Source organism: Grampus griseus (assembly GCF_964374135.1).
Source record: "Grampus griseus genome assembly, chromosome: 6".
NCBI classification, from domain to species: Eukaryota; Metazoa; Chordata; class Mammalia; order Artiodactyla; family Delphinidae; genus Grampus; species Grampus griseus.
This window is the reverse complement of record NC_139000.1, coordinates 102,966,895-103,188,666: the sequence shown is the minus strand read 5'-3', so window position 1 is coordinate 103,188,666 and position 221,772 is coordinate 102,966,895. Positions and strand designations below refer to the sequence as shown.

Genomic DNA, 221,772 nt, shown 5'->3' with positions numbered 1-221,772 from the left:
ACCATTCCTGACACATCCAGTTTCTCGGCTTGGGTGAAACTTGACAGTGAGAGTTACCTTTGGCTACAATGTGACTGCTTCTGATTCCCTAAGGATGAGAGTGAGGGGCACTCATTATGTCTCTGATATAATGGAGGTATATCATCTACACTTGGGTCTAGAAAGAGTCAGGGAAAGATGGCTTTTCCTAATGGAACACAGTAAAGATGAGGGTCAATGTTTCAACTTAACTTCTAGGGACAGAATTCCATTAAGTGGCTCAAAGATCGGGTGGAAGAAGGCTTCTTGTGTAACATATTTAAAGATCAAGAGGTTGGGTTGGGGTATGCTAATTTCATGCTAAGATAGAGCCTGCAAAATTACTCCACAGCCTTTTCAACCTGGCCTAGGAAGGCTTTTCTTGGCAAATCACTTGCCTTTTCCAGAACTCCATTATGAAAAACCAGAGCTTCTAATACTTTGAAAGGCACATCACGACTCCCATTTTTTCTCAGCTGCTTCACTACTGCATAATGAGTGAGGTCCACAGTCCCCGGGGCACATGGGACATGTTGGAATGAGTCTGATGATCCAGAACTTTGAAAGATACACACGCTTAGCTTGGGAGGATGCTTTCTGGTCACCAAAAACCCATCAGAAACAGAAGTTTGCAAACGGTTTTGGACAGAAGCCTGTTTATGCTGATAAAAGATCCAATCGTCCGTTTATTTAATCTATCCCTACTTTTTACAAGAACTTGGGGAACACACTGTTTTTTGCTTTATGTATACCAAATTTCGGTCAACCTTAATAATTCTGTATATTACAAAGATACAGATGGTGACTATATGTAAAAATTAAAATATTTTCACATTCCACAATAAGAATTTAAAAGAAGATTTATGTTTTTGAAATAATTCTTGACTAGAATCACTGGTCTTAAACTCCTGACCATTTCTGTGGCCTTCTTCGCCTACTGGGGGTAATTCCCTCTAAAAATTTCAAGGCAGATTGTAGCCATTATTTAACCTTCACAGCAAAGGTAGTGTCCCCATCATCCTTTCCTTCTTTTCTTGCAGCAAAATGATAATTTCCTGAAATCTCTCTAAAAGGCTAATTTCTCTGCATAGTGCCCTGGAAAGTATGCTCGCGTGTGGATTTGGGTTTGGTTGTTGGTCGTCTTTTGACCTAGAATGTTACTGCTTTCTCAGCCCTTTCTGGAAAGTGTCTCATGGTTGACCAGATAGACACTGTGCCTTGTACTCGTAACTTGGATTCTGGCAGTAGATGTTGGCTGGACTTTTAGACTCTTCTGGTCTGTCTGTATGTCTCCTGACAGCTCTTCCAGATGTAGGTGTCCTATTATGCCTGTAGGCATCAGGGAAGGACTTGACTATGCAAGCCTCACTTCAGTTTCATTGTTGAGAAGAACTTCTTTTAGGATCTGAATTTTTAAATCTTACCAGGCTCCCCCTTACAGGAAGTGTGTCCCCATGAAAAGAAGGGGAATAGCTTTTCTTCAGCAGAACGTGGCTCCACATTTGAGATGTTCTTTAAACACCTCTACAGACGAATTTAAATTTTAGATACTAGAAAGCTTAGGATCGCCAGAAAGCTAGCTTTAATGCCGCTTCTAATCAAAATAAACAACTCGAGGGCTTCCCTGGTGGCGCAGTGGTTGAGAGTCCGCCTGCCGATGCAGGGGACGCGGGTTCGTGCCCCGGTGAGGGAAGATCCCACATGCCGCGGAGCGGCGGGGCCCGTGAGCCATGGCCGCTGGGCCTGCGCGTCCGGAGCCTGTGCTCTGCAACAGGAGAGGCCACAACAGTGAGAGGCCTGCGTACCGCAAAACAAAACAAAACAAAACAAAAAAAATAAACAACTCGAAAATCTTTCGGTCATCAGATAAAAGCCATGACAATTGTATTCATGTAAAACTATCCATAAATAATTGTCTGCTACACACTTCTCTATACCCACTCCCTCCAGGGAGGCAAACTTTAACATTTTTTTCCTTTCCCATGACATGATATTAGGTATAAACATGCCAATTTTACAAGAAATTGATAATGTCACCCAAGACTTAGTCCAAAGCGGGATAAACAATGTACGAGTTATATTTTTACTCATCCACAAAAATCTCTGTACCTTTGAGCATGCCAAAAGCTCTCTAAAATTGTCACAGTTAAATAAATGATCGTCATATTTATACTCACATGTTTACTGCTTCTATTTGGAGTTTGAAGAACATACCCAGAGTAACAGTGGTCAAAATATCTTCTCTAATGTGTTATAAAAAGCAGTTGCTTTGGGATTGTCTAAACATCACCAAAAATCAACTTGACATTGTGGGATAGGTGAAATTTGAGTTTCTCCTGCAATTCAAATTGCACGCCTTAAGAGAGACCTTGAATCTCTTTACTCAAGAATTTCCCCAGACCTTTGCAGGGATTTCAGAAAAGCACTTTACGCGTCAAGTTTTCTTCCTTTTACCTCCCTTTTGTCTCATTTAAAGACCGCTTCTGCCTGTTATCACTTGGGATCTGCTAACACGCCCCAAGATATTAAGGTTCCTAACGCTCTGAGCCACCTACTTGGATTGGTCCATCCGTAGTAGACAGTGATGTTTGGGTAAATAACTATTTTCTTAAGGCTTTCTGGTTAGATGCTACTGTATGCCAGGCATTGGCAGAGCGCTTGGCACCCACTGCCTCTAAATGTCATAGCAATTCCATTCTTCTTCTTTGACAGATAAAAAATGTGATAGTTAAATGTGACTAAGGACTCACCCAAGGCCAAGGAGGAACCATGATTCGACCCGAGGTCTTCCAAACCCTAGAGCCCGCATGAGGGGAGAATGGCCTGGAATGTTCTTCAGGCTTTGCATGAAGGACAAATGATATCAAACTGGGTGAAGATGGACATGTAAGAGAATGCAGAAGAGGCTGGCTTGACTTAGAACAGCCAACACAGTTGTGGATGCAAAACGCATTGTGCAGTGTGTTGAAGTTATTGACGCGCAGCCACCATTCATCAGCACACTTTCAGGAAGCATATCCCTATTTAAAATAAATAAAAAGCAAATGCAGTATCACTTACATTCACCTGTACTCCAAAACAAAGGGTATTTCTGAGTTGGAGAGAGAGAAGGAATTATAGCTATTTCACCAGGAATTACACAAAGCCCAGAGAGTGTGTTAAATATGTGAATTTCGTATCTGTCACCATGAGGAAATGGTTCAGAATGCTGGTCTTCAAGTAGCCAGAGACCTTGGCAATCTTTGAAAATGAAGAATCAGTTGGCAGCTATGTCTGCTTCTTAGATGACATCCTCTTGTTCCTGGATTTCACAAAGGAAAGCTTTAAGTCCTGAATGTCTCAGCTACTCCCATCCCTCAAAGTGAACCATCACACAGACCTTCTGGCCCAATAGGTTTCACGGTTATGGCCTGGGAGTGATAACTTGTTAGGAACTATCTCCTTGGGCGGGGAATTATTCTCTCTTTAATCACAGCTGCTTAATCACAGCTTGACAAACATTCTCACTTGCTTCTGGGGCTGCTTCTGCTCAGATCCTCTTGCCAAAAGAGACGCTGCCTCTGTGTCTGAGTACTTGTTGACTTAATTAAGAGCTCTGCTTGTCAGCGAAGGGAGAAGGGAGCCCAAGCACATGGAAAGTAAATTCTTCAAGCAAAACCAGGGAGACTAAAAAGAAGACAGCGGTGGTAAATATGGAGGCATCCGAGGTATGCTCACTTGTTACTCTGATTTCTTTTTACACTACTAGGACTTTTAACCATGAAACTACCTGCACACAGCTCCGGTCGAGCCCGGTTGGAACACTGTTGGCCCCATGCTCCTTGTCTACAAACTGCTGTGGAGCAGGGCTGAGCCCTGGCTGCTGTGGGGTCTGCCGTCTTCAAAACGCAATGGCAGCAACGGCCTCTGGTCCTCCGAAGTTCCTGCAAGATGAGTGTTGTGGGTTTGGGCTGGCGAAAGCCAGCTGGGATTTGAGCAGAGGACACCAGCCCTTGCCAGTGATCCCATCAGCATTACCTCTTTCATACTTCCCCACACCCAAATGTCATGGGGGCTGAGGATGGACCTTGTCTGTTCTGTATAGGAAAATGTCACTTCTTTGCTACTGCAACACGGACTACTGAGTCTCCCGCCTAAAAGGAAGGTCATGACGTTGGAAGGGGGCTGTTGAGGAAGAAGATTCACTGTGGACATTGCTTGGAGCTGTTCGATAATGCGTTGCAGCAACTGATAAACGAGGAACTTCCCTAAAGCTGATGCTTATTCATTTCCAAAGACAAAACAGTTGTCTTTCTAATACTTGTGGCTCAGGAGTTACTACAATACTTGCCCTCCATTTCACAGTCAACGTTGCACGTTATGAGCTGGAAATGATTATTGCGAAACTGTAAGAAATACATACTTAATTAGGTAAAAAAAAAAATCTAAGAGCAAATTAATACTATATTTGGCAGGGAAAAAAGTAATGAAGGCACTGACCTATTAAAAAACCTGAGGGGCTTCCCTGGTGGCACAGTGGTTGAGAGTCCGCCTGCCGATGCAGGGGACACGGGTTCGTGCCCCGGTCCGGGAGGATCCCACATGCCGCGGAGCAGCTGGGCCCGTGAGCCATGGCTGCTGGGCCTGCGCGTCCGGAGCCTGTGCTCTGCAACGGAAGAGGCCACAATAGTGAGAGGTCCGCGTACCGCAAAAATAAAAAACAAAACACAAACAAGCAAAAAAACCCTGAATATAGTAGTTTCATTCCGATGTGATAGAAAAGAAGCTACAGAAAATCCCAACATGAGTTTAATATTTTCTTCTATTTATTTAATATTTCATATGGGTCCAAAGTAGTTTTGCCTATCTCGAGTTATCCCTGTGAGGCAGAAAAAGAAGGAAGGAATTATTATCTTTACCTAGCATGTGAAAAAACAAGGGGAAAGATGACGTGAGGTTTAAGGATTTCTTTGAATATCTTCAAATCCAGCCTCTGACTTCTTTTTCCATGATGCTCTCAATATCCCCAAGGTCCACTGCGTTTCTCGAGACTCTGACATTCACATTTCACTCACTCACCTCTTGAACCGTATTTTCAGCTCTATTTGTACCTTCTCTCCTGCTGTATCTCGGCCAGTGGCTGGGCTGATCAAGATTGTTCTAGGGGCTGAGTGCATATCTGTCTAGGGTTCTCTCACTGACTAAAAGACAAGCAGATGTAATCTGTTTCTCCCTAGATAGGCAGCAAGAGCTAAGGAAATAAGCAAGGTGGGGGGCTCTTGGGTTGCTCATCGGGGTGACATGTAAGGCAAAGCCAGCAGTGATTGACACCTTAAGGACTTCAGGAAAGGTCCCAGAGAGTTTCGGGAATGTTTGTTTTACAGTGAGCCTGAGAACTGTATACACCCCGATCATCACCATCAACAAGCTGTTCACTTCTTCTCTTGCACCAGGCGCTGCACTTGGCACAAAAAAATACAGAAAGGCACAGACAGTCCCCAGCTTATGATCTGGGTGTGTTCCAAGCTCATCTGTTGCATTTTTCCAAGAGGCATTGTTCTAAACGGGGACAGGGAAGCATGTTCCCAGATGAACCAAAAAATAAAAATCTATTTAACGTCCACCAGGGATTGGTCAACTTTTTCTGCAAATGGCTAGATAGTAGATATTTTAGGCAGTGTTGGCCATACGGTCTATTACACACTCTTCTTTCTTTGAATTTTTTTTTTTTTTTGGACAACCCTCTAGAAATGTAGAAACCATTCTTAGTTCACAGGCTATACCAAAAAATAGGCCATGGGCCACAATTTACCATCCTTGATCTCTGCTATTACTAGTTAACAGTGTAGTACAAATAATGCTAAGCAGTGGATTTAGGTGTTCAACATACAAGCTTTTTTTTTTTTAATATTCCATTGCCACATCTGCACTTGACTACATTAACATTCCCGAACTGTATGAGTTGTTAGGTCAAGTGACAAGTTCACGTTCAGGGCTGGCTCCTGCCGCATATGACCTGCCCACCGAAAAGATAACTTTAGTACGTCATGATTTTCGATCCCCCCTCCCACTGCTGTATTCTGCAGAACAAGCAAGTCAGCAGAAGCCCAGGGGGCATCCACAGGGGTCTTGCAGCCCTTCCCCTCATTGGCAAAATGCCCCAGCACAATCTGGCCAACTTTGACAGAAGCAACAGCCAATCAGAGCCATCTGACCAAGGTCGATGTGAAATCCCTCCCAGCCCCATGGAGCCTGCTGAAGGGAGGTCCCCAGAGGCTTTAGGGGCCACACTTGGCTCCTTGGGAAGGCCTTCTCACCGCAGCGCAGGCACCCGGGCATCTGAGGGTCTGCCCTGGAGCTCATGAGGACCTGGGGTCCAGAGGAGGTGCCGGACGGGAGGACAGCAGCCAAAAGACCGGTGCTAGTTACTAGCAGGCACTCTCCTCTGCCTCCTTCTCTTGTTCTTCTCTTCCTTTTTGTTTAAGTCTGAAACGACCTAACTAGCCTCGAAATGGCGTTACTATGGGGAACATATTTAGACCTCCCCTGGGATGACGGAGCCATATTTCTCTGAGCTGGCCGCTTTGTGGGCGGGGCTTCCTTCCCGGCCCCTCCCAGTTCTGATGGGCAGTCAAGCGAGGAAGGCTGTCCCAGTTGGGAACAACGTGTGCCGTTCCCTTGGCCCAGGACCGGGTGTGCACGGGGCTGAGAGATGAGACTCCGCTGGGGTGGGGCATGGGATGGGGGGAGGGGCAGACCTGATCGGGAAGGACCTGGGAGTGTCGAGACCAATCAGTAATAACACCACTGCCCGTCGTGGGCACAGAAGGGAAGGCTCTGGGGCAGGCGCTGTGTGGCAGCTTCCCTTCCCTCCTCCCGGCCCTGTCTGTCTTCACCATCTCCTTCCCTTCCTTCCCGTCTCCTTTCTCATCCCTTCCTCTCTCTCCATCCTTCCGCCCTCCCTCTCTTGCCAAGCTTACAAGCAGTGGTGATGCTGGGGTAGGTGCCCTTGCTCCACAGGGGGCCAGTTCCCACGGGGTTCAGTGCTGACAGCTTGGGGCTTCCCTCAGCTGCTCTGTCCCCTCCCACGGCAGGTCCGTGCCCTCAAGTGAGTCCAGGGCAAGAGACACTCCTCCACCGCCCCCCTCCCCCGCCCACCGCCGGTTCAGAGTGCAGGTGAGGCCTCCACAAGGACCCTTACCCTCTACCCGGATTGCTGTCTTTGTCTTCTTATACTATTAGTTCCAAATGAAGGCTACAAACACCACGTGCAGTCACATCACAGAAGAGAGTCAGGAGTGGTATCTATTACCTCCCCCAAGATGTGCGTGTCTCCTTTTACCAACTGCCACCTCTCACTCTCAGACACTTCGGAAGTCTTTAGGGACCCTGCAAAGTCCCCTTCTCTTTCTCTTCTTCAACTTCGTCTCTTGCCTTTGTTGTTGCTGCTGTTTTTCCTTTCACTTCCCTCTCAGGTGTGCCTCAGGGCTTCTGAGGCCTTGATTAATCTTGTAAACTTGGTTTCATGTTAGCTTGAAGCAACGATTATTCCCCCAGAAGAAATACTGTAGGCAAAACTCAACTGGGTGCAAGGTGGTCCTTCTCTTCTGGTGCTGCTGTGCCCCGTCTCTATCCCACCAGCCCATTTGCTCCTGGACCTTGTTCCTGGACTCCTCCTATTCTTTCATCATATCCTTGCACCGGGAGACTTTTCTACTGCAAGCAAAGGGTCCTCTCCTACCAAACGTGCTCCTGCTTTTGCTGAGGCAGGTCCTAGCATTTGTAATCCCTCCGTCTGCTCAGACCATCATAACAAAGTACCACACACTGAGTGGCTTAAACAGCATTAGTCTATTCTCTCACAGTCTACAGGCTGGAAGTCAAAGATCAAAGTGTCGGCAGGGTTCGTTCTTCTGAGGCCCCTCTCCTTGACTTACAGACAGCCACCTTCTCCCTGTGTCTGCACACGGCCTTCCCTCTGTGTGTCTGTGCCCTAATCTCCTCTCTTTAGAAGGACACCAGTCCTGTTGGATCAGAGCCCACGCCAATGACCTCATTTGACTGCAGTTACCTCTTTAAAGACCCTGTCTCCAAATACAGTCACATTCTGCAGTACTAGGAGTAGGATTTCAACATACAAAATTTAGGGGGGCCGCAATTCAGCCCGTAACACTCCCCTTCCCTCTGTCTTCTTTCTGCCCATAAAAATTCTTCCCCAGTTCTTTTCCCAAATCAGAAGTTCAAATGCAGCCCTTCCTGATCACCCTCTCCAAGTTCCTACAGCAATTGTCTATAAAATATATTTAACTACTTGTGCACTTTATTGTGACCTTTCTGTTGCTTTTTAAAATCTGTAACTTTTTTCACTTTAAAACGTACTTTACACTCTACCTATATAGGTTTCGTCTTCTCAACTAGATGAAGACTCTTGGAGGACAGGAAGTGTCATATGGCTTCATATTCCCACAGCAGTCCTCAGCATCTGGGTGGTCATCTCTGAGAACTGGGATCCCCTCATAAGGAGGCAAGGAGAAAGCAAGGGACCACTAATTCAAGCACTAGTTACAGGTATCTTGGGAACACCAGATGCTCCACCAGGAAGGTTCGGGTAATAGCTGATGACAAGAGGCTTCTGGTTCTAATCAGGGTTCAGAACCCAGCAGTGGGCAATCCCAGGCTAGTGACTGTCTCCAGACCCACAGGCACGGAATCCCTCCCCAGAGCCATCAATGAACGGGACAGACTCTAGACCCCGAGAGAAGGTGAGACAGAGCAAGATGGGATCAAGAACCAAAGCCAGGGAATTTGCTGGTGATCCAGTGGTTAGGACTCTGTGCTTTCACTGCCAAGGGCACAGGTTCGATCCCTGGTCAGGGAATTCAGACCCCACATGACTTGTGGCCAAAAAAAAAAAAAAGAACTGAAGGCAGAACCCAGTCCTGGGAGTTGGGTCACTGAGGAGCACGTGGGAGGCTGTGATCACCACGGGGCCCCCATCCCAGCAGTGGGTGAGTGCTATTTCAATGACGCCTGCCCTGCATCAAGGTTAGCTTGGAAAATGGGTGCCAACCAGCCTCCAGTTAGTTTTTACTCTGCTTTGTCTCACAGCCTAAGAGTCGAGGAAAGGAAAGTACACTGACCTGACTGGATATGAGGATGTAGACAGCCATTGCCTGCTCAGAGGCCTTTTCATTCAGACCTTCTGAAGACCACCTCCCACTCTCACTGCCCACACCCTTAGTGACTGTAGTGGTACAATCTCAGCTGCTGTAGTCCTGCGTCTTGGGTCCCGCTGCCCATTCAGTGTGGCATTACAGTACCTTGGCCTGGTCCCATTTCTGTTTCATCAACCCCCCCCAAGCCCCTCACTGTAGACAAATTTATTACCTACGTGGTGCTTCCCTGACAGCCCTAGAAAGATGCCTTCTCTTCTGCCTGGATTTTGCTGAGAAGCACGAGCATTTAACCTCATTTGGAAGAATCAGCGAAGCATCTGTTGTCATGCTTTCTGGATGAAGGACAATGCCACTTCGGTTCCCGTCCCCCCGTCTCCTCCCCAGAGACTCTCATATTGGAAGTGTGCCTGGTTCCACAGTATCTATCACAAGGGAACACGGTTTTGTCTAGAGTAATGTGGTGTACCAGCTTCAATCCAATCTAGAAATTACAGGAGGAAAAATCACATGAAAAGGCGGGTCCTACAAAAGCATTAAGTGTATTTAAGCCAAAGCATCCAAAAATAGGTTTGAATGTGTGTCGCGGTGGCTTATTGATGTATCCAGTAAAAACTGTCTTTTCCTCCCCACTCTGGTCCCCATGCCTTTTGCTAAACCCAGCCTTACCTTAACAGTGAAAAGATTTTAGCTCTGCAGCTTGGCTAATTGAAGTCTCAAGGGTGGGAAGGCCCTGGGAGTATTAATCAAAAGCTGAGCATCGGTATAAATGCATCTTAGCTCCAGCGTCCTCCCCACCCAGGCCCCGTGTCATAGCAGAGGTGACGGTGGTTGTAAAGAGCTGGGAAAGAGGGAGCACTGCTGACTGGGCAGATGAATGAGCAGATTTAATAAAAAATAAGGATGCTCAAATTCAATCTGATAAGTAGGAAGGCTGTTAAAAAGTAGGCTGATGAAGTATTTTTAAGAGCAAAACAAGCAAGGATTACAAATATTTACATAACAAGTTATTGCGAGTTTTCTACATACTTTCATAACGGAGTTAAACATTTAGTAGGGAGTCACTGAAGAAAACAGTGGGGTCCCCTTCTTGTCTCCATTCCTAAGAGCTCCCCTGACCCTCTGCCTCTTTATTCCAAACGTCGCGTACAACCTTGATCCCTAAACTTCAGCACACGAGAGCTGCCATCCTGCAACAGAAATTTTGCTTCAGCTTGTAAAGCCTGAGTCAAAACACATGCTTTCTTCATCAGATGTGGAGGGAAGAAAATAGCTACTTTTGTCTCTGGGGTATTACAAGCCATAAGCAATCCATTCTCCAGTATTACCACACCTACTTAACCCAATATTGCAGACAATGAAACGAGTCTGCTCCATACAAGGCACTGTGATGGATTATGTAGAGATAAATTCTGAAGAGTAAAAATTACATTTTTCCAGCATCTGCTATGTGTCAAGCCCTCTGCACGTGTTTGATATGGTAAGATACAAATTTTTACAGTCGCGTTACCAAATAAATATTTTCACAGGGAACCACCACAGTGATATGGGTGTGAGAAGAATAAAAACAGTAAAATCATAAGGGAGTTCAGGAAAAAGAGAGAGACTGGAAAAAGTTGAGCTCTCTGTGCACCTTTTTCTGGGGTTCACCTGTGTGGGCGGGCACCCAGTTTGTTGAACCCTTGGCCTGATTTTACCCCATAGCTCATCATAGGAGGGGAACTGGTGGATTCCGTAAGCAGGGGCCTGGGAGCCACAAGGCCTGGGCTTAATTTCAAGCCCCAACTCTGCACCTAACTGAGTGACCCTGGACAAGTCATGTGACCTCTCTTGGCCCCTCGGTCTTCCTCATCTGTGAAATGGGTAAGCAAATGAAATGGTGGAGGTGAAAACACCTCCTGTGCTGATAAAACGTATGAAATCACAGTAGGCCCCCGATAAATGCTAGGTCTCTTTCCCTGTCATTTGCCCTCACAAGTGCTATATAAATAAAACATTATTATAAATTAGATCACCTTTACGGTATCTTAAAGCACTGAAAACTCCACATGCAGGAAAAGATGGAATAAGTCTTTCCATTTCCTTTGTTCTTCATCCTAGTTCAGGTTGGTCCTTTCTAGGTGTTGGTCATCACCAGTTCAAGACACTAGTGACTCTTTCACTAGAAAGGAAGTCACAGAATAGGTGTTTTACCATTGCCCTGGGTGCCGTCATTCCCACAGTTAGTGTGCTGGCCACCAAAATCCAAGTTTCAGTTACAGAATTCTCCACACCCCCATCCCTGACACCTTTCACGATCCTATTTTCTTCTGGTTGGAAATATCCCCACCAGAACATTTTGTTTTAAATTTTAAAAGTCAGACTCACTGTGCTACTTTGAGGCTTTCCACCCAGCTTTCAAATTACAGACGACCCAGAACAAGAGCACCCAGTGCTGGTGTTTATAATCCTTCTCACACTGACGACTTACTTGGCAAATAGGAAGTATTTTGCTATCATCATTGTTCTGTGAAAGACAGTCTATAGGATGCAGTCATTACATAAAAGATGTGTATGTGTCTACATAACCAATGTTACAAGAAAGAGAAGTAATTTTGACCCGTGGAAGACAGCAGAGCAATTGAAGCAAAGCTTGGGTCTAAAATCGTCTCAGGAAATAGGGCCGGACACCACCTGGGCTGGGGAACTGTCAGAAGTAAGTGTTTACAAGACAAAATAGCAAATTCCAGTCATGACCCGCGGGCAGTTTAGATTTCAGCCGGAATTAAAACCCACATCATGGGAGCACCAACTCATAGTCTTAGCTCTAATTTCAAGTTCTGCTCGTGACAGGCTCGGCATTTCCGTGGACCCCTTTAAATGATCTCCAGGACCCTTCTGGGTAAGTGGCTTGATAGGAGAGTCCATGCTGCAAGCTCAGCTCACCACGACTCAGTCTGCCCAGGGCAGTCAGCTGGACTCAAAAGGCGGTGTTTGGCCGAGGAGCTGCCACCGTCTCCCTGCCAAATGGCCTCTCGTGACTCAGAATCTCAAACTTGTTTTAAACAGAGGGGAAAAGTCACTTTCAGGGATGAGGTTCTTGGCCCAACTCTGCTTCGTAGAAACACAGTCTATGTCTATATCGGTGTTCTGGGTTTTTGAAGCAGCTGTGGATTTGTGGCAGGGGTGAGTGGATTGGTGTTGGCCCAAATTAAGAGTTTTCTATCCTTTCAGCGCTGGGAGATGGAAAACAGAGCATCACCTCATAGGAAGCAGAATGCAACGGGGCTGCGAACAGGGAAATAAGCGTGGGCTTCGATTTACAAAGAACCAAAGTCTGAACTTGTACAAATGAAGACATGGGTTTGGAGTAAGAATTCTTACTCTACAGGAGGATAAAATTTTCATCAGTTTGATGCATAACTTTAGTATATTGAGTATTAATATAATTCATTAAAGGTTAATCTGCCTTGTTTTTTGAGGGGTCATACATCCATTACATGAAGCCAGCTTCACGTTCATGAGTGTGGTCCTTACCACCCATTGAAGGCGAGGGTGGGTCTCCATCCCAACCACCTTTCCTGCTAGCCGCTGTCTTCTGAATCCACCTAGGAGCTTGTACGTCTTCCCTGCCACGTGGATCTCCTTCTTTATCCAACATTTATCTGACTAAGGCACAAACCTTGCAGATTACTCTTGTCAGTGCTGGGACAACAGTGATTTAGGAAATGACTTTGAATGTAAAGAGAATGAAGAACACAGATTTGAGGAACAAGAGCTCAGCGTTTTGAGAGTCAGCTTAGTACAACTCCCCCTGTTCTGTTCTGAAAAGGTAAACACTGAAGTTCCTTTTGTGTCCCTCAAATTCTAGCACATCGATAAGTAGAAGTCATACTGCAAAACAAAATCACCTTCCTGCAAAGGAAGCTGCCTTTGCACATGCAGCTCCTTCCCTCATGTGTCTGTTCTGTAATATCCGGTGAGGCACCTGTGGTCTGTGGAGAGTCCAGGCAAATCAGTGAGAGCAGACAGTGGTAAGCGCTAGAGCACGAGCATTCACGGGGTACCCTGGGAGTTTGGTAGAAGCCTTCTCAAAAACAGTGACCTCTTGGTGGGATCCTGGAGGACAAAGTGGGATTGGGAACAGCGAGAGTTGTTCCAAGCAAGGAAGGGATGCACCCGTGCAAAAGCCGAGGGGCTGTGATCCCCAGGCACGTGCTGGGCTGCCTCTTCCTCCAGTGGGCCAGGGCGAGTGGAAGTCAGCCTTGCTTATCGTGGCGGCCAAATCCCCAGCCCTCACGTCCTCTGCAGGCAAACCACGCTGGCTGTTCTTCTCACTCTTCTTTTAAGCCAAGGAAGAACCAAGGACAAGCCAATAAATCATGAGTCTGGGGCCTTTCATACCAGAGCTCCTGCGTTTGGCGTGGCTGAAGGACCTTATTTTCTCAGTCTTCTGATTATCTTAGGTCTCAAGGCTTAGCGCAGCATTACAGGGGGATGGCTAAACAGAAGAAAACAAGTCTAGTTCTCGTCGTGCAAATAAACATTTGCTTGAACATGAAGTAGCTAATCCGTTAGAATAACCAAACACTTTGTTAGTCTTAACGAGCAAACCTTAGATGATGCAATTAATGTTTTTAAAAAGGGAGGAATTGTTTTTAGCAAGAAAATGGCCATGCAATACGTTTTCAAAGAAAGAGTTTTTCCTACCAAAAAAATGCAGAAAATAATTGGATCACTACAGTACCCCCGGAGGCTGCCTTTCCCACCGTCCATCAGTGAAGGGTGGGTATCTTATGCTGGCTGTATCAGGGCACGTTATTATTGAAGGGTGCCTAGGGTTTTATTCCACACCCAGTGCAGCAGAGGTGTTGGGAGAAACTGAAACGGAAATGAAGGGCTTGGAGCTGCACTTTTACAATCAAGCAGCCATGAGGAGGGACTTGACTTTCTGGGACTAAGGAAAACAAATCTGGAGGTTCCTTCTGTCTATGAAAATAAATCTGAGTTTTAGTAAATAAAGCTGATGCCATTTAAGCATGAACCCCGGGACATTCCCGGCTTACTGCAGCTTTATGGCTTGTCGCCTCATTAGATCTGTTCAAAACACAAACTCGGCATTTCCACATCGCCAGGGAAGCAAGTGTGAGCGGACGGGCTGAGTGGAGCTGCTATGGTTTTCCTATAACCCCTACTATTGCCGTGACAAATAAGATCCCCACGAGGTGTGAGTTCCACTACGCGCTGCTCGCGTACACGTCCATCTTCTCCAGGTTTGCTATGTGGTCGGTTGAGTTGATCTCACCGACCTTTCCCGCCATGTAACAAAGTTTGTCTGAATCATGCTGGGAGTTCGGTCTGTGCTCTGTGCTACAGGAGGGACGATTCTCTCTGATGTCAGATAAACATGCTCACGTGTGTGAATTGTTATACTTGAATTCGTTGCGCCATTGTGTGTGGATGCATGTGTATGACTCCCAGGCTGACGACAACGGCTTCTAAAGCATTTAATTCCTTTTAAATGGATTCAGTATCCATAGAATGTGCTGTTTAAGTGTTTCTGCATTTTCTACATGAAATTTTTACAGATCCATTTGTTTCTGATGTGATGTGGTGAACAATCATGTTGCTACTTTTTTTTTAAGAAAACAAAAGTGTATATAAAGCAGATGAATAAATTATTGAAAAAATTGACTTTATGAATCATGTAACCCACTCTTCAAAAGGAATTTATTTTATTTGTTTAATAAAGTGTTCAAATTATAAGCATTTATACTATCCTTCTAAATATGGATGCCATAATGTTTAAATTGTGTTGTTCAATATCTATGTATATTCTCTAATAAAATATTTTAAACCTCTTTCTTTATACACACAGTGCCCTAGTTCTTCAATCATAAGGCATTGTTAATATGTCTGTTGAGAACTGGAGTGGATAACTCTTAAGAAGGAGAGTTGATGCCTTCGGTCAGCTATATAGGGTAGATCGTACATCAGATATGCAAGTTGGCAGTATTCAAGGCACAGACAAAAGCTGAAATATAACTGCATCATCAGGTTTAGAGGAAGGGGAAGTTGATACTGAAGCCAGACACACAAAAATGTTGAGTGTGTTCAAGGATAGACGTGCTAAGTAACCCAAAGCCAAGGCAATAGGTGAGGGGGGGCTAGTGGTCAGAGAAGATCTTGGGAAGCACAGTTCAAGGAGAGTTCTTTGATGGAGATTCTTGTCTGACCATGGTCTCCGAACCTGGAAGCCCCAAGACAACACTTTAGCTCCATTCCCTCAATGGGACTCCTTGGCAACATGATGTCATCATTGGGGACAGGAATTCTGGAGTCAAATTGTCACGGGCTCCAAATTCTCTCAACCTCTTGCCACCTATATGATCTGAAGCCAGTTATTCCACATCTCTAAATCTTAGTTTCCTCTTCTAAAAAATGGGGACGCTTACTGTACATCGCTCAGAGGGTTGCTGGGATAATAGAATAAAACAAAGCATATACAATGCTTAGAAAAATGCCTGACGTCTAGTTAGCACTCAGCAATTATAGGCTGTTCCTTTTCTCATTGATCTTGATGTTTTTGTTGTGGCCATTGTTTTTGGCTGCCCACAGAGATGAGCATTGCCTTCCTGGTGATAAGAGACCATTATGTTTTTTACCCAAAGTCCTTAGCATCTCAGTCAAATGACAGTACCACATCCCCTATACATGCTGACTCGGGTTTTGCCAAATGATGTCATGTCTTAGGGATGATCTGCTGGTCACAATCCAGCTTCACTCCCTGGGGTCCCACAGAGGGTGTGGAGTGCAGGGCAGAGGCAGGGTGGGAGGTCAGTTATTCAGGCTTTGTTTTCATGGAGCATGGAACTGGCAAAACGGGTTTGTAAACTAACAGCACAGATTATCCTGATGACTTCTCTCCTTAACTCATTTATTTTTTGCCCCAGGATATAGACTCTGGAAGAGGGAGCAAATGGAGATATGGTCAGTTTTGCCATTCATTAGTTCCTATGAAGGTAGAGAAATAGTTTGAAATTGATGACCGCAGTGACGTTAGGGACATATCTCTGCTGGGCATTCTTCTGTGGCTAATATTTACTATGGGAAGCCCTATTCTAACTAATTCAAATGCATCATCTTATTTAATACTCATAACAACTCTATAAGGAAGTGCTAGGAATCAATTACTGTGCATTTGTCTGGAAGTAACAGAATACCCAACTAAAAGTGGCTCACGCAATAGGAAATGTGTAATACTATTAGCAATAATTTGGCATGGAAACATTCATCTTTGCCAAAATGCCCTGAAATCAAACTGCCTGGGTTAGAATCCTATCCAGTGATGTGTCAGTAAATGTTTAGCAACCACGTCTCAGGGAAAAAAAATAAACAAAAAAACCCCCCACGATGTACAGCATTTGCCAATTCTTGGGGTGTAAATTCTCTCACAGTGACCCATATCGAGCTGTCAACATGAAGTCATTGAACATGGTGCTGGGGAGAGACGAGCATCATCGTCTCTCTAGAGCCATAGGCGCCAACTTTAGCACACCTGGGATCCCAACCTTGCCCCCTTAGTAGTATGTGACCTAAGCCTACCTGTGTGTTCATTTCCTCAGCTGTAAAATGGGATAACGACAGTACCTTCCTCACTGGATTTAATACATGTAAAGAATTTCTGTGCTTATTTCACAGTAAGCAATCAGTGGATTTTAGTTATTATTGCTATTGTCATTGTTAATACAATACTGCTTCACATAGACACAAAGCAGAAGCCATCTCAGAATAACAAAAGTGTTCATCCTTACTCAATTCCTAGAGGAGCAACTCTTCCAAAATATATGTGACAACATTACGATCCCATTTTAGACATTATATAGCAACTGATTCCTCAGCCCCCATTCACATTGAATGTGTTAGAGTCTGTTTCAGACACCAAAGTTTTTCAGTGGTAATTCTACTTCTTTGCATTTTTATCCTAACCAAAGTATTTAATGATTCTATGAGCCAGTTTTCTCTCTTTTCAAAGATAATATACGCACACGGCAGACTAAGTAAATAAAAGCACTACAGTGTCATAGGATTGGGATGAGTTTTGGGTCCCTGAATGCTACCACACACCACCCTGTAGTCTCTTCTCCAGGAACTGTACACAGAAACGTAAGAGCCAAGTGGGAAACAAAGTACAACTCTCATTAATCCCCAAGAGAACTCTGTTCCCACGCGAGTTTTCCTACACCGACTTGTCTGAATCTAAAATGTCCAAGTTTGAGGAACAGACTCCGGTGTCTACTTGGATCCAGTCCCACGAGCAAGGCATTGGTAGGAAAGCTGAAACTGAGAGTCTGATTTACGGCCACGCCTGCTTTCGGAAGTGAGGCCTGATCATAATGCAGTGCGGCTGGGAAATGGACAAAAAAGAGTGGATTCCTGCCCACTAACAATACAAGAATACCAAGTCAGAACATACATTCCTCCTCAGGGTGGCCGGTGTGGGAGATGTGGTTATAAGGGCAAAGGACAGCAGTAGAATAAGAGCAGATGTTTCTTCGTCTTCTGTGGGCAGAGGTACAAGGAGAGGAGCAGACATTCTTCCCACCAGCCCCATACGAATAAATCCCACTGTGGGTATAAAGCTGAAAAGTAACAGTTCTACCAACCCCCAGTCCCACTCCCCAGAGGCAACCACCTTTCCACTCAACACATATCTGTTGAACATCTGTTATATGCCAGGCATCATCACGGGATACATTAATAAACAAAGCAGGCGAAAAAAGATTTGCCCCATGAAGTTTCCATTCTAGAGCCTCTTCCAGAAATGCTCTACACATATGCAAATATATGGACCCTTTAAAAATGTTTATAAAAGGAGAATGAGCCAGATATTCTGACTGGTTACAGTAGATGCATTTTTATAGTTCGGGGATTGAGCAATTGGTCGATCCTTGATTATCTTAGATCTGTAAAGTTTTGCCTTAACAGACACCTGAGAAAGTTAAGAGAGCAAAGTCTAGTCTCCTGCCCTTGGCAGAGTTCCTGTTTGATATTTTGAATTCTGGAAGTCTAAAACGACTTCAAGAGCCATAAACGTATTTCAACAGTGTTGTCACTGCTTAAAATATTTGGGGAACTCTTTTTTTTTTTTTTTTTTTTTTTGCAGTACGCGGGCCTCTCACTATTGTGGCCTCTCCCGTTGCGGAGCACAGGCTCCGGACGCGCAGGCTCAGCGGCCATGGCTCACGGGCCCAGCCGCTCCGCGGCATGTGGGATCCTCCCGGACCGGGGCGTGAACCCGCGTCCCCTGCATCGGCAGGCAGACTCTCAACCACTGTGCCACCAGGGAAGCCCTGGGGAACTCTTTTGAGAGTATCTTTGGAATCAATTTATATGTGGTACCTCTTCCTTCTCCTTCCCGTGTTATATACTTATGACCGCGAATATCCTAGCCTTGACACGCTAGGTCTTTCTGGAACTTCTGGGTCCCCTCTGTTTGACTCTGTGTGTGACTGGTGCCAATGTCTCCGCCAGATTGCTCTGTCATCTTGGTGGCCAAACACAAGCTGGAAGAAGGGTTGAACCACTATAAAAAGTTATTCTGAATAAATTCAGTGGAAAACATTAGGTCGATGGTGTTCAAATTTTTTTTACAAACAGTGCAGTCCTCTCTGTGGATAGAATCCCACACAGAAGGCCGACATGCAGAACAAAGAAAAGCAGAGGCTGGAACGACGTGGAACGTTCTGGAACGACGTGGGAGGCAGGGTAACACCGCAACCACTCAGACACGCCCACTGCACACACACTCTTTCCCTGCTGCCGCCTGAGGAGCCCCCGCGGGACCCTTAGGACCCCCAGGAGCAGGGTTTAAGCACCACTGAACTACACATTCTTCTGGGCCAGGGGGTAGCTCACCTTCTCATAGACTTGGCACAAAGCAATCAGCCAATAAAGGTTTCCCAAGTGAGGGAGGGAATCAGGTAGTAAAAGGCTTTTGGGGTCAAAGTGTCTCCCTAAAGAACTTAGTTTTTAAAGAAGCCTGCTAAAGATAAACAGAGGGCCGATAACCAAAGATAATTGCCAAGCAGGGGTCCATATATGCAAGAACGATTTGCTGAAGGTTGAAATCCAGAGGCAGCACAAGTTTATGAGGACTGCAGAGGAAAGGGCGCTGACGACTCTTTTGAATCCACGGCCTGGGTGGATGGTGTAACGATAACTGATGACAGAGAAGACAGACACTCAATTTCCAGCAGAGAGAATAGTCTACTTAAAAACTGGAAAAGTAGCACAGTGGAATTGAAGCAGGATTCGTGGGAATTACAGCCAGGACAGGTGGGGTGGCCAGGAGATGCTGGGGCTCAGAAACAGTGGCAGGGGTGCAGGGGAGCCGTGGAAGAGCAGAAATGGGGATGGGAGTCTCTGTGGGGCCCAGGGTCCACCATCTGCCTTCCCTGAGCAAGTTCTGAATAAACTGCTGACTGTGACCAGGGACTAGCAATTAGTTAACACTTGTTTACCAGGTACTGTTCTAAATGTTTTCCATATACTACTGACTCATCCAAAGTTCCCAATAAACCTATCAAGTAGGTTCTATTATTTTCTCCCTTTTATAGAAGAGAAACTGAGGCCCAATAGGGCTTAGGGGGTTGGAAATTTTACATACCAGTAAGTGGCAGAGCTAAAATTCGAAGCCAGCCAATCTGACTCTGGAGACCAATCTCTTAATCAATATGCCATGATGCTTCTGGAAGCTAGGCTCTCAGTTTTATTACTAATAAATCTTCAAGTTGCAGGAGACAGCTTATACCCGTGGACAATTGAGCTTTGTGAGGGGCTGCCCCATCTGCTTTTTCCAAATTGTCCAATCAGGAAACGTCAGGCAAGCAATGAATTCAGGGCAGTACGAAGACCCGGCGACCAAGCAAAGCTGAGGGGCTGATTCCCTGCAAATGGTGGCAAAAGGTAGAGCCATGGGCCTGGGCAAAAAGTCAGCAACTATGACAGTCATTATATGGCTTCAGACACCCTTATATGACAGGCACTTAAGACACACTGCCCAAGCTCCTCTTTACAGCCAGCTTTTAGAGCATGTAGTAAGCTCCTTTTACAGATGAGGAAACCGAGGCATAGCGAGGTCAAGCCCAGCTCACAGTTTCCCAGCTGCTGCAGGCCAGAGTCACGTTTCCTGTCTGCCTCTAATAAACCTCACTTTTTGGCAAAGATGGAAGAGAAACTTGCTGCAATGCAGAATATTCAAACGCTACCCTAAATGAGTACATTGCCTTTAAAATTCTCCACTGCATGTAGTCAAGCTTTTAATAAAATGCTGACTATGGCTTCGCTACAAAAGTGTATTCACTGTTGACAATATTCTCTCATTCCAACATTAGGACACGCGGTTTTCAAATTCAGACAAGGTATTTAGAGGTGGGGCATCCCTAGACCTATGGTTGCTTAACCACACTAATCCCCAGTTCCCCAAGCAAGCATCGTCAGTTTAACACTCTCCTACACGCAACTGCATTAAGTAGCCCCTAAACTAATTTCATGGTCCCATGAGTGAGCTGATACAATCTGACTTCCTGACTTTCTGATGAGAAAGCCCGGCCTGGCACCAATAAAACGTGGACACCAGCATCGAGGCACCAAAAATTATTATTCCTTTTGCAGCCCCATTCGGCCTTGCAGCTGGAAGCCTCCCTAAGGACTCAGATCTTGAAATTCTCCAGATAGTAAATATTGCTTCCAGAAAAATTTCCTCCTAGAATTCATCTCAGTAATGCTCTTTTTAATTACTTGCAAAGACAGCAGCAGAGTTAATACCCTTGCCCCCAGTTAGCTGGTAACTGGAGAGTTGCTGACTTAATCACTGCCTGCTACCCACATCAAGGGCGAGAGGGGTCCTGTCACATTAGGATCAATATTTAGGAAGGGAACAAAGAGTCTCTTTTCTCCAGGCTCAGTACTCTGCAGAAATTTGGGAATACTGAGGTGTGAGAAGAATTCACATTCATACTTGGAAGAGACATCTTCAAGTTATGCCTCCAGCTGGAGGAGAAATACTAGATACTAGAATACCTAGAAGAGAAACTACTAGAACAAAACAGGAAAGACAAGATTCTCACGTCTCTGGTACAAGATCCCTGGGCGCTGCTTTGGATCGCAGTCACCTGAGAAATAATCAGTAGAAATGAAGAAAAATGTCACTGATCAGCTAGCATCACTTTCCCACCTGCTTAGGGTTAAAAGCTGTGTAGGGGGCTTCCCTGGTGGCACAGTGGTTGACAGTCGGCCTGCCAAGCAGAGGACACGGGTTCGTGCCCCGGTCCGGGAAGATCCCACATGCCGTGGAGCGGCTGGGCCCGTGAGCCATGGCCGCTGAGCCTGCGTGTCCATAGCCTGTGCTCCGCAATGGGAGAGGCCACAACGGTGAGAGGCCCACATACCGCAAAAAAAAAAAAAAAAAAAAAAAAAAAAGCTGTGTAGGCAGGCAGGAGAGTCCTCCACCTTGACCTTGAGACGCCTCATTTTGGATATGGCAAGAAATCCATGAGGCCAAGGTGACCCTTCCAACCTTCTAGACCACATCCCGGGTACCCTGGAATGCCCAAAATGCCCTGCCCAATTGGCCCTGAGATTGTTTCCAAAGCTTGCCCAGCTTCTTCCCCAGTCTGTCCATTTAAGCCGTGGCCAAGAAGGGCTGTTTACAGGGTTGTAGGCAGAGCTTGGACCTGTAGCCCAGGGAGTTCAGACACAGGCACACACAGAGCTGAAGGTGGCAAGCAAGTGAGCTGCAGGCCAGGGGCCAGCTCTCCAGCACAGGTCTGGTCATTTGAACCTGCCTTCCAGGTCATTCTGAATGTGTATTTGTCATAGTAGGAGGAAGACCATACAGTCATTCTTGTTATGGTCCATAATGTGGCTGCAAACCTGAATAGCAAATACGGAACCATTGCTCTTAGGGGAAATACAGGGTTAGGTTCCTGGAAGCCTCTGGTTACAACTTTTGTCAACTGATCAAAACATACCCTTGTTTTATGTGTGCTTCTATTTGAAGAGACCTTATTTAATATATATTGTTGGTTCACGAACATTGAACTCATGGCCAACAGCGCTGTTAGATGTCTGAATGAAGCTTATCTAACACAGGTGTTTTCTTCATAAGGCACAGCCCAGCCCTCCTGCACTTAAGAACCCCAGACAGCACTTCAGAATTAGACTTGGAGTCATTTTAATCAGTGAAATCCCCAACAAAAAGCAGAAAATGCAAAAAACATGACACTAAATAAACTACAGAAAGGGACCTCGATTACAGTTGGAGTTGAAACAAGAGGCACACTGTTGCTTTGTTCGACCTCAGATGGGGACGCAGGAATGATGGTGAAAATGTCACGACTATTGATTTGGGAGTTATAAATAAATTTTAGCAAGTAGACAAATTTGCAAATCCGAAATCTGGGAATAATGAAGATGACTGTATTTGATTTAAGATGATGGCATTTGGGCCTCCACTGACACTCTTGCCTTGGTCCAGAAATGCTATGGGTAAGCCTGTAGACAAAAAAAATAGATCCTTCCAGAACTGTATTCTAACTAGTTCCTGGCCAGAGGAAAACCATCAGTCCATTTGTGCAACTTGAAAAAGGTGTGACTACAAAGAAAAATGACATAACACGGAATTCCCTGGCATCCCAGTGGTTAGGACTCAGTGCTTTCACTGCTGGAGCCTAGGTTCAGTCCCTGGTCGGAGAACTAAGGTGCCACAATCCACGCAGCGTGGAAAAAATAAAACAAAATAATTTGAAAAACAATGACATGATAGGTGGTTTGAGTTTCAGAACTTCCATCAGTGAAAGGGCAGAGTGGACTCCTGGCGCCGGGGCTGAAGTATTGGCTGGTGAGGCAAGTTGAAGCCTACATGGATGACTACTAATGTGCTTGGCAATATCAAAAGAATCAGGCCCATATCCTTTGATGGCTCCATATCTGACCCTCCACTCATCCTACTTCTTTCCTCACCATGCCTGGAGCCCTCAGTCCCCTGGCTCAGTCATTCTTCCCTGCATAGCCCAGCAAAACCAACCATCTGCTACAAAACTAATCATTGCTACCACTTATGGAGTCCTCCCCACACGTCAGGCAATATGATACATGCTTTACATGTGCTATCATTTATTGCTCCCAGCAATACTATAGATGGTTATTATTAATCCACGTTTTACCTATTAGAAAACAGAGGTTTAAAGAAGTTAAGTAATTTGCCCAGGGTCAAGCAGCTAGAGAATCAGTGCTGTAAAACGATACATATTGATTGATGAGGTCCAATATTATTTAGTCCCTCAGCCATACTTGTCCTTGATCAACTTCACTCTCTTCAGCTGCTGCTGCAATCTTGGACATATTTTGGGTCCCAAGACCCTTGCCCCCTTCCTACAAAGAAGTCCTCACTTCCTATTTCAACAACAAAGGTTAGAAGGTAGGTGCTTCTTTGACTGTACCCCCAAACCTACAGATTTATAGAAGCTATTCCAGGAATAAAATAATAACAACTACCATTTATCAATTGCTAAGAACTTTACAAGTTATGCCTTATTATCTTTACAAAAAAACCCTTCTGGGAAGCATTTTTGTTCCCCATTTTACAAGCAAGGACATTTCAGGAAATTCATAGTATGTTTTATGACCTGCTAGGAAAACTATTCCATCATAAATATATATATATAAATTGGTTTATATGTATCTATATATATCACATTTTATGTATCTAGTCATCTATCAGCAGACACTTAGTTTGTTTCCACATATTGGCTATTGTGAATAATGCAGCAATAAACATGGGGATGCAGATATCTATTTGTGAGAGTGATTTCATTTCCTCCAGATATATACCAAGAAGAGGGATTGCTGGATCATATGGTAATTCTATTCTTAATTTTTTCAGGAACCTCCATAGTGTTTTCCATAGTGGCTGTATCAATTTACATTCCCAATAACACTGCATAAGCTTCCCCTTTTTCCACATCCTTGCCAACAACTGTTATTTCTTTTCCTTTTGATAATCACCATTCTGAAAGATGTGGAGTGATATCTCACTGTGGTTTTGATTTGCATTTCCCTGATGGTTAGTGATGTTGAGCATCTTTTCATGTGTCTGCTGGCCATCTGTGTCTCTTCTTTGGGAAAATGTCTATTCAGGTCCTCTGCCCACTTTTAAATTGGATTGCTCTCCAACAAAGTGTGTCCGTTTACTTCTCTGCCAACAATGTTCAAAAGCACAGATGTCCCCCATACTCTCACACCACTCCTACTATTATCACTCTCACACCACTCATTCTACTATTATCATCCTATTGTATTCTTTTTCAGTCTGATAGACCAAAATGACATCTTGCTTTGTAAATATATGTGATTCCTGGGAAGGTGAAACCTTACTTTTTAAGTTTATTGAGAATCTGTATATCTTCATTTCTTTTTATATCCTTTGTCTCTTTTTCCACGGTGGTGCCTGCCTTTTTAAATTAAATTTCAAATCCCAGCCCTGCCACTGACTAGCAGTAAGGTATCCACTCTGTCTTAGTTTCCTCAACTGTAAAATAGGCATTCATCTATTCAGTAGGTTGTTAAACGGATTAAAGGAGCTAATATATGTGAAGGGCTTAGACACATAGGTGACCTGACACATAAGAACCATTACATGAGGGTAGGCTGTCATTCCAGTTATGCCCCTAAGTAGACAACAAATCCTAAGGTTGTCTAAGCTATACCCTGCTTCTGTCCCAGGTGCTACCAAGCCCGTGCCTCAGGCTCTATCGTCTAGTTACCCATGCTGCTCTCTGAGTTCGAGTCCTAGGATAGACATCATTAGCTTACTGGAAACATAAACGTCTATTTCTTTAAACTTCCTTACTACAATAATACACACCTAAATCTCTTCCCTCTGGAGTGCCAGGTTAAGGAACTGTCAGCCAGTTTAAAGGACCGGATAAGAAGGAATAAAGAGACAAAGATGATAAATGCCAGATTGGGACTGACATATACACACTACTCTATATAAAACAGGATACTAATAAGGACCTACGTTATAGCATAGGGGACTCTACTCAATGCTCTGTAATGACCTATATGGGAAAGAATCTAAAAAAGCGTTAATATATGTGTAACTGATTCACTTTGCTGTACAGCAGAAAGTGGCACAGCACTGTAAATCAACTATACTCCAATAAAAATTTTTAAAAATAAATAAATAAAATAAGGGTACCAAGAAGCAGCTATAACTGATCAATCTGATATTTCCATATTCAAGAAAATTTTGTATTAATCTCCACTCTGCAGTCATTTCATATGTAATATTCTAGTAAACTTGTAAATATATTTTTTAAATAAACTTTATCTAGATTCTAAAAAAAAAAAAAAGAAAAAAAGAAAGGATGATAAACGCCGAGCCAACTCCAACCTGAAAAGCCTACACCCTTGAGATCATTTGAGCTGAGTCCACCACTGTGGCCTTTGAATTAATCTCTAATTTCCCTGGGGCGAGATCTCACCTGCTTCACTGAGGAAATGTCCTATAGGAAGTGATGGTCCAGATTGACTCTGCTCCGACCCTAGAACTGATTGCTTATCTCCAGTAACACCCATTCCTCCTTTGAGAACTTCCCCTACCACAAATGCCTGTTCTCTACGGATGGGAACTCACTAAAGAGAGGAGCGTCTGGTCCCACCCCGGCAGGACCTGGAAGAACAGTATTGAACACATCACAGGTCCCTGGGCAGATGTTCCAGACACCCAGCAGTGTGGGTTGAGGTTATGATTCTGATGAGAGAGTGGTCAGATCCAGAAAACTTGCATCCTATTTTATTTAAAGCTATTCCTGCCAGGTTTCCAAGCCATTTAGGTAAAAAAGGGCAAAGGCAGGCAAGTGACAGCTAATCATAACTAATAAGGATTTGGCCCAAATCCCTCTCTGGTCTCCCGCTTAAAATCCTCCCTGGACTCCCTGCTTAAAATCCTCTACCCTGACCCCCAAGACTAGCTCAGATCCTCTTCATATACATTCTTGTAGCATCCCATACTTCTTGGTAGCACTTATTAAATTATATATATACATAACTCATTTGTAATTATGCGACCAACATATTTAGTAAATTTCACTAAATTTAGTAAAACACAACTGTATTAGTCAGGGTTCTCCGGAGAAACAGAACATTAGGATGTACATATATAAAGATTTATTATATTTACTATAAAGAGATTTATTATAAGGTGTTGGTTCACACAGTTGTGCAGGCTGAGAATTCCCACAATTGGCTGTCTGCAAGCTAGAGACCCAGGAAGACCAGTGGTGAAGTTCAAAGGCTTGAGATCCAGAGATGGTATAGATTCCAGTGCAGGTCTGAAGACCTGAGAATTAGGAGAGCAGAGGGCATGAGAGGACCTGTGTCCCAGCTCAAGCAATCAAGCAAAGAAAGTGAACTCAAACTTCCTCTGCTTTTTTGTTCTATTTAGGCCCACAACAGACTGGAGGATGCTTACCTGCCTTGGTGAGGACCACCCGCGTTACTCAGTTCAACTCAAATGCTAATCTCTTAAAGAAACACCCTCACAGACACATCCAGAAACAATGTTTAACCAGATACCTGGGTATCCCATGGACCACTCAAGTTGACACATGACATTAACCATCACAACAACAATTACCAATTTGGGGTTATACCTTTCAAATTTTCTGTTGGGATTTGGATTTTACGATACCTAAAGTTCTGACAAGTATTTTTTTGCAACCAATTGTTTTCGTATCATGTAGACAGAATTTATGAGAAATCAACACAGAGACACTGCATGGTCCTTAATAAAGTGGAACACGGAGAAATGACTTGGGTGGTCAAAACCTCCTCCTACTAGCTAGCTACTCCATCTCTAGGCTCATTGCCCTATGTAATTTACCTACACATCCCCACAGGATTAATATGCTAGGGCTGCTGTAACAAATTACCATAAACTTGGTGACGTAAAACTATAGGAATTGTTCTCTCATAGTTCTGGAGGCCAGAAGTCCGAAATTAAGGTGTGGGCAGGGTTGGTTCCGTGTGGAGGTTTTGAGATAGAAATTGTTTCATGCCACTTTCCTAGATTCTAGTAGTTTCTGGAAAATCTTGGCAGTCCTTGGCTTATAGCTGCATCCCTCCAATCTCTGCCTTCATATTCACATGGCCTTCTCCCCAGTACCTCTGTGTGTCTTCTTTACTGTCTCTTATAAGGTCACTTGGCATTGAATTTAGGGCCCAACCTAATCCAGGATGATTTTATCTCGAGATCCTAATAACATCTGCAAAGACCCTTATTCCAAATAAGGTGGTCACATTCTGAAGTTCTGGATGGATATATCCTTTGCAGGGGATATCATTTCACCCACTATACCCACCAAACTAAATTTTCTCAAGTATCATATGGAAGGCAAATCTTCAGTAGCTATATAGAGCTATAAAATTAATTGCAGATCATTTAGCCTGGTCTTTGGTGCCTTCCACAATCTTACCTCAGCCTGTGTTTCAATCTTATCTTTCCTTCTTTCCATACGTGAAGTTAACACTTTTGCCAGAATTTTCTACTCATTGACAATCTACACTTTCCTCTCCCTCATCCACACTGAGTAAGTCTTCTCTTGTTTTCTTCATCCTTTGTGATGCATTTTTAACCTCAACTTCTGCAGAAAGGCTCCTCTGAGGATATCTGCGTGAAAGATAAGTATTTATTGTTCGTACTTTCCATTTGAGGGACTCTTGCACTGTCTTTTGACATCTTTTTGTTAGTATTTGAACAGCTATTTAAATTATATTGTTATTTAGCTTCTCATATGTTTCTGCTTTGTCTTCCCATATTTTAGGTTCTGTGCAATAGGATAACCTGTCCTTAAATTCCTAGCATCCCTCCCTCACAAGGAGCCTTTGTTACTTTGATTTAGAGTTCTCCAGAGAAACAGAACCAGTAGGATGTGCATACATATATATACAGAGAGAGAGAGAGAGAATTTATTATAAGGAGTTAGCTCACGTGATTATACAGGCTAAGTCCCAAGATGTGAATCAGGAAAGCCGAAGACCCAGGAGAGCTAATGTTTCAGTCTGAGTCCAAAGGCCGGAAAAGACCAATGTCCCAGCTCACGCCCTCAGGCAGGAGTTTCTTCTTACTCAGACTTTTTGTTCTTTCTATTCAGGTCTTCAACTGATTAGATGAGGCCCACATTGAGGAAGGCAATTTGCTTTACACAGTCTACTGATTTAAATGTTAATCTCATCCAGAAACATTCTCACAGACACACTCAGCATAATGTTTGGCCAAATATCTGGGCATTCCATGGCCCAGTCAGGCTGACACATAAAATTAACCATCACAGAGAGATACAAAGGAGTAGCAGTTGGCCCCAGCTCCGCTAGTGAATAATGCACCGCTGATCTCTAAAATCAGACTCAGCAACTTGGAACCACTACATTTTACTGCAGGTTCATTCCAGGTTGAGTGAGATGTTTTTCTAGAACCTCCTCTTTTTAATTAGAGGCAGTTGCTCTTCCTTTAGTGGCTCCTGAAACAGGATTAATGAAATAGAGCAATGTTTATTAGCAAACCAAATAACAATGTAAATATCGGCTGGCTTCTTATCTTCCCAACCCGTATCCCACATGCCATCAGTTCTGACAACGTGTGCTTGAGAGAGACAGAAATCGAGTTCATGGGGTCCACGAGGAATGTTTTAAGATTCCCTCGCGAATCATCACATTTACGCTGATGTACTGTATCTGAAAGGTCACTTGGGCTCTACTTTGCCCGTAACAGATAATAAATATTGTTGAATCAATGACTGCGGAATATTCATTTTTACATTTACGCTCACACTGCTAAAATATTTTCCTCCTATGAATGTGATATTGTATGTCATTTCATCATTTGGGGAGATTTATAGAAGAGAATTACAGTGTGATACTGTGATTAATACTGTGAATGAAAATGTACTGAAAATAAAAAACTCTGTTCAAAATCTGTCTTCCACCGCCTCCGCTTTTGAGCTGTAGTACCTAATGCCTTACCTAAAACTAACTTTTTAATACTTAGCTTGAAAAAGTTTTCCTGTGACATCCCCTAGTGCCTTTTGTGTGTGTGTGCTATAGAAGCACGTTTTAATATTTAATAGACTTCATTTCTTTAGAGTAGTTTTAGATGCACAGCAAAACTGAGAAGAGAATTCCCACATACCCCCTCAACTCCCCACACATAGCCTTCCCCACCATCAACATCCAGCACCCAAGTGGTATCCTTGTTACAAGTGCTGAACCTTCATTGACACATCACTATCAAGCCAAGTCCGTAATTCACATAAGCGTTCACTCTCGGTGCTGTACATTCTCTGAGTTTGGAAAAATGTATAATGACACGTATCTACCATTACAATATCATACAGAGTAGGTTCACTACCCTAAAAATTCCGTGTGTTCCACCTATTCATTCCCTCCCCTAGTGCCTTTGAGTTCCATCTATTTTAGGATAATGGTATCCTGTGTCTGTACCTATGAATCTCCAGAAATAATCGAATTCATTTTAAGTAAGCATTTCTTATTCATCCATTACATGCTGAGCACCGCGCTGCACTCAGACGCTTGTTAATCATGACTATGTCACCGTAGCTGTATCTGTCCAGCTGTCACTGTCCTGCCAGGAGGATGCGCATCACTCTAAATAATGCAACAAGGAACACAATGCAGGGAATCGGTTTTAAATGTGTTTTAATATGTATATGTATAGCTGATTCACTGTGTTATAAAGCAGAAACTAACACACCATTGTAAAGCAAAAAAAAAAAAAAATGTGTTTTAAAGGCTGGAACGGCAAAAGGAATAAGGATATGAAAGGGAGGCTAGGAGAACAAGAGAAAAAAGAGAATTGTCACCCAGATATCAGAGAGCTGGCCTGGAAATGCCAAGCCCACGCTAGGTGCTGGGCTACTTGAGGCATGCGCACTGCCGCTGGGGGAAAGCGCTCTGCGTGGGAACCCCCAGATGCCTGTGGTCCCTCAGCCACGTGCCAGTGCCGCTGCCACTGTGCCAGGGGGTCCCTCATGTTCCTGTGTGCCTTGCTGGGTATGCCAAGGAGGGAAGACCTTGACAACCAAAACAAATATGGCGACGTCCACGCAATGTGTTGTGTCTGGACTTGCCAGATTTAACAAATAAAAATACTGATTTAGGGTTTCTCTGGTGGCGCAGTGGTTGAGAGTCCACCTGCCGATGCAGGGGACGCGGGTTCGTGCCCCGGTCCAGGAAGATCCCACATGCCGCGGAGCGGCTGGGCCTGTGAGCCATGGCCGCTGAGCCTGCGCGTCCGGAGCCTGTGCTCCGCAACGGGAGAGGCCGCAACGGTGAGAGGCCCGCGTACCGCAAAAAAAAAAAAAAAAGCCAAGGCAGAAGTCACTTTTTTCCCCCCATGTTTCCTCCTCGCAACCAACCTCAACCCCCAAAATTTCCATTCACTACATCTCTTTCTTGACTCCAAAGTGTATACAGATACACATATATATACATAGCTACACACATTTTTAAAAAGAAAAAGGAATCCTGCTATTCAAAATGATTGCATATTACTTTTATATTAGTTAATAATATATCTGGTATGATAATATATCTGAGATGCATCAGGATGTCTAGATCTACTTTGGCCACTTTTTAAAAAAATTGTTATTGGGGTATAATTGATTAACGATGTTGTGTAAGTTTCAGATGTACAGCAAATTGAATCTGTTATACAAAAACATACATCCACTCATTTTTAGATTCTTTTCCCATGTAGTACTTTGGCCACTTTTAATGGCACACACTATAACTTATTCAACAACCCCTCCATAATCGGGCAACTACGTGGTTTCCACTGTTTTGCTATCATAAGCTAGGCTGCAACAAACTGTCTTATGTACATATGTCTTTATATAATAGTGATATTATTTCTAAAAACATAGATTCCTTGAAGTGATACTGCTGAGTCCGAATATAGACCTGTCTTTAACTGTCTACTGTTAAAAATGTGTTTATCAGGGGTATTTTCTTTTTATTTTATGTATACCTGTATTGCTTAAATTTTTGTAATGAGTGCATAATTTTAATAATAAATAAAACCTCTCTAAAAGAAGATACGGTATAAAAGCCTTGGATCACTTTGGGTCATTCCCTATAAATCTTTCTTCCCAGAAATATTCTCTGCTATTCAGACTTCTCGATCGAGGCACGTGCACATGTGTGAGAGCAGGATTTGTCTGGTGGCTTTGCTGATTGGTTGGATCATTGTTTGTTTGGCTTGTTAGGTTGGAGGGAGGGGCTTCTACTGGCTCTTCGTGGGTAGGTATGATAACATCTTGCAATCCAAGGAGAGATTTCTACACAAAACTGCAACAGGACCTGTGCTGTCAGACTCCAAATCCTGTTTTAGAACATCAGATCCATTTCTTCCTGCTCTGGCTTTTGGTATCAGTCCTTTACCATAACCAATCATGGACATATGGGGCTGCAACACCATTTGCTCCTTGATACACAAGTGTACAGAGGACAGGAAAGACACTAAAGATCCAGTTTGCTGAACTAAATCTGTATCTGCCCAGGCCTACCATTGACAATGTGAATGGCTACACAGCCAAGAAGATTGCTGGCATCCCTGCAGCGTGTGATTGCTTTTGTTGAAGCAATCCAATTGATGCAACCATTTCAACTATTAATTCATTGCCCAGCGCTTGCCCATTATAATAATTTAAAAGTAAATGAATTAGAAATCATTCAGCCTGAACTTCAGTCCAATGGGAGACTCACACACAGAAAAGAACTAATTTTATTTCCTAATGGAGTAGCAATGAGACAATAATAATCCTTTGACCTTAAATATAGAGTCTCAGGACAGGAAGTCAGGACCTGTACTGAATGAACAGGCTCCCAACCCTGAAACCTCTTGGTGAAAACCAGGGCTAGTTTTAATAAAACTGTGTGCTCAACTTATCCTATTATTGATAGACTAGTATGTCTCTTGCCAGAAGGACACCTTTCACAGTCTCAAATCTGCAGTCTGGCTATTTTTAGGTGCACCACTGCAATATCGCTGACTCCCCTGATGCCTTCCACAAAACCAAAGAGGCAGTTAAATTAAATTATGAAGCTTAGTTTTCTTATTCCTGGCCTCCTAGCATTACCCAGAGAGGCTTCTACTTCCATTAGAGAATACTCAACTATAAATCTCGCCCCAAAATGCATTTGCATGTGGCTCTGTAGTCACTGATGGGTCCCAGGGGCTTCCTCAAAATTACCCTCCACTCTGGTCTATATTCCGGTGCTCTGCCTTGCGCTGCCTGAGGATGGGGCTTGATAGCAAGAGGGGCATATCCACAGAGGGGACGGAAGGGAGGGAACACGGTCCAAGGAAGGAAGACGATCCTGTCCTCACAACCAGCTCATAAAAGAAGGAGATGGAGGCTGTCATTTTTCCAGGGGAACTCGTGCCTAAGCCCCTGACCCACAGGAATGCAGTAAAGACCCATCAGTTTTAGCCTCAAAGCTTTCTGGGACTTCCCCCACGGTGAATTGCTGCCATGGTTAGATGGCGCCTTAATTAGAATCTAGCTGTTGTAATAGTCCTGGTTCAGTGATGATCTGACGAAGTGTCACAAAAAGAGACAGACTTTATCGTTTGCTTGAAATTTTGTTTTTGCCTAGGGACATCTGGCAGCAATCATAACTTACTCATTTGGACTGAATGAATGGTGTCTTATTTCCTCCCCTATGTGCAAATCCTCAAGTATGGCCATTAGAGGAGGCTGAGTTCTCGCATGTCATCCGATGCTGCTCTATGCCAAGAAAGTCTTGTTCTCTATTTTTAAGCTCTAAGAACAATCCCATTTTAGGATATTTTTATCTGGACTAGCTTTTCAGTAATTTGCATCACCTGTTTTCCTTTAAAAATGATTTATCTTCTTTCCACATTGGTCACCTTTCTGGATCTCCTGGTGGAATGTTCTTGGGTCTCTGTCAAATATTACTGCTCGGGCTTCCCCGGTGGCGCAGTGGTTGAGAGTCCGCCTGCCGATGCAGGGGACACAGGTTCGTGCCCCGGTCCGGGAAGATCCCACATGCCGCGGAGCGGCTGGGCCCGTGAGCCATGGCCGCTGAGCCTGCGCGTCCGGAGCCTGTGCTCCGCAACGGGAGAGGCCACAACAGTGAGAGGCCCGCGTAACGCAAAAAAAAAAATTACTGCTCGTTCTTAAGAAGGAAGCAACCTGGACTTCCCTGGTGGCACAGTGGTTAAGAATCCGCCTGCCAATGCAGGAGACACGGGTTCAGGCCCCAGTCCAGGAAGATCCCACATGCCGCCAAGCAACTAGGTCCGTGCGCCACAACTACTGAGCCTGCGTGACACAGCTGCTAAAGCCCGTGTGCTTAGAGCCCGTGCTCCGCAACAAGGAGTAGCCCCCGCTCGCCGCAACTAGAGAAAGCCTGCGCGCAGCAACGAGGACCCAAGGCAGCCAAAACTAAATAAATAAATTTTTTAAAAAAGAAGAAGAAGGAAGCAGCCCTCATCCTTACTGAAGGAACAAGCTACAAAGAATGTCAGTGGTTCTCAACCTTGGCAGCCCATTAGAATTGCCTGGAAAGCTTTTTAAACTCCCAAAGCTCCAAAGGTGACATGCATGTAATTTCATTTAAATGATATTCTTAAAAGGGGGCTGGGGAGACTACAGGGACAGATCAGTGGTTGCCAGGGTCTGGGGCCGAGGGGGGAGCTGAGGGTCTGACCTCAAAAAATGAACCAGGGAAATTTGGGGGTTGTTAAAATTGTTCTGTATCCTGATTGTGGTGGTGTAACAAGAGTCTAGGCATGTGTTTAAACTCGAAAGGAGAAAGGTACGTCCCCCCAAAAGACTGAATACCGCTGTATATATTTTATCTTAAATCCCAATGCCAGGCTATATCCAGACTAATTAATTCAGAATTTCTGGGTGGGACCCAGGCATCCAAATCTTTGAAAGCTCTTCTGTGGTTTCCTGTGTGTAGTCAAGGTTGAGAAACACTCACCTACGTGAGTCATGTTTGATTGACATGGAAAGTTGCTGCTTTGTCAGTAGCTGATTCCCCACTTCCCAGTCAGGACCCTCCCGCCTCAGGTTTGGGTGGGAGGTAGGTTTGTATGATTTGATCCTCAAAGAGATGCTTTTCCTCGTGGATAGTGCACATCTCTGTCTCTGGGGCCCCTTCCCGATGCCCAGAAGTAGTCCCACGAGACATAGAAGGGACTGAGGTCCAGGGTTTCTGGACTATTGCAAATTCACTCTGGCCCCTCCCCCAACCACAGAACATAAAAGACATTAAAAATTTGGCACACGTGATCAGAAAGAGGCAAGGGTTCCATGACGGTGCATTGTATGTGTCAACTTGACTGGGCCACAAGGTGCCCAAATATTACTCTGAGTGTCCCTGCCAGGGTGTCTTTGGATGAGATTAACATTTGAATCAGTAGCCTGAGTACAGCAGGTTGCCCTCCATAACGTGAGTCCCATCCGTTGAAGGTCTCACTAGAACACAAAAGCCAATCTTCTCAGGAGTAAGAATTCCTCCTGCCTGTCTGTGTTCAAAGTAGGACATTGGCTTTTTCCTGCCCTTCACACTCAAAATGAAACATCAGCTCTTCCTGGATCTCAAGCCTCTCGGCCTATTGGCCTGCCATTCTAGCACTACACCAATAGCTCTACTGGTTGTCAGGTCTTCACACTTGGACTGGAATCATACTCTTGTCTCTCCTGGCTCTCTATTGGTTGACTCACCCTGCAGATCCTGGGACTTGTCAGCCTCCATAATTGCATGAGCCAATTATGTCTATGCATGTCTATGTGTTTATGTAAACGTACGTAGGCATATGTGTGTCTATCTATAAGTATGTGTGTATGTGGACGTATGTCTACGTGCACATATGTATATATCCTATTCTATTGGTTCTGCTTCTCTGGAGAACCCTGACTCATACAGATTGCTTAAAGTTCCCAGCCACTGGCCAGAGAGGCCTAAGCTGCACCAGTTTAATGGTAACAAGAAGCCACTGACCTGGACCTTTCCAGAAAAACTACAGAAAACTTAAATTCCCTGTCTCTTATGCACTTCTGTTTCAAGGCTCCACCTTCAATCCCCAGAATATGGACCTCAGTTCCTTGTACTGCCTTACAGACCACTGCTCCAGAAAGGAGAGCACTAAGGAGAGGAAGGAAGGCTTCTCACAGCTTCTTCCTAGAACACGGTGAACATCTCCTCCTTGGAACAAACTCAGGAAGGTTAGTTCACTCGGATCTTTGATTATTGCTTCTATTTCCATTGTTTTGTTTCCTCCTTGGGAATATCTGAAATTCTGAAGCTGGCACTCCCCTTTCTATCTTCAATTGCTATTATCCACTCCCACACCATCTTGGTTAAAAGTCCTTGTACTTTTCCTCTGCATTCTGGAAGAGATTATGACATTTGTTCTCCACTTCAGTGCTTCCATTGTTTTCTATCCACCCTGCAGTTTACTGCTTCAATGTGGATAACAATTCAGCTGCTGCCTTTTTAATTCCCTGGCAATTGTCCCTTAATTTACCCAACTGCCTTCTTGTTTGATCCTCTTATATTTTCATGGCAGCACCTTCTTTTATACATTTCTATCCCTTCATTATTGAAGCCATGTCTTCCTGCATCTTGTTATGCAAATGATACACTAAAATGCTTCTACTTCTGCCATTGGTCGTTTCAGACTTTCCTCTCCCACTGAATATTCAAAAAGATGTTCTCTCTCCTTTCTTTTGAGGGAGGATTTCATAAGCCCTATGATGAAACGTTTTCTGTTGACTTAACCAATAAAGAGAGGATATCCATCTGGACTCAATATTTACCAAAATTCAAGGTGTGTGGACTGTCCTTGCCCTGAAATCTCTCCACTAGGGCGATGACGATTTTATTCTCAAATATATGGCTGGAGAGCAGCTGATATATTCAGCTTCTGGATCAATTTTCATGTCCAGGAAGCTTTTATCTGATACAATTGTGTTAAGCTAAAATGTTATCAAATTTTACTTCCAGTACCTGACTCTCTGATGCTGTGAATAGATGAAACGCTTATAAAACTACAATCCCCAAAGTGTACTACTATCAAGTTCTCTTAGTCTCTGACACCCACATAGAGTGTTTAATTATGGGGAGTAAGAGAGGAAGTTTAAACTTCTCACGATGCAATGCAACCTTGCCATCTCCCTCCCTCTTCTTTGCACAAGGTTAGTGGAGGTAAAAAACAGGTCAAGCTAGGATGAGGGTGCCTCTAAAAACAGTAGCCACTCAGTGTAACAGTTTTCGTTTTTTCTGTCTTTGACTAGATAATAAACATCCACTCTGGGTCTGGCACTCCTGGCGGATGATGAGGATGCAAGAGCAAAACAAAGTTTCTCCCTCAAGGAAATTACATTCTAGTGGGTACAGAGTGGATGACCAGCCCAAGAAATTGATCAGGTGAGTGAGGGGGTAGAAAATGACGAAGGACTTAAGGATTTAGGGAAGACATTTCATAAACTGAATGTGGTCAGCCCTTTTTCCTCCAGAATAAATATTATATAGAATCCCAATATAGGGGCAGGACAGGAATAAAGACGCAGACCTAGAGAATGGACTTGAGTACACGGGAAGGGGGAAGGGTAAGCTGGGACGAAGTGAGACAGTGGCATGGACATATATACTCTACCAAATGTAAAGTAGATAGCTGGTGGGAAGCAGCTGCATAGCACAGGGAGGTCAGCTCAGTGCTTTGTGTCCACCTAGAGGGGTGGGATAGGGAGGGTGGGAGGGAAATGCAAGAGGGAGGGGATGAGGGGATATGGGGATATGTGTATGCATATGGCTGATTCATTTTGTTGTACAACAGAAACTAACACAACATTGTAAAGCAATTATACTCCAATAAAGAGGTTAAAAAAAGAATCCCAATATAGAAAACACAAAATATCTAGTTAAAATGGAGCACTCAGCTTCCTTTTGACCCCTCCTGGGACCCCAGGGTATGTCCACAGACCCTAGAGCTTCAAGGGACACAGCTGGAAAACCACTAAAATGAGTCCATGAGGTGCATTTTCAATATTTTAGTGTTATTTTTTTTATTTTTAAACAATCAATAGCCATTCAGAATGGACCTAATTCCTAAAGTGAATGAAAAACCTGGGGAATATCGTTTCGATTTCAAAAAAGTGAGAAAATTTTAATTTAATAAAACTATTTTGCCTACAAGGCTTATAAACTGACAGTTTCAAATGGTAGCAGTTGTGAAAAGAAATCTCCAAATTGTTCAAACCATGGTCTCACTGCTGGAATAAAGAGGTGGACTTCTAAAGTGAGTCCTTTGAGAGAAAGCACTTATTTGAATGAATGATCTCTGATATGTTTATTAAAAACCAGTCCCACTGCTTAAAGAAATAGTGGCAAGTGGTGGGGAAAACAAACGTGTGTTCACACACACCTGAGTCTGGAACCCAGGTCTGTCCCATGATAGGTACTTATGTAACCACAGGCAAGATACCTAATGTCTCTGAGCCTAAGTTTTCTCATCTGTAAAATGGGAGTAAAGAGACATTTCATATAAGAGGAAATACGCGTAGCCAAAAAACATGTGGAGATGTTCAGCATCATCTTGTTCAGGGAAATGTAAATCAAGATTACAGTGAGATGCCATTTTGCCCCAATTTGGTAAGAAAAAAATGTAAAAGTCTGACAATACCAAATGTTGGAAAGCACAGGAAACCATTACATTTCTTACAGATTAATCATAAATACAAAAATTTGTGCAAATATATTGAAACAGTTTGTTGTGATCTTCTAAAGTTGAATATTTAGGGACTTCCCTGGTGGCACAGTGGTTAAGAATCCGCCTGCCAATGCAGGGGACACGGGTTCGAGCCCTGGTCTGGGAAGATCCCACATGCCGCGGAGCAACTAAGCCCGTGAGCCACAACTACTGAGTCCGCGTGCCACAACTACTGAAACCCGTGCGCCTAGAGCCCGTGCCCCGCAACAAGAGAAGCCACCACAATGAGAAGCCCGCGCACAGCAACAGAGTAGCCCCCGCTCGCCACAACTAGGGAAAGATCGCATGCAGCAACGAAAACCCAACACAGCCAACAATAAATAACTAAATAAAAATTTTTTAAAATAGATTCAAACAAAGTATATTAACTACCACAACTCAAACAGCCTGTCAAATCAATTGGTGCAGGTCCAGGCCCAGAAAGAGAAAGATACAGGATGAACGAAAGATGAGTAAGTGAATACAGGTGGAACCAAGGGGGAAAATGTAAACATTCAGGCACTTGTGAGGAAAAGTGAGAAGCCTGGTTTTACTGCAGAAGAGGACTGTGAAATTAGGAAGGAGTGAGCCCCTGGAGCAGAGGGAAGGAAGTAGACCAAAGGGCACTGCAGACAAAATATGCCTCGGTTATCATTCTGTAAATGGGATGGGGGCGGCCCAGACACAGCACGTGGACCACTGGCACACTGTTTCTCTCTCTCCCAGAAACACACAAACACATACACATACACACACACACACACACACAGTCACACACAAGGCAACTCTCTTAGACGACCCCCAAGCAGAATAAAATCTGTCTGCAGAAGTTCATGTTCCCCAAGACTAGAAAAGTGCACAATGATATTTTAGTTCTTCAAGATAGTCCCCAGGGCTTCCCTGGTGGCGCAGTGGTTGAGAGTCTGCCTGCTAATGCAGGGGACACGGGTTCGTGCCCCGGTCCGGGAAGATCCCACATGCCGCGGAGCAACTAGGCCCGTGAGCCATGGCCGCTGAGCCTGCGCGTCCGAAGCCTGTGCTCCGCAACGGGAGAGGCCACAACAGTGAGAGGCCCGCGTACCGCGATGAAGAGTGGACCCCGCTTGCCACAACTAGAGAAAGCCCTCGCACAGAAACGAAGACCCAACACAGCAAAAATAAATTAATTAATTAACTCCTAGCCCCAACATCTTTAAAAAAAAAAAAAAGTCCCCAGTGGGGACATCCCTCCCGGTCCAGTGGTTAAGACTTTGCCTTCCAGTGCAGGGGGTGTGGGTTCGAACCCTGGTTGGGGAGCTAAGATCCCACGTGCCTCGCGGCCAAACAACCAAAACATAAAATAGAAGAAATATTGTAACAAATTCAATGAAGACTTTTAAAAAATGGTCCACATCCAAAAAAAAAAAATCTTAAAATTAATAAATAAATAATAAAAATTTTTTAAAGATACTCCCCAATGGATATGGAAGCTATTTCAGTCACTAATTCAGTCTTTCAATCAGTTTTGCGATGTATTGACTGATTATTTATTATAAAAATATCACTATTCAACTAGATGAAATATGCACATAAGGAAGGGAGTATAGCACCTGACTCACAGTAGATGGGACAGCAAACAGGAGGAGAAGGAAGAGGAGAGGAAGGAATCCTCACATACTGCTGGTGAAAAAGGAAGCTGATTTAATCTTTGTTTGTTTGTTTGTTTTGCGGTACGCGGGCCTCTCACTGTTGTGGCCTCTCCCATTGTGGAGCACAGGCTCCGGACGCGCAGGCTCAGCGGCCATGGCTCACGGGCCCAGCTGCTCCGCGGCATGTGGGATCCTCCCGGACCGGGGCACGAACCCATGTCCCCTGCATCGGCAGGCGGACTCTCAACCACTGCGCCACCAGGGAAGCCCCTGATTTAATCTCTTTGGAAGATAGTTTGTCATTATCTAATAAGTTTAAGATACATACACCCTACGACCCCAAAATTCCACTCCTGAGTAATTACTCTACGAAAATTCATGTTTATGTGCTCCAGAATATGGTCATAATAGCATCATAGTTAGTGATAGTCCCAAACTGGAAACAAAATGCCCACAAAAGAATAGCTAAATTGTGGCGTGTTCATCCAATGGAATACTATACAGCAATGAAAATGAAGGAACTACAGCTACACACAGCAAAGATGACATGGATGCATCTCAAAAACATGACGTTGAACAAAACAAAAAGATTCATTCTGTATAATTCCATTTACACAGTTCAAAATCAGGAAAAACCAAATTAATCTTAGGGATGTATACATAGGTGGTAAATCATAAAGCAAAACATGATCCATGTGCTGGTTAATCCTATGTGTCAACCTGGTTAGGATATGGTACCCAGATATTTAATCAAACACCAGTCTAGACGTTGCTGTGAAGGCATTTCTTAGATGCGATTAACATTTCAATCAGTAGACTTTGACTAAAGCAGACTACTCTTCATAATGTGGGTGGGCTTCATCCAATCCACTGAAGACCTTAAGAGGAAAAGACTGAGGTCCCCAAAGGAAGAAGGAAGTCTGCCTCTAGACTCAAGCTGCAACATCAGCTCTCCCCTGCATCTTAGCCTGCGGTCCTGCCCTGCCGTTTTGGGACTTGCCAGTCCCCATGACTGCATCTTAAGTCTCTCTCAGTCTTTCTTTCTCTCTCACTCTCACTCTCTAAACATGGATGTATGTGTGTGTCCTATGGATTCTGTTTCTTTGGAGAACTCTAATACAACCAACTAGAACGGGACTTTGGATCGTTAGGAATATTCTGTGACTTGTCCTAGGTGGTAATTGCATAGATGTCCCCTCCTCAATAATGCATTTAGCTGTACATTTATGTTTTATGTACTATTCTGTATATGTATTATACTTTACAATTTTAAAAAAGGATTTATAAGAGTCTTGCTTTCCTAGCTAGCATTGAGAGGTTCACAAAGAAATGCAAGATACTGCGTCTGGCATCAAAGGACATGCTTTGTAGCTGGATGGCTGGGGAGTCATGATAAAATATCAAGACATCTCCATGTCATATTTTCTTCCAGGGATTTATCTTTGACTCATCTCATTCTCTAAAAACTCAAGTGTCCTTCTTTTGAATCCCCACCATACCTTATCTAAACCTCTTTCTACCTTTTCCTGTCTCCTCGTTAGACTATAAGCTCTTTAAGAAAAAGATTTATATCGCTTTCATTTTCGCATCCACTTTTGAGCACAGGATACTTGCCGAACAGTGGGAATACCTACAGGGATGGGGCAGAACATACGAACTGAGAGGTAGAACAAAGCTGGTCGAACACACAAAGCCAGGCAGGGAGACCTGATTCTCTAAGAAACAAGAACCAGTTGTTATTTTCTTATTCTTTTTACTTTACATGAAGCCCCTACTTTCAGAAAGGGGAACCTGCAAACTCCAGTTCTCCATGCGGTGAGATTCTTCATTACTAAGAGATCTAAATTCTATGTTAATGCAGTTCCAAAGCTACTGATGAAAGCTCCTCAAACACTTAGATTTGCTCTTTTTGGAGGGGAAGGGTTCAGTCAAGGAGAAATATAATTGTTACTAAGGCATTAATGGAGTACTTTAAAACAGAGAAATGATTGTCTTAGAATTATAGCTTTTAGTTTTTGTCATGTAAGGTTGGGACCCAGGCTCTTACATTAAATTATTGGACACAAGACACAAATGTTAAGACCTCAAAATTGGTTAGATTGAGTTTTGTCCACAGAGCTGAGTAATACTTTTCAGTTGTTTAAATGGTTATTTGGACATCAAGTAGACTTAACAACTAACAATTTAGGTTTTCACTTTCTGTGCTCCTGAGTTAATGCATTCAGTGTCTAGAAAAATTAATAACCTTTATGCTAATGTCAGGAACACCACAGAGAGATGCCAACATTTGAGGAATATGTTGGCCCATAATTTCAGTCATCTCTGTGCCATTGTCCTCTCTGAAAACTTCTTCATTCCTTTTCTTTTTCTTTATATATCCATGGACTCCTAATGCAGCTTTCTTAACTCTATAGCTTTTTCCTTTTAGTTTATTACATTCAAAACAGAAAGATAAAGCAGCCCTCCATAATTGAATCCTGTGTTAACAACAAAAAAAATGGAATTAAGAAAAAGTAGAGAAGATGGGAAATAAGGAAAGCGTCTGAACAAATGGTTGAAATTGTGGGCAATTTTCCAGCTTGATTTATGCTGCTCTTAATTGCCAATTCCCAGGAGCTTCTTCTGCTTGTTCTTTAATAAGAGAGGGAATGATCTATGCTTTGACCCAGAGTGAACTTGAAATGATGGATGGTACGAGCATTCAACAATGATGCTCTGTGTGTGCAAAGGAAACGTCTCTTGCCTGGGCTGAAAGCTTAGCTCACTTGGTTTGTAATTCCCATAAACCCCAGAGCCCATGCTTGGTGTGCATTTGAATGCCATGGTGTCACTTCACCTATTTTCAAGGACAATGCTTGTTGTAAATTCTTTGTCCTGGAATTCATAGAAAATGTTTCATACTTCAATGCAAAACCAAGGGAGAGACACATTTGGAGGTCATTATTCAACGCTAAGTTGTTGTAATAGCACGTGTCCCCTTATGTAAAAGTTAAATATCTTATGAAAAAAATTATAACTATGTAAAAACACACCCTCTCTTATCCTACCACACGGAGATAACCACTGTTAATTTGTGCACGTGTGTTATTCCAATGTATTGTAGGTGAGGGTGTTATGCACTGAATGTGTGTTCCCCCAAAATTTATATGTCGAAGTCCTAATCCCCAATGTGAGGGTGTCAGGAGGTGAGGCCTTTGGGAGGTGATTAGGGTTAGATGAGGTCACAAGGACTGAGCCCCCATAACGGGATTAGTGTCCTCACAAGAAGAGGGAGAGACAACAGCTCTCTTTCTCTCTCTCCCCATGTGCACACAGAAGATGTCATGGAAGGACGCAGCCAGAAGGCAGCTGTCTACAAGCCAGGAACCAGGTTTCACCAAGAACCTAATCAGCCAGCACCTTGATCTTGGACTTTCAGCCACCAGAACTGTAAGAAATAAATTTCTGTTGTTTAAACCACCCAGTCTATGGTATTTTGTTACGGCTTCCTGAGCAGACTAAAACAGGCATATATTTTTTAATGTGGGCCATAGGTTTTCCATCCCTCTCACTCCTAGCTTTCTTTTTTGACTTTTCCCGGGTGTGAAATGCTCTATAAAAAGAGAAAGGTTTGTCTAAGAGATACTCTTCTCTATAGCAAAGTGGTTAAAAGCAAGGTCTCTAGTCTGTTTGCGTTCAAATCTACCATTTACCAGCTCTGCAATACCAGACAAGCTACTTAACCTCTCTGTGCCTCAGTTTCCTCAACTAAAATAGGATGTGTACTGCACCTACTTCAAAGGGCTCTTGTAAGGATTAAATTAGTAAATACATGTATTGTACTTAGAATGTCTGCTATATGGTAACCACTCTGTAAGAATTCACAGCTATTATTCCTATTACTACAATGGAGTTACTGGATGGAGTGCCACGAGCATGAAGCTGAAACTTGAGGAGGAGGTCAGAGAACCAGAGGAGAATATGGGTAGAAGAGAAAAGAAGCAGAGATACCAGAGAGAGAAAGGTACTCCAAGGCAGCCACCTGACTCCGTAAGGACTAAAAAGCCATGTAAAAGAAAAGTTGCCCTCAGCCCAGCCTGGAACAGAACTTTTTTGTATGATATAATTCAAACTCATTCTGAAAAGAAATTTCTGATCTAATGCTTGAGGAATTTTCTGAAAAACTTTAAAGGAATTAAGACTTGTTCTGGGAAACCATGCTTTGCGCTGTCAGTCAAGAGTGTAGAGGTCCTGCATCCCTGGGTGCATGGTAAAGTCCCAGGTTCATCTCAGTGTAATCAATAATCGTGTGCCTGTGCTCTCTCAAACTGTACCAGCTGGGACAATAAACACTTTGGACAAGTATTCCTTTCTTTATATATAGTGTAACTTTTTGTGTATAGTTTAACAATGATTAGCTAACCATTCTCTTTTCCTTTAAATGTGTCTCCCCCAAAATGAACTCTTAGAATATATTAATTAGTCTTTTCCTTTGCAGCAAGATTAAAATAAAACCCTGACATGTTCCTAAATAAGTTGCCAGAAAACATGTTTACTTGATAACAACTTGATAGGTAAGAGAAAAGGTGTCTGGTCTCATCCTCTTGTACCCTTGTGATCTGTTAGAAATAAGTTTGTTAACAGCAAAGAATAATTGGAATTTGAAACTAAAAATACAATAGTATTTATATTAGCACCAAAAAAGTACAATACCTAGGTATAATTCTAAAATATATATACAAGATCTTAGGTATAATTCTAAAAATATATATATATACAAGACCTATATGAAGAAACTACAAAGCTCTGATGAAAGAAATCTAAGAGGAACTAAGTAATTGGAGAGATATTGCATGTTGGTGAATAGAAAGATTCGCTATTGTCAAGAGGTCAGTTCTTTCCAACTTCATCTATAGATTCAATGCAATCACAATCAAAACCCCAGAAAACTATTTTGTGGCTACTGATGAACTGATTCTCAATTTTATATGAAGAGGCAACAGACACAAAATAGCCAACACAATACTGAAGAAGAACAAAGTCAGAGGGCTGACACTACTTGACTTTAAGATTTACTAAAAGCTACAGTAATCAAGACTGTGTGGTACTGATGAAAGAATAAAACAGATCAATGGAACAGAATAGAGAGCCCAGAAATAGACCCACATAATTATAGTCAACCGATCTTTGACAAAAGAGCAAAGATAATTCAATGAAGAAAAGATGGTCCTTTCAACAAATGGTGATGAAACTACTGGACTTGCAGATGCGAAGAAAAAAAAAAAATCTAGACAGACACATCTTTCACAAAAATTAGCTCAAACGGATCATAGTCCTAAATGTAAAACACAAAGCTGTAAAACTCCCAGAAAATAACATAGGAGAAGGTCTAGGGGATCTTGAGTTTGGTGATGACTTTCTTTTTCTCTTTTTTTTTTTGGCTGTGCAGCACGGCATGCGGGATCCTAGTTCCCCAACCAGGGATCAAACCTGTGCCCCCTGCAGTGGCAGTGCAGAGTCCTAAGTACTGGACCACCAGGAAATTCCTGGTGATGACTTTTTAGATACAATATGAAGAGCACAACCCATGAAAGAAAAAATTGATAATTTGACTTCATTAAAATTAAAAACTTCAGCTCCACAGAAGACATTGTTCAGAGAATGAAATAAGTCACAGGCTGGGAGAAAATATTTGCAAAACACATATTTGATAAGGGATGGTATCCAAAATATACAAAGAAATCTTAAAACTCAACAGTAAAAAAAAAAAACAAAAAAAAACAAGCACCAAATTAAGAAATGGGCAACAGACATCTCACCAAAGAAAAAAAGAAAATATACAGATGGTAAATAAGCATATGAAGCAATATCATATGTCATTAATGAATTGCAAATTAATTAGATCAGTAAGATACCACTAACATACCTATTAGAGTGGCCAAAATCCAAAACACTAAAACACCGAATGTTGGCAAAGATGTGGAGCAATAGGAAATCTCATTCATTGTTGGTGGGAATCAAAATGGTTCAAGCCCTTTGGAAGACAGTTTGGTGGTTTCTTGCAAAACTAAACATACTCTTACCATACAATCTAGTAATCACACTCCTTGATATTTACCCAAATGAGCTGAAAATATGTCTACACAAAAACCTGCACATGGATGTTTACAGCAGTTTTGTTCATAACTGCCGAAACTTGGAATCAACCAAGATGCCCTCCAGTAGATGAATGAATAAACAAACTGTGATACATCCAGTCAATGGACTATTATTCAGCAATTAAAAGAAATGAGCTATCAAGCCACAAAAAGACATGGAGGGACCTTAAATGCATACTGCTAAGTGAAAGGGGCCAGTCTGAACAGCTACATACTGTATGATTCCAAGTATATGACATTCTGGAAAAGGCAAAACTATTGAGAGAGTAAAAAGATGAGTAATCGCTAGGGGATCAGGGAGAAGGAGAGAAGGAGGAGTAAGTGGAGCACAGGAGATTTGAGGACAGTGAAACTACTCTGTAGTTATGGTACTCTGTACCGTAATGCTGGATGCATGACATTATTCATTTGTCAAAACTCATAGAATCTAAGCTCAAAGAGTGAACCCTGATGTAAACTATGGATTTTATTTAATAATAGAGTATTAATATTGGCTAATCAGTTGTAACAAATATACCACACTGATGGAAAATGTTAATAATAGGGGAAACTGGGGCATGAGGGTGAATGGGCCTATGGGAACTCTCTGTGCTTTCTGTTCATTTTTCTATAAATTAAAAGTACTCTAAAGAGTAGTCGGGAATTCGGTGGAGCTCGAGTGGTTAAGATTCGGTGCTTTCACTGCTGTGGCCTGGGTTCAATCCCTGGTGAGGGAATTAAGATCCTGCAAGCCACACAGCGCAGCAATAAAAAGTAAATAAAATTTTTAATAAAATAAAAAATTGTCTATTAAGTTATCTTTAAGTTTGTTTTCTTTCTGACAATGAACTGAGCCTGCACACTCTTCCAAAGGGGTCTTTTTTTTTCTCATAAATAAAAAATTAAATGAACAACAAAGATTCATGTTATCAGTATTTTTGTAAACTTTATCTTTTTTGTAACTGTTTATTATGAGCATTTTTCCAAGCTGCTAAATATTCTACAACATTATTTTGGCTATATTGATTTGTGTATATATATACAATAAGTGATTAACCAATTTCCTATTTTAGATATTTAGATTGGTCCCAACAGTTGGTAAAACAATAACACTGTGATTACATTCTTCCAGTTACGTTCTTTCAAACATGAGTGATTCTTTGGTTAGGATAAGCTCCTAAAAGCAAAATTGTTTGATAAAGTCATACACAGAGTTAAGGCTTTTAATATTTATTGCCAAATTTCTCTCCAAAAATGTCACCGTTTTCACTTCCACTGGTCTGTTCTCTTGCCAGACTGCATACTACCATTATGTAAAATCAATTAAGGTAAATGAGGAAAATATACCTGATTATTATTCGTTTAATTTTACTACTAATGAGCGTAAATATATTTTAATACGTTTTTGGCCATTTAGAAGTCCTTATGATTTTACAGAAAGGTACTTTCAGTCATCATATTAAAGGAAATGCTGGCCAGGGATGCAATTTTATTAAAAAAAAAAACCTAAATCTCTCAATCTATAGGCCCATGTATTTAATAATGGAAATTAATTCAAAGAATGTTTTTAAGTAGAAAAAAACAGGTGATAGTAATTAATTTTCTTTAAAAAAAAACTTTAGATTTATAATTTCCCATATTGTTAGTAGCTATCTACTGATAAAAAAGCACAGCACCTATAAAACTTGTCTGTCTAATGTGGGAATGACTAGGAGCAATAATCAGTTTTTTCTATTATGTGATGCCTATGAACATTTTAATCCATTGCAATATGTTTTATATAATTTTAATGAATTTTCTCTTCAGAATGCCAACTATGGGTTTAAACCTGTGCTATCTAGTGTGTGTATGTGTGTGTGTGTGTGTGTGTGTGTGTATATATATATATATATATACGTAGCCACTAACTAGAAGTGGTTAATTTCCCATTCCTTTACTATTTTAACATGGTTACTAGAAAAATTTGAACTACATTTGTGGTTCACATTACACTTCTGTTTGACAGTGCAGGTTTGGGCTATAAACTCAAAAGTAATACCAGTTGACTAATAAAAGTATAGGCATTTGTATCTATCAACAAATAAAATTACTATTGGAATTTTTTTAAAAAAAGCATTTTGACACCAGCTGGAAATTTTTTAAATAAGATTTTCTTATACAGCACATCTAGTAGAAAAGAATCAATATACAGGAAGACAACAGAACAAAACAAATGGCCCAAAGCAGGAAGGCTACTTCTACATGCTGACATTTTCATTCCCCTGTACCATGCTGAGGTTGTGCTAATTGATTTGAATCAACTATGTTTGCTGTCAATAGCTGGCCTGGATTCCTTGAAGTCTGAAAACCATCACCCAGAATGCAGTAGAATGATAAATCTTCCATTTACTTTGAAACTCACCATCCTGCTACCAATAGGCTTACTGCCAAATCCTTCAAGTTTTATGAAGAGAATGGAAGTTCAGCAGTAGATAAGAGATTGCAATACATCTTTGAAAGACGGGAAGTAAATGGAAGTGGGTCGCCAACGAAGCACAGCTGAGCGTGGATGTCTTGGAACTCAGCCCTGGAAGCCTCAGACTTGCCCTGCAGACTAGGAGGATATGACTGGAAACAGAGCCTTTATGGAAGGTTTGTGTACATGAAAGTTCTCCACCCACCCGCCGTGACAACCACCATAAAGCAAGCAGAGAAAGGGGGTGGCTACAGGCTCCTCCCCAACATACTACCAGAAGAAAAAACACAACATAAATTAGGGATGCTCTTTTGAAAAATGAGGGACTTCCTTGGTGGTCCAGTCGTTAAGACTCCACGCTTTCACTGTAGGGGGTGAGGTTCGATCCCTCGTTGGGGAACTAACATCCTGCACACCGTGTCTCGGCGTGGCCAAAAAAATTTTTTTTTGCGGTACGCGGGCTTCTCACGGTTGTGGCCTCTCCCGTTGCGGAGCACAGGCTCCGGACGCGCAGGCTCAGCGGCCATGGCTCACGGGCCCAGCCACTCCGCGGCATGTGGGATCTTCCGGGACCGGGGCACGAACCCGTGTCCCCTGCATCGGCAGGCGGACTCTCAACCACTGTGCCACCAGGGAAGCCCTTTTTTTTTAATTAAAATGAACAATCTGCCTGGCTGCCCACCGACTAAGGATAATGACACCATTTGAAGGGCACTTACGTAACGACTGACCTCTTACCCTCCCACCTGGTTAGCAGGTCACCTCCAAATCAATCATTTTATTGCCTCATGTTTAGATATAAGCAAGCAATCAGTGTTTACTGGACATTTAAGGAAAACCTACAACACGAAAAAGAGACCAAGATAAATGTACTAATTGCAAGATTTCGTGTGACTAGATTCCTTTTACTTCACCTGCTATGAACTCTGAGCACAACTACAAGTTTGCTTGCAAATTCCAGATGAGCAGCCAGTGTTGCTTCTCTAAAGATACACAGAAGGTCAAGATTGACAGTTTCTGCATGTGGAGCCTGGTGATAAAAAATGTCAGCCAGGGCTTCCCTGGTGGCGCAGTGGTTGAGAGTCCGCCTGCCGATGCAGGGGACACGGGTTCGTGCCCCGGTCCGGGAGGATCCCACGTGCCGCGGAGCGGCTGGGCCCGTGAGCCATGGCCACTGAGCCTGCGCGTCCGGAGCCTGTGCTCCACAACGGGAGAGGCCACAACAGTGAGAGGCCCGGGTACCGCAAAAAAAAAAAAGGTCAGCCAATTAGGGTCTACTAATACCTGTGACTAGTACAACTGGAGAGCATGTTAGTTTGCTACATACTTTAATGCTTCATTTCATCCACTATGGAGTCAGGGTGGTACTTGCAAAATGTTTGCAAGAACTGGACTCATGTTCAGTTGCTAGCTGCTGCTCATGCTTCAAAGTTTGGGAAAAAACTAAATGCTATTATTCAGAACTCCCCAGGAGAAAACAAAAGTAGTTCGGATGTACCTTTGTTGATGCTTGCTCTCACTGGAAGAGGAGTTGTTGTCCGACAAACCTTCATTTCCTTGCTTTAAGGCTCTCATGCGGCTACCATTTTAATCACAGGAAGTAGACATGAGATGCTGGTGTGTATTCCTTCACGTTTCAGGGAGAATTAAGCCACCACACTCCCGAGATTAAATTCACATCCCAGGCAGCGGCCCCAACGCATCCCAGAACTCCTAGAAGAGAACCCAGACAGAACACTCTTTGACATAAATGACTGTGATATTTTTTCGGATTGGTCTCCTAAGTCAAAAGAAATAAAAGCAAAAAATAAACAAGTGGGATCTAATTAAACTTAAAAGATTTTGCACAGCAAAAGAAATCATTGACAAAATGAAAAGACAACCTACTGAATGGGAGAAAATATTTGCAAATAATATGACTGATAAGGGATTAATATCCAAACTATATAAACACCTCACACAACTCAGTATCAGAAAAGCAAACAACCCAATTAAAAATGGGCAGAAGACCTAAGTAGACATTTTTCCAAAGATATACAGATGGCCAACAGGCACATGAAAAAATGCTCAACAGTGCTAATAATCAGAGAAATGCAAATCAAAACTACAATGAGATAGCACTCTCATACTGGTTAAAATGACTATCAGCAAAAAGTCTACAAATAACAATTTTATCAAGGTTGTGAAGAAAGGGGAACACTGGTACACTGTTAGTGGGAGTGTAAATTGGTGCAGCTGTTATGCAAAACAGTATGGAGGTTCCTCAAAAAACTAAAAATAGAACTACTATATGATTTAGCAATTCCACCTCTGGATATTTATCCAAAGAAAGAAAGAAAACGAAAACACTAATTCAAAAAAGATATATATGCACCCCAATGTTCACTGCCACATTATTTACAATAGCCAAGATACGGAAGCAACCTAAGTGTCCATCAATAGATGAATGGATAAAGAAGATATGGTGTGTGTATATATATATATAAAATGGAATATTAGCCAAAAAAAGAATGAAATTTTGCCGTTTTCCACATGAATGAACCTAGAGGGTATTACGCTAAGTGAAATAAATCAGAGAAAGACAAATACCATATGATTTCACTTATATGTGGAATCTAAAAGAACAAAACAAACATACAAATGGAATAAAACAGCCATAGATACAGAGAACAAACTAGAGGTTGCCATGGAAGCAGGGGGAAAATAGGTGATGAAGAGGTACAAACTTCCAGTAATAAAATAAATGTCATGTGCTATGTTATACATCTGAAACTAATATAATAGTGTAAACCAACTTTATTTCCATTTTAAATTGTTTTTAATTAGTCTGCATCCTAGGCATTGAAAATGATGACTGGGCATTTCTATCAGAGCCCATTATTTTTGAGGGAAGCCAGAGAATGTCATTCTATGGGCTCTTTCAATTCCTTTTTCTTCCCTCTTTTTAGGAATTTATAGAGCTGATCTATTTTGCTTCGAAAAATAGAACTTGAAGCAAGGAGCTGGTGTGCTTCCTTGACATTTTATACGGAACAGTCACAAACAAACTCTTGGATTTGCAGTTTAGTATTGGGTATTCTGGAGGTTTCTGTCCATGCTCAGCATAGCTGTTGTTAACCTGCTTTCAAAAAAATGATGAAAACTTCATTAAGTTGGTGCAGACATCACAATCAGGATGCTAATCTGTTTGGGGGAGTGGACTTGAAGCAATTAGAATGAGTTCTCAGAAAGAAAAATTGAAAGACACAATCTCCAGTGTCTCGATTCTAATCTTGGAAAGCGAAAAGCACCGTTTGGATGCTTCATGCTACCTAAGGCCAGAAGGAATGCAATTCATGAGTCACCCCTCCCTTGCAACTGCTAAGAAGAATGTAGTAGCAGTTGTCATATCTTTAGGAAACACTTCAAAGTGAGTAGTGAAGGGCATGAATTCATGAGCATAAAACTTGGCTGCATTTCCACCCTGGCCATACAGCGTTGACAGAGGAAGGTGCTGACCTTGCTATCAGTGCTCAGAACCAGAATCTTTGTGCTTTTAACAGGTTCTCATGGAAAGGTCATGGAATTCACACTGGACACTCCTTTAACACACAGGGGATCCACATAAGAGCAAATGTGGCCCGGTCTGTATCCTTGACTCTGATCAATGCTTATCAAGTTGGAAAGGCCACAGAGAGAAACCCTTCCCCAATAATTAACATTTATAAGTGACCCCCAAGTCCAAGTGTTACAAGTCCTATGGGAAGCGTAAGTGTCAATGAAGCAGTTAGTATGTTTCATTGCACTTCAGCTGTAACCATATTCAAGCATTAAACCTTCCAAGGATAGAAACTTCCAAACATTGATTTCTCAGGTCTCACTTAAGTGGTAAGGAATCCATTCCAGTTATCCCGTGTGAATGTACTTCCTATGAGCAAAGCAGATGGCTTTGATGGCTGATGAAAGGGAACAGTCCATTCACACACTCTAACTAGAACTCACCCCTGACTTGTGTTAGTACTTATGGAAATTCTCAAACATTGGTCTGGATTTCTAGAACGAGAATTTTAGTTTTACTTGTAAGCTCTAGGGAACTACAGGAGCAAACAATTCAATATTAGCTGTTTGACCATTTTAATACCAGCACAAAAGTAGTTAGCAAACATATTCCTTGCACTTAAAAGCTAGCTATCTCGAGCATTCAGAGAAACTTCTGAATAATCATTCATGTTACCAAGGACTAGAATCAAAGCTCTGAATCTTGTGCAAGCCTCCCTGAAATGTCAAGTAATCCACACCAACAATTATTTGTATTTTTATATTCCACCAAGAAAGAAGTCACAAGACTATGGATTTTCTATCGGGGAAATAAAAATTAAGCCTACTGCAGGATTGAAAATGTCTTCTTGAGACGGCATTAAATCCAGACCAACACTGTGTTTCCTGCCGACCCACCGGTACTAATTTTATGGTTTGTTGGGTAATATGGAGTTAGTTTCCCATTGCATTTTCCTAACTGTATCACTTTCTCACAGATGCTTAACAACTTCGCTTTCGTTGTCTACGACGTGAATTAAGCATTTGAGCTTATGTGACTTGGGTCTACCTAAATCTCCAAGAAACTGAGATCAAGTATTCCCTGAAGGTCTGATTCTTATAAACAAACTTGGGTTTGCAATAGGAGCTCCAAGGTTTCCAAAATACAAGCGTTAACGGAAGGCACAGGGCCTCAGTTCTCTTTGACATTAGTGCAAAGAACTCTTACATTTATCTGCCCCAGAAAGCCCATTTGCTACTAACAAACTAGTAACAATGCTATGTGCTATGAGCTTTTAGCAAGAAAAATGTACTTCATCAGAGCCTTACCAACTGTAGACAGAAATATGCAACTATTACTGTTATTGGTTAAGGATTAAAATCAAAGTATTAGCACTTGTGGCCCTCTAGTTTCCCTACACTTAGAGGGATGTACTCCAATTGATCTCTGCCATTCTGCAGCCCATAAAGCAAAGAGGTACATTTTGTTTGTATTTTTAGCCTCACAGCAGGTGCAAGGAAGACATCAACAGCGCTGGACAGACAGCATTCAAAAACAAAACTTCCACATGTTGACCTGTATTGTTTGGAGTCAGCTTCAAAGCTCTGGAGCTCCTCCCATACTTTGAAAGGCACACCTGTGGCTTCATCAGGTGTCCTTCAAAAAAAACTGTTTTCAAAATTTTATAGCTTTGCAAATGAAGACATCAGCATATTTTTCTTCCCCATAGTCTTAACTGTGGTGACCCTTCAAAGAAGCCTGTAGACATCACTGTCACCCTCCAAGTAGAGAGCACAGGGGCAAGAAGTTGCTCACTCAGTTCTTGGGGAATCACTAAGGAATTGATTCTAGCCTCTTCCTGGAAGCCTGCTTCTGGAAATTGAATTAGTAGAGACAAACATATTTGCGACAGTAAAGTCAAAGTGTTAGTGTGCTATTTGATTAGTCATCCTAATGGACACCAACTAAGACACCCCAGGATTGTTATCTTGGCCAAGGAGGAGATTTTAAACCCAGTTATTTCTCTCGCCCCAGTAACCTCAAAACTTTCATGAACCCCTACTAGCTCCCACTATGAACAAAAAGAATGACTGGTATTCATAACAAATATAAATTGTGATCAGCTCCATAAAGGGAGAGAAGTGGGTGATGTGAGAGAGAAACACAGAGAAGAGTCAGGGGTCGGGGAGTAAACTACTGAGGAGGGACAGAGAGCAAACACTGGAATTGCATGATTGACTCTAAAGACACCACTTTCTACTTCCAAGTCCTTTGCCAGGGAGCAAACAAGGGCGAGCAGGGAGAGCTTCCTGGCAGCAGAAGCGAGGTGTTACCTGCAGTGATGTAGAACAGGACTGCTGCCCTGGTGAGAAGGAATGTTGACGGAGCTTCTAAACATCTCTCATTGCCTAGGACTAGACTCAAGAGTTAGCTAGAGTACAGTAAATTTACCAGCTAGCATTTTTCCTCTTAAAAATTAAAAACTGGGCTTCCCTGGTGGCGCAGTGGTTGAGAGTCTGCCTGCCGATGCAGGGGGACACGGGTTCGTGCCCCGGTCCGGGAAGATCCCACATGCCGCGGAGCGGCTGGGCCCGTGAGCCATGGCCGCTGAGCCTGCGCATCCGGAGCCTGTGCTCCGCAACAGGAGAGGTCACAACAGTGAGAGGCCCGCGTACCGCAAAAGAAATAAAAAATAAAAACTTTGCCATAGACCGTAGTGTGGTTTGAAACACTATGTCTGCATGCTAATTTAAAATGGAAAATTTTAATTCTGCCATTGTGTAGCTTTGTGTAGCTTTGCACTCCAAAAGCTTACTTGGATTTGTTTTTCTTGCACTGTTTTGTGTAATGCAAAATCATGATTTTATTGCTACGACAGCACAGATCCTAACATTTATGTATCTTTATTTTCATACTGTATGGTAATTTTACTTTAAATTATTAAATAGGCTACTTCACGTATTTCAAACGCAGTTGAGTTGGTTCTATTATTGGACTGTCTGTGCATTGTATGTAGGAAGCATTTTTAATCTATTGCATACAAGTGGAAAGGGTATTAGAAGTCTAACTGTGCTATTATTTCAATAAAGACCTCTTGACACCTAAAAGAAAAAAAAAAAAGTAAGTACATAAGTTAGTCCGTTCTCCTAAAATTTCAAGGATTTCACTCAAGGTGTTCTGCTTTCTGGATTGTTTCCAAGAACACGCTTCATAAATAAGGGAAAGAAGGAAGTAATAGACCCTTAGTGAGCCTCAGTCCTGGCCACAGGGTATACAGTTAGAAGCTTCCAAGCATCTTCTGAATGCTTGGGATTGGACCATATGCTGGATTTCCCTCACTCAAGAGAATCCACTCACACAAATCATTAATAATGAAACGGAGTCTACTGAAGATCTCACCAAAAAGACAGTGGAGGGACACGTGTTACATCACACAGCCCACAGCACACTCTCTAAAGTCCTCATTAAGGGTCCTTTGATGTCCCAGCCCCTGCACCAGTTTGCATTCCCTAAACCACCACTGGGGCCCTCCTGTTCACGGGATCCACCCTCCTAGGCAGGTAGTGAGGCGCCATGTTTTATGAGGTTACACGCTCCAGGGCAGGGGTCCGCACCCCCAGGCCACAGACGGGTACTGGTCCCCAGGCCGTTAGGAACTGGGCCGCACAGCAGGAGGTGAGCGGCCGGCAAGCGAGCGAAGCTTCATCCGCCGCTTCCCATCGCTCGCGTTACAGCCTGAACCATCCCCTCCCCGCTCTGGCTGTGGAAAAACTGTCTTCCACGAAACCGGTCCCTGGTGCCAAAAAGGTTGGGGACCACAGCTCTAGGGGACCTCACTTAGGATGCTCACCCCTGGTAGTTTATTTTTCTCAACACATTCAGTACTCTTTCAAACAGGAATTATGGTGCGTGAAACTGTCTAATTACACCCATAAAGGCAAACAAGTAATCAAACAGCAAAGAAAATCAGGCACGGTTGTGCAGGCATCAGCAATAGATAAGCCAGTTTGAAGAGTCAGGGTCACGGTTACAGTCAGCTGCAGCACGTTGGTTCCATGGACAAGAGAGCCCAGTCAGTAACTGGGGGCACCCAGGGAGCTGGACCAAGGCCCCAGGAGAAAGGAGCCCCTCAACATCAGCAAGGGTCAAGGCCCAAGCTAAGAGGAACTTGGAACAGGGACCCAGTTTTGGAAGGGAAATAGAGGCAGAAGCCCAGTCCCAAGGAATTGGAGAAGTTAGAGATGGTGTGACTCAAAGGGTATATAGTTGCCCAGAAGTCGTACACTGCTGTAAGGTCAAAGTACCAAAGCTTTCATTTCTGAGAGCCTTCCTGCACTGACTTAAAACTAGGACTTTCTAATCCATGGTTTTATATACATATATATATATATATATATATATATATATATATTTTTTTTTTTGTGGTACGCAGGCCTCTCACTGTTGTGGCCTCTCCCGTTGCGCAGCACAGGCTCTGGACGCGCAGGCTCAGCGGCCATGGCTCACGGGCCCAGCCGCTTCGCAGCATGTGGGATCCTCCAGGACCGGGGCACGAACCCGTGTCCCCTGCATCGGCAGGCAGACCCCCAACCACTGCGCCACCGGGGAAGCCCCTACATTATTTTTATAACTAATAACATTTATCATCCAGGTAATTCTCAGAAATTGTCAATCAGAATGACAAGGTTGAGGAATGTCTGTTTTCCACAAGAATGTAAATTATAACTTTTTTTTTCATTTTTTTTTATGACCTTTTAACTTCATGGTTTGTGCTCCATTACTAACAGTCAGCATCAAACTGCAGTGTCTCCAGTTATATGCCCAGGTTCGAAAGGATACATGCATCCCAATGTTCATTGCAGCACTATTTACAATAGTCAAGACATGGAAGCAACCTAAGTATCCATCAACAGATGAATGGATAAAGAAGATGTGGTTGGTACACATATATACAATGGAATATTATTCAGCCATTAACACAAATGAAATAATGCCATTTGCAGCAACATGGATGGACCTAGATATTATCACACTAAGTGAAATAAGTCAGAAAGAGAAAGACAAATATCATATGATATCACTTACATACAGACTTAGAATGATACAGACTTAGAAAACAAACTTATGATTACCAAAGGGGAAAAAGGCAGGGGGAGGGATAAATTAGGAGTTTGGAATGAACATATACACACTACTATATTTAAAATAGATAACCAACAAGGACCTACTATATAGTACAGGGAACTCTGCTCAATATTCTGTAATAACCTAAATGGGAAAAGTATTTGAAAACAATGGAACCGTCTCTTGGATTGTTTTTCATCTCAACTTTCAATGTCTTTGGTCTAAGATGTTCTATTTTTTCTGATTCCACTTATTTCTCATGTCAGGAAACTAAAGGTGAACTAAACTTCCGCATATGTTTGCTTAGTTTCATTTAATAGAATATTTCACCTTGGTTATTTCCTCCTAATTTTAATTCTTTCTTAGCAAAACGAGACTCAGGGCATATAATGAAGTAATTGTGTATTCAATTTCAGAATGTCTTAAAAATTATTTTTTTGCAAACAACCTAAACTCCCAATAGGAGGAAATAGGCTAGAAAAGTATATGTCAATATAAAGGACAAGAAAACAGCCATTAAAAGCAACCATTAAGCAGACAACAAAGGAAAAGCTGATGATAAACTGTGAAGTAAGAAAAGTAAAATGCTAAATGCTCCTCAGGACATTCTAGAGGCTCAAACACAAAACCTCACCTTGGAGGAAATAGCTTAGGCTTCAAACGAAGTTCAAGATTGGGCTAATCTATAGCTGCAGAAACCTGGTAATGTGTGTAGGAGCGGACTGTAAGGATCTCAGACCAAGAGGACAGAGCACAGCACAGGACTGGGGTAAATGTATTAATATAGGTCAAACCACCAGAGATGCAGGGGTTCACATGTCCGCTACTACAACTGGAAATGGTTCTAACAGTCTGCTTGGCTGAAACTTACATACAGACTTAGAATGTAAGTAGACTCAGCCGTAGCCTAAGTCTACTGCGATTGGGATTCTAGAACTTTCCTGGCATGATTTAAAGGAAGGAATTCAAAGGGTTCTCGAGGTAGAAATGTTACAGCGGGACATCATACGTAACCTGCGCACCTATCTGCACCCCTTCAACATTCCCCAAGAGGGCTCAGGAGACCCTTCCTCACTAAGGCATTGAGAATTACAGCAGTGAGCGAACACCGGGACCCTCACAAGCCTCTCTGGTGGCTGTCTCCTGGATGCCAGTGTGACAGTGGACAATGCCTCTGCAGAGATGGGCTCCCGGATTGCAGGTGAATCACACGATCTGAGAACAGCAGAGGCCAGTGGCAGTACTTACCCGCCAGGGACAAGGTGGGCGCCATTAGAGTGACAGGCAGCAGAAGCGACATGGCAAGTCAGAAGCTTTTGATCTGCACAGGTCTTTGATCCAATGTGGCTCACTGATTAGTGTTTCTAGGGACAGAATCAATGGGCAACCCACTAACAGAGATCTTGGTGCATATAAAAGGAAAAACCCCAGATCCCGTGATCAGAAACCTGACTTGATTCACTGCAATGAACAACCTTTACTTTAGTTTCTACACTCAAACAATTTCACAGACCCTTGATTGAAGAGACTAGGTCACCTTAAGGAAGGACCCTGCAACATGGTCACAGTTACATACTCCTCCAAGACTCCTCCCAAAGGACATGTGACCCTAATCAATGGTGACTGTGCACTGGGAAAGGAGGATCCCTGGACTTCGGGGATTACAAGACGTGAGTTCAGAATAGGTGATTATTTCTAAGGACCTAAAACCTCTCTGGGATCCACTAATCAAAGTGGGGGGAGGTTATTTATAAAAGTCAGTAGGCAGGGGAAGTCTTAGCTCCAATCTACGTCACAGTGGGCCCAGTAGGTCCAAGGACTATCCTTAGAGTTGTTTCTCCGTTTCCTGAATGTATAATTAGAACAGCTCACTCAGCAACTGCAAGAGTCCCCATATTGGCTCCTGACCCCTGGGATGAGAGCTACTGTGGTCAGAAGAGCCCCTGAAACCTCCCCTCTCTGTTAGGATACAAAACCTAAAGCTATACTCCATCCTGAGAGGAACGTGCAGAACAAGGCCACGATCTGACTCAAAAGAAGGAGGAGTGGTGATGCCCGTTCTTGTTTAACAGAACTGGCTGGTCTGTCGGGAGAAGGAGAGATCTCGGAGGACGTTGATTATTGTAAATTTAAGCAGGTGCCGGCTTCTATCACAGCTGCTGCTCTAGGTGCAGAAACTTAATCTGGAGCCCATCGAACAATTCATAGCTTACATGGCAGATGTCTGGTTTTCTCTACACCACGGACCATAGGAAGCAATCTGCTTTCATTGGCAGAGCCAACAGAACACCTTCAAACGTCGCCAGAGGGTAGAAATAGTGATGGTCCTGATGCCCCACAAATATCATACTGGTCTACGATATTGACATTATGCAGATCGGCCCTGATGCACAAGAAATAGCAACTAAGGGCTTCCCTGGTGGCGCAGTGGTTGGGAGTCCGCCTGCCGATGCTAGGGGACGCGGGTTCGTGCCCCGGTCCGGGAAGATCCCACATGCCGCGGAGCGGCTGAGCCCGTGAGCCATGGCCGCTGAGCCTGTGCGTCTGGAGCCTGTGTTCCGCAACGGGAGAGGCCACAACAGTGAGAGGCCCGCGTACCACACACACAAAAAAAGAAATAGCAACTAAGATGCCTTAATAAGAAAACAGATGCAAGCCAGAGGCTGAGAGATGAGCCCTGTGGTCTCAACAGAGCTGGGATGTCCCTTCCGAAGTGAAAACAAGATGCTGCTCCTCTCACCTCTTACCACGGAAAAAGACGTGATAATGCTTTCTTTTTTTATTTTAGAGGAAACATATTGCATTATATATGCTATTCTGACGCATCAGGCTTCGGGTTTCGAGGGGGGCCCAGAGGCCAAAAGGGTACCTGTAGCAGGCCCAGTCTCCACAGCTAGCTCCTCTGTCATTTGGGCCTTATGACCCAGAATATCCACGATGCGTGAGGTTTCTATGGAAACTAACAATGCGGTACGAAGCCTCTGAGAAGCTTCAGTAGGGGAATCATAGAGCAGAGCCGTAAGGTTTAGGAGCAAAGCCTGGCCCTCATCCACAGACGATTATTCTCCTTTTGAGATATGACTCCTGGCTTTCTACTGGGCCCGATAGGCACTGAATACTTAGCTATGGGATATCACAGGGTCATGGGACCTGAGTGTCCCATCACAAACCGGTGTTACCTGATACCCTGCCTCATAATGTTAGGGATGTTCGAGATCAGAGATGCACATTTCCAGGTAGAAATGGTACAATCAGGCTCAAGCAGGTTCAGAAGGCACAGGTAAATTGCATGAGCAGGTGTCTCAGACTCCCTGACATCTCTTCTCATTCAGTCCACGTGTACAGTCTCGCGGGGAGTCGCTTAGGACTCACTGACTGAGGAGAGAAAAGCCCCCACCTTTGTCTCAGATGGTCCTGCAGGAGACATGAAGTGGAAATGGCCTGCTGCTTACTAACCCAATCAGGAGTGCCCCTGAAAGGCAGCAGGAAGAACTCCAGTAAGAACTCTGTTGTTCTCTTTGGAGAGGGAACCAGAGGCACAGGTCTACACTGATACCTGGAGAGGGGCTGATGGTTTGGCAGGTGGTCAGGGACGTAGAGAGAACAGGATTGGAAAACTGGTGATTAGAGTGGTCTGGTGATAAAGAGGTATATGGATGGATCTCTGAGAATAAGCATGGGGTATGGAGATATATGTGCCTGGTATGAATGCTAAGCATAGGGCGTCACTGCAGTGGAGGCTGGGTTCGTGCCCCGGTCCGGGAAGAACCCACATGCCCCGGAGCTGCTGGGCCTGTGAGCCATGGCCGCTGAGCCTGTGCATCCGGAGCCTGTGCTCCGCAACGGAGGAGTGAGACATTGAGAGGCCCACGTACCGCAAAAAAAAAAAAAAAAAAGACAACATTCTGAAAAACTGGGCTTCTACCTTAAAAGAAATAGTATGTATGTTGAATCTGCAACTCATGTACTGATGCTTTTTTCCCTCATAATCAGAATACCTGAGTCCCAGAATCTATGGGTGAAAATGAGAGTAACTCTCTTCACTCACACTCAACAGTACCCTTGCAGAATTTCTGTTTTCCATCCTTGCCACTGTAAGCTTTGCTGGTTTGAAGACATGGGTTCTCAGGAAAGGCATTCTTCTCCCAGAGATAAATACAATGGTCCCATTATGACTATGTTCGGGTCTTCCTGCCTCTGAACCAACAGCAAAAAGGGCACTCCTGAACCAGCTAGGGTTCTTCCAAGTAAGTGGGTCCCTTCTACACAGCAGAGAAAAGAGGACATTTCTGGAACCCAGTGGCTCCAGTGGATTCTCTAAGATTCTCTTCATGTTTCCCTGCCCAACAGTAATAGTTAATGGAAAACTATGGCAACTAAACCAAGACAAGACCACTGAGGATTCAGATCCTTCAGTGTAAATGGACTCATTTACACTTTGGGTTATAATTCAATACTACCTTATATCCTGTAGCTCCAACTGTTCCATTCTGGCCGTAGGGAACCCTTTCAGATTGGCTCCTATGTCCCTTTGACATACCCTCATCTTTTGGGGTTTTGATCACTTCCTTACCTTCTGGCACTACAAGATGCTCCAGGCTTATCTTATATTTTTCCTGACTTAGATCTAAAATCAGCCATTCCTTCAAAGAATTCTGGTTCTTTTTATTGGAGAATAGTATGTAGAAATCAAGATCTGGGCACTGGGTGTGCTCATTGCTACTGGGGTTTCACTGCTTCTAGGCACTCTCAGTGGACAAACCCTAGCGATGTGTATGTATACTAACCCATGTGTATACACACATCATAATCGTTTTAGTATCCATATGTCTGTTTACAAATATTTAGTGAACCTGAGTTCTTACTGATGTCCCCAACTCTAATCCGGTACAACAGAGTTTATTCTAGCCTTTTATCCCTTTGCTTGTCTGTAGCTTTGGAAAAAAAGGTTTAAACATTAACTACAGCTTTATAAACAAATGAAAACACAAATACTCCAGGAGCTTATGCACGCACATTTTCCCTTTCTTGTGCTTTGTGTGTGTGGTATATATTGACTGATTTTTCTTTCTCTCTTACTTTCCCCTTTATATTTCATATAAGGATTGCTGGTAGTGGTTAACTGTTGGTTTGTCACTTAGGTGACCGAATATTCCAGGGGGCCTTTAACTGAACTTGGGGAGTAATAAACATCACCCAGAGATGAATGCCATGACTGACTCCTAGAGAGAGCGACTTTTGAGGCTTTATGTCTCCCTTTCAAGGGGAGAGTCAGAGCCTCCTATATTTCATTTATGTGAAATATAGTCGCATCTGATTGGGTGGAAGCATAAAGTTGTTACTACTGTCATTAGCAGTTGGGATGTGTGTAGAAAGCTGTGTATATGAAGGCTGAGGACCAAAGAGGCGAACTCTACTATTACGTTCTGATCTCTCAGCTCCAAATTCATACTTCTGTGCTGTGCTCTGCGAGGCTAGGACTGGAATTCTAGCCTCAGCAGGCTTCCTGTTAGGTTCTGCCAACAGGGGGCAGTAGCGGGAGATGAGAAGGCTGTAGGAGGAAAAGGGCCACACTCCCTCCTGTGTGCTGTCTGTTCCTTCCAGCACCAGCAGTGGAAGGAGCAGCTGCTTTGTTTCCAGCCTCTCTCTGAGTTTCTAGAACCAGCCTCCTGTGCCACCTCAGAGCCTCGGAGATCTGAGTCCCAGCTCCCCAGAGACCTTTCCCCCTCCAAGATGATCCTGTTTTCTGATCATCTCACCCCATTCCCTTCCCTGCCCCACTCCCCTAAGGAGTAGTAGCTGTTCCCTACAACTACTGTCTCTGTGTTGCCTCAGTTTCCCCTTTTTGCTTTGTCAAGTCTCCAACTCCTGTTTAGCCAATTCTCTATATTAAATTTTCTCTGTGGAGACAATTTAGTTCCTGCTTTCGTGCCTGGATCCTCACAGATATTGAACAAAATATATAAGCATGAGACTGAGAAACCACAAGCCACAGGCAAGGTGAAAAGAGTTGTTTCAACGTGCTGAGCTCATGGGTGCTTCTGTATCTTTCTCCAAATATTTCTAAATTCCTGGTATGATTTGGTTTCGTAACTGTGCCCTTTCCAGAGGACAGCCTGTATCCTAGGTACCAGGGCGAGCTACTCCTATGCGTAATGATAGGTAAGGAAACCAATTTATGTAACTCACTGGTAATCGCCAGATGGGAGGGGGCAGAAGACAAGTGCTCGGAGGAAAAGCAAATAGAATACCGACAGAGATGCTACCTAACAGAGAAAAAATGTTTTCTGGGAACAGGAAAACAACCCCAGCGTTCAAAAAGAGAACTCTGTTTTATTACATTAGACGTTGTCTCTGTTTTTCTTTCCCCGCCATTTGGAAGGAGATGGGGTAACAAGTGAACTGGGGTACTCCCAGGAGAAACAAGCTGTGTTTCTGGAAGCATTCTTCAAGGGAGGCTGACCATCTGGCCGGCCGTATCCTGTGAGTTGGACGGCAAGCATTAGCACCCTCTGCTGGACAGGACTCTGGGGATGAGTGGACAGCACCCTGCATGTTAGGGACTGAATTGTACCCCTCTCAAAATTCATATGCTGAAGTCCTAACCCCAGTACCTCCAAATATGATTTTATTTGTAGATGGGGCCTTTAAAGAGGTAATTAAGGTTAAATGAGGTTGTTAGGGTGGGCCCTCATCCAACCTGACCGTTGTCCTTATAAGAAGAGATTAGGACACAGACACAGAGGGAAGACCGTGTGAGGACACAGGGAGAAGACAGCTCTCTACAAGCCAAGGAGAGAGTCGTCGGGAGAAGCCTTGACACCCTGACCTTGGATTTCTTGTCTCCAGAACTGTGAGAAAATAAACATCTGTTGTGTAAGACACCAACCTGTGTGCTTTATTATATAAGGCAGCCCTCAAACGAGTATACTGAGTCCTTGATTACCTTGGCCACCGCGCCTCTGCTTTGATCCCACTCCAGAAAAATGCATATTTTGTTTCTAGATAGGGCCGTGGTCCCAAACCCTTATCAAGTCTCCTTCACTGGTGAATTGGGCTGGACAGTGAATGGCAAGGGCTCATCACTGTCTCAAGGCCAAGATGCACCAGGCTTCTATCCAAGAATAAGGAACATCAGGCCATGCGGCATAGTGGGAAGAGCCCCAGCTCTGGAGTCAGGTAGATCTGGTTTCAATCCCAATCATGACACTCATTGCATGAAAAAGCAAAACAATTCCTTACAGATTCCTTCTCTGTAGAATAAGGATAAAGATTTTTACCCCATTGTTATGGACTGAATGTTTGTGTACTCCAAATTCATATGTTGAAGCCATAACTTCCTGTGTGGCTGTATTTGGAGATGGGGCCACTAAAGAAGTAATTAAGGTGGGGCCCTGATCCACTGAATTAGCATCCTTGTAAGAAGAGACACCAGAGAACACTCTCTCTCCCTGTGCACACACGCTGAGAAAGGGTCATGTGAAGACATAGCAAGAAGGTAGCCATCTAAAAGCCGGGAAGAGAACTCTCACCAGAAACCGAACTAGGCAGATCTTGACCTTGGACTTATAACCTCCTGAACTGCGAGAAGGTAAATTTCTGTTTTTAAGTCACCCAGGCTATGACACTTTGTTACGGCAGCCGAGTTATCTAATACACCCATAGAGATGCTTTAGGGGATAAAAAAAAGAACACCTAACCAGCTCCCAGTGTTCAATAAATACTGGCAGTGATCATTAAAAATCTGAGACCAGTGGATAGAAATGAAAGGTGAGCACCCAACATGGAAGGGGATGCCTTGGACGGTATAACAGCCACCATGAAGAAATTCAAGCATAGGCCAGAGTCCCTTTGGGGAGTGTTGTCACAGAGATAATTCAAGCATCAAAAAGTGGTTGGAGAACATGTCTTTTCAGCTCCTTTCCAATCCCAAGCGTTTTGGAAAGTTTGCACTAGGATTTTAAAGTCCCTGCAAGCTGCCTTAGTATTCACTTTCTCTGGGTAATATATTCCAAACCTATAAAGTGATCGTAAATGTCATAAAAAATAATCAGAGGGCTTCCCTGGTGGCGCAGTGGTTGAGAATCTGCCTGCCGATGCAGGGGACACGGGTTCGTGCCCCGGTCCGGGAAGATCCCACATGCCGCGGAGCGGCTGGGCCCGTGAGCCATGGCCGCTGAGCCTGCGCGTCCGGAGCCTGTGTTCTGCAACGGGAGCGGCCACGACAGTGAGAGGTCCGCGTACCAAAAAAAAAAAAAAAAAATCAGAAAAAGTGCCCCTGTTGAGCTGTCCTCTTTTGTGTGTGTGTGTGTGTGTACGTGGTAGGTGCCATGTGTATATGTGTGTGTGCTTGTAGTATTGAAATTTTCTGCTTTCATGCTTCTCTAATATCAGTGTAGCAGCTTTTTCACAGACCACCTGCCGGGTGACAATATTGTCATGTACACACACGCAGAGAGGAAACAGCCAACAGAACAGTTCATCTGTGGCTTCTTCAACTATGTGCAACAGGGCAGGGCAGCCCTAACAAATCCCTCCCTGTTTGGCTTATCAAGGAAACTTCTTCCCCACCTGAGTCACTGCACAGGCATTAAGAGCTGATTTTCTTAATTGGCAACTCAGGGTTCTTAGTCAAAGGACCCACTCTTGGCTCCAAATGTGTCCCAACATTTTCCTCCTTAAGAGAGACCACTCCCTGGTCTGCCAGCATCACATCACACCGGCCTGGTGTGTGCCTGTGAGGCGTCCAACTTGGGCTCTGGTCCTGGGATCCCCCTCACAGGACCCCAGAATCATCACGATGACTCAGACAACTCTGCCCTTCCCCACTGGTTTCCTCTCCTTGAGAAAAGCCACAACAGGACGCTACAATGAGCAGAACTCCGTCTGTTTCACTATTTGGAAGTAACAATTCCTTTGTCTGTGCTTTGAACACCTTTGAGTTTTGTCAAAGATGGACAGCTGGGTGAGGCTGGCTACTGTCATCAGTAGATGATGGCACAGACCCAATGTGTTCAAACCACGAAAGATGCTGAGAATTGTGAAGTCGGGGATTGTGCTGGCAGCGCCCTCTGGTGGACAAAGAGAATGCTACCTCTTGGTCTCCGCAAAACTACAAAAAAATTGTATTAAACTGTAAAATCCATCTGATAAAGTTAATAAAGTCAAACATATTTTCCTGTTTTCCAAAATTAATTGGTAAGTTTATTTAATGTTATTGAAGTAGCACAGCGGCTAGGAGTGTAGGATTTTTTTTTTTGCGGTACGCGGGCCTCTCACTGTTGTGGCCTCTCCCGTTGCGGAGCACAGGCTCCAGACGCGCAGGCCCAGCGGCCATGGCTCACGGGCCCAGCCGCTCTGCGACATGTGGGATCTTCCCAGACCGGGGCACGAACCCGTGTTCCCTGCATCCGCAGGCGGACTCTCAACCACTGCGCCACCAGGGAAGCCCCAAGACTGTAGGATTTATAGATATCTAGATTGTGGGACTTCCTTGGTGGTGCAGTGGTTGAGAATCCGCCTGACAGTGCAGGGGATACGGGTTCGATCCCTGGTCCGGGAAGATCCCACATGCCGCGGAGCAACTAAGCCCGTGCACCACAACTACTGAGCCGGCACTCTAGAGCCCACGAGCCACAACTACTGCGCCCATGTGCCACAACTACTGAAGCCCGCACGTCTAGAGTCCGTGCTCCTCAACAAGAGAAGCCACCGCAATGAGAAGCCCGCGCACAGCAATGAAGAGTAGCTCCCCCTCACTGCAACTAGAGAAAGCCTGCACACAGCAACGAAGACCCAACGCAGCCAAAATTAATTAATTAATAAAAATTAAAAAAAAAAAAAAAGACAGCCAGCTTGGGTTTGACTCTCAGCAAAGCTATTTTGTACCTGTATAAACTTTGGCAAATTATTTTAACTCTTTATGCTTCAGTTTCCTACTCTACAAAATATCTCATACTGTGTTGTAATAATTAAATGGGTAAATACGTGCAAAGTGCTTAGAACAGTGCCTAGCACTAAATAAATGCTAATTTTTAGTCTTAAAAGATGCTGAGAAATCAGGTGTCTAATTCAAAGTTACCTTTTCTCCAGAAATCTTTTATTAACCAAGGGCCCTGCTTTGATCAGTGCTATAATCAAGATTTCTACCTCTGAAACTGACACAATCTTTGTATCTACCCTTCAGCAGGTGTTTCCTGCCCTCACTGCAGGCTCTTAGCCCCTGTACTGACCCGAACTAGTCTAGCTGGGTCACACCACTATCCCATGATTGTGACAAATACAGTATGATGTCACTTATATGTGGAATCTAAAACAGCCAAACTCAAAGAAACAGAATAGATTGGCGGTCCCAGGAGCAGGAGGGGTGGGGGAAATGGGGACATGTTGGTCAAAGGGTATAAACTTTCAGTTATAAGGTTAACAAGCTCTGGGGATCCTGTGTACGCATGGTGATTATAGCTAATACTACTTTATTATATATTTGCAAGTGGCTAAGAGAGTAAATCTTAAATATTCTCACCCCAAAAGAGAAATGGTCATTATGTGACGTGATGGAGGTGTGAGCTAATGGTAGCACCAAAATGGTCATCATTTTGCAATAGAGAAATGTGTCAAATGTACACCTTAAACTTACACAGCGTTACGTGTCAATTACATCTCAATAAACCTGGGGAAATTTTTTTTAAATAAATGTCTGGGCATGTCCTTTGTTCATTTATCTGTAGGGTCTTGTGTTCTGCTTATCTGTTTTTCTGAGCACTTCATCTACGGAGCTACTGATGTCGCTCTATTAGTATCAAATATGGTTTGCATTATATTGTGTTCATTTTTCCTAAATCTTACGTTTGTTTCTAGATAATCAGGTCTTTGTTTTTAAATAGAAACCTATCTCAATGGAAAAAATAAATACTAAAAATAAAAAATGAGCCCACAGAAGGATTATGGGTGAGGCTATTGGCACATAACGGCGTTCTTTTTTTTTTTTTAATAGATTTATTTATTTATTTTTGGCTGCGTTGGGTCTTCGTTGCTGTACGCAGGTTTGCTCTAGTTGCGGCGAACAGGGGCTACTCTTCATTGCGTGCACGGGCTTCTCATTGCGGTGGCTTCTCTTGTTGTGGAGCACGGGCTCTAGGTGCACGGGCTCAGTAGTTGTGGCGCAGGGACTTAGCTGCTCTGCAGCACGTGGGATCTTCCCGGACCAGGACTCAAACCCATGTCACCTGCATTGGCAGGCAGATTCTTAACCACTGCGCCACCAGGGAAGCCCCATAACGGCATTCTTGAATCAGACAGATCAGAATCCCACTAAGTTTTTCAAGGGGTTATACATCCAAATGAACAACCAGTATAGACTGAAGGGGACTGCAATAACTTCAGGCCCTATTTGAGACCCAGTCTATGCACCTCCGCAGACAGCTGCCCCTGGGCCTCAACCACTTGCCTTTCTCCCTACACAAAGCGACCCCCGCAAAGGTTCACAGCACTCCTCTGCTCATACAATCTGGCTGCTGCCCCATTACTTCATCTTCTTCTCTCATACAATATTTATTGGGATATGATTCACATACCACAAAATTCACCCATTTAAAGTGTTCCACTCAGTGGTCTAGTATATTCAAAAACTTGGGCAACTGTCACCACTAATTCTAGTACATTTTCATCACCCCAGAAAGAAACCTTGTACCCAGGAGGAGTCACTCCCTCCCCCTCCCCCCCCCCACCCCCAAGTCCCCGATGGTACTAATCTACTTTCTGTCTCTAGGAGTTTGCCTATCCTGGGCATTTCATATAGATGAAACAACATAATAGCTGGCCCCTTTGTCTGGTTTCTTTCACCTCCTGTAATGTTTTTATTGTTCATCCATGCTGTAACATGTTTCAGTACTTTATTCTTTCTATGTCTGAATAATATTCCATTGTATGGCTATACTACGTTTTCTTATCCATTCATCAACTGATGGGCATTTGGGTTATTTCAACTTTGTGGCTATTAGGAATGAATAATGTTCATTCGTGTACGCATGTTTGTGTGGACCTAGGCTTTCGGTGCTCTTGGAGAACACCTAGGAGTAGAATTGCTGGGCCATATGGTGTCTTTATGTTTGACTTTTTGAGGAATGCCCAAGCTGTTTTCCATGGCAGCTACAACATTTTACCTTTCCACCAGCAGCGTATGAGGGGTCCAGTTTTTCTACATCCTCACCAACACTTTTTGTTTATAGTCATCCTAGCAGGTGTGAAGTGGTATCTCGTGTTCTTCATTTGCCTTTCCCTAATGGCAAATGATAACAAGCCTCTTGTCATGTGCTTATTGATCATTTGTGAATATTTTTTGGAGAAATTTCCATTCAAATCCTTTGTCCATTTTTACACATATCCAGAGAAGCTATGGTTCAAAAGGATACGTGCACCCCAATGTTCATTGCCGTGCTGTTTACAATAGCCAAGACATGAAAACAACCTAAATGTCCATCACCAGATGAATGGATAAAGAAGATGTGGTACATATATACAATGGAATATTACACAGCCACTAACAAGAATGAAATGATGCCATTTGCAGCAACATGGATGGACCTGGAGATTATCATTCTAAGTGAAGTAAGTCAGAGAGAGAAAGACAAATATCATATGATATTGCTTATATGCAGAATCTTTTAAAAAATGATACAAATGAATTTATTTACAAACAGAAACAGACTCACAGACTTAGAAAACAAACTTATGGTTACCAAAGGGGAAAGGTGAGGGGGGGTGATAAATTGGGAGTTTGGGACTGACATATACACACTACTATATTTAAAATAGATAACCAAAAAGGACCTACTGTACAGCACAGGGAACTCTGCTCAATATACTGTAACAACCTAAATGGGAAAAGAATTAGAAAAGGAAGAGATACATGTATACATATATATATATGCATCACTCTGCTGTACACCTGAAACTAACACAACATTCTTAATCAACCATACTCCAGTATAAAGTTAAAATTCTTTTTAAAGAAATTAAAAAAAAAAACAAATCCATTGCCCATTTTGAAACTGGGTTTTCTTTTCATTATTGAATTTTAATATTTCTTTGTATATTCTAGATACTAGTCTTTTATCAGAGATGATTTGCAAATATTTTACTCTATTCTCACCTCTGATTTATCTTCTAACCCTACTGATTATCACAGTCTTTACCAGGTGTGAGCACCAGGGTTCATCACAGCTTTGTTGTTTTTATCACAGCAGTATTCAAAAACTCCAGCGCCCAGTTCAGCCAGCTGGAGCCAGGGATACTCTGGCTTCCCCAGTGGCCACTCAGTAGGATCAGATACTACAACCCAGAAACATGAGGGAGTTAGTGCCTCAAGAGGTGGGCACTGGTTAGTGAGGGACAGAAGATTGGAAGGGTCAGCAGACAATCGCCTATTCCTCCTCCATATGATGGACGATTCTGAGACACAGTAGCTTTGATGTGATCAAGCAACCTCCCGCATTTTCTTGTGAAGTTGTGACCAGCTAGGGACCCGTAGGCTGAGACAGGGGCCCCACCTATCTACAAGACCAAAAAAGCTGGTCAGCCCTCAAAAAGGGCACATTTTCCAAAGCTCATTTCTTATGTGACCAAGGAAGATCACGGAAAAGGAAGACCATCACAGAGGCTGGAGTAAGGGACCATGGGAGGAGCACCGGGGACTAGTCAATGCCGTTGACTAGAACACCATGCACTGGCTATCCATCCCCAAGGGGAGAACTCCAAACACTGCTTCCCACTGCATCTTGGTATCAAAAAACACAACATACTCAAGCACTGAATGGAACAATGCTTTACTTACATGGAGAACAGTCAGAGCCAGTTCAGCTCCAATCATGCTCAATGGTCCCTCATGACCAGTGGGTCCCCCCGGCAGCCAACAAAGGGCAGATGGCTTATGTGCACCCCTCTCATGCTACAGTCCCTCCCCCAGAGAGTTTGAAAGACTGAAAGCTGGGGGCTTAACTGAAGGCCCTTGGTGCACACACTTAAGTAGAACAAAGGAATATTCACTGAACATGAAACAGGAGAAGACATTCCCGCACAAGGCATAAGCCCTGCACGGGCTATGTGGGCCTCCTCTTGGTAGGAAGTGTTCCAGGCCCAACGCCCATCCTTCTACAGCTGAGTGGAGGTTGAAAGACCAAATGCATGAGACTCTCTTCCCCAACAAATCCTGGGTCCTGCTGTCACCAGTCTCTAGGTTGCTTCCCTATCCTGTGTATCTGCTCAGCTCTTTCTTCACTTGTGTAACGGAGTCTCTGTTTCATAACATTTCTTTGAGATGCATAGAGTGCTTCTGAGGTCCAAGAGTTTGGGAGTTCCTCAAAAAGTTAAACACAAGGAAATCCCCCGCAAATATGATTTAAGGACACCTCAGGATAATAGCTGTGCCTCAGGTACAGAGGAAAATCATTCTGAACTGGAGACGATCAGAAGTTTCAGGGTGACTATTCCTCAGGAAGATGAAATTGATAGAATACCTGATGAGTCTGAATATCATGAGAGAAGATTTAGACAATTGTGGCTTAGGGGTTATATGTGTGGTAAGCTCATGAAAAAAAATAATACCGCTTAAACCATCATTACATTGGGAAAACATAGTTTTATCCTCATATTCCATGGAGCTTAAAACTAAAAAGAAAAAGCAAAAACCAATAAAGCCATGTTCTTTAGAGTTATTGAGATAAATCCCAAAATTATCAGCTAAAAGGAATAAAAAGAATTGCTTCTGGGAGAGGGACCAAGGGGCTACTGCTACTTTTTCTAACAAACCTGGTGGAATGTGGTACCTTTTAAAGTCCAAAACAACAGCATGCATAACTTGACACCAATAAAAGCTGAAAAAACCAAATTTTTTCAAAAGGCATAGGAATCTAGAGGCCTGAGCTGCATAGGACTCTCCTCCCGGCACGGAATGCAAGGCTGAGTTTCTTGTTGTTGTTGTTGTTTCTGGCTGCATTGGGTCTTTGTTGCTGCGCGTGGGCTTTCTCTAGTTGCGCGAGCGCTTTCTCTAGTTGCGCGAGCGGGGGCTACTCTTCGTGGCGGTGCATGGGCTTCTCGTTGGGGTGGCTTATCTTGTTGCAGAACACGGGGTCTAGGTGCACGGGCTTCAGTAGTTGTGGCTCGTGGGCTCAGTAGTTGTGGCTTGTGGGCTCAGTAGTTGTGGTTCGCGGGCTCAGTAGTTGTGGCTCGCAGGCTCCAGAGCGCAGGCTCAGTAGTTGTGCCGCACGGGATTTGTTGCTCCATGGCCTGTGGAATCTTCCCCAACCAGGGCTTGAACCTGTGTCCCCTGCATTGCAGACGGATTCTTAACTACTGTGCCACCAGGGACGTCCCAAGGCTGAGTTTGAGAAAGGTGAGAGTATATTTCTTGTTGGTGAAGAGGATAATATATTTTGCTAGTTAGTCAAAATCAGCTGTTATAGCCCCTTGCTCTTCTCCTCCCCCACAAATATGCCACTACACCAGCAAAGACCTGTGAGGACCACACTCGACCCTGAGAAGCAAAAGGACCAGAGCCAGGTAGTGTGTTCTGTCTCATAGCTCTGGGGCGGGGTGGGGGGGTGTCATTTTAAATAATCCCAGAGAAAGAGCTCTGATGGTTTTATTTTTTTCAATTAAATTGCTTTTATTTGAATTAAAATTAAATTTTGAATATAATTGGTTTAGCTATTGATTCAGCTAGGTCAAACAAGTAATTTTTTAGTTTTACAAAGACAGTCATACTTCGTCTCAGGCAGCTCACCCAGCATTTTTTACAGATAACGTTGTTTATAATCCCCATCAAAGAGTGCTCTAAACGTGCAACTGAGTCATGCTGATAGACAGTAAACATCTAAGTCGTGAGCATGAAGATCTGCTTTCTTGTAACACTGACTTTCTATCCTTTGCAAATTATTCTAACTCCGTAGGAAAAATGGGTAGCCCTTTGGCATTGTGCCTGTTAGCTCAAGAAGCTCTGATGGTTTTAAAATCTCAAGGAGGAGGCTGGCTAGAAGATGTCTTGAAGCTGCCAAAGGAATAGGAAATCGAAGGCCATTTCATCTGGGGGTGGTGTCTTGGTCATGCGTCACCTTGGCTGGGCTGAGTTACATTTCCCACAACTGCCTTTCTTTTGTGTTTCCGGTTAGAGTGGTCCCAGAGCAGAGGGGAAACGGCAGCTCGCACACTTTGCTGAGGATCTGCTGACTCATCTCACTGGCGTGAAGCAGCGGCTGGACCTGGACCAGCTCTTCCTTCCCCGGGAGCCTCCCTCCACCTCTCCGACTCCTGGGTCAGGCGTGTGTGTTTAGCTGCATTAAAAAAGTCTCCACCTTCTGCAGGACACTCATACCACAAGGTCAGAGGCAACAAGAACTGACACGGTTTCAGTCCATCCTCAGGGGTTCCAGCCATGCTTGCACCTTCCAGGCTGCCCCTGACATTCATCTTCCCTTCCCGACTCCGTGTCCCGTGGACTTAAAGCTCCAGCATCATGCGTGGAGACCACAGCCTCAGAGAGACTGCCTAACCAGCTCCCACGATTGTGGAGGCCGTCTCTGTAACAATCCCTTGACCCTTTATCCTGTTGCATATTTAGATCCCTTTTCCTATGGGTTCTGCTTCTCTGGTTGAAGCCAGAATAATACACTTGGGATTTTTAGATGAATTTTATCTCCTTCCAGGGATGGGAGTGGGGCAGACTCTGTGTGGAGGCTGGCTTGGAAGAGTTAGAGCAGCAATGTTGCACGTTGCATGTGCGGGGCCGGAAAAGCCTGAAGCAAGAGGTGACTGAGGTATCAGAGAGGTCGCAACCACGCTTTTAATGGGTGAAAGAGGGAGCTGAGGCACAGAGCCAGTGTCAGTCACATGCAAAACACGTCAGTAAGAGCCATGATGGTTGATGGCAGACAAGCGTCATACCTGTGCTACAGAAGCCACAGTGGCCAAGGCGCTCGGGGTTGAGTAGAGCAGAGAAGAAACTGGCTTGAGAAGCCAGTGACCCCTTCCCTCCGGACCCCATCCAGACACACGCCTGATCAGGGTGTGTTTGCATCAGCTCACCTGCATGTTGTGTCAGTCAATACCCAGACAGAGAAACAGAAATCGCCCTGCATCGTTAGAGTAGAATGGAATTTAACGCAACGTATTGCTTACAAGTGTGTTGGCATCACTGCAGACGTAAAATAGGAGGGGTTGGGGGTTACCCAGAGATCAGGAAGCTGCTCCCCGAGCTGCAGCTGCACTTGCTGCTTCCTGAGCCAGAAACAGGAAGCTCTTGGTATCCGGTTTCCCGCTAGGGCTTCCACTGACAGCCCTTACCTGGGAAGCAGCTAGCAACAGGGACTGGGGAAGGCGTTTTGGGGGCCGTTGTGGAGCTGAGTATTAACAGCTTCTGATATGCATGGAGCACTTTTATTTTTCCAATTTGGCTACAAGGAATGGGGAAGACGTTTTTACGAACCGCCGTCTTGGGGAGAAATGTGGACAAGAGGAGATGGCATGAAATCTGTTTCACCTAGTCCCTTGGACCAATTATGATCCATCCTGGAGCAAAGTCAGAGGCATCAGCAGCTGCAGGAGATGGTTTTTTGAAAGAAAGCGGGAGGGCCCTAGGGACAGGGCGTGAAAAATCTGCAGGAATTGGGTTTGCTGGATTGCAACCAAGTGTTGAAATTCCTAGGAACATGAGACAAGCGTGCAAACCGCTTGTTCAGCTGTAAGGATTCAGGTACAAAGAGGGTGAGAAGGAAGATGGAACACTGCTTTGCAGGCAGAGGGAGTTTGCGAAGCTCTGAGGAGCCCCGTGCTACTTGGCTGGACTCCTATAAAAAGGCACCGCGGGCTGGACAGCTTAAACAACAGACCTATAGTGTCTCATAGTTCTGGAGGCTGGAAGTCCAAGATCAAGGTGTTGGCAGGCTTGGTTTTCCCTGAGGCCTCTCTCCTTGGCTTGTAGATGGTGGTCTTCCCTCTATGTGTCTGTGTCCTCATCTCCTCTTCTTATAGGAACAGCAGTCATACTGGGTTGTAAGGCCCATCCTAATGACCTCATTTAACTTAACTACGTCTTTGAAGACCTCCTCTCCAAATATAGTCACATCTGAGGTCCTGGGGGTTAGAACTTCAACTTATGAATGGGGGGTGGGAGATATGCATTTCATCCTGTAACAGTTCCAGAGGTCTGCAGAGTCAGGAGCCAAAGAATTCTCAGTCATCTCTCCAGCTCTGAGCAGCCACTCTTCCGTACCAGAGAGCCTCATGCAACTTCTCAACATAAAAAGACATATATAAACACATGAAGGTTAAAAGGACACCTGTGCTTCTTCAGCAGGTGCCACTGCTTCTGATCACCGCCTGCTAATTTATAATACTGGATGACTACAGTCAGGGTCCTAGCCAGTGTTTCTTAAACGTTCACATGCACACAATTCTCCTGGGAGCTTGTTTACACGCAGATTCTGACTCAGTGGGTTGGGGGGATGGGGCAATGTGGCCTGAGACTTTGCATTTCTGTACACTGCTAACGCCTACCCATATTCCTGGTCTGCAGACCATACTTTAGGTAGCAAGGTAGTTAGTGATTCTCAACCTTGACCATGTCAGAATCTGGGGAGCTTTTAAAACTTCCAAGGTCCAGGCTATACCCTCAAACCAATTAAATCAGAATGTTGATTTCCAGGGCAGAGGCATCCGAATTTGTGTAGCTTCCCAGGTGATTCCAAGGTCCAGCCAAGATGGAGAACCACTTCTGTTGTTGAATTCCCACTACCCAAAGTGTGATGGAACTGGGGAAAAGACAATTCCTCCACCTGTACCCGCACCATGTCACCCCTACCAGGCATCTTTGACACCAGGTGGCACTCAGAGTGGCAGCCAGTGACACTGCATTCGTGTGGCAGTGCCAGAAACAAAGGCATGGGACCTCTACCAGAGACAGAGAGGATGTGGGGAAACACAGGTGACTCCCCGAAATAACTGGGGGAGAATTTAAGGAAGCTTAACTTTCAGTCAGACCAGCATGTGGGAGATACAAAGTTAGAAAAGTCTGATGTCCGTTTTAAAGTGACCACTTTCACACCACAAGTCTGGTGAAATGCAGGTATGAAATTCAGCTTACAGAGGTTCAAAGACCAGAGCAATCAACGAGGTGAGTGGAGCTATCATCAGAGGCAAAAAACAGCCTAAAAACCTGCACAGCATCAGGAGACGGGAAACTGGTCACCAGGCACAGGCCTGCCTGTTATTCTGCAAAGTGACTTAAAGGTATGAAGCAAGGCAGCCTGGTCTGGACTCATGCAGACGCTGGCCTGACTGCACACAGCTGTCGTCCTGTGTCTAGGGAAAGCATTTCTTTTTCTTAGTGCATTTGGGCAAATGTACAGGACATCTGAAGGCTCCACACACGCATGTACTCTCAGAATAAAGAAGAGGCTTCATGTATAGCAAACAAAAGATCCTATACTTAGTTGACAGATTTTAGAGGGGAACCGAGTTTCCTCCATATTCCAATTGTCTAAATATAACTGGATCACCTGGGGGCTGGAGGGATGAGGGTCTGCCTGTCTGAGGTCCTCCACGTGGAACATCTTCAACCTGAACTAGGCCGCTCAATCCAGACTCCCTGGTCTCAGTCTGCCTTCCCCCTGCGCTGTGCTCCGTCCACCCTGGAATCTGCAGGATGCTAAGCAGGCAGGCGAAGCAGGACGAAGGAGGAGGAATTGCCCTGTACTTCTGCTACGATGGTGGCCTTTCAATTTTCCTTCTCTCTCCTTGTTCAAGTTTTGATATTGGAAGCCCTCTGCTCACCCTCAACGTGGGGGCCATGTAAAGAACATTCTACAGGGATCTGTGTTCTTCTTCCTGTAGGTGGCCACGCTGTACTATATGATCGCTGATCATGGAGGACAGGACCAGGGTGGGCCCTGGAGCACCTTTACCGTGCTAGGCCAGGTAAAGCCCTGACCTCAGTGTTTGGAATCCAGGACACGTAGAGTCAGACCCTTGAACTGCAGGGAATCAAACTGTCAGATCATGAAGGTTAGGTCTGTGTCAAGCCAAAGCCACCTGCAAAGCAAAGTGGACAGGGAAGTCAGCGAGGAGACTGGTCTCCATGGGCCGAAAGCAGCAGACACAGAGGCGTGTGATCGCTGAGAGCAGGAGGGGAGCCAAGTTCACATGAAGCCCAGCGGCATCTCATTTCCTCGCCTCAAAGTCCCATGAGAATAGGAGCTTTAAACTCGGCTTCCTTAGAGAGAGGGATTCCCAGGACTAGTGTAGCTGCTGGCCTGGAGTGCGGTGCTAGTGAATTTCTCCTCCCTCCAGGTTCATGGTTCAATTACCAGATACACAGAGCAGACCCTAAGAAAGAGGCAACAGGAATTGATTTGCCCATGGAGAAGAGCATTTTGACATTGGGTGATGACACGGTACTACCTTGACATTGATAACTGGGAACTATAGGCAACTGGGCCTGTGCTGTACCTGCTGTCTCTGAGACGGTGAGACCCTTGCTTAGTGGAATGCTCTGTTCCCATCAACCTCTCTCAGGTTCACTCACTTTGGGCCAGTGTCAAGTTATCCAGTCCTGACTGAGAAGTGTTTAAACAACATCATTTCTTCTGTTGCTGGTAAAGATACAGCCAGGGGCCTCTGTTCTAGTCAACATACAGTTTACACCTTTTACTTAAAGCCTTAGCTTCCTGAAAAAGGGAAACCCTAGGTCAAATAACACAGAGGGAGCCCATCTTTTCTTGGAATGGATGTCAAGGGGCTCTATTACTTTAAGGAGGCCTCTTCAATACATCAAGCATTTAATAATCCCCAGTCTTTACACACAAAGCAAATCACATTCCCTTAATTGCGTACATTTATAACCTAGTTATGGCTCTAAGCACAGACAGTTTTGTTTTGGGTTTTTTTTTTGCGGTACGTGGGCCTCTCACTGTTGTGGCCTCTCCCGTTGCGGAGCACAGGCTCTGAACGCGCAGGCTCAGCGGCCATGGCTCACGGGCCCAGCCGCTCTGCGACATGTGGGATCTTCCCGGACCGGGGCACGAACCCGTGTCCCCTGCATCGGCAGGCGGACTCTCAACCACTGCGCCACCAGGGAAGCCCAGCACAGACAGTTTTATGGGCAAGTCTTTTTGAACTTTCAAAAAACAGACAATTCTTATGCTATGTAAACTATTCTGTAGCACAGAAACAAAAGGAAACGATCCCAATTAGTTGAAGAAGATATCATAGCCCTAAAGCCAAAATCTGCCCAAATTAGCATATACATAAAAAACAGACCAATCTCAATTACAAAAATATACCCAAAAAGTCTAAATAAAACTCTAACAAATCGATATCAGTTTTCTGATAAAAAAATAATATGCCTGAGTTAATTTGATTTGTCACTTTAACAGATCAAAAAGGAAAAATCACATAATCATCCCAATAGTATTTGTTACAGTTTGGCATCTGTTCTTTAAAAAAAAGAGAATTCTTTCTAAAATAGGCTTTAAAAAACACGTTCCTAGCATGATAAAGAATAACTATGTGAACACAATAGCCGTATTTGGTATTTCTTAAAATGTGTTCTAAATAATTTTAGTACTGAGGGATTTTATCAGTAAGTGTAGAAATGGTGCTGTGGTCAAATAAACTTGAGAAATGACTAACCACATTAAACAGGCTTTTATGTGCTTATGTGGATTCTAACTTTCCAAATGTTCCATAACCCTTTGACCTTATAGGACATTGTTTGCACAGAGCATCTCATCAGACTAGTATTTTATAGGAAGTCACTTTGGAAAATGTTATAGTGATGGTCTCTCAATAATGTGGAAAACAAAATAAGAATGTTACTGGCTCCACTTGAATGTTGTTCTACAATTTCAGATCAAATTGTTCTCAGCTAACATACCGGGATGAGTTAATGTAAGAAGTAGACAGATTATCACTGTGGACATCAGGAGATTTGAATGATTCTATCAGCCAACTTGACCTACTGACATTTACAGAACACTTCATCCCCCAACAGCAGAAAATCCATTCATCTCAAGTGTGCTTGGAACATTTTCCAAGATGGACCACATTTAGGGTCATAAAACAATTCTCAATAAATTTAAAGTTATTTAAGTCATATAAAATATGTTCTTTAACTACAATTAAGTTAACATAGAAATGAATAACAGAAAGATCTCTAGATAATCTTCAAATATTTAGAAACTAACATACGTCTCAATAACTCATGGATAAAAGAAGAAAGTAAAACAGTAACTAGGGTAAGATTTATGGCACTAAAGGCCTATATTAGAAAACAAGAAATAGTTCAGATTCACTGTGGGAAACTAGAAAAAGAAGGGCAAATTAAACCCAAAGCAAATAAAAGAAAGGAAATTATATGGGACTTCCCTCATGGCGCAGTGGTTAAGAATCCGCCTGCCAATGCAGGGAACATGGGTTCGAGCCCTGGTCCAGGAAGATCCCACATGCGCAGAGCAACTAAGCCCGTGCGCCACAACTACTGAAGCCCGAGTGCCTAGAGCCTGTGCTCTGCAACAAGAGAAGCCACCGCAATGAGAAGCCTGTGCACGGCAATGAAGAGTAGCCCCCGCTCACCACAACTAGAGAAAGCCCACGCACAGCAACAAAGACCTAGGGCAGCCAAAAGTTAATTAATTAATTTTTAATTAATTAATTTTAAAAATGTTTTAAAAAATAAGGCACGAAAAATGAAGGCACCAAGATTAGAAAGAAAGAAGCAAAATTGTTTTTATTTGCAGACTACCTGGTTGTCTAGGTAGAAAATCAAATAGGACCTACAAAAAGCTACTGGGACATATAAGCAAGGTTATCAAGATTGCAAGATTGATATACGAAGATGACCGTATTTCTAAACACTAACAATGAAAAATTGGAACTTAGAATCTATGAAACAATCCCATATAAAATAACATCAAAAATACAAAGTACTTAGGGATAAATCTGACAAAAATGAAAGATGTGTCACTAAAAATCTACATGCTCTGCCCTTAAAGAAGTGGGGCATAACTCTTCACTCCTTAAGTGCGAAATGTGCATAAAGTAAGTCCCTTCCATACTAACGAGTTCCGTTCGGAGAGCGTGTTTGTAAGTCTAATTTGTTCGTTAAGTCCAACAAAGTTAGCACAGGTACCCAAACACAATCAGCTATATAGTACTGTACTGTGATAGGTTTATAATACTTTTCACACAAATAATACATAAAAAGAAACAAAAAAATAAAGAAAACATTTTTAATCTTACAGTACAGTACCTTGAAAAGTACAGTAGTACAGAACAACAGCTGGCATCCAGGGGCTGACATGGAGTGAACAGGCAAGAAGAGTTACTGACTGGAGGAGGGAGAGGAGGTGGGAGATGGTAGAGCTGAAGGATCGTCAGCAATAGGAGAGGGAGGGTAGGCTGCAATGTCACTCACGCCTGATGTGGATGGCGCAGGTTCTGGTGCCTTGCTGGATTTAATTCTATCTACCCTCTTGAAAAAACAATCCAGTTTTTTCAAACGATCCAGTTTTGCATCTTTGAAAGTTCGCAACTTGAAGGTTTGTATGTAGGGAACTTACTGTAATGACTGCCTTCCAAAGGGGACAGTAAGTAATGAAGGAAAAAAAGGGTAACTTCACAGAAGAGAAACCTGAAAAACACTACCTCAATCACGAGACCAAGATTTACATCAATAGTAATAAGCTATGTCGATAAGTATATACCCTTGATATGATGTGATGAGAGACAATATGACACTTTACCTTTGTGGTCATCCTCCAAAAACCAATAACTCCAGTCTAATCATGAGAAAAAACATCTGACAAATCCCTATTGAGGGACATTCTTCAAAACGCCTGGCCAGTACTCCTCAAAACTATCAAGATCATCAAACACAAGGGAAATCTGAGAAACTGCACAGCCAAGAGGAGCCTAAGGAGACATGACGACTAATAATGTGGTGTCCTGGGTGGGATCCTGGACCAGAAAAAGGACATCAGGTGGAAACTAAGGATACATGAGCAAACTATGGACTTTATTATTAATAGCATATCAATATTGGTTCACTAAATTTGACAAATGTGCCACGCTTACATAAAATGTTAATATTAGGGGAAACTGGGTGTGGAGTACATGGGAAATCTCTGTACTATCTTCACAATTTTTCTGTAACTCCAAAACTACTATAAAGAAAATATATATATAATTTTAAAATATATATAATTAAAATAAAAATGTATATGCTGATAGAAATTCTATAAAGACCTTAATAAATGGAGAGATGTACCATGTTTACAGGTCAGAAAATTCAATATTGTTAGAATGTTAATTCTCCCCCAAATTGATCTATCCAGTCAACGCAATTCCAATCAGGCTTTTTCTGTAAAAACTGACAAACTGATTCTAAAATTCATACAGAAGTTCCGGAATAGCCCAAGCAACTTTGAAAAAGGAGAACTAAGTTTGAGAACTAAAACTAACTGATTTCAAGACTGATTATCAAGACAGTGGGACACTGGAGTCAAGACAGAAAAATAGGTCAACACCACAGACTATAAAATAGGTCCACACAGAGATGGACATCTGTTTTTTAATATAAGTACAAAGGCAATTCAGTGGAGAATGAAAAAGCAATCCATAAATTGGGAGAGAATACCTAAGAACTTGAATCCAGAATATTTTTAAATGCTTAAATATCAACAATATTAAGTGCCAGAGAAGATAGACAGCAAATAAGCATATGCGTCATTGAGGAAACACAATTTAAATATTAAAAAGACAGACCATACTGTGTATTAGTTAGGGGAGGAAGCAACTGGAACTCTCATCTGCTGGTGGAAACGTAAAGTGGTGCAACCACTTGGAAGAAGCTGGGCAATTTCCTTTAAAAAGTCAAACGTGCCGTGTGACCTAGCCATTCCACGCCTAGGTATCTACATATGAGCACATATGTCCAACTGTACAAGAAAGTCCATAACAGTTTTTATGTTATAGCCATAAACTGGAAATAATCCAAATGTCTATTAACAAGCGAATGAATAAACCACCTGTCTCTGTGATGTAATACTACCCAGCGATGAAAAAGAAATGAACTCTTGAGATACGCAACAACATGGATGAAACTAAAGGGAATTAAACTGAGAGAACGAAGCCAGACAAAGAGAAAGAATCCAGGTAAAATGAATCATCCTTACCACATGATTCCATTTACATAAAAATTCTAGAAAATCCAAATTAATTCATAGTGACAGAAAGCAGGTTAAGGGTTGCCTGGGGATAGGGATAGGAGGCAGGGAGGGGAGAGAGAGAGGAATTACATGGGTTCAGTGAAACTTTCAGGGTAACTGAAATGTTCATTATCTTTTTGGTCATTACCTTTATCAGTCTATGTCAATTATACTTCAATAAAGCTATTTTAAAATTAAAATTAACACTTATTTGGGGCTTCCCTGGTGGCACAGTGGTTAAGAATCCGCCTGCCAATGCAGGGGACACGGGTTCAAGCCCTGGTCCGGGAAGATCCCACCTGCCACGGAGCAACTAAGCCCACGCGCCACAACTACTGAGACTGAGCTCTAGAGCCCATGTGCCACAAATAGTGAAGCCCGCGCACCACAACTACTGAAGCCCATGTGCCTAGAGCCCATGCTCCGCAACAAGAGAAGCCACCACAATGAGAAGCCTGCGCACCACAACGAAGAGTAGCCCCCGCTCACCGCAACTAGAGAAAGCCCGCGTGCAGCAGCGAAGACCCAGTGCAGCCAAAAATAAAATAAATAAAATAAATAAAATTTTAAAAAATTAACACTTATTTTAACTTTTAAAAAGCAAGTGACGGGACTTCCTTGGTGGTCCAGTGGTTAAGACTCCACGCTTCCACTGCAGGGAGCACCAGTTCGAGCCCTGGTCAGGGAACTAGGATCCCACGTGCCACTTGGTGCCACCAGAACAGAAAAAAAAAAAAAAAAAGCAAGTAAAATTGGAGAAAATATTTGTAAATACACTACAGGAAAAGGGTAAATATAATTCACATACAAAGAGTTTATACAAATCAATGAGGAAAAATCACTATAAATTGTAAATGGACAAATGACATGAATATACAGTTCACAAAGAATAAGTACGAATGGTTAATAAAGATAAGAAACAGTAACATAAATAACACAAAAAATAGAATACTCTCAACTATCAAATTGGCAATACTATTTTAAAAGTTATTATATTCAGTGTTAGAGAGGACACGAGGGCTCATACACACTTTCTCAAGGTCACTTTGATGATGCTTATCGTCTCAAAATGGGCATACCTTTTGACTAAAGAATTCAGCTTCTAGCAATTTGTACTAAGGCTATAATCATGAATGAATACAAATATTTATCTGCAAGTATGTTCATTAAAGAATTAATTATAATAGAAAAAATGAAAACCAACATAACTACCCAAAAATAGGGGATTAAACATATTATACTTCCTTAGAATCGAGAACTAGCCAGTCACTTAAAATGATATTACTAAAAACTATGTCTGTACAGTATACACAGAATGATATCAGTTTGGCAGTGGTGGGGGGAGAATATATGAATATACATACCAAAATGCATTTCCTCCTTTTTGTTTTTTTTTTTTACATTTAACATGTATTACTATATTGTTTTTTAAAAGCTTACTTGTCATGTTCCATTCATTTAGGGTGCTAAGCCTTAATTAGTACAGATAAATGAATTTGCATCAGTGGTATATAAGCAGCTAATATATTACCTATCCGAGTTTTCGTAACACCTTGACTCACTTAAAATACAAACGTAAAGAGAACACCTCTCCAACAAATGACTCTATAATGGAAAGCCCATGTCTCCCAGGATACCCTAAAGGGCAGTGTGTATCCTCATACCCCTGTACATCAAGCAGTAGGACAGCCAAACATGGGCATGGGGAGTGGGAACCGGGATGGGAAGGAACAAGATGAAGTATGGAGGGAGAGAGAGAGAGAGAGAGAGAGAGAGAGAGAGAGAGAGAAACTGACTCTGACTACAGGACATCAACATGAAACACCAAAACAGCCTACAAGAAGAAATGAGGAGCCCAATCCTATTGTATCTGGTTAGTTAGTTGACAACTTGGCTGTAAACTATTAGAAAACAGGCCACCTCTAACAGGAAGGCCATCTTATTAATGAGGGACTTTGAGACTTTGACCCCTAGTAGTCAACTGTTTTAGTGATTCGTAAAATCTACACACCCACTTTGCATTAATACATAAAACTCTCCAAACAAGGAGCCATCCCTCGGTCTCTTCATGGACAGAACGTAGCCCATGCATTAGGGAGCTCGCTGGGTGCTTGTTTAGGAATGGGTCATTCACTGACTTTCTCTGTCCAGGCTCTGTTTCAAGGGTTGGGAACTGGTGTTTGCACAGCTCATGCACTGCTGCCATCTACTGGAAAACCTGTGCAACCTGCCAGAGCTAAGTTTTTTTATTTGTTTTATAAATGTGTTTATTTTTGGCTGCGTTGGGTCTTTGTTGCTGTGCGCGGGCTTTCTCTAGTTGTGGCGAGCAGGGGCTGCTCTTCGTTGTGGTGCGCGGGCTTCTCATTGCAGTGGCTTCTCTTGTTGCGGAGCATGGGCTCTAGGCGAGTGGGCTCGGTAGTTGTGGCGCACAGACTTAGGTGCTCCGGGGCATGTGGGATCTTCCCAGAGCAGGGCTCGAACCCATGTCCACTGCACTGGCAGATGGATTCTTAACCACTGTGCCACCAGAGAAGCCCCAGAACTAAGTTTTTAATAGGCTTTCTTCCAAATTCCTCAACAAACGTTTTGTCAACCGAGCCTATCATCTTGTCATAGCCCTGCCATCCAGGAGGGAAAGGACACAGCAAGAGCAGACAGGACCCTTATTAAAGTGGAATTAAGCATTTAAAGGCCATCAGGTGAAGGACCATTCTAAGTAAGAACCTGAAGAAGAGGATGCCCACTCAAATGGGTAGAAGCTGAAATGTCCAAGTGGGGTGTGGAGGAAAAGCTGGAGAACTGGGAATGAGGAAGAGACAGAGAAATAATAATCCCAATGAAGTAACCCTTTATGAACATTACAGCATTTCAATAAGTGGCCCAATATCAGATGTGCAAATGAGTCACTGAGAACGGATAGAAAATTCTTGAGGAATAAAAAACAGGCCCAGAGAAATAGGACTTCTGTCACATCACTAATCACAATTATTTGCTTATACATTTGCCTTCCCCTCTAGACTGAGACCTAACTAGATTCATTTTCTATTGTATTGGAAGAGCCCACAGACACCTGGGTTTGGTGGAGATTCACCTCTCTACAAGCAGACAGCTATGGTTACCAAAGGGGAAAGGGATGGGGCGGGGAAGGAGGAATTGAGAGTATGGAATTAACAAACTACTATACATAAAATAGATAATCAATGAGGATATACTGTATAGCACAGGGAATTATATTCAATATCTTGTAATAACCTATAATGGAAACTAATCTGAAATACATATATAAATGTATATATATATACACACATATAACTGAATCACTTTGCTGTATACCTGAAACTAACACAATATTGTAAATCAACTACACTTCAATATAAAAAGAAAGACTCAAATAAGCAAAATAAGAAAGAGGAGAAATAATGACAAGTACCACAGAGATACAAAAAAAACGATAAGACAATAGTACAAACAGTTATATTCAAACAAATGGGACAACCTAGAGGAAATGGACAAAAAAACTATTAGAACTAATAAATGAATTCAGTGAAGTTGCAGGATAAAGATTAATACACAGAAATCTGTTGTTTTTGTATACACTAATAAAGAACTATCAGAAAGAGAAAGCAAGAATACAATCCCGGAGGCTTCCGGGAAGATGGCGGAAGAGTAAGACGCGGACATCACCTTCCTCCCCACAGATACACCAGAAATACATGTACACGTGGAACAACTCCTACAGAACACCCACTGAACGCTGGCAGAAGACCTCAGACCTCCCAAAAGGCAAGAAACCCCCCACGTACCTGAGTAGGGCAAAAGAAAAAAGAAAACAGAGACAAAAGAATAGGGACGGTACCTGCACCAGTGGGAGGGAGCCGTGAAGGAGGAAAGCTTTCCACACATTAGAAGCCCCTTCGCGGGCGGAGACTGCGGGTGGCGGAGGGGGAAAGCTTCGGAGCCGCGGAGAGCACAGCAACAGGGGTGCGGGGGGCAAAGCGGGGAGATTCCCACACAGAGGATCAGGGCCGACCGGCACTCACCAGTCCGAGAGGCTTGTCTGCTCACCCGCCGGGGCGGGCGGGGCCTGGAGTTGAGGCTCGGGCTTCGGTCGGAGCTCCGGGAGAGGACTGGGGTTGGCGGCGTGAACACAGCCTGCAAGGGCTAGTGCGCCACGGCTGGCCGGGAGGGAGTCTGGGGAAAAGCCTGGACCTGCCGAAGAGGCAAGAGACTTTTTCTTCCCTCTTTGTTTCCTGGTGCGCGAGGAGAGGGAACTGAGAGCGCTGCTTAAAGGAGCTCCAGAGACGGGCGCGAGCCACGGCTAAAAGCGCGGACCCCAGAGACGGGCATGAGACGCTAAGGCTGCTGCTGCCGCCACCAAGAAGCCTGTGTGCGAGCACAGGTCACTCTCCACACCCCCTTCCGGGGAGCCTGTGCAGCCCGCCACTGCCAGGGTCCCGGGATCCAGGGACAACTTCCCCGGGAGAACGCACGGCGCGCCTCAGGCTGGTGCAACGCCACGCTGGCCTCTGCCACCGCAGGCTCGCCCCGCCCTCCGTGCCCCGCCCCTGCCCCCGGCCAGAGTGAGCCAGAGCCCCCGAATCAGCGGCTCTTTTAACCCCGTGCTGTCTGAGCGAAGAACAGACGCCCTCCGGCGACCTACACGCGGAGGCGGGGCCAAATCCAAAGCTGAGCCCCGGAAGCTGTGAGAACAAAGAAGAGAAAGGGAAATCTCTCCATGCAGCCTCAGGAGCAGTGGATTAAAGCTCCACAATCAACTTGCTGTACCCTGCATCTGTGGAATACAGGAATAGACAACGAATCATCCCAAATTAAGGAGGTGGACTTTGAGAGCAAGATTTATGATTTTTTCCCCTTTTCCTCTCTTTGTGAGTGTGTATGTGTATGCTTCTGTGTGAGAGTTTTGTCTGTATAGCTTTGCTTCCACCATTTGTCCTAGGGTTCTATCCATCCGTTTTGTTTTGTTTTTTTAAAATTTTTTTTCTTAATAATTATTTTTATTTTAATAACTTTATTTTATTTTACTTTATCTTCTTTCTTTCTTTTTTTCCTTCCTTCCCTCCTTCTTTCCTTCCTCCCTCCCACCCTCCCTCCCTCCTTTCTTTCTTTCTTTCTTCTTCTACTAATTCTTTCTTTCTACTTTTTCTCCCTTTTATTCTGAGCCATGTGGATGAAAGGCTCTTGGTGCTGCAGCCAGGAGTCAGTGCTGTGCCTCTGAGGTGGGAGAGCCAACTTCAGGGCACTGGTCCACAAGAGACCTCCCAGCTCCACATAATATCAAATGGCGAAAATCTCCCAGAGATCTCCATCTCAACACCAGCACCCAGCTTCACTCAACGACCAGCAAGCTACAGTGCTGGACATCCTATGCCAAACAACTAGCAAGACAGGAACACAACCCCACCCATTATCAGAGAGGCTGCCTAAAATCATAACAAGTCCACAGACACCCCAAAACAAACCACCAGACGTGGACCTGCCCACCAGAAAGACAAGATCCAGCCTCCTCCACCAGAACACAGGCACTAGTCCCCTCCACCAGGAAGCCTACACAGCCCACTGAACCAACCTTAGCCACTGGGGACAGACACCGAAAACAACGGGAACTACAAACCTGCAGCCTGCAAAAAGGAGACCCCAAACACAGTAAGATAAGCAAAATGAGAAGACAGAAAAACACACAGCAGATGAAGGAGCAAGATAGAAACCCACCAGACCTAACAAATGAAGATGAAATAGGCAGTCTACCTGAAAAAGAATTCAGAATAATGATAGTAAAGATGATCCAAAATCTTGGAAATAGAATAGACAAGATGCAAGAAACATTTAACAAGGACCTAGAAGAACTAAAGATGAAACAAACAGCAATGAACAACACAATAAATGAAATGAAAAATACTCTAGATGGGATCAATAGCAGAATAACTGAGGCAGAAGAACGGATAAGTGACCTGGAAGATAAAATAGTGGAAATAACTACTGCAGAGCAGAATAAAGAAAAAAGAATGAAAAGAACTGAGGACAGTCTCAGAGACCTCTGGGACAACATTAAACGCACCAACATTCGAATTATAGGGGTTCCAGAAGAAGAAGAGAAAAAGAAAGGGACTGAGAAAATATTTGAAGAGATTGTAGTTGAAAACTTCCCTAATATGGGAAAGGAAATAGTTAATCAAGTCCAGGAAGCACAGAGAGTCTCATACAGGATAAATCCAAGGAGAAATACACCAAGACACATATTAATCATACCGTCAAAAATTAAACACCAAGAAAACATATTAAAAGCAGCAAGGGAAAAACAACAAATAACACACAAGGGAATCCCCATAAGGTTAACAACTGATCTTTCAGCAGAAACTCTGCAAGCCAGAAGGGACTGGCAGGACATATTTAAAGTGATGAAGGAGAAAAACCTGCAACCAAGATTACTCTACCCAGCAAGGTTCTCATTCAGATTTGATGGAGAAATTAAAACCTTTACAGACAAGCAAAAGCTGAGAGAATTCAGCACCACCAAACCAGCTTTACAACAACTGCTAAAGGAACTTCTCTAGGCAAGAAACACAAGAGAAGGAAAAGACCTACAATAACGAACCCAAAACAATTAAGAAAATGGGAATAGGAACATACATATCGATAATTACCTTAAATGTAAATGGACTAAATGCTCCCACCAAAAGACACAGATTGGCTGAATGGATACAAAAACAAGACCCATATATTTGCTGTCTACAAGAGACCCACTTCAGACCTAGAGACAAATACAGACAAAGTGAGGGGTTGGAAAAAGATATTTCATGCAAATGGAAACCAAAAGAAAGCTGGAGTAGCAATTCTCATATCAGACAAAATAGACTTTAAAATAAAGACTATTAGAAGAGACAAAGAAGGACACTACATAATGATCAAGGGATTGATCCAAGAAGAAGATATAACAATTGTAAATATTTATGCACCCAACATAGGAGCACCTCAATACATAAGGCAAATACTAACAGCCATAAAAGGGGAAATCGACAGTAACACATTCATAGTAGGGGACTTTAACACCCCACTTTCACCAATGGACAGATCATCCAAAATGAAAATAAATAAGGAAACACAAGCTTTAAATGATACATTAAACAAGATGGACTTAATTGATATTTATAGGACATTCCATCCAAAAACAACAGAATACACATTTTTCTCACGTGCTCATGGAACATTCTCCAGGATAGATCATATCTTGGGTCACAAATCAAGCCTTGGTAAATTTAAGAAAATTGAAATTGTATCAAGTATCTTTTCCGACCACAACACCATGAGACTAGATATCAATTACAGGAAAAGATCTGTAAAAAATACAAACACATGGAGGCTAAACAACACACTACTTAATAACGAAGTGATCACTGAAGAAATCAAAGAGGAAATAAAAAAATACCTAGAAACAAATGACAATGGAGACATGACGACCCAAAATCTATGAGATGCAGCAAAAGCAGTTCTAAGAGGGAAGTTTATAGCAATACAATCCTACCTTAAGAAACAGGAAACATCTTGAATAAACAACCTAACGTTGCACCTAAAGCAATTAGAGAAAGAAGAACAAAAAAACCCCAAAGTTAGCAGAAGGAAAGAAATTTTAAAAATCAAATCAGAAAAAAATGAAAAAGAAATGAAGGAAACGATAGCAAAGATCAATAAAACTAAAAGCTGGTTCTTTGAGAAGATAAACGAAATTGATAAACCATTAGCCAGACTCATCAAGAAAAAAAGGGAGAAGACTCAATAGAATTAGAAATGAAAAAGGAGAAGTAACAACTGACACTGCAGAAACACAAAAGATCATGAGAGATTACTACAAGCAACTCTATGCCAATAAAGTGGACAACCTGGAAGAAATGGACAAATTCTTAGAAATGCACAACCTGCCCAGACTGAATCAGGAAGAAATAGAAAATATGAACAGACCAATCACAAGCACTGAAATTGAAACTGTGATTAAAAATGTTCCAACAAACAAAAGCCCAGGACCAGATGGCTTCACAGGCGAATTCTATCAAACATTTAGAGAAGAGCTAACACCTATGCTTCTCAAACTCTTCCAAAATATAGCAGAAGGAGGAACACTCCCAAACTCCTTCTATGAGGCCACCATCACCCTGATACCAAAACCAGACAAGGATGTCACAAAGAAAGAAAACTACAGGCCAATATCACTGATGAACATAGATGCAAAAATCCTCAACAAAATACTAGCAAACAGAATCCAACAGCACATTAAATGGATCATACACCATGATCAAGTGGGGTTTATTCCAGGAATGCAAGGATTCTTCAATATATGCAAATCAATCAATGTGATAAACCATATTAACAAATTGAAGGAGAAAAACCATATGATCATCTCAATAGATGCAGAGAAAGCTTTCGACAAAATTCAACACACATTTATGATAAAATCCCTGCAGAACGTAGGCATAGAGGGAACTTTCCTCAACATAATAAAGGCCATATATGACAAACCCACAGCCAACATCATCCTCAATGGTGAAAAACTGAAAGCATTTCCACTAACATCTGGAACAAGACAAGGTTGCCCACTCTCACCACTCTTATTCAACATAGTTTTGGAAGTTTTAGCCCCAGCAATCAGAGAAGAAAAGGAAATAAAAGGAATCCAAATCGGAAAAGAAGAAGTAAAGCTGTCACTGTTTGCAGATGACATGACACTCTACATAGAGAATCCTAAAGATGCTACCAGAAAACTACTAGAGCTAATCAATGAATTTGGTAAAGTGGCAGGATACAAAATTAAAGCACAGAAATCTCTGGCATTCCTATACACTAATGATGAAAAATCTGAAAGTGAAATTAAGGAAACACTCCCATTTACCACTGCAACAAAAAGAATAAAATATCTAGGAATAAACCTACCTAAGGAGACAAAAGACCTATATGCAGAAAACTATAAGACACTGAAGAAAGAAATTAAAGATGATACAAACAGATGGAGAGATATCCCATGTTCTTGGATCGGAAGAATCAACACTGTGAAAATGATTCTACTACCCAAAGCAATCTACAGATTCAATGCAATCCCTATCAACCTCCCAGAGTGCTTCTCGCTGCAATCCATCTTGGCTGAGAGATGTGAGCGCCACCAGGAAGGACCCTAAGTCAGACCAAATATGGACCAAGCAAGATGATTGGCCAGAGACAACCCGAAAACTAACCCCATTACCGTAAAACCTGAGACTGAGCCATGTGACAGAGCAGTTCTCCTGGGTTTCCTTACCCTGCTGCTCTCTGCCCGGGAAACCCTTTCCCAATAAAATCTTTTGCTTTGTCAATTTGTCAGCACGTGTGTCTCCTTGGACAATTCATTTCCAAATACTAGACAAGAGCCCACTCTCAGGCCCTGGAAAGGATCCCCATTCCTGCAACAAATCTATATACCTCATCCAAGAAAATTGGCTCTGAAGAGGGGATAAAATCGAATGGTATCTGAATGGAAATATAGAGTTAGGGGAGTGATTTTTTTAAAAAGATATTTGAACGTGTTTCGATGTTGACAATATTAGCCAGTAGAGAGAGAGAGAGTTGAAGGTACAGGTGAGAGAGTTTTCTGAGATGGTGGGAGCATCTGGCAAAGGTAGAGGGACTGACTTGGATAAGCTGTGGGATTAGGGAGCAGGATAGGGTGGGTGGGTATAGCTGCAGATAGCTTTATTCATCTGGAAGAGAGAGTTGAAGAAGTTTCTGCTTGCTCGTTTACACCTTCCTTGTGAAGTGAGAGGCAAGAACACCTCCTGGGGCGGACATGGGGACAAGAGGGACAGAGATTTGAGGTACAGAAGGTAGGGCAGCAGGATGGTAGGATTCCTGGGAAGTAGTCAGTGCTCAGTGTACAGCTGGGGTTAGTGCCACGATATTCTCAGGATAGCAACCTGCCTAGTTGTGCGATTTCCTCTAATGTAACTCTGGGGTTCGTGCCCAAGCTAGAGAGGAGAATGGTTGGGTTCATTTAGGTTTGAATTTTGACAAAGAAGAAGCAATGAGAGGACAAAGGTCAAGGGATTTGGTTGTTGGCCAGAGAATGAATGGAACGATGTATCTAAGTAGGATAGGGAGGGAAGGCAGGAGGAAACCGGTGGAGGGAGAAGACAGGTGGAATGATGGACAGGAGGGCCTGGTGCCGCCAAAAAACGGGAGCAGTGGTGGTATTTGAACAAGTCAACCAAAAGGACCAGAGGATTGGTCAGAGAAGGGATGCGATTGCAGCAAGTACAGCAATTCGGGGAAATGCAACGGCCTGGGGAGTAGATAGTAGCTACGGCAGAGCAGGGATTGGATCATAAAATTGAAAGTCTAGGACACTAGATGGGTCATCTACACGGACGTTGAAGTAACTCCTCCTGTTTGGTGGGAGCGAAACTGTGCCATGGTTTGACACCAAATGTCTCCAAATCGGGAGACAACAGCAGGAAGCACGGGAGGGGGCAGTGCAGCCAGATGGCCGAGCGTGGAAGAAGTATTGAGGCTTGAGCAGCAAGGTCATCAACCCCCCACCACCTGAAGAATATGGCAAGTTAGACGCAGAGGAAGCTCCACCTAAAAAGACTAAGGACAAAACTTTGTCCTCAGAAAGGGGGACCAGGTTTTCTTTGAAGACAAAGATATAGGGATGAATGTTCCGTGAAGATGGGTGTTTATGGAATCATGTCAGTAAGTTTGTTGACCATAAAGCATATATAGAGAGAGAGCTTGGCAGTGGTCAAGGGGAAGACGCACAGAAGAGAACAGATGCCCAGAAGGACAACATGTGGGTGAAAACGGAGAAAAGAAAGGAAGATGAGGTACGAGGAACTGGCTCTCCCTAGTCCTGTAAAAAATTAACAGATGGACATCTCAATTAAATAGAGCTGGGCCACCAGAAGGGGGAGCTCTCACGTCCTGAGATGATCACAGGGCCCAACAGGAAGAAGAAAGACTCTTCTTCCCTGGCAAGAGTTAGCCAATGAAAGCCACCGACTCTGTTTACTAGAGCCTCCCAACTTCATTTTCCTCTATTTAAATTTGTTTTTAAAGTGTTCTCCTTCCCTTGCCCCACGGGAACTTGCACATGGCTCACCGTGGTCACAGACGGTTAAGGGCAATTCTCTGCAGATCCCAAATAAACCCATCTTTGCTGGAGAAATATCTGGCAGTGTGTTTCAGGTCAACAGTCCCATGTTGCACAGTAGCCCTTGGGCCTCCCAGAACTCAGCCGTGGCCTGGAAGGAGGCCAGGCAGTTGGGGGTTGGTCACGAATTCACATTCCTCACGACCTGGCACATGGTGTGGATTGCCAGGGAGGAATTAAGCAATAGGCAGGGAGTCCTTCACCTTGGTGGGGCTGTGTCTGCCCTTTGCAGTTGGTGCTCTACATCAACACAGCAGTGCAGGGGCTGCTGGCTGGCAGGGCTGCCGTGCTTGGGGATCCAGAGCCAGAGTTTGTTCAACGGGAACAGTGGGAGGACATTAAGGGAACTAGTAGGAGAGTGAAAACACCCACCACGGGGCACTGGTGGGATGCTAGGGGTAGGCTAAAAGCTGGAGGACAACCAAGTCACAAGACTGAAGGTGTATGACATCAAAAAGTGGGTGGTCAGGGCTTCCCTGGTGGCGCAGTGGTTGAGAGTCTGCCTGCCAATGCAGGGGACACGGGTTCGTGCCCTGGTCCGGGAAGATCCCACATGCCGCGGAGCGGCTGGGCCCGTGGGCCATGGCCGCTGAGCCTGCGCGCCCGGAGCCTGTGCTCCGCAAAGGGAGAGGCCACAACAGTGAGAGTCCCAGGTACCGCAAAAAAAAAAAAAGTGGGTGGTCAAAAAGAGAGTGGAAGTTAAAGCTGGGAGCCCACTTCCCTGCTGGCCCCCCAGAGTATCCCAGCAGGTGGCCGGCCCGTCTCCTCCTTGCTCCCTTGCAAGACAAAGTGGTCCCTGACTACATTCTGTGCTTTCTCACCTAACACTTAAACATGTAGGAAAAGATAAAAGATGTGTGTCTCCAGCTGGGGGAGAGCAACACCACAGTAAGCTGACCCCTTTTACTAGGCTTATTCAGGAGGTCCCCAGAGGCCCCCTGAATTGCTGAGGGATGGAAACAGCAAACCTTTGGAATGACAGGAACACTCAAGGGGAATAACCATCAGACATGTAAGCTCAGTGTGAAGTCCACTGCACATCTGGTCTTTCCTGAGGAGGGATGGACCCTAAAGACCTGTGAACAGCCAGACAGGAAGTTCTCCCCTCCTGCCCCCTTCTGCCCTGAGGGGTCCACCCTCGGGTGCTATCCAGGGTTCCTGGTGTCCCCAGATCCCAAGATGAAGCTGAAGGTCATCACTGGAGGAGGTCAGAACACTTCTCTCTGACACCCCCCCTCCCCCCAGCCCCATTTCCATCACACACACCAGGTTCTGGGCAGCGGGATGAAGTCTATTAGGATGTGGACTGTTTGTGTAACTACAGCACGGACAAGGCTTAGCTGCCAAAACTAATCACATAAATAATCTCAATGTAATAAATTATTTGAACATACAACTTTATCTGACATACTGTTTGACCTTCGACCCTCCCAGTGTTCCTTCCAAGGGCCCCTCATGTCATGTCCAGCCCCGCAAAGCCCAAAGCCCTGATCAGAGGTTACGCTCCTTGCTGCTAAGGGCAGGGGTGTTACCTGCCTGCCCCATCCGACTGCAACATCCCTCTCCTGACATCCATCTTCAGAAAACGACAACGCGCTCCCACGTCTAGGTCCCTTTGCTCCTCTTCAAGTATTTTCTTTTCCTTTTTTTTTTTTTAAGATTTATTTTTATTTATTTATTTATTTTGGCTACGTCAGGTCTTAGTTGAGACACATGGGATCTTTAGTTGCGGCATGCAGGTGGGATCTAGTTCCCCAACCAGGGATCGAACCCAGGCCCCCTGCGCTGGGAGCACAAGTCTCACCCACTGGACCACCCTGGAAGTCCCCAAAGTATTTTCAATAGACACTATTTTATTCATTCTTTTGAGATCCTTATAAAAATTATACACATATGTTCATCTCTGCATATACACACATTTGTAATTTTTCACCAAATCAACACAATTTCCCCACATCTGGTATATAAAACATAATGGCCTCAAATTATTGTTTTCCCTTACCCTTTTTGCCCTTCTCTAAACTCTTTTTCCCCTGGCTTTCTGTGTATTTTCTAGGCCTCTCATTTCTTCTTACCTAAAGGCCACATAGCTCCAAATCTGTGTTGGGCTTCGTGAGATCGTTCTTTTCTGCAAGTCTCTCGTTTGTCCACAATCCTGCTCCATGAGTCTCCCTCACTACCTGCACAGTCATATTCTCTGGCACTTCCCATCTCTCTTTTCCCACCCCCTTCTAAGCAGGAGATTTCTCATAAGAGAGAGTGGAATCACCATGAGTATAAATCTGGCCACTGGCCCCAGACTGAATGGCCAAAGCCTGGTTCTGGGCAAGTCACTGACGCTCTGTGCTTCTGTACCCTCATCTGTGTGATGGCATAAGTCATAGTACTTCTTCTGGGTTGCTGCAAAGACTGAGTTAATGTGTGAAACGCCCTTTGGAGCAGGGCCTGGCACATAATAACCTCTGCTATTATCAGCGTGACTTCAACAGATGTTTTTATTTAACGACTGACACCAGCTCTGATGTCTCATCATTCTGAGGTCTCTGCAATCATCAGTCTTCATCAGCTAATCTTTCTCTTTCAGGAGAGACACTTAGGACACCGTTCCCGACAGCTTCCTGTTCCTCTACTCTGCACCGTATCTGATTTATGGCTTGTCCATTATGGGAGTTAGGTTGGGTAGATAACATCACCTCTCTCACAGAGAGGGGAAATAAGGCCCAGAGATGTGAACCAGCTTTCCCAAACATACATACCTAATCAGTAGCACCGCTAAAACAACCCCATCTCAGTTCATAGGAAAGGAGATCTGCCTTTTCTTTCCTTTTCTTTCTTTTTTTTTTCTTTTTGTTTGTTCAATACTGAATTTGATCATTTTCATTTTAGATCTGCCTTTTCTTACAGGACGTGCACTGCAGAAACTTGCCAGACAGTATAACCTTCAACTCCCATCAATTCAGCACAAAAACACTTCCGGAAGGATATGCGCTCCACTTACTTATTCTAGATGCTCTAACATCTGTCTTTGGATTAAATTATACCACCAGAGTTATATACCTGGCCCCGTTGTTCAGCCACCTGGCACCCATGGGACTCCCCTCTTTAGAGTACCTGCTCTCTGGCCACCTGCCTTCAATTCCCTCCTCAGATGGACACAAGCCTCTTCCCAGCATCTTCACGGGCCTCTCCGTCAGAGGGCGAGCCTCACAGCAGGTGTGGACGGCCCTTGGACTCTTGCGGGGAACCAGGACCTGCCCTCAGGGCTGCGGACCAGGAATCTCTGTATTCTTTTGGAAGGACTAATTCCTCTTCGGGTCACTATAGATGTTATACAGTCTTCTGGCTATGTTTTTCTTTTTTTTCTATTTGTTGCTAGAACACTCAGCGTTCCCTCACAAATTTACCACCTCATGGCAGTGTGTTGTACCAACCAAACGCCAACCTTCTCTTACTTTTCCTGCTCTTATTTTCCCTTAACTCAAACACCCTGTTCATCAAAGCTTGGTAGAGTGTGCATATTTTTGTTATCTGTGTGCATATATTTGTACCTTCTATCCTGTTTGCATAGGGCTACATAGAAAACGAGTAAAAGACTTCATCAACCACATGATGGGCCAGGGGAGCCCCCAAGCACACACCCTCTTCGTGCAGTTTTGTGAACCAATGATACCAATGCCAGTTAACAAGGTAACTATGGGAACCAAGCACCCAGTAGGCAGGGGTGGGCATGGCTCACCCTCCCCCCACGATGTGCATTCTTGGCACTTGCCTGGAGGGTAGAGGAACGTGTGCTTTGCGTCCTGGTTTCCCGCAAGCTCCTTTATTTTTGGCCCGCGACAGGGATTGAACCAGGCCCCCAGCAGTGAGAGCACGGAGTCTTAACCACTGGACCACCAGGGAATTCCCTCCTGCAAGCTCCTTAAGTGGACTCTGGATGCAGGCCCATATAGCTCAGTCTCTTATCTCCCATGCCCCCCCTGTGGCTTGAGGATTTCCCAGAGTGCACAAGCTCTAAGGACGCACAGATCCCGGGGGTCACTACACTAACCCACATGGTCCCACCGGATTTCTGAATCAGCTTGAAGGTGACACAATGCCCGACTTAACGTGTGCAGCTCGATTCGAGAGGCTCCCTTGGCCTGTCTTGGGGTAGAGTCTATGAATTTCTGAGACTCAGGGCTCCGCCCAGAATTAGACCTCAGTGGCCTGGACAGAACCACCCGCAACACTCAGTGAAAACACTTGAATTGACACAGGCATCAAAACGAGGCCAAAGGCATCCAGAATCTTCCAGAAAGGGAAGTTCTGATGGAGGCCCGGGCCGAGCAGCCACCTCCTTGAACATCTCAACACAGACACACCCGGAAACAACCACATTTTGCTTTATTAGGCGTTCCATGGTAATATAACACAGAGTTCTTAAGGAATAATAAACACGAGACTTGTTTTTTTTACCATAATTATTTTGCCATTAAGACAGTGGTAACAAAAAAAAAAAAAAAAGGTACTCTTCTGGCTACACACATAATCAGCTTTAGCACTGAAAGTTCCTCCACTCGTGGGTCACAATCACAATTCCAAGGATTAAAAACCATCTATGATTAAATCCTACACTGGTTTAGAGCATCAGGTCACTGCAGTTATTCAGTTCTGAGACACGGTCAATTTATTTTAGCATTTACACATGACATTCATTTAACAGACACACAAAGCAAGCCAACAGGTAAACATGCTTACACAGCCTGCGGAAATCTTCAGGTTTTAAGTTGTTTGAAGGAAACAATCGAAACAACCGAAATGACCATCATGGAAAAACAGGAAGACTCAAGTGAAGAGAAGAGAGCTGCAAGCGTTTCTCAGAATTGAAACAAAATTTTTTTTCCGACTGGTTCAAATTCCCTCGAAGGGCAGATGAGAAGAAAAAAAGCAAATATATTAAGTTAACCAATTATTCTTTAAAAGTGCAATTTACTTTTAAAATAACAAACAACAACAACAACAACAAAAGAAACCCCAGCCATAACCCCAAAGGCAGAACATGTGGAGAGACGAGTGTCATGATGGGATGAGCTACTTCTTGATGTTACGCTTTACAAAAGCAGATTTGGTTTTATAAAAGCCTGCAAACATAACGTGGCTTGGGAGGACCTGTAAACACGCTTGGAAGGAGATGCAGCAAAGCTCAGCTAAGACAGGGACAAGCACGAGGCAGCGAGTGGAAAGGGTCTCCGAGACCAGGAGAGGGCGGGGTGTGGACACAAGGTCGCCTGCGGTCTCTAAGGGGCCACTCGTCAAATTTACAAGGTTTTCTCCCCACAAGAGCTCTGACTCACAAAACAGATTTTTCCTCTTGCCAACTGAAATGGTCTTTAAGTCAAATTTCCCATGGGTTTCCCGAGGTTAGCAGGCTTCCCTATGTTGCGTGATGTCTTTCTAAATAATTGGACAAGAAAACAAATTTCTTTTCCTCCAAAGTGAGAAGCCCAGTGTGCTCTGGCATCCCCAAAACTACCTAGTTGGTAAGCATCAGCTCAGCACCTCTGAGCTGGTGGTTCGCTTGAGGCTGACTGGCTCCCTTGGGTGTTGGGCTTGATTTACAGATTTGTTTGTCTTTAGCCACTCGGCATTGCACAGAGGAAAAACTCTCAGGTCCTAGAGCCTCAGACTTCTTCAACAGCTCGGCACTGTCAGGTCTATCCTGGGCCCGCGTGTGACAGTGTGGATAACCTGGCCCTTTTCTGCACCTGGGAAGCATCTCAAACTCAATCGCACATCCTGGAGACGTGGGTGGGTAGCGCTGGTCTTATATGGACTAGGATAGCACATTACGATGGTTGCGATGACAAAGCTCATATCTTTCCAGGCAGGTTCGTGGGGCCACAGTAAAATGGCGGACCTGGTCACTGGAAAAGACCACGGGGGATAGAAGGCAAAAACAGCATGTCAGAGACGAAGGCTGGAAGAAACACAAAGAAAAGCCAGACACGTGAAAATATCCATGAATGAAGAAGCAAGAGAGAGTGCAAGCAGAAGAGAGGTGAAGAGAGGAGAAGAGAATCCTCCAAAGATTTCATCTGCAGCAAAATCTAGGCCAGAAAGAAAACCTGCCCTTTATTAACAGCTGACCCAGAAGATGATGGAATGGCGGTGTGGACGCTGTACAGCCTCTCAGGAGGGACATGACGAGTCTGCCCACCACCCTGAATCAGCTTGAAGGTGACACGATTGCATCATTAGGATGTCCAGTTCAAACCCCTTGTATTAATATTGCATTAGACTTTCCAATTTAGTATTTAAAGAAAAACAAACCTCTCCCCCCCCTCCCCTGCCCACCCCACCTGCAGCCCCACAAAGAAAAATTTTCTAAATATTTAAAAAGAAAAAGGCAGCTCTGGGCAATTCACTTTATCTTCCCCTCCCCGCGATGAAAAGGAAGATGATGCAAGCACAACAGAGGCTGGAGATGAGCAACACCCTCACTGTGATTTGCTTTGTTTCGCATGTCTGAGTGTTGGACGCAGTTCTGTGTACGGGCCTGGTGGAGAGACGCAGGTGTGATATTCGTAGATGTGTAGGGAGGTGGGTGACCAAAACTGGTGACTCCGGGTGAGGGACGGAGTGCGGGGGGCCCGAGAGAGGGAGCCCCAGGAACTGGCTGCCCCACAGTAACTATCACAGGCTCTTTAAAAAAAAAAAAAAGAAGGAAGGAAGGAAGGAAGGAAGTCTCCGAATGTCCTCAGGTGTCCCATCCCCCATCCCTAAGCCGACGGCACGGCGGCCCTGAACTCTAGCCCAGGCTGGTGATGTTAGCACGGCCACCAGGGGGCGCCACGATGCGCTGGGTGGTGCGGCGGGGAATGTTGTCATCAATCTGGGCACCTGGAGACGAGAGAAGATGAGGGTCAGAGAAAGCTATACGGATCCCTGCTCTAAACCGAAATAACATAGCTTGGGTTTTTTAAATTAATTGTTATTGGAGTCTAGTTGATTTACACTGGTGTGTTAGTGTCTGTTGTACAGCACAGTGAGTCAGTTATCCATATACATACCTCACTCTGTTAGATTCTATTTGCATCTAGGTCATTACAGAGTATTGACCTATAGGGAAGGTCCTCGTTGATTATCTATTTTACATATAGTCGTGTGTATATGTCCATCCCAATCTCCCAATGTATCCCTCCCCCCTCCCTTTCCCCCTTGGTAACCATAAGTTTGGTTTCTACATCTGTGACTCTATTTCTGTTTTGTAACGAAATAACATAGCTTGGGAGAAAAAGTGTCAGGCCCATTCTTTGTCCTTCTAAAACCTCACCAAAAGTATAAGCTACAAAAAAAGGATGGGCCTCACGTGGCCTAGGAATCACACACTGAATAAAGCCATCCTTGTAGAAGCTAGTTGGATCCCATACCTAAAAAGTAGAACTATATGTAAAAAAGGACACTATATTTCAGGTTTTTGAGCAACTCAGACTACATCCTGTCCCTATTCTCAGTGATCAAATCGAGTGTGGCTTTTCCAGAGGTGCATTCTGTTCCCCTAACACTATCCATCCTCTGTGTAATCAAAGATAGGAGTCATGATATTGAATATAGAATATAGTTCCTTGTGCTCTACAGTAGGACCTTGTTGTTTATCCATCCTATATATAATAGTTTACATCTGCTAGCCCCAAACTCCCACTCCATCCCTCACCCACCCCGCTCCCCGTTGGCAACCACAAGTCTGTTCTCTATGTCTGTGAGTCTGTTTTTTTTTTAAGATATTGCACAGGGAACTGTATTCAATATCCTGTGATAAACCATAATGGAAAAGAATATGAAAAAGAATATATATGTATAACAGAGTCACTTTGCTGTACAGCAGAAATTAAGCTCAACATTGTAAATTAACTATACTTCAATAAAATTTTTTAAAAAAAGACAGGCGTCATGATGGTCTTTATATTTCAATGGCCTGGTGAAAGACAGCACAGACTGTATCATGCCCATGTTACTTTACGGGAAAACTAATTTTCATTATTTTTAAATTTTTTGAAAATGGGTAATCTGTATATGGCAACTTTCTAAAAACCAGTATATCTGACAAGAAAAAAAAATGTATCTGCTTTACTGGTTCTTTAACCCACCATAAAAATTTAGATACGTATCTGTGACTCAAGGAACTAGAAAAGTAGGTTTTTAATCCCAGGCAAAATGAAATACTGAAGTTCAAGTAAGGAAGCTCTAAAATCTGGACTCTTCCCTCTCACCTCCCCTGACATCACATAGTTTATCCAGGCAAATAGCTAACAATTATCAAATGGCTTGATTCTAAGCATTTTACATGTATATGAAGTCATCTAATCCTCAGAACAACCCCATGAGGTAACTACTAACATTATACCCATCTTATAGGTGAGGAGACGGGAGGCACAGTTCGAATCTGGGCTACGAAGTTAAGCTGTTGAAACTCTAGATTCCACAAGCTGAACCACTACAGTATATTGCATACGTCGGGGAGAAGAGAGTCCTAAAACGCCACAATACCCTTTTTCACAATGGACATGATGCGCTGAAAAAATGTCCTCTAATATCCTGGGTATGACACACAGTGTACCCATCATGACATTATATGTGATATAGACTCGTGTCAAGATTCTGAAACCCAACCCGTCATCTGCTATGAATTACATCTCTAGTGAGTTACATCTTTGGGAAGAATAGGTCCATCATTCACTTCCACCACTTCTCCTTCTCAAAAGTGATCCCAGACCCACCAGCAACACGGAGCACAGCCCTGCAGAACTGGGCCCTGACCAAACCATAACCATACCAGACAAGCTGAATCCAGACTGATGCAGGTTCCGGACAGGTGGGGCCTGCTGCTTGGCCGGAGACGTCTTAGCCGAGGAGGCCGGAGTGACTGTCTTGGGTGTCACAGACACCTCACACACAGGTCCATCATACAGGCCACGAGGAACCCCTCTCAGCTCTGCCAGCTGCAAAAACACAAGAGCCCCTCGACTCAGGCCACATTCACAGAGGACGCCTCCCTGGCAACCCTCCTGATGGGGAAGGAACAGGTGCCAGGATGGGCCGGTGACATTTGGGGATGGAGGGCTTTCTATGGTCGGGTACAGCAGGGACAGATGTCAGCATGAGGCAGGGCCCCTGGCTCCAGGGCAAAGCTACCCCAACATGGGTCATATAAAAACTGATAAACAGTTCTTCCTATTTTCTCCCAAGACACTTCACCTTAAACCCTGCAGGAATTCCCAAACATGCTGTGAAGAGGATCTGGTCTCACGTTCAAGACCTGGCCCCATACTTACCAATCTTACTGTCCCTTTAATTCCTTTACATCCCTACCCCTTCCCTGCCTCACAGTCCCCAAGCACCAGTGCTGGAGACCGTTCACCACGTCCTGAATACTCTCTACATTTTCCATGCTAGTAACATTCTCTCTACTTAATTCCCTTGTCTCTCTTCTTTGACTTATCCAACTTCTACTTAACCTTCAAGATCCAACTCAAAATGCCCTCTCCCCATGACACTTTCCCTTAAGACTCCGCAGCAGGGCTTCCCTGGTGGTGCAGTGGTTAAGAATCTGCCTGCCAATGCAGGGGACAAGGGTTCGAGCCCTCGTCCAGGAAGATCCCACATGCCACGGAGCAACTAAGCCCGTGCGCCACAACTACTGAGCCCACGTGCCACAACTACTGAAGCCCGTGTGCCTAGAGCCCGTGCTCCACAACAAAGAGTAGCCCCTGCTTGCCACAACTACAGAAAGCCCGCGCACAGCAACGAAGACCCAACACGGCCAAAAATAAATAAATAAAATAAATTTATTAAAAAAAAAAAAAAAAAAAAGACTCCGCAGCAGCGGTTCCCTCCTCTGAGTCTCATCACACACTCCTCATGACAGCAGTCTCACTTCAATCCGGCTGGCTGCAGACATGCCTGGCTCCTCCGCTGGCATTCTGAACTCCAGGAATAAAAAGACTGTGTTTCCCTTATCTATGAATCCTCTGTATATACCTCAGTAGTCTGACTCAAGGTGCTTAGTGATTTTGCAATTGAACTTAATCCACGATAGGAACCACTCATAAGATCAGAGGTACTCACCCTGCTCCTTGCCTTGATACGCTTATAAACAAAGTCAGGGAAGGGCTTCCGGGGGATGTAGCGCCCAGAGCCTTCGGTGACATGAAGGGTGCCGTCTTCCAGAACAATCTTCCCCTGGCTGATGACCACCAGGGGAGAGCCACGGCACTCCATGCCTTCGAAGATGTTGTATTCGAGAGACTAGAGGAAGGGAACACAGTAAACTTCAGAATCCACCCTCCATCCTGGTGAGATCTCATCGACCTGGCGGCACCCATGACCCAACATCACTCGGACGAAAAAAAGCCCAGAGATGAACTCCCTCTCCTGACTGGCCACCCAACAGGACTTAATCTCTATGTCTTAATTCTGTCTAGAACATGGAATAATCTTTCCTACCTCTCAAAAATTTGCGTTTGTTCATTCCTGGGTTTCGGCACCAAAAAAAAAAAAAAAAAAATTGGGGGGTAAAAATAATTGAACAGAAAAATCGTATGGAAAAGCAGGAGGGTTTGTAAATGCCACACGAATGTAAGAAAATGATGCCTCGTATTAGCGGTGACTTTGTTCTTACTAACTCAAGCTCCAATCAGGTTAAAATCCCAAGAAGCCTTCTCTGACCAAGTTCTAAATTTAATCTTGAAATGAGCCATCCACGAGTAGGTTTTCCCACTGGTTTGCCTGGATTTCCAATCTCTTAAGAGATGTGGTCAAGCTGACGTTCCTAAATGAAAGGACTGTGGTAACTCCAGAGACAGGCCTTTGATAAAATGTTTGAGGTTTAATTTCCCAACAAGGCAGCCATCCTTTTAGTTTCCAGCTTTTCACGGTGAAAGGGGGACGTATCCACGTGCCCTCTTGGAAACTATGTGGGGTCTCTGAGTGAGTTTGTTGCTGTGACAACAGGAAATAGGGGCACTACAGTCAATGGTAAAGCCTCAACTCCTCCACTGCTTCTTCCCCGGATTCCAGACGCCTGCCCTGCTCACAGGTACACGTGGCCGGACCTGGAGAATTAATAGGCAGCTCCATCCATAAAAAGCAGCTGGGCTTCTGGGGAGATTCAGACCAGGTTATCAGCACTAAAGAGTCCGTCTGTGACTAGAGCTGTTGCACTGCCATTCAGGGTAACAACCCCTGCCTGGTGCAGAGGCTGGTCAGTATGGAGAAGCCCCAGGCTGGCTCTACAGCTCACATTCGACCAGTGGTGTTGACAGAAAAGGGCAACAGGGGGCTGGCAGCCCTACTCAGAGACTCAAAGGAGTAACGTGGAAGCTACTGAAGGAATGAGGGAAAGAGGCACCTGGGGGAGGGAAGGGGTCTCTACACGTGGATTCCCGGGACCAAATTCCCAGGACCGAAGTGTGTCCCCCCCAAGCTTTTCATCGGTTCTAAGACGCTCATCCCTGAAATGAGAATGTGTCTCACAGCACGTGGAGCTGCACAGTCAGTGTCAGCCCAGGCTGAACCAAGTCCTTCCAGGGAATTGGGGTCAGCTCTTCCCACTGGCCTGGGGAATGACCACACCGGGGCTGTCTTATGAGAAAGTCTCCGCCTCTGGTTTTTCTGGACCATTGCTGGATGCAGGACTCAGACCACCAACTTGCCTGACTCAGTTCAGAGGAGCCATTTTTGCCCTTTCTGCATCCAAGGCCAAGGTCGAGGAAGGCAATATTCTTTGCCACACTTTCTATCTGGCAGATCCACATCTCATTATCCCAAACTCAGAACGAGCTGGCCCTCGGCAGCACTATTTTTAAAGGAGTCTTGCATTAGACTCCTCCTCCTGGGTACGTTTTCTTTCACAGCAGCGCCTAAACTAATGGAATATCTTAAAATCAGTGGCATCTTAGATCTGGTGACATTCAGGAGTTGTGTGACTCCAGGCAGATCCAATTAATCCTGCCTCAGACCTTCAGTTTTTTCACTTGCCTCCCGTGCAAGGCTTATGTGAAAAGGACAACATAAGAAGCATCATATGGGTGTAGATTACCAGCAGAGAATTCGGTCCACTCTGAAATGACCTTAGAAAGGGTCATCCTTTAAGGGGTGAATCGAGCCCCATCTCTTCCATGTTCCTGCACGGCTGTCTATACAAGCTCCTCTTGTGACCTACTGGAGTCATGGAGACAACTTTGGCCATGGTACCATCGGCCTGGGGCCCACATCCCAGGTCTGCTCTTGGCCAGCTGAGTGACTTTGGACAAATCCCTTGCACTGATCTGAGATCCAGCATCCTCATCTATGAGGGGACACGGCCCACCTTACAGAAATGATGCTAGGATCACAAGAAATAAAAGGAACAAAAGCATCTAGCCCACTACTCAGCACTAGGTAGGCATTTAGAAAATCCCTGATCGACTGTCTGGTTTTTTATTGCACTCTCCCAACAAGACTGCAAGCCCTTTAGTGTCGGAAGACATCCTAAGACGCAGACATTGAGTTTAGGTGCCTATAAATGACTGACCACAGTGCCCAGAAGAGCTTTGGGCCACCTCCCAGTCTTCAAAGATGAGGGAACCAGTCCCATGACTCTAAGTGACTTAAAATTAACAAGTTCAATGGTCAGATCACAGCTCGGGGCATTCAGAGCCTACTCTGTCCAACTGTGAGGCACTGAGCCTTCATCACTTACCAGGTAGAGACATTTTTAACCTCTATCCACATAGGTTTCCTAAAATGACTCATCTGGCTGGATGCTTGGCAAATCCAGCAGAGACTTAGCAACAGCGCTGTCAACAAGAGTTAGCTAGCTACTCCAAATTAAAGTTAACTAGCCCCATGGTAGGAAACACTGTATCACACGGGGAAAGCCTCTTGCTCGCGTTCTCCCAGATAATTAAAGCTGCACAAGTATGCTTAGTGTGGGCTCTTTCAAACAGGTGAGGATGGGCAAGAGGCACTTCTAGAAGCCATGATTTCCTATATGGGGTTGCCTGGGGGTAAAGCCAGGGCAGTGCTACTGAATGTCCAGAGAGCAGCATCTGTCTTCTCAAATCATCACTCCTTTACATCCTGTCTTGCGCTGGGTTAAGAACTCCAAACGCAGGCTCCCTAGCTAGGTCATCTGCAGCTTACACGATGAGTCCGGTCTGCCCTTTCCATTACCTCTGGGGAGGGGGACTCTGGAAGGGAGGAGGAGCATGTTGTCCCTCTAACCCTGACCAAGAGGCTGCACACGCAGTCTGGCAGGGAAGAGCCCTGGACAATTTTGGGTTCTAATTCTGGCTCCACCGCAAAATAGCTATGTAATGTTAGACTGGTCACTTAAGCTCTCTAAGGGTCCGTTTATTTATCTTCCCGATTGGGATAATAATACCATCCCTTTATTGAGAAGGCCAAATGAAAGGGTAAATGGAGCTGTGATGCTAAATGCATAGGAAGAGATAGGTTCACCAGGCAGGTCCCTAGGACCCCTGCCCATAAAGAAGCCAATTCTGGACCCCCGGGAGGTTATGATCTAAGTCACAAGTTGGTGCGGCTGTAAGGCTCTGCTGCGTAGCTAAGCCAGCCAGTGTGGAAGAAGGGAAGAGCCAACTATTAATACTGAGAGCCGAGCAGCCTTCCCTAAAGGCACCCACCATCCTGGCACCCACGGGCGCCAGGGCACCTCAAGCCCCTCGGCCCAAAGGAGAAAGAGGACCGGGATTTGGCCAAGAGTCCAGTGCTGTCCTGGAGAAATGCCAGAAGCCCAGCCCTGAGCTGGCCCTTGGAGGAGGTGTCGGGACTTGCTGGCCCAGGCCACCTGGGGTGGGCAATCTAGAATAGATTCCCCACTGAGCAGGCTTTCAATTTAGACCTTGATCTTCAAGAGCCTCTTCATTCACTAAGAATTCACTTCAAGAGTCATACGGGTTTCTGACATAAAACACTCTGTCCTAGGCCCGTTTCTTTTCCAAAGCTCTCCCTTTGTCCTTGGCCTCTCAATATTAAACAGACACACACAATTTTTTCTACGAAGAACCAATGGTACCTACACCTCTACCTAATGCCCACTGACCTCGCAGAATCACAGGACACCCAGGGGCCTCGTCTAAGCTCCTCATTCCCAGCTGATGAGCCTGAGACATGACACGAGGTCACCTGCCCAGGGTCCCATTAACAAGACAGGGCATCCCCAATCTCCGCAGTCTAGACCGAAAGGCAAGAGACACCCCAGAACTGCAGATCCTAAACTCCTAATCAGAACGGCTGCCAGCGTATTTCTTCTATTCCTTCAAAGTCAATTCATTCCTTTAGGACATAAGAGCATCTGCCTTTTAGGCTTTCGGACGACAACACTGACATGAGAAAACAGTTGCTTCAAAGAATAAAAGTGCCCAGTGGGCATCTCGGGAGTGGACATTTGAATGTTTTATTTGGATCCCTTGCACCAAGGGACGCCATGAGAGGTGCTGCACCAAACTATTAAAATGGAATGCTGCCTGACTTCTAGAAGCTTCTGACGTCCAGGCATGACGCTGGAGGCTCTGAAGGTCCATAGATAGAGACCTCTATCCAGAGAGAGGCCCATTGTACTCCAAAGTGATAAGATTAACAGTCTTATTGACCTCACTAACGAAAAGGAAAGAGCTATTTTTTCTCAGTAAATTGCAAGTTAGAACATATCCTGGGGAAGAGTTCTTTCCTATCACAGCGAGTTCTTTTCATAAATCCTGAGGACTCTCCCTGCCTCTGTCCCTTTCTGTGACTGTAATTCGTTTGGACGGGGTCTACGTGGCCTTACACTGTTGTGGGTCTTGGCAGAGACGGTTTTCACGCTGTCAGGGTCCCAGATGACCAGGTCAGCATCGGATCCCACAGCAATGCGGCCTTTCCGGGGGTAAAGGTTGAACACTTTGGCTGCATTGGTGCTGGTCACGGCCACAAACTGGTTCTCGTCCATCTTCCCAGTGACCTGAGGAGGACAACACACACATGCACAACACGCACGCACACAACAGAAGCAGACTAAAAAGTTGAAGGGTGGAATACTACTTAGCCATAAAAAGGAACACACTTTTGATACACACAACAACTTGGATACTAAAGGCATCATACTGAGTGAAAAAAACAACCTCCATAGGTCACATACTGTATGATTTCATTTATGCAACGTTGGCAAAATAACCAGGTTATAGAGATGGACAGACCAGGGGTGAGACGGAGATTCTTCCAAGGGTTAGGGGTGGGTGTGACTATAAAGGGGCAGTAGGAGAGGGGTCTCTGTGGTGACGGAGGACATCTCTATCTTGACTGAGGTGATGGTTACATGGATCTACATATGACAAAATGGCACAGAACTATACACACACGTTGCAGCACTGTCGATCTCTGGGTTTGGATATCACACTCTAATTATGTAAGATGTAACCATGGGGGAAACTGGGTGAAGGGTACTCAGGACCTCTCTGTCCTATCTCTGCAAGTTCCTCTGGATCTATAATCATTTCAAAGTAAAAAGTTTTAAAAAAAATTTGAAGGGGCTGCAGGGCCTCTTCAGGAAACATCATTTGGCTTATGTCCTCTTCAAAGATACAGGCACAGACCTTGTAGGCCAGCCAACATGGCAGTCTCAGCCGCGCGTCCCGCAGCAAACCCTGGGTGCCAATCACACTCCCCATGTCCTGCCCCCCACCTTCTCGTCTCTACCACTTGCGCCTCATGTCCCTTTAAATGCAGAATTTGAGGAGATGAATGCATTTCTCCGAGTTAGGAAACCTGCTCTAAATGCAACAGAAAAATGGCCAAAGGAAATGAGCAGGTAGTAAGAGGGAGAGAAAAATACAAATGGCCAAAAACATACAAAAGAAATACACACTTTAGTCAGTCACTGAAGAGACTGAATGTAAAACAATGAGACACAACATTCACCAATCAAATTGGTGATACTTTGGGTTTTTTGATGATAACACCAATTCAGACCTGGTAGAAGTAACTGGGTAATGCCACATACTGCTGGCAGCATACAAATTGGTGCAATCTTTTTGGAAGGAATTTTGACAATATATATCAAAAGCCTTAAAAATGTGCACACCCCTTGACCCAGCACTACCACTTCTAGAAGTTTCTCCTACAAGCATCATTAAAGATGTATCCAAGGATGTAGCTATAAGGGTGTTCATCCCAGTAAGGAAATCAGAAACAACATAAGTGACCAACCAAAGAATTACAAATGAATTACAGTTCAGCATTAAGATGGAATGGTCTGCTCTTAAAAACCAAGTTGTTCAAGTATGTTTAAGGATGTGGAGACGTTTTCATGCTATAGGTTTTTTAAAAGATAGGCTGCAATAGTATTCCAGTCACACACTCACACACACACACACACACACACACACACACACGCAATCTCTCACTGGCAAAAAATGAAAGACATTTGCTAAAACGTCCATTGCAGTTGTATCTGAAATAGGGTGTCATAAGTGATTTTTATTTTCTTTTTGGAATAACGATACACAGTTTACATAATTGAAAAAATTCATTAAGAAACAGAAAACCTATTGTTATTACGTTTTAAAATAGTAAAAATAAAAAAACCCACAGATCCCTTAAAGGTCAGGACATGTTCAAAGCAGGCTGAGCCCAGAGAGTCCAAAAGACCATTTTAAGGAAACTGAGTCCATTTCCACGAGTGGATTAACTAAGTCACCAGGTTGCTAAGGAAGCTTTTTCTGGACTGATCGAAAGAGTCATATGGTAAAGACTGGTTTTTTCCAGTCTCTACTGGTCCACAGACGATAATGGTGACAAATACATATGGGATACTTAGGAGGAAATGACCTCTGAGGAGTGGTCTTAGATTTCTAAACCTAAGAAATATTACCACACAAGTTCCAGTTTCTAGAATTCTCTCAACTGCCGTTTCCAGGCCTGCATGAGGCCCAGGGCCCTCCCCCTGTGTGAGACCATCGCCCCTTACCACAGCCTTATCCCAGATGACGGACATCCGCTCCTCCGTGCCATTGGTGCCTTCAGGGATCAGGGTGAAGTTGTCCTTTCCTACGGCCTTCTGGGCAGTGTTGAAGGTACAGTGGGCACTGCCAGTGACCTGGAGATCTCCACTGGAAGGAAAACATACCACTGGCTTTTCACTAATCTTTGACCTCAGATCATCATTGAATGTACTTTTTTTTTTTGCGGTACACGGGCTTCTCACTGCTGTGGCCTCTCCCGTTGTGGAGCACAGGCTCCGGACGCGCAGGCTCAGCGGCCATGGCTCACGGGCCCAGCCGCTCCGCGGCATGTGGGATCTTCCCGGACCGGGGCACGAACCCGTGTCCCCTGCATCGGCAGGCAGACTCTCAACCACTGTGCCACCAGGGAAGCCCCTTGAATGTACTTTTCAATGGGCCAGGCCACTGAAAGTTTTTGACTTAACTGTCTTCCCCTCAGGAGACAGGAAATTTGGGAAGCTATGGCCTGACGCGGAAGCTTCATTCTAATGCTGTGTATCTACGTCTAGTTTGTGAGGTATCTTACGAGTGACACTGCACCACAGTAGAACCCTTTTGCTACCTCATTCATCCGCTTTGGTTGACTTTCAAGATGGCCCTGGTTTTTACCCAGAATTGCCCCCAAAAGCGTCAGGGTGACAACCCCCTGCTGCCGTCCGGCAATCCGAGTTTGGAGAACGAGGTCTCTGTTTGCAAGTTTGCTTCTGCCCACCACGTTGGAACCCGCCGGTCAGCTTGGTGCAAGGAAAGACCAAGAACGGAAGGTGGGAACAAGTCGCCAACACTCACCACGACAGCAAGGAGTTCAGAAAGTCCGGAGTGGTCGGGTCGGGGCTCAGGGGCGGGGAGGTGACAAAAGCAGCAGCCTTGGCCCAGTTCTTGCTCCAGTACTGGGAGCCGTCAGTCCCCAGGCTGGCGGTGATGGGCTCGCCATACACCACGGTCCCTGACAAACAGAGGGCAGAGCTGAGCGCTGTGCAAAGAGCGGGGAGGAAACCACCACTGCTGGGACTCACTGCCTGCCCAGAGGCCATGGCTCACGGGCCCAGCCGCTCCGAGGCATGTGGGATCCTCCCAGACGGGGGCACGAACCCGCATCCCCTGCATCGGCAGGCGGGCTCTCAACCGCTGCGCCACCAGGGAAGCCCTTCTTTTTCTTTAATTTTTATTTTATATGGGAGTAGAGTTGATTAACAATGTTGTGTTAGTTTCAAGTGTACAGCAAAGTGATTCAGTTATACATATATCGATTCTTTTTCAGATTCTTTTCCCGTGCAGGTTATTACAGAGTATTGAGTAGAGTTCCCTGAGCTGTACAGTAGGTCCTTGCTGAGTACCTATTTTCTACATAGTAGTGTGTGTATGGTAATGCCAACCTCCTAATAATCCCTCCCCCTTACCCCTGCTCTTGTAACTCAACCTTCTCCCGCTAGGGGATCCCAAACATTTCTACCTCCTGTTCTGTTGATTCCCGAAGCTATTCACAATCTCCAGCTCAGACTGCATTCGAACACCCAATCCCGAGCGCCATCTAGACTCTTATTTGGGGTGATGCAGGGCACCTCACACTTGACCTCACTGCTCACCAAAACATGCCCCCTGCTCTCCCAGTGTCTCCCAGCCCTTCTCCCAGTGTCCAGCTCTGGTTAATGAGCTGAGAGAGGAAACAATACGTGACATCAGTGGGATGAAGCATTTGAGAGCAAGTACGCAACTCTCCACACCTGCCCAAGAGACAGCCTGGATCCCCGAGTCACCACCCTGAGGGTCCCCAGATTCACAGCAGACTTTGTAAGAGGGCAAAGGAAAGGACTTTGCACACTTACGTTACTGACATTTCAGAGTTTGCAGAAGCCTAGCCTAATGCAGTATATTGTCAAGAAAGAATGCTGATTTCCTGATGCTTAAATCACGTCCTCTTCTCTATCCACTCATGTCCAAGCCAGAAAATTGGGAATCATTTATATCCATCGAACGCCAATGCTTTAATGCCTTAAATGCATCCTTTCCTTTCCACTCTGCATACCTTCCCTTAAAATCGGGACTTCCTCATTCCTCCCCAGCTCACCTCCTTCCCCACCTCTTCATCCATTCTCCATGGAACTTCCAGAGTGATCGTCCTAAAACACAATCTTCCCGTGTCACTCTCTTGCGTAAAATCCTCCCAAGGAGCCCTTCTGACTTCAAGGATAGAAACAAACTTCTCACTGAAGCATCTCATGCCTTTCATTGGCCGGCCTCATATCAAAACTGGTCTCTTCTCTACCATCATCCAAAAACTCCATCCCGTCCTCCACTCCAATAATCCAATAATCATTCGGTTTTAAATCTTTTGATTTTTCAGACAAAGACAAATATCATATGATATCACTCATATGTGGAATCTAATTTTTTAAAAAATGATACAAATGAACTTATTTACAAAACAGAAACAGACTCACAGATTTCAAAAACAAACTTATGGTTACCAAAGGGGAAACGTGGAGGGGAGGGATAAATTAGGAGTTTGGGATTAACATACACTACTATATATAAAATAGATAGGCAACAAGGACCTACTGTACAGCACAGGGAACTCTACTCAGTATTCTGTAGGAATCTTTATGGGGAAAGAACCTGAAAAAGAATGAATATATGCATAACTGAATCACTTTGCTGCATACCTGAAACTAACACAACACTGTACATCAACTACACGCCAATACAATTTAAAAAAAAATAAGAATCAATTTTTGATTTTTCCACTGGATGGAGATACCCTTAGGAAAGTGACTCAGTAAACGTGTGTTGAGCTGATTGAAGGGTGAGATATTTTATTAAGTAAAGGCATCAGAGCTGGAGTTTGATCCCAGGCCAGCCTCACCACGACCGGGAATTCACCTCTTCTACCTGCTCCCACCAAGGGCTCCCCTGCCCCCACAGTGGTCCTCCAAGTGGGCCCTTTTCTCCAAACCCAGGGCCCTCAAGGCCAAACACTCCTCAGTCTGGAATGCGTCTCCTTTCCTCTCCGCGGCCTCTTCCAAGACTTTATCTCTTGGTAACACAGCACTACACCCACTCTGGGACAGCCGCTGCCCTGAGAGCTGGCTCCGGGAGCTGGCCCCTACCCTGACCCCAGCCTCAGGAATCTCACAAAGGACGCTCTGTTCCGCCAGGGAGTGTTAGAGGCCCTAGAGGCCCGGCAGGCAGCTCACTTGAGGAAATCGGTGACAATCCCCAAGCAGGAGGGAGGGCTCCAGCACTCAGGGGAAGCCTCCCTCTGAAGGAAGCCCCAGGAAGAGAAGGGTAATGCTCAGAAGCACCTGGAAGGTCCCCAGCGTTCCTGATCTACTCAAAGCCTCCCAGGCACGACGGGGTCAAGGAGCTGCTGGGCAGCTGCAAAAACCACTCTAGCTCATCCCAAAGGAGTAAAACCCCGCAACAAGGAGGCCTCGGCTGCTGCAGGTACACGTCTATGAAATGCAAATGGCTGACCAGGCCCCAGCTCCGGCAAGGGCCAGTTTTCGACTGGAGCGTCGGCCAGAATTGGCTGAACTGAGGGTAGCTCTTCCAAGCCAGCCAAGTCTGGAGGTCCCACTGGCTATTGACTGAGCATGAAGGTGAGGTCTGGGCGAGTCACTAGGAAAACAAAGGATCCGCAACCCTAAAGGTTTCCTGGCTTTGTGGACATGAAACCAATCAAGAGACAGAACTGCCTGGAGAAAAAGAGTGGCTGCCAGTCTTTGGACATCCTTGCACGAGCATCAGTAGTTTCCTGATTTCCCGTAATTTGATATTCCTCACCCTCTCCCTGAATCCGCACTTCAGTCCTGCCTTTGGAAACTTGAGTACAAGGAGGGGCTGGTTCCTGGAATGTGTCCTGAATCCTACAAGTGTGAGTGCCCTTGACCTCGGCCTTCATCTTATTCTACAAAATACAAGTCAGATTTGGGTGGAGGAGCCGGTAGAGGAGACAGGGCCCCTCCCCTCCATGCCCCGGCCCACCCACCTTGCCGCAAGGGAATGAACTCGGCCTTCGGCCTATGCAAAACCCAGACGTGGGTCAGAATTCAAGGCCACTGCTGACCAGACCTGCCTCCTTAGACCAAGGCAGAGCCAGGACTCCTGGGCCGGGGCCAAGCAAAGATGTGGGCACTTAGAGAAGGAGAAAGACATCTTTCTTTTTTTAAAAATTGGAGTATAGCTGCTTTACAACAGTGTGTTAGTTTCTGCTGTGTAACAAAGTGACTCAGCTCTATGTATACATACATCCCCTCCCTCGTGGACCTCCCTCCCACCCTCCCTATCCCACCCCTCTAGGTGGTCACAGAGCACCGAGCTGAGCTCCCTGTGCTATACAGCAGGTTCCCACTAGCTAGCTATTTTACACACGGTGGTGTATATATGTCAATCCTAACCTCCCAATTCGTCCCACCCTCCCCTTCCCCCTCGTGCCCACATGTCCATTCTCTACGTCTGCGTCTCTATTCCTGCCCTGCAAATAGGTTCATCTGTATCATTTTTCTAGATTCCACATATATGCGTTCATATACGATATTTGTTTTTCTCTTTCTGACTTACTAGAGTCTGTCATACAGAGTGAAGTCAGTCAGGGAGAAAGCCATCTTTGCAGCTCATTCCTGCTTTGCCCTGTTCAGGGATTCAGAGGTCCTTGCTGTCTTTTGCGTTTTCTTCTCTTCGGCCCCCAAAGGCAGGGCAGGAGTTACACCGTCCTGAGGAGGCCTCCACCTCCGCCCGTTTTATAAACACTGTACCTGAGACAGCCATGCATGGGCTTCTGGACCTCGGTCAGGCTGCAGACATCACTGCACTGCATGCCGGAAATAATTACCACTAATAATAATAAACCAGCAAACAGGCTTCACTGGCCTTTCTGCCCTCCTCCAAACACGCTTCTGATGTTTTCTTCGTGGCAGTTAGACCTTCCTGCTCTCCTTCTGCGGGGAAAGTCTAAACTGAAGGATGTGATCCCAGGCCGGCCTTTGGCAGGCTCCCTAGGATGGCTGGGAACAGCAGGGCTGGGGGTGGTGTTTATTTACGACGGGCCTGAGCGCATTCATGAAGAATAAAGGAAGGCTGGGGGTTAGATATGTTTGACAGCTTCCGCCCGGGCGGTTAGTCATTTCCCATGAACGAGAAGCAAGAGGACAAATCCAGAGCAGAAACAACGGAAAACCGTGTGTGTGTGTGTGTGTGTGTGTGTGTGTGTGTGTGTGTTTCAAAACACAGCCACAAAAGCACAGTGAGAAACTACACAAACACTGGGAATTCCCTGGCAGTCCAGTGGTTAAGACTCTGCGCTTCCACTGCAGGGGGCGCTGGGTTCAATCCCTGGTCAGGGAACTAAGATCCCGCAGGCCCCTTGGCACGGCCAAAAAAACAAAAATCTACACAAATACACACACACACCACTCTCCCTCTCCTCTCAGAGACCCCAGGCCAGAACTCAACACCCTGGCACCTGTCCATGGATAACCCTGTCAGATTTTGGTATCAAGAGTGGTTCTAAAGGAACAGAATCTTAAAGTTTTCTGAACTGGCTCTGGGGTTTCTGAAGTTGGCTCTCTAATCTGATGTGATTTAAAGCACTAATGACTCCACTCCCACTAGTTAAGAGAACACTGATAGTACATGGCGTGATGGGGCAAAAGAAATGCACGGAAAAAAAATCACACCCGGTACTTAAAACAGGCAAAGTTCTGGGTAACTGTGTATTTGACACCTTAGAACATTTCTGTCAAACCGAGTATAACAAGATTAGCTGGTTGTTCCTAATTACACTGGACAAAGTGGGGAAAGGCAAGGATGACTCAGGGATTCAAATTCCCAGCTCAAGGGTCCCATAAATGACCCAAACGTTTCTACATCGGCCCCAAAAGAGATCCTCGTCTCCAGTGGCCTCAGCGCTAAACCAGCTGAAAACTGAACCCAGAGTCTCACCCTGCAAGTGGCTGAACTGAATTCCCAACTTGCAAGCATCTGCCATTAAGGTGAGGGTATTCGGCTGCAACGGCAACTCTTCCGCGTCTCCAGCCGGCCAGCCCACCCTGTAGACTCCAGACTTGCCGGTGCCCATATGGCATGAGCCAATTCCTTAAAATGTGTGTGTGTGTGTGTGAGAGAGAGAGAGAGAGAGAGAGAGAGGGAAGGAGGGAGGGAGGGAGGGAGAGAGAGAGAGAGCGCGAGCGCGAGAGAGAGATTGGTTGTGTTTCTCCAGAGACCTGACCAACACAGATCTTGGTGAGATTTTATAACATTCACAGCCCAACCCATGGGCCACTCTCTGGGTTCAAGATTACTAGGTTGTGCATTAACTTAACACGAAGGAATCGTCCCCCAGGTTGGGTCAGTCCTCACGGGGCCCGTGACCGTGTGCTTCTCGTTACACCGCCACCATTCCCACTGACCCGCAGGGCATAGGAAGTCTCGTCTCAGGTTTGGGTTGTGAACGTTTCTGCATCTGGGTTCCGGGGGTGGGGAGGGGGGAGGAGGGGGAGGGGTGTGCACGGGATGAGGTCATCAGGCACTGCCTACGCGCCACCACTCACACACGGAAGGCATCAGCGCCATGCTCGAACCCTCACGCGGACAAAATGCAGACCGAGGGTGCCTGTTCGCGAGAAATCCCGACACTGGATCCTCAGTGGAAAGAGAGCCGGCCCGGAGTCTGGAACTAAGGGTTCTATTTCCCACGGGCTGGATGACCTGGGGCAAGATAGTCAATCTCCGCATTGCAGTTTCCTTTCTGTGACATGAGCCTATTACATCGACCTGTGTCTAAGTTCTCTTGAAGAGTGAAAACTGCCCAAGGTATCGTGGTGCTGGCTGTGTCTTCATTTCCTTATTTGCAGAGTGGGGCTGGTGACACGCTGTCCTGTGGAAGGACACAGAATGAAGGAAGCAGCACGGGCAATGCAGCCCCGTGGAAACAGTCCTCACTCACGCTCTATCTCACACCTTCACTTACCTAAACACCTCCTGTCTTGGATTTAGGACCTGCAGGTCTCTGGGTGCGAGGCACATGGAGACCAGTGAGGGGAGATGCTACTGCTCTAGACATTGATGGGGTTCTGCTTTTTCAACAGCTCACATGCACACAGAGATGTTGAGTCGCTTTACACAGCCTGACCCCTCTAAGACCGGGTAGGGGGCTGCAGTGCGTGTCTGAACAGTGGTGCCTTCCTCTGTGCTCTAACCATACTTGGCTCGCACCTCTTTGATAAACTATTTCCCATGCGACCATCTGCTCCTGCACCCTCCCACTGCTAGGAAAGGAGCTAACAGGGCTGGGACCATTCCTCACCTCCAGCTCAAATGCCTTAAGTATCACATAGTAAAAGTTCGTGGAATAAATAAGGGAACTCTCTATTCTACAGGGGAAGAAAAGGAGCCACAGCATGTTGGCAGTGTCCCATACCTGCCTCCGGGGTCCAGAAGAAGGCACCTGAAGCTGAAAAACAATCCTCAGCAGAAAATCCTTGCCCCAGGTCAGAGGCATCTTTGCTTTGCTCTTCCAACAAGCCCAAAGTTAAACCAGCCCTTCACTCTTGAATCATCATCGTAGTAGGTACCGTTATTACAGAGCCCTTACGTGCATTATCTCATTTAAGCATCATCCTTTTGCCTTTGTCACCACGACTATCCTCCCCTGCAGATGGAAAATGAGACCTAGAGGTGGTAAGTCACCTGCCCACCATCACTTGCTAGCGCCTCGTGGAGCTGGGATTTGATCCAGGACAGGATACTGATCCCAGAGCCCTAACGCTCAATACAGCTTTATGTTGTATTGTATGTGTATGTATGTACCACTGAAGTGGTCCCTTCTTGGTGCTCAGCCCCCAATACACACACAGGGTCTAAGTCATAAAGACAACAGAACGACATCCTGGGGTGCTGAGTCGCAGATATTTGAGAGGACCTGGACTCCAGCTCTGCGTCTTCAGTTGGGAAAACTGAGACACAGAAAGGAGAAAGGAGCCTCAGCACTGCCGGCAGGGAGGCCTGGAACCCAGAGCTCCCTCTGCAGCCCCAGAGCAGGGCCAGTGCCACCTGCCCCAGAACCGAGACACCTCCATCTTGAAATCCAGACAAGTGAGAATCCGAATTGGAAAACATGGCCTCGGTGTTTCAATTCTGCTAAATTGAATGTTTAATTATATTAAAACTATATTAAAATGTTCGCTTAACTTTCTGTCTCTTATTTTCACCTGGGTATGGTACGGTTCCTAAAATAAGCTGCCCCCAACTTCCCCTTTGCACACGTCGTGCCAGCTGTCCACCCCACCCCGCTACACGGAAGCAGCGATTCTGTGATGAGCGTTGGGCGCTGAAGCTGATTCCCGTATTGCAGATGTGTGCCTGGGTGATAAAGGGCCCAGGTGAGGGAAGGTCACCGACAGTAATCATCCACTTGTCTCCTAGAAACAACTCAGAGCTGATTCTGAGTGAATGTTCCATTTCAAAAAGGCAGTTCCTTCTAGCTGCCAGGAGAGGGCAGGTTTCCAAAAAACTGGTATCGCAGCAACCATTTCATGAAGAGCCTAAGGACAAAGGCCCCAGGGGAGTTGCAAAGAACAGGGGCTAGGAATTCATTGCTGGGTCCATCTAGAGGCTATCAGCTCCTGGGACAGGCTGACTCAGCGGTCATTGGGCAATTTGTTCTAAATCTTGCACCAACTCACCCACCAGTGAAAAAATCCGGATCCACGTGGATCACACCCCACAGAGAACCAGAAACAAACCAGAGAGGTCAGAGTGCTCCCTTGCTGACAGAGAAAGAAAGACACATGGGGAGAGATAAAGGAATCAAAAAAGAATGAGGGGTCCGGGGGAGGGAGAGAGAGACACCAAGAAAGTGGTACAGAGACCAGGAGAAAGCTAGAAGAAAGTCAAGAGAGAAATGGAGACACCGAGCTGGAGAAATGCAAAGAGGCAATCGGGTTGGGAAATAAAATGGGGAAAGAGGGAGGAAGGAAGAAAGGAGGGAGGGAGGGAGAACTCTTCTATGATACTCATGTTCTGATCCAGCCAAGACCCACCCCAAGTCCACTACACAGGATCAGGCTTTCTTTCTGTAAGTGGAGCTACACTCCCAAGCACAGACCACGTGTTGTGATTACCCGTACTCACAGTCAAAGGCAGGTTCAGTAGGGCTGTGCTGCATTCATAATGCATTAAGGTGCTCACAGCACATCTCCTGGAAGCAGCACTTAGTAAATTAGTTTCCAAGAACCTTCCCGCTGGAACAGAGGACCAGCCTCAGCCCAGAATATATCGCTGTAATCTACAAAGAGCCACTCCAGCACAAGGAGAACAGGACACGAGGGCGGCCAGGGCGAAATCCCCATCCTACGCCCCCATGAGACTCACTCACACACCCCAGCGGAAATCACTACCAGCCACGGAGGGGAACGGTGCTGAGCCATAGAAGGTTCCCCAGGATTCTGCGGCGCATGGACGGACGTCATCTGTGTATGTGCCTGGTCCATTTAGACGGCGTCAAACGAACTCCAACTTTTCTACGGAAGTGGGGGCAGGAGGCGAGTGTGCCCGTCCACCCACCCTGCTTAAATAGACGCCAACATGGCCGCGGCCCCGGAACACAGCGAGAAACTGGAGCTCCCCGCCGCGCCCAGCTGTAATTAGGTTAATGCTGGAACGTGAGGAGAGCAGAACGACCCACTTGGCAGGAGGGGTTGGAAAAGCAGCCCTCCCCCTCCCTCCTCCCCCTCCCCCCTGGAACCCGCGCGCAGTCAGACCGCAGGCGGCACTTACCCTTTTTCCGGGCCTGGGCGATGACTTCCGCGGCACTCTTGCTCATCACCTTGGTGATGTACAGGGGGCAGTTGGTCTGGTTGGCTATGGTGATGGAACGGTTCACGGCTTCGGCCTCGACCTGCAGTAGAGCATCCAGGCGTGAGAACTGCACCCACACTCAGCCTGTCCCCTGAGCCCGTCTCTACCCTCCTCCCACCGGGAGAGGCCACGGTGAACCACAGACCCCTGTGTCCTCAGGGCTCTACCCTGAGTGGCACTGCAGGCGGGGGAGGTGACGTGCCCAGTGTCACTCAATATTGATTGGTTGAAAGGATGGGGCAATTCCTTCCTGGCCCTTGTGGATGGTTCTAAGCGTGGTCGGCATCGGCTGGGGTCTGTAAGACATGCAGATTCTCAGGTGCCTCGGGCCCTTCCCCAGACCCACAGGATCAGTAACTCTGGGGGTGGGACCCAGAAATGTGGCTCTTATGGACCCCAGGTGATGTTTACACTTGCTAATGTTGGAGAACCACCATGCTTGGAAACCAGTGGCTCCCAGTTTGGTGCATTCACTCCAGGGGCATGGTCTCCAGTCAAAACATTCAGTGATGAATTTTTGAGTTGGGCTTCTGTCCCACACCCACAGATGAAGCCAGCATCATCTAAGAAACAATGCGACCTCACAGGGCTCTGGGAACGGAGCAGGCAGATTTGTGTAAACCAAAGGCCCCTCTGTATAGGCAAACCGCATCATCGCCAGCCACAGACTGGTACACCCTTCAGCACGAGATGGGAGGGCTGCTCTAACCAGAAACCTGATGCTTTAAGCATGATGCTTCAGCGAATGAGGTTCCAAAGACCCCAAGGGATTACTGCTAAATAACCCCCAGGGATTACCGATCAGGTGAGACTAGTTCTTAGACCGTTACACCGTACAGGGGAATCAGCAGTGTGTGCTTGGCATGAGCAGCTGAAGGGGCAAGTGAGACGATGTAACAGAGGACCTCAGAAAGCCTTTTGCTCCCTCCCGATTCCTGGCAAAAAGGCTGGCTTCAACTCTTCCAGGCAAGGGACTGGGTCTTCCTTGGTTTGTTGCATCCTCTGGGCAGTTCTCCCGGGGTAGCACCTGGTACCCAGCAGGTGCTCAAAAATGTTTACTGAGCAAATAAGTGACTTCATTTTGGGTTAATGGTTAAAGCTAGGCTGTTCCATAAAGAGCTGCTACTTTTCATAAGAAATGACCGAGCTCTGGACTGAATCGTCTTAGCTAACCAGTCTCTACGGCAGCTCGGCCAAGAGCTGAAGTTCCGCAACTGCGCTAAGGGGTGATCTAATTTAATATACGAGGACATCCTTCACATTTGGTCTCTTGGGCTTCAACTATGTGAAGCGAGATGTCTCGAGACGCAAAGGCAAACCAAACAGCTCTTGAAAAAGCTCATTAAACATCCAAGTGTTTTTAATTCCTGGCATAGCTGAACAATCGGCCTCCGCTCTCCTGGGCTCCAGTTGCAACACAAGGGCCTCTAGCCCAGGCAGCACAGAGGAGGGACGTCTTGCATCTCTGCGGTCACCATAAAAGTCCACAGGGTGAAATGCAAACAGGACGCCACTAGAATCTGCATGGCTTCCAGGGGTGCAGGTGACTGCCCAAATTCACTGTCCCAACCCAGACTCTTCTGAAAGCGAACAGAGGCGCTATTCATAACTTCACGGGGCAACGGGTTTGGACCCTGGGTGAACCAGAATGCACAGTCATGCTGATTAGGGAGTAAATGGAGCAGAAATGCCAGTTCTAGGGGGCCCTACCCTGGAGCACTGGCTTCTGTGAAGACTGCTTTGGTGGGAGAATCTGGGCCCCAGGGCCCTGTCTGGATTGGCTCATCCGCTGGAAGGTGAGCTCTGAGCCCTCCCCACCCCGCAGTCGGGCAACTGCCGTGAGGGCAGAGGCTCTAAGGTCACCTCGCGGTGAGAGAAGGTCATGTAAACCCCACGTCTCCACGTTTCACCCAGACCATGGAAGGATCCACGTGTACCGTTCTGGTGCCCATGTGTATGCCTCCGCTATTAACATAAACTGTCTCACACACAGTGAACTCTGGCTTCAATATTATGACAATGGTATTCCAGTTTAAACACAAAATTTTGTATTTGTCTCCTTACAAAGCTGTCAGGGATTTAGGGGGTCACCTAAGCCCTGGTTTCTGGTTTTAAAGATGGACTACCCCAAGGTCCAGGGAGCAAAGCAACCTATACAGGCACGCACAGAAGTGTCAGTACACGACACTCCCCTTGCGGCCCAGGTCCCCAGCTGTCTGCATACCCCAGCCATCCCATGCTTCAAGGCCCAGTTAGGAGGCTCCCTCCTCCATCAAGAATTCTGTCACCCTTACCTCCAGTGCCCCACTCTCCTCCCAGACACCAGTCTTTGTGTGTGTGTGTGTGTGTGTGTGTGTGTGTGTGTGTGTGTGTTCTGTGCCACATCACATGGCTTGCGGGATCTCAGTTCCCCGACCAGGAACTGAACCCAGGCCACAGCAGTGAAAGCCAGAATCCTAACCACTAGGCCACAGGGGAACTCCCCAGACACCTGTCTTACAGCTGTAACTGGCTCAGAACTCCATCACATGCCACGCCCCTACTTACTCTGCATCTCCCCCTTCCTCCCCAGCTTGTCTGCAATCCCTCTCAGAAGGGACCACTTTCTCATCCACTTCTATGTCCCTCACAGGCCTCCATCATAACACGTGCTTGGGTACCACTGACGGACAGGAGGTTTCTAGATTTCCACATCCCCTATCGTCTCCTTTTCGATCTTCTCAGCTGAAAACTGGGGGAAATCCGACTGGCAGTCTCACACGGTTGGGTTGGAAAGGCCAGCAGAAAGAAGAACAGGTTTTGTGTGGTTCAAGCACAAGTTAACCATCATGATGCTGGCGATGGCTATAAAACCAGGAAGGAACCACATTTTTGTATGTTCTTAACCGTTTCTTGCGCACTGGCGACATCCCCTTACCGGACTCTAAAGCTCAGTTCCCTCAGGATGCGTGCATGTTTTATCCTCTTTGTCTCTTACAGAGGGTTTAACACGCTGTTAACAGATCCCTGGCGATGAACTAAAAAACCACCCCCAGCAGCCAAAGGAGAAGGGGGCGGCTGGCGCCTGGCAGCTCACGGGGCTGACCTAGAGGTGCACCTGCTCAGGGGAAGCACCGCATGCTGGGCCCGGCCTAGAGTCGGTGCCTCTGAATCAGCTGAGAGGCAGGTGACCGTGGAAAGCAGACAGAAGAGAAAGTCCCCAAAGCAGCCTCTCGTGAGACCACGGGACCCTCCCAAGGAGCCAGAAGCTCCCCGTGTTGGAGCGTTGCCGCTCTGCCAGCCCCTAAAGGAGCCTTCCCAATCTACGGCTGGGGGTTCGGAGGTTCGCAGTGCAACCGCGGCTACGAGAGGAGTCTCCCGGGCCTCAAAGTGGAAAAACAGGTTTGATGTTTGTGGTCAAAATAGCAACCAGGACCCCTCTCCTCTGACAGCTTTGGCCTGTTCAGTAAACCCAGGGCGGGCTTGCTTTCTATGTGGGGTTTGCAGGGACCTGGGGATGCAAAGCAGACGGTGGGAGAGACGGAAACAAGCCCCAGGGAAGGCTCTGAAATGGAAACAAGGGCGCGGCTCTCACGAGGAGCCCCGGGTATCAGGAAGAGGGGCGTTTGCTTTTCTCAGAGGACGATACCCTCTTCCTCTTCCCAGCTGATCCAGCCCAGCCACCGGATGAGGTGAGAGTCCACTTTCCAATGAAGCCCAGCCCCAGGTGTCACCACCTGGTTACACAGGCCCGCTGGCTTCCCACTGAGCTTGGGTTCCGGGGTGTGTGTGTGTACACACTGAGGGGTCGGGAGGGCAGGCAGGATACTGCTTGCACTTTAACTTCACACCCCCGTGATTTCTTTACACGAGACACGCTTCACTGCAGGACACCTCCAGGCAGCACCACACACAGGCAGCAGAATGGAATGGGTCCCCTGGAGCCGGCCGTGCAATGGACTGAATGGCGCCCCCTGGAGTTGTGAGAAGGAGGCTGTGTTGCGTTGCCCTCACAGGACGCTCTAAAGCTGAAATGTGGGCTGTTACGCAGTGTCTGGCACCTCTGGGTACTCAGGAAATGCTAGCTCCCAGTGGGGCTTACAAGGAAAAGAAGGGAGAGGCAGCCCTCTGCCCCTCCTGGAGACCTTGCAGCTCCAAGGCCGGATCCCAAAACTGTTTCAAGACTGAACGCAGGGCCAGCCACCTCCAAGGATGGGCCTGGGGACCGTCATGCCTGCGCCGCCCTTCCCACTCCCACAGCTTTATCCAGGGAGATGCGGTTAAAATGATCACAGAGGCCAGCCTTGAAGGGGAAACAAAGGCACAGAAAGGAATCTTCAGAGTATCTGTGCAAGCACCCCTCTCACCCAGCAACTCCCTCCACCTGTTTCCAGGAGGAAAAATCCTAATTTTAAGTCACCATCCGCTCCCGTGATGATTTTATCTGCCCCCTCTGCCTGTCTCTTTTCCTGGAAGGACAAAAATCTGTTCATTTCCATGAGACCCCCAGCATCCTCTGCTCAGAGCTGCCAAGTCCTCCAACGCCTGCCCTTGAGCCTTTCCTTAAAGAGCCTGAAAAGCATTCAGAGGCCACAGATTCTAATTTAGAAAAACAGGTTCTCTGTCCCGTAAGATGTGAGCACCCCCTTCTCACTCACAAGCCTTGCCACCCAGGACAGTGACTCTCAACGTCGGGGCCAGCGAGAACCCTGCTCTGAATTTTCCCTCCTCAATTTTGAAAGATTCTGTCTACCACACTCTGCTGATTATGTTATACCCTGTGCAGACTTATCATGGAAAAACTTACGGTCCCCCTTCTGCTTTCTAGACACTTAGAAGAGCTGTTATGGTAAGATTCTGAAGGCCCTGGCTTATGAAACACAAAACCCCAACTGCTGGATGCTAATAAAAAGCTGTTTGTGTCTGTCTACCCAAGAAAGGGCTTGAAGAATTAGAGACAGAAAGAGGAGTCTTTAGGCTAAACAAGCCATACTGCTTTACCCCACAGCACAGTCTAACCCTTCACTTCGCCTGTGTAGACACTTCTCAGGGGGTGATGTGACTTCTCAGAGGGACCAAAATCAGCACCCGAGAAGCCCAATTCTCAACAGGCAGGAAGTGGGTTCTCTGTGGCTCTGGTGGCGCCCACCCCAGAACAAGGATTCATGCATTCCGTCCAACAGACGCTCACCTCCTCGGGCCGGCTCAGCACATGTCCCTCAGGGCCCGTGATGCCCAGATCCAGGATCCTCTGCTGCTCCTGCAATGTTTAAAGAAAAGCAGACTTTCAGGGAGAGCTGGACCCCAGATGGCTCTGACTGCTGAGACGTGGGTAAAAATTACTCGGGCAAGACCTCAAAATGGCACGCTGGGGCTTCCCTGGTGGCGCAGTGGTTGAGAGTCCGCCTGCCGATGCAGGGGATGCGGGTTCGTGCCCCGGTCCGGGAAGATCCCGCATGCCGCGGAGCGGCTGGGCCCGTGAGCCATGGCCACTGGGCCTGCGCGTCCGGAGCCTGTGCTCCGCAACGGGAGAGGCCGCAACGGTGAGAGGCCCGCGTACCGAAGAAAAAACTGGCACGCTGACCACTTAGCTCTCATCCCAAGACCCCACGAAGAGAGGGCACGGTACCCTGCTTCCACTGCTGCCCGAGCTATGACAGATCAGTTACAGCCTCCCAAATATGTGCAGCTGTCCCCTGGGATGCCGAAAGCCAATGTGTCCCCAGCCCTGGGCTACAGTGTAAGATATCTATACGTGGACATCCACAGGCAGCCGCGTCACAGCGCTGAGAGGAAGGACTTCTCTGTGGAAAGGCTACACGTCCTACAGAAGATGCCGAGCGGCACGTGCGTCCCCAACATTCACGCTGTCAGTGAGGCTGTTTGTACAGTCCTACTGGGTCACTCCGCTTTTCCCCACCGGAGCTGAGCTACGGAAGCTGCTCCACTCTCGAGCCTGCCTCTCACCCTGTGGGTCACGTCGAGGTGATGAAGAGAAAGCACATACCTCTGCGATGATGTCGCCGTTTTCCGCGTGGACTTGAGCAATCGCTCCAATGTCCCGGATCACACTCAGGACTTCATAGATCTGAGAGAGGGAGGGGGTGGGATCAGAGACAGGGACCTCTGTCTTCCTGGTCACAAGTACAACACCTCCCTGACAGCCACAGGGACCAGCACAGGGACCCCTCGCTGCTTCTGACACTCCCGAGGCCAGTGGTAATTAACAGATAATTAACAGAGGCAGGGTAACCTAAAAGGGCTTGAATTAGGAGAAGCTCTCGGATGACACCTTCTCTGCACCAGGTTTGCTGAAGAGGGTCGGGGAACACCTCTCGGCCACACTGGCCCACGGCAGGTGGCTGATTCCAGAGCTTGGTGGAACACCTGTCCCGGGGGACCAGGGCACTGGGTTCGTACCCTCCCTAAAGGGAGTTACATCCGGGGCTTCACCCACCAGCCATTTCCCGTGAGCACTCACTGGAGGCAGCTTTCAAGGCAACAGCAGTGGTCCGAACATACCGAATGCCAGTGAGCGGGCTTTTCTTACCTGGGAATCCGTTAGCTGGAAGCGATCTTTGAAAGCCATGTACACGAGGAAGGAATTTACCCCTAGTGGACAAACAAAACAGAGAGGTGGAGACGTGACAAACAGATAAACCAATAATCTGGAAGAGAATAAGGAAGTAATAATATTGCGCATATGTATGCAGAGAGACAGAAAGAGGGAGAGACAAAGAGAGACAGAGATGGAGACAGAGAGAGAATGATAAAGCGAATGTGGTAAAATGTGACCAACGGGCGAATCTGGCAACAGGGTGCATGAGGATTCTTTATAGTATTTTTACAATTTTCTCTAAAGTTAAAACTGTATCAAAATTTTAAATTGCCCGTATCTCTACACCCATGTTCACAGCAGCATTACTCACAATAGCCAAAAGGTGGAAGCAAAATGTGTCTGTGGATGAATGGATAAACAAAATGTGGTCCAGCCACACAATGGGATATTATCCAGCCTTAAAAAGGAAGGGAATTCTGACACAGGCTACACTATGGAGACGAGTCTCGAGGACATTCTGCTAAGGGGAATACGCCAGTCACAAAAGGACAAATACTGTAGGATTCCACCTACAGGCCAAATGCATAGACGCAGAAAGTAGAATGGGGGTTGCCAGGGGCTGGGAGGAGGCAGAAGGGGAAGTTATTGTTTAACGGGTACAGAGTTGCATTTTGGAACGATGAGAAAAGGTCTGCAGATGGATGGTGGTGACGGCTGCACAACAAGGTGAATGTCCTTAATGTCACTGAACTGCACACTTAAAAATGATGAAGATGGTAAAGTGTACACTCTGTTGTATTTTACCACAATTAAAAGTGAAAAGTTAAAAATAAAAGTTGTTCCTAACGGTTGTGACTTTAACAAGAAGATGAATTAGAAGACCCTGCAGATGAAGAGCTATAATAAATGTCGTTTCTCTGGTAAACCGATTGCCTTTCAGGCCGATTTTTAAGAAACGTTTTTTTTAACAAGAAAAGGGCTGTGAGTGTGACAAGCAGATGTCACAGTTCTCACCCTGGCATGTTAGGGTTCTTGCTTCCAGAGGCACCAGACCAAACATCCCTGCTCAACATTCATCACAATGGTAAACAACTGTACTGACAACCTGCTAGCCTTGGTGCTTAATTGAAGTTGTCGGGGATGCTGGAAGCTGCCTTGGTTCAGTGCCTCAGGACATCCCTGCCCTTGTCCCCTGCTAGGCAACAGTTGCTATGGGAACCCTCCACGCTGATGCGGAGTAAATTTATTACAAGTATTGAATCCATTTGAGTGTCGGTACTCTCAAAAGTGAGAAAGGTCAAGGGTTACCTAGTTGCAGTCACATAGGATTCATTCATGCTGCAATGAATCTTAAGGTATCTAACCCAATAGCCTCATGTGAGATTTTTTTTCCTAATTGAGACTCATAAAATTTAAGTGATTTGCCCAAGGTCATACTAGCTAGCTTCTGGAAAAGCAGACAGATAAACCCAAGACTCCAGATTTTTATTCTAGGCTTTTCCTACCAAATCTATGGATAGCTACCAGATCCATGCCTAGATTTTACTCATAGCTCATGGCATTTCTGAGCTTAGCAGTCCCAGAACCCTAAAGCGTAGATACTTCCTGGACGATTAGGATCCGAAGAGGTCAACATGTTACCCCACATGACCTCCAGTCTATAGCCAAGGTCAAGGAGGCGCCCAAAGATGATGTGGTCTGGTAACACCACCCAAACCCCCAAGGTTCCTGTGGACATGAGGGTCTCAGAGGCACCTTGAGGTGGTTAAGATTTCCTCCAGCCTCCCTGGGAATCTTTCAGAACCCAATGCTTAGAATCTTCCCCCCAAGAATAGTCCTACGGACAAAGCCAGAGCCCACAGGTGGTCCCAGAGCCTCATCTCCCTCAAATCTACCCTGATTCTTCTGGGTCTGCAGGAAGAGACTGCTCAAGTCCTGTACTCAGGGTCCCGGGCTCTTTCCTAAGACCGCCCAGAATCCTCCCTGGGATATCCATGTTACCCTTTGAGGGCAAATCACTCTCACAGCCTCAACTCTCCAGCCTGGCTGGCGCACACAGCTCGCTCACACCAGTAAGCTGTGACTGGCTGTCTGGCCACCTGCAATGAGCACGAGCTGCAGCCTAAGCCCTCCCTCCTGGCAGGCACGGGGATGCAGAAGGCATCGATCAGCACTCTTCCCAGAAGCTCTCCTTCAGGGCTCAGCCAGCTCGTGGGCTGAGAAGGAAATATCCCCAGAAGGCGCCGGGGCAGCACAACCTACCGTGGTCCTTCACCAGGGTCTCCATCTCCTCCTGGATGCCCTTGTGCCACTCGGTGATGTCCACGTGCAGAGAGTAGTCGCAGCAGGACTTGCTGTCGGCCCATTCCCTCCACTGGTCGAAGGCAGCCAGCAGGCTGGTCCCAGGCTCGGGAACCACATGGTCAACTAGAAAGGAACAGACATGCGTCGTCACCAACGGGAGCTTCAAGGGTTGCGGGCCAGCAGCTGTTTCCCCATTTCGACCCTGAACAAGGGCTTCTTGGGTTCAAAATTGAGATGGTGATCTCTACAACCAGATTCTAAGAATCCACTTAAGCCAGTCGACTACCCAAGAAGGAGAAAGCAGAAACTTGGCACGGCACGACTCCTCCAGTGAAACCACGCACGACCTGCCCTGATCTGATTTCCCAGCTCAAAACCGCTGAAAGCACAGAGCTCGGGCACATTTCAAGGACAATGAGTCCTTACGGACAATGGCAGTGTCAGATGGCTGGCCAGAGCCGGCAAGCCCTTCCTTGTGTTGATAGCTGGCTCATGAGACGCCCCCTACCAGACGGCAAGGAACTTGAGGATGCTGGACCGGAGCCATGCAGACTAGGCCTTTTAGAAGTTCCCCGGCATATCCACTCTCTCATCACCACTCGGATTTCTGCGGCATAATACCACTTTGTAATTTAAGGGAGATCTTTCATCCTACGAGTTCAAAGCATTTTAAAACTGCGGTTATTGTTATATTATTATTGAGGTAGGCTGATACGGAGGACAGAGGCCTCTGGAGTCAGGCTCACCTGAGTCTCTTTCTTGCCTCCACCCCCCACCAGCAAGGTGAGCCACTTAATCTCCACCACCCTGAGTTTCTGTGCTGGTTTAAAATAGGGATATTACGTACCTCATACATTTGTTATGAGGACTCAATGAGACGGCATGTCAACCTTGTGTCACTCCCCAATTTAAATCCTCCAATGGCTTCCCCTTACTCTTCAGATAAAAATTAAAGTTCTCAACAAGGTCCTCAAGATCTTGGCTTGGCCCCTGCCTACCTCTACAAATCACCCTGGACCACCTACCCCTTGCACTCTGATCTCCAAATACACAGGCCATCTTTCAGCCTCCTCCCTTCTGCCACATGGCCTTTGCACATGTTGTCTCTCCTAGGTCCTGAAGAGCTCTTGCCCAGTTACCATGATTATTATTACTCATCTTCTGCACAGAGACACTGAAATACAAACTGAAATGACGTGTCCAAGGTTGAATCAAACTTACATAACCAAGAAGACGAAACCCAGGACTCTTGATGCCTAAAGCAATGAATCATTCCTCTAAATATTAGATTTTCTACACCCAGGTAAGCAGTTCTCAGCTAAGAAAATGCCAGCCCAGGCAATGCTAGTGAGCTCAGATTTCTGAAGTGGATCAAATCTTGCAGACGCTGCTCAACTGTAATCAGCTGAGCTTGGCTTCATATGCTTGAAAATACGGACATCTAGGCTGAATTTTCTTTTGACAAAATTTACTTTTTATAAGTAGTAGTATATGTAATTAAATGGGTAAATACATCGCTGGTATTGTAATACATATAACATATAATGTTACCTAACAAAAGCAATGAGCATATACACTTCTAATACGAGTCTGTTCCATCTGTAAAATACTAACATAGAAACTCTGACAAAGTGATTTCAAGTTTTCTTCTTAAATTGTGTCCCCCTGCCCCTGGCAAAAAGAAAAAAAAAAAAAGAAAAAGAAAAAAAGGATGAAAACCTGACTTTGTAGCAATCACAGTTTGGGCAGTATCTCCCTAGTCACGCCCCTGGTTTCATCACCTGCCCTCCTCAAAAAAGCCTTTGGTAGCTGTCCACCATCTCTAGAGTGAAATTCTAACTCCTTTTCTTGGTTCCTCCAAAAAGCCTTTGGTAGCTGTCCACCATCTCTAGAGTGAAATTCTAACTCCTTTTCTTGGTCCTGAAGATCGGTCCCTGCTCATCTCTCCAACATAATCTCTGCCACCTACCCCCTGCTCACCACCTTCAGGCCACCCCAGCCTTACTTCACTCTTTGACCTGCCCAACTCCCCGACCTCCAGGCCTTTGCACAAGCAGTGCTCTTTCTTTGGAAATCCATTCACCTTGCTCTTTCCTTGGGCATCTCGTTTTTCTCCCTCTGATTGGGTTAAATGTCACCATCCCAGGGTCGTACCCCCATGTGCAGTAGTTTCTGCATCGTTTCCGTACTTTACTCTCTGATTCTCCCCCTCCCATCCCCTGTCGCTGGGATGTAAACTCCCTCAGAGCAGGGGGTAGGTGCCTAGACATAGGAAGTGCTCAATACCTATTTTCAACAAATGAATGAATGCTCCCTTCCAGCTCCCACGCCACCCTGCAAGATCAGGACATGCCCTCCTGGGAACACAATCAGAATTTTCCTGCTCAACTCCAAGCATAGGTAAGATCATCGGGTGCTATGCTCCTTGAAGTTCAGGGTGTATAAAAATTATCTTGAGAGCTTATTAAAACCCAGGTTCCGGGCTTCCCTGGTGGCACAGTGGTTGAGAGCCCGCCTGCCGATGCAGGGGACACGGGTTCGTGCCCCGGTGCGGGAAGATCCCACATGCCGCAGAGCAGCTGGGCCCGTGAGCCATGGCCGCTGAGCCTGCGCGTCCGGAGCTTGTGCTCCGCAACGGGAGAGGCCACAACAGCGAGAGGCCCGCGTACCGCAAAAAAAACCCCCAAAACCCAGGTTCCTTGACATCACCCCCAGACTTTCGGATTCTGTAGGTCTGGGCTGGGACCTGAGAACCTGAACTTTTAATAAGCTCCCTGGGAGCTTCCACTCTGAGCATCAGTAACTGAGGGCAAATCTTTTCCCACTGATTTCTTCTGCCAAACCGCCATTCACTCATGCCCACTTTACCATCAGGGTCCTGTTTACTACACAACAGCATTATCACTGACCAAAAATATCTGGTTCTCTATATATCCAAAAGCAGCTCCTAGAGTTATGAACCCTTGAACACTCAGGACACAGGCAAAGTTGAGGGCTTCAGGGAAATAAACACATTTCCTCCAAGGGCTAATGACACTCAGAAACGTGTCCATGAAAAGCCTCCACATGTTTTCCCACAGTTCTCTTTAAATAGAAGCTCTCCCGGGAAGAGCTGCTCCAGGGAACAGGGCAGAGCATCATACTCATTTCCGGAGGGAGCAGAGATTCTCCTCTGAGGACAAAGCCTGGAAATGACTTGCATGGAACTCACAGCCCTTTTCCCTGGTGACTTTCCTAAGCCATCTGTCCCTACGAGAGCCTGGCTTCTGCCTGACAGTTGACTTCTCTCCGCTTTTGTAAGACGTGAGGGACAGCTCATCAACCCAGCCTGGCATCGGACCAGGAAAGGATGGCCTTTGGGGTCGGTGAACCCCAAGTTCTGATTCTGACTCCTGCTGCCTCACCCCCCTGCCGTGTGTATTCCTTGGGACCCTCCTCTCTTCACACGTAAAACGCGGGCATGAAACAACTACCGTTGAGTGCAGGGCTGTAAGAAGTTCAAGAAAGCGTGTGAAAGCACCTGGCAAAACATCTGGCACACGCCGAGTCTTCATCCCCTCGGGATGAGCCATCGGAAACACCACTGTGGTTTCAGGAGGAGGCCTGTGAACCTGGTTTATGAGACAGCCAAGAAGATGCCCCAGGACGGCGGCCCGAACTGAGGGGTTCCAACCAGCGTCCAGAAGTGCTTGTAGTTAGAAGACACCAGCTCTTTCCAAAGGACTGTTATTACTTCTCTTAAAACTGTCAAAGGACCCTACTTTTTTTTAACAGCTTGACTGAGATATAATTCACATACCAGCCGATTCACTCATTTCAACTGTTGAATTTTTAGTCTCGTCAGAGTTACACAGCCATCACCACAATCTAATTGTAGAACATCGCCCAAAAGAGAAACCCCATCGCCGTCAACTGCCCCTCCCCACACCCTCCCGTCTCTGCTACTCCCGGCCCAAAGCAACCGCTAATTTGCTATCCGTGTCTATGGATATGTCATATAAAAAGAATCATACAATATGTGGTCTTTTGTGTCTGGCTTCTTTCACTTAGCATAGCGTTTTCAAGGCTCATCCACCGTCGCATGTACCAGCACTTCATTCCTTTTTATTGCCTTGAGTGGTTTGGGTACTCTGTTGTTACGTTTATTGGATATCGGCAAAGTGTTAACACCACGTAAACATGCTGCTCCTGGAAAATTCAAATCTAGGACCTCTTTGGAGTTTGTAGTATTTAAAAGACCCTATTGTTTAAACGTCTTATAGTAACTGTAGATTCACAGGCAGTTGTAAGAAACGATACAGACAGATGCTCAGACCCTCCACCCAGTGACACCCCCCCAGCCAGGGGTGATGTCTTGCTAACCTGAGTACAACATCACACCTAGAAAGTCAGCCCTGACATAATCCAAGACCCCAGATTTTTTAAAAGCCAGCGGTTAGTGTTTCTTATCAATCTGCATGGGGCCCTTCGTACTCAGAACACATAGAGATGGTAGACAATCACCACCGCAGGTCTGCTGGGGGGAGAAGCAGGTAAAGCAGGAGAAAGATGCGGGGGTGGTCAGCCCTGCCGGGTCCCCGCTCGGGCCCTCCCCCTGCCTCTCCGAAGCCTCACCCACAGATCCCTGTAGGGGCAGGTCTAGAATCTCCTGCAGTCGGTACACACACCACCAGCGCTCCCTGGGGCCGCTCTTGAAACTATCAGAACTGCCCATCACCAGCCTCCCCTTCCAGAATCAGCACTGCCTCATTCTCCAGGCCCTGCATTTAACTGTGTGTGTGCGCGCGCGCGTTGGCCTCACCCATTTCCATCTTAGATAAATTAATGGACTTGAATTAAAAGCAAACCATCAGGGAGATAACAACACAAACCGCCGCTGAGTTTCGGGGCTGGCGTCTACTCAGCGAAATGCCAGGTGCCCTAGTCAGCAGGGAATGGCTTTTGTTGGTAGAGAGATAAGAGCCTTTGGGGAGCCCAGCCTGACAGTTTCGTTCTGAAAAAAGGCAGAAAGGGAAGAGAAAGCACCTATGCCTGGGGATAGGAGAGGGACACATAGGAGAGGTAATGCTTGAGCTCCTGACCAGTCCTGCCACCTCCTCAGCATGTGACTGTGGGCAAGATATTCAGCCTCCGTGGACTTGAGATTCCTCATCTGTAAAATGGGGTTAATACTAGTACCTAAGCCACAGAGTTCTAGTGAGGTGTAAATGAGTCAATATGGGAACTACTCCGAAGAGTGCCTGCAACAGGAACACGCTGAAAAAGACCAGCAGGTAGACAAAGTTACATTCCTTCATAAGGAAAACTCCCACATAAATCCCTTTGTGAAGCATTAAGGTGCTCTAAAGCACGTGCTTCCAGGGCTAACTACTCGCCTTGCACAAATACACTGCTTCTCCCACAACGCAAGGAAGCATTTTCCTAAGAGCTGGAACTATCTAGAACATTTTTTCTTATATAAATTTATTTAGGTATCATTTACTTTTGGCTGCGTTGGGTCTTCGTTGCTGCGCGCGGGCTTTCTCTAGTGGCGGCAAGAGGGGGCTACTCTTCGTTGCGGTGCGCGGGATTCTCATTGGGGTGGCTTCTCTTGTTGCGGAGCACGGGCTCTAGGCACGCGGACTTCAGTAGTTGCAGCACATGGGCTCAGTAGTTGTGGCACATGGGCTTAGTTGCTCCACGGTGTGTGGGATCTTCCTGGACCAGGGCTCGAACCCGTGTCCCCTGCATTGGCAGGCAGACTCCTAACCACTGTGACACCAGGGAAGCCCCTAGAACAATTTGTGCCTGGTTTTCTCATCTACAAGCCGGCGATAAAAATGCACCTCACCGCATTTTTGTGAGCGCTCAATACGACGTCGTCTACCAGGTGCTGGTCAGATATGACCAATTACCATTCGTATTCTCTTCTCTGTGTCCCCCAAAGCATTAATTAAGCAGGAAGACTGGCACACAGAAGGCGCTCAATAAGCACAGGAGAGACCAAACATCACACGTGCCTCTAGCAAGCAAGGCCTCGGCCATCTCGAGGACTGGACCACTCTTCCTCCCAGGGGCCCAGCCATGGGACTCTGCGAATGCACACACCCAGCTTAGGACCCCTACCCTCCACCAAAGTCCTTGTCACACACAGCAATCCCTTCCATCCCCCATATAGACTCACCACAGCGACTGGGACATCCCAGCCCTCCTGAATGCATGCCGGCAAGGGGCCCCCAGCCTTAGGCTAGCCCTGGCCAAAGAAAGGAACAACAAACTCAAGCGTCATTCACGGACTCTGAAGATGCGAGGAATGGCAAAAATAATGAATATTCATCAAGTGCTTCCCACGTGTCCAGGACTAAGCTGTGCATCTTCCTTGGATTATCCCCCTCGATCCTCACACCAGACCCCTGCAGGAGGAGCCATGGTGGCCTGAGTTTTCAGTTAAAGGAGCTGAGGGACAGTGAGGTTGAGTCAGCTGGTCACGTTACTTAGAGCGCACAGGGCAGAGGGCCCGGCCTGCAGGAGGTGAGCAACGTCACGGCACCTGGGCTGCAGCCCTGCAAGGCCCTGGGCAGAACTCTGGAAGGTGGGCCATAACGTGGCCTTAGCTGGCACAGGTGAACTGTGACCCCAGATGGGAGACTCCAGAGCCCCTGTTCAGCCACTCCTGCTTAAAAGCAAGCCGGGAGGGGTGGCTCATTGAGAATTAAAGTGCCGTCTTATAAGGGCAGCAAGTAGTTCAATAATTCAATAAACAGAGAAGAGAACTGTGTCATTAGCCTAACAATCGCAGGCAGACTAACTGCTCGAACCTTGAGGCACTGGGGTCATCCCCTAATTTCTCTCTTTCCCGAACTTCCTTTAATGTAATCTTGTTTTTAAAACTAAACGAGTATATTCATATGAAGTAAGTCGAGCCATAAGAAACCGTTCAGTGTCCAGTGATCGCTGGTAGAATCGTTAAGCCAGATCTGGGGGGAATAAGGGCCGAGGCAGGAGCCAGGAAAATGTATTTATAAAACAAACAAACAACCTCTTAAGTGATCTTATGATCAGCCAGCTTTGGAGGAAATAAACCACGCTCCTGAAATACTTAAAATCTATTTGGGAAAAAAATACATTAAACGGTTCACATAAGGGTACTTCCCTGGCGGTCCGGTGGTTAAGACTCCGTGCTTCCACTGCAGGGGGCATGGGTTCAATCCCTGGTCAGGGAACTGAGATCCCACATGCCATACAGTGCGGCCAGAAATAGATAAATAAAAAGAAAGTCCATTAAAAAAAAATATTTTAAAATCAACATTAAATAAAAGGTACATATAGGAATGACTCTGCTCCCTCCTTGGGCTACTGCTCTCTTCCTGCCCTGTCCTTCCCACCAAGCTCCGGAAAGGGCTGAATCTCTGTCAACGCCCCATGTCCCAGCCTCCCTTTCACACCCACTGCACCCCTATCTATCCCCTGCCTGAACATGGTCCAGATTCATCCCAACCCCGTCCCCACCACCTCAGTGTGACCACCCACAGCACCACGGACCCTGCTTCCAGACAGCACTCTGCAAGTTTCCTGTGTCTCAACTCTTCCTGTGTCTTGGGCTCAACACTCACTGGTGGATGGATCTGGGGACCCGGGCCCTCTTCGGTCTCCGGCAAATCCCCGTGACCAGCAGCTGGAGAAGCAGGTGGGACCCCCATGCTGCAGCACCTGTAAGGGTGGCTCCTGCTGCCCCAAAAGAGCTGCCCATCCAGAAGCTGCAAGCGGGCACCTGGAGCTCCCCACACCTGCAGCCCATGCCCCCTGCCCACCAGATTTCCCTTCCCGTGGCCTGGGCCTGGTGGAATGAGGTTGCCCCTTGCTCCCAGGCTGCTGGAAGGTAGTAACCCTGGGAGCCCAGGAATCAGAGCTGGAGACAGAGGGTGAGAAAGGAAAGGTGCGGAGCAGGGCAGAGGGAAGACCCAGATTCCAAACCCAGTGTTAGTTCTGATTCTAACGATGATCTTGGAAAGGCCTCTTGGCTTCATTCCACTTTCACAATTTAGCACAAAGCATAACCAAAGCTTCCCACTTTAGGGAAACATATACACGCCTCCAGAAATTTTTTTTAAATAGGAAAGGGACAGTTAAATCATTTTCTAATGTCATACCATTTTATAATTTCGTACCACTGTTTGTATTTATTTGAGAGCCACAATATCAACCTCACCTCGGTATAGCTCTGTAGTGGTTCACCAAGTGCTCTCACATGCCTTATCTTGTGTGATGCTCAAACCAGGCAGGCAGGGTGAGTTCACAATGCTTGCACCACAGATGAGGAAATGGGGGCCATGGGACGTGCCTGCAGAGCTCGAATCCCAACCCGCCTTGTTTGACAGCCTTTACTCACCATCACCTTCTTGGCATATCTACGAATAGCACGCACCTCAACTTTCCAAACCTAAACCCTTTTCTATCATCAAAAACATATGCAGTTTCACTTAAGTGGGCAGCTAATGAACTGAACCTGGTGGGCAGAGGGGATACAGCCAATGTGGGTCATTGAAATTCAATTTGGGGCGCCAGGTAAGAGCTTGTCAAAATGTCAGCACCTTGTAAAACCTTTTTCTTTGAGGCTTGGTATAGCTTGCCCACGGCCTCCTTGCATGTACGATCAAAGGCTGAGCTAATGAAATCTACGTGTGGCAATGAAGGGTCATTTATAACGTGTAAATCCTTTAAGAGGATTTATCAACCCAATGATGCGCAGAAATCCCCTCCTCGACTCATCGAAAGCAGACGTGGGGAGGCTGAGAGCCCATCTGTAGACAACGTGTGGGTCAACCTTCCAGGAAGGGGCCCACCAGAGTCGACCGGTGGACATGGGGAGGGAAGGAAGTGGAGTCGCTTTGCCAGACAGGGCTTTACTTCAAAGCCAGCCTCTGTGGACTCGACGGTTTGCTCTCCGCTCACTTGAAGTGGATGTGCGGAGTAGCGCCTGCAGGCAAGGCGTCATCAAGGCGCGAAAGGTGGCAACAAATCTGCAGCACTGCTTGACCACCAGGAGTGCTTAAAGGACTCCGTGGTCCGTGCACAACGATGGCACTAATTGCCCACGAGTTTTTTTACTAATTGCTTATTGATGTAAGCAAGTCCGGCAGACTCCACTTAAAGAGACTGTTAATGATAACGATAAGGTTCAGATCCAGAGACCCTGAGAAATGGTTCTATCTTTTTACTGATGAGAAATCTGAGTCCCAGGGAAGTTTCAAAAGTCACTAAAGACACATAAAGTGATGTACCAGTACCAGAATTAATCCCAGGTCTGAATCCACAATCTGTCCTGTTTCCTTTACTTGTTTTATAACAGGATAAAATAGTACCGATAATCCCACCATCCTAATCATAACTGTTCATCTTTTTCTATATCATATTCCACAACTGTCATGTACATATGTTTTATGTGGGTGTAATCAAAAGCCCACTCACTCTTAACTGTGGCTTTTTTCTTAATACCATGTTGTCTCAGAGTCTTTGTAATTCCATTTTTTATGGGAACTATTCTCAGGAGAATCTATCACAACTTTCTTCACCATTCTCCTATGTTGAACCTATAGAGCGCTTCCAATTTTCCTCTCTCATACGTAATGTTTCTATGGACATATTCACGCAAATAACTTTCACCTTATGTTAAATGGTTTTCTCTGGAGAGGGTCCTATAGTCAGAGTTCCTACAGTTCATAATACAGATGACCACGTTGCATTCCAAAGCATCATCACTTCCTACCGCCTCTAGCCACGCATCGGAACGTCACCCCAGGCAGTGCTGGTATTTTCACTTTATTTGCTTGCTATTTAAGGGAGTAAAAAACAAAGCTCTTTTCACTATTCTAGGCCATCTCTGTTTCAGATAAATGGCCACCTTCCAAGACCCAAGTAGGGGACTAAGTAATACATAAGAGAGCAGATCTACCAGCTGTACAAAGAGGTTACTGACAATTTAACCAGGATATGATGAAATGGCTAGGCCACCATCTTAGTTCTCCTGGGCCCTTATCTCTGCTCTTAGCTTTGTCAATCGGAGCCCTAAAATGATACCCCTAAGGGCGCCTTGTTAGGCCTTCAAGACAGAGGCAGGGCCGCAGCCCAGGCCCCCGGGCCCCAAGTGCAGGGACCGAAGCTGTGCTTTCTCTCAGCTCCATGTGGGCTCACAGACAGACGGACAGACACTTAATAGGAAATGCCAGCTCCGAAGCAGGATGATGAAATCGTGGCCCAGGGAGAAGGCAAGAAAAGCCAAAGGTGAAAATTCCAGCCAAACTCATTAGAAATCAAAGCTTCCAACTCCAGGCTCATGTAGAATTTCTCCAAGAGATGTTGAAATCGTTGGCTAACTGCTGGAGGGGGCTCTGTTTCCTGTAATTAGACAGGCATTCTGAGTCTCAGCCTGGAGTCAAGCCAGCTTTATGCCACCTCACACCCACCCACAGGTGGGAGAAACACAAAGTTCGCTTCAGGCACGTGTCTGGATCCTGGCATTCCTCTAAGCCGTCTGAAGTCCTGGGGGTTCTCATGGACTTCACCGGCCCTCGAGCTGGCTGGCTCTCAAATGCCCTGGTCGGACAACTGGGCCTCAACTCCACCGGCTAAGTACACTCGTGTTCATGAAAAAAACGTTAGAGCACCAGTAAGTTTTTAGAACCAGTTAACTTCTGTGTGGGAATGGTCTCCAGGGCTATAACTGTCCACACTGAATGTGCCGGAAACCCCACAGAGCGTGCACAGGTTCAGAGCCCCGGCTCCAAGCTCTCCTGTCTGGAGATGAATCTTGGCCGTGCCACTAACTATCTTTAGGGCCTTAGGCGAGTTACTTAAACCACCCACCCCCCTACCTCAGTTTCCCCATCTGCAAAATAAGTATAGCAACCATGGCTACCTCATAGCATAGGGGTCAAAAGCATGAACTCTGGGGTCAGACTGCCGAAGGTGGCACCCGGGCTCTGCCACCCACTAGCTATACAACTCAGGATCCTTCACCCTCTCTGGGCCTCAGTTTCCTTACCTGTGAGATGGAGATAACAGTACCTCCTCACATGGTTGTTATGAAATGGTGTTTCCAAAAGGCGTATATGAGTGGCCTGGCAGAGTAGGTCTTATACAAACATTCATTAAGTAAATTGAAAGTAAAATAGTATCATCTTGAGCATATAAGGCTGCTTGGCCTAAGTCCTGGCACAAAGTCAGTCTCCATAGGCTCGATCGTGCTTTGAGGTAGAATGTGAGGAGGGTCAGGGCTCGGGCGTCGCAGGGGCACGGAATCTAGGAGGCTGAGGGCACCCTTCAGGGCTGCTGGCGCGCCAGGTGGCAGGGGCAGGGCAGGGGGGAGCGGGGGGGAGTCAGGGTCAGGTGGAGGACCCATGAGGGGTTAACAGAGTGCGGGAAGGGAGCAGATAAAGACGTTATTGAGAGAAGGTCCAAGGTTCCCGGTGCCACAAGAAAGGACTGGAACTTTGAAGTGTTCATCTAGCTGAACAGTCTTCTGCATAAAACTAAATAAGACTAAAACAAGAAAACAAATCTGTCCTGTTTATACGGCAAGTAGGCAGGGGTCGTAAAATAAAAGACAGTAAATGCTAGAGCAGGAAGAGTCACAGAGACCCTCTGTCAAGACATAAACATAAACTTTTCACCTCCCAGGGAATCACCGTCCCCACCCGGCTCCCAACCCCGGGACAGCATGATGGAAACAATCTTCCTATCAAATGGAATGTCTTAGGCATGAAGAAATGTATCCATTTGCATTAGGAATCCAACGCAAGAAAAACGGCCACGCAGAGCAGAAAACACAAACTAATCATCATTAACAGAGTCCATGTCATTCCGATCACAAGCAAAGAAACCTGATCTTACCCTGGAAACATCACTGCAGTGTGAATCTCCGCAGGCTTTTAGAATATTGAAACTATTTGTATTTTCAAAACCCTAAGGGCTATGGTAACTCCAGGCTGGGATGCATGACCTTGTTCTCCCCTCTCCCTTTCCATGCAGGGAGGTGCAGGAGGTGGGTTCCCTAAGAGGTGGAAGCACAGGCCCGGAGGATTGGCAGATTTTCTGAGCACACCCCCTTCCATTAGCATCCTTTACCAGACACAAGGCCCTGGGTACCAGGATGATGACCAGAGGGTATGCGCATGCCTGTGTGTGTGTGTTCATGCGTGTGCATGTGTGTGCATGCATGCGTGTGTGCCTGCATGCGTATGATAGGGGCAGAGGGGTAGGAGGTGAGCTCCCTATCCTACTTCCTGTGGACTTTCGGCCACACCGCACAGCCAAAAACAGACAGACCCAATCTTTGCACGTGCATGTGGGATCTTAGTTCCCCGACCAGGGATCGAACCTGCATCCCCTGCAGTGGAAGCACGGGTTCTTAACGGCTGAACCACCAGGGAAGTCCCACTCCAGGCTGCTTTAAAAAAATGGAAGAGACTTCCCAGTTTTCACCACAAAGTCTGCCATAAATAAATTCCAGACTAGAAACAAATTACGGAAAGCATGCAGGAAAGTAATGAGGGAGGGGGGACCCTAGGGGTTGGGGGGACAACCAAAAGGGTCTCCGTCTGGGGCTAGGACAGACTCGGCTCTGAACAGCTCCACCTCGAAGAGGGGTGGCAGCTGGCCGTGTCAGGCCAAGATGAGGTGGCTGGGGAAACATGTGAGCAATGACACTTCCTCTGTTTGTCTCAGCTTTTGGTTGCCTGGGACTACCAGACCACAGATTCTGAACTGGCCTGCCAAAAATAAGAGATTACAGGGCTGTCCGGAACATCATGAAAAAATAAAAGTCACACCACAAGGCTTTCACGTGCTAAGATTGGGTCTGTTTTCCTTCTTGGGGTTCCTTGTTGGGAAGGGAACCCAGCGAGAAACTCAAGGACTTGCAGCTTCCTAATTAGAGACCGACAGAAACATACATACTGACATAGGTAATGTGAAGAGCTCTGTCAAAATGCTCCAGCCCGAGGTCATTGTCAATAACAGGAAAGAACAACGAGCAACTTCATCACTCCTATTGAAGTAGATAAACAAACAAACCCTATGATCTAATGACAATAATCTTTCCGTGAAAATATGGACTGAAGTAGTGTGAGGTTCACACCTACTCTAATGCATGACATCACGTGTGGACACACACCAAATAACATAATAAAGGCGAGAGCGCCTAGTTCAAACAAGAACTGTGGTAAACAGTGGATTCTAATTAGCAACTGGACAATGATTCCTCCCTTGTACAAAGCCGCTATGACACAGCCTCACTGTTTATGGTGAAGAAAACAGCAGCTATCAGACTGGAGCTCAACCCAGAAACAAAAGCACAAGGAATTTGGGCTCTATTCTGTTTATTCCAACGTTGCACAATTCTCCCTGCATCCCCTCCAAATAAAGGCGGGCAGGGAAATAAGAGCTGGTGATGTCATATGTTGACTGGGATCTATCTAGAGCCAACATAATTGATGGGTGTTTTCCTCCTAGGAACCTGGACTGAATTCAAAAACATAACATAACATCTCTGGAGTCTGAACCATGGCCCTTGTACCATGATGTGCTCCCCATTTGGGGCTGAGGGCTGGCTATTCAATGGGTCTTTTTTCCCGCAATTAATAAGACTCTGACTAACAGCCAGTGTATCTGGACAACAAGGTTTAAGCTTGATAAGGGACCCAGTTGTTCAGGGAGCCTTAATTACACTTTATAACTGTGTCGATGGTGGAGAGTTCAGGTCCTACACAAAGACCACCCGCACGGCTGTACATAAATTCAAATACTTCCTCACATTACGTTCTCTTCCTTCCCAGGAATGACAGGGGTAAGAGACAGCAACCCAGATGAAAAGGACTGCTCCAAGGGAATTTTCTTTTTATAAAACTCCTTTAAGTGTGAAAGCACTTAAATGCCAACAACTTGGAAAACCAGAAAAAATTGAGGAAAAAAAATTTTATTATTCCATCACCCAAAATCACTATTAATATGTTGATGTGTGCCTATAAAATCTTTATTCCTACCCACTTATACACACACATATATATTCTTTATGAAAATAGTATCATAATTTTATAGTATAAATTGTACTTCACTAAACTCTTTTTTTTTCACTAAACTTTTAAAAAAAAAAGTAGAATCAAATTGGACACAGTGATCAAGGCCTGCTTTTCTCCATCAATATATTGTGAACATATCCATATTAACAAATATTTCCTACACTGGTTTTTAATGACTCCATAATATTTTGTCCTAGAAGCGGCCATAATTTAACCAATCACTTATTTTGGTCACTTAGGTTGTTTCTAATTTTTTCTCATAAATAATGTTGCAGTGAACATCCTTAGAACTAAATGCTTGGGCTTCCCTGGTGGCGCAGCGGTTAAGAATCCGCCTGCCAATGCAGGGGTCACAGGTTTGATCCCTGGTCCGGGAAGATCCCACATGCCGCGGAGCAACTAAGCCCGTGCACCACAGCTACTGAGCCTGTGCTCTAGAGCCCACGAGCCGCAACGACTGAGCCCGCGTGCCACAACTACTGAAGCCTGTGCACCTAGAACCCGTGCTCTACCACAAGAGAAGCCACCGCAATGAGAAGCCCACGCACCACAACAAAGAGCAGCCCCCACTCACCACAACTAGAGAAAGCCTGCACGCAGCAACAAAGACCCAACGCAGCCAAAAATAAATAAATAAATAAATAAATAAAATTTATTTTTAAAAAAAGAAAGAAACAAAGAACTAAATGCTTGCACATAGATTATTCTGGGTCAAGGGGTATGAATATTTTTTGCTCATAAGTTTTTAAAGCTCCTGTTAGATAGTGCCTTACTGTCCTCCAGAAAGGCCATACCAATGTAAACACCTGCCAGCAGTCTCTGAGTGCCCATTTCATCACAACACTGGATGTTAGAACTCTTTTTAACATCTGAAAATTTAGTAGAAAAAACTTAGCTTATTGTTATTTTAACTTGTATTTATTAATATTTCGGTTGAATATCTTTGCATAAATTTAGTGGTAGAATTATGTCTTCTTTTGTGAATACCTCATTCATACCCTTTACTTTTGCTATTAAAGCATTCATCTTTTTATTAAAATGTTAAGATTTCATATTTTAAATGTATCAACCCTATATCATATATATATTGCAAATAAAATTTCCTACTTCTTGTTTTTCTTTTAACTATTTTACTCTGATAATGGTTTTAGTTTCTATGTAGTCAAGTGTCTCCATCTTTTCTGATTTCTGCCTTTGATGAAATATTTCCTATGACTCTTTGGCTGTATTTTTTTCTGGTTCTTTTTTGACTTTGTTGTTTAAATTTAACTCTAACCCCAAATCTAGAAGGAATTCTGGCATATGATTTGAGGAGCTTACTCTTCGTTTGTCAAATAGTTAACTATTCCAGCATAATACTGCAACTATATTATAGTTTCACCATGAGTTTGAAATGTTATCTTTTTCATACACTAAATACTTAAATACAGCTGGCACTTAACGGATTTTCTTTTTTTTCCCTATTGATGTATATGTCTCTTCTGGAGCTAGTACCATACCACCTAAATTATTATATTTTTATAATTTTTTAAATATCAAGCCAGTAGTGGTCTCCTCCCCTTCTTCATTATGCTTTTTAAAAATTTTTCTTAGTTCTTATTACATATTAATTCTTCCACCAGAACTCCAGAATCTTTCAGTCAGGTGTCCAAAAAAAACAAAAACAAAAACAAAACACATTTTGAAGTTTTGGTTGGAATCACACTGAATGTATAAATTAATCTCTAAAGAATCTGCTTCTTTAAAGTATTAGGTCTTTCTATTCATTAACATAGCACTTTTTAAATTTATTGAAGTCTTCTCTTAGGACCAAAACATAAAAATGTATTCTTGTAATTCCTAGTTACTTTATATTTTGTGTTGCTATTGTGAATGGGATTTTTAAATTATATTTTCCAATTTGTTATTTCTGTTATATGGGAAGGCTATTAATTTTGAATACATATTTTTATACTGGGTCATCTTAATAAACTTTCTTCTTAGAGCCAATATCTTCTTCAGTTAATTCCTGTGAATATTTAAGGTAAACCATCTAACAAATACCAGTCATTTTGTTTTTCCTTTCCAACAGTTTTACTTCTTACTTTTCTTGTCATATTACATTGGCTAAAACTTCCAGAACAATGTTAAATAACAGTGATAATAACGGGCATTCTGGCTCCTTACTCATCAGGAAGGGAGACTTTGAAGTATTTGCTGGGCCAGCCCAAGCGCTCCTGCTCAAATTCCACAGCCCAGAGACCTCATGCAAGATGCAGGTTCAAGGCAAAGAGAGAGCAGTTTCAACACATTTTCCACAACTGAACAAAATGCCTTTGGGAAACACATAAGATATCAGATACCGAAAGAGACCAAATGAAGACAACGCTAATATTTCCTATGGTAAATGCCAGACTTGACAAGTGAGGGGATTAGGATGGAGATGGTCAGATGTCAGATGATCAGTCCTACAGTGAAGACGTGTTCAAAGCCTGGTGGCCCTGGAGCCTGAGGGGCAGCCAGTGGCCCATTTCCTAGCTCTGTGCTTCCCTTGATTCTCAATAGGAGGGAGGCAGGTTCTCTCACACATTTCTTCACCTCCTCTTTCCCCAACTAGGTCCATTTCGCCCTCCTCCAGGAAGCCTTCTGAGACTGTCCAGATGGAACCTGACCACCTGCCCTTCAGTCCTGGCAGAGTACTCACCTGGCTTTCACCTCCTCCCTGGCGTGACTTTCCCAGAGGCAATGACACCTCAGTATCTAAATCTGGCCATTGACCCCCTCACTCAAACTCCACCAAATGTCCATAAAGGACCTCCATGCGATCAAAATAAGTTGCCCTTGGGAGGGGTGGTTATAGATTCTCATCCAGGGTCTGTATCTTCCTACTTTCACAGAATTATGAGGATCTCAATCATCTGGTCCCCAGGCAGAAGGCAGGCTTGAAATGTGAACTTAAATGGGGGAGGGCGACAACCACAGTCAGGTACACTAACAGCACCAGGAAGTGAGAGAGGACAGGAAGGGAGGAGGTGGAGAATGATGAAACAGAGACAAATATTTCCAACAGCTAGAGACCATTTGTGGGAGTTGTCAAAGGCCCACCACTTTGAAGGTGAGCACAGTGCTAGGACATGGACTCAAAATAATAACCCTGGGCCATAAAGCAAGGTTAAATTACGTTCTGTTTCCTCCACTTAGAAGGAACTGTGCACTAACTTTGGAGAGAAATTTTTCATCAAAATAGTTTCAATGGCTTTTGTTTTAAAAGGTAAACTTTTCAGGAAAGGATGGAAGGGGCCTTTCAGGAAGGAAGGGACTTAACATTTATTATGAGCCAGGCACATGCTCAGGACTTTGTACCCTCTATCAAATTTAAGTCACCTCAGTAACCTTGAAACATCGTATTACAGATCAGAAAACTGTGGCTCAGAATTACCATATGATTCAGCAATTCCACTTCTGGGTACATGCCCAGAAGAATGGAAAGCAAGGACTCAAATAGATGTTTATATACCCACGTTCATAGCAGCATTATTCACAATAGCCAAAAGGTGGAAACAATCCAAATGTCCACTGAGTAGATTTAAAAATGTAGGTATACACATACAGTGGAATATTATTCAAAAGGAATGGAATTCTGACACATGCTACAACATGAATGGACCTTGAAGATATTATGCTAAGGGAAATAAGCTAGTCACAAAAGGACAAATACTGTATGATTCCACTTATATGAGGTAGGGGGAGTTTGTGTTTAATGGGTACAGAGTTTCAGTTTGAGAAGATGAAAAACCTCTGGAAATGGATGGGGATGATGGTTGCACAACAGTGTGAATATACTTAATGCCATTAAGCTGTACACTCAAAAATGGTTAAAAGGGCAACCTTTATGTTATGTATATGTTACTACAATTTTTTAAAAAGGAAGGAAGGAAGGAAGGAAAGGGAAAAAAAAAACGTGTGACTCCTCTGAAAATGGAAACTACTGTCCAGCAGTGAAGGTAGAACTCAAACACCATAGGCCAGGGGGCTTCCCTGGTGGCACAGTGGTTGAGAATGTGGCTGCCAATGCAAGGGACACAGGTTCGAGCCCTGGTCCGGGAAGATCCCACATGCCGCGGAGCAACTAAGCCCCTGCGCCACAACTACTGAGCCTACGCTCTAGAGCCAGCGAGCCACAACTACTGACTGAGCCCATGTGCCACGACTACTGAAGCCCGCACACCTAGAGCCCGTGCTCCGCAGCAAAAGCAGCCCCTGCTCGCCACAATGAGAAGCCTGCACACCACAACAGAGTAGCCTCCGCTCGCTGCAACTAGAGAAAGCCTGCGTGCAGCAACAAAGACCCAATGCAGCCAAAAAATAAAATAAACAAATTTATTTTAAAAAATAAATTTAAAAATTATAAAAAAAAAACCCACCATAGGCCAAATTCAGAGTCCAAGACCCCTTCCCTCCACGTACCTCACTAGAACTTCCCTGCCCAGAAGACTCACTCCATAAGAGCTGCCCTTGCACAACAAAGGCTCTGTCACACCCTCCTCCAGCCTTCCAGGACCTGTCTCTCTAGCGAAGGAGATTCCTCCACCCTAAATCCCCCCTTGCATGCTGGGCCACATACTCTCACAGTCGGAGTCTCTTGGCACTGTTTGTGAGAGTTCTCGCTGAACTTTGACGGTAAACAGAAGGGGCTAGGGACTGGAGAGGAGCTGAAAAAAAATAGGTAACTAGGGCTCACCTTCAACCTCAGGGAACAGGGAGCACCACTCCCGCCCCACCCACAGGATGACACACATGGGTATCAGGCCCTCACCACAACCCTCACCCTTCCCACTCACCTTCCCTCCAGACTCCCCCATACACCCTTCCTTCCGAAACTCTTTTTTTTATACCCAGCAAAACTAACGTACTCGTACATTCTAAAGCATACCAGACTCTTTTTTACCAAATTCCACATGCCTCAGTCCATTCACCCACGCCTCTCTTTTGCCTGGACACCCCCTCCTGCTGCCCACCCCACAATCAGACTCCAGGGCAAAATCATGATGGTCCTTTAAGGCCCTCAAGTCTCAGACCTGTTCAGGGAAACCTCCCCCTGACCGTCTCCGGAAGATTGTCAAGATTTCTTCTTCTCTATTGCCCCTGAGCCTTCATCTAGAAATGATCATATTTTATGATAATCCTTTCCTTGTGGGTCTCCCCAGTAGATGGCAACTTCTTTAAGAATAGAGCCCAGGGACTTCCCGGGTGATCCAGTGGGTAAGACTCCACACTCCCAATACAGGGGGCCTTGGTTTGAGCCCTGGTCAGGGAACTAGATCCCACATGCATACCGCAGCAAAGAAACCCGCATGCCTCAACTAAGAAGGCCACATGCCGCAACTGAATCTGCATGCCGCAGCTAAGAAGTCTACATGCCACAATTAAGAAGTCCACATGCCGCAACTAAGAAGTCCACATATCGCAAAGAAGATCCTGCGTGCTGCAACTAAGACCCAGTGCAGTCTAAATCAATAAATAAGTCTTTTTTTTTTTTTTTTCTTTTGGCGGTACGTGGGCCTCTCACTGTTGTGGCCTCTCCCGTTGCGGAGCACAGGCTCTGGACGCGCAGGCTCAGCGGCCATGGCTCACGGGCCCAGCCGCTCCGCGGCATGTGGGATCTTCCCAGACCGGGGCACGAACCCGTGTCCCCTGCATCGGCAGGCAGACTCTCAACCACTGCGCCACCAGGGAAGCCCAATAAATCAATCTTTAAAAAAAAAAAAAGAATAGAGCCCATATCTGCAGTTCTAATGGCTAGACCAGGACCTACCATGTGGCCTACTAAAGACCAACAGAATGAGTGAATGACTGTATGGATGAAAGAACAGGGTTTCATAGTGGTGGAAACCACAGAGATTACACAGAGCAATACTGTGATGGCACTGGGCAGGACCTCATCCTTCCATTGTTATCTCCCTCCCCCCACCCACATCAGTGCAGCCCCAGGCACCCAGCACCATTCTCAGTTCGCAGTTTTATTAGGTGTTCATCACTATGTCAGAAGCATCCGGAAAGCAAGGATGGAGTCGCCTGAGATCCAGTGCACATACTGAAACCATGCATCACACCTGAGGCCCCCAGCAACACGCCAAGCAGGACACATGCTGTCCAGGGAGCCAGACGCCCAGGGTCTGAGTCCTCATTCAGCCTTGTATGAGTTGGGTGGCCTTGGTCAAGTCACTTAACTTCTCTATTCTGCAATTTCCTCATGGGGAGTGGGGGATATTCCCCACCCTATCGATCTTACAGAGGGAGAGGGAGGGTCCCAGGAGACAGCAGCTGTGAGTAAAGCCTCTGCAAGCTATAAATGCAGGATGTGGTTAGTTTTATTACCGTGGCCTATGGAGAGGGGGGATGCCCATCTGAGGCAGGAACAGACGGGCCTGGGAGATCCCCGGTCCGTGGCTGAGACTGCCCCAGCCTGGCAGGCTACAGAAGGTGTCAGAAGAAGGACATTGGAGCAAAGAGGCTACAAGGCCACCAGCCACTTCCCTCCGTGGCACAAGACCATTTACCTGCCCACCCACCATAAAGCAGAATGAAGGGTAGTCGTAGACAACCACAAAACAGGATTCACTCTGGGGCCCCTCGTGAGACAGCAGTGCGTCTGGAGGAGCAGAGGGGGGCCTGAAGGGAAAGGAGGTGGCCATTCCAGCCAGCCAGGGACAGTGAACCCCAGAGACAGTGAATCCCAGAGTACCCTCTGTGGGGGGGCAGAGAGCCCTAGTTTCAATTAATCTCTCTCATCTCTCCGAACATCCTTGTACTTTTCACATCAGATGTCCCCATGCAGGGTTAGGAAAGCATACTCAAGACCAAGTTCTCACATCACGGATCAAGAGAAGGGTGACTAAGGGTCAGCGAACAAGCGGACTGGCCTTGAAATAAAGCCTAGAGTCAGAACCACAATGAGATACCTCTCACACCCCTAGAGATGGCTACAATCCTAATGCAGAAAGGAACAAGCGTTGGCAAAAATGTGGAGAAACTCGTGCCCTCTGACACTGCTGGTGGGAATGTAAACTGGTGCAGCCACTTTGAGAAACAGTTTGGCAGCTCCTCAAAAAGTTAAAGATAGAATTACCACATGACCCAGCAATTCCACTCCTGGACATATACCCAAGGGAAATGAAAACATATGTCCACACAAAAACCTGTCCACAAGTGAGTATTATTCATTCACAGAAGCCAAAAAGTGGAAACAAACCCTAATGTCATCAACTGATCAGTGGATAAGCAAAATATAGTATATCCTACAGCATAGTATTATTTGGTCATAAAAAGGAGAGAAGGACTGATACATGCTACAACATGCATGAGCCTTGAAGACATGATGCTAAGTGAAAGAAGCCAGTCACCAAAGGCCACATAGTGTATGATTCCATTTATACGAAATGTCCAGAGTAGCAAATCCATAGAGAGCTTTCTGCTTTACTGTTTGCCATCGGCTGGGAAATGGCAAAAGCAGCTGCTGATACGGAGTTTCTTTGGGGAGTAGTAAAAACGTTCTGAAATTAGATAGGAGTGATGGTTGCACAATTCTGTGAATACCCTAAAAATAAAAAAAAAAGATTGTACGTTTTAAAAGAGTGAATTTTATGGTAAATAAATTATATATAATTTTTTTTAATTTTTAAAGAGACAATATGGTTTGTGTAGGCCAACACGTGTATTCACACATAAATAAATAATGAAAGAATAAATGAATGAAGGCTAAACTGCTAAGGCTCTGTTATTCGGCATCTTTTCTTGATGCAATTCCTAAGAACAAGCAAGAACAATAGACGGCTTTTTTGCAAATTGCCTTAAGGGCAAAGAGAATGAAGAAGAAAGGGCCGAGCCAATCCACGAAGAGGGAAAATTATCAGGAAAGTCACATTTTTCTGGCACAATCATGGATGGAAAAGCCATCAGTGGCTAGAGGTTGCTTTTGACTGGCAAGGAGACAGTGGAAAGAGAGGATTTATGTCAGAGAGGCAGAAACGTCACACAGCACGTGGCTTCCGGATCCCCGACTCTCTCAGAACTAAGATGGAAACGTTTAAAAGCCCCTCTGCAAAAGCGGAAGGATCTAGAAAATACAGTGAGAACTTTCCAACCCCCGACATTAGCAGAATCTGTTTCTTTTTTATTGATCGGCTTTTCCAGTTTGTGTTTCATTAAGAGGCCTTGCCATGTAATGAAAATTCACATTTCAAAGAGGGATGATAAGACCATCTTCAGTTATCCTCTGGAAAGTAAGCTCTTTCTGAGAGTTGAGTTTTTGTGCAGTGGGAAAGCTTCTCTCGCCATCACCAGAGCTCGCTGTTGGTAGCAAACTAAAATGCACATAAACAGCGCTAGTCACAGATATAAGCGTGCACTAGGGAGAAAGGGCACAGACGTGCAGAAACCCCTGGGCCTCAGTTTCCCCACTGCAAAATGAGGAGACTTCAATAAACCATCTCTGTGTCCCAGACAGAGTCTGCACCCGGAGCTTGGGATCAGGTGTCAGACTCCCATCCATCCCCCAGTAACAAAGATTTGTGTGTTGAACCTTTACCTGTCCTTTGAGCCAACCATTCATTAAAAGCACCGTTTTCTACACTGTAAAGAGAGAACATGATCAGATATTTTGAACATCCCACTGAGCAGGATATAAAATTCAGCAAAGCGAACCCTCGTTTTCCAAAGTAAGATGGAAAATATGTTTTCGTGAAGGGGAGTCCGGAGGGGAGGCGGGTGGCGGAACTCTCCAATAAACAGAGATGAATGCTTTCGGTCAGAAAAGAAATTCGGGTGTTGGTGAGGATGTACCTCTGTAATGTCAAAGAAAATGCCATTTTGGAGCTATGCTGACCATTTTAATTGATTCCCAGTGAAAGAAGAAAAAGAGAAGAGGTGTATAATGAAATGAGAAATGATTGCTGAAACCAATCCCCACAAAACAAAGTTAGCCCTTCAAACGTCTCAGGATCCAGGTGTCATGGTAAAAAGTTTTGGCCATCAGGAGCAAAACGGGGCTGCAGGGCCTACCTCTCCTCCTGTATAACCTGCCCAAGCCACGTCATACCTGCCATCTCACCAAATCCTTCCAGCGACCCTATTAGGCAAGAAAGGCCGATCCAGGGCTTCCCTGGCGGCGCAGCGGTTGAGAGTCCGCCTGCCGATGCAGGGGACATGGGTTCGTGCCCCGGTCTGGGAAGATCCCACTTGCCGCGGAGCGGCTGGGCCCGTGAGCCATGGCCACTGAGCCTGCGCGTCTGGAGCCTGTGCTCCACGACGGGAGAGGCCGCAACAGTGAGAGGCCCGCGTATCGCAAAAAAAAAAAAAAAAAAAAAAACAGAAAGGTCGATCCAGGCCCTTCTGACAATTGACAAAACCAAGACCGAGATGTGGCGCAAGTTGCCTGAGCTAATAAGCAGGAGGGTCGAGGTCAGAATTAAGGTCTCCTGATTCCCGGCTCCGTGAAGATGTGTTGTCGAGAAGTTGAGGCCTCAAATTCTTTCCATTATACCTCATGCTTCTCCTTGGATGATCTCCATAAAGGAAAAAACAATGCACAGAGCAGCAACCCCGACTCTGAACAACTGTTTGATCTGCCCTGTCCCTGCTTCTCCTCAAAGAGTGCCATCTGCCCGAGGTGTTTCCCAGCCAGACTGTAAAGAGCTGAATCTGATGGACCTCATAGCAGGCCGTGCCAAAGCGATTCAGGGAAATGGGAAAAAACCAGATCCGGGCAAGGAGACCTTGGAAGCAGCTTGCGTAGCACAATCTAGCCATGCATGGAAAGGGCCTCCCAGAAGAGGGATTAAGTTCAGTTTATGAGTGCACGGCATGAGTTACTCCTTTTGATTGCTGGCCAAATCCCCGCCCCTGGGATGCAGGGGGACATCAAGGCCATCAATCCAGTGCTTCTGTTGGGAGAGCAGAGATACTCGGCACACCAGCATCTCAGTGAGCATCTTCCCCCGCTGGATGCAGCCTCCTGCTTGGTGACAGACAGTCCCTATGTGATCACTTTCTCCCTTCACAGTGCAGAAAAATCACTTTTAAATAAAAGTTGGGTTGAAGGACAAGATTAAGCTTGAACACCAAAATCTTTCTGTTTCTTGGGGATTGGAGAGCCCAACGCCCCATCGCAAACTGCAGGTGGGCGACCGCATCTGGGATATTTGTAAGCACCTGGATGCTGGGCACCGAGCAGCGTTTGTGAGCACACTCTTTTCTGTTTGTTTGTTTGTTTGTTTTTTGGCCGTGCCGCGAGGCTTGTGGGATCTTAGTTCCCCGACCAGGGATCGAACCTGCGCCCTCGGCAGTGAAAGCGCAGAGTCCTAACCACTACACTGCCAGGGAATTCCCATGAGCACGCTCTTTGATTGTTCGAAAGCCAACAGTGCTCCTTATTCTGTGGTCTGAGAGCGCCACGAGCCCAGAGCGTGGATCAGCCCTAACACATGCAAGCTCTGTGGCTTTAGGCAAGTCAGCTGGCATCTCTGGGCTTCCCATTCTTCATTTATGGCACGAGGACAAGCCCAGCTGTCTTCAGGGTTGACGTGAGGATTAGAAATGGCGTGTACAGGGCTTGTATTGGGGCACAGACTCCAATCGATGGTATCCATTATCTGCTGCCTCCAAATCATCTCACTTTCTTCTACTGTTTCTTGTGCAAAGGACGGAATCAGGCAGCTCCCCGCTATGATTCCCTGCAGGTCAGTGGAGGGGTCCGGAGAGCAGCCACTGGGTCATTCCCCTTCCGAGCTCATCGGAGAACAAGAGAACTAAACGCAAGCCCCTCGGAAGAAGAGTGACATATACCTGGGTTTACCTGGTTTATGCTGTTGTCCTGGGATAACAATTAGCAGCAGCCCTTTCACTCTCAAAAGTGCATCCAATTTGGACAATAACTTAAATGCCCATCGTACGCGTAGGGCTGAAGCCCCCATCTGATTGTGTAAAATGACACGTAAAACACACCACCAATTCCGAACCTGTTGCTGGGACACTCCGTTGGGTTTGCATTTAAAACTCTGAAGCAAAGATTGCATTTCCTCCAAAATACTAAGTCTACCCGCCTCCACCGGGCTCAGAGGGGCCCCCAAATTATCTGTCAACCCCTCAGGACATAGTTTTCTAACTAAACTCTCTCCTTGCCTTAACTATGGATCTGTTCTGCCTGCTTTTTCTACCCCCATGATCTGTGGAGCTAATGAACAAAGGCAAAAAATAAATAACAATAATAAAGACTCCCAGCTGTATGAAAGAAGTATGAGATGTGAATGTCGAAGCAAGAGCAGCTGTCTGTCTGCAACAACATGGATGGACCTAGAGATTATCATACTAAGTGAACTAGGCCAGACAAAGACAAGTATCGTATGATATCACTTATATGTGGAATCTTAAAAAAAAGAAAAGATACCAATGAACCTACTTACAAAACAGAAATAGACCCACAGACATAGAAAGTAAATTTATGGTTATCAAAGGGGAAGGGGGGTGAGGGATAAATTAGGAGGTTGGGATTAACATATACATACTACTATATATAAAATGGATAGCCAACAAGGACTTACTGTATAGCACAAGGAACTAAAATCAAAATTTTGTAGTGTCCCATAAGGGAAAGGAATATATATATATATATATATATATATATATATATAGCTGAGACACTGTGCTGTACACCTGAAACTAACAGGACGTTGAAAATCAACTATACCTCAATAAAATAAAATAAATTTTTGTAAAAAGCAGCTGTCTGTCTCTACCAGAACTGGTCACCAATGGTCAGGACCAGCGCTGTCATCTCTGAGGGGTCTGACACAGTCCCTTCATTTGATGCTACAAAAGAGGAACAGGACCCTGGCCGCGTCTGCCCAGAGAGGAGTGAGCTGAGTCCCACAGGACTCTCATGCCACATGTCTCTGAGTGTGAGGCCCTCTATGGCTAAAAGCTTTTTTAGACAAAACAGCCCCTGGGGAAGAATCTGTCACCAACACTGCCAAAGGAGTGACCCCAGGCCGTGCCCTGGAAGCGCAGCAAGCCCAGGGCTGTGGGAAGGGAGATGCTTGTGCAGAGAATGCAAACCTCCATGCAGACACTGTAATGAATCCACCATGAGAAACGAGGGGCCCAGGAGTTCAACAGCACAGTAACGACTCATGATAAAGTTGGCCCCGTTTAAACTCATTTTTTGGCTAAAAATTCAAACCTAGTAAGAGTTATTGACTAGATCAGCCACTTGTTGATGACACTGCTTTGCATCTGTGGCATCAAGTGTGTTGTCAAGAAATTTAAGCCCCAAATTCTCTAGCGATTATTTGGAAGGGGAAGAAAAGTGAAAAGTAAAAAAAATAAATTTTTTTTTGTATAAGAAGACATTTTAAAGGGCTTTTTATAGATGACGGTTTTTCCTGCTGGGTTGGAAACATGAACTCCATTATGGGCTTGAAGATGAAAGAAGCCTGAATTTCTTCCTGATCCCCCCCAAGTGGCAGAAAAGGGAGATATCCGTCTGGAATCAGCTGGCATGTGACTGCATCCTTGGATCAGGAGTGATGAACAGCAGATAGGTAGATAGATAGATAGAGAGATAGATGATAGATAGATAGATAGCTATCACATTAGATAGATGGATTAAAGAGATCATATTGATTTATATAGATAACAAACAGCAAGATATACAGACTAGATATATAAGATAGATGATAGATGATGATAGCTTAGGTCATTGAGATATTGATATGGAGACAGTAGATGGCTAGATCATAGATTAGATAGGTAGACAGATCAACTGATCAACTGATTCACACATGTGCCAAACGTGTCACAATCATCATTTTTAAATAAAATAGCACAGGGACTTCCTTGGTGGTCCAGCGGGTAAGACTCCACGCTCCCAGTGCAGGGGACCCGGGTTCGATCCCTGAAACTATTAATAGATCCCACATGCATGTCGCAACTAAGAGTCTGCATGCTGCAACTAAGAAGTCTACATGCTGCCACTAAAGATCATCCCGCATGCCGCAACTAAACATGCTGCAACTAAGACCCGGCACAGCCACAGTAAATAAATAAATAAATTTTTTTTAAAAATAAAAAAATTTAAAAAATAAATAGTATAGCACAAACAGTCTCACCTACTTTGCATATAACCCTAAGAAATAGGAATCTATTGTCTCCATTTTGTAGACATGGAAATTGCCTCTAGAAATATATTAGATGATCACACTCAAACAGAAAGTATCAGAAAGGGAAATTAAACTTAGACCTTCTGATTGCTGGAGCTCTCCCATCCTTGTCCTGCCCTGTTCCTTGCAATCTCACCCTCTGAAACATGCTCCAGTAAGTTTCACCCAGCTGAGAGAAGGAGAGAGGCTGGGACAGAAGATATGAATGGTTGCCTTAAAAGTCTATGATTCTATGTTATTACCAGGCCCTTTTGATTTTTCCCTCACAGTCTCCCCACAAGGAAGGATGCCAGTTCTGACCTATCATTAGAGGGAGATTAGGTCATAAACACTACTGATTCAACCTAAAGACAGTAGGGTTTTCTCAGGGAAACCAGCACAGCAGGTGGCCCACAGGGCTGGGTCCACATCCCAGCTCCACTCTGCCGTCAGCACCCCCTGTCATCCCACTATCCGGCCCTGTCCTGTTCATCACCTCTCACCCCCCACTCTAAGCCCTAACCACTGCCCTGTGAGGCAATCAGCTAAGTAAAACCTTCCAGGACACCAAGGACAGCAACTGAAGGAGGGGGCCCTTTTCAGGGACCTGAGCTCAGCCCCACCCTGTTTTCTAAGCTTCTGGAGGGCACCTTGCTACAGAACTCACCCACCCCAGGTCACACCAGTGGAATCCCTGTCCCTTTGCAAAGAGGACAGGATACAGCAGGGAACTGGGGGCAGGAGGCAGCTCTGGCTTTTAGGAAACCTTGGCAGACATTCATTCAGTTTCAACAGAAGTCCAACTGTTGGACTAGGCACCTAGATCCACGGCTCCTAACCCTGGCCACCCCCTGGAAGCTTTAAAACTACCAATGCCCAGGGGACCTCCCTGGAGGTCTAGTGGTTAGGGCTCCACACTTCCACTGCAGGGGCCACGGGTTCAATCCTCGGTCAAGGAACTAAGATCTCGCGTGCCACGTGGTGTGGCAAAAAAAAAATAAAATAAGTATTAAAAAACAAAACTCAAAACCCTACCAATACCCGGGCCCACCTAGAACAGTCAAGTCAGAAGTTCTGGTCTCTGTGCTTAGTGAAAACTCCCCAGGGGATTCCAGCGTGCAGTTGAGGTTTGTAATTGGCTCATCGCAAAATTCCTTTCACAGGATAGTCAGCCTTGGCCACAGAGACCCTACCCCGCTGCATCCTCCCTATCATTAGGGGCACATTTAGTCACATTCAAAGAGAGCCGGATCCCATATGGGTTAACCAGAAAGAACTCTAATTTCTACTCACTGTCATTCCCCTGGGTCATTCCCTTGGCAGTTAAGAAGACTAAAAGCAAGGAATCTGGGTAAATGGCTTCATCCAACAACGGCAGACAGTTGAAGGCAGAGCCCTCAAAGCCCAGGGAAATAAATAATCATTTCCAGAGAAGCAACAGGGAGGTCTTTGCAAAGAGGAGAAAGGGGGAAAGCAGGGGACAGGGCCCCACATGGAGTAATGGGTCCCAGAGCTACGGACACATCCCCAGGCCAACGCCTTCCTAAGACAGTCATCTATCCCTTTAAAACATTGCACATCATTAACTGTTTAAAGGACAGAACGTCCACCTATTACGAAAAGGCGCTCTTACGAGAAGCACAGCAGACGGACACCAAGCTGGGCGGGGAAATGAAATGGGGCACTCCGTGCTAGTTCCTGTCTTGAACAGAAATCACCTTCAACAAAACCACTGAAAACGTACAGTGTGGTTAGGCGTTCTCCTAAGTGACTAAGTGGGTATGTCCCTTCTTCTTACTTTTCCCCTATAACTCAGCACAGAGGCTGTGCAGGGACCAGTCGTGTTGCCAGGCTCTGGAGGGAAGGTAAGCAATGGGGGGGAGGCAGTGATGGAATGGGGGCTTTCCAAGTGTGCTTCCCCAAGCCCTAGGGTTCCCCAGAGGCAGACGGGCTGCCAACAGCGGGAGGAAGGGGAAAAGCGGGAGAGGATCTGGGCTCTCCCATTGGCCCATCGTTCCAGCCAGAGCTGCCCTGCTTTCCTTAGTCTTACCTGCCAGGTACGGGGTCCCGTGTAAGATTTTCATCACGTAAGAAGAGGGTGACCCGTGGACAACAATGCTAAAGATCCCAAGAGGAAGAGCAATGGGGTCCAGGTTTTGGTCCAGACGCATTCAGCTGATTATTAGGCAGCCAGCATGGGCAGCTTCCATGTTTGCTGGGGGTCGCATAACAACGGATACGACAAGATCTCTGCGCTCTGTTAAGTCTTCGCCCAGCTCACTCAGCCGGGACAGGGAACAAGGGTATCCTTGGACATGTGTGTGTCATGCAGGCTCTTAACTAGCCATGCGGAACCCTGAGCCTGCGCGACGCTGACAGCTGAAAGTCCGTCCCTCACATCAAAGGCCAGGAAGACCTTGCTGGAGCCCATCACATCCACATCCCCCTGTCCACGAATGGCTGGACTGGAAGAATCCAGGCACTCCCTGGGATATTTTGGGCCGACCACCTAATACCTGGTACCGAGCAGAACAGAGGAAGAGACTGAAAAAGATGAAGCATCCTGGGAGGTAGCACTGCTCTTCCGGAAGGGCCAGCACACTCTTTACTAGATGCTCTTCTCAGGAAGGAGAGCAACTCTGGGCAACAGGATTGACAAGACATTCCCAACAGTCAGAATAACCCGCTCCACAGAAAGTCAGAGAACAGGCTCTGGGAACATCCACTACTGAGACTCTCCACGCTCTGTACACAGCACCCACGGGCCATGTCAGAACTAGATCATGGAGGATGCAGATGCCTCTTTTTATTTGTGGCCACGCTGCACAGCATGTGGAATCTTAGCTCCCCGACCAGGAATCGAACCCGTGCCTCCTGCACTGGAGTCTTAACTGCTAGACCGCCAGGGAAGTCCCCAGATGCTGTCTTAAGAGATGAAGCCCACCCTTCTGTGGGCTGGGGTGATTTCCAAAGCTGTGACCACCAGCTCCCAGGGCCAGAGCCAGGAAAGACACCCTGAGTGGGTTAGGATCACTGCCACAATGTCCATGAAACAGGGCCAGGGGCCCAAACACAAATGTCCCTGATCTGGAAGGGCCGGGCAGACCCTAAACCCAACTAGACTATGAGGCTGACTGGAGCCCAACCCAACGGCCTCCTTCCTGAGAAGAGCGTCTAGTAAAGAGCGTGCTGGCCCTTCCGGAAGAGTGGTGCTACCTCCCAGGATGCTTCATCTTTTTCAGTCTCTTCCTCTGTTCTGCTCGGTAGCAGGTATTAGGTGGTCGGCCCAAAGTATCCCAGGGAGTGCCCGGATTCTTCCAGTCCAGCCATTTGTGGCCAAGATTTGCACGGCGACGCCTGAGCAGGCCCCGTCCTGTGGCGTCCGCTTGCAGAAGGCAATCGCGTCCGTAGGCAAAACGTGTGACCTCGGCCAAGTGGGGACTGGGGAGACGCGAGGAGGGGCAGGCAGAAAGAGGCCACTCCCACAGCCCATCGGATAACGTCGCTTTCTAATCGCCAGCCCACAGGCAGATTTTGTGGCGACAACTTGGGTCCTGGACTTCGAGACTTTCGTCTGACGTGGTCAGGGTTTTTTGTAAACACTTTCTAACCCGAGTCAAATGAATGATGCAAAGGGAATAATCAAAGTATCGATTACAGACACATTCATATTACAGTGTGTGTGTGTTCACACGTGGACCCGTCGGAGGCGGGGGAACAAACCCAAATGCCACATGGACGGAGAAATGACAAGCAGTGGATGTGCCCCAGGGACACTCCGAGGACACGTCTCCCCCCAGGAAGGCCCGGCCACCGGGGCTGTGGGAAGTCACCTAGCCTTGATCTAGGCCTCTTGCCTCCGCAGGCACGGCTCTCTAGGAAGCCCGAGGGCTTTCGGGGATGACTGCTGGGTCCACCATGGCACTCAGGGCCCACCCCGTGCACACACAGAGAGAGAGCTCCCTCATGGGGGGACCAGCATCCCCACCACCTGCCGAAAAGACAGAAGGAGAAATACCCATTCACGACCTCAGGCCGATGCTCGAGCTCTGGGCTTTCCCCTCCTGCCTCTCTCCCCCTCCAACCGTTGCAACAGCTGACTGGACCGCAGTGACCAGGGGGCTGGAGCGGCCGCAACAGGGCACGGCTGAAGAGACAGCTGTTTCGGTGGAAATGAACGCAATTAACACCAGACGTGTAAACCCTCCTCCCACCCCAGGATTTTCGATCCTCTGGCATCACACTCAGATGAAGCAGGACACCAAGTCCCATGAGCATATAAACTCATCCAATCATTCATTCATTCAACCGCAGGCATCAATGGAGTCAGTGTCTCAGGAGTGAGACACTGCTGGACGGGGAACGTTAACAGAAAGAGGCAGAGGAGCCTTGATCAAACTGTAACACAGGACGCATGTCCCGAGGGCCAGGCCATGAAGACCCACTGTTGGCTGAGGTGCACAGAATAAGTGGTAGATTACGGCAGAGGGGGCTGCATGGGGGCTTCGGGAGGGAGGTAACACCTAAGCTAGCCCTTGAAGGGTAACGAAGATTTCCAGAGGCAGAGGAAAGAAGGGAAGGGCATCCCTGGCTGGGGTAACTGACAATGTGAGTCTCGGCTGGGACAGCAGGATTGGGTTCTGCCACTTGGGCTGCATTCTCAGAGCCAGAGGGGGTCGCTGAGAATGGAGGTAGCATGATCGGTCCACAAGAAGAGCCCAGGCTGCAAGGTGATGTATGGGCTGCAGAGGTAGGGATCAGGGCAGTGAGACTCTCAGAAGCTGGGGCCAAAATCCAGTAGAGACGACAAAGGTCTGGATTGGCAAAGGAAGAGATAACATGCCAAGAGATAATACAGAGACAGAATTAACTTGACACGGCACAAGGTGACCGTGGGTTTGAGTCAGCCTGACCCTGAGGGCAGCCCTCTCCAGGGTTGGGCGCTGGGGTAGCAGCAGGAGATGGAAAGACGAGGGCGAGTCTGACTGGGGGTGGCTGGGTGCGGGAATCGGGGTACCTCTGGGAGCCACATCCAGCAGGTGAGTGACAAGCCCAGAGTTCAGGAGAGACAGTCCCTTCCAGCCCCGAGGCATCTGGCTGTCCTCTCCTTGTCTGTGCTCAGGTCCCGTCCTGGTCTCTGCTGTACAGCAGCTTCAGGGCGGGGAAGAAGCCCCCTTGGGTGTGTTGTGCCGGGGGCTCCACACCCCTAGGGAAAGCCCTGAGTTCAGGTTAGCAGGAACATTCAGGCTCTCTTCGCCGAGCAGTGGCTTCCGATCCTTAGCGATCTAAAGTCTGTAGATCTGGCACGGACCCCCGAGATCCAGACTTTCCAACAGCTCCCCAGGTGCACTTGACAATCACCAGATTCAAGTACAGATTCACAGGTCCCATCAGCAGACTCTCCACTTCAAGGGGTTGGGTGGGCCCAGGAAGCTGAATGTTTTGGGAGGCGTTACCCCAAGTAACACCAGGGTACCCAGTCTGCTGACCATGCTTGGAGGACCCCTGCTCCCAGCAAATGTTCGGGTCAGACCCTACAGCTGGAGCCTCTTTTCTCTGCCTCCGTTGAGAGAGTTGAGATCCAGAGGGGGACTCTATGGAGATGGGCGGTTGCTGGTAGCTGATGTGAGATGGAACGATAATAACCACCACGGCTGAGTGATAACTGCGGGCCAGGTACTATTCTGATGCCTCCACTGTCGAGCTCTGTAACAACTTTCCCCGTTTTGCAGGTGAGGCGACCGAGGCTTAAAGCAAAGGTCACACTGCTGGCAGGTGGTGGAGTCACAGTCGCAGGTGTGCGCTCCACAACTGCCGCCTGCGCTGATGCGCGGGGTGAGTGCCCTGCCCTCTGGCTTCCCCTCTATAAAATGGAACTAACTGCTCCCGCCTGCTTCCTGGAGACGCTGGGGTCTCAACAACTCTGATGATCATAAAGTCCCCGGGGACGCCAGCAGCGCTTTCTCCAAGCAGCACCCCTGCCGCTTCCGTGACCCCTCAGCTGGTCTGAATGCCACCTACAGGGAGCAGGTCTAGAGCCTCTGCCCACGCATCACTGGATGGGAAGGGCAAAGGACATTCCCTCTGCCCCACACGGACGGCCCCTTACAAAGATAGCGTTGTACGTTTCTCAATGGGAGGCTCTGTCTGATGGCAATAATATTATTTTCTGCTGCTGACGTGTCACCTCCGTTCCCAAACTGGGAATATTCAGCTGCATGTTCCACCACAGGCTGTGCCATTTCAGACCGAAATGGAGCCTCCAGGTCCCGAGACCTGGGAAACACACAGCAAGCAGCAGGTGAAGACACGTCAGGTGACACGGCTTGGAGCAACTCAGAAAGCTGGGAGGGAGGGGCTGCAGGTGGTATGGTGCCAATTTCCTTCAGTGGCTTTTGTTTCTGTACGTTCTCACTTGAATCCCTTCAACGTGCCCGAAATACTTAGTTCTGGCCTCAATACTCATTAAAGAAGCTATCATCTCACCGAAGGAGCGGGTCGCAGGTCCCGACCCGCTAAGCTAGCTATGCCTCTTCGCAAGGCTCCCACTATGAAGCGGGCTCCAGCCGCGGACTCAGTTAAAGCAACGCAGAACGCATTACTGGCAAGCAGGAAAAAGCAGCCTGATTTCCTCATCTGTATTATTGCCACGTTATCTCCCGAGGGAAGGGCAGACAGTGGGAATTCTATAGAGGTCAGTAACCACAGGTGGGCATTTGCAGTAGATATTTTTCTCAGGATACACAAGCAGTGGAGTTTGGGGTGTGACCCCTGTGACCACATCGCCACTACCTCTGATTACTTTCGTCCTTTGAGATCTCCTTAAATCGCCCTCCTCTTTGGCTGCGTCACCACCCCTGCATTAAAATACGCTTGCATTCTGCTCCAGTGAGAGGGGCAGGCAGTCTGATTTCTCCCTCCTCCTTCGTTCCGAGCTGCCATAAGGTCATCCGCTGCCTATTCTGGGCCCTCGGTACAGGTGCAGGACTTGTGGAGACATCCCTGGTCCCTGCACACAAGGAACCCACCTGGCAGGAAGGGAAAGATGCCCACAACCGCTGAGAAAGAAGGCCAAAGGGAAGGTCAGGGTGTCAGCAGGAAGGGATGCGCCCACGTGTGACGGTGGTGGCGGGAGGGAAGGCAGAAAGGGACAAGAAGCAGGAGAGGGGCCAAGGCACCGGTCAGGTGTTGAGGAGCGAAAACGCACATTCAAGAATGCAGGATGGGGTCTTTCAAGTAAGTAGGAGAGAAAGCAGGGCTTTGATGCATCGTGACGCGAAGTGCATCAGATTGGAGGCAAACTCTGTCTCTGAGCTCAGTGAATTGCCAAACGTGGGCGCTGGAAAGGGCACCCAGGGTCATCTAGTGCAAATCCTTCACTGTGCAGACGAGCAGCCCAAAAGAGCGAGGTGACTCGTCCAACGTCACACAGCAAGTTAGTGCCCTGGTTGGGGTATTTCCACCTCGGAGGGCTGCCCCTCAGCCCAATGATAGATGTCACTGATCGCTCCCTTAGGAAATATGATTTGTGACCTATTAACACTCTGCGACCAAGGCACAGGCCTACAGGGCCCCCACAGGGACTCCAAACTGAGGCAGATTATAACCTTGGCTTGGTCCTCTAGGCTGACACCCAGGCCATCTGTGCTTCTCCAAGCTCCAGTGTGGCTCCACGGCTGGCCCTGGAGGAGGGGCGGAAATGCCCACTGGAGCCAGTGAGTCCTGACAGATGCCACTGACAAAACAGCAGGCGTCAACACTAGGCCAGAGTCCCAAGGGGTGTGCAGATGCCAACACCGCCACCACCAAGAACAGCACCCTCTAGGTTAGAAGGTAATACGTGCGGAAAGAAAGAGGAGGCAACAGGAAGGCTTAAACTTGGATGCTCTTTCTGATCAGTGATGACACCCCGAAGACCAGAAAGGACACAAGGAGGTGAGTGTGTGATTTAAAATGTCGAAGAGCTCGAACTAGAATGGAATAGCAGCGTTCTTCTCGGTGGTAGGGCAGACAAGAGGAAGCTTAGAAACAGACCCTAAAGTTACACGTAAAGAGAGCATCATTCTGTAAAGTAACCAGCAAGATAGGTTTTTTTCTAAAGCAGAAAGAGCTAAGTTCTTTCCACTTGGACCCTCTTCTGAACTGAACTATAAGCTTTTAAGACAGACTGTATATTGCCTTTCACTCCTGGATAAAATCTTTAAAAAAAAAAATGAAATAGTGCCAATGGCAGCAACATGGATGGACCTAGAGATTATCGTGCTAAGTGAAGTCGGACAGAGAAAGATAAATATCGTATGACATTACTTATATGTGGAACCAAAAAGAAAAAAATGATACAGATAAACTTATTTGCAAAACAGAAACAGACCCACAGACATAGAAACAAACTTATGGTTACCAAAGGGGAAAAGGGAGAAGGGATAAATTAGCAGTTTGGGATTAACAGATACACGCTACTATATATAAAATAGATAAACAACAAGGTCCTACTGTATAGCACAGGGAACTATATTCGATATCCTGTAATAAACCATAATGGAAAAGGATATGAAAAAGAATAGATACATAGAGATATATAACTGAATCACTTTGCTGTACACCTGAAACTAACACCACATTGTAAATCGACTACACTTCAATAAAAAAATAAAAATTAAAAAAAAAAAGTGTGTCTGGTGGGCCACTGTGCAACTTGCCTACCTCCTCAAACTCAAAATGATATCTGCCAAAGGGACAATCAACAGGCATGCTGGAAACCTCCCATTCACAAGCAAACCCTTCACATCTGTTAGGAAATATACTTTAGATTTAGCTGAATGAAAAGCATAAATCCAACTGAGCGATGCTTACAGGGCACCCAGCTGTTCACAGCAGCAATTTTCATATCTAAACAACTGATATCTGTGGGTGCTTCTGCAAGCAGGGCCGCCCAATTCCATTTATGTCAAACCCAGGCCAGGAAGTAATCCCTCCACTTGATTTTCCTATCAGTGGAATTGACGTTCCTGGTTCAACAGTTCATTTGCTGTACCCCGGCCTCATTCCAAGAAGATACACACTCAGGAATTCTTTAAAAGTCAAAATCAAATAGTTAGGAGCAAAGGCTCAAAACTCACAGCTTTGAAGATTACTCCAAATGCTGTGTTTTCCAAGTGACCACAATCAAATCACATTTTTCAGGTTAAGGAAGACAGAAGTTCTCAAGCAGAGAAAGCAAGAAGCCACTCTTTTATCCTACAAAAATTCTCTAGAAGCGTATTCTCAAGTTCAACTGGAGAACCTCGGGGCTGGACAGAAAATGAGACTAAGGGTGGCCCACCCTCACCCCCTTACGTGGTAGATCCGTCCACTGCTTAGTTCCGCAACCTTTAGAAGGAAAGGCTCAAACAACACAGACTCATTTTTCAAACGATAATGGTTCCCAAGCCCTGAGATTATTCTTTGTAAGCTGTCTTACTGATCATGGTGGTTCCCCCAGCCAGGGCTGCCTTGGTGCCTTGAAAGAAGTCATCAGCAGAGGTCATCCCCTGATCAGGCATCTGGAAGCGGGTATGGACATCGATCCCTCCAGGGATCACCATTCTGGAATGGGCTTCAATGGTCTTCACCCCTCCTGGCACAATCAGGTTTTCTCCTATTTGCCTAAATAAACAGGGTAGGTGACAATGATTGTAAAGAAATGTCCTAAATCAAACAGGATCTGACAGACATTTTCACCACGCCATAAACAACCCTTCCCTATGTTCTAAAGACTCTTCAGATTATTGTTATCATTCATAATCTGTGCACCCCTCACTCCCCACCCTCAAGAGGCAATGCAGAGCATACTAGAAAACAAAATCTAAATAAGGCATCAGAGGCCAATCAAAGAGGCTTAGTTACCAGAAAACCCATATGATCAAATGATAACAAAGCCCTGAGATATTTACATAAAATATCACTATACTTTCCTTACAACACACTCAGTTGAGTTAATTATCCTGTAACAATTTTCTCCAGACCTGGTTGCACTTTACAAACATTTATTTTCACCATATCCTTTCCAACTAAGAGAAGTGAGGAGTAGAAGGGTAGGGAATAGAACAAAACAAAGCAAAGATAATAATAAGAAGTAAACACTATGATTGCAACTATTTAAAAATTTGGAAGCATGTGATCAGCAACTCAGATAACAAAGGCGGCAAAATTAATATTCGTTAAGTTGGGTAACAAGGATTCATTTCCAATTTTTAAAAAATATCTCTGCTACCTCTTTATGCTAGTTTTTGGAAAAGGAAAAAGTAATCAAGGGGGAGTTGGTAAAGTTCTAAAACAAATTAGTGATGACTCAAAATATCACACAGGCTTGTTCACTTCTAGGCCAGAGTCTTACAGACCAGATCATGCTGCTTTCCACTCGGGGGAAAATGGAACATGAAAGTCATGGTATTTCAGAGCCTGGAGCTGAGACTGTCACAAGCAAACACACATGGAGAAAACATTAAATGTGGAAATGTTAAAACCTCTTTTAGGATCGTAAATCAGGGTGTGAGTTTCCAGGCAACAGACACGTCCACTACAATTTTCCACTCCTCTGGACTGGTTTGCTGCTTGCCCTTGATAAATGCTGCTTATTTAAAAGATGTCATTTGCAGCAGTGTTTGTCTTTAAACAGATGTGCTATTTCTTCAGAGCCCTCTGAGCTGTCCCAGTCGGAAGGGCACGAGGATATTGAGGCGTTCTCAGCTCACTTAACCCTCTAGGACCCAAAAATATCCTAATTCAGTAACTGCTTTGTTGTTTTCTCCTTTGAAACACAATATACAATAAACACGAGGGCAGTCCCATTTGTGTTAGTTGCCACTTAAAACATGAAACCTAAAATTCCCTCGGAATGAGGCAGTAATTTGTCTCTGTGACGTAGTAATTAATTTGGTGTCCATTGCCCCCAACAACTTGGATTCTTGATTAAGAAGGCAGATGTGCTATCATGATAGAAGAGGCTGTACTTCACGTTTGTGTCCTTTGATTGTCCTATCCACCCCACACAAGTACATTCTAGTAAAACCTTTAATATAGTCAATGGATCATAACCTGAGTATGTGGCAACAAGAAGATGTGTCACCTCGGTTAAAAATAGTCAATTACATAACACGTAAGGAAATGGGTGTGCATTTAATTGTGGTTTTGAATTCCCTAAATCTGAGTTTTCAAACTCACTAATTACCACCAATCAAACTAGGCTTAAACAGATACTGAGTTAGTCTCTAAATCACTACAGCTTGATACTACGGGTGTGAACTGTAGCTAATGCTTAGGAACACTGCAAGGTACCCAAATTTGTGGCAATATTGAGTTACACTTACTTGATCAACCCATCTTCCATGTATATGTCTGCATAGAATGACTGGTCGTCATTAACGATTTTACCTCCTTTGATCAGAAGACGATCACTCTGAAACAAAGAAGTAGTAAGGTCACAATTCATAACTGATCCATGAGAAACAGTTGGTAGTAAGATAAATGAGCTAAGACCACATTTTCACTGCTCAAAAGTGATGCTCAAAATGAGCCCATTTTGGAAAGACTCAGTGACAAAGGTGAATCTGTATTTGGCAATCTACTCATCACTTGATGAGTCAGAACATACTGGCAAAGCCTCAAAGCTTATCCTAGAGAAAAAAAAGAAAAAGAAAAAAAACACAACAGAGACAACAACCATCTATTTCCATTAGACCTACAAGCACAAAAGAAAAAGAATGAAAAAAACAGCCTAACAATCTTCCTTTAAAGATCAGTAAAAAGATTTCAGATAAAGAAGGCAATCACTTTAAATGGCTTTAGGCTAAACTTCATCTGAAAAAAATAATACACCCACATGTAGCGGAAGTCGATTCTTGTTGAGATTTGTGTCGGGAAAATTTAACCAAAAGTCTGTTGTCATGGGATACTATACACAAACACACTTTGTTCATCCATAGCAATGTTTCAATTCAGTATGTTCTTTATATTTGCATTTATCCTCGAGGTAAATCACAATTGTAGCAAAGAGGGGGAAAAAACCACTTCGAACATGCACCATTTTAACTATTAAGCTGTTAAGAAAAAGGTAAAGTTTTAGAATAAAGTAGGTGAGATGGCAAGTTCTAAAATCTAACACTATTATTGACTGTACACAATACTGATACTTTAATTGGTACAAAAAATATATGACAAGCAGCATATAAGAGCCAAGAATGTAACAGAAATGTTACATTATGATTCATCTCTATCCCAAGTGCTGTTCATGGAATGCTATGCCACTTCAAAGAACGGCGTTCATTTTGACAATGGTTAACTCAAAATTCAGTTAAGAATAATATTCTCAGCAGGTGCTTTATATTTAGCACCTACCAAGAAGAAATTACAGCAACTTTTTAAAAGTATATATAAGCTACTAGAGACCTAGAAAAAAAGATACTTCTACACAGAAATGCACACACCCCTGGGTTTAGAAAGTATTTATTGTTTTTCTAACATCATGAGAAACACTAAGATTATTTTAATTGTTACACTGTAGGGACCTTCATCCTGCTGTAGGGTTTGGAAAGTCAAATGGGAATAAATAGTCAGCAACGATTCCTGCATTTATATAAGGCAAAGGTTAAGACCTTTACAAAATCCTGTCCTGTAAACCATGTCACCCAAGCCTCAAATCAAATCTGTGAGGTGATGGGAGCTAGATTCTTGTCTCAAGGACACATAAAGAAACTGAGGCTCAGAGATGTTAAGCCACTGGCCCAAGGTCACCTGATCCAGTGCACTTATCTGTCTACAATGATCTCCCCCTTTTCCGCAGAATCCAGCTCTGATGGGATAAACATCGCCTGGGAGGCAAAGAGAAGCCCTGCCCTTCACCACCTGTTCCCCTTAGTCACTGCAGTACCTGTTCCAGCCATCATGCAAATCCCCGAGCCAACATCTTGTTGAGAAACATCACAGCCCCGCTCACTCGAGTGGCATCTTACATAACAGGCTGGCCGTGCTGACGGAGGAAAGGAAACCATGCTATAGGTCCTACGATAATGCCACCAGATTTTGTTAAAGGGCAGAGGGGGCGCTCTTCTAAAAAATCAGTCTTGTTGATTGTTTGCTTTTTGAATTATTTTCTCCCCACACTGTCAAAACGAAACTGCCTTTTTCATTCACGAAGACAGCAGAGTACTTGTGGCTTGCAGCAAATCTGCTTTCCACCCCACCCCCCAGATTCCTTCCTGCAGTGCAAGGAACACATAACGCTGGGTCCCCCGGCGCTCTGCCCTTTGGGATCTCGGGTCCTTGGCCCTCAAGAAAAAGCTAGTACCCACCCCCCGCTGTAGAAGAGCTCATCCTATAAATCCTCCCGAGCACACGCCCCTTCCCCTGTGCATGTGCTCCCACATCTCTCTCCTGCGGATGGGTGTGCCCTTGTACATCCAGTGGAAGTCGGGGTACCCGTGGCTAAGGAGGAAACCAGAGCGAAAGCACTCCCTCAAACCCAGCCCTAAACACATCTGGACTTTTCAAAAATTCTTTCGGTCACCGCCTCAGCCCTGGGTTCTACCCAGCAATCAGCTGGCCCATTGCGATTGCACATCATTACATAACAATGAATTTCCCTCGCGTTCCTCCCTCCCCGGGATTTCATTCGGGGATGTAGAGAAATAGGACTGGCGAGACTTTTCCGGGAAAAGATGGGGAGAAGATGGGGGCGGGGGAGCGGCGGGAACAAGAACCTGTGTTCATCGCCGAAGCATCGCAAAGTCATCGCTTGGAGCTTCTCGTGATTTACAAACTAACAACCCCAGGCCCCAGAGCTGCGCCGGCATCTCCGGCCTCTGCGATCATTGTCTGGCCGAGGCCGGGCCATCTGCTCCGCGCGTCGCGCAGCGCCATTACCTCCCAGAGCCCGGCTCGGCGCTGTCCCCAACGCCCACCCTCCCAGCCCGCTTTCCCCAACGCCCACCCTCCCAGCCCGCTTTGTATGCGCCAACACGGACGCCTCCCCGGCTGCAGAAGGGGCAGAAAGACACAAGAAAGCGAGCCCAGAGCCGCCAGGGTCCCAGCCCCAAACCACCGGGCGAGGAAGCCGAGAGGGCCACCAAAAACCGGACCCGGTCAACAAAAAGCCCACGCCTACCTCCCCCCCTCCTCTGCTCATCACCGCGTCCCTGTTTTTCCTTCCCGTTTCCACAGGATCCCGGTACACCCAGCCCTTTTCAGCATCCCTCTGCTGTCATTACGCCTCCGAGCTAAAGCCCGCTCCTTTTACTGAGGAACCGGAGGAAGGCTCCAGAAAGCCCTTTATGGTGGGTGGCGGGAGATACAGGGAGAATCCATTTCCCCATCTCCCCATCCAGCTCCTGGAGTCCAGCTCCTGGAGTCCAGCATCGCAGCACGCAGCCGGGAGAACAATATCCGAGCTTCAACCATGCATATTCAATCTGGCATCCATTTGCTTACACCCCGCAGGCCAGCACTACAGCATCTCGCTCTGACAATAAAAGGATACAGCGGATCTGGCGCGCTACCTAAAACGACCTTAATGCACTCACGCTCCTATTTTAATGCCTTAGAAACTATATGGCTTACAATTCTATAGGATTGCGTCTCCCATCACGATCGCCTTCTTTAGCAACAAGGGGAAAAAAGGAAAAAAAAAAAAGTTGGGTCTCTCTTCCTCCCCCTCCTTTAAAAAAAATTCCTTATATGTTCTGTGCCACAAAAGGTTGCTGGCCGATCGCAGATTTCACAAGTACCAAACTCACCGTGATGCGTGGAATATTTTTCTTCCCCTGATAAGACATCTCTCTCCTGGGAAAAAATTAATTTCAAGAGGGCAGCTTTAAAACAAAAATTGCCCGGAAAGAGACTTGGTATTTTTTGCAGGATTGAAAAATGTGCAGCCGCTTAGCTGGTCTTGCTGATAGAAATTTTCAGGAATGTTAAGGGATAAATGCAATCCTCTGTCTCCCTTTCTTCCTCTCCTCCAACACTGCCTCAGCTAGGGTGGAAAAAAAGAAAGAGAGAGAGGGAGAGAGAGACAGAGAGACAGAAAGAGAGAGAGACAGAGCAGTAGGGAAGGGGGTGGAAATAAACTACAGCAATAAAAGCCTCGGTTCAAGTCGGCCACCGCGGCGCATGCGCCGCCAGCCACTCCCTTTCCTCTCAGGCCAAACCCGTCCGCTTCGAGATAGACGAGTCCTGATTGGCCACAATCGTGGGATATGCAAATGAGTGCAGGCGGGGAGGGGTGCGGCGCGAGAGCGCGAATTGCTGCAGTGTGCGGCCGAGGGCGGCGGTCGGTGCGTGCGCCCGAGCGGGGAGCGCGCCTTTCGCGCCCTTTCTTTGCACTGGTGCATCGGCCACCCGGGCTGGCAGCGGCCCCAAATGCAGCATCAGCATCGCAGGGACAGCGGAGGGGTGGTCATTATGGGCAGGGAGAACCGCGCCCCGCGACGGTGGGCTTCGGTGCGGCCCGGGCGGCGGGCTTCGGTGCGGCCTAGGCAGCACGCACCCGCTCGCGCGCGCCCCGGTGGATGCTCGCCCGCGCGCCAATCCGCGGAGGCCGCCGCTGCAGCCCGCGTGGGGTGACTGCGCCGAGCCAATAGCTTTGCTGGCGGCGAGCGCGCGACTGCACGGCCGGCCGGCGCCGCGCCGCCCGGGAGGGGCGCCCAAGTACTCCTCCCGCCGCCGTCGCCTTTCGCGAAGGCTCGCTCGGCCTCCGCCCAGGAGTCGAAGGGGGAATTCAGATGGCCGCGAGCGGAGGGAAGGGGAGCGGGGCGGGGAGTCTCCGCGCGGCGCCGCGCCGGCCGCGCCGGCCACGCCCAGCCCCGGAGAGGGGCCGCTGGCCGCGGGCCTGCGGGCGGCCGGCGCCGGGCTGGGCTCCCCCGGGGTAGAGGAGCGCGGGCCCGAGGTGAGGCAGCAAACAGGAAGTGGAGCCGGAGGCCGGGCTTCGGGCATCAGTGGCCTGGCTAGCTAGCTGGAAAGGAAAGTCCGAAGCCCTCACTGCTCTGAGTAGGGAAGGAAGGCAGCCGGGGAAGACTGTAGCCCGCTGCTGGGGATGGAAACCCCGCCCTGAAACGTCCTTTTGTGCCTTGGGGTCGCAAGGAACTTAGGGGCAGCGGGGGAAGCAGCAGCCGCCTGTTGAGACCGAAAAAGGCCCAATCTAGGGCCCGGGTCTCCTCTTTAACAGTCACGCTCACCTACACCCATTTCGGGGTATGATGGAGAGAGTGCATTTCGCTGCTGCCTGCAGTTTTGTTGAGGAGAAACTGTTGGGATTGCAGCGCCCTAAGGGCCCAAAGGATTTGCATTGCTATAGGCGGGCCCATACTTCACATAATGAGGCCGGAAGCCGGGAGATAAACTGGAGAAGCAGGAGGAATGAAAAAAAGGCGAGCTTATATCCTGAAAAGCAAGGGATCCTGAGTCATGGAGAGAACCTCCAAGAATCTGAGTTTAAAACACGGGGAGACTTGACTCCCCAGCCAGAGATCCTATCACACTTACAGCAGCTTTTAAGGCCTCTCTTCTTGGGCTAGCAACTGAGCCGGCTGGGACCCCTTGCCTCTGTCCAAGTCCTGCTCTGATGCTCTTACTTCAGAATCCCTGTAGAAGGAAAAAGCTGGACCAGTTGATCCCGAGCAATCTACCAAAGGTCATCTCTTTGGAAAGCTGCCCAGACAGGTACAACGACAAACATCTGGGCTGGCCCACAGCTTTGGGCTTCTCTGCTTGAGATCAAACAATAGATAGAATCCCTACATAATCTAGGCCTTCAGGCAACCATGAAAAAGAAAAACAAAGAATCTAATTGGCTCACACCTGATCAGCAAAGATTAGCCAGATAAATGCAAAATAATCCTGAGGCTACTATGGGCCCATGTTTCAAAGTCTTTCTGCATCTGGCCACTTTGGATGGTTATTTGTCTTCCAGAAGGTGTAAAATGCACCCTTTCATTCCTATTCCTGTAAATTCTGAAGTCCCAGAAAGGGGCTGTGAGGCCTGCAGCAAGCTTCCCGGCTGGTTATTTCATTCCAGTTCCAATTAGCTGTGCATCTTAAAAATAAAAAGGGAGCACTTCCCTCTCCAACTACGTGATGTGCTAAGAGCCAAGTGAGTTGAAGTCAGCAAGTATTGGTGTCACCCTAAAAGGGTCAAAGTCACAAGTCTGAGAAAGCATAGAATGCACCCTCCTACCCGAGAAAACCCACTGTAGGTTCCAACTAGCAGTGGTGGGGGAGAGGGCAGCAGGGGGACGCGTGTCCTATTAAATCATAAGGAAAATACTACCTGGCAAACAAATAATGAGTCAAATGAATGTAAAACAAAATAACCTCTAATTCCATTATTTGTTTATATTCTTGTTCTGTCTTCCTGCTCCTGAACTGCTTGCTCATAACAGCTTTAACTATACCTTGTTAGTTATCAGTTTGCCCTTGAATATTTTGCTCCCAGGAGCTTTTATGTCCATCTTATTTGTATCAGCCTTGTTTCTATACCCATTCATATGAGGTTCCTAGTCCAAGATAACTGACATTACCACTCATAAATATCTAAAGATGTAAGGTGTAAACTGATTTGTCTGTTCTGAGTAGAGCCTAAGAGTATTTGGCACATAGAAGATTCCAAATAGTTTTAACTGACCAAGGAAAAAACTGTCAGCAATCTGCATTTTTTAGCATACTTCCCACTCAATGCAATGCAGAAAAGCAAAGGACGTGGGGGAGACTTTTCCACCCACTCTGCATTGATTGACTTGTTAATATACAGTATTTTTACACTGTCTTTAGGCAAACACTCAATAACAATTGCCTGTAAAGTTAAAAATCATTGTCCCTGAACTATATAGATGAACCGATTCTCGGGCATTGATTTTTCTGAATTTTTAAAAAGTTAAAGTATTATGGGCTTCCCTGGTGGCGCAGTGGTTGAGAGTCCGCCTGCCGATGCAGGGGGCACGGGTTCGTGCCCCGGTCTGGGAAGATCCCACATGCCGCAGAGCGGCTGGGCCCGTGAGCCATGGCCGCTGAGCCTGCGCGTCTGGAGCCTGTGCTCCGCAACGGGAGAGGCCACAACAGTGAGAGGCCCGCGTACCGCAAAAAAAAAAAAAGTTAAAGCATTATAAGCTGGCCTAGTCCACATTCATGACCCCTTCCCAGAGCCCCTGCCTCCCCACTTCCCATACTCCTCCCCCAGCATCCAGAAAGAGCAAGAAGTGATGAACAGCGGGTTAATGAAATGGTTCTATCCCGGGCATCCTGGTGATCTGGAGGAAGGGAGAACTTGCCTCGTGATCCATGAGCAGCAGGGGTGAGTTCTACTCCAGGGCTGCACCTGACCGACCACAGTCTCTCTGGAGCCTCATCTCCCACCTCTCAGCACCCACGACCCCACACCCAGGCTCAGGGGGGTGCATGCAGACACACACGCAGTGCCCTCCGGGCCGCGTGCCTTCTCAAATCCAGGCCCGCGGATGCTGCTCCCTTTTCCGGCTCCCTCAACACTTCCTCTAAGCGCGAGCTGAGGGACTTCCGGTTGGTCCAGTGGTGAAGACTCTGTACTTCCGTTGTAGGAGGCGTGGGTTCAATTCCTGGTTGGGGAACTAAGATCCCACAGGCAGCACGGCGCGGCCAAAACAATAAATAAATAAGAGTGAGCTTAAATGTCACCTCCTCACCGGGTGCATCTGCACCCATCCACCCCCCAAAGCATTGAGCACAGCCTCCTGTATTCACCTCTGCTGTAACACACATCCTGTTGCATCGTAATGACTTGTCCATTTCTTCTATCAAAGCATGTCTCCCAGAAGCTAAGAGCCTTGTATTCCTCTTTTTCCAGTGACCAGCACACTGCCTGATCTGAGGCAGGACCCTCAACTTTTGGTACATAAACAAATGCTGTAATTGCTATTACAAGAAAAAAGACTCACATCCCTACGGAGGTGAGTTTGGTTGTCAGCAACATCCCCAGCTCAGGCCTTTCTTTTAGCCCTGCCACCTTGCTGGGGCCTCCTTCCTGGCCAGCCCACTCCTGTCCTCTGAAACTGCATGAGGACCTCGTTAGAATGCAGCTTATTATTATTCCTCGCATAGGTGTAGCTACCTGAATCTTAAGCTATGCCTCCGCGAAACAAAACTGCCACGTACCACCAAGACTGAGAATGCACGGGGAGAGAGCATCGAATCCTAAAACAACTCCAGCATCAGACGAGGCCTCTCTAGTCATTTTTTCTCAGCATCAGTTTCTTCAATCGTTCTTTTCTCCACCCTCCCATTATTCCTTGCATGTGCCCATATTATGCCATTTATCGTATTCCTCCATCAACACACTACTACCTTCACCTATAACCAGGTGAGCACGGTTTTCCTTCCATGTAAAGTTTGAGTTCGTGGAGTCTAGGAACTCTCAAAAGTCTTACTCATCTCTTACGTTAATATGGGGCCCGACAGCGTAGGGGCTCAAGGAGGATGGGGTGCATGGAGTGATGACGTCCAGTCAGGATTTTTGAGGTGTTCGCATGCTACAACCTGCCAGGAACTGCGGGCGGGAGGTGAGGTACTGTCACTCAGGCACTCCGGGGTGACTGGGCTGCTTTCGGTTCCTCAGCTCCCTCAGCAGCAGTCCCAGACCAGCCCTGCCACTGCCCTTGGTTTCTTCTTCCCCCTTTGGGGAGCAAGGGTAACCATTTCTGCTTCTGTGGCCCCCTGGGCCTCTGTGGAAGTGGAACCTAGAGGATGTCACCGAGCAGGGAAAGTCCAAATATAAACTGCTGGCAAAGAAGAGAAGATTTCAAGTCCCCACTTTGCTGCAGTACAGACGCCAAGGGCTGTGGCCTCCAATGCAGCCTGCTGCAGAACGTAAAATTAATGAGATGGTAAAGAGAAAGGACTGGAATTCTGCTTTGCCAAAAACTAAGGGCATCGACTAGGACACCAAACGGGAAGTGATGCCTGCTTCTCTGCAGCTGGAATCAGGCCATGACGGTCCTTTGTTTTGTGCATGTAACTCTGAAGGGGCAGAGTCTGCAGAAGGACAGCCAAGGACCAATAGATCCAAGCCTGCCCACTGCCTTTTCCAGTGGGTGCATCCTTTACCGGGGGGGACAGAGTGGGGGCAGATGAGGGTCGGGAGTGACTGGCCCTCTGAGCCAGATGCTGATTTTTTTTTTTTTTTTTTTGCCACTCCGCGGCATGTGGGATCCTCCCGGACCGGGGCACGAACCCGTGTCCCCTGTATCGGCAGGCAGACTCTCAACCACTGCGCCACCAGGGAAGCCCCAGATGCTGATTTTGCTGGAACTGGAAGTTGGGGCTCTGAAGCGTCCTGATGAAGTCCTTACTGCACGAAGTAGCAAGTTTCATCGTCCAAATCTTGTCCGACATCAAGGCACAGAAGAAAGCGTACACTTCACAGCATCTAGTAGACGCTGGCTTTCTCCTCTTATCTCCAGTTGGCACACAATCCTCCCAAATGACCCCTGCCTTATCTGTCTCGCACAGCACCCTCTGTGGGACTACAGATTTTCCCTGGGCTCTTTCGGTCACAGCCGAGACAGACAGCATCTCGCTCTGGCCATCGTGCCTCACGCTCGCCCTCTGGTGGCAAATGAGGAGAGTGGTTCTGGTCCCCTTGGTCCTTGTCTAGTGTGATGGATGATGACTCAGGACTACGAAAGGGTCTTGGAGACACTTATTCCAGTGTTCCTGGGTCTTAATCACCTGGAGTGATTTTGCCTCTGTGTCAGAATCATCCAGGGCCCCAGCTCAGACCTGCTGATTAGAATCTCCAGAGATAAGGCCCAAGAATGTTTTTATTTTTTTATTTGGGGCTGCATTGGGTCTTTGTTGTGGCGCACGGGCTTCTCATTGTGGTGGTTTCTCTTGTTGCAGAGCACAGGCTCTAGGTGCGCGGGCTTCAGCATTTGTGACGCACAGGCTTAGTTGCTCCGTGGTATGTGGGATCTTCCCAGACCAGGGATCGAACCCGTGTCCCCTGCGCACTGGCAGGCGGATTCTTAACCACTGCGCCACCAGGGAAGTCCCCCAAGAATGTTTTTAAACTAGTCTAACTCTGGCCTGTAGACCACCACTACCCTCCTTTTACAGAGGAGGGAGCTGGGAGAATATGAACTAAAATGCAGGACTCACTCCCTACCCGGGACTTCCCCCTCCTTAAAGTACATCGATGGTCCTGCTCTTTCCCCAGTACGAGCACCTTATGAAAGAGTGATTAATATCATCATCACTATCTTTCTACTTATCTGTCTTCACTGTTATGCAGTCAGCAAGGAGGAAATTGACATTCATTGAGCACCTACCATAGTCTAGGTACAGCACTGGGTGCTTTAAATACATCTTATTCACTCCTTCCCGAAATCTTACTAGGTAAGTCTCCATATCCTTATTTGCCAGGCAGGAGAGTAAAGCTCAAAGAAATCTCTCTTTCAAGAGCAACAGCAGGATTCTAATCCAGGTCTGTGTGGTGAGCCCAAGCCCAAGGGGCTAGTTCTTTGAATGATTAAAATGCTTGTTTAGCAGAAACCAGGACCTGCCATGAAAGAGGTGGGTGGAGATGGTCTTCAGTATCATTCTTTTTTTTAAATTATTAATTAATTTTATTTATTTATTTTCTTTCTTTTCTTTTTTTTTGGCTGCATCGGGTCTTAGTTGCAGGATCTTCGTTGAGGCATGTGGGATCTTTCTTTGAGGCGCAGGCTCTTTGTTGTGGCACACAGGCTTCTCTCTAGTTGTGGCGCCAGGGCTTCTCTCTAGTTGTGGCGTGCGGGTTTTCTCTCTCTAGTGGTGCGCAGGCTCCAGGGCGCGTGGGCTCTGCAGTTTGCGGCACGCAGGCTCTCTAGTTGAGGGACGCAGGCTCAGTAATTGTGGTGCGTGGGCTTAGTTGCCCTGTGGCACATGGGGTCTTAGTTCCCCGACCAGGGCTTGAACTCGCGTCCCCTGCATTGGAAGGCGGATTCTTTACCACTGGACCACCAGGGAAGTCCCTGTGGTCTCTTTCTTCACCCCGTTTGCTGCCACTCGAGGCGCCGAGAACTTCCATCAGTCAATCAGGACCCGTGTGCATCACTTAGACACTTCCCCGGTCCCCAGATTAATTCTCCATCTCTTTCTTTCCGCATCATTCAACGGGATTCAGTTTCTCTCGGTGGCCCAACTTTCCTCTCCTTGGAAACATGATAGATTAACATGTGACTGACAGGAGAAGAGCTTGATCAGCTGCTTCCATAAATAAAATGCAAACTCTCACTGCCACCTTCTCCTCCCCAGACTCTTCCTGGGCTCCCTCCCCTCCCCCACTCTGCAGCCCCCTGGTCTCCTTCTGTTTCCTCTTCTCCTATTCGTGGCAGGGCCGGCTGCTCCTCACTCTTCAATAGCCTCTTCAGGGTGCTCTTTGCTGCCCAGCCTGTCTGAAGTCAGCCCACATAGTCGCCACTCTTCCCTGTCTCAGCAGCATCTCAGCAGCAATGATCACAAGTTGGAAGTATTTTCGTGTATTCGTTTACTTGGGGAATTTCGCTTCTCCCTCTCAACTGCAAACTCCCTAAGTGACCTTGCCCTCCACCCCACCCAGGACAGACCTCACAACACTCAGTAAACACAAGGTGCATGAGCAAACCGATGGCGCGGCCTTCCTAACGACCCCATGCAGGCATCCTCCTGCCACCCGGCCCCGCTGAGCCAGCCCGCAGCCTAGGTGAGCACCTCTGCCTCCCTGCTGTAAATCTGGTTTTTAAAATGCCAGATATCAAGAATTCGCCCCATTGGGTTGAGTCCTGTGGGCTGGCTTCCAGTTATCCATGACAGAGCGAGCGGATTCCCTTCCCACTAGGATCTCTCCTCCAAAAGCATCCTAACTCTCAGCGCCACCTGCAGGCCAGTCTTGGGCACTGCAGTCAGGTTCCTCTTTCCAAGCCCACACCTCAGGCTCGGACTCACCCACACCCAGAAAACACAGCGGATCCTCATCGTCAGCCTGGGACCTCCTTGATTCAGAAGCTGTGTCAGTTCCAAAAAGGGCCGAGAAAAAGGATGAACTCTGTTCCCAGGGAATGTAAATAATATTTCAGGAGTTTAAGTCTCTTAAAAGAATCCAGCCATGTTCCAACACTGAAAACTACTCACTGATTCAAAAACACTCCATGCCTCTTGACTATTTTTTCAAACAGGTTCCCTAGAGACCTCTTTGGGGCGATTTATTAGCTCAGTCTGTGAATTCTTGGAAGTAGTCCAGTTGGATATTGTAAAAATTTCAAGAAACGCGGAATTTCCCCTTAATCAGATCGGTCTGCCTTTCCCCCCTTCTTCCTTCCTCTCTGTCCAGCCCACCCAATGTTTGTTTTCAGGTTAGCCAGAGATTATTATCCACTGTGGACCGGCCCAAGGAGACCGAAGGGAATTTGAGAGGTGAGCTCACAAGCTCCCTACGCACGGCCCCTCCTTGCATTACGACGAAGTGCTGTGCACGGCGGGGCCATCGGGCAATGCACGGGTGCTTGACCGTCTCCAGAAAAGTGTGCCCCTCTGCCTTAGGCCTGGGCTGGGGGCTCTGTGCCCCCAGAGTGGCACCCATCCAAAGATGGAGCATTCCAACTTCTGAGCACATCCAGCCTCCCTCCAGAAACAGAATGAGATCTCACTAGACACAAGCAGACAAGGAAGTCAGAGAAGGATAAACGGCCAACGGAAGCTGTGCTGTGAGCAGACTCTCCATCGGGGACGTGGGCCTTTAGACCAGAGTCTACACCCACGGGCAACACTGACTTCGTGTGGGCCCTGCAGTCCAACTGCGGGCAGAACTGGAGTGCCTGCACTGGTCGACCCGGCTCAGGAGTTCCCCTCTGCTCCTCGGGAATTGAGAAATGGAGTTCAATTAGTAAAATGGCCACTTTAAAGTGACTGGGCTGAAATAGGAAGAAAGTAATCCTGGTGGCCTAAGAGACTGAGGGGGAGGCAGTGCCCTTCCTCTCCCCTTCTCTCTCCTCTCCATCCCAGGCCACTGTCTTCGTCTGAGGTGTCACCATCTATCACAGGCCTAATTAACTGGGACCCTGCTTCTGGGTCTTATCCTGTCCTGAAGCCAGTACTTTTTCAAATGCGCACATCTGGCCATGTTACTCTTCTGCTTATAATGCTAGAATGGCTCCACAATACCTGTGTGTTAAAGGCCAAAACCCTTGGCATCGTGTCCAGGCTTTGTGAATAATCCAACCTCTGCCTACTTCTCTTGCCTTCCTTAGCTCTCTCTGCTGCCCTAGTTCACACCCCGTGCTCTAACCACACCAAACTCTTTGCTTTCCGTGAAGGTGTTGGGCTATTTGTAGCCTCTGTGTCTGTACCCACATCTCTATCTCCCCCAACACACCCATCCCCTCTCTGACTCCTGTACCTCCTCTGTGCAGCCATTCCTGAGCCCCCAAGTAGAGCTGACCGCTCTCTCTGTGCACCGTTGGGCCCTGTGCAGACTTCTAACAAAGCACCTGAAACAGTTTCCTGCACCTATTTCTTTATACTTTGCCTCCTTCTCCTAGAAAATAAGCTTTTTGAGGGCAGAGATGACACTTTCTTTTTTGCAGCACCCACTGTAGTGCCTTGCAGACAATTAGCACACAACAAATTCCGAAAGAATGGATGGGTGGGTAGATGGGTGGATGATGGATGGCGGATGGATGGACTGGTGGGTAAAGGGCGGATAAATGAATAAATGAATAAGCTCCCTGAACAAATGTCCCAGTTATAAAATACAGTTACACTGGAACTTGAGTCTAAAACAACCTTCTAAGGCACAAAATTCATAACCAGGCTCTGTCCTAGGCCCCATCCATTTAGGGAAAGCTTCCAGGAGGACCGACGGGCACTCAGGACAACCGTTCTCTCCTAGTAGAAGAGTCTGTGGACCTGTCACTAAGGCCTGGATGCCCTAACTTGCTACCAGTACCACCTTATATTCATAGATGGATTAGGTCTTCTCTGGGAGACACTCTCCATGTTGCAGAAACTTCTAGAATCTGTGGATGCATCTCCAGACACTTCTCCTTAATGGATATGGAATAGAATAGCTTGAACAAAGAACTTCTTTATAGCACTGGCATCCTCCAGTGTGACAAATATGCTTCTTGGTTGGCATGTGGGAAGTTCAGATAGGCAAAGGCAGGACGATCAAGGTCACCTTGTGAAATGTTCTTTCAATCCAGTATTGGGATATATGTTCTTTATCCTGCCTCCTCCCACTTTTTTTTCTTTCCTCTTTTTCTCTTTTTTTTCTATATCAAATCATTTGGCCATTTTGCCTACAGAACCAAAAGTGGTCATGATCTGGTGGGCGATCGAGGTTATCATCAGAATCGCAGGGATCTGAATCCTAAACTCATGACCCCCGGGGAGCCACTGGTTTGAGGCCTTCCCTTTCACCCCCCTTTGGGGTCAAGGCCAGAGCTGAGAGACACAGTGCAGATCAGTTCCTGAGTCCTCATCTGCTGGGGAGGCCGGATCGGGGTATTCATATGGTGACCTCAAAAGCAGAATCGTGGAGGAGACTACATCAAGGCCATTGTCATTTCTCCTAGCAAACATGCAGCGAAATACGTTGTCAGGCTGCAAAGTCATAATGCAAAACACAGCATGCAACATCAGGACACATAGCCATCGCCAGCTTAAGCCGCCCTCTCCGCCTATGCACATCCACAGCTGATTGGCCAAAATGCAGCTGGCTTACATCTCTGTTTCAGCCTACCTAGGTTAACATTCAGCGGTGGTTCCTACTGGGACAACCCGGCAAGTGTTCCGCGCTGACTTGTGAAGGTTAATTTGGTCCTCCGAATGACAGCGATGAGGACAGTTGGCCACGATCCAACTCATCCTCTGCCTCACCATGAACAACAGGGAAGTGACTTAGCCTCTCTGTGCCTTCGGACCTTCAGCAACTCAGACAGCAACACCTGACTGAATGCCTGATTCTCCCTTCCCCGACCGTGGCAGGGTCCTTCTGACAGCTTCCTCCAGGCCTGTTTAAATTGCAACGTCATGTAGCTCTCCCGTGGCAATTGTGTCTGCCCACACCAGTCTGAGTCCAACCAGCGAATTCATGGCTGAGAGAGATGCTGCCATTTGGAACATGACAGGCTGTGGTTCCCATCAAAGCATGAAGATATAGTGGTTCCAGGTGATTTCAGGCTGCACCCCAGCCTGGTGAGGTCCAGAGGCTGGCATGATCGGTATGGGAGGACCTCCTGAAAAATGGCGGAGCTCCCCTGGAATAGCTGCCTGCTACCTACCAGATGGTACTCCTCAGAACCCTAGTCTCAGATCCCATCCCAGGGCTGTACTTAATTGATGAACCACTGGCCTTTGCATCCTAGAGATCTCCCTCCAAATGCCACCACTGCCACCCATTTTGCCTGCAAAGTGACTCCAGGTAGCCTAATCATTTGACGGATGGTACCTGCTCAACTAAGCACCAGTGCCAACCTCTGTTTAAGAGTCAACCTTCCATATTCATCCTGGTGCAGACCATAGCCCCTTCCCACTGCAGGACCCAAGAGTTCTGCCTCAAGGGTATTAAGATAAAACTCCTCCTCACGCAGGGGGTGGATCCCTTACTCTCAGGGTAGAGTGGCTAGAAACGGGGTGGAGAGGTGGGATTTTCCATCCATCTGACACTGTCAAGTCCCCATAAGTCACCAAAGGGACAGCCCTGAGAAGCGTGAGACAAGATGAAACTGCACGAATCATTCCTCTGACCCACATCCTGGCTATGTGACAACACCTACCAAATCGGTGCAGGTAAAACACAGCCGCATGTCTACGTCTAAGAAAGGGAACCACTTCTGACACAACATCGCCTTTCATGCCCCTTCCATCTAGAGCACTGTGCTTTGTAAAAGAACTTTCTGTAATGAGAGAACGTTCTATACCCGCTCTGTCCAACACAGTAGCCGCTAGCCGCCGCCCATGCCTAATGGAGCAGTAGGGATGTGGTTAGTACGACTGAGAAACGGAATTTTACATTTTACTTCATTTAAGTTAAATTTCAATTCAAATAGCCTCTTGTGCTTACGGCTATTGCCGTGGGCGGCACAGATGTGGAGACCAGGGCTTATAACTGGCCTTAATTGACACGGAATACGCCACAAGTTGCAGCTTGGTGGCCCCAGGGCTAGATCAGCCCAGAGACACATCTTGTGTGACTACTACGCAGTGATTTTAATTGATTTTTGAATTTGTAGCCAACATTGAAAAATTAGGACACTTTGTATGAAAAAGCCACACTTCTACCTTCAGAAGCTCTAGGCAACTCTAGTGTCTGTCCCCAGGTGACACAGGTGGCTGGAGCGGGGTAGCGGCTGCCCTGGAGGGGGCCCTGTGTTCTGTGCAATTCACCACACCCCTTCCATTTCCCTCACACTGAGGTTGAGTTCCAGCTACTGTCCCTCATGTACCGCGAGACCCTCCTCATTCATAACCATGGCACATCTACCTACCTGGATCCAGGTAAACTTTGCTCTAGCCAGCCACAGACCTCTGGCAACTGTTTGAACAAAGTTTTCCCTCTGTCTGTGACTTTGATGAGCCTTAAGTAAGTAGAAGGAGAAAAATAACTTAGGAAACAGCTACTCAGCGCCAAGAAATTGTCACCTACATTATCCATTTACCACTGTGAAATCTGTGCTATTGCTCCCATTTTACAGATGGAGAGACCAAGGCTGGAAGAAGTTAAATACATAAGTTAAATGACTGGGTCCAGGTCAGACAGCTAGAAAGTAACATACCCAGCATTCAAATCCAGATCAATCTGACTCCTTTGAACACCGTCTGTCCTCCCCACAATGTCACTTCCAGACCATCAATCTCTCATCACGTTGCAAAAGTCCCACCCCAGTGCACCCAGTGCCCTGTGCATCTCTGTTTCCAGACCTCTCTCACATTTATTCAGGATGTAAGCCACTGGATCGGTCTTTCTCTCTGTGGCACTGCAATGTGTCAGAGGCCGCCAGTTGTTGAGGAAATCCATGTTCCTTCTCCTTCTAAGACAGCGGTCCCCAACCTTTTTGGCACCAGGGACCGGTTTCCTGGAAGACAATTTTTCCACGGAACAGGGGTGGCCGAGGGGGGATGGCTTCGGGATGATTCAAGCACATTACATTTATTGTGCACTTTATTTCTGTTATTATTACATTGTAATATATAATAAAATCATTGTACAACTCACCATAATGCAGAATCGGTGGGAAACCTGAGCTTGTTTTCACTTGCCACTCACTGATAGGGTGTTGATATGAGTCTGCAAGCAATTGATTCATTATGGCCTCTGTGCAGGCAAACCTCTCTGCTGATGAGAATGTGTATTTGCGGCCGCTCCCCAGCTCTAGCATCACCGACTCATCTCCATCTCAGATCATCAGGCATTAAAGTCTCATAAGGAGCGTGCGACCTAGATCCCTCGCATGCGCAGTTCACGGTAGGGTTCGCGCTCCTGTAAGAATCTAAGGCCGTCGCTGATCTGTTAGGAAGCGGAGCTCAGGCGATACTGCGAGCGACGGGGAGTGGCTGTAAATACAGATGAAGCTTCGCTCGCTTGCCCACAGCTCACTCCTGCTGTGTGGACCGGTACTGGTCCATGGCCTGGGGGTTGGGGACCCCTGTTCTAGGACACACACCTGGACTACATTTATCATTATCCTCCGCAACTAGATAAGACAGAGTTTCTAGCCAAATGAACGTGGTTGGCTGACAACTATGGTTGTATCTTGGGGGCCTTGAGATACAGAGAACACCCTCTATGCTCCTGCAAGCTCTTTCCTCCTTCTAGCTGACTGGGATGATGGTCCCCCAGACAACCTTGGGAGCTATGTGTTCTAGGTGGTAGAGCCATCAGCAGCCCAAGTCTCCAATTCACTGCATGCAGCAGGAACCCTGTGTCCATCCTTGCCTGCAGATGAAGAACACACACCTTGAACCATTACATGATACAGAAATAAACTCCTCTTCTGCTTGAGCCATTATACATATTGGAGTCTATTTGTTATAGCAGCAATATTCTTTCTATCGCAACTCCTATCATAATCCTATTTGGATTTAAAATTTGTGTGAAACACACACACACACACACACACACACACACACACACACACACCCCTCAGTTCATGCACCTTCTTGATCCCAGCAACCTTGGCTTGCCCTTATCTTCAGCCATTGCCTCTCAGGGCTACATGAGCCCTCATCCCCACCACAACATCAATAGCTGAATCACCTTCTTCCTTCCAAGCTGGACTCCACGGTCCATCACGTGAACAGCTCTCAGCAGCAGCAACCTTTTATTCCTCTTACCTTGCAAACTTCCTGTCCTGGAGCAACCCTAAAAGTCAATATTCCTGCACCGATGCAGTGGAAGGAAGGCAGAGAAAACTCCCACTGCCTTAAAGATTGGGACAGATAATCCCAGAAGAGCCCCCACTTGCACTTGTCCTTGCCTTGGTCACCCCCTCACGTGTCTCAGCAGCTGTCATGACCTTTACCATCTTCTCGGGCCACACTCAAACCTGCCCTCATGGAACTCACAGTCCAGCTGGCAAGGCAGATGCCGAACAAAGAATTACAAATGGAATGAGTGTTCCTGGGAGAGAATCGTGCAAGCCCACCTTTTCCCCTTCCCCATGGTCTCACTGGAAGAGGTCAGCCTGTTCCAGGATTATTCCTGAATCCATGCTGCCTCCCTCCCTCCTGGATCTCCATCTCTTTCTCTCTACTGGTCACTCCCTTCAGCTTGGAAACATCTTTCATCCTTTTGCGACACCCCACCCCCACGCTTGGCTGTGTGCTCCTCATCAGCTATTTCCTCGTCATTGATCTCCCCTCGCTGTTAAGTGGCATGGTCACCATTTCCTCAACTTCAACTCCCATTTGCTTCTCAGCCACTATAATGTGGCTTCTTCCCCTGATTCCACTGAAAGAGCTCTGGCAACAAGCCCCCTCCTTGATAAACCTAAGGACCATTTTGCAGTCTTCATCTAAATTAGCCTCCCTGTGGTACTTAACGTTATTGCCTCTACCATTTTTCTTCAAATTCCCCTCCCTTCCTCCCTTGACATCTTTCTCCTGGCTCTCTTGATGGCCTTTCTTTCTAAATGTTCATTGTGGGTTCCTCTTACGCCATCCTAAATACCAATGATCCTTGACGGTATCTCCTGAGCCTCTTTCTCTGCCATGGTTTCAATAACCACTTACATGTTTGTGACTTCCAAATCTTCACTTCTGACCCCTCCCAGCCTTCATTCATTCATTCAACAAGGGTATATTAAGTGCCTCCTATGTGCCAAAAGATACAGTAATGAAAAAAACCTGTTCCTCTACTTACGGAAGTTACATTCTATAAACAGGTAAAGAAACAAATACGCAAGAAAACTACAGATTGTGGTAAGGACTGTCAGTGAAGTAAACAGAGGATAGAAAGATGGAGAGGCCCTTTAGATGCAGCGGTCTAGGAAGGGCTTTCTGGGGAGTTGACACCTGAGTGGAGATTTAGTCACAAAGGCAAACATCAGGTCTTTGCCTCTGGAGGGAAAATTCTGGACTTAGCCTCAGGCAGCAGAGGTTGGAACAGACTCCACAGGCAGAAGTCAGAATGTGGTGCCTGGGAACTGAATTGAGGGCTTCATCTCTGGCAGCAAAGCTTCAGACTCATTCTGTGAATCGACAGTGAAGATAAGAAGATAAGAAGAGAGTTCACATCAGAGAGAACAAAAGGATGGAAAAGCTCTGAGGTTAGGATTAGGTGGTATGTTTTTAGGACAGACAGGAGTCTGGTCTGACTGGAGAACTGTGATCAAGAGAGACAGAGGTGAGTGTGGCGGTATAAAAACAAACATTTCCACAGTTCTTCGACATCCTCCTCTTCTGGGTGGCGTCTGTGTGCCCTCCCCTTGAATTTGGGTGGGACTGTGACTGCTTTGACCAACAGGTATGTGAGAAGAGAGGCCATTTGCCTTCCAAGTATAGCTCATCATATACCATGTCCTGAGTTCTGAGCCACCATGTAAGAAACCCACTACCCTGCGGCCACCATGATGTAAAGAAGCTCAAGCCATGGAGAGGCCAACACAGGAATTTCAATGGACAGTCCCTGCTGAGCGTGGCTTTTCTGCCGTCGTTGCCAAGGTGCCAGACACATGAATGTAGAAGTCTCCAGATGCTGCTATCCCTTTGTTCAAGTCACCCAAAGCCATTCAAGTTTCGCCAAATGAATCCCCAGACATTGTAGAGCAGAAACAATATATTCCTGCTCTATTGTATCCAAATTTCTGACCCACAGAATCCATGAGCATAGTAAAACTAATGTTGGGGAATTCCCTGGAAGTCTAGTGGTTAGAACTCTGCGCTTTCACTGCCGAGGACACAAGTTCAGTCCCTGGTCGGACAAAGATCTCACACGCTGCGCAGTGAAGCCAAAAACAAACAAACAAACAAAAAAAACCAATTGCTATTGTTGTTTTTTGCCACTCCATTTTGGGGTAGTTTGTTACACAGCAATATCTACCTTGTACAACTGAAGTTAAATCAATAGGTAGGGGCCACATATAGAGAAATTTCTAGACCATAGAAATAAATTTGGATTTTATTCTATGTTTGTAAGGAAACCATTGAAAACTCTTAGGGAGCAACAAAATCTGATTCATACTTTCTGTATTATTCTAGCTTCAGAGGTGAAAGGATTGTTGGGAGGCAATCCATAAGAAGGGGAGAGTTGATCGTAGCTGAGACTAGGGTGGGGCAGGTAGCACTGAGAGAAATGGACATATATGTCATTGACTTTGGAGGTAATATTAACAGTTACCACTTTTTTAGTAATTACTGAGCCAGGCGTTGTTCTGAGTACTTTACATGTATTAGCTCAGGTTAATCCTCATAATACTTATATTTAATACTCACAAAACCCCTGTGAAGTAGGGTGGAAACAGAGAGAGATTAAGGAACTTTCTCCAGGACACAAAACCGGTAAATGGCAGAGCCAGGAATCTAGCATCTGCTGTCTGGCCAGAGTCTGACCACTTACCTCCTCGTACCCACTCTTGTTGCTACTGTCAGCAGGAGTCACCCACAGATTGCATAGGAGTTAAGGGCAAGGAAAATATCATGTGGGAATTCCCTAGTGGTCCGGTGGTTAAGACTCCTTGCTTTCACTGCTGAGGGCCCGGGGTCGATCCCTGGTCAGGGAAATAAGATCCCACAAGCTGCATGGCCAAAAAAAGGGGGGAAAAATATATATATGTATATATATCTCAAATGTGAACCCTAGATCTGAGGACTGATTCTAGGTGAATGATGGTCCTATTGATTGATATCAGGAAGACCACGGGAGAAGCAGGGTGACATGGGGGTGTGAGAATGTGGGAGCTGGTCAAGATTTCTATTTTTGGGGGGGAGGAAGATTTCCATTTGAGGCATGGTCATTTGAGATGTGTTTAAGACATCCAAGTGAAAATAAAGCACTCAGGTGAGAAGTCAGGCCTTATGATTTTAATTTAGGAGCCATTAGTCATGGATGCTAATTGCTACATTTTGAATGTTTTGTCCTCTCAAAATTCATGTATTGAAACCTAATCCCTAAGGTGACGATATTAGGAGGTGAGGCCTTTGGGAGGTTATTACATCACGAGAGCCTTCCTGAATGGGATTAGTGCCCTTATAAAAGAGGCCTCAGAGAGATCCCTCGCCCTTCTACCATGTGAGGACACAGTGAGAAGACGGTTGCCTATGAACCAGGAAGCAGGTTCTCACCAGACACCACATGGAATCTGCCGCATCTTGATCTTGGACTTCCCAGCCTCCAGGACTGTGAGAAATAAGTTTCGGTTGTTTATAAGCTACTCAGTCTATGGTATCCTGTCATAGCAGCCTGAATGGACCAAGATAGTCATTAAAGCCAGAGGACACCATGAGACTACCTGGGGAGAAGGTGAGGTTGATGGGAAGAAGAGGGGCCAGTTCTGCTATTTCTAATTCAACTAAAAAAAAAAAAATCTGCCAGTGAGAACGAAAAAGGAGTGGCCAGAGAGGATCAGAAGGATGTGGTGAAATGGGCACCAAGGAGGCAAGCCCTTCAGGGAAGCGGGAGTGGTGGATTAAGGCTGACAGAATATCCCCACCCTGACAGCCTATGAGCACGTCGCCTCAGACACGCTTAGTGACAAACTCCTGGATGGACCTTTCTCTCCTCGTTTGCCCGCCTTGCTTCTTTGAAGGTTACCGTGGGCGGGCAGAGAGTGAAAAAATTGATCCGACAGCTATGGGATTATATAAGGTGTGTTAATTACCACGGACAACTGCTCTTTCCTCTCCTCTGCGAGACCCTAGTTCAAATTCAAATTCCTCTTTAGACCTGGAGGCCCCATGAAAACTCATCATATAATTAATGGAATTTCTTTCCTTTCTGGTGAGAAATAAGTGCAATCAGCAGATTGTAAACTCCTGTCAATCAGACTTAGGTCACCCTGAGGTCCACATGCATATTTACGTATACAAAAATGAACTCAAAACAGATCAAAGACCTAAATGGAAGAGATAAAACTATAAAACTCTAAGAAGAAAACATAGGGGTAGATATTTGTGCCCTCAGATTAGGAAGTTGGTTTCTTAGACATGACACCAAAAGCTCAAGCAACAGAAGAAAAGATAGATAAATCGGACTTCATCAAAATTTAAAGCTTTTATGCATCAAAGGACACCATCCAGAAAGTGAAAAGACAACCCACAGAATGGGAGAAAATATTTGCACATCATGTATCTGATAAATGGCTAGTATCCAGAATATATAAAAAAACTCCTAAACTCAACAATAAAAAGACAAACAACCTGGCTAAAAAATGGACAAAGGAGTTGAATAGATATTTCTCCAAAGAAGATATACCAATGGCCAATAAGCACATGGAAAGATGCTCAACATCATTAGTCATGAGGGAAACGCAAATCAAAAGCATGGTGAGATACCACTTCATATCCAGCAGGATAGCTATAATCAAAACCACTAAAAAAAGTGTTATCGAGTATGTGTAAAAATTGGAACCCCTCATATACTGCTGGTGGGATTGTAAAATGGTGCAGCCACTGTGGAAAACAGTTTGGCAGGTCCTTAAAAAGTTAAACATAGAGTTACCATATGATCCAGGAATTCAACTGTTAGATGTATATTTAAGAGAGCTGAAAACATATGTCCATACAAAAACTTATACATGAATATTCATAGCAGCATTTTTCATAATAGCCAAAAAATGAAAACAATCCAAATTCCTGTCAACTGATGAAAAAGTACTATATCCATACAATGAACTATCATTTAGCCCCCAAAAAAGGGAGTGAAGTACTAATACATATTACACGTGGGTGAACTTTGAAAATATTATGCAAGTTCCGGCTGCTATACCAAAATGCCATAGACTGGGTGGCTTAAGCATCATTCATTTCTCACAGTTCTGGAGTCCAAGATCAGGAGATGTCAGTATGGTCGGGTTTCGGTGAGAGTTCTCTTCCTGGTTTACAGATAGCAATCTACTCATCGTACCCTCACATGGGAAAGAGAGAAAAAGAGAGAGAGAGAGAGAGAGACAGAGACAGAGATACAGAGAGACAGAGAGAGACAGAGAGAGAGAGACAGAGAGAGAGAGAGCACTAGCTCTCCTTCTCTTTTTAGAAGGGCACTAATCCCATCATGAGAGCTCCACCCTCATAAACTAATTACCTCTCAAAGGCTCCACCTCCTAATACCATTTCAGTAGGGATTAGGAATTCAACATATGAATTTTGAGTGGACACAAAACTAAGTGAAGTCCATAAAACTAAGGGAAGGAAGCCAGTCACAAAGGGCCATACATTGTATGATTCCATTTATATGAAAGGTCCAGAATAGGCAAATCAATAGAGACAGAAAGCAAATTCATGGTTTCCAGGGGCTGGGGGTGGAAGAAATAGAGAGTAACTACTTAATGGGTGTCTCTGGGGAATGATAAAAATGTTTTGAAGGTAGATGGTTGCACAATTTGTGAATAAACTTAAACCACTGAATTGCGTTCTTTAAAGGGGTAAAATTTTTATGGTATGTGAATTATATCTCAATAAAAAATGCTTTCTCCAAAACTCACTCCTCTCCTGAAGTCCACTCTGACCTCATATGCCCTTGGAAGACATCTTTCCCACCCCTTTTGTTTGAAAATTGAGCCCACCAGGGACAAATTCCCTCAAGTGCCTCTCTTCACCTTCAGCCTTATCCCTGGGTTCACATAGTCTCTTCCCAGCTGCAAGAGAAAGCGCTGATCATCCCCAAGCAATGTGATCATCCCCACATTTACCTCTGCTTGAAGCCAGTCCCTCCCTCCTTATCAGGGAACCACTCTATCAGTCCTGCCCTCCTACTGGGGCCTTCCTCTCACTACGCAAATACATACAATCAGGGTTCCCATCTTACAAAAATCAGATGAACTTACGAACACACAAGGATCCTCCCTGTGCCTGCCTCCCTAGCAAACTTCCTGTCTTTCTTAAGGATATCCAAATGTGATCCCCTTACCTACCCCCACCACCTCACTCCCACTCTCCCCAACCTCACAGCACACAGCAGCTGCCACCCACCCTCCACCAAGACTGCTCCCACAAAGACCCAGCAACTAACAGACAACCAGTGGGTCCTTTCAGACTTCATTCTACTTTATTTTATTCTGCATTAGACACTATTGACCATCCTGCACCTTCTGAAATTTCCTTCCCTCCCTTCTCTAACTTAACTTTTTTTGATATTAACATAATAGGCCATCGATTAAGCATCTGCTAATACCAGGCGCTGTATGTCTACAATCCTCTTGGTTAATCCGAATGATGCTATGGAATAAGGGTTGTCTCTATTTTTCTTATTGGCTCCAGAGCTAGTAGATTCATTATACTGAGGCCCAGAATAAAATAATTGACTCACCTCCAGCTCTAGATGGCTCTATCAGTGCTCTATCTACCGTGCTACCACTCTTGCTTGAAATTCATCCTATTCCTCTGGCTGCTGCTCCTTAATCCCTTTTAGTCATTTTGCCACCAGACTTATCTCACCTCTAATAAATTCTTCACCCTCCTGCTAGGTCATTATATAATGATAAAGGGATCAAGTCATCAAAAGGATATAATTGTAAATATATGTGCAGCCAACATTGGAGCACCTAAATATATTAAGCAAATACAATACTAACAAATCTGAAGGGAGAAACAGACAAGAATACAATAATATTAGGGGACTTCAATATCTCACTTTCAACGATGGATAGATCATCCACTCAAAAGCAACAAGAAAATGTTGGATTTGAACTACACTTGAGACCAAATAGACCTAACAGACACATATAGAACATTCCATCCAGTGGCAGAAGAATACATAGTTTTCTCAAGCAGATCTGGAACATTCTCCAAGATAGTTCATATGATAGTTCCAAAAAAGTCTTAACAAATTAAAAAGACTGAAATCATGTCCAAGTATCTTCTCCAACCACAACGGTATGAAACTAGAAATCAATAACCCGAGGAAAACTGTAAACTTCATAAATATGTGAAATTAAACAACACACTCCTTGAACAACCAATGGCTCCAAGAAGAAATTAAAAGGGAAATTTTGAAATATCTTGAAACAAATGAAAATGGAAACACAGCATACCAAAACTTACAGGATGTAGAAAAGCAGTTCAAAAGGGAAGTTTATAGCGATAAACACCTACATTAAAAAAAAATCATAAACAACCTAACTTTATACCTTCAGGAACTAAAAATAGAAGAACAAACTAAGCCCAAAGTTAGCAGAAGGAAGGAAATACAAATATCAGTGCAGAAATAAATGAAATAGAGACCAGAAAACCAATAGAAAAATCAACAAAACTAAGACCTGGTTTTTTGAAAAGATAAACAAAACTGACAAACCCTTAGTTCAGGAAACTCAGTGTAAAAGAGAGACAATTCAAACAAATAAAATCATGAATTAAAGAGTAAACATTACAACTGACACCATATAGGTACAAAAGATCATGAGAGGGACTTCCCTGGTGGCGCAGTGGTTAACAATCCGCCTGCCAATGCAGGGGACACGGGTCCGAGCCCTGGTCCGGGAAGATCCCACATGCCACGGAGCAACTAAGCCTGTGCGCCACAACTACTGAGCCTGCACTGTACAGCCCACGAGACACAACTACTGAGCCTGCGCTCTAGAGCCCGCGAGACACAACTACTGAAGCCTGCGTGCCTAGAGCTCATGCTCCTCAACAAGAGAAGCCACTATAATGAGAAGCCCTGCGCACCACAATGAAGAGTAGCCCCTGCTTGTGCCCGTGAGCAGCAATGAAGACCCAATGCAGCCAAAAATAAATAAATAAATAAATTTATTTTTTAAAAAAAGATCATGAGAGACTACTATGAACAACTGTAAGTCAATAAACTGAACAACCTAGAAAAAATGGATAAATTCCTAAAAACAAAGAACCTATCAAGACTGAATCATGAAGAAATATAAAATCTGAACAGACCAATGAGTGAGACAATTGAATCAGTAGTCAAAAACAACAACAGAGGGGCTTCCCTGGTGGCGCAGAGGTTGAGAGTCCGCCTGCCGATGCAGGGGACGCGGGTTCGTGCCCCGGTCTGGGAGGATCCTACATGCCGCGGAGCGGCTGGGCCCGTGAGCCATGGCCGCTGAGCCTGCACGTCCGGAGCCTGTGCTGCGCAACGGGAGAGGCCACAACAGTGAGAGGCCCGTGTACCGCAAAAAAAAAAAAAAACAAAAAACAAAGAACTACAACAGAAAGCCCAGGGCAGATGTTTTCCATGGTGAATTCTATCAAACATTTAAAGAAGAATTAACACCAGTTCTTCTCAAACTCTTCCAAAAAACTGAAGAGGAAAGAACACTCTTAAATTTATTTTACAAGGCCACCATTACCCTGATAACAAGCCATTTAAGGACAGTATAAGAAAAGAAAACTACTGGCCAATATTCCTGATTAACATAGATGCAAAAGTTCTCAAAAAAATATTAACAAACTGAATTCAACAACACATTAAAAGAATCTCACACCGTGTTCGAGTGGGATTTATTTGAGGAATGCAAGGATGGTTTAACATCTGTAACTCAATCAATGTGATACACCACATTAACAAAATGAAAGGTTAAAAACCATATGATCATCTCAATATATGCAGGAAAAACTTTTGACAAAATACAGCATCCTTTCATGATAAAAACTCTCAAATTAGATATAGAAGGATGCCATACCTCAACATAATAAAGGCCTTTTATGACAAGTCCACAACTAACATCATACTCAATACCTCCTAGCACTGGAAGACCTATACAGAGCATTTAGTCAAGAAAAAAAATAATGAAAGGCTCTAAATTGGAAAAGAACAAGTAAAATTGTATCTGTTTGTAGATGATATGATCTTATATTTAAAAAATCCTAAAGACTCCACCAAAAAACTATTATAACTTATAAAGGAATTCAGTAAAGTTGCAGGATACAACATCAACATACAAAAATTAGTTGTATTTCTGTACACCAACAAAGAATTATCTGAAAAAGAAATAAAGAAAACAATTCCATTCAATAAAATACTTAGGAATAAATTTAACCAAGGAGATGAAAGATCTGTACACTAAAAACTGTATGACTTTGGTGAAAGAAATTGAAGAAGATACAAATGGAAAGATATCCTGTGTTCACGGATTGGAAGAATTAATATTGTTAAAATGTCCATATTAAAAAAAATTTTAATAAAAAATTAAAACAAATAAAATGTCCATACTACCCAAAGCCATCTACAGATTCAATGTAATACCTATGAAAATTCCAATGGTATTTTTCACATAAATAGAAAAAAAATTCTAAAATTCGTATGGAATGACAAAAGACCCCAAATGTCCAAACCAATCCTGAGAAAGAAGAACAAAGCTGGAGGTATCACACTTCCTGACTTCAAACTATATTACAAAGTTATAGTAATCAAAACAGTATGGTGCTGGCATTAAAAACAGACCAGTGGAACAGAATCTAGAGCCTGGAAATAAATCCTCAGATATATGATCAACTAATACTTGACAAGGGAGCCAAGAATACTCAATAGGGTAAGAATAATTTCTTCAAAAAATGGTTCAGGAAAAAACGGGATAATCACACGCAGAATTTTATATAGTAGCAGGTTTACATTATAAATTTGTGTGTTTTCAGAGATTAACTCTCTTCTCAGGGCTTCTACTCCAAAGCTATCACAAGTTATGCGTGCTGTAATCTCTGTAGTCTCATCATCATTCTATAAAGAGTTATTTTGAAATCCCAAAGTTTTCTTGAGCCTATGTGGAAACATAACTAGAACTAAGTACACTTCGTTGCTTGTTTTGCAATAATGTTTAAAATTTTTTAAACTATTTTCTAAATTTTATCTCAAACTGTTATTATTTAGAATACTATTTTATTCTAAAATAAAAGAATGTTTATTTATAATACTTTTATTATATTTACAGATGGGTTGTTAGCTCTAAAAAAAGATTAGATGACTCAATTTCTAACCACATAGCCATATTGTCTACATTTAAAGATGATGAAGAAAATGAAACTGACATATCAGAAGGTTCTTTGAGTCACTTGTTTCATGTAAAACATGTTATTTATGCTAACTGATGAGTTTATTATTGCTATTTTTAAATGAATTAATAAATGTTTTTAAATCCCCAGCTTTAATTTCGAACATGGTAAATATAGAGAGCTACAATCTACATAAACAAACGTTCTTTAGGGTCATCAATAATTTTTAAGGGGACTTCCCTGGTGGCGCAGTGGTTAAGAATCCGCCTGCCAATGCAGGAGACATGGGTTCTATCCCTGGGCCGGGAAGATCCCACATGCCACGGAGCAACTAAGCCTGTGCACCACAACTACTGAGCCCACGTGCTGCAACTACTGAAGCCCGCGCTCTGCAACAGGAGAAGCCACCACAATGAGAAGCCCACACACCCAATGAAGAGTAGCCCCTGCTCGCCGCAACTAGAGAAAGCCCACACAGAGCAATGAAGACCTAGCACAGCCAAAATAATAATAATAATAATTTTTAAGAACATAAGCGCATCTTTTAAGAATGTAAAATCATCAGTGCTTGAGAAGGGCTGATTTAGAGGACAGATAGAAGAGTGTGAGTCAGCAAAGAGGACTGAGAGGGAGGCTAGTGATTAGGAGGAAAACCAGGGGAGTGTAGCAACAGAGAAATCAGAAGAGTACCTCAAATAAGAGAGTATTAAATAAATGGGTTCAAGGTGGTCCCTATATCTTGGCCCCTATATTATTTATTTCTACACAGTACACTGGGAGGGTTGGCTCAAAGCCCGCCAGCACCAAACTCAAATTCTCATACATCCAATAGCTTTAAATATAGCCCCAGTAAGCTTATTTTTAGCCATTTGAAGCCTGCCTGCTTTGCATATCCTGAAAAACCTCACCCAACATCTGCTAGCAATAGATTTTGAAAACCTTGTGTCTGTAAAAGACTCCAAAGTGGTACCGCCCTTCTGAGGCTTTGATGCAGACACACACTGTGCCACTGAGCAACATTACCTAGAATCATAAACTCCTACCCGCACCGTGTATGACGCCCCTCTCTCCCTACGAGTTCCCTCGCCCTTTTTCCCTTCAGGTGGCAGGCCACACCTCTGTCCCGGGAAGGGCTCCTGCTGGGAGGGACTTCCCCTCTCTAGCCACTTGTCAAAGTTCCGCCCGCAAAAGCTCATTGTGTGCTACTGCCATCTACTGGTCACGTTTTTCCCTCTACTTGCCCAAATTGTCCTCAAACACACTACCATGGGCACCCTCATAAACCACTGGGTTATAGGGTAAGATAATGACAGGAAAGGGTCCATTGAATCTACTCCATGGAAAACGTTATGCTCTTGACGAGTTTCAGCAGGTGTAGAAGTCATATGGGAGTGGGTTGAAGGGTGAGTTGTGGTATCCCCAATACATGAACAACTCTTAGAAACCCAAAAGAAAAAGACACATATTCCCACAGAAAAATGGGTAAAGATTATAAACAAGGCAGTTCACAAAAGAAACTCTATACATGACCAGTAACTATATGAAAATGTGCTCCATCCACTAGCACTCAGACAAAAGCAAGTGAAAATTATGAGATACAATTTTTTTTTTTTTTTTGCGGTACGCGGGCCTCTCACTGTTGTGGCCTCTCCCGTTGCGCAGCACAGGCTCCGGACGCGCAGGCTCAGTGGCCATTGCTCCCGGGCCCAGCCGCTCCGCGGCATGTGGGATCTTCCCGGACCGGGGCACGAACCCGTGTCCCCTGCATCGGCAGGCGGACTCTCAACCACTGTGCCACCAGGGAAGCCCTGAGATACAATTTTTAACCTATGTCACTGGCAAATTTGTAAAATTTGGTATCAGGGGTCGGTGAGATCATGGGGAACAGGTATGCTCTTATATGCCTGATGGGAGTGTGAAAAGGACAGTCCCTTTCAAGGGTGATTTGACAGTATCTATAATAATGTTAGATGTGCTTACCTGGGACCCAGAAGTTACACTATCGAGGGTTTACCACAGAGAAACACTCACAATCCCCCACAAACAAACAAGCACGTGCAGGATGCCCCCTGAAGCATTGCTTATTCTCAATAAAAACTGGAAACAACAGAAAAATGACTAAATATGCCATGACATGCGTACTCTAGAACAATGTCATGATTAGGAGCACAGACTCCGGAGCCACACACCTGATTTTATATCCTGACATCATCACCTACTGAGCAAGCATAACCTTAAGCAAATGACTTAAGTTGTTTTCTGCCTCAATTTCCTCATTAAAATGGAGACAATAATACCTACTCCCCAGCGTCATTGAAAGCCCTAAATAGGTAACCCCATGTAAAACAATTACAATAGTGCTTAGGACATGGTCAGCACACGATAAATATTAGCAATCATTATTGGCATCAGCAGTTTAAAGAATGTGAGTTTATAGGAAATAACATAATTTATATACATGAACAAAGACCTCTGAAACACAGAGAGAAAAAAGGAACAGGCTGCCAATATAGAGTGGTATCTTTTATGTAAAACAAACACACACACGCGTGCACACAAATACTACTACACACTTTCTCCAAGGATACACGCACATGTAAAAACGTAGGAAAGGGGCTGGAAGGATACAAAGGAATGGATAAACCTTGGTTACTTCTGGTCAGGGGAGGGGACCAGGAAGGGGAGAATGGTCAAAGTGGGTTTTAGCCTTATCTCTATGCTTAATAATATATTCCTGTTGGTATATATAAAGTTCATTTTTTAACAACAGTGAATGGGAGAGGAAGAAACAGCAAATATAAATTAGACTTTAGAAAAGTTTGCTAAGAAAAGAGTAGAAAAATCGCAGGATCTGGAGAGGATTATGGGGTCAAGAGAGGATTTCATGAGTTTTACTTCTGTTGTTTTATAATGGAGGTGTTAAAGGATGTTTGTGTGCTGATGGAAATGAGCCAGTAGATGGCAATATGGGTAGACGGTTTCCAGAGGGGGTAAGCGATGGTATTCAGGGCATATGTGAGCAGATGGCCATGGGCAGAGTAGGGACCTTCCTTCTACTGTGAGCTGAGGGGAAGGGAAGTCAGTCCCAGTGATGGAAGGTGAGAAAATAAGTGGGTTCCTCCCTGAAGATCTGCTCCTCTCATTAACTCCCAGTAAATAAAGTGGAATCATCCACTGAGAGAAGGTAGAAGGAAAGAGTGTGTAAGGTTGGAATGGAGAGAAGAAGATGCAGAGCATTTGTCTTTGTACTCAAAAGGGTTGAATGTCCATTTGCAGTTTGTGGCCATCAGTTAAATGAAAATAAACTCTTCCCACCATGGTGCTCCAAGTAATGCCTCCATACTTTTGCTACGGACCTCATCAAATGGTGCTGTAAGTATTTATACACACATCCATCTCAGACTCATTTTACAATAACACGTAAGGTTGCAGAGCCCCTACACAGGCCAAGCATTTTACATACAATATTCCACTCAGTCATCCCAGTAACCCCATAGGGTCACTATGTTGATGTCCACTTTTCAAATGAGGAAGTAGGTCTAAAGGAATAGGTGATTTGCTCAAAGCCATCATCTGGTATAATCAAAAACTCCCCATAACACGGAAAACTCTCCTAACCTTCTGCATACTACATTCTCCAGTGACATTCAAGGAAACCTTAAGAACTGAGTGTGAAACACAACACCAGACTGGTTTGCTCACAGAAGTACATCTTCTTACCTAACTAAATGGCCAAAAGGAAAGAAACAGAACCAGCTGGTGATAATGTCAAATACTTAAGTGTTCTAAAAGCAATCTAGAGTCCTACTGGGCCCAAGAAGTTCGTAAAATGTCTCTGCCTTGCTTTATCTGGCTCCAAACTTAGATAATTCCACGCAGGACTTAATTCCTGAATCCTGCATGATAATTTCAGAGTCCTCACCTAATCAGGATATGACCAAAAACGCTGCAGATCAGTAGAAGGTTATATCAAGAATAATTTTTTTTTTTTTTTTTTTTTTTTGGCCATGCCACGTGGCTTTCGGGATCTTAATTCCCCGACCAGGGCTCGAACCCAGGCCCTCAGCAGTGAAAGCGTGGAGTCTGAACCACTGGAGAGCCTGGGAATTCCCTAACGTTTTAAAGATATACTTCTGCTGGTGTATTACTGTTAAGTTAAGGACCACAGTGCAGTGATCAGCATGCTCACTGAATGATTTATGGTCAGGAGGTAACGCTGATCCTTCCCAGAAATCCTGTTTTTGCTAATTCTGTCACTGCAGTTGGAGGGTATTTCGTGAACAGAGCTGTAGATAATAGCTTTTTGCAGTTAATTTTTTTTCTAGTCATCTTCACTACCAATTTTGGCATCATCATATGCCCTGTAAGAAATGTAGTTCATTTATAAATTAAAAGCCCAGCAATGTGATGGACAGGTTTTGGCTCTATTGCTTTTAGTGACGGTGTCTTATAACTCTGAACATGCGTCAGGTTTTTAAAAGTCAGATTATGGAATATGAAAAAGAATGTATATATATATATATATATATATATACACACATACATATAATTGAATCACTTTGCTGTACAGGAGAAATTAACACAACATTGTAAATCAACTATACTTCAATAAAAAAAAGTTTTTTTAAAGAACTAAAAGTCAGATTATGGATTTCTAGACTTAAAAAGGCATTAGGGGACTTCCCTGGTGGCACAGTGGTTAAGAATCCACCTGCCAACGCAGGGGACACGGGTTCAATCCCTGGTCTGGGAAGATCCCACATGCCGCCAAGCAACTAAGCCCATGTGCCACAACTACTGAGCCTGCACTCTAGAGCCCACAAACCACAACTACTGAGTCTGTGAGCCACAACTACTGAAACCCACACACCTAGAGCCCGTGCTCCTCAACAAGAGACGCCACCACAATGAGAAGGCTGCACGCAGCAACAAAGACTCAACGCAGGCCAAAAAAAGTAGAAAAAAAAAGGCATTAGGTCAGAAACCCCGGATAGAACATTCCAACTAAAATAGTAATGAAGACCATACAAATACAGAAGCACCCAATAATTCTATAAATCTAAGACCGACAGACACATACGTAAGGCCAGAATCTTGTAATAATCTTAGGTCTACTATTGCCAGCTAGTATTATTACATTAATCATGCCTTTTTATGTTCTGTATTTCTAGTCCTTGGACATCTGGGGCCTAGTTGACCCTGGAGAGACTGCTCCTCCCAGGGCTAGCCAGTTCCTAGATTCCTAGACTTTTCTGGGAGTGCACCTTTCATATGCAAACCAATCAATCCAGAATGCAAAACCCCACCTGCCACCTTTCTGAAGCTCTTAAACTCAGGGCCACGTCACCTTTCCTAATCAGGTATCAGACAACTAGAGACAGCCCCTATGTCCCAGGACCCACTAAAATTATCCAAACTTAGCCAATCCTGTTTACCCTGCCTTGCCTGTTCCTTCCCAGAAATCAGAATAATGGCTCTTACCCCTGTCCTCCCCTCACTCCCACTGCCTCCTGACTGGCTCTGGTGCTTTCCCAGGTAGCCCTGCATGAATGCTCTGTCTCCTGCTTCTAAGAATCTGTGAGAATAAAGACTTCTTCCTTCATGGCAGTCATTTCCAAGTCCATATGTCTTCCCATACATTATTGAAACAAATCCCAGGTGCATTTTAAAGGAATTGCCGATGCTGGCCTGGGAGAGGTCATGTCTCTTTTAACCCACAGAGGTGAGAAACTTCTGGAAAGAGACTGTGCGGGAAAGGCCAGACAGGTAAGAGGGGTGCCACCTTACCAAGGGGGGGAGGGTTGGGGGGAGGGATAGATGGACAGTTTGGGAGTGACATGTACACACTGCTATATTTAAGATAGATAACCAACAAGGTCCTACTGTATAGCACAGGGATCTGCTCAATATACTACAATAACCTGCATGAGAAGAGAATTTGGAAAACAATAGATACATGTATATGTATAACTGAATCGCTTTGCTGTACACCTGAAACTAACACACTCCACTCTATTCCAATATAAAATAAATATATTTTTTTAAAAAGAGAAATGCCACCTCAACCAACGCTGGCCTGGCAGCCACTACCAGGCTGCCTGGGGCAAGGTGTTCACACATCTAAGTCAAAATGAGAAGAATAAGGACAATACATATAATTTTTCATAAAGCCCAATTTATGCATATGTTTAAATTCGAGAGTTATTTTTCTCTTTATTAGTTTTAGTGCAAAAATGTTCTTCATTTTGTAAGATGATACTACAGAGTTCTGCTGGGCTTTTTTTTTTTTTTTGGTGTCCCTATATTGGCAACGTAAAAATTTGGCAGTCATTAAGTTGTTCCCCAAAATTGTTTTTGAAATTTAACGGAAGAGTGAAAGCCAAAGTCTGCAACTTCGGCACCAGAAAATGGGAATTGGACAAGAAGTTAGTGTTTGAATCAATCTTCAAACTCTAAACCTAATAAAGATTCAACTGGTACACACAGTCGGGGAATGAGGCCAAAGACCGTTCACACACACTCATCTGCTAAAAACATGAATTCTGAAGGGACCTCACCTGAATTGAAGATCAAGACCAAGGAAAAGATATCAAGCTTATGAAAACTTATTGCAGAACAAGGCATGAGAGATACGACCTCCTGGGGGGAGGGAGGGGGAGTTGAGGAAACGCTTTTTGGCACCTTCAGTGGAGGACAGGAAGATCTCTCTCCAATATAAACAGACATAAAACACTACAGAATAGACTCTATCGCACCAAGCCCTGATGTTAACAGTATGTTAAGAAACAGAAAATACTTGCCAAGAGATGGCCTGGCACTCACAGCAAGGCCTGAGCGACCTCTTGTCAAATGTGAATTTCACAGAGCATCAGTATCAGAGGAGGCCACTCGGTGACCACGACGCATTAAAATAAAGACGAGGCCCCTCCAGAAAATCACACCCGATAAAATATGAACGTTGTCCAAGTCACAAAATACCAAACAAAATCCCCCATCCGAATTAATATGGGTGCCCACTGCTTATTTACCAACCACAACTTCAGTCTAATCTGCCCTTAGAGATAAGAGTTATTGAGATACCTAATCACAGAAGTGTCACCCCCTTATGACAGCACCCAGTCCAGAGGGAATGCTCATTTCCTTGGGCCCTCACCAAAACACCACACCAAAGCCCAGATCTCTCTCCAATGCCCTCCTACAGATGTCCCATGGTTCCCTATGGTGTGTGGTCTCTCTCATTGCAGCAAGTAATAAACCCAACTCATTCAATTCTCATTAAAGTCAGAAATCAAACAGGGAACCCTAAAAAAAACCACCATTATTCAACATAGTTCTAGGAGTCCAAGCAAGGTAATCAGACCAGGAAGAGAAATAATAAACAAAGGCATTAGAAAAAAGGTATAAAATTAATATTAGATAATTAAACTGTCCCAAAAGAATGAACTGAAAACTATTAGAACGCGAACTGAGTTCAATAAAGCAATCTGTTATAAATTAATTTAAAACTCAAGAGTCATCCAGAATGTAAACTACTAAACATCTTGGAATAAATGTAACAAAAAATTTCAGAGGAATAAAGCAAAATTTCAGGAGAAAATGGCAAGACATGATTTAAACTGAGGTAGAAAGACTTACCATCTTAAAAGTAAATATTTCTTATAATTCAATATATAAATTGAATATAATTGTGGTAAAAATCATATCAGGTTTCTGCCACTGAAAATATCTTTCATGGAAAATGCAGTTGAATGGTGGAAAAATATGAAGAAAATTAAGATATGAAAAAGTTAAAGTACAGCAGAGGGAAAAAAGCCAATATTTTATAATAATCAGAAATGGAGTATAATCTATAAAAATTTTTAATCACTGTGTTGTACACCTGAAACTAATATGATATTGTAAATCAACTACACCTCAATTTAAAAAAAGTTACGGTAACTAAAGTTGTATTGAATCACTACGAATCACTACGAAATTAGTAAGGCAAACCAGTGAAACAGAGCAGGAAGACAAAAACCATGCAGACATATATAAGAAGTTGAGTATATAAAAAATAAGCGAAGAAATACTAATTCTTCAATAAATGCCATTAGGAAAACTGGCTATTTGGAGAATTAAGTTATACCTTACTTCAAGTTATAGACAAAAATTAATTGTCAGATTTAAATGTAAATAAACACAAAACCCAAAAAGGTTTTAAAAGAAAATACAAGTAAATAAATCTTGAAAGTTAAAAAAAAAATGTCAGAAAAGATGAACTGACTGAACTACGTAAAATTTAAATTTGGATGTCAAAAAATAAAGGTCAAAAAAATGAGGTGCAAACTAGGAAAAATTGTGTAACAAGTGATTTTAAAATGTATCCATTTTAATATATGATTTTTTACATATCAGTGTTTAAAATATGAATATGTTAATAGGAATGTCTGCAAAATGCAGGATAACACTTGTCACCTATAAATTTGAGAAATATCTATAGGAACTATAATACCCAGTGATGTCAGGGATGCTGAAAAACAGTATCTCTCACTCACTTTTGGTAGGAGTATAAAGGCTGTATAATATACAAAATGCTATCAGTGGTTATTTCTAGCTAATAAGATTATCAATGATTTCTTTTTTTTTTAATTGCGTATCAGAGTAATCACAATAAACATCGTACTTTGTCATGTTATTTCTAAAAAATAGAACAAAATAAAAATTGAATTCAATTAGTTTCTCAAAGTTATTTTTCCTAAATTCAGCTTGTTAGTCACTGCCCTCCTACTACCATCCCTACCACTCCCAAATCACTGGTTTGGAAAACAAATTTTCTACTTCATTAAAAAAAATATAAATATATTTACACATATAAACACATATATGTGCGAATACACACACACGAAAGCATTTTCTTTATATGAACAGGATTGTGAGACAGAAAGATCAGACTTAGGCAGTACACAAAGCACTCAAGGATACTGCGCTGTTGCAAGTGCGATTCTAAATGAATTTCAAAGCTCCCATAAAACAACAGAATTTAGTTACATGAATACGATTCTAGGATACAAGGCCCTGGAACTTCTTCGCCAGATTTCATTTGATCCAGCAGTTTTGACAACAGCCAGGGATAATATAACATCAAAAGCATGGGCAACAAAAGAAAAGACAGATAAATTGGACTTAAAATTAAAAGCTTCTGTGCATCAAAGGACACTATCAAAAATGAATAGACACCCACAGAATGAGAGAAAATATTTGCAAACCTTTTATCTGATAAGGGGCTAGTATCTAGAGTATATAAAGTACTCCTAAAACTGAATAACAAAAAGACAAAAAACTCAATTTAAAAATGGGCAAAGGATTTGAATAGACATTTCTCCAAGGCTATACAGATGACCAATAAGCACATGAAAAGATGTTCAAAGTCATTATTCATTAGGGAAATGCAAATCAAAACCACAATGGCATACCATTTTATACCCACCAGGATGGCTATAATCAGCAAATAACAAGCATTGTGCAGGACATGCAGAAATTGAAGCCCTTACATGCTTTTGGTGGGAATGTAAAATGGTGCAGCCATTGTGGAAAACAGTTTGGCAGTCCCTCAAAAAGTTAGACATAGAATTACCATATGACTTAACTATCCCACTCCTAGGTATACACCCAAGAGAACCAACAACATATGTTCAAACACAAACTTAAAAGAATATTCATGCCAGTATTATTCATTATGGCCAAAAAGTGGAAACAACCCAAGTATCAATCAACTTGTGAATGGATAAATGAAATGTGGTCTATACAATGGAATACTGTTCGGAATGAAGTGCCGATCCATGCTATAATGTGGATGAACCTTGCAAACACTACACTAAGTGAAAGAAGCCAGACACAAAAGGCCATACTGTATGATTCCATGTATGTGAAGTGTCCAAAACAGGTAAACCCATGGAGACAGAAAGTAGATGGTTGGTTGCCACAGGCTGGGATGATGGAGGATTGGGAAGGGACAGCTTAAGAGATACAGGATTTCTTTTTGGAGTGATGCAAATGCTCTGGGATTAGTAGTGATGATTGCATAAGATTGTGAATGTACTAAAAGCTATTGAATTGTAGACTTTAAAATGGTGAAAATGAGAATTTTATTACATGAATTTTACCTCTATAAAACAAACAAACAAACAAACAAAGAACAACCAGGGATAGTACAGCTTTCTTTCAGAGCCTTTAGTGGAAATGGGAGAAGGAGATTAAGGCCTGGCCCAATGACAGCCCCAGGCAGGTGACTGCAAGTAACACAGCTTGTGAAGACAAAGCCAGGACTATAAGCTGAGCTTCCTGACTCCTAGCCCAGAATTCTTTCCACAAGGGAGCTGCCTTGGAATCAGGGCCCAGGCAAGCTGTCTGTATGTCTCAAAAGCAAGCCCCAAGCCACTTTCAAGACCAGGTGTTTTCCCTTCAAGGCACTATTTGTTTGCAGCTCTTGGCCTAAGTTACCAGCCTTGGCCATGGGCTGCAACCAACCCAACTCAAGTGTCCCTCAAAACACCTGCCAGTGTTTTTACTGACTCCCTCATTATTTGTTTGTAGTTCATGATTTACATCAAGTGGGAAAATCACATTGTCATCACATTGCTCTAATCTTAGAAAAGCATGTCATTCATACTGTCAGGGTTGGCCTCTGTCCCAGTGATATTTGAAGCCATGTCTTGTGTTGAGAAAAATGATGGACAGAATATCAGCAGTGTAGGGCACATCCATAAAGACAGATCAAAGGTCTCTTTCATAAATGGCTTCAAAGAATACATTGCAAAACGGAAACAAAAAAAGTAGATTCTCAGAACCTACTCAGAACTATTTTTACAATAGTTAATTCTTTGGAGATAAAATGAGAAAAGAATAATTAATTCAGAAAGCAATTCAGTACCTCACAATGATTAAGATGCTCTTTAGTCACGTAGACCTGGGTTCAGATACTGCCTCTGGCTTTTAGTTAGCAAGTTGCTTTGCAAGTTTCTTTTACCTTCATATATTCCTTTTACAAAATATGGATAACAGTAATACCTGCTTAATAGAGTTGTCTTAGCATAAATAAGATAAGATACCAAGGGGGAAAGGTGGGGTGGTGGGATGAATTGAGAGATTGGGATTGACGTATATACACTATTGATACTATGTATAAAATGGATAACTAATGAGAACCTACCGTATAGCACAGGTAACTCTACTCAATGCTCTGTGGTGACCTAAATGGGAAGGAAATCCAAAAAAGTGGGGATCTATGTATACGTATAGCTGATTCACTTTGCTGTACAGCAGAAACTAACACAACATTGTAAAGCACCTATACTCCAATACAAATTTTTTAAAAAGAGAGGATATATGTATATGTATAAATGATTCACTTTGCTGTACACCTGAAACTAACACAACATTGTAAATCAACTATACTGCAATAAAATTTTTTTAAAAATATAATGCATATAAAGCATTTAACACAGGGCATACCCCATAGAATATATAAAGTTTAATAGGATATGAAATATTTTGCCTACAAAATTAAATTGTACTTTTAAGTTCACTAACTATTCCTGCAGTGGAACTGAGTCATACAATGGTGTCTTGCAAGAAGAAATAAGGGACTGAGTCAGGAAACCTTGGTTCAAATCCTAGTTCCAGCACTTACTAAATAACAAGACCTTGGAATAGGTCAGGAAATGTCACTACCTCTCAGTGTCCTTATTTACAGAAAGGGAATAATGCCTATATCAGAAGGTTTGGGGACAAGTTTTAAAATAATATATCCTACACATTCTAAAATACAGGATCTAGAACGTAAATGTACATTCTAGGGAGCAATCAAGATGGTGGAGTAGTAGAACGTGAAGCTCAGCTCTTCCCACAAATACATTCTAGGGTTATACAGTGCTACGTAAATAACAAGGTTTTACTGGTGTAGGACTGCAGTGGGACTGGGCAGTGAGAGGGACAGTCCTAGTCGTGGGACTGTCACCTGAGTTCCACAGGGTGAAGCACTGTCATTCTGGGCATCGACTTCTCCACCTCTAAAGTGAGGTGATCATTAGGTTTCTTTCAAGCCCAAACATTCAATGGTAGTACACATGTGAATCTATGATGAATTTTGACTCTGCCTTCTTTCTCAAAGAAGTAGAGAGGAGCACTGTCACCAAAGGACCCATAAGAATACTTAGCTTGTCTTTACCAAGGGTGGGAAAATGCCCAGCCCGTGCCTGATTTCCATGGTCCACAAGTTTGTGAACCATGCAATGTTCAAGAGGTCATGGCCAGATGTTGTCACTGGAGGTCCAATAACAGCAATTCTCCTCTCCACCCTCAAGCTACAAGGGAAGGAAAATGGAAGAGGCTGTTCAGCTGGTAGGAGTTTTCTTCCACTCAGGCCTTGGGCCCCAGGCTGGGTGAGTCTATCTCATCCCAACTGTAATTCTTCTCACTTCCTCTCACAATGAGATCATTGCAGATCAATTAATTGAGTTACCAATTTTCCAATCATCAAGAACTTGTTAAAATTTAACTGATTTTAGGAATATTATTCAGCCATGAAAAAGAAAGAAATCTTGTCACAGGCACCACGTGGGTGAACCCTGAGGACATGATGCTAAGTGAAATAAGCCAATCACAATAAGACAAACTCTATGATTCCACTTACGTGAAGTACCTGGAAGAGTCAAATTCATAGCGACAGAAAGTAGAAGGCTGGTTGACAGGGGCTGGGGGGATGGGAATAGGGAGTTAATGGTTTAATGGGCACAGAGTTTCAGTTTTGCAAGATTCAAAAGTTCTGGAGATTGGTTGCATGACAGTATGAATATATTTAACATGACTGAACTGTACTCTTTAAAATGGTTGAGAAGGTAAATTTTATGCTATGTGTATTTCACCACAATTACCTTTTAAAATTTAACTAATTATATGATGATTTGGGAAATCAAGAGTAACCAATAATTATGGATCATCACGATTTCCTTCTCCTCCCCAAGTACCCCTCCTCCTTCGAACCCAGATGGGTCCTAGGTATTTTGGTATTTTGGAATCCTGGACACACGAATGTTCATATTTGTTTCTCCCCTTTTGAGATAATGTGGCCTCTAAAATATCAAATTAATGCCCTTGTTCTAGGCTCCTAGCCAAATCTCTACCACACATCCCGCTAACTAGACATCTATTTTGCTGAACAGGCTAGTCTATTATCAAACAAGTATCTCTGGGGACAACTTGTGTGTCAGTTACTCACATAAGAGATGGATGCCTTCAATCATTGGGGTTTCTCTCTAGCTAAGATTAACATGAGGAAGAGATGTGTGTTTTTTTTTTTTTGATGTGGACCATTTTTAAAGTCTTTATTAAGTTTGTTACAATATTGCTTCTGTTTTATGTTTTGGTATTTTGGCCGCAAGGCATGTGGGATCTTAGCTCCCTGACCAGGGATCGAACCCACACCTCCTGCTTTGGAAAGCGAAGTCTTAACCACTGGACCACCAGAGAAGTCCCAAGAAGAGATTTTTGAATGGGAGAAGGTGTGGCGGTGCGGGGGGGGGGAGAGGAGAAGAGTGATTTCAGAACTCGTTGCTTTTGGAGAAAGAAAGATGCTTTTTCTAAAAAGCATCATCATCAGGATGGTGTAGGAGTGGCATTGAACAGTAAGAGGGCAGCAGAATCACTAGGCATCTAGGGCTGGGAAGATAATCAACCTGGGGAGAAGGGATGGGGGCACGGAATGGAAGGGACTATCAGAAAACATGTTACAGACTTGGGGATTTTGTCAAGTTCAGCAGCCCTCTTGTAGAGTTCACTCACTGGCACCTGCCCTAGGGAAGTGGAGAATCACTCCCCAGACACTCTAGTCTATGCAGCTTGTTTGCTGCTGGGAAAAGAGCCTGGGAACCCCTTTGGAAGGGATGCTCACGATCCAGTATCCCTGGCTGCACAGCTGGTTCTGGCTAAACTGTGTCCGAGGTGGAATGGAGGGAATTCCTAGGAAGAAGAGGGGAGGCCGAGGGACCCCTGGCCACCAGCAAGGAGAATTAGGCCAACCATGCTGCTCTCTATTCTAAGAGGCTCAGAGTCCTTCACGGGTAGTGATCAACTTAATCTCACTGCAGCCCAAGGTGAACGTCCCCAAGGACACAAAGGAAGAAGAGAGTAATGAGATAGCCTTCCTCATTCACATTCACTACACCGGCTCTTTCCTTTCACCACAATCTACCAACCCAGCCCAAGCCACACCCATTGCTTTCTGGTGCCAACCTGTTCACACCTGCAAATGCAAATGCAGGTGGTCAACCTCCCCTCATCTCCCACAAGCCATGTGGCGTCTGAGCTAAGGAAGCCTGCACCCTCCCTTCCCAAAGCCTTGCTAGAAGAACAGCAGGACCTCTAGAGTGACAGGTGGACAAAGCCACTTCTGGCCATACAATAACGACACATGTAAGTACAGATTCAGGGGAGGAGGGAGGCTTGAGTCAGGGAACCCAGGATCCACTCACTCTAGTTCTCCTCCACCTCTCTCTGTTCCAGGACTTCAGATAGGAATGCCCTGGAATGCTGGTAGTTACCCTGCTCGTTAGCTGAAAACTAAGTAATGGCTACTCAATTCAGTCAAAGTGGTGGGTTCAACTATGCTTTTGGAAATAAGCATTACTATATACATAGATATAGATAGATACACAACCCCAAATTCCTTTTCTCTCTTGTATAGACATGAAATCTTCAAACACTGATGCTGGTAAATGTACCAGTCCTGGTAAAAGCTCTTAGTCGTGAATGAAAAAAATCCCACAGGAACAGCCGTTATGTGATAAGGCAACATTGAAAATGAAAATCCAGGGAAGGCTGCCGAAAAACCAAGCCAGAATCACTCTGTTACTAGTAACTGGATACCTAAAGCAAATGTGGGTTTGCAGAGGCTACAACTGCCTGGGGTATTGGTTGGGCATTTCCTCTGCAAATCTCCCCCTCCACGTGCCCTAGATCTACAATTTAGAATTTCTATTAAATTCAGAGAGCGTTCAAACAAGCAGCTCTGATGATCAAATATCCAAGCTTCTAAATGGGCAGGAAAAGAGATGTGTTATTCAACCCAGTGAAACTCTGCCTTTCAAACTTGAGTTTTAATTCACTGCCATCATTAGAAAGGCGGTCACTTTCCACTTCTGCCCTCTGATCTGCCATTTTTTAGATGATTTCTTCCTTATCTCAAGGCATTTTTCTGCTTCCTTTAGGACATTAGAATTACCACCACAACTAGTTGAAGATGAGGGTATTACACAGCCAGTATGCTATACAATCACTCATTGGGTGTGGCCCTCACCCAGTGTATTTCACATCACTCAGCTTTCAGTATAAGTCACATTATTAGGAACTTCTACTTTGATTGTCTGATCACTTGAAACAAAGTGACTTCTTGGATTAAGTTCTCCCAGTTGACTCATAGTGAAATATGGGTAGCAGGTACCTCCTTCCCATGTGCATAAATCAGAGGACAGAGCTGAGGGAGGAGGAATCAATTAAGTAATCAATTAAGTAGCTGTCATTTGAAAGTGACAGCAAATGGTTTGTCTCTCCTAGAACTGATCCTATAAAAGTCAAAAGCTGCAAAACACTGTGCCACATCCCGAAACAGTAACGTGTTCAAACCATTGTCATCAACCCTTAGTTGTTCTCTGATGAGTTCACTGTAAGCCTACAACCTAAATGCACTTATTGTCACTCGGTGGATAGGTACAGACCACGCCCAACTACTCTGGAAGACCCTTAAGAAGAAATCACATTGAACTTTTAATAGCTAACCTTCACCTTACCCAGAAAAGCGAGGCACACAATAGGTATTCAATAAATAATCAATCATTGATTTCTTGTCTTCACCAACGGGCATGGGAGATAAACAGCAAACAAGTGCTGAAACCTTTCACACTGTAATTTATCACTTAGAAATTAAGGCTGAGGGGAAAAAAATTGCACAAGTATGAAGGTCACCCTGATAAAGAAAAAAACACGTGGTATAAGAAGACTTAAAATGCACACTGTACATATTTGCCAGAGATAAACATCTTCTGAAATTAGGTTTACCAAATTGGTCTTCTTTGTTTCCTCATTAACATAGCATAGGGGGGTCTAATCCATCTGTGACAGTCTATTCAAAATGTGAGGGTTTTTCCCTTTTCTTTTCTTTTCACCCTTTGAATATAATCCACGCAGTCCCCATCCCCAAAGCCCCTCCCAAATAGTGGCCGGGGGGAACGCTCTGGGAAACCCTTGCTGAGATACTTAGCGGAACTTTGTTCTCCACATGGGCTATTTAGGAGCGTCGCGGTTTCCTCGCGTGATTCCACTGCCTCTCGGGTTCTTCTCGCGGTGCGAACAGGAGTCAGGGTGCTGAGATAGATTCTCCCTTGCGGTCCGGGGAGGCGCTGACCATGGTCCTTGCCTACGAGCTTGGGGCGCGAGCGCGGAGGGCGCCGGAGGAGAAGCGCTGGGAAAGCTCGCGGGGCGCGGCGGGGAGCAGCCGTCGAGGCCCCCGCCCCTCCCGACCCCCGGGGAGCCCGCCGGCCTGTACGCGAACCCTCCACTGCACGCTCGGAGCTGCATCGAAAAAGGGTGGGGCAGCCAGCCGCAGCTGCAATTGGAAGCCGCCCGGGAGGATTTAAGAAGAATGGAACCGCGGCCCATCCCCTCCCCCTCCAACCATGAGACACCACCGCCCCCCCCCCCCCAGCCGGAGATAGGCCCATCCTTTACCCCCACCCCCTCCTTCCCAGGCCCAGGGAGGCGCGGGCAGCCTTTGTGGGCACACAGCCGCCCACCAGCGAGCCCGAGCCCCTCGGCACCCTGCACGCAGGGCCGGGTAGGGTGGGGTGCGTATGCACATGCAGGGAAGCAATACTCGAGGCAGGGCAGGACGGTGGGCACGCTGGGATCCTCGGTTCTCCACCGAACTGGAAAGGGGGCGAGGGAGGGGCGATCCCCACGCCCCATCCTCTGTCTCAAACACCGCCTCCCACCCGTACCAACCTGGTCATTGATGTTCTGCAGGGCTTCCTTGCCCGAGGCCCGCCGGATCTCCACCTTCCGGCCCGATTCAACAGATGGCTCCCCGCCGGCGCGCCGGCCCTGCCGGGAGTACGGCGGCTGCGGGTCCGGGCCCAAGTGGGCGACGTCCCGCTGCTGAGCCACCACCTGCCCCGAGCCCCGGCCCACCGACAGCGAGTCGAAGTCGATGGTCTTGTTCTCCGAGGACCCTTCCACCGGGCAGAACATGCCACAGAATTTCTGCCGAGGCTTGGGGCTGCCTGAGCCCAGGTTTTTAAAAAAGGCAGGGACCTCTTCGTCCTCTGCCGCCTTCCCGGATTGCTTCCTCTCGGCCATGGCGTGGGGAGGCTTGGGGAGGGTCCTCTCCGTCCGTCAGTCCGTCTGCCGGTCCCTAAGTCTGCCTGTCTCTATGCACCAAGCCCCCGGCTGCTGCCGCGGCTGCCGCTCTCTGCCTCCCGCAAGGTGTACAGAAAGGAAGGAGGGCTGGCGAGCGAGCGACCCACCCCTCCCGGTCCCTCCTCCTGACCCCGCTTTCTCCCCTCCCTGCCCACGCCCCCCGCCGCCGCCGCGCGAGCTCTGGCGAGCAGCAAAGTTGGGTCTGGGAGGGTGGCCGCTGCGGCAGCGAGACCGGAGAGGCTGCCAGCTCCCGGCAGCTGCGGGAGGAGGGAGGCGCGGGCGGGGCGGGGGCGGGGCGGGGCTCCGGGGAGGGGAGCGCAGAGGCGGGGAGGCAGGGGAGGGCCGCGCAGCCGAGAGCCCCGCGCTCCGGAAGTGAAGCTGCCAGACCACCGGCTAATGGATGCGGAGCTCAGGGCCCGCTGACCGCTGTTGGCGCCAGGGTGAGTATGGGGCAGGGCACGCGGGGGCGAAGATCGTGGGGCGCAGTGCCTGGCCCCCGCGCCCCGCTCCCAGACCTGCCTGGCCCAGGCGCCTCTCCCCCACCGCATTGCGGAGGTGGGCCAGCGGTGAGGGTTCACCGTGGGGAGCGCTCCCTCCCTCTTACCCCGGCTGTGAGATGATGGATGGGGAAAGGGGCACACACTGGCAGGCGCCAGGACACCGGCGTGGGGGACAGAGGAAGGGGCGGCGCTGAAGGTGGGGGAGGCATGGCGCAGGCCGCGCGGCAACGTGGGGACCATACGAGGCGCGGACACCAAAGCTTCAGTCTAACCACGGGCCTTGGTGGGCTACTGGGAGCAGAGATTGAAACAAGGTCCTCACTTAACTGCACTCACGGTGGTAGGGGGGCGCGCAGCATGGCGGGGAGAGACACAGGGGCGTAGCAAATACGGAGGGGGTGGGTGTGGAGAGAGAGACCGAGGTCTGCGGTCCGTGCGAGTGTAGCAAAGCGTGAAGTCTGCAAATTCCAGCCCAGCACGGCGCCTTAGGTGTAGAGTGAGGTAGGACGCAGGCCCGCTATATTGCCCGAGGGCGCTGGTTACCGTAATTGTGCCAGTACGCCAAGCAGGGACCAGCAGAATGTCTTCCTTTGGTACCTTCCGCCCCGCTCTCCCGCCAAAGAAGGGGGGACGATACACACTGAAGCCCACTCCCCAAATCTCCAGCCCTTCTCGGCGCCCGGGGCGCCCCACCTCGTTCCACCGCCCCTGTAGAGGACTGCGCCAGAGCCACGGGGTTTCCTAGGTTGCCAGAAGCCGAGCGCTTGGGGCGTTAGTGCGCGTGCGTCCAGGGCAGGGAAAGGAGATGGGGTGATGACTGCCTTGAGTTGTGCGAGGCCGAGAAGGGGAAAGATGTATGGGGACTTGTGTCTGCGCAAGCAGATCGGCCGCAGCCACCGGGTTGGTGGCATCAGAAGGCATCTTGATGTATGACAGTAACACGGCCTCTGAGGGTCCTCCTTTGCTTACTCCTATCCCCGTGTATTTTCCATGTCTCAGTCCCTGTCCAGGGTGGATTACAGCCCCGCCCCTCTCTCTACAGTGGCAAAACCCCGCAGAAATGATGCACATCCCTTGGCTGGCTCGAATAGGAGCTCTGGGCATGCTCAATAGCCAGGGCGGGTTTGGGCTGGGAAACTGTTGACCGCAGGAGCGTCGCGCCGGGCAGAGCAACCAAATATTCTGTACCATTGTCCTCCCTTGCCCCTGGCAGGATTAAATGCGGACACCCTGCCCTCCTCCACAATTGTGAGGGATAGTTCGGCGAATGGAGTTCAATTTGGAGGACAACCAATCCCAGCTTGAAGATAAGCCCACCATGATAGGTGGGCAGGAGTCTACGGATACGAAGGAGAGGAGGAAGGAGAGAGGAGTGTCCGCATGCAGGGGGATGAGGGAACCAAAGGCAGGCACTGGGACTTAGCACCAGATGTGCTCTGCATTTGAATAAAGGACTTCTACACGAATTACATCATTTCCTACTCCCAGTATCCCCCTGACATGAGTGCTTCCTTATAACCACTTTCTAGGGTTCCAGGGTAGGAAAGAGATTGAGATGCTTTGTCCAAGGTCACTATCTAGTTAAATGATCCAACAGTTCCAGTGGGGTCTTCCGCCTGAATGTCTGGTTCCTTTTCCAACTTATCCTATCTTTACGTGAGAAAAGACAAGATTTTCTCATTTTTTCCCCCATATCCAAATATTTCCAATCCTGGCCTTATTGTGTATCAGGGACGTTTCGCTTGCCGTCTTTTTATTTGAAGGTTGCATAGAGATTGCCTTTGGAGGAAGAAGCCACCCAAAGGTAGCCTAACTTCGGTGTGACAGTTATGTAGACCTTGGAGATGTTTCTTCCTGGGTATCTATCTGATGCCTTATGACTTCTCATGTTTCCCCTAAATATTATAATGGAGAGGAAGGTCACCCCCATAAATTAGAAGAGGACCGTGAGGCATGGAGGGAGGTGTCACTGGACTCAGATCCCTGGAGCTGCTGGGCGAGGACGCTCTCTAGCATTTTGCCCTCCCCGCCCTCTGGCATGCACCCTCCTTTCAACCTTCCAGAAGGACTCGGGAGATGTGCCTGCAGCAGCTGCCTCTGTAGCTGCAGATTGGCGTCTGTGGCATATGGACCCCATTTGGACTGATGGAGATTCTTAGGGGAAGAATGGTCATAGCCCTTTAACACACACTCCACGACAGCAACGGGAGATAGACGCTCTTCCCTTTTTACATCACCCAGTCTCCACCGGCTGGACACAGACTTGCCTTCTCTTTTTTTCTTTGTCCTCAAATGACCCATTCAAGTTCAGATGCTATAAAGAAAGCATCATGTTACTAACTTAACATTTATAGCAAAAGAAACCCCTAGTTATGCATTTGCAAAGCATAGCCAGGCATAACCAAAGAGAATTAATTCATAACTCCAAGTTTATTTGGCTCTGAGATTCTTTTAAATTGTTAAACCTGTATTAAATTTTTGTATCTATGTTATTATATTAAAGTATATTATATGTTATATTTCTAGACCTATATTAAATTGATTTTAAAAGTTTGAGTGTTTCCTAATCGGATTTTTTTTTTTTTTTTTTTTTGCGGTACACGGGCCTCTCACTGCTGTGGCCTCTCCCGTTGCGCAGCACAGGCTCTGGACACGCAGACTCAGCGGCCATGGCTCACGGGCCTAGCTGCCCCGCGGCATGTGGGATCTTCCCGGACTGGGGCACGAACCCGTGTCCCCTGCATCGGCAGGCGGACTCTCAACCACTGAGCCACCAGGGAAGCCCCTAATCGGATTTTTTAATCAAAGAAATGAAGCAACTCAATATTGTTTAGTAGATTTAATTAAACTGTAAAGGATTGTCATATTTTTGAATAAGTGCACTAACAGTCTTCACACTGGATATTATCGAGTCATAAAAGTACACTATTATTATATGTATACAGGGCGGCTTGGCTTGGCTGGAGCTGAGAGACACCCACACACCACTGTGCAGAGCTGGGTGACACCTTCCTGTGCTGGAAGCAGAATACATAAGCTCCGTGGCTGTCATGGAACGTTTGGGAACGCATAACCAGGTATCTGGTCATTTCTCCTGATTTCATTCTTCACGCGGGACAGATCTTGGTCCTGTCCACAACTGGGGCTTCATTAATTGGCATGCCTGATGAGCATATGGTGGGGAAGCCTGATGGCAGGAGGGTCCCCAAGAGAACGAAAATGTCACTGTAAGCAAAGAAGACTCAAATACAATGTGAGGCAGAATCCCTGGTCTACCCCCCACTTCCATCCCTAACCAGGCACTGATGCTTCCCGGGAAGGAGAGGGCTGTGTGGTGAAACTGAGCCTTGTTTCCCCAGGAGCCCAAGCCACTCTGCTGGGAGACTTCCCTCCAGGAGTTCTGGGTGCAAGAGTGAAGGCGACTCCCCACTGGCTAGAGAGAGCTGAGGCAGCAGAGACCCAGAGGGCAGTGAAAACAGCTCTTGCACACGCTTCCGATGGGGCGGCCCCGCCACGTGGCTGCATGAGAGAAGCAGCAGCCACTGGGCTGCAGAGCCACAGGCCGTGGTCCTGTCGCAACTGAGATACTAACCACCCACCTTGGGTCAGGTCTGGAGACCCCGCGGAAAGTGCCGAGCTCTTGCCACTGGGCAGTAAGGGTTATTGGTACAGAAAACTAGGACCTAGGACCCGTTCACTGGTGGGTTATAAGTTTAGAAGTTCATCCAGGATATTCTCAATTCTAAGGCAACGCCCATCTACCCCACAAACGAATCTGTAGCCATAGAGTTCAAGCGAGTCAGTATCTGGGGCAATGGCGCTGGCCCTGTTGGAGGACTGGTGTAGGATCATGAGTGTGGATGATCAGAAATCACTGATGGTCATGGGGATACCCGTGGGCTGCAATGAAGCCGAGATTCAGGAGGTCCTCCAGGAGACTTTAAAGTCTCTGGGCAGGTATAGAGTGCTTGGCAAAATATTCAGGAGGCAGGAGAATGCCAATGCTGTGTTGGTAGAGCTTCTGGAGGACACCGACGTCTCCGTGATCCCCAGTGAGGTTCAGGGAAAGGGGGGCATCTGGAAAGTGATCTTTAAGACCCCGAACCAGGACACTGAATTTCTTGAAAGATTGAACCTCTTTCTAGAGAAAGAGGGGCAGACGGTCTCGGGAATGTTCCGAGCGCTTGGGCATGAGGGAGTGTCTCCAGTGGCCATGCCCTGTGTCTCACCGGAGTTATTGGCCCATCTGCTGGGACAGGCAATAGCACACGCCCCTCAGCCTTTGCTCCCCATGAGGTACCGGAAACTGAGAGTGTTCTCGGGGAGCGCTGTGCCCGCGCCAGAGGAAGAGCCCTTTGAAATCTGGTTGGAACAGGCCACCGAGATAGTCAAAGAGTGGCCGGTAGCAGAGGCAGAAAAGAAAAGATGGTTGGTGGAAAGCCTTCGCGGCCCTGCCCTGGACCTCATGCACATAATCCAGGCAGACAATCCGTCCATAAGTGTGGAAGAGTGTTTGGAAGCATTTAAGCAAGTGTTTGGAAGCCTGGAGAGTCGTAGGACCTCCCAGGTGAAATACCTGAAGACCTATCAGGAGGAAGGAGAGAAAGTCTCAGCGTACGTGTTACGGTTAGAAACCCTGCTGCGGAGAGCTGTGGAGAAGCGGGCCATCCCAAGGAACAGCGCGGACCAGGTCCGCTTGGAGCAGGTCATGGCCGGGGCGAGCCTCAGTGAGATCCTCTGGTGTAGGCTTAGGGAGCTGAGAGACCAGGGGCCTCCTCCCAGCTTCCTGGACTTAATGAAGGTAATCCGCGAAGAAGAGGAGGAAGAAGCCGCTTTTGAAAATGAGAATACTGAAGCACCGGAAGATGGAGATGGCTACAGCCACTGGGATAATGGGGCCGGAGACTAAAACCCAACTCACAGGGGGACCCACAGCCGGCACGGGGAGAGACAGCCATTCTACCAGGCTAAGACCTTTTCAGTCTTTTTTTTCTCTAATTTATGCAGTTGAAATCAAGGCATTCAAGCCGGTCTTGATTCTTCTTTCTAACAAAAAAAATATCTGAGAGTTTTTTGGACCCTACATAGATGATTAATTAACAAAAAATTAAATTCCAAATACGAGATAGTACGCCTAAAGGAATCTGAACCAGGTTTCCTTAAATACCCGCCAATAGACCAAAAGAAAGAAATGATGTGAGAAAAAGAAAAATCTTTTGTCATCTATGTAAAAATCCAAGCTGTTTGAATTATCAAGTGTTTTCCTTTCTCACATCAGCAAGAGTACCGAGTACACATCTCTGAGTACCAAGCCACGTGAGGCAGTGTTCAAAGAGCTAACGGTCATAAACCTACCAGTCTGGCCCTGCTCTCAGGGAGGACATAGCCTCCGAGCATGAAAAGCTAAATAACCTTACGTGTAAACGAGTTCACGACGCCAATAGAAGCCAAGAGGAGTATCGTTGCCAAATGAGCACGACATCTCTATCTTAGGTTTCTCTCTTTTCTTACTTGGGAAGCACTTCCCGCTTCTCTGCTGGCTGTCAGATAGATGGTTCCAGGCAGTGTGTTGGGCCCTGAGGACACAGAGGTCCACAGTTGAGGGACATCCTCGAGAAAGGGTAGACATCACGGGATGGCCTGACGGAGCATGGGGCTGTGCAGGCCATGTTTGGATCCAGGCCAGCCTGGATAGAGAGGAGGAGTTTTAGTGGCAACAAAGGGCAAAGAGGAGAGGAAGAGAGCTCACCGTTACTGAGGACCTGCTCTGTTCCGGGCACTTTAGACATATGTCATTTTATGTGTACAGCACCCCCAGTGTGGTATAATTATGCTCATTTTAAAAGAGAAGGGAAAAAAAACTCAGATGGGTTACATGGTCTGCTCAACATCAAAATGCTATCAGGTGGCAGAGCCCAGACGGAAGTCCGGACCTCTCTGACACTGGCTAATCCTCTCTCCACCGTGATCACGGTTTTCAAATTGTGCTTTGTAGTTCTGCAGGGATTTTTCAGCAGTTCTATCTTGAAAATGTATGTTACACTCTTTAAATCTCTAATAAATAACAGATAGACACAAGCGTGTTGATATCCGAATTTTAACACACTGGCATTTACCAACAGGCTCGCTTTTGTTTTCAGATTGATTCATTTTGTACAGACCTTGGAAGAAAGGTTCCCTTGGCGATATGTGAGCACACATCCAAGCTTATTTTAATTCTTCATAGATTAAGGAAGCCATAGCATGTCAGAGGTGTTTAAATCAGGCCCGTGCATGTCCTGTGACGTCAAGTGTGCTTCAAGCATAAATGAGCATCATTCAGTTAAATGCTAGGCAAGGCTCCAACACAACTGATGTACAGCATCATGATAGCTTTGTATGTACAATAAACAAGTGGCTTAACTTCTGGAAATATCAGTTTCCTCATCAGAAAAATGGGAGGACAATAGAATAGGGTTGTTGCTAAGATCAAATGACATAATGCCTTTTAAGCACTTAGTGTGATGTCTGGAACATAGAAAGCCCTCAGTACATCGAGACTCTTTTTATTATTTTCACAATGCTTACTGTCCGGCCAATGCATGCTCTCTTCCTTTTCTAACAGTCCTGCAGTAACAAGTAAATATGTAATCTGCCTGTGAGGTTGTGACAACATTGCATTAGACACCGTTTTGGCTCTTGTGGTAAGTTTGAGTGTTTGTTGTCTGTTATCTTTGTGATAAATTTTCCAGCCATTGTTGACTATTGTTAGTGATTATAAGAAATAACTTCTTCTCTCCGATCGTGAATAATTTTAACTGAAGAATACCCTGAGATTGTAAGAAAAACATTTTCTTTAAAGAGGTACCATTTGTGATCATTGATCTAAGTTATATTTTTCAGTACTGTTCAACCAAAGTGATACAACTGTCATCCTGTACACCCTGATTGTTTATTGTAGTCATGAAAATGGCCTTGTTGTTCTCATGTAGTCAGAGTATGCAAAGTAAAGTGTTATAAATGTGAAGTTATAAAATAAAAACATGCTGGTAATAAAATTCTGAGCTTTTTCTGCCTCATGTGTTGTGGTTCTGTATAAACTATGCTTGAAGAAGGGATTTCATTACTAAAAAAAAGTTGAGAGGTAAGATTAAAAAATCAAGCTAAAACCAAAAGGTCTTGAACTCTTCTAGAAAACCTGAGAGCAAAATGCTGGAATGGGAATACTTGGGCTTTGTCTCCAAGGATGAGAGAGCTCAGTCCACCCGTCATTGATCTCCCCTTTAAAATACAAGAAACGACAGACGGAGGCCAGTTCCCTTGGAGACCTCCAACTCATTTGCTTAGGCAAGTAACCGTACAGATACATTCACCAGCCTCTATTCTGCTAAGGGTGAAATGACCTAAAGGTGAAATACTGCATTTCTTGGATGAAATCATTTTTCACTATATAGATGTATAGAGGGGATAAAATTTCTCTTGCCTCTGGCCCTCGAAATTTCTCTTCCTCTTCTCTACAGCGCAATGAGGGAGCATTCCTCAGAGGCCGTACACAGTGCAGATTGACCCATTATAAGATGGGTGTCTGGAGGAATACCCAGCAGTCTCTCCCAATCACTTGAGCAAAACCTTCCGGGAGATTGGTCTCCCCTTGTACTTAATCTGTCTCCGGTCCTGACCCTGGAGACCGAGGCTTCCAAGATTACATAAGCTACTGCTGAAGTTAACTTTTCACCAGGGGCCGCCCACCTCTTCAGGCCAAGCCTCTCCTTCTGTTGTCTTCTGCTGTTCGTCCTAAACCCAAGACTCTCTGGTCATCTGTTCCCACCTTTACCCTCATGTCCATACTACACTGTGCCTCTTCCCACTGTTGATCTTTAAGACCCTCCAACATGCCAACTGGATATTCCACGAGGTCCTAAACAAACTAGCCTATATCATCAAAGTCCCTGCAGAATACCCTGTCACCATATTCCTTAATTGAACTCTGGTCCTCCT

The 221,772-nt window shown here is 45.7% G+C and overlaps 2 protein-coding genes across 4 annotated transcripts; one reads left to right on the top strand and one right to left on the bottom strand.

Moving 5' to 3' along the window:
- Window positions 1-97,666: 97,666 nt before the first annotated feature.
- Window positions 97,667-213,469, bottom strand: DPYSL2 (dihydropyrimidinase like 2). 3 transcript variants are annotated; one of them, XM_082656020.1, is made up of 14 exons: window positions 212,882-213,469; window positions 167,590-167,678; window positions 165,702-165,886; window positions 128,974-129,138; window positions 126,703-126,764; window positions 126,160-126,240; window positions 125,344-125,412; window positions 120,093-120,213; window positions 111,108-111,264; window positions 110,285-110,426; window positions 108,110-108,280; window positions 103,405-103,584; window positions 102,113-102,278; window positions 97,667-100,179 (listed from the first exon to the last, which is right to left on the bottom strand). In XM_082656020.1, exons 1-14 carry the CDS (start codon window positions 213,233-213,235, stop codon window positions 100,088-100,090), a joined length of 2,034 nt encoding a protein of 677 aa, XP_082512146.1. In that variant the 5' UTR covers window positions 213,236-213,469; the 3' UTR covers window positions 97,667-100,087. The 3 variants fall into 3 exon arrangements, with proteins under 3 accessions (XP_082512146.1, XP_082512147.1, XP_082512148.1); XM_082656021.1 differs by lacking the exon at window positions 212,882-213,469 and adding an exon at window positions 171,010-171,335; XM_082656022.1 differs by lacking the exon at window positions 212,882-213,469 and adding an exon at window positions 170,382-170,495.
- Window positions 213,470-216,755: 3,286 nt separating this feature from the next.
- On the top strand, window positions 216,756-220,832 carry PNMA2 (PNMA family member 2). The gene is made up of 2 exons (XM_082656114.1): window positions 216,756-216,872; window positions 217,155-220,832. Exon 2 carries the CDS (start codon window positions 217,610-217,612, stop codon window positions 218,702-218,704), a length of 1,095 nt encoding a protein of 364 aa, XP_082512240.1. The 5' UTR covers window positions 216,756-216,872; window positions 217,155-217,609; the 3' UTR covers window positions 218,705-220,832.
- The last annotated feature ends 940 nt before the right edge of the window (window positions 220,833-221,772 follow it).

Bases quoted from the DNA above. Each gene is read 5' to 3' on its own strand.
- DPYSL2 (XM_082656020.1), bottom strand. From the start codon at position 213,235: ATGGCCGAGAGGAAGCAATCCGGGAAGGCGGCAGAGGACGAAGAGGTC. The intron at 125,413-126,159 runs GTATGTGCTTTC...TAAACATTGCAG, and splicing joins ACGGCGACATCATCGCAGAG to GAGCAGCAGAGGATCCTGGA. The intron at 111,265-120,092 runs GTAAGTGCCGCC...TCTGTTTGTCAG, and splicing joins CGCCCAGGCCCGGAAAAAGG to GGACCGTGGTGTATGGCGAG.
- PNMA2 (XM_082656114.1), top strand. From the start codon at position 217,610: ATGGCGCTGGCCCTGTTGGAGGACTGGTGTAGGATCATGAGTGTGGAT.